At 47.0% G+C, this 288358-nt stretch overlaps 3 protein-coding genes and 1 long non-coding RNA gene across 8 annotated transcripts in view; 1 reads left to right on the forward strand and 3 right to left on the reverse strand.

The window, feature by feature from the left end:
- Positions 1–5179: 5179 nt before the first annotated feature.
- Positions 5180–139789, reverse strand: dnajb13 (DnaJ heat shock protein family (Hsp40) member B13). Of its 3 annotated transcripts, XM_038818934.1 has the most exons (8): positions 139624–139789; positions 124252–124355; positions 121665–121826; positions 93618–93772; positions 90903–91016; positions 58213–58326; positions 34473–34549; positions 5180–5471 (listed from the first exon to the last, which is right to left on the reverse strand). In XM_038818934.1, the coding sequence occupies exons 1-8, from the start codon at positions 139689–139691 to the stop codon at positions 5318–5320; spliced, it is 948 nt and encodes a 315-aa protein (XP_038674862.1). In that variant the 5' UTR covers positions 139692–139789; the 3' UTR covers positions 5180–5317. The 3 variants fall into 3 exon arrangements, with proteins under 3 accessions (XP_038674862.1, XP_038674863.1, XP_038674864.1); XM_038818935.1 differs by lacking the exon at positions 58213–58326; XM_038818936.1 differs by lacking the exon at positions 124252–124355 and having other exon boundaries at positions 139624–139771.
- Positions 139790–179087: 39298 nt separating this feature from the next.
- On the reverse strand, positions 179088–216388 carry LOC119977085 (proteasomal ATPase-associated factor 1-like). 3 transcript variants are annotated; one of them, XM_038817666.1, is made up of 13 exons: positions 216304–216384; positions 216159–216199; positions 207822–207908; positions 203148–203251; positions 202952–203041; positions 200699–200797; positions 196603–196753; positions 195361–195555; positions 191895–191986; positions 189933–190048; positions 181764–181846; positions 181213–181295; positions 179088–180727 (listed from the first exon to the last, which is right to left on the reverse strand). In XM_038817666.1, exons 1-13 carry the CDS (start codon positions 216351–216353, stop codon positions 180650–180652), a joined length of 1269 nt encoding a protein of 422 aa, XP_038673594.1. In that variant the 5' UTR covers positions 216354–216384; the 3' UTR covers positions 179088–180649. The 3 variants fall into 3 exon arrangements, with proteins under 3 accessions (XP_038673594.1, XP_038673596.1, XP_038673595.1); XM_038817668.1 differs by lacking the exon at positions 207822–207908 and having other exon boundaries at positions 180627–180727; positions 216304–216388; XM_038817667.1 differs by lacking the exons at positions 207822–207908; positions 216159–216199 and having other exon boundaries at positions 180627–180727; positions 216304–216369.
- A 6011-nt stretch (positions 216389–222399) lies between these two features.
- LOC119977087 lies at positions 222400–244650 on the forward strand. The gene is made up of 2 exons (XR_005463111.1): positions 222400–222780; positions 244241–244650. It is a non-coding gene; the product is annotated as an uncharacterized LOC119977087 (long non-coding RNA).
- The window catches only part of mrpl48 (mitochondrial ribosomal protein L48), a 63546-nt gene continuing 9123 nt past the window's right edge, over positions 233936–288358 (reverse strand). The window contains exons 3-8 of the mRNA XM_038817669.1: positions 288180–288217; positions 261217–261302; positions 258090–258259; positions 257113–257215; positions 252688–252777; positions 233936–234621 (exon numbers count right to left, since the gene is read on the reverse strand). Of these exons, the coding sequence (XP_038673597.1) occupies positions 234547–234621; positions 252688–252777; positions 257113–257215; positions 258090–258259; positions 261217–261302; positions 288180–288217 (562 nt within the window). The 3' untranslated portion in view covers positions 233936–234546. The remainder of the gene's footprint in view (positions 234622–252687; positions 252778–257112; positions 257216–258089; positions 258260–261216; positions 261303–288179; positions 288218–288358) is intronic.

Genomic DNA, 288358 nt, shown 5'->3' on the forward strand with positions numbered 1-288358 from the left:
CCCACCACCAACTACCCCCACCCCACCCGCATGCACACCACCCCTCCATTGCACATCCACCTGCGGCACAACAGGCAGGGCTCACACGGTCGCCAGTGTAAGCGGGTTTATTGCATGACATGGAGGATGGTCGGCTGACATGACATGGAGGATGGTGACAACCCGCTCGGTGATGAGCTCTCGGCTCTATATCGTTGGACAATGTCTGACCCATGGCCACAGTGCCACCCTCCACCCGGACCATCCCTGCATGCGGCCGTGACACTGCAGCGCACGGTCCCGTCCTCTGCCTGGGAGGATGGCGAGGGCGTCCCGGGGGGTGGGGGGGGGGGGGGTGCACACTCACCTGGGGCCGACCACCCCTCACACACACACTGGCGCTCAACGCACACGGCACCCCACACACGCTTCGGACAGAGCACAAAGGCAGCTTCTGTAGGTGTGAAAGTGATTTTAATAATAAACAGTCCATACATGTGCCCTAGCCATTATAACTCGTCTGTGTCCTGCACCCGTGCCAACTTACTCAGTGTCTAATTGTTTGGCCTTATGGGCCCTTTGACTACGTCTAGGTGGTTGCCCAGACGGTACAGCAGAACTGGAAGTGGACTCCTGTGATTCCTGCCCTGTGACTCGGAATCCCTTTGGCGGCCGTTTCTTGGGGCGGCCCGGCCTAGATGGGCCAGGCTGCGGCACGGGCGACTGGGATGGCGAGCTGCCAGCCTGTCCTACCCGTTGCCCACCAGATGCACCTGGGAAGGAAGGGGGGGTGGGGAGTCTGAGGTGTCGCGGTGCTCTGGGGCCTCCCCTACAGGGGGACCCGGAACGGTCCCCAGCACCTCCTCCTCCCTCGGGGTGCCCGATGGCCCCTGGGCCTCTACGTGGGTCGGAGATGCGAACGGACCGCCATCCGACGCCCCCCCCAACACCTGACACTGCCAGTCCTGGAGGCCCGCCCTGGTATCGACAAGGCTCTGTAAGTTTGTAGCCATGGAGCTCAGGGAGTTGGCCATCCCTGTCTGTGTCTGGGCGACGCCGGCCAGCACCTGGGCAATGGCGGCGATGCCCCCAGCAAAGGCCTGCTGAGACTGGGCCACTGCCTGCTGAGACTGGGCCACTGCCGGCAGAGACTGGGCTATGGCCTGCTGAGACAGGGCCATGGCGTGGAGCGCTTCTGCGATCTGCCGCTGGCTCTGGCTCATGGCTTCCTGTGAGAGGGCCGACATGTCCTGGGCCACAGACGCTGCCTGCACAGAAAGCCCCAGGCTTTGCATACTGCTCCCCATGTCTGACACTGTCGCCCCCATTGCTTCCACCTGGGACGCCACCCTTGCGGTTTCGGCCTGGGTGGCATGCATGACCGGCACCACTCCCAGCTCCTGGACGCGGGCGCACTCCTCTCTGCAGCCGCCGCAAGCCAGCCGTCACCCCCTTTGATCGTCCCTGGTTCCGTGACTGCATCGGGGCTGCATGGTAGCATAGTGGTTAGCACAATTGCTTCAGAGCTCCAGGGTCCCAGGTTCAATTCCAGCTTGGGTCACTGTCTGTGCGGAGTCTGCACTTCCTCCCCGTGTGTGTGTGGGTTTCCTCCGCGTGCTCCGGTTTCTCCCACAGTCCAAAGATGTGCAGGTTAGGTGGATTGGCCATGATAAAATTGCCCTTAGTGTCCAAAATAGCCCTTAGTGTTGGGTGGGGTAACTGGGTTGTGGAGATAGGATGGAGGTGTGGGCTTGGGTGGGGTGCTCTTTCCAAGAGCCGGTGCAGACTCGATGAGCCGAATGGCCTCCTTCTGCACTGTAAATTCTATGATTCTATGGGTGGGTGTGGTAACTCCAGCAACCCGGGACCCGTCTGGGCGGCAGATGGTTGCTGGGGCCGGCCTGCCCTCCGACCCCCCGGCCCCTCGGCTGCTCCTACCTCCACCTGCTGTACCAGTACGGATGTGTTGTGCGCACCAGTGAGTGTACCAGAAGCCTCATCGCTAAAGTGTCCAACCAAGGTGAGTGTCTCTGCGACGGTGGAGGGTGTTGGAGATAGCAGTGGCGTTGTGTCATGATCATCGTCCGACCCAGAATCCATGGTCCCTTGGGTGCCGATTCCTGACCAGCCGTCCACTGTGTGTCAGTGTCCTGTGTGTCGGTGTCATGTGTGTCGGTGTCCCGGATAGGGGTGTCCTGGGTAGGTGTGTCCTGGGTAGGGGTGTCCTGGCTCGGCTGCGACGGGGGCATGAGGCTGCCCCCCTCGTCGCTGGGTGGCGCACGCCTGCGTCGCCACACTCGCACGAGACTGGGGTGTCGTCTCGGTGTTGCTCCGGGCCTGTCCCTGTCTCGTGGCCACCCTGGGGCGTTGTGTGGGTGTCGCGTGCCGGAGAGGGCTGGGTCTCTCCCTGTCTCTTGGCCGCCCTGGGGGCGGTCGGCATCTGCGGGGACGGGTGCCTCAACGTTTGGTCCTGCAATACACAATACAGCATACATGGTTAGACATGCAGGCAGTGATCAGGGGATATGGGGGAAGGGGGATACGGGGCATATGTGGGAGGGGGGATATGGGGAGGGGGATATGGGGAGGGGATATGGGGAAGGGGATTGGGGAGGGGGATATGGGGAGGGGGATATGGGGAGGGGATATGGGGGATATGGGGAGGGGAGATATGGGGAGGGGATATAGGGGATATGGGGAGGGGGGATATGGGGAGGGGGGATATGGGGAGAGGGATATGGGGGATATGGGGAGGGGGATATGGGGAGTGGGATATGGGGAGGGAGAATATGGGGGAGGGGGATATGGGGAGGGGGATATGGGGAGGGGGATATGGGGAAGGGGATACGGGGAGGGTAGATATGGGGGAGGGCGGATATGGGGGAGGGGATATGGGAGAAGGGATACAGAGGATATGGGGGAGGGGAGATATTGGGGAGGGGGAATATGGGGAGGGGAGATATGGGGAGGGGGATATGGGGGAAGGGGATACAGGGGATATGGGGAAGGGAGGATATGGGGAGGGGGATATGGGGAGGGGGGATATGGGGGAAGGGGATACAGGGGATATGGGGGAGGGGGATCTGGGGGAAGTGGGATATGGGGGAAGGAGAAGGGGGATGGCCCGTGGGGGGGGGTCTCACTTGGTGGTGCGACCCCGACCTCTGAATCGGCATCCTCCCGGTCCTCGGGTCTGCCTGCCAGTTCCAGGGCCCTCTCCGCATGAACTGTGAGTGGTCTCTCATCAGCTGGGTCCCCTCCGGTCCTCTCATGCTCCCTGTTGTTGTGTGCGCACTTCTCCTGTGGGGGGGCGGGCGGGGGGGGGGGGGGGGCAGGGATAAAGGGCAACAGTGTTAGGCAGGGGTATACATGCAGGTCGGCGGTTTTACGTATATTGGCAGATTAGGGTTAGGGTTAATTGCACCTGGGGGTGTGCCGCACATCGGGAGGGGGGGGGGGGGGGGGGTAACTCACCCTGGCTGCCCTGACAAAGTAATTCACCTTCTTGTGGCACTGGGTCCTTGGTGTCACAGCAACAGTGCTGACGGCCTCTGCCACCTCCCTCCACAGACGCTGGCTGAGGCGTGGGGCGCCACTGCGGCCATGTCTGGGGTACAGGGCCTCCCTCCTCTGCTCTACTGCATCCAGGAGTGCCTCAATGTCGTGCTCCTGGAACCTCGGAGCTGCGCGGCGGGCGCCCATCTTGTCGAGTCTCCAGTGGAGGGGGTGGGCGTCTTTTGTGCTGTGACGCTGTGCATCTGCGGCAGGTAACGCCACTGCGAATGGCGTCACGCCGCTACTAGCCCATTCCGGACCGGAGAATTTGCGCCGTTTGGGGGGGGGGGGCCCGACGCTAGAGTGATCCGCGCTGTTTTTGGTGCCGGGTTCCAGCGCTCGCGCCGATTACAGGAGAATCCCACCCAAGTTGTTTGCTCAGTTTATTTGTGCTCCTTAATAATTGGTATTTTAGTTACCATATGCAAAGCCATAAAAGCTGTGTAGAACTGGGTTTAGAAACTGCACTTGGAACAGTAACACCATGATTAGGCACACTGTCAGAATAACCAGGGCTACACTTATGTCATGAAAATCTACACCAGTTTATCTATTCAAATGTTGTTTTTATAAAAATAATTCGCAGGAAATGGACTTGCTGAAATAAAAAGCAAAAACAGACGAATCCCTGGAATTTTGCTGGAGATTCTCTGGCAGGTGATTAGCAAAACCTCAATAGGCAGAGCATAGACATCATAAATGACTAATTTCCCTGATCTTCCACGGAAATTGCAGTGGGATAATTGGAGAAGCTATGGAAATTCTTTACAAATTGCTTTTTATTTCAGATAACTTGCAGTGTATTTTCTGCTTTTTCTGTTTTAATTTGGATTTTCAGTATTCACAACAACTTAACATAATGGAATATCCCAAGACAATGCAGAAGAGCATTTTCCAGCAAAATCTGACACTAACTCACATAAGGAGATATTAGATCAGATGACCAAAAGCTCGGTCAAAGAGGTAGGCTTTAAGGAGTTTCTTAAAGGAGGAAAGTGAGGTAGAGAATTGGAGAGGGGCTTTACAGAGTTCAGGGCGTAGGCAACTGAAAGGGTTGTGGTGAATGTGATTCACACTATATATAATTGCCAATATCACTCCATGTATATATGTTCGTTATCTACCCTTTGTAAGTGCAGTTGCACCATCCGACCACCAGGGGGAGTCGCGCTGGGAGTACGCGAGAGTTTGTACGGGGCTCCTCCCTTGGCACCGCCCAGGACTCCTCCCCCTGGGACCGATGTATAAAGATCAGTGCCTTAGAGCCAGCCTGCCAGTTCACCTGAAGTTCAACGACAAATAGGCTGGCTCTATTGTAAGTGTATTAAAGCCTCTGTTCAGATCCAACTACACGTGTTCGCTGATTTGATGGTTCCATCAAGGGTGATCACCGATGGTGGCGAAGCTAAAATCAGGGATGCCCAAGAGACCAGAATTAGAGGAGAGCAGATATCTTGGCGGGTTATAGGGTAGGAGGAGATTGCAGAGATAGAGAAGGATGAGGCCAAGGTGTGATTTGAAAACAAGGATGAAAATTTAAAATTCACAATTTTTATTTTCAGTTCTAAAACAAATATCTGCTTATTTGTGTAAAATTCCTTTCTGGTCCTATGGTGTCCCTGATTTAATTACACTAGGCGCTTACCACAATTCATCAACTTTATTAGGAAATGTTACATACGTTAATCAAAAATGAAAAATTTTCTTTCGCAATCCCCATTTATAAACACACTCATTCATGTTGTAAATACATTAATGCGCTATCTAATTGCCATTGTTGACTTCATAGTTGCAATGCTCGATTAATCAGCTTCTTCTTTGATGGTGTGAGCTTTTCTGGAAATTTGATGTCAAACTGGATCACAAGATTTCCTTTTTGTAATGGATCCTTGGATAAGGGCATTCCTTCTCCTGGGACCACTTTCGTATATTTAGGACTGGGGAGAAAAATAGTAGAAATTACAAGGATTAAGGCCACTTCTCCTGGAGAGTAGAAAGAAAATATCCACATTTATGTAGTACCTTCCACAATCTTAGGATGTTCCAAAGCCCTTTACGGCTAATGAAGCACTTCTAAAGTAAAGTCATGACTGTAATATATCTGGTAGCTGATTAGTGCAGTGCACAATCAACATACATAATCTGAATTTGGGCAGCACGGTAGCATTGTGGATAGCACAATTGCTTCACAGCTCCAGGGTCCCAGGTTCAATTCCGGCTTGGGTCACTGTCTGTGCGGAGTCTGCACATTCCTCCCCGTGTGTGTGTGGGTTTCCTCCGCGTGCTCCGGTTTCCTCCCACAGTCCAAAGATGTGCAGGTTAGGTGGATTGGCCATGCTAAATTGCCCTTAGTGTCCAAAATTGCCCTTAGTGTTGGGTGGGGTTACTGGATTATGGGGATAGGGTGGAGGTGTTGACCTTGGGTAGGGTGCTCTTTCCAGGAGCCGGTGCAGACTCGATGGGCCGAGTGGCCTCCTTCTGCACTGTGAATTCTATAAATCATTTCTCAGCCTTTTGGCTTAAAATCGAGCCTCAGGTCAAGCCCAAGATGAGGTGCAATGCCTTTTCTTGCCAGCTTGGATCTTGCATGTCTCTCTTCTGGAGACCATGAATTGGCTTCAATTTAAATTGGTTTTTGGAGCAAGTGGATTAAGTCTCCACTCTGCGCATTGGCTTTATAACCTTAAGAATGGAATTTTTTATTTAAAAACTCCATAACCTGTTCTTCTTGTGATACTGGTTGAGGGATAAATATTGGCCAGGCCATCAAACAGCAGGAAAATACAATTACCTTTTGCCTTCAAAAGGTAGCTCTTAAGTTTCTACTTCGACTGAGTACAACAGTGGACTAATAGTAATCTTAAATCAAAGAATGAATAACACAAAACCTAGGACTAAGTAGGTCTGACACTTGTGCTATTATTTATTTCTGACCTGCAATGGAAATAGTAGGAATTGAGTAACAGCTTTTGTGATTTATGGTAAAAATATACATTTTAAAAAATATTTACTCATTGAATCCTGAACTAATTTTCCCTGCATTCCAAATTACCCAAATAAGGATAATGAGTAATTATTTAACAACATGTTAAATGTTAGACACCTTGGGTGCGATCTAGTGGCCACGTTAGATATAGGCCCAAATCCCCTAATGGCTACCAAATGTCGCGAGCGGCCAAAAATGAGATTTACATCAGCGACATCTCAGTTTGACATCTTCCCTGCCTCTCCACCGATGATGTAATCAATCTGGGCGTGAACCTGATTTCCACACATTTTAATAAATTTACATATGTTTACTGGGTTTGACGACATAATGTTCCTCCCCCCGTCCACGCGGCATGATGCAACACCGGCACAAAACATCACTGGTTTTCAAATGCGAACACCAGTCGTGATGACCACGACCAGGGTGCGGAGGTGTCTGTAGCCCCTGAGGTTGAGGGCCATGCCTGTGCAGTGTCCCCTGGCAGTGCTGCACTGCCGGGGGGGGGGGGGTTACCCTCCATTGGTGGGGGGTCCCCCTTTGTGTGAAGGGAATTCAATTTATTCCCCGAGGGTCCCAATGTCTTTGGGGGGGGGGGGGGGGGGGGGGCACCTTAAATTTTACTTTGAGATTGGGGTGCCTAATCTCAGATTCCAGCTGTTGCCAACGTGTTTAGGCCCCGCCCCTCCAATTGGCTGTGTGATCCTTGCCAGCAGAGAATGCCGTTGAACCAGGCGTGAGAAAGTGGACTTCGCACAGTTTCGCACAGCTTTTCTTGCCTGATCCAACACGCTGCGCAATTCTGGGAATCTTGCACCACTTAGTTTGGATTTTTTGCTCCCAAGGTGGACGTGCAGAGTTGGAAAATCTCCCAGCTGACTGCACAAGGCTCAAGAAAATGTTTGCCTAATATCTAACCTTAATTCCGGGAGTGGGGTGTAGTCAGGTCCACCACCTCCAGACACAGATGAGAGGCAGCCAGTTGCTGAGGTGGGCTGGCTAAAAGGCTTGTCTCAGTCCACTGGGACTTTGTCCTAGCTGGTTTGTGAAATATTATGGCCTCTGTGCCGCACCCCCCAACCCCGCCCCCCTCTCCATCAACCACTTTGAAGATCCATATGCTCTCCACTCATCCAATAACCCCAGGTCAACTTATGACACCCCACCCACCTCATGTCCCCTATAACCCTGATGTCAATAGTGCCAACGTATACTAACCTATAAATCCCACTGCACTCCCCCCCCCCCCCCCCCCCCGGGCTCCTTATAGCCCCAGGCTAACTTACTGCCAACTTAGGACATCCCAACCCCATATCCATTGTCCTTAAACCCAATAAAAACTCAGTCTGTATCAACTATAGGAAGACCTCAGGAGCCATGCTGAGATGAAATAAAATAAAGTTCTAAATATCTATTACAGACTTCACTATTAAAAGAAAAACTTTCATTCATGATATCCCATTCAATACATTTAAATCCCTCAAATTCTTAATCCTAATAAAACAAACATTTGGATTCATAACCCATATCAAAGACAGATAATCCTTTAATAACTTTTGGTGCTGTCAATCAAACAGTGAATTTACAGCCTCCACCCCTCACTATGATGATGATAGGTTTTGGAAGCGGTCAAGTAATAATGCTCTAATGGTTGCACTTAAGAGATATGTCAACAAACAGCTATTGAAAAAGCAAGTACATTTTTTTTCAACTTACAGGCATAGGCAGACTGTCAAAATCCTAGCGGCAGTACTGAAGACTTGGAGAACTATCCATACCGCTACCCAAGTTGTTCTAGTACAGCTACAATACTAGCATCTACCCTAAGATGTGGAAAATTGCCCAAGTATGTTCTGTTTGCAAACATGGCCAATTATCCCCCTATAAATTTACTCTCAACCATGAGCAAAGTGGTGGAAAACCATCACCAACAATGCTTTATTCAGCAACAACCTGCTCATTTATGCTTAGTTTGGGTTCTGCCATTCATTATACATTCATTTCCTGACCGCATCACAGCCTTGGTCCAAAAATATATAAAAGAGCTGAAATCCAGATGTGCGTTGAGATTGACTGATGTTGATATCAAATCAGCATTAAGGACTCTTAGCAAAATTGAGTTCAATGGGAATATGGAGCAAACTCTCCACTTGGTGGGAGTTATGCCTAGTACAAAGGAAGATGGTTGTGGTTTTTGTAAGGCCAATTGCCTCAACCCCAGGACATCACTGCAGGAAGTCTTCAGGGTAGGTAGGATCTTAGGCTCAACCATCTTCAGCTGCATCAATGACCTTATCTACATCATAAAATCAGAAGTGAGGATGCCCGCTAATGATTTTGCAGTGTTCCTTACCATTTGCAACTCCCCATATACAGCAATAATGGGAAGAACTTGGCTGGAAAATATCAGTTGGGCCGAGGTAAATCTCATGACAGATTCCCAATCAGGCCCACCTAAAATCTTGAAGAGACATGCCATTGTCTTCAAACGTGAGCTGGGAAACATGAAAGATATCTCAGTAAAGCTGAAGATCAAGGAAGAAAGTCAGGTGAGCTGCTTAAAGGCTAGGTCAGCGCCGTATGCTATCAAACCTAAGGTAGAGGCAGAATTAGAATGGCTGGGCAGAACGGGAGTTCTTGAACCCGTTAACGTGAGTGGTTGGGCTATGCCGCTATACCCGCGATGAAAAAAGACGGATCTGTACACATTTGTGGTGATTTTAAAGTCACTATTAATCCTGTGCTGCGTGCAGAGCAGCACCCTATACCCCGATTGATGACCTATTCACTGGGTTGGCTGGAGGCCAACACCTCGGTAAAATCGACCTCAGTTAAGCACAGCTTCAAATGAACGTGGATCAGGATTCACAACACTTCTTGACAAACCACCAAGATAAAATAAATTGTCAAGAGAAAGCAGCAGGATAAGGACATACAACGGGAGGGCATGGTGAAACGTTGTGTTTGTCACCAGGGTCAAGAAGTTCTGGCAAGAAATTATACCACAAGTGTATAATATAAGATAGCGGATTCCTGCCGCCATCTTAGCACAGGCAGAACCGGTGTCCTACACGGTCCATACACGAGACACTGTAATATGGAGAAGGCATGCGGATCCGCTTTTGGTGAAACGTGCCAATCTGCCTGAGGCTGAATCGACAGACAGACCAAATCCAACTGTGCCAGGAGATGACCTTCCCAAGAACCAGACACTAGCCAAACAAATTGAGGAAAAGAGCACTTCAATTGCGAATCAAACACTGAGTCAACCTCAGTTTACTACATCAGCTCTGGTTAATTTCCTTTGACTATGTGCAAGGTCAAATCTGCCGTCTGTCCATTTTATTGCACTGTTACATCAATACGGCGCTTCGACGGAACCACTTCTCTAGTGTAGGGTTTAACACTATCTTTGAGGGTTGCAGAACAATATGTAGAAGGCTCTCTTGATAAACAGTCACTGGCACCAGCGAGATGGCTGCATTAGTGGCACCTCCATCTTCACCAGCTGACCACCAGTAATGGGATGACCCAATATCGGGTTGTTTCACCAGCAATGCTAGCACATAATGACAGGTCGTCTGTGGATAGTTCATCAAGTTCCTTCTCACTCCCTTTTTATCCTTTTGGACACCTTTTTCCTTGATATAGCTTGCCATTTATTCGGCTCTTGCTTCCTCCAACTTTTGCCTGAAGTTTGTTTCTTTTTCCAACAAGCACGTATTATGGCCCTTTCTGCTACAATTTCTGCACATGATGCTTTTACACCAACAATTTGCTGCTAAGTGCCTGGTCTCTGCACACCTATGGCAAGTGTGAGTCTGTGCTTGAGTTTGGGTTTCAGCTGAAATCTTGTGAATTATTGTGCTTGAACTCAGTGTTGAACTCCTTTGGCTGCTACTTCCATGGGTGGAGCAACTTCCAAAGGTTTCCATAAGGGCAGGTTGCTTTCAGTTAACAACCGCTTTTGAATAGCTTCATTCCTTAAACCGCAGACTAATGTATCTCTGATGGTATCATTTAACACATCCCCAAATTTGCAGAGATCAGCCAGTCTTTTCAGGGTAGCTTGAAACTGTGTAATCAATTCACCGTCTTCTTGGTTGCACTTGTGAAACCTAAACCTTTCTGTGATGACTAAAGTTCTTGGTAAATAATGGCCCTGCAAACTTTCCACTATCTCTTCATATGTTTATGTGCGTGGATTTTCCAGACCTATAAGGAGGTTAAAAGATCCCCCCCCCGCCCCCGCATTATTCACAGGAATGTTGGGACTTTTATATCTGCTGCTATCTTGTTAGCTTGAACAAAATAGTCAAATCGCTCCCTATTCGAGCTCCACCGCTCTGTATTCTCATCAAACGGTCCCACGGAACCAAGAACACCCGCCATTCTTCTCTATGGAAGGACCTGTGTGTGCACAATGTGCGACACATTTTTGGCACTACTTTGCTTCCTTTCTCCCCAAAACAACTCACAACCCGAGCTTAGGCTGTTTCCCTTTGTGTTTTGCAACACCCCAGGCCTCAATTTATTGCTGCAGGGTACTTGTTACTCATGGCTACTGAGTTTGTTTTGGGTGGAACACATGCCGGGCTTCTCTCCAAGGGTGTTTCCTTTGGATATTTTGGTTCCTCTGGTGGCTGTAACCCTTGTTTGGCTCTCCTCGCCAGCTTTCATGTAGCGACAATTTCAATTATTTATTATTTCTTTGGGTGCCTACAAATGCTGTTCGACTTTTCTTTTGGGTGCTTACTGATGCTTTTCATCTACATCGTCACCAGTTTGTATGTAGTGGATTCAAGATTGAGTCTGCAGGAAATCTTGGAAGGTTTAACCAAAATGTCGAGCTTTATTTGGAAAAATGTTAACACTACAAGCTGTGCTGATATCACATCTTTGTTCTCTTAAAGTGCCTCTGTTCAGCTACAAGGCTGCTTGTGAGGAAACACTAAAAACACTATGAATACACAACAATAAAGACACTATTTTAAATGGTTAGTTAAGAAAAATATATGAAAAGTATAATGAACATAGATGCTTATACTTTGAATTTAATTTCTTAACCCAACTCTTTTACACCCATTTAACACACAACCCCGATTAACTCCAGTCAGATACTTATCAGAAATTAGAAGATTAACCATGCATACTGTTTAAAAGATTCATATTAGGAATCATATTTCTTTGGATCTTTTGCTTACTTCCGGTAAGTCTGTTCCTTCAAACCCATGGGGTTGAGGTCTTCCAATTCAATGTAGGCACCGGTAGTGTCTTAAGCGTGGCTACCTTGGATCAGAACTTTCTTAGTTCTAACGTTCTTTAACTCTGGAGTCTTCTATCTATGAACTCTCTCTCTCTTCTCAGCTTGGCTATCCCAGAAACCCAACTCACTGCGAGTAAAGTTCTTCAGTTAACCAGGTTTTTAAAAAACACTTTTAGTCAACAGAAGTTCAACTGAATCTTGCTTGATAGAAATATTCCCCCTGATCAGCTTGTGCTAAACTAAACCCAAACTGCTTGATCGCAGAACCATACTCGAGGACGTACTATAATTAACTGCTGGTTGACTTTTTGTCTCGTTTTTTAAAAAATTATTTCGTGGGAAGTGGCGTTGCTGTCAAGGCCAGCATTTATCACCCATCCCTAGTTGTCCTTGAAAAGTTGGTGGTTCATTACCTTCTTGAACTGTTGTAGTCGATGTGGTGTAGGAACACCACAATGCTGTTAGGAAGAGAGTTCCAGAATTTTGACCCAGCAACTCTAAGGGATGGTAATATACTTCCAAATCAGGATCATGAGTGACTTAAGGGGAACTTCCAGGTGGTGGTGTTTCCATGTGTCTGCTGCCCTTGTCTTTCTAGGTTGTGGGTTTGGGAGGTGCTCTTTAAGAAGGCTTGATGGGGGACTTCCGGTTGCGGCTATGCGGAGCTAAGCCGCACGTTCGGCAGTTCCCGCTACTTAAGGACTTTCGGGCCTATTTGAGGGCCCCAAACGGCGCTGTTTCGACAAATCCCGGTGGGGGAAGGTGTCTGGAGGAGCATTCCCCGCAATTTATGGTGCTCACCCGGAGTGGGGCAAAGGAAAAGGCTGCAGCAGCTCCCCAAGAAAAGCGGGGGAAGAAGGACAAAATGGCGGCCGGCGGAACACCCGAGGACTGGTGGAAGTGGGCGCAGGAGCAGCAAGCTGCTCTTCTGTGCTGTTTTGCAGAGCTGAAGGCTGAGTTGCTGGACTCCCTGAATGCGACTACCAACAGGCTGCTTGAGACCCAGGCGGCCCAGGAGGTGTCCATTCGGGAGTTGCAGCAGCAGGCCGCTGAGCGGGAGGAGGAGGCCGTGGTCCTCGTGGGGAAAGTGGAGTTGCACGAGGCACTTCACAAAAAGTGGCAAGACCGCTTGGAGGAGCTGGACGTTCGCACGAGGCGAAAGAATTTGAGGATCCTGGGCCTGGCGGAGGGGCTGGAGGGGTCAGATCTTCCGTCTTATGTGACCACGATGTTGAGCTCGTTGATGGGAGCGGGGTCCTTCCATTTGCCCCTGGAGCTTGAGGGAGCCCACAGAGTGCTGGCCAGGAGGCCCGAGACAAATGAACCCCCGCGGGCGGTGCTGGTGCGGTACCATCGATTCAACGATTGGGAGCGTGTGCTGCGCTGGGCCAAGAAAGAGAGGAGCAGCAAGTGGGAGAATTCGGTAGTGCCAATCTACCAGGACTGGAGTGCGGAGGTGGCAAAGCGGAGGGCCGGGTTCAACCGGACGAAGGCGGTGCTGCATGCCAGGCAGGTCAAATTTGGAATGCTGCAGCCTGCGCGTCTGTGGGTGACATATAAGGACCGGCACCACTACTTCGAGTCCCCGGAGGAGGCATGGGCCTTTGTACAGGTGGAGAAGCTGGACTCGAACTAGGGTCTGGGGGCACACTATGGTCGTTGCTGTTTTTGCTGTTGCTGTTTTGTAATTTTGACATGTGTTTTTTATGCTGGTTTTTTTGGCTCTGTTTCCGGGTGGGTCTGTCTGTTGGGTATGGTTTTGGGTTATGTGGGGAATGTTGGGGGTTTGTGTTTTTTATTTTCTCTTCTGTACGGGGCTGGGGGTTGGGGTGAAACTGGATTTTGGGGAGCTGCGTCAGAAGGATGGGGTGTGGCAGTATGAAAGCGTGGGCTTTCCTCTGGTTTCCCGCGCTGCGGGGCAGGGGGGGTGGAGCTGGCGGTGGGGGCGTGGCCTCTACTGGTTTTTTTTCCCCGCGCTGAAGCGGTGCCAAGGAGGTGTGGCAAGAGGGGGATGACCCCATGCCGGGAGGGGACAGGTTTGGGCGGGAGCTGCCAGGGTCAGCAGAAGTCAGCTGACTCACGGAAGTACCATGGAGGGTGCGTCACGGCTAGGAGGGGTCCTAGCCTGCGGGGGGGGGGGGGGGGGGGGGGGGGTGTGTAGATACCGGGTTGCTGCTGAAATGGCCAGGAAGGAGCTGGTGTGGGCTGGGGGGTAGAGGAGAGGCGTTATCGCCATGGGGAACGGGTCGGGCGGGGCGCGCTGGCCTGGGGCGAGCAGTCGATGAGCTATGGCTAGCCGGCAGGGGGAGGGGGGCGGGTTGCCCTCTGATCCGGCTGATCACCTGGAACGTGAGGGGGCTGAATGGGCCGGTTAAGAGAACTAGGGTATTTTCTCATCTGAAGGGGCTGAAGGCGGACGTGGCTATGCTCCAGGAGACCCACTTGAAGGTGGCGGACCAGGTTCGTCTGAGGAAGAGGTGGGTGGGGCAGGTTTTTCACTCAGGATTGGACGCAAAGAACCGAGGGGTGGCGATTCTGGTGGGGAAGAGGGTGGCGTTCGAGTCGGCTGAGGTGGTGTCGGACAAGGAGGGCAGATATATTATGGTGAAGGGTAGGCTGCAGGGAGAGAAGGTGGTGCTGGTTAATGTATATGCCCCGAATTGGGATGATGCTGGCTTCATGAGGCGCTTGTTGGGCCGCATTCCGGACCTGGAGGCAGGGGGCCTGATCATGGGGGGAGACTTTAACACAGTGCTGGATCCCCCACTGGACTGGTCCAGTTCAAGGACAGGTAGGAGACCGGCGGCGGCCAAAGTGCTGAGGGGGTTTATGGACCAGATGGGAAGGGTGGATCCCTGGAGGTTTGGGCGCGGGAGTATTCCTTTTTCTCTCATGTCCATAGGGTCTATTCCCGAATAGATTTTTTCATCCTGAGCAGGGGATTGATCCCGAAGGTGCAGGATGCCGAGTATTCGGCCATAGCAATTTCAGACCATGCTCCGCACTGGGTTGATCTGGAGATGGGGGGAGGTGCGGGACCAGCGCCCGCTATGGCGCCTGGATGTGGGGATGCTGGCTGATGAGGAGGTGTGTAGGAGGGTCCGGGGAAGTATTGAGGGGTATCTTGATACCAATGTCACGGGGGAGGTCCGGGTGGGCAGTGATCCGGAGGGAGCTGATCTCCATCCGGGCCCATAGGGAAAGGAGGGAGAGGAGGGAGAGGGAGAGACTGGTGGGGGAGCTCCTGGATGTGGATAGGAGGTACGCGGAGGCACCTGAGGAGGGGTTGCTGGGGGAACGGCGTAGTTTGCAGGCCAAGTTCGACTTGTTGACCACCAGAAAGGCGGAGACACAGTGGAGGAGGGCGCAGGGTGCAGTATATGAGTATGGGGAGAAGGCGAGCAGGATGTTGTCGCAACAGCTCCGTAGGCGAGATGCGGCTAGGGAAATTGGTGGAGTGACGGATAAGGGTGGGAATGTAGTGCAGAAGGGGGCAGAGGTAAATGGGGTCTTTAGGGACTTCTACGAGGAACTGTACCGGTCAGACCTCCGATGGGGGAGGAGGAGGGGGCGGGGGGGGGGGGGGGGGGGGATGGAGAGCTTCATGAACAGGCTATGGTTCCCAAGGGTTCAAGAGGAGCTGGTAGAGGTGCTGGGGGGGCCGATAGAGTTGGAGGAGCTAGTCAGGGGGATTGGTCAAATGCAGTCAGGCAAGGCGCCGGGGCCGGATGGGTTCCCGGTGAAATTTTATAAAAAGTATGCGGATCTGGTGGGTCCCCTGTTGGTGCGAGCCTTCAATGAGGCATGGGAGGGGGGGCTTTGCCCCCAACGATGTCGCGGGCGCTGATCTCTCTGATCCTGAAGCGGGATAAGGACTCCTTGTAGTGTGGATCATACAGGCCTATCTCGCTCCTCAATGTTGACGCTAAGTTGCTGGCGAAGATCCTAGTCACCAGGATAGAGGACTGTGTGCCAGGGGTGATACACGAGCATCAGACAGGATTTGTCAAGGGACGGCAGCTCAACACGAATGTGCGGAGACTGCTAAATGTTATTATGATGCCGGCGGTGGAGGGGGAGGCGGATATAGTGGTGGCGCTGGATGCAGAGAAAGCGTTTGATAGAGTTGAGTGGGGGTACCTGTGGGAGGTGCTGGAGCGGTTCGGATTCGGGGAGGGGTTCATCAAATGGGTGAGGATGCTCTACGCGGCTCCAATGGCGAGTGTAGTCACCAATAGAAGGAGATCGGAGTACTTTAGGCCCTACCGTGGGACCAGGCAGGAGTGCCCCCTGTCCCCCTTGCTCTTTGCATTGGCGATTGAACCTCTGGCTATGGCGTTGAGGGAGTCAGGGAGGTGGAGGGGTCTGGTGCGGGGTGGGGAGGAACATCGGGTATCGCTGTATGAGGACGACCTGCTGTTATATGTGGCGGACCCAGAAGGGGGAATGCCGGGGGTGATGGAGCTGTTGGCGGAGTTTGGGGGCTTCTCGGGCTATAAGTTAAATTTAGGCAAGAGTGAGGTATTTGTAGTACACCCGGGATAATCAGGAGGAGGGAATTGGGAGGCTCCTGTTTAAGAGGGCAGTGAAGAGTTTCAGATACCTGGGGGTGCAGGTGGCCAGGAGTTGGGGGACTCTCCATAAGCTTAATTTTACCAGGCTGGTGGAGCAGATGGAGAAGGAATTTAAAACGTGGGACATGGTGCCGCTATCGTTGGCGGGTACAGTGCAGTCCGTCAAAATGACGGTTCTCCCGAGGTTCTTGTTCCTCTTTCAGTGTTTGCCCATCTTTATCCCTAGGGCCTTCTTTAGAAGGGTGACTAGCAGCATCATGAGCTTTGTTTGGGCGCATGGGACCCCGAGGGTGAAGAGGGTCTTCTTGGAGCGGGGTAGAGATGGTGGGGGGCTGGCGTTACCCAATCTCTCGGGGTATTATTGGGCGGCCAATGTGTCGATGGTGCGCAAGTGGGTGATGGAGGGGGAGGGGGCAGCATGGAAACGGATGGAGAGGGCGTCCTGCGGAGATACAAGCCTGGGGGCCCTGGTAACGGCGCCGTGGCCGCTCCCTCCTACGAGGTATACCACGAGTCCGGTGGTGGCGGCTACCCTCAAGATTTGGGGGCAGTGGAGGCGACAGAGGGGAGAAGTGGGGGGCTCGATGGAGGCTCCGTTAAGGGGGAACCATCGGTTCGTCCCGGGGAACATTGATGGGGGATTCCAGGGTTGGCACAGAGCGGGCATCAGACAGCTGAGGGACCTGTTCATTGATGGGAGGTTTGCGAGCCTGGGGGAGTTGGAGGAGAAATTTGGGCTCACCCGGGGAACATGTTCAGGTATCTGCAGGTAAAGGTGTTTGCTAGGCGGCAGGTGGAGGGATTCCCTTCGCTTCCCGCGAGGGGGGTGAGCGACAGCGAGCTTTCGGGGGTCTGGGTCGGAGAGGGGAAGATATCTGATATCTACAAGGTAATGCAGGAGGTGGAGGAGGCGTCAGTAGAGGAGCTGAAAGCTAAGTGGGAGGGGGAACTGGGGAACAGATCGAAGACGGGACATGGGCTGATGCCCTGGAGAGGGTTAACTCTTCCTCCTCACGTGCGCGGCTTAGCCTCATCCAATTTAAGGTGCTGCACCGGGCCCACATGTCCGGGACTAGGATGAGTAGGTTCTTTGGGGGCGAAGACAGATATGTCAGGTGTTCGGGGAGTCGAGCGAACCATGCCCATATGTTCTGGGCATGCCCGGCACTGGAGGAGTTCTGGAAGGGGGTGGCGAGGACGGTGTCGAGGGTGGTAGGATCCAGGGTCAAGCCAGGCTGGGGACTCGCGATTTTTGGGGTTGGGGTGGAGCCGGGAGTGCAGGAGGCGAAAGAGGCCGGTGTGCTGGCCTTTGCGTCCCTAGTAGCCCGGCGGAGGATCTTGCTACAATGGAAGGATGCAAGGCCCCCAAGCGTGGAGACCTGGATCAATGACATGGCGGGTTTTATTAAGCTAGAGAAGGTCAAATTTGCCCTGAGAGGATCGGTACAAGGGTTCTTTAGGCGGTGGCAACCTTTCCTCGACTTTCTGGCTCAACGATTGGGTACTGGGACAGCAGCAGCAGCAACCCGGGGGGAGGGGGGGAGAGGGGGTGGGTGGGGAAGGGGGGGACGATGACTATGTTTGTTTATTTAATTTTAATTGATTTTTAAGTTCTCTTGTTGTTCACTGGGTTGGGGGTGGGGGGGGGGGTGGGGGGGATGTGATACATGCATTGATACGGTCTTGGGGGTGTTACAGTTATTATGGGGTTATCTTGTTGCATTTCATTGTTTGTTGTCATATTTTCTGTAAAAAATTCCAATAAAAATATTTTTTAAAAAAAAGGCTTGATGGGTTCCTGCAGTGGACCTTGTAGATGGCGACACACTGCTGCCATTGGTGCATGGATGGTGGAGGAGTGAATGTTTGTGGATGGGGTGCCAATCAAGTAGACTGCTTTCTCCCTGATGGTGTCAAGCTTCTTGAGTGTTTTTGGATCTGCACTCATTCAGTAAAGTGGAAAGTATTCCACAACACTCCTGGCTTATGCCTTGCAGATGGTGGGTAGGCCTTAGGGAGTCAGGATGTGAGTTATTTGTTGCAGGATTCCTTACATTTGACCTACTCTTGTAGCCACACTATTTACATGGTTAGACTCATTCAGTTTCTAGCTAATGTTATGCCCTAGTTATCTGTTAATGTTATCTGGATGTTGACAGTGCAGGATTCAGCAATGGTAATGCCACTGAATGGCAAAGGATGATGGTTAGGTTCTCTCCATGAAATGGTCTTTGCCCGGCACTTTGTGTGTCACAAATGTTACTTGCCACTTGTCAACCCAAGCCTGGAAATTGTCCAGATTTTTCTGCACGTGGGCATTGAAGGGATTAAATATAATTGACTGCAGCTAAGTTCCTAGAAAACTGCTGGAGTTGCAGGGGACAGCTGCAAAAACAGTGGTAGCCATGATGTGGAGATGCCGGCGTTGGACTGGGGTGAGCACAGTAAGAAGTCTTACAACACCAGGTTAAAGTCCAACAGGTTTGTTTCAAACACGAGCTTTCGGAGCACGGCTCCTTCTTCAGGTGAATTCCTTCAGGTCCATTCACCTGAAGAAGGAGCCGTGCTCCGAAAGCTCGTGTTTGAAACAAACCTGTTGGACTTTAACCTGGTGTTGTAAGACTTCTTACTGTGCAAAAACAGTGGACAAGGGAGCTTTGATAGACCACAAGAGGTCTGTAACTACATATATTCCAGAAAACAGTCCAGAACTGTAAATATGTTTGGATAGAAGTTATAAATGATTACTCAAGGTACCAGACAGTGAAGGACCATAGATGCATGTTTATTAGTAACTTAGCTTATGTGTATTTGCTTTTTAACTATTGGATATTGTAATTAGGCTACCGTCGCGTTTCTGTAATTGGTTAAATACTACTGTGGGAAACAAATGAAGCAAGCAAGGCCATTAGTTGTGATTAGATATTGATTATCTTTGAATAAGTGTACAATTTTGACTGGTGTATTAAATTACTTGTAGTTGAGCCGAAAGGTATAATTACTGTTGTATTCCTTTGTTCGGGGAGCTTGAAGACCATGTGTTGGGAAACAAGATTCCATGCTATAGCTTGACTAAAGATCTTAAACGTGAACTCTGTCTGATCGCTCAAGGGGAATGAAATACTCAGCAGCTAGATAGTTGATTCAGCTCCCTAACAAATAACGACGAGGATGGGATTTTCTCAGGCTAGTGGTGAAGGCAGGACTATGGTTTGGTGAGTATTATCTTCTTGATTATACTCCCAACTAGATTCTGTGCTCACCAGCAGCCTCTAAATATAGATCCAAACCAAGAGTAGACCAGATGAAGAGTGTGTTGGGGAACTCCCCAAGAATGGAAGCATTAATTGAACGGCGAGACTTGAGTGGGCATGGAAACGGTCATTGAACTGTGAGCACTGAGCGGGCGTGAATGCACCACGGGTCATCGAACCACGGGTCCTGAGCAGGAGTCGAAGCTGTCATCAAACTGTGAGCCCTGACTTCCGGTAGCGGCTATGGAGGAGTAAGTCACACATTTGTTGGCTCTCCATCCGGTCGGACGTTTGGACCTTTTTCCCCGACGTTTTTGTACTTTTGAGTGCTAGCCCGGAAGACATAAGCACTCAGGCACTGACCCCAGACACAGGTGTATGGAATTAAGAAGCAGAAATAATTGCAAACAGTTGAAGAAGTGGGAAAACAAGGGCAGTGTAGAAGCTTCTGCTGAGGACAATATGGCCGATGTCCGGACCCCGGTGCAGATAGCCCAGCCAACAATGGAGCATCTGTTGAAGGTCATCCAAGAGGGCTTTACTGCTTTGAAACGGGACAGTTTAGACCCGATTCAGAAGTCTATCGAGCGCCTTGTGCATTGGCTGGATGCCCAGGATCGTACGATCCAGAAGCTGGGAAAGGCGCTGGAGGAGCAGGAGGATCACCAAACGGTGGTGGAGGTGGAGGTGGAGAGGCTGAAGGATCAGCAAACAAGGCTCCTGGAAAAGGTGGAGGATCTGGAAAATAGACCTTGTCGGCAGAATTTGAGGATCGTTGGTCTCCCAGAGGGGGCTGAGGGAGAGGATGCCGCAGCGTATGTGGTGGGCATGTTCCAGAAGCTGTTGGGAGATGATGTCTTCCTGTGCCCGATGGAGGTGGACAGGGCGCAGAGGGCGCGGGCGAGCGATGGTGGTCCAGTTTCACAGGTTCCTGGACAAGGAGCGGGTGCTACAGTGGGCCAAGCGCACGCGGAGCTGCCATTGGAATAAGTGTCTTGCGCATCTACCAGGACCTGAGCGTGGAGGTGGCCAGAAGAAGGGCAGGCTACAGGCAAGTCAAAGAGATTCTGTTTAAGAAGCAGGTAAAGTTTGGGCTGCTGTACCCGACATGCCTGTGGGTCACACACAAGGGACGGCACCATTACTGTGAGGAGCCCGAGGATGTGATGGACTTCGCTAAGAGAGAAGGGTTGGTGCCGAACTGAGGACTTTTTGGACTTGTGTTAAAAAGACACTGAGCGATGTTTACACATTTTTCTGGTGCTATGTGTTTTTCTTTTTTTCTCTTCCTGGTTTTTCTGTTTCCCTCCTGTACTTGAATTTTTGTTGGGATAAAAGAGGGAAGTTAAGGTATGTGGTGCTGGAGCTCTTTGTGTTTGGATCGGGGGGGGGGGGGGTTGGAAGTGTCTATTAATTATTCTGTTTTATTTGATTTGCACTAGCGTTGGGGTTCTCTTTGTTTCTCGTTTTGTTTGTTTCTTTTCAGAGCAATTGCTCGAGGATGGCTGGTTTGGGGAACTGGTGTTGATGGGCGGGGGGGGATGGGTCAGAGGGAACAATAGGTGGGAGACTTGTTGCCACCGGAGTTCAGAGTCACCAGGCTAGCTGGGTGAGCTGGTCTATGGAAGCCAGGTGGGGGGTGTGTATTTAGTTAGTTTATGGCAGGGGTTAGGTTACAGGGTGTTGTTGCTGAGGAGGGAGGGGGGGGGTAGCTGACGAGGGAGGGATTTAGGTGCGGGATCATGGAGGAGGTCGGGGGTGGGGGTTGCCAGACGGCGGGCCGGGGGAAGCGCTACACAGGGGCTGGGGGGCCCCAAGAAAGGGGCTGGCTGTTCGCAGGGGGGGGGGGGGGGGGGGGGGGGGGCACGGTGCACCTCAACCAGGCTAGTCACCTGGAACATTAGAGGGTTAAACGGGCCGATAAAGAGGGCATGTGTGTTCGTGCATCTGAGGGCACTGAAAGCGGATGTGATAATGCTTCAGGCGACTCATCTGAAAGTAGCTGACCAGGTCAGATTGAGGAAGGGCTGAATTATGTCTTCCACTCGGGGCTGGACACTAAAACCAGAGGGGTTGTGATTTTGGTCAACAAACGGGTGCAATTTGAGGCAGGCAGCACAATCTCGGCTGGGGGAGGTAGATTTGGCATGGTGAGTGGTAAGCTTGAGGGGATGACGGTAATTTTGGTAAATGTATATGCCCCAAATTGGGATAATGTGGAGTTTATCAAGAGACTGCTGGGGAAGATACCTGACCTGGACTCGCACAGGCTGATTATGGGAAGGGATTTTAATACAGTCCTTGACCCCGGCCTAGACCGGTCATGTTCAAGAACAGGTAAGATGCAGGCAATGGCGAAAGAACTGAGGGGGTTCATGGAGCAAATGGGGGGGGGGCTGATCCATGGAGGGATCGTCGGCCGACAGGGAGGGAGTTTTCGTTCTATTCACATGTCCATAAAGTGTTTTCCGAATTTATTTTTTCATCATGAGCAGGGATTTGCTAGCGGGGGTGACAGACGTAGAATATTCGGCGATCGCTATTTCGGACCATGCACCACACTGGATCGATCTGCAGGTCTGCAATGAAAGTTTTCAGCACCCTCAGGCTGGAGGTCGGCTGGTTGGCGGAGGAGGCGGGGTGTGAGAGGGTGAGGAAATGTATGCAAAACTACCTGCAGGTCAATGACACAGGGGAAGTCTCAGCTGCGGTGCTCTGGGAAGCGCTGAACGGTGGTGAGAGGGGAGCTGATTTCGATCAGAGCACATAGGGACAGGACGGACAGGGCAGAAATGAACCGACTGGTAAGGGAGATCTTACAGAAAGACAGGAGATACGCGGAGACCCTGAGGGCAGAGCTATTAAGGGAACAACGAGTTTGGGGTGTTGTCCACAGGTAGGGGGGGAATTGGTAGACGGGTTGGGGGCCCCAATCAGGACTGAAGAAATATTGGTGGGCTTGAGGGCCATGCAATCAGGTAAAGCCCTGGGGCCGGATGGGTATCCGGTGGATTTTACAAAAAGTTCTCAGAGATAGTGGGACCGGTGCTGGCTAGGGTTTTTAATGAGGCAAGAGACAAAGGGGTGTTACCCCCAACGATGTCATAGGCCACCATCTCCCTGATATTGAAACGGGACAAAGACCCGGAGGCATGTGGGTCCTATAGGCCGATCTCTCCGCTCAACGTAGATGCTAAAATTCTGGCCAAGCTCTTGGCGGCTAGGATTGAGGACTGTGTGCCAGACGTCATTATGGAAGATCAAACCGGGTTCGTCAAGGGCAGGCAGCTGGTGGCCAACCTAAGAAGGTTGCTGAATGTGATCGTGATGCCCCCGGAGAGTAGGGAGGTAGAGGTAGTTGTGGCAATGGATGCCAAGAAGGCTTTCGACTGGGTCGAATGGGACTATCTATGGGAGGTGCTGGGACGTTTTGGGTTCGGGAGCGCTTTATCGACTGAATCAGACTGTCGTGCCAGGCTCCGGAGGCAAGCACGAGGACGAACAGGACGACATCTGACTATTTCAGACAGCACCGTGGGTCAAAGCAGGGGTGTCCCCTCTCCCCACTACTGTTTGTGTTAGCAATAGAGCCGCTGGCAATTGCCCTAAGAGCTTCTTGGGGCTGGAAGGGGCTGGGTGGGGGGGGGGGGGGGGGGGGGGGGGGGGGGGTGGAGTGGAACACAGAGTTTCATCGTATGTGGACGACCTGCTCAAAACTCGGGGGGGTACTGGCAGGGATTGGCGGATGTTATGTCCCAGGTACTGAAAACAGGGGTGATGATGAGTCCAAAGGTGGCTATCTGTGGGGTCTCGGAGGACCCGGGAGTCCCTGGTAGCCCGGGAACAAATTCTGCTGGCATGGCGGGACTCAAAACCTCCGAACTCGGAGGCCTGGCTATCAGATATGGCGAGCTTTCTTGGTCTGGAGAAAATTAATTCAGCTTTGAGGGGTCACTGTCAGGGTTCGCCCGAAGGTGGCAACCATTTATCGACTTAATCGTAGTCGTAAGGGTAACGTAGGTTAGGGGGGTAGTTAGGCTGGTCCTTGTGGGAGGGGAGCTGGTTTTCTTGCACAATAATGATTGATTTTTGCGCACTGTTTTACATTGTTGTTGTTTATTGTGCTAAAATGCCTTAAAATTGTTTATCAAACCGTGAGCCCTGAGTGGGTATGGAAGGGGTAATCGAACTGTGAGCCCTGATTGGGTGTGGAAACACTCATCAAACCGCGATTCCTGAGCAGTTATGGAAGCAGTCATCAAATCACGAGCGCTGAGCAGGTGTGGAAGCGGTCATCGAATCACGAGCTCTGAGCAGGTGTGGAAGCGGTCATCGAATCACGAGCGCTGTGCAGGTGTGGAAGCAGTCATCGAATCACGAGCGCTGTGCGGGTATGGAAGCGGTCATCGAATCACGAGCGCTGTGCAGGTGTGGAAGCGGTCATCGAATCACGAGCGCTGTGCGGGTATGGAAGCGGTCATCGAATCACGAGCGCTGTGCAGGTATGGAAGCAGTCATCGAATCACGAGCGCTGAGCAGGTGTGGAAGCGGTCATCGAATCACGAGCGCTGTGCGGGTATGGAAGCGGTCATCGAATCCCGAGCGCTATGCAGGTGTGGAAGTGGTCATCGAATCACGAGCGCTGTGCAGGTGTGGAAGCGGTCATCGAATCACGAGCGCTGTGTGGGTGTGGAAGCAGTCATCGAATCACGAGCGCTGTGCGGGTGTGGAAGCGGTCATCGAATCACGAGCGCTGTGCGGGTGTGGAAGTGGTCATCGAATCACGAGCACTGAGCGGGTGTGGAAGCGGTCATCGAATCACGAGCGCCGTGCGGGTGTGGAAGCGGTCATCGAATCACGAGCGCTGAGCAGGTGTGGAAGTGGTCATCGAATCACGAGCGCTGAGCAGGTGTGGAAGCAGACATGAACCATAGGCTATGGCGCCAAGTGCTGAGAAGGCAAAAGCCGACAAGGCAGAACTCAAGTTTGTTTCAATGGGGAGGGGAGGGAATCTTGTCCCTTTACCTCGCCTTGAGATACCGCAAGTTAATTGACAAAATGCAAAAACAAGGGATGGCACCTACAGACCCACCACTGGGCAGCATGGTAGCACAGTGCTTAGCACTGTTGCTTCACAGCTCCAGGATCCCAGGTTTGATTCCCGGCTTGGGTCACTGTCTGTGCGGACCCTGCACGTTCTCCCCGTGTCTGCGTGGGTTTCCTCCGGGTGCTCCGGTTTCCTCCCACAGGCCAAAGATGTGCAGGTTAGGTGGATTGGCTATGCTAAATTTCCCTTGGTGTCCAAAAAAGGTTAGGTGGGGTCATGGGGATAGGGTGGAGGTGTGGGGATCGGGTGGATGCGTAGGCTTGGGTGAGGTGCTCTTTCCGGGGGCCGTTGCAGACTCGGTGGGCCGAGTGGCCTCCTTCTGCACTGTAAATTCTGTAAATTCTATGATTCACTGCATAGTAAAAAGTAGGGGAAGGCTCAAACATGAGGTAAAAACTGAGAAAGCCACTGTGCTTATCTTGATCTTTCATTTACAGTTGACCCCTTATCAAACGGTGGTGAAAGCGCAGTGCAAAGGGACCCAGATAAGGAACATCGTAACAGTGCCTTTTACTACTGCAGAGACAAATGTTATTATAGAAGTTACAAGCCCCTGAGAAAAATAGTCGAAACATTGTGTTTAGCTAGGAAAAATTTAAAATAGGAGAGAAAAGTATGACATCTGAGAAAGTGGAGGTCAATATCGTGTTTCGTACTTGTTAAAAGAAAGTTACGTGGAGCTAATCAGTTGTGTAACTCCCAAAACGTTTAGATCCGCTCCTTTCAGCAGACAGAAACGCTCCACAGAGCGTTTGTGTTTTTGGATGGAACTTCTTTCAAATTAAGTTGCTGCAAGTTTTTGATAGTTCTGATAGCAGGTGGGTAATTTGTTTGGGTGAGAATACGTTTGAGATTTTGAATCAACAAAGAATAGGTGAGAAGTAGAAAGGAGAGATTGTTCAATAAAAATGGGTCTCTGACTGCGTTCTTGTTAGATTAAAATAAAAGGTTAAAAATGTTGTGACATCCATTTGAGAACTTTTACTCCAACCCTTTTTAACCTGGCAGAAAATTAACTCTTGTCTGTAATTAGCTGAGGATGTATTTATATTTTTACAGGAATTGGGAATTACAAAATGTTAAGTTTCTGAATCGTCAGATATGTTCAAATGAATTAACCCATTTTTCCCTAAGCAGGGTGGATCTGTTGTGTTTGCTTTACAGGAAACTGCAAGTGGAACACGATTTGCAGTAGCTTCAGGAATTTATTTGTGGACTTTCAATGTCGCATCAATGGTCAGTCCGATGCAAGTTCTGGTAAAAGGAGGGTGGACATCTAGTGAGGAGTTAGAAAAGACAGAATGGATGGAGGAGTGCGTGGTTGCATTCACCAGTCTTCTGGCAACAGCACCGGATTTGGACTGCCAGATTTGACTCGCCCATTCCATATATACTGCCATAATAATGGGAATTACTACACTGCAGTAGTGATCTAAGAACATGGAGATCATAAGCAACCTGTATCTCATTACTCTAACAAGCAATGAGCAGTTGCTAAGGGATTAACCAGATGTATTCAAGCTTTGGAATGTGCAGCGTGGGCGGTTAGAGTGCGCGAACCGATTATGATGCTGGAAGAGGTGATCTGACATACAGAACACACCCTAGTACAAGTCCTGAACATGGGAAGGCTGAAGACTGTGCCTAATGTCAGGAGGGCTCAATGGGAGAGCTTGCTGCTCCTCACAAATGGGCAGATTACAATAGTCAGGGTTATGGGAACAACCCATATGAACCCATAATCTATGAATATTGAGAAAGACCGTGTATGTGATGTACAGATGGAAGATGAGGAGCTGAATAGGGTAAGAAAAGAGCCGTCAGAGGAGGCCAATGTGACTCTGTTTGTCGACAGGTCACAGCGGATAGTGAATAGTGATCCAAGAACAGGATGGGCGATAGTTGAAAAAGGTGGAAAGAAATTAAAAGTGGAATCTATTTGACGAGAATGATGATGGTGATAAAAGAATAACTGACATTTAAAGGGATATTAAGAAGACAAAAAAAAATATTTTTATGGTTTAGGTATGGATATCAGAACAAAGTTATTTTGAAGCCGAGATGAACTAAACGTTAATGAAAATCTGTCAGCCCAACAGTTTGCTGACGATACGACCATAGTGGGCCGGCTCTCGAATAACGACAAGTCAGAATACAGGAGGGAGATTGAGAACCTAGTGGAGTGGTGCAGCGACAACAATCTATTCCTCAATGCCAGCAAAATTAAAGAGCTGGTCATTGACTTCAGAAATCAAAGTACTGTAAGCACCCCTGTCAGCATCAACGGGGCCGAAGAGGAGATGGTTAGCAGATTCAAATTCCTAGGGATACACATCTCGAAAAATCTGTCCTGGTCCACCCACATAGATGCTACCACCAAGAAAGCACAACAGCACCTATACTTCCTCAGAAAACTAAGGAAATTCGGCATGGCCACATTAACTCTAGAACATAGAACATAGAACACTACAGCGCAGTACGGGCCCTTCGGCCCTCGATGTTGCGCCGACCTGTGAAACCATCTGAAGCCTATCTGACCTACACTATTCCATTTTCATCCATATGTCTATCCAGTGACCACTTAAATGCCCTTAAAGTTGGCGAGTCTACTACTATTGCAGGCAGGGCGTTCCACACCCCTACTACTCTCTGAGTAAAGAAACTGCCTCTGACATCTGTCCTATATCTATCACCCCTCAATTTAAAGCTATGTCCCCTCGTGTTGGTCATCACCATCCGAGGAAAAAGACTCTCACTGTCCACCCTATCTAACCCTCTGACTATCTTATATGTCTCTATTAAGTCACCTCTCAGCCTTCTCCTCTCTAACGAAAACAACCTCAAGTCCCTGAGCCTTTCCTCGTAAGACCTTCCCTCCATACCAGGCAACATCCTAGTAAATCTTCTCTGAACCCTTTCCAAAGCTTCCACATCCTTCCTATAATGTGGTGACCAGAACTGCACGCAGTACTCCAGGTGTGGCCGCACCAGAGTTATGTACAGCTGCAGCATGACCTTGTGGTTCCGAAACTCAATCCCCCTGCTTATAAAGGCTAGCACACCATATGCCTTCTTAACAGCGCTATTAACCTGGGTGGCAACTTTCAGGGATTTATGTACCTGGATGCCGAGATCTCTCTGTTCATCTACACTACCAAGAATCTTGCCATTAGCCCAGTACTCTGCATTCCTGTTACTCCTTCCAAAGTGAACCACCTCACACTTTTCCGCATTAAACTCCATCTGCCACCTCTCAGCCCAGCTCTGCAGCTTATCTATGTCCCTCTGTATCCTATAACATCCTTCAGCACTATCCACAACTCCACCGACCTTCGTGTCATCTGCAAATTTACTAACCCATCCTTCTACACCCTCTTCCAGGTCATTTATAAAAATGACAAACAGCAGTGGCCCCAAGAACCTTGCAGTACACCACTAGTAACTGAACTCCAGGATGAACATTTGCCATCAACCACCACCCTCTGTCTTCTTTCAGCTAGCCAATTACTGATCCAAACCGCTAAATCACCTTCAATTCCATACTTCCTTATTTTCTGCAATAGCCTACCGTGGGGAACCTTATCAAACGCCTTACTGACTCTCACCAACTTTTACAGATGCACCATAGAAAGCATCTTATCTGGCTGCATCACAGCCTGGTATGGAAATTGCTCGGTCCAAGACAGCAAGAAACTTCAGACAGTCGTGAACACAGCTCAGTCCATCACACAACCTGCCTCCCATCCATTGACTCCATCTACACCGCCCGCAGCCTGGGGAAAGCGGGCAGCATAATCAAAGACCCCTCCCACCCAGCTTACTCACTCTTCCAATTTCTTGCATCGACAGGAGATGCAAATATCTGAGAACAAGCATTATCAGATTCAAAACTACTTCTTCCTCGCTCCCGCCGGCACTCCACCAGCCCTATAGTGGTGGCGACTTGCGGATCTGGGGCCAATGGAGAAGGCATGTGGGGGAAGTGAGAGCATCAGTTTGGTCCCCAATTTGCGACAATCATTGGTTTGCCCCGGGGAATATGGACGGTGGGTTCCGAACATGGCAGAGGGCTGGGATTGAGAGGATTGGGGATCTATTCTTGGAAGGGAGCTTCCCGAGCTTGAGGACACTAGAGGAGAAATTAATCGTTAGTGGGGGGGGGGGGGGGGGGGGGGTTAGGGCAACGTAGATTAGGGAGGCAGTTAGGCGGGTCCTTGTAGGAGGGGAGCTGGTTTTTGCACAATGTTGATTATTCTTTGCACACTGTTTTGTATTGTTGCTGTTTACTATGCCAAAGTGCCTCAATAAAATTGTTTACCAAAAAAAAAAGATGGACACAGATGAACGGAGTGCTGGAGAATATTTAAGTCCACACACGGTATTATTTTGAATGATATTGAGTGAGGTGATCTGCAGCTGGAGAGCATCAATCTAAGTTGGCATTATTCAGAGATCACATTCAAGTTACAATAGATTATGGAATATAATGGAATTTAACACAAATTCTGTGAAGAGGAAACTGAAATTTAAAAAAAGTGGATTTTCTCATTGCACAGACCACCCCACTCAAGGGCTAGAAGAAAAAAAGTGATCAAGAATAATAATGAGACAAGGGGTGAAGGAGTTAGGTCTCACCCTGTGAAAACTGGAACCTTTTATCGGCAACTCAAGTTAAAATGACATTTAATCCACGTAGGAATCATGAATGAAATTAATAACATAGAAAATGGTCAAATTCCATCTTTTACAAATGAAGGAAGGATTAGTAGATGGTTCGTGAGTTACAGCGATACTGGTGACGCTATCGTGCTTAGTGATGTGGGATCAGATACACAGGAGTCTAGTCCCACTCTTGCAAGAGGAATCACAAAGCAAGATATTTGACCCACCGCAATTGTTATTATGTGCGGCATCAAATGCTCAGGCTATCTCAGCCTCAAGGTAGGGAAACCAATGTTAAGAGATTAATTCTCGTTTAGTTTACACACAATTCAAGTATGTCAACTCGATCTGATTTTATCTGAATTCTGGGACACAAAGCTCATCACATGATTTTATCTTTGCATCATAATCAAAATTGACAAGGGAAAAAGAACATATGGCCTTAAGGCAGTGATGCATGACGTCAAGGTTGAACAATTACTGATACAATCTATCCACCTCCTTCGTAATTAAAATGATCAGTTCTGTTCTCTATATTCAAGGTCTGTTGTACTGAGAAAAACAAGTATTAAAACATTCAGCCTTGTGCATTAAATTAGTGCTGTTGAACTTGTGATGTTTAAGAGAAGTCACTTTATTTCACACTGTGTAACCATCTTTGATTTTGTAAATTTTGAATTAAGTTCTGTAATTAGTTTTTGTAACTCTTCAGTTCTTCAAATTTTGATATCTGTTAGTTAAGTGTACTGAATGTACTGTTATATTTAGCAGTCCAATCACTTTCAAACATTGATATGTATTTCATAGACATTGTGTAATTTGAAAGTAGTAACTCATTCCAAGAAACCAGAGAGGATAATAGCAACCCTCAGATAACCAGCCAAAACATAAGGTCACGTTATGGGGATCTGATTTAATACCAATTAAATGTGATTTTGAGACGAAGGGCTCAAGATATCAATTATGGAGGCATGACAGCATATTTTCCCCATCCTGAACAAATAGGCAAGGGAGATATCAAAACATTATTTTATTTCAACAAGAAGTAACAGAAACAAATTGTAATGAGAGGGATGGTCCCACATCTAAATGATACCTTAGACAACCAGTGGGATCCCCGAGTTTATTCAAATTGGTTTATTTAGTTTTACACAAAATAAGGGACTATGGGAAATGATATCAATAGATGACTATCACCCCCAAGGAACAAATCAGACCAATCACAGATTGATCATGCACCCTTAAGCCAGTGTTTCTCAAACTTTTTTTCCGGGGACCCATTTTTACCAACCGGCCGACCTTCGCGACCCATGCCAGCCAACCTTCGCGACCCACGCCGGCCGACCTTCGCGACCCACGCCGGCCGACCTTCGTGACCCACACCGGCCGACCTTCGCGACCCACACCGGCCGACCTTCACGACCCACACCGGCCGACCTTCGCGACCCACACCGGCCGACCTTCGCGACCCATGCCAGCCGACCTTCACGACCCATGCCAGCCGACCTTTGCGGCCCACGCCGGCTAACCTGCGCAACCCACCATTTTCTCTTACCTTGTTTGTTGCTGACAAAAATGGAGGAAATGGTTTTGCCTCCCTTTGACCCCAATGGTCCCTTTGTCCCCCTGAACTTGTAAAATAAAGGCTGCGACCATATAAATAAAATGCGGCCGCACTGTGCATGCATGCCCGTTCATCGGTTCGCATGCGCATTGCGGCCGAATTTTTTTAATATGTTCGTGGCCATTTTGAAGGCCGCTTGCAGCCGCTTTGTGGCTCTGAGTTTTTTGGTTTCACTTTCAGTTGGGAGCTGCATTCAAACAAAGAAGGTGTATTTTTGGTCTCTCTCTCTGCATGCTAAAAAATGTCTCCAGACCACTTAATAACTTCAAAGTAATACCTGTTTTCTGTAAGGAATTCAAACCTACAGTTTTGTAGGAAAAAAGGGTGTTTGGCTTATGGATGTTGTTAGGAAAGTTATTAAGGGTTACCTTTAGAGTACTGTATCTTTGGGGGGGTATTTGAGTTGGTAGTTGATAAGATGTTTACTGTGTGTTTATAAAATCTGAACTGGATTCATAGAATAAACATTGTTTCGTTTAAAAATACTTAAGATCTCTGTTGCATAACACCTGGAAAGTGGGCCCTTGTGCTCCTCATAACCAAAAATGTATTAAAAGCTGTAGGTCAGGTGAACTCCATGAAATACTTTGGCCCAGAATAACACCTCATTTTAAGGTATGCCTGGTGCTGCTCCTGGCATGCTCTGCTGCACTATTCATTTCTTCCTGAAAAGCCGGTGGAAGCAGAGTCTAAATATTTTTAAGGCAGAGGTGGATAGATTCTTGATAAGCAAGGTGGTGATAAGATAATTGGGAGCAGGCAGAATGCAGATCTGAGGATACTATCAGATCAGGCATGATCTTATTAAATGGCTGAGCATGCTCGAGCGGCCGAATGATCTACTCCTATTTGGTGCCACACAACATGACGGGGGGTATCCTCAATGTGAAGATGGGACTTTGTCTCCACAAGGACTGTGCAGTGGTGACTCCTACCAATACTGTCATGGGCATATGCATCTACAGCAGATAGGTTAGTGAGGATGAGGTAATGTACATTTTTCCCTCTTGTTGGTTCCCTCAGCACCTGCCGCAGATCCAGTCTAGCAGTTATATCCTTTAGGACTCGACCAGCTCAGTCTACAGTGGTGCTACTGAGCCAGTCTTGGTGATGGACATTGAAGCCAACCACACAAAATAAATTTTGCACCCTTCCCACCCTCAGTGCTTCCTCCAAGTGGTATCAACATGGCACAGTACGGATTCATCTGCTGAAGGGGGGGGGGGGGATGTGGCCATCATAGAACATAGAACAGTACAGCACAGAACAGGCCCTTTAGCCCACGATGTTGTGCTGCCCATTTATCCTAATCAAAGATCAACCTAACCTACACCCCTTCAATTTACTGCTCTCCATGTGCCTGTCTAAGAGTCGCTTAAATGTCCCTAATGACTCTGACTCCACCACCTCTGCTGGCAGTGCATTCCACACACCCACCACTCTCTGTATAAAGAACCTACCTCTGACATCACCCATATATCTTCCTCCAATCACCTTAAAATTATGTCCCCTTGTGACAGCCATTTCCGCCCTAGGGAAAAGTCTGTGGTTATCCACTCTATCCATGCCTCTCATCACCTTGTACACCTCTATCAAGTCACCTCTCTGCCTTCTTCACTCCAGTGAGAAAAGCCCTAGCTCCCTCAACCTTTTTTCATAAGACATGCCCTCCAGTCCTGGCAGCATCCTGGTAAATCTCCTCTGTACCCTCTCCAAAGCATCCACATCCTTCCTATAATGAGGTGACCAGAACTGGACACAATATTCCAAGTGTGGTCTAACTAGGGTTTTATAAAGCTGCAGCAAAACCTCGCGGCTCTTAAACTCAATCCCCCTGTTAATGAAAGCTAACACATCATACACCTTCTTAACAACCCTATAAACCTGGGTGGCAACTTTGAGGGATCAATCCCGTGGACCCCAAGATATCTCTGTTCCTCCACACTTCCAAGAATCCCGCCTTTAACCCTTTATTCAGCATTCAAATTCGACCTTCCAAAATGAATCACTTCACATTTATTAAGGTTGAACTCCATCTGCCACTTCTCAACCCAGTTCTGCATCCTGTCAATGTCCTGTTGTAACCAGCAACAACCCTCAACACTATCTACAGTCGGAGATTTCCTTCCCCATGTTTGACCTGATGCCATGAGATGTCATGGCTATGGAGTTGATATTGAGGATTCCCTGGGCAATATTCTCCCGATTGTGTACCACTGTGCTGCCACCTCTGCTGGGTCTGTCCTACCGGTGGGACAGAACATGACCAGGGATGGTGATGATGGTGTCTGGAGCTTGTACGATACGATTCCATGAGTCTGACTGTCAGGCTGTTGACTCATCTGTGAAACAGATCTCCCAATTTTGGCATATGTCCCCATATGGAAAGAGGAATTTGCACGGTCAACAGCTGGGTTTGTCTTTGTCGTTTCCGATGCCTAATTTGATACAGGAACCTGTTTCATTCCTTATTGACTTGTTCTTAGTGGTTTGATACAACTGAGTGGCTTGGAGGACATTTGTGAATCAACCACATTGCTTTTTGGATCTGGAGTCACATGTAAGCCAGCCCAGGTAAAGACGCCTAATTTCCTTCCCTCAGGGGCATCAGTGAACCAAATGAGATTGTCTGACAATGGCTTCATGGTCACCATTAGACTTTTAATTCTAGATTTTTATTGAATTCAAATTTCACCATCTGTGGTGAGTTTGCACCTCATTATTACTAATCCAGTGAAAATCCCACTACACCACTGTCTCATCTCCCAGGCTGCTTGGTCACATGATCAGTTACTGGCAACAAGTTTTTTTTTATACTGAGCCTCTTTCAGAAAAACCTAGTTCTTAAAGGGAACATCACCACAGCACAAAACATAGGGGGTGGGATATTCCTGCCTGTCTGCCGTGTTTTCCTGCCTGGCGCACCCCCGCCAGCAACGGGATTCTCCATCCCGCAGCCAGCCAATGGAGGTTTCCCATTGTGGCAATCCCATGCCGTTGGGAGACCCTGGGGCGTGAGGGTGCTGTCAGAGATCGGAAGATCCCGCTGACGGAGAATTCCGATGAGGATTTATTTTTCAAAAGCCTATGGGCTGTCACAATATGAAAATCATTGAAGGGTACAAGTAATGAACTGTAAATTCAGATTTGGAAATCTGGAGTTGACTAGATAATACAAATGGTCTTTTTCAGTCTGGTGCCTTCTTAGGTTCCCCTGATGAATATTGCAGCTGACACATTGAAGAGGAAAAACACAGCCAAGATTACTGCTCCTGATTGTTACCAAAATGGCCTCAGCAGCTAAATACATGTGTCCCACATGTGGATGTGGGGAGAATGCAGGATTGGGTTCAACTAATAAGTTCCTGTGACTCACAATATAGATTCATACCTGAGGAATCAGAGGAAAAGCTTTTGGACTTCTGCCACAATAAAACAACATGCAAATAGCTTATGAATACTTACTGGACAATGTCATTGATTGGGATGCTGAGAAATCTGCCATCGAGTGTCTCAATTTGCACGGTATGACCTGTTAGAGCCTGAAATCCAAATAACCATTAAATATTAAAACATCTGTTGTACAAAATCTCTAAAAAATGAGAACATGAATTCTTTAGGTTCAGATATTTTTTGACAGTTTAATACGTTTGTTTTTTATTCTTTCATGTATGTTTTCCAGCAGGGATGCTGACCAACAGCCCTAATTACTTTACCCTCCTCTTTAGTCCAGGAACACTATTCACTCTTCCACTGCCTGGTTGAAATCAGCCAGTGATCAGGCTTGTGATTGTATGTGGGCTCACGACTTTCCTAATCCATATTGCTTATTATCTCTTCTTTACAAGGTGTACAAATGATCATGAAAAAGCACAAAAAAATATTTCCACAAATCAGAAAACACTTGTCATGGTTGCTGTAATGAACTCCAATTGGCTTTATTGGTTGGCCAATTGGAGTATGAGCTCCCTCAATGATAGCTCATTGAGGGGGCCCATATAAGCACCTGTGTAGGCTTTGTGAACCAGTCTTAAGTTGACTGGACTGCTAGCAGCACTGTTTGTAGCTGTTCCTGTAATATCGTTATTGTAAATAAATATTGGTGTGGTGACGAAACTCCTGCCTCCCGTGGATTACTACAGTGGCGACGAGGTAAACTAAGAATTTTGCGGAGACCAGCTGCTGCACTCGGAGGGTAAGCCTTGCCATTTTAAAAATGCCGTTTTTTGCAAGGTTAGAGGCATTCGACCCGGCTATTGAGGACTGGTCCCAGTATGTGGAGAGAATGTGTTACTTCTTCCGGGCAAATGATATACTGACGGACGAAAGGAGATGGCTTATCCTGCTGTCGGCGTGCGGACCCTCAGCTTTCGCCATTATACGTAGTCTGACTTATCCCGATGCGCCGGACACGAAAACCTTCCAAGAAGTAACGGAATTGGTGAAAGAGCACTATGACCCAAAACCACTCCTCATTTGGCTTAGGTACAGATTCTACACAGCGAAGCGGGAAGACAGGGAGTCAGTCACAAATGTCTTGACCCGCCTGAGATGGCTGGTGGAAAAATGTGAGTTCGGCCCGACGCTAAATGAAATGCTTCGGGAACGGTTAGTGTGTGGTATAGACAACCTCACAATACAGAAAAGCCTGTTGGCAGAAACGGAGCTGGACTGCAGGCAGGCGTTACAGCTCACACTGTCGCTAGAAAAGGCAGCAAGTGGGGCGCAGGAACTACAGGGCACGCCAATGGAGGTAGATACCTGTGAGAGGGACTACCACAACGGGTCCTGCAACCAGATAGCTTCTCTTAGGAAAAACCTGAGGAATAGAGGGAAAAAGGAAAACCCCAGAACTGCCCCCAAGTCTGCCAGGACTAACTGGAGACAGAGGGAAGTACCGGCTGAGGCTCCCCCAACAGAGAAGGACCGTTTCTGGCACCAGACAGAGTGGGGTAACAGCGACTGAAACCCTAGAAGGCGGTGGCAAAAGAGGAATAGCAGGTGGGGACGCAGGGAAGTACACAACCTAGACGCCCCACCCTCCTCCGAAGGGGAACAATTATATAATATTGCAACGAAGAAAGCAGAACCCATTAAGATTACCCCACGGGTGAACGGGCAGCTGACAATAATGGAAATAGACACGGGTGCGGCCGTATCAGTAATGGGAGTGGCAGCATTTAGAAAAATCAAAGATGGACTCCAGCCACCAACCCTAACAAAAACATCGACGAAACTTAAAACCTACACGGGGGAACCCCTGGAAGTTCTAGGCACGACTCATGTACCCGTGGAATATGAGAAACAATTGCTCAGATTACCGTTGACGATAGTAGAGGGCTCCGGACCGAGCTTAATTGGACGAAACTGGCTGAAAGACCTAAAATTAGATTGGATGAAAATTTTCCAGAGTGGAAGCGGGCAGTTGAGTGGAGGACTCCAAAAATACCCGGAGGTCTTCCAGGAAGGTTTGGGGGAAATCCTAGGCGCCAAAGCAACTTTGCATGTAGACCCAGAAGCCCTTCTGAAATTTTGTAAGGCCAGGCCGGTACCTTTGGCATTAAGGAAGAAAGTAGATGACGAAATAGTAAGGTTACGGCGCGACGGCATTATCAGACCAGTACAGTTCTCAGAATGGGCAGCGCCGGTGGTACCAATTTTGAAGCCAGACGGCTCGATACGTCTCTGTGGAGATTTCAAACAGACAGTAAACAAATACGCACTGCTGGACAAATATCCAATCCCGAAAATAGACGACCTATATGTCAAATTGGCAGATGGGCTTTTGTTCACGAAACTGGACATGAGCCACGCCTACCTGCAGTTAAAACTGGACACGGACTCCCAGACGTTCGCTACGATCAACACCCTGAAGGGCCTTTTTCGTTATACTAGGCTACCTTTCGGAGTGTCATCAGCCTGCGCTATATTCCAGCGTACGTTGGAGAATATTCTGCAGGGACTACCGCAGGTGCCGATTTATTTGGACGATGTCTTAATCATGGGTAGGACAAACAGGGAACACTTAAGGAACCTGGAGGAAGTGCTCAGGCGTTTCGCAAAGGCAGGCGTACGGCTAAAAAGGGAAAAATGTGTTTTTCTGGCCCCACAAGTGACGTACCTGGGATATAAAGTAGACGAGTCAGGCTTACACCCATTAGAAGACAGAGTAAGGGCAATAAAAGAAGTCCCAGCACCCACCATGGTTCAGGAGTTACGATCCTTTCTAGGGTTGGTAACCTATTATGGAAAATTTATTGAAATAGGGCGTCCATCCTAGAACCCCTCCACCAGCTACTAAAAAAGGGGCAAGAATGGAAATGGTCCGCCCGCCAAAACCGAGCATTTAGGGACATTAAGGAACAGCTGTCATCCGAAAATGTCCTAGAGCATTATGACCCAAGGAAGGAGTTGGTGGTCACTTGTGATGCATCCCCCTACGGGGTAGGAGCCGTCTTAGCCCATAGAGGAAGGAATGGGGAAGAACGGCCAATAGCCTATGCTTCGAGGACCTTGGCGATGGCTGAGAAGAAGTACGCCCAAATCGAGAAGGAAGGACTGGCGGTGATATTTGCAGTAAAGAAATTTCACCAGTATTTGTACGGGCGGAAATTCACCATAGTGACGGACCATAAGCCGTTCTTAGGGTTATTAAAAGAAGACAAGTCAATACCCCCGATTGCATCAGCTAGAATCCAACGCTGGACGTTGCTACTGGCGGTGCATAGATACATTCTGGAGCACAGACCGGGAACGCGAGTAGTAAATGCAGATGCTTTGAGCAGACTTCCCCTCCGCCGCAAATACCAAAAGTAGAGGAGACAGTAATGACTCTAAATTTTTTGGGCACCCTACCAGTAGACGCACAACATATTCGGTTGTGGACGCAAAAAGACCCAGTTTTAGCCAAGATGAAGCATTTACTGCTAACAGGGGAACTGGAAAGACCAGTGGAGCCCCAGATGCACCCATACTGGAGCAGAAGGGACCAAATGACCGTAGAAGACGGTATCCTATAATGGGGAGCCCGGGTAATAGTCCCAGCTTAGGGCCGTCAGGCAATCTTAACTGAGTTCCATCACGGACACCCAGGAGTGTCTAAAATGAAGATGCTAGTTCGAAGCTACATTTGGTGGCCAGGTTTGGACACAGACATAGCAGCCTTGGTACGTCAGTGCCAGGTGTGCCAACAGGGGCAAAGAGTGCCACCAGCGGCACCATTGCACCCGTGGAAATGGCCAGGCAGACCGTGGACCCGCCTGCATATTGACCACACCGGCCCTTTCATGGGCTCAATGTTTTTGGTGATAGTGGACGCCCACTCCAAATGGTTGGACGTCCACTGGGTAAACGCGGCAGCACAGCATTGACAATTGAAAAGCTCAGGGCCTCGTTTGCAACACATGGACTTCCGGAGGTATTGGTGTCGGACAACGGAACGGCATTCACAAGTGGGGAATTTGGAAAATTCCTGAAAGAAAACGGAGTCCGTCACATCAAACCGTCCCTTACCATCCAGCGACCAACCGCCTGGCAGAGAGAGCGGTCCAGACACTTAAAGCGGGACTCAAGAAGCAGCCGGCAGCGTCAATGGACACAAAGCTCTCCCGCTGGCTGTTTGATTACAGGACCACACCGCATTCCACAACGGGCATACCGCCAGCTGAACTCTTAATGGGAAGGCGGCTGCGAACGAGGCTGAGTCTCCTTTTTCCAAATTTAACGGGGAAAGTGGAGAAACAACAGGAGGCCCAACGCAGGGAGCATGATAATAGTCGGCAGCAGAGACATTTCCAGGTGGGGGCACCGGTTTGGGTCAAGAATTATGGAAATGGACCAACGTGGGTCAAAGGCACGGTAGAGTCCCAAACAGGGACCATATCCTATGAGGTTTCGATAGGAGGTAAGGTGCTGAAGAAACACCTAGACCAAATAAGGGCAGCGGAACCACACCTGGAGGCAGGCGAGCAGGACCGCCTCAAGCTGGGATAGCCCAGACGGAAAGGATACCCACACCCCAGCCCCGAGCAATTTCTCCAGACCCCGTCATCCAGTCGTCAGAGTCGGAGATGGACACACTCGACGAGGCCGTCGCGACACCTCTCCCCGAGGAGGAGGAAGAACAACTTCCAAGGAGGTCGTCAAGGAAAAGACGGGCACCTATAAGGTACACCCCGCCCACTTCGGAGAACGACCCGGAGGACGACACAGAGGTGACAGACCCAGACATGAGGAGCAGGTAGAAGCTCAGAGGAATGCCAGCTGGCAGGAATTCCTCGGACCTTTGGGGGGAGGGGTGTAATGAACTCCAATTGGCTTTATTGGTTGGCCAATTGGAGTATGAGCTCCCTCAATGATAGCTCATTGAGGGGGCCCATATAAGCACCTGTGTAGGCTTTGTGAACCAGTCTTAAGTTGACTGGACTGCTAGCAGCACTGTTTGTAGCTGCTCCTGTAATATCGTTATTGTAAATAAATATTGGTGTGGTGACGGAACTCCTGCCTCCCGTGGATTACTACAGTTGCACTCATGGACTTCATCATTAAGCGGCAGGACATGGAGTTACTCCTATGATTCCCTACATGCTGAGTTCTTGAGCTAAATCACACAGTCGAGAGAAGCATTTAGTCGAGATGAGCCTCAAGTTGATCTGTACATCTCAGTTAGTTCCAGAAGCCGCCAGCAACTTCATTTTATATTTTATTTTGACTGATTTAATTGTATTTTAAATAGTTTCAATGGAAACTCTGTTAAAATAGATACAGCAGCATATGGCTCATGTGCTAATAGTGCAAAGAGTTATTTCAGGGTTATGAGAATAGTATTGTTTATAATTGAGCACTACTTTAGGTGTTATGGTACTCAGCCAAGTAGATCAAGAAAATTCAACAGTGAATCAATGGTCTGCACTGAAGTAGCTAACATCAACTGAGGTGATGGTGGGACATTCCAGTTCACTTCAGTGTCTTTGGACATTAGCAAATTTTATTTAAAAATGGAAAATCCTGACCAATATCTAGCAATCACTTTCTGGAAATAGATTGTGGAAATCAGTGAGGACAAGATATGAACTAGTTGTAATGTCCTTCACAGTTGCTTGGTTTGCTGTGCTTTGAGATTAATACATACAGAGCATCCACTATGGTGAAGCACTGCAGAATTCCAGCGCAAGCTTCAGACTTCAGGAGAGGAAAGTGGAGGAAATTAATATTTTATTTTGTTGCAGCTGCGCCCTTATTAAGTTCGGAATGAAATATAGTATTGAAAATGAATGTGATAAAGTGTCAATGTGATCCTACAAAAGATTTCCAATATAGTCGCCATCCAGAACATTCTTCTCGCAATGATATGTTATTCTACACAAAATAATTGCCAAAGTAACTATATTCAGATTATTATCTTTCCTCTGGATACCAGTCTACAAGGTCAAGTGGAGCTACAGTTGCTAGGCAAGTCCATGCCTCCTAAAGCCACACCATGCTACACAGCAAGCAAAGAAAGGGAACCTTTCACCTTGGAAACTGGAAAGTGGGGACCACGTGCGCTGGCATGAACCATGACCCACACAGCAAGTGTATGCAAGACGGCCACGATTGACTGTGAATTACTCAAGTTTGGAGGTAACATTGCCACTCGACAAGAAGCCAGAAAACACACTATTCGCGAAGCTATTTACACTTCTACTGGCATGGAAAGAGCAACAAAGACCACCATGAGCATGATGTAGGCTTCACAGTGAACAACCGACACAAATCAACTGAATAACTGGCAGCAACCTTGGAGCACCTCGCTTCCCTGTGGCTATCCTTTTACGGAGGTGCAGTCAACATCATATGTGCCACGGTGCCAACTCTGTATTCCAGCATCTCAGACAAAGAACGTTTCTATGACTCCCGAAAGAGGGGAACTAATGAATCGGGTTAAATTACAATGATTCATCAGGGGAAACAATAATTATAGTCCATTGAGGGGTCTTAAGGATGTTTTGAACTTACATAATGCAGTATATAGTATATTAAAACAGGGAGGAAAATTCCACAATCAGGATAAAGACACCAACCAGCAACATGCTGATGTGGCAAAAGACGACAAATGATTAAGGTGAACTGTCTGTGTGGAGTTTGCACATTCTCCCTGTGTGTGTGGGTCTCACCCCCACAACCCAAAGATGTGCAGGGTAGGTGGATTGGCCACGGTAAATTGCCCCTTAATTGGAAAATAAATTGGGTAATCTAAATTTATAAAACAAAAGTAATAGTGAGATGGATACCAGACAATGTTCAAATGTAAATAATGCCTTTGCCTACGGAACCTACACAGTATAAATATTACTTGATTTCTCAGTTGGGTAGAGTCAGTTGCAGAGAACCTTCTTGGAGGTTGTGCCCTCCCAACACATTGGCTAATAAACAACCGTTCTGTACCTGAGTCTCCTCAAATTATTTTGTACAATAATCTAGCACTACAACAATTGGCATCATATATAGGATATTTGTATTGGATCATTAGAACGGCTCTGCAGAAAGGCTGAGTATATTTTATTTACCACGCCTAGTGCAGTAAGCCTGTTTGAAATGATCTGGTCGAGTATCAAAGAACCTGGGGGAGGAGAACTCAGGACAGAGGCAGGCGCCAAGGTAGGGGGCAGAGCTGTGCAGGAGGGCTTTCAGGACCGAAGCTGCATGAGACAGGACAAGCCACTGCCGAGTATAAGGGCGCAGTCAGGCCAGTATGGTTGAAGCCTTGAAGATGGACTGATGGGTAGTAAAACTGTAGTCAAAGCCGCACAGGCGGGTTAACGGCCACGAAGAAGAAGTATAGAGCACAGGAGGGTTAGTGTAGTTGAAGCCATGCAGGCAGACCGACAGTTGGTAATATTGCAGTGAAAGCCGTGCAGGCGGCTAATGCTTAGACGAGAGACTGGTTGAAGCTGCGAAGAAGCAGACCGCATTTTCATAAGATAACAAGAACTACGCTGAAATTATGAACTGACTGTGTAGACACAGGAGGAATGTCTGAGAAGAAGGAGGAAGGGAGCAATATGGACTTTGATTGGGGAGCCCAGAGCTCCATCACAAGGTTCATAGTGGAATAACAGTCTAAATTAGTTAAGAAAATGCAGAAGGATGCGTGGAACCAAGAAGGGATCCCCAAGGGATAGGAAAGCTGACGGGTAGGTCAGAAGAAGGACAGATAACAGAAAGGGGTAGTGGTCAATACTTCCATCAGTTTAAATGTACAAATAGTTGGACAAATGAATTACATAATCCAGAACAGCCGGTGGCTGCAGTTTGCAGCAACACCATGGGGCATATAGGGGCAAGGCCACCATGTAAGATACAACACAGTCACCGACTGCCCTTGGGCTGAGGCCCCTATGGCCATCGCCAATAGGTTTAATAAATTTACAGGGTAAGATTAAGCCTGAAGGAACTCAAATTTGCTGAGGAGTGGGAAGGTGAGGGTCAGTGTCACTTTACCCCACCTGAAAGCAGAGGAAACTGATAAAATGAAATCACTCAGCTGGCCAAACTGTAAATAAAATACAGGCTTGTGTCTCAAAAAATTCTTTCTGCGAAAAGGCATTTTGTAAACCCTAACAAAGGCCATTCAGAGTTGGACACAGGGCGATGAGGAACTGACTCCTTACGAGATTATGAAGGGAAAAGCTGTTCTAAACATTTAGTCATATATTCTCCCTTTCCTTGTACTAGAGAGTTAGGAACAGTTAAAGTTAAAACGTAGGAAATTAATTTACTGTTTCTATTTTGAGAAATGCTAGTAATAGGCTTGTTATTGTGTTTAGTTGTGTAAAAAAAAAATTAAATTAATTTGGAAAGGAAACTAAACGCAATTTAATGTGAAAGTCTGTTTAAAGGAAATTCAAACTTCACTAGGATTCAAGGTTTGAAAGTAAGCTATACATGTTTAGAAATTGTTAGGCCAGTCGGTTCCCAAAACAAAGATAAGATGACAGTTCGGCTGCAATTCAATACGAGCTTCCTAGTACATGTAAGTTTAAAAAAATGTTGAGATTCAGTCAACAACTCATTTCAGAAAGTAACTTCGGTTACTTAGCAAATTGAAGGGGGAAAAGGATGGACAAAAGAAATGAAATCGAAGCAAATGGAACGAGAGGTTTTTAAATTATGTAAAGGGATGCAATTGCATGCCAAGTTTCTCTGCCCTCTCCCCACCCCTTTAGGTTTTGTAGAAAAATTAACCATTTCAGCAGACAGCTGATTTTTTTTTTAAATCACCCAGAAACTTGCGTATCTATGATTTTATATATATGTCTATGTTAATTAATATAAGGGTTAATTGTGGGAACTCAACAACACCATTTAAATGTGGAAATTTTAAGCTTAGTGCGGAGAAATTTGGAACAAGTGGGAGAATTTTATTGTGTTTGTCACACCCCATCCAGATAAGAAACAAACATTTTTACAGGTGGTAATTTGTTTTGAGAGGCAGCATGTGGCACAGTGGTTAGCACTGCTGCCTACAGTGCTGAGGACCCGGGTTCAAATCCCGGCCCTGGGTCACTGTCCGTGTGGAGTTTGCACATTCTCCCGTATCTGCGTGGGTTTCACCCCACAACCCAAAGATGTGCAGGTTAGGTGGATTGGCCACCCTAAATTACCCCTTAATTGGAAAAAAAAATAATTGGGTACTCTAAATTTATTTTTAAAAAAGAGAAATCGTCTGAGATTTTAAATCAACCAAGAATAGGCGATGCGTATAAAATCAGGCTTTGTAAATTGACTTAAATGGAAGAAAATAATAATTAAATTATAATGAAGTTAAAAGGGGAATTGGGAAAACAGCAATGTTAGAAGCGATGGCTGCAGGAGGCGAGATGTCGTGGGATAACGGTGATGTAGTAATTGGAGGAACCAGGACTGTACCAGATCAGGTCTCTAGCTGTCAGTTTAGATTTGGCTGTGAACAGAACAGCAACTTCTGCAAAAATGCTGTCACGTTGAGCGGTAGTCTGACACGGACAAGAATCTGCAGGCTGTTTCCTGACAGGATCTCTCTCTCTCCAAGCAGTTTTTTGGAGGAATTATTTATCCAGAGGTTGTCAAGGAATCCTGTGTTTGCTAACATTATTGAATAGTGGGGGTTGACCTGTGGTGGGTTTTGCTTGATTGGAGATAAAGAAGGTAGCAGTTAGGAATTAAAGTGTTTCATTTTATTGTTAATTGGCAATTGCAAGCTATATTTCTGTGATGTTAGGATCGTATAATACTGTGTTAATAATAAAGTTTGTTTGAATATACCATTTTCTTGTTTTTATGTGGAATCATTCCAGGAGCAAAGTGTCCTTTTCTCACCATTTTACAAATTTAAATAGAGTACTGGAGTTTCTGTCTGGTATCCGAGCAAATGTTGGGGTCCAGTCCGGGATCGTAGGATCCTTGCTTAGACAATTTCAAAATTGAAAAAGTCAGACATATAAATTAGAGGGCTACCTTTGGAAAATAAAACATTGTTTCAGGGAAAGGCAGCAAAAATTAAACATGTGAATGTCTGGGAACAAATAGGGATGTTTGATTTCTGCTTTAAAGATATTGTAAGAATACTCTACTGATCTGTAAAGTTTCTCCAGACAAACTGAATAAGATGTTATGATGAAATAGGAAAAAAATAGGGGAACAGGAACACAACCTACAAATCTTTAAGAGAAGTGAATTTGATAATCTGGCCATCACCTGACGCATTTACTGTGGGAAATAAGCAAAGATCTTGAGATGAAGATCCCCGTTGACTTTTGATTTTTGAGACGAGTCTAGAATAATTATTGAATGACTCATCCTTTTTAAGACAGTGGAATCAAGATGATGGAAGTGATTTGTAAAATACATAGCACAATCTCTATAGACCTGATAAACCTTCCACAAATGCAAAACAATTTGTGGGAGAAGGCAGAGAGATACCACCAAGCATAACAAAATAACTGTTGGGTTAAAAAAAAAACAAGAGAATACATCCAACAGATAGGAAAATGTGTGAAGATGGCTGACGAATGTGACAATCCAACAGAGGCTGGAAGAAGAAATTGGAAGACCAACTTAAGAGTGAGTTAGGGGGAATAGATATAACACCTTTGCATTAGAGTAAAAGTAGATTGCTAGTCAAATGCCTTGTCACAGGCCTAGTCAAGGCCTTGAGATTAGCAGAACTTGCCAGCAAGGTTGTTTACCTTTAAGAAGAACAAACATTTCTAGCTAGATTACAAACACGCTTTGATAATATACCTACGCAGGCAAGATCAGAGTTTTAAATTGAATTGAAAAATATATATTTTTTAAACTTTAGAAAAATCAAGACAATAGAGAAAGTAGTCTTAAGAGAATCTTAAATTGATCATGAGAGAGAGAATTTTTAAAAAGACATTCTATTTGAAACAATTTAAAAGGTTGAGAATGAACCTGAGGGGCTGGTTTAGCTCACTGAGCTAAATCACTGGCTTTTAAAGCAGACCAAGCAGGCCAGCAGCACGGTTCGATTCCCGTACCAGCCTCCCCGCACAGGAGCCGGAATGTTGCGACTAGGGGCTTTTCACAGTAACTTCATTGAAGCCTACTCGTGACAATAAGCGATTTTCAATTTTCAATTTCAAAATACTTAGTGACAATTGACCACAACAAGAGAACAGATAGAAAGGTAATGGTTAAAATTGCGTCTGACAAACCTGGATTCCAACCAAGTGAATGGGACTGTACACAGTAACTATGACAAGTGATACATGAGCTTGTGTGGACATCCGAGGAGGAGGGCTCTGGAAACACTAGTCGCAATGAAAGCGCTTTACTAATTTATCTTATTTTACATAAAATTTACACTAGCTGACCAGGGACAACTGGGGGCGGCTATTTGCTTAAGTTTACAGAATGGGAACAGCTTTATTGATTCTTGTGGTACTGATGACCATAGTCACAGGAATGATGGCGTACCAGCTTGCCTGACATCACAATGAGGACCCTGGTACACCACAGTCCATGCAGAATTCAATGTGTAACGTGGAATCCTGAATGTGGAAATAGATGAACAAGTGATGTTACAGTTCAGTCAAGGGCTCATCACTACCTGTGCCAACTGACCAACTCGTCCAACCATGAGTCCAGGATCAGAGAATGATGTTGTATTATTAATGAGAATAAGATTTTATATGATAATGTACATAATGAGCTGGTACCCATAGTCCTGAATATTATAGACATAGTCCTGCCTCATATTCGGGAACTGGGCCGAATGGCCTCCTTTTGCACTGTATGTTCTATGTTCTAAGAATCTGACCTTGATGGATCAATTAGTGACCGAATCAACTCAGTCTAATGATAGAACGTGGCCAATAGCTGCACCCCCAATACCTGGAAATAAAAACAGATTAAAATGCGGCTTGATAAATGATGTGGCTGCAGCATTTAATACCGGGACTTCAATGGTTAATTTTAATGATCTAGCAACTGTCCAAACTTTAAGCTTACAGCAATAAAAGATTCTGGGTAAAGGGCAAGTGGTTCTGCACACCCGACCAAGACATGACACGGAGAATTCAGAACGTGCCCACTGTATTAGAAAATCATGCAGTCACCATTAATAAATTCATCGGGATAGGGAAAGATATTTTGGATGATGGAAGTAGGAATGATGCCTGTCGCACCTATGGATCATGGGCAATTGAACAGTCGCGAGAAAATTTGAGGCAAATTAGTGAAGGAATAGTTCCACTGTGGATTACAAATGAACATCCAGTCAACTTCTCACAAAATACCAACCACAGGTTAATCCGGATTCCAGCTCAGGGGTTTAACACATGCATATAAGACTAATGCTGAATGTATTATGAATAGCAATATGTTAGGAGGTCTTGTTTTAGTGATACGAGTTATAACCTCGCAGATTATAACATAGAGTGGAGAATATTGGAGTAATTAGAGAAAGTAATTGTATCAGATATCATAACATTCCATCATATACTGTAGTAATACGGGATAATATGATTACTACAACATTAGAGGGGTTTAAGATTTGATTTGATTTATTATTGTCACATGTATTGTTTACAGTGAAAAGTATTATTTCTTGCATGCTGTACAAACAATGCATGCCGTACATAGGGAAGGAAGGAGAGACTGCAGAATATAATGTTACAGTTATAGCAAGGTGTAGAGAAAAGATCAACTTAATACGAGGTAGGTCCATTCAAAAGTCTGATGGCAGTAGAGAAGAAGCTGTTCTTGAATCGGTTGGTACGTGACCTCAAACTTTGGTATCTTTTTCCTGACGAAAAAGGTGGAAGAGAGTATGTCCGGGGTGCGTGGGGTCCTTAATTATGCTGGCTACCTTTCTGAGGCAGCGGGAATTATAGATACAGTAGTCCCCCGTTATAACGCGGGTGTTCGGGTCCAAGACAGCCACCCGCGTTGTAACCGAGCCGCGGATATCCAAGATGGCGGATATCGAAATGAATGAACGAGAGGAAACATCGCTGACTATGCTGAACATTGCTGAATGGAAGGGCATTTTAAATAAGAAACAGCAAAGTTCGTTCAAGTCTTAAATCAAGTTTTAAATGTATTAAAATATATACAATAATATACAGTATACATACAATAATATACTTAAAATTGTACTTACACGCATATTTTTAAAATCATTTTAAAAAGTCTGTGAGTTTCCTCTGGCACATCCCCTTCCTCATCTTGACTTGTGCTTGTCTCTGGAGGTTCTTCAGGTGCAGGATGTATATCGGGTCGAAGTCTTGCTGCTCTGTGTATGCTATGAGCCACTTCAGGTGCGTGATGGCATCCGAGTGGCTCTTTGCCACTGTGGGCTGGGGTTCTTCTTCTTCTTCTGCCTCCTCTTGGGTGACCTGGTCAATGATCTCCTCCTCTGTGAATGTTTCTGCGGGTGCCATGTCATCCTCTGCTGCTGCCCACCTGTCCACCCAATCCTGGAGTGTTAGGTTCTCATCCAGTTGGTCCTCTAGCCTCTCCTCAGCTGCCCTGATCTCTGCTTCAGTAAAGCCTACGAAATCCTCTTCATCCGGGTAATGTTGGGGTCGTGGGAGTGCTGCTCCTAGGGCCTTGTTCCAGCAGTTGGCGATGGTCTTCTCTGTCACAGCTCCCCAGGCCTTCCCTGCCAGATAACAGGCATCCTTGATGGTGATGGCTTTCAGGTAATCTGGGACAGTGAGAGGAGAGTCTATCATTTCCAGGATCAGTTCCTTTTTGTACACAGACTTGAAGGTCTGAATGATGCCAGCATCACATGGCTGGATCTTGCTGGTGGTGTTCTTTGGGAGATAGAGCACTTGGATCTGCCCATCCCTGGTCTTGAGAACATCTCCCTGAGGGTGGGCTGAGCAGTTGTCCAGTAGGAGTGTGGCCTTCTGCGGTAAGTTGCGGGCTCTAAGGTGGTCCCTGACACTGGGTACGAAGAACTTGAAGAACCACTCCTCAAATAAGGAAGCTGTCATCCAGGCTTTGCCAGAGTTCCGGTAGGTAATGGGTAGGTTCTCCATGTTGATGTGGTGAAAGCATCTAGGAGACTTGAATTTGCCCACAATCAATGGCTTCAGCTTGTGTGTTCCCGTGGCATTGCTGGCAAACAGGATGGTGAGCCTGTTCTTGGCTTGCTTGTACCCCAGAGTCTTGTGGGCATCATCCTTGACAGCTAGGGTCTTGTCAGGCAGCATCTTCCAGTAAAGCCCTGACTCATCTGCATTGTAGAGTTGCTCTGGGGTCAGCTCCTCTTGCACCATGTAGTTCTTGAGGATGTCGGGAAAGGCTGCTGCGGCTCCTGAGTCGGCGGATCTCTGTTCACCACTGATGGTAACTGCACCTATCCCATGTCTTTTCTGGAACCGATGGAGCCAACCCTTGCTGGCTACGAAATTGCTGTCCTCTGGGTGGAGCTGGTGATGGAACTTCTCAGCCTGAGTCCTGATGATAGGTCCAGATAGGGGGGTGCCACCAGACTGTTCCTGGACAAACCAGGTGAACACAGCCTTCTCTAAGTTACTGTCACTAGCGTTCCTTGCCTTTTTCCTGCTAAGCCCTTCACTCTGAGAAACTGTCCCAACATATGCTCTTAAATTGGGCTCATCTTTCACCCACCTCCGAGGGTTGACTCTGGTACACCAGTCTCTCTGGATAATTTTGCCTTCGTTTCCCCGTTTCAAAGCCGGTCTATCAAATGTATCTTTTGACTCACTGAGTAAGACTTGCGCTTAAACATTTTGAACGACAGCAACTGAACTCGAACTCGAAGATACCTGCACTGGAAAAGGTATCCCTTTTATGGCTGTGTAACTGGGCTAATCGGTCAAGCTTTTTTGACTGCGCATGCGCGGCTTGCGCATGCGCATAACGATCGGCGCCGCGATCTTTTGTAAACTGCGCATGCGCGACTTCCGGTTCCGGCGCATGCGCAGACGCGATTTGTAGTTCTTTGCTTACCATAGACTGCAAAATGTGCTCCGACGCCATTTTATCGCGGAGTTCAGCGTTTTTTTTTCTAAAAGTTGTAAGTTACCTTTTCTTTCCGATCTGGACTGGATTTCAGCGTTTTGGCTTTGTGAAAAATTCATGTTATTTCTTCTTTTTGATCTGTACTGTGCATTCGCGATTTCCTGATCTTTTTGTGATTTTTTAAGTCTTGCATCACTCAGTCTCTGTGCAGGTTGGACTGTGAGCATGCCTTGCTGTTCAAATTTCTCACAGTACTCTTCAAATTTGTTTAGTAACGTTTGTAAGCTGTTCCTGTCTTCACCTTTTGAGTATTTAAATCCATTATACACTTTCCTATTGACAGGCCCTTCAATGAGAATTGCTATTTTAATTTTGTCTGAGGCTTCTGCTACATCATTAGCTATGAGATAAAAATCGAACATTTGTTTAAACCTTTTCCAGACATTTCTTACATTACCAGTCGTGTCCAGCTGAGGTGGGTATCCATGCCACATCCTCGAATTAGCGATGTCTTCCCCAGTCAAACGTCCAGTAGGAGATTTCCATGCCATTTTGTGCTTTCTGTATCTGCAGCTGAGTTGTCCTGTAGTAAGCGTCTGAAATCACTGCTGGTACCATGTGTTGTTCCTCGTGTCTTAATAAAGCTCGTAGTCTCAAGTGTGGAGAAGATGCTTTATTGTGAGTTCGTTCAGTTTCCAGAGCTCGACCTAGAACTACCTTCCAGTGCTAACTACCAGCTTTGCTTGCTGTGTGTGTCCTGCTTACCAGCCCGCCTGCTGTGAAGTGTTTTCCACTTCCTGTCCTGATCTATTTATATGGCTCTCCCGTGCACCCTCTAGTGGTCGCTCAGTTGTGTTGCATCTGGTTAACTTGTGATCACCACAGCGGCTACTCATCGCGGCTAATCGTTCTACAGTACAATACAGTGATCATCGCTGCTAATCGGTCTAATCATCGCGGGTAATAATCGCTGCTAATCGGTCTAATCATCGCGGGTAATCATCGCTGCTAATCGGTCTAATCATCGCGGCTCAAAAAGGTGCTGTTTCAAAAAGAGTTTAAAATGAGTCAAGTAAGTTGGGGTCCATAAACCCCCCCGCCGTATATCGCGAACCGCGGTATTGCGGGGCGCGTTATAACGGGGGACTACTGTAGTGTCAATGGATGGGAGGCTAGTTTGCGTGATGGACTGGGCTACATTCACAACCTTTTGTAGTTTCCTGCGGTCTTGGGCAGAGCAGGCTCCATACCAAGCTGTGATACAACCAGAAAGAATGCTTTCTATGGTGCATCTGTAGAAGTTGGTGAGGGTTGTAGCTGACATGCCAAATTTCCTTAGTCGTCTGAGAAAGTAGAGTCGTTATTGGGCTTTCTTAACTATAGTGGTGGCATGGGGGGACCAGGACAGGCTGTTGGTGATCTGTACACCTAAAAACTTGAAGCTCTCGACCCTTTCTACTTCGTTCCCATTGATGTAGACAGGGGCATGTTCTCCACTACGCTTCCTGAAGTCGATGACAATCTCCTTCGTTTTGTTGACATTGAGGAAGAGATCATTGTTGTCGCACCAGTTCACCAGATTCTCTATCTCATTCCTGTACTCTGTCACATCATTGTTTGAAATCCGACCCAATACGGTGGTGTCATCAGCAAATTTGAAAATCGAGTTGGAGGGGAATTTGACCACACAGTCATAGGTGTATAAGGAGTATAGTAGGGGGCTGAGGACACAGCCTTGTGGGGCACCGGTGTTGAGGATGATCGTGGAGGAGGTGTTGTTGCCTATCTTTATTTATTGTGGCCTGTGGGTTAGAAAGTTCAGGATCCAGTCGCAGAGGAAGGAGCCAAGGCCAAGGCTAAGGAGTTTGGAGATGAGTTTCGTAGGAATGATGGTGTTGAAGGCTGAGCTGCAGTTGATAAATAGGAGTCTGACATGGGTGTCCTTGTTATCTAAGTGTTCCAGGGTAGAGTGCAGGGCCATGGAGATGGTGTCTCCTGTGGACCTGTTGCAGCGGTAGGCAAACTGTAGTGGATCAATGCAATCCGGGAGGCTGGAGTTGATTCGTGCCATAACTAACCTTTCAAAGCACTTCATGATGATAGATATCAGAGCCACTAGATGATAGTCATTAAGGCACGCTGCTTGACTTTTTTTTAGTACAGGTATGATGGTCGTCTTCTTGAAGCAGATAGGGAACCTCAGACTTTTGTAAAGAGAGGTTGACGATGTCTGCGAATACCCCCGCCAGCTGATCCACGCAAGACCTGAATGCTCGTCCGCGTACCCCATCCGGGCCAGTGGCTTTCCATGGGTTGACCTTCGGGAAGGCTGCTCTGACGTCTGCAGTGGTGATCTCAGATACAAGTTCATCTGCGGCTTCTGGGGTGGAGGGCTCGCTCTCGCTGACCTCTTGCTCAAAGCGGGCATAGAATGCGTTGAGCTCATCAGGGAGGGGTGCGTTGGAGCCAATGATTTTACATGCATTCATCTTGTAGCCCGATATGTCTTGCAGACCTTGCCATAGACGGTGGGGATCCGTGTGGCTAACCTGGGACTCGAGCTTGGTCTGGTAGTGTTTTGTCATCATTGATGGATTTCTGTAGATCATATCTGGCTTTCTTGTAGAGGTCAGGGTCGCCTGACTTGAACGCCTCAGACCTAGACTTAGGTAGAAGCCACTTCTGCAGTATGTGCACATCTAATATATGACACGGAAGAGGCAAGGTGCGGATTTCATACCACAGTCAATTGTACAATGGAAACCCCCCCTCCAGCACCACCACCCACACCGCCCACTCTCCATCGCCCCCCCCCCCCCCCCCCCCCCCCCCCCCCCCCCCCACACACACACACAACCCCCTTCACCACCACCAACCACCCCAACCCCTGATCCAAACATGCGTCATGTCTTGGGTCTTGCAGGATCACCTGGCAATGAGGCGGGCCCTTCTAGTGTCCCCCGATCCCAACCACAACCCAACGCCAACCGGATAGCAGCAAGGAACCCTCGAATCACAGCTCAAGACACCCCGGAGCACTAGTTCAGGGATGACACTGACTTCCTGACACATCTGGCTCCAACACCTTCCACCATCTCAGAGACAGTCACTTCGGTTGGGCACTTTAGTGAAGAGGCTCCTGGGGCACTATCTGGTGCGCAGTACATACATGCTGCGGTTCATAAGGTGGAGGTAGGAACCCTCAAAGGGGTAGAAGGTCGGAGGGCAGATCGACCCCAGAGACTAGCTGCAAGCACAAGCCGGGACCTACATGAGGGGTTGTCACCAATCACCCAGCGCAATTGCAGTTGGAGGAGTCCAAAAGCCTGCAGGGGCAGGAGGTGGTGTCAACTATGCACCCCATCAGAATAACACGAGTGGCATCCACGATGGAGGCCTTGGGGGTGAAGGTGTCGGCCAAAGGTCAAGATATCCAAGGCCTGGGGCACTCTGTACGGATGGTGGCTGAGGCAGCCATGGGCCACCTGGATATAGCAGCGGCGTTCCAGATCGTGGCCCAATCACAGCAGATCATGGCTGAGGGCATTGGAGCATTGCCCGGGCGTAGTCACTGGGTAATGTAGCACAGACCCAGAGGGAGGTGATGTAGTCACTGGCAGGGCAGGTCGTCATCACCTCCATCCCATGGACCAGACCCGCTGTTACGACAACTCAGGGCCCGCACCCCATAGTGAGGCAGGTATGAATCATGGACAGGGTTGCAAAGTGGAGGGGGGGGGGGGGGGGTTTAGACCAGGGTGGGATGGATGTCCGTGGCATTGGCCAGGCCCCCTAGTCGGTGAACCTGGAGGCAATTAGAGCGCCCCGTGCCAACCAGCCCAGGCTCACACGTTATGCGGCCTCCTGTCCTGCCCGTCCTCACTGTCCCCCATGTCCTCCTCGTTTGATGAGGCTTGGCCATCATCCTCCTCCTCCAGCACATTGCTCCTCTGCTATGCGATGTTGTGAAGGACGCAGCAGGCCACCACAATCTGGGAGACTCTCCTGACGCTGTCCTGGAGGGCCCCTTCAGAGCCTTACAAGCACTTGAACCGCATCTTCAAGATGCCGAAGCACCGCTCGATTTCGTCCCTGGTTGCTGCATGGGCATCGTTATAGAGGGTCTCTGCATCGGTCTGTGGCCTCCAGATAGGCGTCATCAGCCACGACCGCAGTGAATAAACCCTGTCGCCCAGGAGCCAACCCCTCAACCGGGGGTGCACCTCGAAGATGTCAGGATCTGTCAACTGTGCCAGGATGAAGGCGTTGTGCACACTGCCCGGATATCGGGCGCAGACATGCATGATGTGCATCTCATGGTCACACACCAGCTGCACGTTCATCGAATAGAACCCTTTTCGAATTGTCATGGGCTGGAGCTTGTATGCATCCCATCGATCATCCCCTGGACCCAGGGCAACTTGCCGATGATAGCGAACCCCGCTGCCCTGGTATCCTGGTGGGCTCAGTCCACATTGAATTTGATATATGGTGCCGATGGGCATATCAGGCCTCTGTGAAGGCGGGGATGCACCTCTGCACCAAGGTCTGTGAGATGCTGGACAGGTCCCCAATGTTCAGAGTGCCAATCACCTTGACGGCCAGCAGAGGCGGGTGTCCACCCCTCTACCCCCGCGGTGCCAGGTGCTCTATGATCTGGTAGGTATGTCACACTGTCTTCGTGTTCAGCCAGATTCTTTGACAGCATGCCCGTCCGGCAGGTCCTCGAATTACAACATCGCTCAAGAAGCTCAACACCATCCAAGACAAAGCAGCCTGCTTGATTGTTATCCCTTCTGCAAACATTCATTCCCTCCATTACCAACAAACAGTTACAGCGGTGTGTACCATCTACAAGATGCAATGCAATAACTTGCCAAGGTTCCTTAGGTTGCAACACACACGACCAGCAGATACCTGGGAACTCCATCACCTGGAGGTTCCCCTCCAAGTCACTCATCACCCCGTTTTGGAAATATATCGCCGTTCCTTCACTGTCGCTGGGACAGAATTCTAGAACTCCCTGCCTAACAACACAATGGGTGTACTACACCTGAAGGACTGCAGCAGTTCAAGAAGGCAACTCACCACCTTCTGAAGGGCAACTAGGGATGGGCAATAAATGCTGGCCTAACCTGTGACGCCCACATCCCCTGAATGAATTTTTAAAAAAGCTCCAAAGGGGCAACAGATATACCCGATACAGCACTGGACCTGACGAGCTCAGCACCTCCTGGATTCAATACGGCCAGGCCCTCCAATGGTACACTCCAACACTCACAGCCCAGGCACACCTGCACCTCTGCAACCATATCCAGGGCAGATTTATACTGAAAAGAAAAAAGGATGATTCCGTCAACCCAGACAGAGAGGCCCCATCACCAAAGAGAAGCAGGATTGCCAAGACACCCCACAAATTGGGTGCCCTGGGAGGGAGGTCCAACTCCCTCCTCCTTGGTACAACCAGGAGAATCTCCCCTGAACCACTGGACTGGACCAAGATTAGTAACAGCATCCTGCTCACCCGGATGAAGAAGGAGAGAATAAAAAAGGAAAAGGGAAAAAAAACATAAGGGAAGAACGCCCGGACTGATCTAAAAATATCAACCATCACCCAGCACTGCTTGCCATCCCAGGAAGGATACTAAGAACAAACTTTCTTGTCAGTGGAACTTTCTTGTCAAGATTAACTAAACCCACCTCAGCATGCGCCAGCACTCCCATTTCATAATAATCTTTATTATCTCAAGTAGGTTTACATTAACACTGCAATGAGGTTACTGTGAAAATCCCCGAGTCGTCACATTCCGGCGCCTGTTTGGGTGCATGGAGGTTCAATATGATTTTTGTCAGAACATAATAATAGACAGCACGGGCCGATTCTCCGCTCCCACGCCGGGTGGGAGAATCGTGGCAGGGCCACTCTGGCACCCCCCGCGATTCTCCCACCCCCCCCCAAAATGGCGTGTCGCGTTTTGCGACACGCCGCTCGGAGAATCGCGGGCCGCCGTTTTTCACGGCGGCCCGCGATTCTCCGACCCGGATGGGCCGAGCGGCCTGCCATGCCCGACCGGTTCAGGCCGGCGGCAACCACACCTGGTCGCTGCCGGCGTGAACATGGCGGCAGTAGCTGTTTTGTGGCTTGTGGGGGGCGGAGAGGGGAGTGAGCACCTCGACCGTGCTCGGGAGGGGACTGGTCCGCGATCGGTGCCCACCGATCGTCGGGCCGGCGTCTCAAAGGGACGCACTCTTTCCCCTCCGCCGCCCCGCAAGATCAAGCCGCCACGTCTTGCGGGGCAGCGGAGGGGAAGACGGCAACCGCCGTGACGTCAGCCGCGCATGCGCAGGTTGGAGCTGGCCAACCTGCGCATGCGCGGCTGACGTCATTCAGCGCGCTGGCCGCGTCATTCTCGCCGCGCCGGGCCTTGACGCCAGCGACAAGGCCGAGATTAACGGCACGGCCCTTCTAGCCCCCGGGGGAGGGGGGGGGGGGGGGGGGGGGGGGGGGGGGGGGGGGGACAATAGGGGGCTGTCGTGAACTTCTCCGGGTTTAACGACGGCGTCGGGCCTTACGGAGAATTCCGCCCCACTTGTCTCGTGCTCTCATCTCGCATACCCTTGCAGGAGAAAAGTCAGCAATAAATAATCCCCAACATAATCACAGGCTAGTAATGTCTAGGATGAAAGAAGATTTTGAAATGAAATGAAATTAAAATGAAATGAAATTAAAATCGCTTATTGTCACAAGTAGGCTTCAAATGAAGTTACTGTGAAAAGCCCCTAGTCGCCACATTCTGGCACCTGTTCGGGGAGGCTGGTATGAGAAATTTTCAGGATAATGACACCATCTATGTTGCTCGAGTAGGCCTACACCAAAACAGGGTCAACGAACATTCCTCAGGATCACTCAAGGATTCCAACGAATAAAGCACCATGATGCGCTCCAGTGCCCAAGCAACCTACAGCCTAAGCCTGGCCTGGGGGAATGACTCAACCTGCTCAGCCACCTCCAACCCCTCAAGACGAGGATAAAATAGAGAATCAGGGGGCCCAACCAACCCAAGGCCTTGAAGATCAAATACGCTGTGGTCCATTGAACCTGATGCACGCAGCCTACAAATCAAGATCAGTAAAGCGTGGCAGCCAATCTTCATTCTCAAATCGGGAACACGCCTCCCACTTCTCTATAGGGACCGGTCTCATGGACACCCTTGCCTGGCCCCTACCTCCCGAATCCGCAAGGATAAGCAACACAGCATGCAGCAGGATATCAAAGTCTCGAAGGCGGGCTTTTGCCAGGGAAAGTGCATTTCCGAATGCAAGGACTCTGTCATGCATCTCCAGCATTCTCCGAAGGATACCTCGCAAATCATTAAAGTGAGCTCTAAAAACCTGTAGTACAGAGCCAAAGATCTTCATCCAGAACAACATTCTCAATGGTGGCCATCATCTGGATGCACACAGCACCGTTGAAATAAAAGCAGGCTCACCAGCAACAATGCCACCGCAAGCTGGGCCCCACCCCAGACCACTCCGACTGCCAAAGTCAAACGAGGATTTTCTGCAACAAAAACAGAAAATGCTTGGCAATCTCAGCAGGCCTGACAACGTCTGTGGAGAGGGAACAGAGCTAACGTTTCAAGTCTGGGTGACTCTTTGTCAAATAATTTTCTGCAATTTAGCTCAGCTCCTCTTTGCAAAACACCAATCAGGATCGTCCAGGGACAAGACAAATATCCCAAGAAAAGATAAATATGAAATGTGCACCAGGATAAAATAACTTACTTGAGAAAGGACGTACTGGCACTGGTGGGTGTGCAGAGGAGATTCACTAGGTTAATCCCAGAGCTGAAGGGGTTGGATTATGAGGAGAGGTTGAGTAGACTGGGACTGTACTCGTTGGAATTTAGAAGGATGAGGGGGGATCTTATAGAAACATTTAAAATTATGAAGGGAATAGATAGGATAGATGCGGGCAGGTTGTTTCCACTGGCGGGTGACAGCAGAACTAGGGGGCATAGCCTCAAAATAAGGGGAAGTAGATTTAGGACTGAGTTTAGGAGGAACTTCTTCACCCAAAGGGTTGTGAATCTATGGAATTCCTTGCCCAGTGAAGCAGTTGAGGCTCCTTCATTACATGTTTTTAAGGTAAAGATAGATAGTTTTTTGAAGAATAAAGGGATTAAGGGTTATGGTATTCGGGCCGGAAAGTGGAGCTGAGTCCACAAAAGATCAGCCATGATCTAATTGAATGGCGGAGCAGGCTCGAGGGGCCACATGGCCTACTGCTGCTCCTAGTTCTTATGTTCTTATGTTCTTATGAACAGAGCCAGAGCTTGCGAAAATGCAGCCACTCACGCGCTCACATCACATCACCCCCGTCAGTGTCTTTTAAAACTAATTCTACCTTTTAGACCATTGTTTAGACTCCTAAACAAGCAGTTCATCTCTCCATAATGGTATAATTTTCAATTTACAATTTAAAGTCTTACCCATGTCGTGGAACTCCACACAAATCTGTCTTGCAGAATAACCAATGGAGCAAAATCTTTTAAATATGACTTTTAGAATAATGCTGCTGATACATATTTACTGAGATTAAGGAGTATTTATTGAAGTAATTTAAAAGAATCATATCCTGCTAGAGAAAAACCTGTTCTATTTTCCCATCCTAATGCAGGTTCTGAATTGGCATTGTAATCTGCCTGAACATTACACATACCTTTGCCAAGGAAATAGGAGCACAGTAAATTAGATCATTTTCTTCTCGACAGAAAAATGTATGTGGTTTCTCTTTCACAACAAATATAATATCCGATGGAATATTGTTTGGACCCTGCATGAATCAAAAGTAATGAATTAATTTAACCAATACAAAAGGTGGTTAAAATTCAATATTTCATAATCACAACTATTTTTCAACTCTAAGAACAATGCATGGATCTTTGATCAACACTTTTAATGATAATTCACTACATAATGTATTGGTATATTTTATGTTGGATAACTTGTTCGGAAAGAAATTATGTTTACTTCGCCAAGGGTCAATAGTGCGGAAAAACAAGAGCACAAGTGTGAATGTAAGAAATTGGTATATTAAAGCTTGCCTGGGGGGGGGGAATGTTGCTGTTTCCTGTGGTGATTACTCATTTCAGGTACCAGGTCGTGCAGGTGGACTGGGACTGGGTCCAGCTCTGAATTTTACAAGCCTAATGGGTAGGGTTAAGGCAGATTTGTTGAGGTGGGATAGCCTCCCCCTGTCGTTGGCAGGCCTTAAGACCATAAGATATTGGATTAGAATTAGGCCATTCAACCTATCGCATCTGCTCCGCCATTCAATCACGGCTGATATGTTTCTCATCCCCATTCTCCTGCCTTCTCCCCATAACCCCAAATCCCCTTATTAATCAAGAACCTATCTATCTCTGTCTTAAAGACACTCAGTGATTTGGCCTCCACAGCCTTCTGTGGCAATGAGATTCACAGATTCACCACCCTCTGGCTGAAGAAATTCCTCCTCATCTCTGTTTTGAAGGATCGTCCCTTCAGTCTGAGGCTGTGCCCTTGGGTTCTAGATTTTCCTACAAGTGGATTCATCCTCTCCACGCACACTCTATCCAGGCCTCTTATCCTGTATGTTTCAATAAGATCCCCCTCATCCTTCTAAACTCCAACGAGTACAGATCCAGAGTTCTCAACCGTTCCTCATACGACAAGCTCTTCATTCCAGTGATCACTCTTGTGAACCTCCTCTGGACCCTTTCCAAAGCCAGAACATTCTTCCTTAGATATGGAGCCCAAAACTGCTCACAATACTCCAAATTTGGTCTGACCAGAGCCTTATATTGCCTCAGAAGTACATCCCTGCTCTTGTATTCTCGCCCTCTCGACATGAATGCTAACATTGCATTTGCCTTTCTAACTTCCGACTGAACCTACAAGTTAACCTTAAGAGAATCTTGAACTTGGACTCCTAAGTCCCTTAGAGCTTCTGATTTCCTAAGCCTTTTCCCATTTAGAAAATAGTCTATGCCTCCATTCTTCCTACCAAAGTGCATAATTTCACACTTATTCGCATTGTATTCCATCTGCCACTTCTTTGCCCACTCTCCTAGCCTGTCCAAGTCCTTCTGCAGTATCCCTGTTTCTTCAATACTACCTGTCCCTCTGCATATCTTTGCACCATCTGAAAACTCAGCAACAGTGCCTTCAGTTCCTTTTTCCAGATCATTAATGTATATTGTGAAAAGTTGTGGACCCGGCACCAACCCTTGGGGCACACCACTAGTCACCGGCTGCTATCCTGAAAAAGACCCCTTTATCCCCACTCTCTGCCTTCTGCCAGTCAGCCAATCCTCCATCCATGCCAGTATCTTACCCTCAACACTATAGGCTCTTAACTTATTTAACAGCTTCCTATATGACACCTTATTAAAGGCCTTCTGGAAATCTAAATAGATCACGTCCACGGTTCTCCTTTATCTAACTTCCTCCTTGGTACCTCCTCAAAGAATTCTAAAAGATTTGTCAGACATGACCTCCCCTTGATAAAGCCATGCTGACTGAGTCCTATTTTATCATGCACTTCCATGTATTCTGCAATCTCATCTTTAATAATGGACTCTAAAATCTTACCAATGACTGAAGTCAGGCTAACCGGCCTATGATTTCCTGTCTTCTGCCTCCCTCCTTTCTGAAACAGCGGTATTATATTAGTCACTTTTCAGTCCTCCGGGACACTCCCTGCCTCCAGTGATTCCTGAAAGATCACCATCAATGCCCCCACAATCTCCTCAGCTATCTCCTTTAGAACCATGGGGTGTAGTCCATCCGGTCCAGGTGATTTATCCGCCTTCAGACCTTTCAGTTTCCCTAGAACCTTCTCCTTAGTGTTGGCTACTACAATCACCACCGCCTCCGATTCTCCTGGAGTTCTGGTATTCCACAGGTGTCTTGCACCATGAAGACTGATGCAAAGTAACTATTCAGTTCCTCTGCCATTTCTTTGTTTCCTATTACTACTTCTCCAGCCTCATTTTCCAGTGGTCCAATGTCCATTCTTGCCTCTCTATTTCCTTTCATATATTGAAAAAAACTCTTCCTATCTTCTTTTATATTACTAGCTAGCTTACACTCATATTTCATCTTCTCTCCCCGTACTGCTTTTTTAGTTGAACTCTGCTCGTTTTTAAAGGTTTCCCAATCCTTTGGCTACCCACTAATCCTCGCCACTTTGTATGCTTTTTCTTTTGCTTTTATGCTGCCCCTGACTTCCCTTGTCAGCCATGGATGCCACATCCTCCCCTTAGCATGTTTCCTCCTCCTTATGATGAATTTCTGTTGTGCCTCCCGAATAACCTCCAAAAACTCCTGATTCTAGCTTCTGCCTCTCAAACTGCAGGGAAATTCTATCATATGGTGGTCACTGCCCCCGAAGGACTCCTTCACCTTAAGTTCTCTAATCAGGTCAGCCTCATTACACATCACCAAATCCAAAATTGCCTGTTCCCTAGTGGGCTCACAAGCTGCTCCAAAAAAACATCGAATAGACATTCCACAAATTCCTTTTTGTGGGATCTGCTACCAACCTGATTTTCCCAGGCCACCTGCAGATTGAAGTCCCCCATGATTATTGTAATATTGCCTTTCTTATATGCTTGTTCTATCTCCTGATTTATTTTCTGCTCCACATCCTGACCACTGCTCAGAGGCCTGTACATAACACCCATCAGGGCCTTTTTCCCTTTGCGATTCCTCAACTCTACCCAAACAGATGTTATGCCTACCGACCCGGCTGGGTGAAGGCGTTAAAGATGAATATCTTGCCGCGGTTTTTATTTTATTCCGGTGCTTACCGGTCTTTTTGCCGGAAGCATTTTTTATGGGGGTGGAACAGTTGATTTTGATGGGGTTGAAAGGGGAGGGGGGGCTGCATTTCAATGACTTATAGGAGGATTTTGGAGGAGGATATGGTGTCGCTGGAGGGGGTTAAAGCCAAGTGGGAGAAGGAGCTGGGGGTGTCATTGGAGGAGGGGTTGTGCTGTGAAATGTTACAGAGGGTGAATACCTCAACCTCGTGTGCGAGGCTGGGATTAATATAGTTAAAGGTGGTGCACAGGGGTCACCGGACGAGGTCAAGGATGGAGGACATTTACAAATGGTGTGGGAGAGATCCGGCCAACCATGTACATATGTTCTGGTCCTGCCCGAAGCTGGCGAAATTTTGGGGGTCGTTTTTCAGCACCATGTCGACAATCTTGGATTTGGAACCCAGTTCCCTGGGGGCCATATTTGGGGTGTCGGAATTGCTGGAGTTGCAGATCGGAGTGGGGACAGATGTTTTAGCCTTCACCTGGCTGATTGCTTGCAGGCAGATCCTGTTGGGTTGGAGGTCAGCCTCTCCCCCCAGTGCCTCAGTATGGCTTGGGGACCTAATGGAGTGCCTTGGAGAGGGTTAAATTTACCTTGAGGGGGCGATTGAGGGGTTCCAGAAGAGGTGGCGTCTGGTTATTCTTCATTTTACAGAGTTGGTTGCTGTCAGCTGCTGGGGGAAGGGGGAGTTGGGGGGATGAGAAGGGGGGTCTCTTATGTGAGTTTTTTGGGGTGTTGTTTGGTGGGGGAAGGGGGTTGTCGTTCTTGTTGTTTTGCATTGCTCTGTTTAAAATGTTAAAAACCGAATAAAGATGTTTTTAAAAAGAAATTGGCATAAATATTGTATTTTATATCTGTTGCTGTAATGTTTTTATAAGCCTGAGTTCAGGTATGAATATCTTGCAATAATATTATTAAAGAATCTAGGTTAAGGTATCCAGAATCTGTAGCTACAAAAGGTGCAATTAAGATGTTATAAAAGTGAGATCATCTTTCATTTCAACCATGTATGTGTTTACAAAGGGAGGCCTAATGGACTTTTGTTTCTAGAAAGAAGATTCCCTGAAGATTTCCTGAAGAAGTGGGTAAGCAGGTCAGGGGATCTGAGTGGGATAAAGATGATGCAGTAAATGGGAAGAGCCTGGACTGTATAAGGCAGTTTAGCTTTTAGTTTTGCTAGGAGTTTGAAGCTGAGCAGGAGCTTTGGCCAAAGGCTGTCAGGTTAAGCAATAGTCTCCAAAAGACAGCAAGACTTGCATCTGGTGCCCGAAAGGGTTTTTCTCCCTCTTCAAGCAGTCTTTCTAAGAAATCTCAATTGAAGTGTACAGCAAGTAATCCTAACTTTACTCATAAGTGGCTTTTAATTTGTGATGGGCTTTGTTTAATTGGAGTTAGAGACGGTGTAAGTTAGAAGTTAAAGTGTTTTCATTTATTGTTAAGAATTGTTTAACTGTAAATTGTAAGCTATTTTTTGAGTTGTTAATGTAGTTTAATCCTGTACTAATAATAAAGTTTGTTTTAATATAAAAGATACCTATTGGTCAGTGGAATCACTCCTGGAGCAAAGTGTCCTTTCCTCACAGTTCTAAAAATGATAAGAAGTGTTTAGGGTTCTTGTTCGGTATCCTAACAAATGTTGGGGTCTAGTCCGGGATCGTAACACAAGGGTTAGGACCTGCACTCCCATACCTGCCAGTGTTATTATTCCAGGCAGCATATAATATTCATGATGAGAGCTTGTTATAATGAATCAGGTATGATTAAAGTGCTATCATTGATTGCATTCCTGTTCAGTTCAGGGAAGGTGAAATATGACACAGTATAAAGGCAGAAAAGCCGATTAAAGGGGTGTAAAGACAAAAACGCTGGAAATACTCAGCAGGTGTGGCAGCATCTGTGGAGAGAGAAACAGAGTTAATGTTTCAGGTCGTGATCTTTCATCAGAACCTTGGAAAATCAGTGGCAACTGGCAACCCTGGAGGAAACGTAATGGGTGCTTCTTCACACTTTATCTTCTTTCCTCCTTCTTACTTTGACATTACCCGATACATTTCACATGGCAAACAGTTCGAGGCACTGGTAGTCAATGTCTCTTCAGGTCTCCTCTTGATGTCCAGCTGGTGGTGAGAATAGGCCTTTGTTTTTTTCCATTCTTTCACAACTGTTGGAGTCCATGGGCGCGGTTCTCCGCTCCCCACGCCGGGTGGGAGAATCGCGGGAGGGCCGGGCAACTCACGACACCCCCCCCCTGGCACCCCCCGCTCGGATGAATTGGCGCTCGCCGTTTTTCACGGTGACCGACGATTCTCAGGCCCGGATGGGCCGAGCGGCCTGACGTTCCTGACCGGTTCACGACGGCGGCAACCACACCTGGTCGCTGCCGTCGTGAACATGGGCGCCAAATGCTCGTTTGTGGCTTGTGGGGGGCGGAGAGGGGAGTGAGCACCACGGCCGTGCTCGGGAGGGGACTGGCCCACGATCGGTGCCCACCGATCGTCGGACCAGCGCCTCCAAGCGGCGCACTCTTTCCCCTCCGCCGCCCCGCAAGATCAAGCCGCCACGTCTTGCGGGGCAGCGGAGGGGAAGATGGCAACCGCGCATGCGCGGGTTGGAGCCGTCAACCATCGTGACGTCAGCCGTGCGCGCGCCGGTTGGAGCCGGCCACCCTGCACATGCGCGGCTGACGTCACTTAGGCGCCGCCGTCGCGTCATTCTCGGCGCTCCGCCTTGACGCAAGCGTCAAGGCCCGGCGGCCGAGAGTTACGGAGCACCGCTCCTAGCCCCCCAGGTGGGGGTGAATATAGTGCAAGGAGCGGCCTCCGAGGCCGTCGTGAAACTCGGCCGAGTTCACGGTGGCCTTCCCGATTCCGCGCGGGACCGGAGAATTCCACCCCATGTGTAGGTATACCCACTGAGCAGTTACAAAGGGAATTCCAGGATTTTGACCCAACAACAGTGAAGAAAGGTGATATTGTTCCAAATCAAGATGCTGTGTGGCTTTGAGGAGAACTTGCAGGTGACAGCAAGAGGGGTGACCTGGGGAGACAGGGAGGGGAGGACACGCTGAACTAGACGGCAACAATTTGTAAATGAAGTAACACAAGACAAAAACCTTTTTTACACTGTACGATAAATAAAAATGAACGTCAATGTACATAATGTTGCAAATGCCAAGAAAAGGACTTTAAAAAAAAAAGAACTTGCGGGTGGCAGTGTTCCCATGCATCTCCTGTCCTTGTCTTTCTAGGTGGGGCAGTTGTTAGCACTGTTGCCTCACAGCTCCAGAGACCCGGGTTCAATCGTGGCTTGGGTGACAGCCTGTGTCGAATTTGCACGTTCTCCCCGTGTCTGCGTGTGTTTCCTCCGGGTGCTCCAGTTCAGACATAGATATAGAACATACAGTGCAGAAGGAGGCCATTCGGCCCATCGAGTCTGCACCGATCCACTTAAGCCCCCACTTCCATCCTACCCCCGTAACCCAGTAACCCCTCCTAACCTTTTTTGGTCACTAAGGGCAATTTATCATGGCCAATCCACCTAACCTGCACGTCTTTGGACTGTGCGAGGAAACCGGAGCCCCCGGAGGAAATCCACGCAGACACGGGGAGAACGTGCAGACTCCGCACAGACAGTGACCCAGCAGGAAATCGAACCTGGGACCCTGGCGCTGTGAATCCACCATGCTAATCACTTGTGCTACCTTGCTGCCCTCCTACAGAACTGAGATGTGCAGGTTAGATGGATTGGCCAGGCTAAAAATTGCCCCCTAGTGTTCAAAGATGTGCAGGTTATGTGGGGTTATGGGAATAAAGCGGGGGAGTGATCCTGGGCAGGGGTGCTTTTTTAGAGGGTCGGTGCAGACCCGATGGGCGTAATGGCCTCCTTCTCACTGCTGGGCTTCTATTATTCTAGGGATTCTATAGTAGAGGTTGTGGGTCTGGAAGTTGCTGTTTTCATAATGATTAAAGTTATGGAGTTATGGAAAGTACCCACAAACTAGGATTCCCAACCAGGGCAATACTGCAAAGCTCCTGCTGAACAGTCCAGGCGGTAGAAGCAATGCTTGATCATGCCAGTTGTTTGCTCGATGGTGTAAATGGTGGTGGCGGTGTGGCTGACATTTTAACCTGATATGCAGCTCTTCCCAAGTTTCTGACAGAAGACATAAATCATGTCTAGAGGTGATAATCCTTATCACTCAGTAGTCAGCCTGTAACAAAACAGCCCAAGTGAAATGGGGGGGTTAATAGGGTAGTGATATTGTCACTGAACTAGTAATCCAGAGACGCAGGGTAATGCTCTGGTGACCCGGGTTCGAAACCCACCATGGCCGATAGTGAAACTTGAATTCAATAAATATCTGGACTTAAAAGTCTAATGATGGCCATGAAACCATTGTCAATTGTTGTAAAAACCCATCTGGTTCACTAATGTCCTTTAGGGAAGGAAATCTGGTGTCCTTACCTGGTCTGGCCGACAAGTGACGCCAATTCCATTGTAGACTTTTAAATGCCCTCTGAAATGAAGCCACTCAGTTGTATCAAACCACTAAAACAGATCGATAAGGAATGAAAGCGAACGGAACACTTGGCCTGAACCTAGGCACTGGAAATGGCAACAGCAAACTCAACCCTGTCGACCCTGCAAAGTCCTCCTTACTAACTTCTGCCGCCTCGTGCCAAAATTGGGAGCGGTCTCACAGACCAGTCAAGCAACAGGCTGACAGTCATACTAAGGGAGTCATACAGAACAGAAAATGTCCAAGGCACCACCATCACAATCCCGAGATATGTCCTGCTATAGCCATCTGGAATGGCCACTTCCAGAACACAAAATGGACGCTCACAGAGAATGTAGGGAAATGTGGACAATGCTAGACAGCAAGCAGGCATAGTGCCTGAATGTATATTTGGGAAGCAGTTACCAGACGGAATCGAAACTCTGGGTCGATTAGCATATTGATGGCCCATCTCCAAGGAACAAAGCGACTAACACTCAGGTAGTTGATACTGTTACAGACATCCTGGCGCCAGAAAGACACAAACAAAGCAAGGCCAACGGCCACGTAAGACACACCCAGTCATCAGGGTACCCACCCCTTTATTGGTTAAGATCGATGACAATGATCGAGAAGCTGCCCAACTAATTGGGGCCAAGTTTAAGGCCCGCCTAAAAGTGCGCAAAGCCCCTCCAAGTATAAGAAGGAACCCCGCGAGAGATTCGCTCTCTTGGATTTGGCTCTCAAGCGGAGACACCCATCCACCAGCATCACCAGAAGCAAGTAAGTTCAAGGTCAACGCTCGCTACCAGACGGACAACCTTAGCTGTTCTCCTGTATCTCTGCGAACCCAACAGCCTCAGATCCAAACAACGGCCATTGTTCCTCTGATTAAGTGGGCACCCAAACTTAAGTATAGACGTTAGCGTTAGAGATAGTTTAGTTTGTAGTACTGTTGTGCATGAGTAGATCTTACTGTGTGTGCAAATAAATAGTATTGACTTTGAACTAACTAACTGGTGTATTGGCTCTTTGATTGGTATTGGGTTTTAACTTTGTGGCGGTATCGAGAGATACCTGGCGACTCTGAAAGTAAACATAATTAGGATTAAGGAAGGCGACCATATTGACCGCCATATTTATAGCAAGTAAACAGAGCAACACTGCCCACCAGCAAGACAGACCCAGTAGAGGTGGCAGCTCAGCGGTTTACAGTCTGGAAGGAGTTGCCCTGGAACTCCTCAACATCGATTCTGGACCCCAGGAAATCCCACGTCATCAGGTCAAACATGGGCAAGAAAGCCGTCTGCTGATCACAACATATCACCCCGCTCATCTGATGAATTAGTACTCCTTCATGTTGAACACCACTTGGAGGATGCACTGGGGCTGGTTTAGCACTGGGCTAAATCGCTGGCTTTTCAAGCAGACCAAGGCAGGCCAGCAGCACAGTTCAATTCCCGTACCAGCCTCCCCGAACAGGCGCCGGAATGTGGCGACTAGGGGCTTTTCACGGTAACTTCATTTGAAGCCTAATTGTGACAATAAGCGATTTTCATTTTCATTTCACTGAGGGTGGTAAGGACGCAGAATGTAATCTGGGTACAATGTCCATCGTTAAGAGTGGCTCAGTAGCACTACTACACACCGAGCTGGCAGAGTCCCAAAAGACATAGTTGTTAGACTGGGTCTGCGGCAGGTGGTCATGGAACCAACAAGAGGGAAAAACATATTTGACCTCATCCCTACCAACCTGCCTGCCGTAGATGCATTTGTCTATGACAGTATGACTAGGAATAACCACTGCACAGTCTAGCAACTCAAGAGTGGGCAACCATGAGGCACTGTGGGCCAGCAGCAGCAGCAGTTTACTCAAACACAATCTGCAACCTCGTGGCCTGGCACATTCCCCACGCTATTATCACCACCAAGCCAGCGAATCCACACTGGTCCAATGAAGAGTGTAGGAGGGCATGACAAGAGCAGTACCAAGTATACCTAAAAATGTGGTGCCAACCTGGTGAGGCTACAACACAGGACTACATACATGCCCAACAGCATAAGCAGCAAGTTATAGACAGAGCTGAACGATTCCACAAACAATGGATCAGATCCAAGCTCTTCAGCCCTGACACATCCGGTCGTGGTGATGGACAATTATACAACTCACTAGAGGATAGCAGGTTCCATAAATATCCTCATGCTCAATGATGGAGAACCCAACACATCAGTACAAAAGATAAGGTTGAAGCATTTGCAACAACCCACAGTCAGAAGTGTCAAGTGGATGATCCATTTCAGCCTCTTTGGAGATCCCCAGCATCACAGATGCCAGTCTTCAACCAATTCTATTCTATTCACTCCACCAGATATTAAAAAACGCCTCAAGGCTCTGGATATTGCAAAGTTGATGGCACTATTCCGGCAATAGTACTGAAGACTTGTGCTCCAGCACTTACCATGCTGCTAGCCATCTGATTCAGTATAAATACAACACTGTAGAAAATGTAGAAAAATGCCCAGGTATATCCTGTACACAAAAAGCAGGACAAATCCAACCTGGCCAATTACCACCCCATCAGTCCACTCTAGATCATCAGTAAAGTGATGGAAGGAGTCACAAACAGTGATATCAAAAAGCACTTGCTCAGCAATAACCTGATCACTGTCACGTAGTTAGGGTTCCACCAGGGCCACTCAGCTCCTGACCTCAATATAGTCTTGGTTCAAACATGGACAAAAGAACTTCAACTCCAGAGGTGAAGTGAGAGTGACAGCCTTGAAATCAAGACCACACTTGACTGAGTGTGGCATCAGGGATCCCTAGGCAAACTAGAGTCAATGGGAATCAGAGGAAAAACTCTGCTGGTTGGAATCATACCTAGCACAAAATAAGCGATTGTTGGCAGTCAAAATCTCAGTTTCTGAATATCACTGCAGTAGTATCACAGAGTAGTGTCCTAGGCTCAACCATCTTCAGCTACTTCATCAATGGTCTTCCATCCATCATAAGGTCAGGAATGGGGATGATCGCTGATGATTGCACAATGTTCAGCACCATTTGTGATTTCTCAGGTACAGAAGCAGTCTGTGTCCAAAAGCAGCAAGACGTGGATAATAGCCATAATTGCGCGACACAAGTGCCAGGCAATGACCATCTCCAACAAGAGAGCATCCAACCATCACCGCTTGACATCATCCCCAACAATCAACATCCTAGGGGTTACCACTGACCAGAAACTGAACTGGGCTAACCATTTAAATACTGTAGCTACAAGAGCAGGTCAGAGGCTAGGATCCTCCAGCAAGTATATTAAAGGAAAAAGAATAACTAGAGAGAGAACAGGACCCGTCAAGTGGACACATATTTGTGGAACCGCATGGGATGGACAAGGTTCTCAATGAATATTTCTCCTCTGTGTTTACAGTGGATAAAGAGTTGAAGACTTGGAAACCAGGGAAGGTTAGTGACAATATAATTGGGGACAGTTCGCATTTGCAGGAGAGGAGGTGATGGACATATTAAAATGTATGATGGTGGTTAAATCTCCTGACCAGGTATATCCAAGAACACTTCGTGAGTCTAAAGAAGAAATTGTGAGAGCCCTGGCTGAAATATTTGCATCATTGTTAGCCACGGGTGAGGTACCAGAAGACTGGAGGGTAGCGAATGTTGTGCCCTTATTTAAGAAGGGCTGCAAAGAAAAAACTGGGAATTATAGACCGGTAAGTCTAACATCTGTGGTGGGTAAGTCACTAGAGAGAATTCTGAGGGATAAGATTTGGAAAGACAGGGTTTGATTAGGAGTAGTCAGCACGGCTTTGTGCATGGGAGATCTTGCCTTACAAATTTGTTAGAGTTCTTTGATGAAGTGACCAGGAAGGTTGATGAGGACAGGGCAGTAGAAGTAGTCTATATGGACTTCAGTGAGGTCATGGTAAGTTGCTCTGGAAGGTTAGATCACATGGAATCCAGGGAGAGCTGGCAAATTGGATATACAATTGGTTTGATGGTCGGAAGCAGAGGGTAATGGTGGAAGGATGCTTGTCGGACTGGAGGCCTGTGACTAGTGGTGTGCCTCAGGGGACAGTGCTGGGCCCATTGCTGTTTGTTATCCATATCAACGATTTGGATGAGAATGTACAAAGCATGATCAGTAAGTTCACAGAGGACACTAAAAAAGGTGATATCGTAGACAGTGAGGAAGGTCATCAAAAATTGCAGCAGGATCTTGATCAGCTGGGGAAGTGGGCCGGGAAATGGCAAATGGAGTTCAATAGAGATCAGTGTGAGGTGTTGCATTTTGGAAAGTCAAATCAAGGTAGGTTTTGTGAGGGCCACGAAGAATCCAGCATGAGTTGAAGGATAGAAAGAAATAACATTTATTTACAATAACATATATATACAACAGCAGCAGCACCTCCCTTGCTGCTCACTCTCCTCTAGCCAGTTCCAAACTGGCCAGCTTCATTTATGCAGGGAATCTGCTAATGATGTCTCCGGCCCCCCTCATTGGGGAAGCTCATATGCCCAAAGGATTGCGGGACTGCCATTAGTCCCCAGCCAGTGGTAAGCAGGCAGGTTATAACAGTAGGACTTTCACAGTGAAATGGTAGGACCAGGGACCTTGGGATTCAGGTGCATAGTTCTCTAAAGGTGGAGCCACAGGTAGATAGGGCAGTGAAGAAGGCTTTTGGCATGCTGGCCTTCATCAGTCGGAGCATTGAGTATAGAAGTTGGGAAGGTATGTTGCAATTATTCAGGATGTTGGTGAGGCCGCACCTGGAGTGTTGTGTTCAGTTTTGGTTGCCTTGCTATAGAAAAGATGTTATTAAACTGGAGAGTGCAGAAGAGATTTACAAGGATGTTGCGAGAACTCAAGGGACTGAATTATAGGGAGAGATTGGACAGGCTAGTACTTTTTTCTTTGGAGCGTAGGAGACTGAGGGGTGACCTTATAGAGGTGTATAAGGTCATGAGAGGCATGGATAGGGTGAATACACTCAGTCTTTTTCCCAGGGTTGGCAAATCAAGAACTAGAGGGCATAGGTTTAAGTTAAGAGGGGAAAGGATTAATGGGAACCTGAGGAGCAACTTGTTTTACACAGAGGGTGGTACGTATGTGGAATGAGCTGCCAGAGGAAGTGGTTGAGACAGGGACATTGACAAGATTTAAATGGCACTTGGACAGATACATGGAGATGAAAGGTTTAGAGGGATATGGGCCAAATGCAGGCAAATGGGGTTAGCATAGATGGGTTTTTTGGTTGGCATGGACCAGTTTGGATTGAAGGGCCTTCTCCGTGCCGTAGATTCTGTGAAACAAAAAGTAAATCACCTCCCAACTCCCCAAAGTCTGTCTACCATCTACAAGGTACAGGCCAGGGGTGTAACGGAACCCTCTCCAGCAGCTTCACGTAACAATAGCCCACTTGAATGGCACCACATGCACAAACATTCACTGCCTCCACCAATGACACACAGTGGCAGTAGTATGTACCATCTACAAAATGCACTGCTGGTATTCACTAACACCCCTTCAATGACTCCTTCCAAACCCACAGCCTCCATCATCTAGAACAGTATTTTTCAAATTTTTTCCCAGGACCTACTTTTGCCAACCGGCTAAACTTCGAGACCCACGCCGGTCAACCATCACAACCCATGCCCACAGGCCTTCATGACAAACATCTCATACTTTTACCTTAAATTTAAAACATATTTGAAGAAAAACTACTTCTCCCAAAGGGAAGTGAATCTGTGGAATTCGCTACTCCAGAGTGCGGTGGAGGAAAGGACAGTGAGTAAATTTAAGGAGGAGTTCGACAGATTTTTAATTGGTAATAGGTTGAAGGATTATGGAAAATGGGCAGGGCGGTGGAATTGAGGCCAGGATGGGATCAGCCATGATCACATTGAGGGTGTTAGGCTCTGGAGGCTAAATCGCCTACTCCTGTTCCTCGATCACATGTTCTAGGGAGGAGATGCTCTGGCTGATTGCGCAATCCAGCTCGGGCTGTAACACTGTAGGTAGCAGATGAGGAATATATCGGCCATGATAGAATGGCAGAACAGACCTGATGGGCCGAATGGCCTAATTCTGCTCCAATATCTTATGAACCTATGATCTTATAATGGGAAAGAGGAGCCCGTTTGGTACTCACAAGCTCACTCCAATTATGGCTCCTCCTCACAGGAGGAGGTGGCAATGTGCAGATTAGGTGTAGATTTCAGCCAGTTCCTTTGTGCCGTCTTCATCTTTGTGAGAATGGAAAATCTAACCTCGCACATGTAGGTCATTGTGAAGGGCAAGAGCAACAAAATGCTAGTTTTACTCAGCGCTGGATACTCCAGGGAGATGCTACTCCAGAATGCTGACAGCCTTGTGGACCATTGGCATGTTTTTAATGTGCTGTCACAGGTCAGGTACAGTAGCATAGTCTTTTCATTTGGAATGAGTTATAGGTTAATAACTGATTCTAGAGTCTATCTCAAAAGGAATTTTTAACCCACCACTTCTCTTTCAAAATCTGAAATTTCTCTTCTCATTTGTCAGTACGTCTCTGCATATAACACACATGGGCTTGGCATCCTTATTTGCATTGGTAGAATTGACAAAACCATACCTCAAGAAATCACCTTTGTCCTATTTTGTCTCTGAGTTAAGTTTATTCTTGGTCGGCTGTTCACCAGAGGCCCTGGAGCTCTGCACAGAGCTAACACTAACACTGCTCGGTCCTAGCCGTGGACGCTCTGGCAGCTCTCTCCAGCAGATTCAGATAGGCCAGTAGGTACACTGCCTATTTGTGTCTCTGATCGTCTATTCCTTGCAACAAAACAATTCATCTTCACAGGCCTTTTGCCTTGCTTACTAGCAGCTAGAAAATGAAGACGCTCTCCTTTCTGATTTCATGGCAAAAGCACGTACATAAAGCGAGATCTTCCCAGTACACCTGCAAGGGGGGGGGGGGGGGGGGGGGGGGGGGGGCAGCACTAGAGGGGCTGCCGTTCAAACAAGCCCGCCACAATTTCCACTACCTGAGGATCCAAATAGCCCATGAGTGGAAAGGGATCCCCAAATGGAACCCTCACCAGTCTGACGGAGGAAGTAAAAAAGGACCTGCAAAGATGGAACACACTCCCACTCTCCCTCGCGGGGAGAGTCCAGATGATCAAAATGAACGTACTGCCCAGGTTCCTCTTCCTGTTTAGCTCCATTCCGATCTACATCCCCAAGGCCTTTTTCAAAGCGCTGGACAAACTAATCATGGCGTTCGTATGGGGGGGTAAAAATGCTAGGATCCAAAAGAAGGTCCTACAAAAAACAAAATCCAGGAGGGGGCTAGCCCTCCCAAACCTACAATTCTACCACTGGGCGGCAACAGCCGAGCGAGTAAGGGGATGGATCCAGGAGTCAGAGGCTGAGTGGGTGCGCGCGGAGGAGGCCTCCTGCTTGGGGACCTCCTTCCAGGCCCTCGCCACGGCAGCACTCCCATTCCCACCCAAAAAACACTCCAGCAGCCCAGTGGTGACAGCCACCCTCCAATACTGGAACCAACTGCGGCAGCAATTTGGCCTGACCAAAATGTCGAACAAGGCTCCCATCTGCAACAACCATAGGTTCACACCAGCACTGACTGACGCCACCTTCAAAAGGTGGAGGCAAGACAGAGGGACACTGACAGTCAGGGACCTATACACAGACGGCAGGATCGCTACACTGGACGAACTGACAGAGAAATTTCAGCTAGCCAGGGGGAACGAGCTACAGTATCTGCAGCTCAAAAACGTCTTATGAAAGGAGACAAGGACGTACCCTCAACCGCCACGACAGACACTAATGGAAGACCTACTGGACGCAAGTATCCTAGATAAAGGGAACTGTAGCGACATGTATGACCGACTGGTAGAAAGGGCCGACACCGTACTGGACGCAACAAGAAAGAAATGGGAGGAGGACCTGGGGATTGAGATAGGGTGGGGACTCTGGAGCGAGGCACTGCATAAGGTCAACTCCACCTCCACGTGCGCAAGGCTCAGCCTGACGCAACTAAAATTAGTACATAGAGCCCATTTAACAAGAACCCGTAGGAGTAGGTTCTTCCCGGAGGTGGAGGACAGATGTGAACGGTGCCAAAGAGGCCCGGCCAACCACGCCCACATGTTCTGGTCTTGCCCCAGACTTGTGGAGTACTGGACAGCCTTCTTCGAGGCTATGTCCAAAGTGGTGGGGTGAGGGTGGAGCCATGCCCGATAGTGGCGGTCTTCGGGGTTTCAGACCAGCCAGATCTATTCCTGGGGAGGAGGGCAGACGCACTTGCCTTTGCCTCCCTGATCGCCCGCCGTAGAATCCTGTTTGGCAGGCGGTCAGCAGCACCACCCAGATCTGCAGACTGGCTGTCCGACCTCTCGGAATCTCTCCAAATGGAGAAAATCAAATTCGCCAATCAGAGGGTCAGACGATGGCTTCCACAGAACGTGGGAGCCATTTATGCAACTGATCCGGGACCTGTTTGTGGCCAACGAACAAGAGGAAGAATAGCCGGGTGGCCAAGAATCAGGGGAAAATGGTCGGGAGTCGGGGGAAGGTAGCCGGGGCATGGAGGGGAGAGATGGACTGGGAGGGAGGGGGGGGGGGGGGGAAACGGCTAAACCTGAGGGGGGAGGGGTGATCCACGGTGGGGGAGGGGGAAGACAGCTAAACCTGGGGAGAGGGAGGCGAACCGTAGAGGGGGGGGGGACGGGAGAGGAGGGCCATCAGGGGCAGGGAAGCGGGAGCCGGAGGAAGGACACGGGATGCCAAAACATGCATGACATCTCCAGGAGCAGGGAACGAGGAAACTGGAGATGGAGGACGGGCGGAGCGGGGGCGAGCGTGGGACGGCAGCGAGACTCGTCCGGGAAGGGTGGGCGACAGAAACACACAGCACATCCAAATATCGCACACTGTGATTTTCTCCCCGGCACCCAAAGGTGTGCTTGCCCCCCCAGTCCCCGCCCCCTCGCAGGCAGTCGACTACTTATGTGGTATGGGTAATTTTGCCAGATGTACAGAGCTGCCGCTGTCGAGCTGGTGCACAATATCCCACCAGTTATTCCATTTTATATGTTATTGTATTTTGTTTTATGTTGGGGTGTGCACCTGCTCCTCTAAATGTGTGTATATATATATGTGTTTCTTATTCTGTGTACATAACGGTAATTATACCTTGTTCAAAAAAAACCCAATAAAACATTTATTAAAACAAAGCACGTACATGATGTCAAGTGTATGTGCAGGGCGTGCTGGCCTGCTCACTGCTGCTGCTCATGGTTAGCAGACTGCACACAGCCTCATTTCATTCTGATTTTAAAGCCAGTACTGGCGCTGGGCGTTTCTCCTGCAATTGGAACCACTGCAGGAACTCTGTGATCTATCGCTCCGCCACCCTCCTGACATCTGCCTGCGACCCATACTTTGAAAAATCCTGATCTAGAAGGACAAGGATGGCAGATACATGGGAACACAACTACTTGGAAGTTCCCCCTCCAAGCCACACACCACTTGGCTGGGAAATATATTGCCTTTCCGTCACTGGGTCAAAATCCTGGAACTCCCTCCCCAACAATACTGTAGGTGTACCTCCACCACATGGACTACAGAGGTTCAATAGGCACCTTCTCAAGGGCAATTAGGGATAGGCAATAAATGATGGCCTAGTCAGTGAAGCCCACATCCCATGGCTGAATAAAACACAAAGGTAGGCCAGAAGATTGGCGCATGATGACTGTATCTTGACCTGCTGCTAGACAGAGTCCTGCATAATGTACTGTTTGTGGTTACAATCCTAATGGACGTTGAGGGAGTGGAATGCCTTCAATTGAGAAAAGTGCAAGGCAGGTTTGGGGTGTATGCAAGGCAATGAAGATGTAATCTTTGGGACCTTGAACCAGAGGGAAGACTTGGCTGCTAGATTTTCCTAGTGTATTCTTATCTACTTTGCTATATCCAGGGGGGGGGGGAAATAATGTAACTTTTCCTCCTGCTATGGAAAGCCTCAGTGACTTCATTAATACAGCAGTACTCTGAAAATGTGAAATGTCATTGATATCGCCTGCCACAAGCTGAAATAAGCTCATGGCACAAACATTTAGGGCTACAATGGCAGGAGAGGGGTGGAGAGAGCGGAGGAGAGGAAAGGAAAGATAAAGAAAGGAGGAAAAATAAGAAACATGCCAAATTCAAAAAAATTTGTAATTTAACATGACTCAGCACAATAAATAAGAGCCATGAGTTGCTGCAGCTCATTACAGCTAGCACATATCAGATGAATATGAATGTCAGGTAACACAAAACTCAAACACATGACAGGCTAGGCGAGTGCGTACTAAGGATGAATATCAAGTAGAAGCTCAAGCTTAGTAGTCAAGACAGATGTAGCTGGCTTCACAGTTAGCAACCACTCGAATAAACAGTTCTGGAAATTGATGTACTCCCCTCAAGGCTGAAAAAAACCCATTCCACTTTGACTGCATTGTCATCTAATTGTGACAAATTATAAATTAATAAACTAAGATAGAAGAGGTTAATTGAAGCAAAGCTTATGAATAGATATTTAAAATATAAACAAATAGCTTAATCTTACAAGTCTAAACAAAATTAAAATATAAATTCAGATAGATTATATCTAATCCTGGTTAGAGTGCTTATGAATCTTGTAACCAAAACTGAGTGCATAGTCTAAAATTACAGGGGGCAGCATAGCATTGCCAGAATGATGTGCCTGTGTGTTAAATATTTTGCTATGGACGTGACATCTTTTATTCAGCCTCTTTTTATTTTTAAGATGCTTTCGGACCTGCAGGCATAGGACAAAAACAATAATTTCAGAAATGGGCTATCTGTGCCTTGTACATGAAACACAATGATACATTTCCTTTTCCATATTCTTAATGTAGAAAACATTCCAAGATGATTTACAGCTGGAGAAAAATAACAGAAATAGCGAATAAAGAAACTGTTGGTGAGGAAGCTAGAACATGTGATTGAAAGCTTGATTGAAAATATGAGTGTTAAAGAGATCTTTAAATGTGAAGAGAAATAGAGAGAGGCCAAAAGGTTTAGGAAGAATTTCTAGAGAACAAATCCAAGCTGAAGACTCTGCCACCAGTGGTAGAACAAAGTGTGAATAAGAATTTGATTGAGGCTGAGGGGAAGTCTGTTTGGAGGTAGGGCAGTCTTGCTCATGGATACGAATGAGTGTTTGCATCTCAGGTCAGGATCAAACAGAATGTCAAGGCTTTGAGCTAATCTGGGGAGTAAAGTTTGACCTATTCAGAGCTGTGATATTGGACTGACAGTATAGAGGGAATGGGAAATCAATACAGGGTGGACAGGTGAAACTTGATGTTAGCATATAAATTTGGAAGGGACCCTGAAGGGCAGTATGCACATCAGAACATAAGAACATAAGAACTAGGAGCAGGAGTAGGCCTTTTGGCTCCTCAAACCTGCTCCACCATTCATGGCTGATCTTTTGTGAACTCAGCTCCACTTTCCGGCCCGAACACCATAACCCTTAATCCCTTTATTCTTCAAAAAACTATCTATCTTTATCTTAAAAACATTTAATGAAGGAGCCTCAACTGCTTCACTGGGCAAGGAATTCCATAGATTCACAACCCTTTGGGTGAAGAAGTTCCTCCTAAACTCAGTCCTAAATCTACTTCCCCTTATTTTGAGGCTATGCCCCCTAGTTCTGCTTTCACGAGCCAGTGGAAACAACCTGCCCTAACCTATCCTATCTATTCCCTTCATAATTTTATATTTTTCTATAAGATCCCCCCTCATCCTTCTAAATTCCAACGAGTACAGTTCCAGTCTACTCAACCTCTCCTCATAATCCAACCCCTTCAGCTCTGGGATTAACCTAGTGAATCTCCTCTGTACACCCTCCAGCGCCAGTACATCCTTTCTCAGGTAACAAGACCAAACCTGAACACAATACTCCAGGTGTGGCCTCACTAACACCTTATACAATTTCAGCATAACCTCCCTAGTCTTAAACTCCATCCCTCTAGCAATGAAGGACAAAACTCCATTTGCTTTCTTAATCACCTGTTGCACCTGTAAACCAACGTTTTGCGACTCATGCACTAGCACACCCAGGTCTCTCTGCACAGCAGCATGTTTTAATATTTTATCATTTAAATAATAATCACTTTTGCTGTTATTCCTACCAAAATGGAGAACCTCACATTTGTCAACATTGTATTCCATCTGCCAGACCCTAGCCCATTCACTTTCCAAATCCCTCTGCAGACTTCCGTTATCCTCTGCACTTTTTGCTTTACCACTCATCTTAGTGTCGTCTGCAAACTTGGACACATTGCACTTGGTCCCCAACTCCAAATCATCTATGTAAATTGTGAACAATTGTGGGCCCAACAATGATCCCTGAGGGACACCACGAACTACTGATTGCAAACCAGAGAAATACCCATTAATCCCCACTCTTTGCTTTCTATTAATGAACCAATCCTCTATCCATGCTACTAGTTTACCCTTAATGCCATGCGTCTTTATCCTATGCAGCAACCTTCTGTGTGGCACCTTGTCAAAAGCTTTCTTGAAATCCAGATATACCACATCCATTGGTTCCCCGTCATCTACTACACTGGTAATGTCCTCAAAAAATTCCACTAAATTAGTTAGGCATGACCTGCCCTTTATGAAACCCATGCTGCGTCTGCCCAATGGGAAAATTTCCATCCAGATGCCTCGCTATTTCTTCCTTGATGATAGAAAGAAGGAGAACCAAAATTTGATCCTTGGAGGACTCAAACGTTGGTTTTCTGTGGGTGTAAACAGAAACCATTGATGAAAATGCATTTATTTTTTTAAAAACATTGTTCTCAGCGTTCACTAAAACTGTGCAAATTCTGCAGTCGTAGGTACTGGTGGTAGAAACAAGTTAGAAGACAGCTCAACGGAAGGCAATGTCCTCTCTTACCTCTTCTAAGGATGACAGAGGTATAGACTTCAGGGATCTAGTAATGAAAAGAAAACTGCTTGGTTTGCACAAGCAGCTATATCAAGTATTGAAAGGCATATCAAGGAGATTCAGGACCATGGCTGAAATTATGGAGAGTACTCTTCCCACCTGCATGGAGACAACTCCCAAAGCATCAATACTCTGAAGTCTGGCTTGAGGGATTTTGCCACATCCGGAACACAGCAGCTGGCTTGTCACAACTCGAGACAATGAATTGGTGGAAGCTCAGATGGCTGACAAGGAGAATCTGAGTTCAAACTTCTACTCTGCCTTGGAGAGGCAGGTGGCCTCCACCACGGATAAAAGTGTGGAGAGTCCGCTTTCAGCATGCATGCAGCCAATCCCAGAATATCAATAGGTGAAATGTTAGGGGCTTTAATTGTGTCATTCATCATTTGCAGGCTGCCCACCTGAAAGCAAAGAAAGTGCTGAACCAAAGCTCCATGGTCATAGCAGTGACAGTGGGGGCAGTAAGTGTTGTGTTGTCCTCCAACAGCATGTCTGCTTCCTCAGCACCCCTTCAATCAATAACAACCAAACAGGCATAGGACAGGGTACTTAAGGTTTGGTATGTGGGTTATCAAAATGTCATTAACAGATGATTATTAAAAAGGCTAATGAAATGCTGGTTTTATATCCACAGGACTAGAATGCAAAGACATAGAATGTATACTTCAGGAATACAAAGCCACAGTTAGACTACACCAAAAATACTGAGAGCAGTTCTGGGCACCACATCTTCAGAAGGATATAATGGCCTTGTGGGCAATGCAGTATAAATTTAACGCGATGATACCTTGGGGAGGTGAAGTCCAGTCCAGTAGAGGATATCCTCCAACTTTCTGTTGTGTGGCGCTACCATCGTGCTAAATGGGATAGATTCAGAACAGATCTAGCAACTCAAGACTGGGCATCCATGAAGCACTGTGGGCCATCAGCAGCAGTAGCATTGTGCTCAGTCACAATCTGTAACCTCATAGCCCAGCATATCCTCCATTCTACCATTACCAACAAGCTAGGGTATCCACCCTGCTTCAATGAAGAGCGCAAGAGGGCATGCCAGGAGCTGACCGGCTGTACTGAAAAATTAGGTGCTAACTTGGTGAAGCTACAACACAGGTCTACTTGCATGCCAAACAACACAAGCAGCAAGTGATAGACAGAACTAAGCGATCCTATAAACAACGGATCAGATTGAAGCTCTGAAGTTCTGCCGCATCCAGTCATCATGGTGGTCAATTAAACAACTCACTGAAGGAGGAGGCTCTGCAAATATTCCCAACCTCAATGATGGGGGAGCCAAGCAAAAGACAAAGCTGAAGCATTCACAATAATCTTCATCCAGAAGTGCCGAATGGATGATCCATCTCTGTATCCTCCAGAGCTCCCCAGCATCACAAATGTCGGTCTTAAGCCAATTCTATTCACCCCATGTGATATCAAGAAACAGCTGAAGGCACTGGATACTGCAAAGACTATGGGCCCTGAAAATATTCCAGCATTAGTACTGAAGGCCTGTACTCCAGAACTTGCCACACCTCTAGCCAAGCTGTTCCGCTACAGCTACAACACTGGCATTTTACCTGGCAATGTGGAAAACTGCTCAGGTATGCCCTGTACATATCCAACCTGACCTATTAATGCCCTATCAGTCTACTCTCAAACATCAGTAAAGTGACGGAAGGGCTCATCAACAATAATATCAAGTGGCATTTACTCAGCAATAACCTACTCACTGATGCTCAGTTTGGGCTCCGCCAGGGTCACTCAGCTCCTGACCTCATTACAGTGTTGGCTCAAACATGGACAGAAGAGTTGAACTCCATAGGTGAGGTGAGATTGACTGCTGTTGACATCAAGGCAGCATTTAACTGAGTTGCGCATCAAGGAGCCCTAGCAAAACTGGAGTAAATGTAAATCAGGACGAAAACTCTCCACTGGTTGTGCAATAGCCCACACGGTGCCTATGGGGTGGGAATGATGATCTTTTCCGTAGTTCTTACGGAGTACGAGCTCGCCCACGAGGATTGGGGGATCTCATTTAAATTCTGTATAAAAGGTCAGCCAATAAGGCATCAACCAGAACAGGAACCCGGTAGGGATCTACCGGTCAGTATATGTGTCGTGTTGTAAATAAAGCTACGTTTCTTTACTTTACTTGGTGTAGACTCCACCTATCCTTATTAAAGATTGGAGACATACCTATCACAAAGGAAGATGGTTGTGGTTGTTAGAGTTCATGTCACCTCAGGGGCTGGTTTAACACAGGGCTAAATGGCTGGCTTTTAAAGCAGACCAAGGCAGGCCAGCAGCACGGGTTCAATTCCCTACCACCCTCCCCGAACAGGTGCCGGAATGTGGCGACTAGGGGATTTTCACAGTAACTCCATTTGAAGCCTACTTGTGACAATAAGCGATTTTCAATTTTCAGTCCAAAGATGTGCGGGTTAGATGGATTGGCCATGCTAAATTGCCCTTAGTGTCCAAAAAGGTTAAGTGGGGGTTGCTGGGTTGCGTGGATAGGGTAGGTACGTGGGCTTAAGTGGGTTGCTCTTTGTAAGGGCTGGTGCAGACTCGATGGGCCGAATGGCCTCCTTCTGCACTGTAAATTCTATGATACTAAGTGATGAGACCATCAATTCACGCGACACGTGGTTAGAAGTGAACAATGGTTTTAATCGTCTTACAACAGAGCCTGCCTGTGACGAGATGAACTCTAGATGAACTGGCAGGCAGGCTCCGACTGCCAAGCTTTATACAACCAGTAGGGGGGAGGAGTCATGGGCGGAGCCAAGGGTGGAGCCCAGTACAAACTTCCGTACATTCCCAGTACACCTCCCCCTAGGGGCAGAGCCGCGCAACTGCTCGTGTGCCGAGCTTACAGAGGCATGGGACAACATGCGTGATAACAGTGTGAATTATGCTATTATGATTCACCACATTCACCCCATGTAAACAAATCAAGTCCAGCGGGGGTGATGGTTTACAGATTGAGCCTGTCCGGTGGTCGAGTTGTCCGTTGTGATCGGCGGAGCACCGGGGTTGCAGTCTCTTCTGGTGGCTGGATGATCACGGTCGGTTGGGGTACGATGGCGGACTCCGGGGGTGATTCTGTCCGAGCTCCGTACCCGTCTGGTTCGACTGGGGAGTGGGGGTGCTGGGAGCTTGCGGGTGCGGGCGCGCGGAACATGTGTAGCGAACTGGTAGGCGCGGGGGCGTGCGGCGCTGCGAGTTGGGTGGGATGGAGTGTGAGGGGTACCTCGGCGATGGTAGTGGTGGGGTTTGATCCTGCAGGCACTAGGTCCCGGAGGGATACGGTGTCCTGACGGCCGTCAGGGAACTCTATGAAGGCGTATTGGGGGTTCGAGTGTAGTAGGAGCACTTTTTCCACAAGCGGGTCATTTTTGTGTGCCCTGACGTGCTTCCTGAGGAGCACTGGGCCCGGTGTCTTCAACCATGCCGGGAGCGAAACCCCCGTGGTAGTGCCCCTGGAAAAGATAAAGAGCCGCCCGTGAGGGGTCTGATTGGTGGCGGTACACAAGAGGGACCTCATAGCGTGGAGCGCGTCTGGGAGGACTTCTTGCCAATGGGAGATCGAGAGATTCCTGGACCGGAGGGTCAGTAGGACGGATTCCAGACCGTCGCATTCTCCCTCTCCACCTGCCCGTTCCCCCTGGAATTATAGCTGGTAGTCCTGCTCGAGGCGATGCCCTTGTCGAGCAGGTACTGACGCAGCTTGTCGCTCATGAAGGACGTACCCCGGTCGCTTTGTACATAGCTGGGAAAACCAAACAGGGTGAAGATGCTATGCAGGGCCCTAATGACTGTGTGGGAGGTCATGTTGGGCACGGGATAGCAACAGGGAATCGGGAGAGCTCGTCGATGACATTTAGGAAGTACACATTCCGGTTAGTCGAGGGGAGTGGCCCTTTGAAATCGATAGCGAGGCATTCAAAGGGATGTGCGGTTTGCACTCCGCGCAGATCGGGCAATCCCTGGTGACGGCTTTTACCTCCTCAGTGGAGAATGGCAGATTACTGGCTTTAATGTAGTGGGCGAGCCGGGTGACCCCCGGGTGGCAGAGGTCATTGTGGATGGCTTTTAAGCGGTCGCTCTGTGTGCTGGTGCACGTGCCGCGGGACAGGGCATCTGGGGGCTCGTTGAGCTTCCCCGGTCAATACATAATATCGTATTTGTAGGTGGAGAGCTCGATCCTCCACCTCAGAATTTTTTCATTTTTAATTTTGCCCCTTTGCGAGTTGTCAAACATGAAGGCAACTGATCTTTGGTCGGTGATGAGGGTGAACCTTCTACCTGCGAGGTAGTGCCTCCAGTGACGAATAGCCTCCACAATGGCTTGTGCTTCCTTTTCGACCGAGGAGTGTCGAAATTCCGAAGCGGAGAGGGTCCGGGAGAAAAATGCGACTGGTCTCCCTGCCTGATTTAATGTGGCTGCAACATCGCTCTCAACCTGGAAAGGGACGGATTCATCCACCGCCCGCATGGCCGCTTTGGCGATGTCTTCCTTGATGCAGTTGAAGGCCTGACGGGCCTCAGCTGACAGGGGAAAAAGTGTGGCCTTAAAGAGTGGGCAGGCTTTGTCCGCATATTGACGGACCCACTGGGCATAATATGAAAAGAACCCCAGGCACCGTTTAAGGGCCCTGGGACAATGAGGGAGAGGGAGTTCTAAGTGGGGGCATACGGTCCGGGTCGGGGCCCAGGACTCCGTTTTCCACGACATAGCCGAGGATGGCTAGTCTGGTTGTGCGGAAAACGCATTTCTCCTTGTTGGACGTGAGATTAAGCTTCTGGGCCGTCTGGAGAAATTGATTGAGGTTGGCATCGTGGTCCTGCTGGTCATAGCCGCAGATGGTGACGTTATCCAAGTACGGAAACGTGGCCCGCAGCCCATACTGGTCCACCATTCGGTCCATTGCTCGTTGGAACACCGAGACCCCATTTGTGACGACAAAGGGAACCCAGAGGAAGTGGAAGAGGTGGCCATCAGCCTCGAACGCCGTGAAGTGGCAGTCTTCCGGGCGGATAGGGAGCTAGTGGTATGCAGACTTCAGATCCACTGTGGAGAAAATCCGATACTGGGCTATCTGATTCACCATGTCTGCAATCCTGGGGAGGGGGTACGCATCGAGGAGCGTAAACCGATTAATAGTCTGACTATAGTCTACGACCATGCGGAATTTTTCCCCGGTCTTGACGACCACCACCTGAGCTCTCCAGGGACTGTTATTGGCCTCTATGATCCCCTCACGTAGGAGCCTCCGGACCTCGGTTCGAATGAACACCCTGTCCTGTAGCTGTACCGCCTGCTGCGAGTGGCTACGGGTTTACAGTCCGGACTGAGATTGGCAAAGAGAGGAGTGGGGGGGATTTGCAACGTGGCTAGGCTGCAGAAAGTGAGTGGGGGTAGAGGTCCGCCAAAGCTGAGGGTGAGACTCTTGAGATTGCACTGAAAATCGAGTCCCAGTAAGAGTGGGGCGCAGAGTTCGGGCAGGACGTATAGTTGAAAATTAGAGTAACTAGCGCCTTGGATCTTTGGAGTCGCGAGGGTGCGTCCTTGGATGTGGACAGAGTGGGAACCCGAAGCGAGGGAGATAGTTTGCCGTGCAGGAAAAACAGGGAGTGAACAGCATCTTACCAGATCTGGGTGTACGAAGCTCTCGGTGCTCCCGGAGTCGAAAAGGCACAGTGTACTGTACTCGTTGATTTGGACCGTCGTCATAGAGTTGTGGAGATGTTTTGGGCGCGATTGGTCCAGTGTAACTGCGTTGAGTTGCGGGTCAGCGGCAGCTCGGTCGGCTGCGCTGGGGTGGTCCCGCGATGAATGCCCGCTGAGGTCACAGTCTTCAATCAAATTTTCTAAGTTTGGAGAGGATGGAGCCCAAGATGGCCGCCCCCGTGAATCGCACATGGCGGGCGGCGACGAAGATGCCGTCCAAGATGGCGGCCCCCATGAGTCGCACGTGGTCGGCCGCGTGGTAGGGGTCCGCCAAGATGGCGGCCCCCATGAATCGCAAGTGGTGGGCGGGGGCGGAGTCGGGGTTTAGGCCACAGCGTTCCGGGGCCTGCGAGCCTGGAGAGCGGTAGCTTTGTGCCGCGGGAGGGTTAGGGGCTGGGGCCTTCCTTGCCAGACACACTCTGGCGTAGTGACCTTTTCGCCCGCAGCTGCCGCAGGTCGCGTTGCGGGCCGGCCAGTGCTGCCGCGGGTGCTGGGACTGGCCACAAAAGTGGCAGGCTGGGGCAGCATGGTGGCTGGGCGGCCGCGCGGCGCAGGCCTGTGGCAGTCGCTGGTCGGGGGCCCATGACGGGGTCGCGGAGTCCGCAGAAAACAAGGTGAGGCTACGAAACGAGACCTCCATAGTTGTAGCGAGTTCAACAGTTTCTTCTAAATTTTGAGCCCCTTTCTCCAGCAGTCGCTGGCGCACGTAATTCGATCTGAGGCCTGCAATAAAGACATCGCGGACAGCAAGTTCTCTATGTTCAGCAGCATTTACTGCCTGGTAATTACAGTCCCGGGATAAGGCTTTTAAGTCTCTTAGAAATTCTTCTAGCGATTCTGTGGGGCGCTGGCGGCGAGTTGTAAAAACGCGACGCGCGTAGACCTCATTGACGGGCCTCACGTACATTTTGTCGAGTAGGGCCAGGGCCTCTGTATATGAGCCGGTACAATTTAACTGAGTAGATATACGATGGCTCACCCTTGCGTGCAGTAGGCTGAGTTTCTGCTCCTCCGTCGTTTCTGGGGTGCTTGCTTCAGCCGGATAGGCCTTAAAACATCGGAGCAAACGTGAAAAGATTTATTTCGCCTCTGCATCCTGTTGGTCGAGTTCCAGTCGATCAGGCTTGAGGGTTGATTCCATAGTCGTTCCTTACTGTTTCTTAAGATGATTAAATTGATGAGACCATCAATTCACGCAACATGTGTTTAGAAGTGAACAGTGGTTTTAATCGTCTTACAACAGAGCCTGCCTGTGACGAGGTGAACTCTAGATGAACTGGCAGGCAGGCTCCGACTGCCAAGCTTTATACAACCAGTGGGGGGGATGAGTCATGGGCGGAGCCAAGGGTGGAGCCCAGTACAAACTTCCTTACATTCCCAGTACACCTCCCCCTAGGGGCAGAGCCGCGCAACTGCTCGTGTGCCGAGCTTACAGAGGCATGGTACAACATGTGTGATAACAGTGTGAATTATGCTATTATGATTCACCACACTAAGGGAGAATTCAGAATGTCGAATTCACCTAAACAAGACCTCTGGGAGGAAACCAGAACACCTGGAGGAAACCCACACAGACACAGGGAGAACACACAGACATTCACACCTCACAAGTGCCAGGCAATGACTATCTCCAATGAGAGAATATCAAACCAGAGCCCCTTGATATTCAATGGCATTACCATCACTGACACCCCACTATCAACATCCTGGGGGTTACCACTGACCATCAACTGAACTGGACCAGCCATATAAATATTGTGGCTACAAGAGCAGGTTAGAGGCTATGAATTCTGCAACAAGTAACTCACCTCCTGACTCCCCGAAACCTGTCCACCACTTACATAGCACAAGTCAGAAGTGTGATGGAATACTCCCCACATGCCTGGATGAGTGCAGTTCCAAAAACTCTCAAGTAGCTCGAAACCATCCAGGGCAAAGCAGCCCACTTGATTGGAACCCCTTCCACAAACATTTACTTCCTGGTAGATTATGGACTTATTGATTCATTGATGTTTTTAGGTACTGATTGACTGCATAGCTAAAAGAGTGGAATTATTCAAAATGACATGACTGAGAAAAGATAGTCATTGTTTCAGATATTGAATTAACTATTGAACTTCAGGGTCGTGTCTGTGGGAATTTAAACATTATTCCAATGACTGTTCCATATAATGAATAGACCATTGTATTTCAGTGCATTTAGTACTAGGAATGTATCAAATAATTAGTTACAACAAGGTCGATGGCTAGCTGTGGGGTGAGAATCCTATTCTTGTAAGGCGGCGCATGTAGACACTGAATTATTCCTGATGGATACCAGTCAATCATAAGTAATGGCCAAAGTTTAATTAATAAATTGTCCTCTAAGTAACAGACATCTATTTAAACGAACCAGGAGGTCTCAGCTGAGAATTAGAAACCAAGGAGAATAAATGAGGGACTAAACCATAGACAAGGATTCCCTTAAGAGTAAGACCTCGTGGTCAATAACTCATTCCTAAATTCCTGCCTTCCTGAATTCTTGAATCATCTATCTGTTTGTTTGTGTTAAAGTGATTTCTTTATGCTTTTATGTTTAATGCTTTTTTGCATATGTTTGACCCTTATATGTATTGTTTGATATTTCATTTCTAAGTTTTGATTCAGTTCTTATTCAAGTGAATAATTAGCAATAAAGTTGTATTTTTAAAATCTATCGAGCTGTATTCTTCGCTGGTGGTATATTCCGTTTTGCCGGAAGCCCGGGAGTTTCCTGACGGCATGGGGCTGCCCCACAATGGGAAACCCCATTGACCGGCCTGCGTAACGGAGCATCCGCCAGTACGGTGAAACAGAAACGTGGCGTGGTGCGGTGGAGAATCAGTCCATCGATTCTCGTTAGAAGATTAAATAAGATATCCTACACTTCCTCCACCTTCAACGCACTGTCGCAGCAGTTTATACCGTCTACAAGATGCACTGCAGGAGCTCCTTAGGCAGCACTTTACAAACCCATGGCCATGACCATCTAGAAGGACAAGGGCAGCAGGTACATAGGAACATCACTACCTGGAAGTTTCCCTCCAAGTCACTCACCAGCCTGACTTTGAAATATATCGCCGCTCCTTCACTGTCACTGGATCAAAATCCTGGAACTCCCTCCCTATTAGCACAATGGGTGTACCATTGAAGGCTGCTCACCACATAGAACATAGAATATTACAGCGCAGTACAGACCTTTTGGCCCTCGATGTTGCGTCGACCTGTGAAACCCATGCCGTCAAAGGCCCATCTACACTAGTCCCTTATCATCCATATGTTTATCCAATGACCATTTAAATGCCCTTAAGGTTGGCGAGTCCACTACTGTTGCAGGCAGGGCATTCCACGCCCTTACTACTCTCTGAGTAAAGAACCTACCTCTGACATCTGTCCTATATCTACCTCCCCTCAATTTAAAGCTATGTCCCCTCGTGCTAGCCATCACCATCCAAGGAAAAAGGCTCTCACTGTCCACCCTATCTAATCCTCCGATCATCTTGTATGCCTCAATTAAGTCACCTCTTAATCTTCTTCTTTCTAACGAAAACAGCCATAAGTCCCTCAGCCTTTCCTCATAAGATCTTCCCTCCATACCAGGCAACATCCTTGTAAATCTCCTCTGCACCCTTTCCAATGCTTCCGCATCCTTCCTATAATGCGGCGACCAGGACTGCACGCAATGCTCCAAATGCGGCCGCACCAGAGTTTGTACAGCTGCAACGTGACCTCATGGCTCCGAAACTCAATCCCTCTACCAATTAAAAGCTAACACACCGTACGCCTTCTTAACAACCCTATCAACCTGGGTGGCAACTTTCAGGGATCTATGTACATGGACACCGAGATCTCTCTGCTCATCCACACTACCAAGAATCTTGCCATTAGCCCAGCACTCTGTATCCCTGTTAGTCCTTCCATAATGAATCACCTCACACTTTTCTGCATTAAACTCCATTTGAAATGAAAATCGCTTATTGTCACGAGTAGGCTTCAATGAAGTTACTGTGAAAAGCCCCAAGTCGCCACATTCCGGCGCCTATCCGGGAAGGCTGGTACAGGAATCGAACCGTGCTGCTGGCCTGCTTGGTAAAAGCCAGCGATTTAGCCCAGTGAGCTAAACCAGCCACCTCTCAGCCCAGCTCTGCAGCTTATCTGTGTCCCTCTGTAACCTGCAACATCCTTCCGCATTGTCCACAACTCCACCAACTTTAGTGTCATCTGCAAATTTACTCGCATATCCTTCTACGCCCTCCTCCAGGTCATTTATAAAAATGACAAACAGCAGTGGCCCCAAAACAGATCCTTGTGGTACACCACTAGTAACTGAACACCAGGCTGAACATTTCCCATCAACCACCACCCTCTGTCTTCTTACAGCTAGCCAATTTCTGATCCAAACTGCTAAATCACCCTGAATCCCATGCCTCCGTATTTTCTGCAATAGTCTACCGTAGGGAACCTTATCAAACGCTTTACTGTAATCCATATACACCACATCAACTGCTTTACCCTCGTCCACCTGTTTGGTCACCTTCTCAAAGAACTCAATAACGTTTGTGAGGCACGACCTACCCTTCACAAAACCGTGTTGACTATCCCTAATCAAATGATTCCTTTCCAGATGATTATAAATCCTATCTCTTATAAACCTTTCCAAGACTTTGCCCACAACAGAAGTAAGGCTCACTGGTCTATAGTTACCAGGGTTGTCTCTACTCCCCTTCTTGAACAAGGGGACAACATTTGCTATCCTCCAGTCTTCTAGCACTATTCCTGTAGACAATGACAACGTACAGATCAAAGCCAAAGGCTCAGCAATCTCCTCCCTAGCTTCCCAGAGAATCCTAACATAAATCCCATCTGGCCCAGGGGACTTATCTATTTCACACTTTCCAGAATTGCTAACACCTCCTCCTTATGAACCTCAAATCTTCTAGTCTAGTAGTCTGTATCTCAGTATTCTCCTCGACAACATTGTCTTTTTCCTGTGTGAATACTGACAAAAAATATTCATTTAACACCTCTGCTATCTCCTCGGACTCTACGCACAACTTCCCACTACTGTCCTTGACTGGCCCTACTCTTACCCTAGTTATTTTTTTATTCCTAATATATCTATAGAAAGCTTTAGGGTTATCCTTGATCCTACCTGCCAAAGACTTCTCATGTCCCCTCCTGGCTCTTCTTAGCTCTCTCTTTAGGTCCTTCCTAGCTAACTTGTAACTCTCGAGCGCGCTAACTGAACCTTCATGCATCATCTTTACATAAGCTTCCTTCTTTCTCTTGACAAGTGATTCAACTACTTTAGTAAACCACGGTTCCCTCGCTCAACCACTTCCTCCCTGCTTGACAGGTACATACTTATCAAGGACACGCAGTAGCTGTTCCTTGAACGAGCTCCACATTTCAACTGTGCCCATCCCCTGCAGTTTCCTTCCCCATCCTATGCATCCTAAGTCTTGCCTCATCGCATCATAATTGCCTTTCTCCCAGCTTTAACTCTTGCCCTGCGGTATATGCCTATCCCTTTCCAGCTAAAGTAAACGTAACAGAATTGTGATCACTATCATCAAAGTGCTCACCTACCTCCAAATCTAACACCTGTCCTGGTTCATTACCCAGTACCAAATCCAATGTGGCCCCGCCTCTTGTTGGCCTATCTACATACTGTGTCAGGAAACCCTTCTGCACACATTGGACAAAAACAGACCCATCTAAAGTATTCGAACTATAGCGTTTCCAGTCAATATTTGGAAAGTTAAAGTCCCACATAACAACTACCCTGTTACTTTCACTCCTATCCAGAATCATCTTTGCAATCCTTTCCTCTACATCTCTGGAACTTTTCGGAGGCCTAGAGAAAACTCCCAACAGGGTGACCTCTCCTTTCCTGTTTCTTACCTCAGCCCATACTACCTCAGTAGACGAGTCCTCATCAAACGTCCTTTCTGCCACCGTAATACTGTCCTTGACTAACAATGCCACCCCTCCCCCTCTTTTACCACCTTCCCTGAGCTTACTGAAATATCTAAACCCCGGAACCTGCAACAACCATTCCTGTCCATGCTCTATCCATGTCTCCAAAATGGCCACAACATCGAAGTCCCAGGTCCCACCATCTTCTCAAGGGCAATTAAGAATGAGCAACAAATACTGGCCTAGCCAATGAAGCCCACATCCCGTAAAATGAATTTAAAAACAACCTATATTCTGAGGATTAAATTAAGAGTTGTCGCACAAACTGTACCTGGTCTCCTTCTTTTGGGAATGTGATCTTGGTTCCCGGTTTCCAGCCTTGTTTAACTTGAATGGTCAGGATTTTATCCTTAATGCTTGAAGTGTGCCCATCTTCATTCATAGTCTGATTAAAAGATAACAGAATTGAGGAATTCTCATTAAACACTTTATATATCTAGTTAGATTCACCAGAGCCACTCACCTGCAGATTTCCAATCAAAATCTTTGTAATGAGATAAAAATACAACTATAATATTCATAGTAGCTCCTATAATGGTACCACACACTGAGTGAAATTTTGATCTTCTTCATGCACCAATAATATTAACAAAATAATGTTGTGGGTCAAATTTTCGATCTGGAGTTGGGAGCGCAGAATTGGGAAAAAATCCCAACTCTGCAAGCCTAATTTAGGAGAAAGTGCCCTGAATATTCTAATTTGTGTTCAGTGGAGGGCAGGTGTTAAGAGATATCGGGCCCACCGCCTACAGAAAGAGTTTGGGGGCAGCCACAAGGGCTGCTTGATATGGTATCGGGCTGCATGAAAGGCCCGTCTCAGTGCTGATGATGAGACTTGTAAGAAAAGCAATAAAAATGAGGGCAGCACGGTGGTTAGCACTGCTGCCTCACGGAGCCGAGGTCCCAGGTTCGATCCCGGCTCTGGGTCACTGTCCGTGTGGAATTTGTACATTCTCCTCATGTTTGCGTGGGTTTCGCCCCCTCAACCCAAAGATGTGCAGGCTAGGTGGATTGACCATGCTAAATTTCCCCTTAATTGGACAAAAATTAATTGGGGACTCTAAATTTATATTAAAAAAATAATAAAACAATAAAAAACTCATGCACCCCACCCATCCCCTCATGGCTCCTCATATCATCAACCCTGCTAACCTACATTCCTTAATCCAAACCATGGCCCTCCATAACCCCCATGCCAACCTATGACCCTATACCCACCCCCATGGTCCTTTATAACCCCATTACCAACTTAGTGCGTATTCATGCCAACCCATGACTCCAACTTACCACCTTATGCTCCTACACCCTCCATGCCAGCTCACCCAGTATTCACCACGGGCGCTTTAGGGGCCATGTTGACATGAAATAAAATAAAAGTTCTTATTGTCTATTAAAGACTTAATTTTTAAAAACGCATTCTTAAAAACCCATTCAGTACATTTAAATTTCTTTAACTACTTAATTCCTTATGAAAGCAAACATTTTAAGCAAGTATTTATTTCCTTATGAAAACACAGATTTGTGCTTAGAGCCCAACATCAAAGATGTTATAACCACTTGGAGCTGTCAATCAAATTATGAACTGACTAACAACCCATTGTACTAATGATAGGTTGTGGAATCAGTCATGCAGCACTAATCCTATAATTATAACCCTGAGGACTTTTGTCAACAGACAGAATGAAATTGCAGGAACTGTATTTTTTTTAATTGCAGGGTTTTTTAAAATTAAAGGGCAGGAGATTTAAATTCCCTGATAAGTTAGACAGTTCAGTTTATCCAATTTTTACACACATTCATGTCTACTCTTATAAATCCTAAAGGGCATCTTACCTCTGTTAAAGGGCACTTTATTATTCCCATAGGGCACCTTACCTCTACAAAATGAGGCCCTACCTCTCCGAATAACTCTAGCAGCTTTAAATCTTTTCCGCACTGGATTAAAGCCCACGAGTTGTGTTTTGAACATTCCACTGACAAAAATTGGATCTGGTTAAATGCAGCCGCACTTTGCATTTGTAACTACCACCATGAACCATCCAGGCCCCCTGCCCACCACCTTTTGCACTTACATCGTCCATGCCAACTCACCCAGTATTCACTGTGCAAACTAAAACCTGCAACCGTTCAACTTTCCTGGCAAAAATGGTGTGAGCTAGGTGCAGGGACGGGGCTTCCAGAATCAGGGAACCTGTGCCATTTTGGTTCAGCTAGAGAGGCCCTTTTTGTTCTCATGAATATTCAAGTCATAAATTTAACATTGCCTTTAAAAGTCAAATCTATCTTTTTTAGACCAATATCAAATACACTGTTGCCCTTGGAGTGTGTAATAAATGCCACAGTTTTTTTGTTGGTCTTCTGCTAGTCAAGTGGCTGGAGATATAGACACTGGGAATGTTTGCGCGTCTGCTGATCTCCACCAAGCTGCAAATGGGAACCTACCATTAACTTCTTAGAGAAGTGAAAAATGCCCTGAGTTTCAAATCCAAAATGCTACCCTCTGGACTGTGTTGGGAAGTGTACAGCTAAGACCAGGAACTTGGTCTGTCGTTCAGATCCATGTACCTCTGTACTACATACCATGTACCATGTACTCCTTGGCAAAGATAAATGAGGAGCATCAATGTGTGCTACCATCACATGTAACAACTGAAATATTTTAATTTCTGGTAAAAATCATCCGATTGGTAATAACTTAATACCAGCATTATAATTTTCTTTTAGTAGTCATAAAAAATAACCTTCCTCACTCAATGATTCAGTGAATAAATGTCCCACCTATTGCAACACCAAATCATACATGCCAGAAGATCTGAGGTTGTAATTTGGATCAATTCTGAGTTAGTGCATCTCATTCAGACAGTAGCAAGAGTTCTATGGTTCAATTCACTGGATCCATTTCCCTTCAAAATTTCCAATCCCAATCTATGTGACAAAATAAAGATACAACTGTTCAGAGTATTTTATTGAAATAATAGTAACTTACCCTGCGTGAGATTTTGATCTTCTTCAAACATCCATGAAACAAGTCTTCCAAAGACAAATATAGATCCTTTTCGATATGGGGATCTTGTTTCTTCGCTCCTCGTCCTTGGGGCCCTCCAAATCCCAGGCTTATCTCTCCTTTCACATCAAAAAAATCTGCAGAGTAAAGGGCGGTGATCTTCAGTAACAGACAACTGTGGCAGTGTGCGAGATGTATTCATCACACTTATGTTACCTTTTGAGATAGTTTCTGGCTAAATTCTCTCCACTTTCCAATTGCCTGTAAAAATAGTCCAGCTTGCCACATAGATCTTTGCATTATTTAACGTGTAAGTGAAACATGGATACTGTAGATGGGTGGCAAGATGGCAACTGGATGCGATAATGACCATGGCACTTTAAGTTATGCATTCACTTCATCTTGGCAGCTAATGACATGACTACATAATATAGGTAGTGATGATGACACCATCTCCATGGCTGTGTTTGTGAATCCACTCCGTGCTTTCAGTGTATCAGTGCAGTTCACTGTAAAAAGGCAGCAACAATTACAATTTTTTCCTCGATGGGAAAGCCATGATGAGCCATCCATTCCTGGGTCAGCTAACAGTTGGATGGCATTTACAGAGTTCCCATGCACCTGATAAGTCAGTGACATCTCCTCTGAAGTACAGGGACTTCACAACAGATGGCCAACCTCTCAAATGGACCTATCTTGAGGGTCTGATTTTTATTTACGCTGAGCCACCCAACCCAAGCCAGGCCTACATCCAACCCCTCACTACTTCCAGTGTCGCCTGCCCCCTCCCCGGATGAATATCTGACGTTAAGTCAGACATTTATAGAAGTCGGATTTATGGAGCAGAGAATTCTGCAGATTCTGTACACCCAATGAGTAGATGGAAATCTAGACCTGATATCCAGTCACAGGCGGTGACTTCAATGCCAGAGTTGGAAAGGATACAGACCCCTGGGGAGGTATAATTAGCAGAGGTGGGATAGGGAAATCCAACATCAATTGTACCCTACTCCTGAAAAAATGGCTAGAACATGGCATTGCCATAACCAACACCTTGTTCCATCAGAGAGGCAAGCACAAGGCCTCATGGCAACACCCTTGCTCCGTACACTGGCACCTGCTTGGCAATGTAATCGTTTGAGTGACCGCAAGGACATGTGCATCACCTGTGTCATGACAGGAGCTGACAACTGCTGGGCATTCCACTGTCTAATCTGCCGTGATCAATATCAATGTAGGCGCAAAGCAGCGATGGCAACAGAAATAATGCCACAGGAAAATTAATGCTGAGGCACTAAAAGACTCTGTTCCGACCCTTTAAAGAGAGCCCTATTTAGGCAGTGTTTCACTGCCAACCTGACGGCTCTTAGTGAGCCAGCGACACAGAATGTTCACAGTACCTGGTTTGCCCTCAAGGCCACCATAATCAATAGCTGTGAAGAGATGTTTGGTCACTTGACCAGGAAACACCAAGACTGGTTTGATGAGAATGATCAGGAGATCCAGGAGCTGATGAGCTGTAAGTGCAAGGTTTTTCTGAACCTGAAACAGCAACAGGAAACATCAAGAACGAGATAGCAGCTTTACAGATGGCTGAAAGCTGAGGTCCAGCAAAAAAATCCTTGATCTAAAGAACAAGTAGTGGGTGGAGAAAGTGCAAGAGGTCCAGCAGTTAGCCAACAACCATGACACGCAAGATTTCCTTAGCTCAGGCTACGGCTCAAGCACCCAAGGCCAGACCCCACTGTTGGCCAAGGATGGGAGGTGCTCAACAAGAACAGAGAGGTAGTCAGCTGCCGCTGGAAGGAGCACTTCAACGACCTCCTTAATAGAGACTCGGTCTTCAACGGAGATGTCCTCGACTCAATCTTGCAGCATGCTACCCACCACCATCGCAGCACAACCCCAACCCCGAACGAGGTAGAAAAGGCCATCCGATAGCTAAAGAACAACAAGGCATCAGAAGCAGATGGAATCAAGACTGAAGCACTAAAACATGGCAGGCAAACACTATTGGCACGAAAGCATAACCTTGTTTTCCTTATCTGGGAGGAGAACATACCAGGAGATCTCAGAGACAACAAAATCGTGATCATTTTCAAGAAAAGTGACAAGTCCAACTGCAATAACTATAGAGGAATTTCCCTGCCGTCGGCAACAAGCGAGGTCATCACAAGAGTTCTCCTTAATCCCCTTCTCTGTGGCTGAAGACCTTCCCACAGAGTCCCAATGCAGATTCCACCCACTAAAGGGCACAACAGGCATGATTTTCATCGTGCAGCAAACACAAGACAACTGCAGGGAACAGCACCACCCCTTGTGCATGGCCTTCTTTAACCTCACAAAGGCTTTTTACATTGTCATCTGTAAGAGGTTATGGAGCGTCCTCTTCCATTTTCAGCTGCTCCCACTGATTAATCACCATTCCTTGCCAGCTGCATGATGACATACAAGCTGTGATCCTGACCAACAGATCCACCACAGTCCCAATTCACATTCAGACTGGGGTCAAGCAAAGCTGTGTCATTGCACTGATGCTCTTTTTGATCTTCCTTGCTGCAATGCTCCATCTTGCCCTCAGCAAGCTCCCCTCAGGTGTGAAGCTAAACTACATGGTAAGCGGGAATCTGTTAAAGCTCCGACGCCTGATGCAAAGTCATCATATCCTGTGTGACGAATGCAGGATTTTAGATAAATTGGATTAGAAACATATGGTAATTTAAGTTTTAGAATAGAGATAGTAATTAAGGGTATTGTATTTACTGTATTGAGTAGTATTGTTTAAGGGATAGTTGTGAGCTATTTTTGGTTGTGATGTTAAAGATTTTAATATGGCGTTAATAATAAGATTTTTTTCTAAAATACCAAATCCCTATTTCTTGTGCAATCACTCCTGGAGCGAAGTATTCCTTCCGCACAGTCTTACAAAATAAACAAAATATTGGGGTTTATGTCCAGTATCCTAGCCACTGTTGGGGTCTGGTCTGGGATCTGTCATTGAACTACAGACAATGCTTGCATCTACGCACCCTCAGATTCTGAACTCCCAGCCATCGTCAACATCTTCACTGAGTGGTATGGGAGCATACTAAATATCTGTGAGACAAGAGTCCTCTATCAGTTATCAAAATCCATAACGAGGCCTTGGACAACATAGACCACTTTCCATACCTTAGGAGCCCACTTCAACAATGGCAGACATCAATGATGAGGTTCAACACCGCCTTCAATGTGAAAGCACAGCTGTCGGACGCCTGAGGAAGAAAGTGTTTGAAGGTGAGGACCTCAGGCTCAGCACCAAGTTCATGGTCTACAGAGTGGTAGTGTTATCCACCCTCCTCTCAGATATGTGGACATCAAAAGCCCTGGAGAAGTGCCATCAGTGCTGCAACACCACTGGCAGAATCGGTGCACCAACGTCAGTGTTCTTGCTCAGCACAACATCCCCAGCATCGAAACATTGACCACGCTCTTTCAGTCCTGCTGGGCGGGCCACATCGTTAGCATGCCTGACACGAGACTCCTGAAACATGCGCTCTAATTGGAGCACTTCAAAAATACCCTCAAAGCCTCCTTGAAAACATGCAACATCCCCACCAACACCTGGAAATCCCTGGCCCAAGACTGCCTGAAGGAGGAAAAGTGTCTCAGAAGGAGCTGAACACATTGAGTTTGTCATCAAAAGCAAGTTGGGGCCAAGCTTCCACCAGCAAATGGAGCGTGTGGCAACCCGTGCACCCCACCCATCATCTTCTCCAACCACCGTCTGCCCCACCAGTAACAGAGACTACAGGTCATGTATTGGATTCCTGTCACCTGAGGTGCCATTTTTAATGTGGAAGCAATAAATCATCCTCAATTCCGAGGGATTTCTTAAGAACAGAAGATAAGATACACTGGGAGCTCACTCTAAATATTTAAAGTGGCTTGACCCCAGAAGCTTTGTCAAGGTCAGTAGTGCATGATCTGCATAGCCACAATGATGTAATTGTCACCTCTATGTTCAAATTGGAATATGTTCAATTCAAAGTGTTCACATTATGTTCAATATTAACATTTCCAGAGTTTTACTTCAAGGCACAAAACAAACTGTTTAGAAATAGCACTTCTAAAATATCAAACCGTCTGGCTGAGAATTTCCCCTTGGCTGCTGTATCACTGAAAGCATGGAGGGACAGAATGTCTGCCTGCCTGACAGGTGTGAATTTATTGAAGTCAAACCTTTTTTTAAAAACTGAGCTGCCAATGAATTATCTCACTCCACTACACTTTCATTTTTAATAGGTCTCCTCATCCCTGGCAATGCTGGGTGTCTACTTTATATTTCTGATCATTCAAAGTCATTTTTAAGCACTTAAAAAATGTTAATTATCTAATAATTTGGATCAGGCAATGTGAATAACACAGCAGAACATGAACTTAATGCTTAAAAAAATTCAATTGTCTGACAAGTTGAGTGAAGAGGAGTATTGGTATTCCATGCACGTAATGCTGCTATGGTGGTAAGGAGAGAAACTGCAATGTATGATACTACTCTGTCATTAACATCTATTTTTGGGAAGGCATTTGCAGCATGCAGCAGGAGCAAAGTTTGGAAATGTCTACTGCATTAGAAACAATGTGGAGATGCTGGCGTTGGACTGGGGTGGGCACAGTAAGAAGTCTTACAACACCAAGTTAAAGTTCAACAAGTTTGTTTCAAAACACTGCTCCTTCATCAGGTGAGTGAAGAGGTGGGTTCCACAACCACATATATAGGCAAAGTCAATGATGCAAGATGATACTTTGAATGTGCGTATTTGTAGGTAATTAAGTCTTTACAGGTCCAGACAGAGCAACTGGAGAGAGGGATAATCACAGGTTAAAGGGATGTGAATTGTCTCAAGCCAGGACAGTTGGTAGGATTTCGCAAGCTCAGGCCAGATGGTGGGGGGGTGAATGTAATGAGACATGAATCCAAGGTCCCGATTGATGCCGTACTCATGCGTGCGGAACTTGACTATCAGTTTCATTAGAAATAGGAAAGACCAGGTGAGGCCAGTCAAGTCCTCACCCCTGTTTTCTACCCACCCTATCATATAACTAGGAAGGCTAACTAACTCCATCACAAATCTGAAGTATTTTGTATTTGGGACTGTTGCTTTTTTATTTTTGAGCCTAACATCGTCTTTTGGGATGTTAATTAATTAATTTTTACAAACAGAAATTAATTTTTTTAAACTGTTCATAATTCAGCACTAAATTGGCCATTTCATTTCAGTGAAACAACGAAAATAATTGGAATGGTGGTAGTTAATGCAGGCGACTGGATTCTCGCCCGGCAGCTGGAGAGCTGCTGAGGGCCTTGCAGAGTCTATTTGAAGAAGGTCGGCCACATTACGTGCTAGTCAGGCACTTAAGTGGGCAGTAGCAAGTCTTCTCTGCAATCAAGGCACCCAGGGCAGAAATCCCATCTCCGAGAGCTCATTTTCATTAGCTTCACTGCAGGAGCAGTGGTAGCTCTCAGTAATTTACCCACCAAAGGCCCATCATCAATGAAGAACCCAGGTCACAAGTGAGTGAAGGGCGGATGGGGTACGCTGGCTGGGCTGGGGTGCAAGGAGGGGTGGGAAGAAAGAACAGGGGAGTGACTGTCAGCCATATAGTGTAGAATAGAATAGAAAAGCAGTACACTAATAGTACCCATTGGAGTTTAGAAGAATGAGAGTTGGAAATAGAGGCGGGTCTGTGGGCGGATGCTTTAAGTAGGGTTAACACATCCTCATCATGTGCCAGATTTAGCCTGATACAATTCAAGGTAGTCCATCGGGCACACATGATGGTGGCCCGGATAGGCAAGTTTTTTGGGGTAGATAACAGGTGTGCGAGGTGCGCGGGAGGTCCAGCAAATCATGTCCACATGTTTTGGGCATTCCCAAAGCTTAGAGGGTTTTGGCAGAGCTTCGCTAAGGCTATGTCCATGGTACTTAAAACACGGGTGGCGATCTTTGGACTGTCGGAAGAGCCAGGAGTCCAGGGGGCGAGAGCGGCTGACGTTTTGGCCTTTGCCTCCATGGTATCCCGGAGACGGATACTGTTAATGCGGAGGGACTCAAAGCCCCCGAAATTAGAAACCTGGGTTAGTGACATGGCTGGATTTCTCAGTCTCTAGAAAATAAAGTTTGCCCTGAGAGGGTCAATGTTAGGATTCGTACGGAGGCGGCAACCGTTCAGACTTTCTCAGAGAAAATGAAAATAGCAGAGGCATAAATCTTGGGGGGGGGGGGGGGCTCGGCTATTGTCTTACTGTTAGGGATGCGAAGAATGGAATAGGAATGGAATTGTTTTATGTACCATGTTTATGTTGCTGTTATCATTATTATAAAAACTACAAATACCCTAATAAAATGTTTTTTTTAACAAAAGATTGAGAGGTGATCTTATTGAAACATATAAGGGACATGTAGGCTGGATATTGGAGACACAGTTCAAGAAGAAGAGGTCTCCCTTAAATTGGATTAAATTGGATTTGTTTATTGTCACGTGTACCGAGGTGCAGTGAAAAGTATTTTTCTGCAAGCAGCTCAACAGATCATTCAGTACATGGGAAGAAAAGGGAATTAAACAAAATTCAAGAAAATACATAATAGGGTAACACAAGATATACAATGTAACTAATTAAGTATTGGCATCGGATGAAGCATACAGGGTGTAATGTTAATGAGGTCAGTCAATAAGAGGATCATTTAGGAGTCTGGTGACAGTGGGAAAGAAGCTGTTTTTGAGTCTGTTCATGCGTGTTCTCAGACTTCTGTATCTCCTGCCTGATGGAAGAAGTTGGAAAAGTGAGTAAGCCGGGTGGGAGGGATCCTTGATTATGCTGCCCGCTTTCCCCCGGCAGCGGGCGGTGTAGATGGAGTCCATGGATGGGAGGCAGGTTCGTGTGATGGACTGGGCGGTATTCACGACTCTCTGAAGTTCCTTGCGGTCCTGGGCCGAGCAGTTGCCATACCAGGCTGTAATGCAGCCCGATAGGATGCTTTCTATGGTGCATCTGTAAAAGTTGGTAAGGGTTAATGTGGACATGCCGAATTTCCTTAGTTTCCTGAGGAAGTATAGGCGCTGTTGTGCTTACTTGGTGATAGCGTCGACGTGAGTGGACCAGGACAGATTTTTGGTGATGTGCACCCCTAGGAATTTGAAACTGCTAACCATCTCCACCGCGGCCCCGTTGTTGTTGACAGGGGTGTGTACAGTACTTTGCTTCCTGAAGTCAATGACCAGCTCTTTAGTTTTGCTGGCAATGAGGGAGAGATTGTTGTCATTACACCACTCCACCAGGTTCTCTATCTCCCCTCCTGTATTCTGACTCGTCGTTATTCGAGATCTGGCCTTCTATGGTCGTATCGTCAGCACACTTGCAGATGGAGTTGGAACCAAGTTTCGACAGGCAGTCGTGTGTGTGCAGGGAGTAGAGTAGGGGGCTAAGTACGCAGCCTTGGAGATTTGCTTTTCTCTCAGAGGTTTGTTAGTCTGTGAAATTCTCTTCTCCAGTAAACTGTGGAGGCTGAGTCACTGAATTTATTCAGACAGTGTTGGATAGATTTTTGATAGACAAGGGAGTCCAAGGTTATGGAGGTTGATAGGAAAGCGGAGTGGAGACCACAACTAGATCAGCCATGATCTTATTGATCGGCAAAGCAGGCTGTAAGGTCCTTTGTTCCAATGCCGGATCGCTCCAGTAGATAATGAGAGACCTTCTCCCTGGGATCCTGTGAGCAAACCCAACAGAGTTTTGCGTTTCAGGCTCCCAGGGTGGTGACTGCCCCACCCGCAGCTCATTGAATACCAACAAAGGTGGGATGAGGCCATTAAGTGGGCATTAATTAGGCTTAATCAGACTTAATTTGGGTAGAGGCAGGAAAGCAGTGGTGTTCTCACCCTGCACCATTTAGCCTGATTAAATTAAATGCCTCCAAACTTGCCTGAGGGGAGGGAATTAAATTCCTCCCATTGTCACTGGTGTAGAGGCTGACTTTCAGAAATTGAGGTTAAGCACATTGTTGGGGCAGAGTAAAAAGAACTTTACTTTTCTGTGTGGTATACTAACCTGAACGCAAGAGTGAAGAAAAAAAATTAACACTGACATTTCTCACCTCAATAAATAGAAAAAAACCCTGAAATGTCTCTCATCTGTTAGAAGAACTATTTAATGTCACCTAAGGAGACAGGGCACTTTGAGTGGAACTAGCCTGTTACCTACTGTGGTTTCCATCAGCACTGGCTTAGCAAAGATCTATATCCTTTTTATTCCTGAATTCCAGTTTAAAGTGGCCAATTATCAAATTAGATTACCACTGAGTGCATGGCAGCAAGGTGACACATTAATGGATAGCATTCGACTTAGATTGCCATCTAATAACAACTTCTATTTATATAGCACTTCAATGCAGAGAACACGTTTATGGCATTTTAAAGAATCATGGAATCCCTACAGTGCAGAAGGAGGTCATTCGGCCCATCGAGTCTACACTGGTTCCATGAACGAGCACCCTATCTAGAACCTCTCCCCCGTCCCAACCCCTTCAATCCACTTCACCTGCACATCTTTGGACTGTGGGAGGAAACCGGAGCACTCGGAGGAAACCAACACAGACACGGGGAGAACGTGCAAACTCCACACAGACAATCACCCAAGGCTGGAATTGAAGCCGGGTCCCTGGCACAGTGGGGCAGCAGGACTAACCACTGTACTACCGTGTCGCCCAAAAATGAAGAAAATAAAACAAATGAAGAAAAGGATGCTGAGGGATGGTGAAAGAGTCATCTTGGGTTTTGAGAGCTTTGCAAAGATAGAACAGAATTTATAGCATGGTGGACAATGACATTTCAATTTTCCCAAAGTTCACTTCCGGTGGCGGCCATGGAGGACATTTGATAGCTCCCGCCTATAATGGACGTTTGGACCTTTTTCTCCCGTTTCTTTCCGGATTTTATTGAATAAATCGGTGAAGAGTGAGACAGTAAGGAGAAATCCCCCTCCAGTGTTTGAAGAGTTGGACCAGAAGTGGCCATGTGAGAAGACAAGGTTCTACAAGGAAGACGCAAGCAGAGCTGGCAACGCAGGAAAGCATGGCGGAGAAGCAGGGCTGCGGGGACGATGCAGTGGTCGACGGAGCAGCTGGTGAAGTTTTTTGAAGGTTGCTTCGCCAAGCTTAAGAAGGACAGGCTGGACCCGATCAAGGCTTCGATTAATCAGGTTGTGCAGAATCAAGAAACCCACGGACGTGCAATCCAGGAAGTGGAGAAAAAGGTGTCGGAGCACGAGGAATACCTAACCATGCTGGAGACCAAGGTAGAGATGATGAATGACTGCCAGAAAAGAATGCAGAAGCTGGAGGACCTGGAGAACAGTTCCAGGAGGCAGAACCTCAGAATCGGCGGCCTCCCTGAAGGCATTGAGGGATCGGATGCGAGAGCCTATGTGACAAACATGCTGGAGAAGTTGATGGGGGCTGAGGCATTCCCTCGGCTCCTGGAAGTGGATAGAGTGCACAGAGCCTTTGTGAAGAAGCCCCTCGCGAATGAGCCGCCGAGGGCGATGGTGGTACGTATGCACCGATTCCTGGACAAGGAACACGGTCTGCGGTGGCCCAAGAAAGAACAGAGCAGCAGATGGGAGAATTGTGAGCTGCGCATTTATCAAGACCTGGGCGTGGATTTGGCCAGGAGGCAGGCTGGGTTTAATCAGGCAAAAGTGGCCCTCTTTAAGAAGGGGGTGAAGTTCAGGATGTTGTACCCAGCCCGTCTGTGGGTCACATATGAGGAACGGGATTTTTACTTCAAAACACCAGACAATGTATTGACTTTCATCAAGGAAACAAGACTGGATGTGAACTAAAGACACTGAATTCTTGGGGAGAGTATTGCAGTGGCAATTTGTTGACAATCACTTTTGTGCTGGTTTCAGTAAGTAGTATTATGTGCAATAAGGGGTTGTTTCGATGGCTAAAGTTAACTTTGTCTCACTGGGAGCTGGGGGGGGGGGGGGGGTAAGATGCTTTGCTGACAGGGGAGTTACTAGGGGACAAATGGGAGGTCGGGGACAGTGAATGCCTGAGGGGTGACTCGAGGAGGCCGGGGATACGAGCTGGAGGCTGGCCTAAAAAGGGTGATGGCTGTCAGCAAAGGCGAATCTGGCTATGTTACAAGAGACACACCTAAAGGCTATAGATCAGACTAGATTGAGAAAGGGGTGGGTTGGCCAAGTATTCCACTCAGGGCTGGACTCAAAGACCAGGGGGGTAGGGGTGGCATTCAAGGCAGGGAGAATCATGTCAGACACGGTGGGTAGGTACATAATGGTGAGTGGGAAGCTGGGGTGGGGGGGTGGGGGGGGGGGGGGGGGGGGGGGTGGTGGTGGTGGTGGTGGTACTCGTGAACGTATATGCTCCGAATTGGGATGTGGAATTTATGAGGCGGGTGTTAGGTAAGATCCCAGACTTAGAGTCACATAACTTGATCATCTGGGGAGATTTTAAGACAGTCATTGATCCGGAATTGGACCGGTCAAAATCCAGGACAGGGAGGGTGCCAGCCACGGCAAAGGAATTGAAGGGGTTTATGGAACAGATGGGGGGAGTAGACCCATGGAGGTTTGCACGGTCAAGGGCGAAGGAGTTTTCTTTTTTCTCCCATGTCCACAAGGTATACTCTCAAATCGACTTTTTGGTTCTGAGCAGGGCTCTAATATCGGGGGTGGTGGATACTGAGTACTCGGCAATCGCAGTGTCGGATCATGCCCCACATTGGGTGGATCAACGGGTTAGTTTGGAGAGAGGGCAACGCCCTCTATGAAGGCTGGATGTGGAGTTGTTAGCGGACAAAGCGATCTGTGGGCGGGTGAACAAGTCCATCCAAAACTACCTGGAAGCAAATTATTCGGGGGAGGTTTCTGCAGCAACGGTTTGGGAAGCTTTGAAGGCAGTGGTCACAAGGGAATTAATCTCGATACGAGCCCACAGAGAAAAGGCGGAACGGGCTGAGAGGGATAGATTAGTGGAGGAGTTACTCCAGGTGGACAGGAGATACTCGGAGGCCCGGGATGTGGGGCTACTGAGGGAGCGGCGGAGGTTACAGGTGGAGTTTGGGCTGTTGACCAGAGGGAAAGCGGTGGAACAGCCGAGGAAGGCAAGGGGGGTGATTTATGAGTACGGGGAAAAGGCAAGCATAATGTTAGCGCACCAGCTCAGAAAAAGGGAGGCGGCCAGGGAGATAGGGAGAGTAAAGAGTAGAGGTGGGATTATGGTCCTGGACCCAGTGGGGATGAATGGGGTGTTTAAGGACTTTTACAGCAAATTATATGAGTCGGAACCCCGGCTGGGTTGGAGGGGATGAGGCAGCTTTTGGGTCAGTTGAGGTTCCCGAGGATGGCTGAGGGTCTGGTGGAAGGGCTGGGAGCCCCAATAGAAATTGAAGAAATAATTGAGGGGCTGGAGGGCATGCAGTTGGGCAAGGTCCCGGGGCTGGACGGCTACCCGGTGGAATTCTATAAGAAGTTTTCAAAGATATTGAGCCCACTGCTGGTAAGGACATTTAATGAAGCAAGAGAGAAGGGAGTCCTCCCCTCAACAATGCCGCAGGCCTCGATTTCATTGATCCTGAAACGGGAGAAGGATCCGGAGCAATGTAGGTCATACAGGCCGTTTTCTCGACTGAATGTGGATGCCAAACTGCTGGCTAAGATACTGGCCACAAAGATAGAGGATTGTGTCCCCGGGGTGATAGGGGAAGACCAGATGGGATTTGTAAAGGGCAGGCAATTCACGGCCAATATTCAAAGGCTTTTAAATGTTGTTATGATGCCCTCAGAAGACGGGGAGATGGAGGTGGTGGTAGCGATGGATGCGGAGAAGGCTTTTGATCGGGTGGAGTGGGATTACCTGTGGGAGGTGCTGCGAAGGTTTGGGTTTGGTGAGGACTTCATTGACAGGGTGCGGTTGCTCTATCAGGCACCAGTAGCTAGTGTGCGTACGAACCAGCTGAGGTTGACGTATTTTAAACTACACCGAAGGAGGTGGGGGGGGGGGGGGGGGTGGGGGGGGGGGGGGGGGGGGTGTGGGGGGGAGAGGGAGGTGGGGGGGGGGAGAGGGAGGTGGGGGGGGGAGAGGGAGGTGGGGGGGGAGAGGGAGGTGGGGGGGGGGAGAGGGAGGTGGGGGGGAGAGGGAGGTGAGGGGGAGAGGGAGGTGGGGGGGGAGAGGGAGGTGGGGGGGAGAGGGAGGTGGGGGGGGAGAGGGAGGTGGGGGGGAGAGGGAGGTGGGGGGGAGAGGGAGGTGGGGGGGGGGGGGGGGGGGGGAGAGAGGGAGGTGGGGGGGGGAGAGGGAGGACCAGGTCTCACTTTACACAGATGACCTGCTCTTATATATTTCAGAGCAGTTGGAGGGAATGGAGGAAGTTCTCGGGGAATTTGGTAATTTTTTGGGGTATAAATTGAACATGGGGTAAAGCGAGATGTTCGCGATCCAGGCAAGAGGGCAGGAGAAGAGACTGGGAGAGCTGCCGTTTAGAATGGTAAGGAGGTGCTTTCGATATCTGGGAATCTAGGTGGCCCAGGAATGGGAGGCACTGCACAAGTTAAACCTATCCCGGCTCGCAGAACAAATGAAAGAGGATTTTAAGAGATGGGATATGCTCCCGCTATCACTGGCGGGAAGGGTACAGACTGTGAAAATGACGGTCCTCCCCAGATTCCGGTTTGTCTTTCAGTGCCTCCCCCTCTTCATCCCAAAGGCCTTTTTCAAACGGGTGAATAAGGTTATTTTGGGCTTTGTGTGGCCGGGTAAAACCACGCAAGTGAAGAAAGTGTTGCTGGAGCGCAGTCAGGGGACGGTGGGTTGGCGCTGCCGAATTTTTGCAATTACTACTGGGCAACTAATATAGCCATGATTAGGAAGTGGGGGAGGGGGCGGTGTGGGAGCAGATGGAGGGGGCGGTGTGGGAGCAGATGGAGGGGGCGTCATGTAAAGACACAAGCTTGGGAGCACTGATAACGGCACCGCTCCCGTTCTTGCCAGCCCGATACTCCTCAAATCCGGTGGTGGCGGCGGCTCTGAGAATCTGGAGGCAATGGAGGAGATATAAGAGAGTGGAGGGAGCATCGGTTTGGACCCCGATTCATAATAATCATCGGTTTGTACTGGGTAGGCTGGATAGTGGGTTCAGGATATAGTAAAGGACAGGAATTAGGAGGATGGGGATCTATTTATAGATTGGAGCTTCCCCAGCTTGAAAGCCTTGAAGGATAAATTTGAATTGCTAGCAGGGAATGGGTTTAGGTATCTGCAGGTGCGAGATTTCTTGAAAAGGCAGGTTCCGGCCTTCCCGCTGCTGCCGCCACGGGGGATACAGGACAGAGTAGTATCTAGTACCTGAGTGGGAGAGGGAAAGGTATCAGATATTTACCAGGAACTTTTGGAATCAGAGGAAAGTCCGATGGAGGAGCTTAAGGGCAAGTGGGAAGGCGAGCTAGGAGAAATCGAGGCGGGTCTGTGGGCGGATGCCCTGAGCAGGATTAACACATCCTCATCATGTGCCAGATTTAGCCTGATACAATTCAAGGTAGTCCACCGGGCACACCTGACGGTGGCCTGGATGAGCAAGTTTTTTGGGGTAGAGGACAGGTGTGCGAGGTGCGCGGGAAGCCCAGAAAATCATGTCCCCATGTTTTGGGCATGCCCGAAGCTTAGAGGGTTTTGTCAGGGTTTTGCTAAGGCAATGTCCACGGTACTCAAAACACGGGTGATGCCGAGTCCGGAGGTGGCATTCTTTGGAGTGTCGGAAGAGCCTGGGGTTCAGGGGGCGAAAGAAGCCGACGTCTTGACCTTTGCCTGCCTGGTAGCCCGGAGACGGATCTTATTAATGTGGAGGGACTTGAAGCCCCCGAGTGCAGAGACCTAGGCTAGGGACATGGCTGGGTTTCTCAGTCTCGAGAAAATAAAATTTGCCTTAAGAGGATCGATGGTAGGGTTCACCCGGAGGTGGCAGCCGTTTATCGACTTTCTCGGGGAAAATTAAATGTTAGCAGAAGCGGAATTCCAAAAGTTCGCGGCTGGAACTTAGATTGGATGCCCAGGGTCGGGCGATCCAGAAAGTAGAGAAGGCACTGGAGGAACATCAAACATCAATTAGGGCAGCACAGTAGCACACGTGGATAGCACTGTGGCTTCACAGCGCCTGGGTCCCAGGTTCGACTCCCCGCTGGGTCACTGTCTGTGCACATTCTCCCCGTGTCTGCGTGGGCTTCCTCCCACAGTCCAAAGATGTGCAGGTTAGGTGCATTGGTCATGATAAATTGCCCTTAGTGACCAAAAAGGTTAGGTGTTATTGGGTTACAGGGATAGGGTGGAAGTGATGGGTCGGTGCAGACTCGATGTGTCGAATGGTTTCCTTCTGCAATGTATGTTCTATGTTCTATCAAACAGCGGTAGAGCTGGAGGTGGGGATGCTGAGAGACCTCAGATGCTGAGGGACAATAGGTGGGAGATTGTCTGGTGCCAGGGACGAGGGCCACCAAGATAGCTGGGTGGGCTAGCTTACGGAAGCATTGTGGGGGGATGAACAGATGTTAGGTTTATCAAAGGGGTTGATTTATTTTGTGCGGTACCTAGGGTGGGGAGTGGGGAAAATGTTCTGCTGATGAGGGAGGGACTTTTGCTGAGGGACAGAGAGGAAGTCGGGGGCGGAGGCTGCCTGGGGGCGGGCCAGTGGAGGCGTGGGGCGCAGGCTGGCGACTGGCCCAAGAGAGGGGATGGCTGATCGGCGAAGAGGGAGGGCAATGAGCCCCCCCCAACTAGACTGATCACCTGGAATGTAAGAGGGCTCAATGGGCCAGTCAAGAGGGCACGCGTGTTTACGCATTTGAGAGGACTGAAGGCGGACGTGGTAATGCTGCAGGAGACGCACCTTAGAGTAGCTGACCAGATTAGATAAAGGAAAGGGTGGGTCAAACAGGTTTTTCATTCGGGACTGGACTCAAAGACCAGAGGGGTCGCGATCCTCATCAACAAGCAAGTGGTGTTCGAGGCGGGAAAAATAGTTTCAGATGGGGGAGGCCGGTACATTATGGTCAGTGGGAAATTGGAGGGGGTGCAGGTGGTATTAGTAAATGTATACGCTCCAAACTGGGACGATGTGGAGTCTATAAAAAGGATGCTGGGGAAGATACCGGACCTGGATTCGCATAAGCTGGTCATGGGAGGGGACTTCAATACAGTTATTGACCCTGGTTTAGACCAGTCAAGCTCAAAAATGGGCAGGGTGCCAGCAATGGCTAAGGAGCTAAAAGGGTTCATGGAGCAGATGGGGGGTTGGACCCATGAAGATTTGGGTCGTCGAGAGTGAAGGAATTCTCCTTCTACTCACACGTGCATAAAGTGTACTCCCAGATTGATTTCTTTATTCTGCGCAGGTCTCTACTGATAGGGTGGTTGACACGGGGTACTCGGCGATCACAATCTCAGACCATGCCCCGCACTAGGTTGGCCTACAGGTTAGTAAAAACAGTAATCAGCGCCTGCACAGGAGGTTAGACGTGGGGCTTTTAGCGGACGAGGAGGTGTGCGGGCAGCTGAGAAAATGTATTTAGAATTACCTGGAGGTCAACGACACGGGGGAAATTTCAGCAGCAGCGGTCTGGGAGGCACTGAAGGCGGTGGTTAGAGGGAAGCTGATCTCGATATGGGCCCACAGGGAGAAGGTAGACAGGATAGAGACGGACCGATTGGGAAAGGAGATACTACAGGTCGACAGGAGGTATGCGGAGGCCCCAGAGGCAGGGCGTCTAAGGGAACGGCGGAGGCTACAGGCGGAGTTCGGCTTGTTAACCACAGGGAAGGCAGTGGACCAGCTGAGAAAGGCGAGGGGGGCGATTTAGGAGCATGGAGAGCAGGCCAGCAGAATGCTTGCACAGCAGCTTAGAAAGAGGGAGGCAGCCAGGGAGATAGGGAAAGTAAAGGATGGAGACGGGAACCTGGTAGGAGACTCAGCTGGGGTGAATAAGGCGTTTAAGGATTTTTACAGTAGGCTGTATGGGTCTGTATGGGGATGAGGCACTTCCTAGGGGAGCTGAATTTCCCGAAGGTGGACGGGGAGCTGGTAGAAGGGCTGGGGGCCTCGATCTGGATCGAAGAGATAGCGGAGGGTCTGAAGGCGATGCAGTCGGGTAAAGCCCCGGGGCCGGATGGGTACCCAGCGGAGTTCTATAAAAAGTTTGCTGGGATATTGGGACTGCTATTGATGAGGACATTCAATGAGGCAAGGGAGAGAGGGGTGCTTCCCCCGACGATGTCACAGGCCACGATCTCGCTGATTCTAATGCGGGATAAGGACCCGGTGGTGTGTGGGTCCTACAGGCTGATATCCCTATTGAATGTGGACGCCAAACTGCTGGCCAAAATTTTGTCCTCTAGGATTGAAGACTGTGTTCCGGACGTGATTGGCGAGGACCAGACGGGGTTCATTAAGGGGAGGCAGTTGGTGTCCAATGTAAGAAGGTTACTAAATGCAATCATGATGCCCCCAGAAGGTAGGGAGGTGGAGGTAGTGGTCGCAATGGACGCAGAGAAGGCTTTTGATTGAGTAGAATTGGAATATCTGTGGCAGGTACTGGGGCAGTTCGGATTTGGACGGGGCTTTATTGACTGGGTCAGGTTGCTGTAACAGGCTCCTGTGGCGAGAGTACGGACGAATAGGACGACATCAGACTACATCGGGGGACGAGACAGGGGTGCCCCCTTTCCCCACTGTTCGCGCTAGCTATAGAGCCACTGGAAATTGCGTTGAGAGCCTCAAGAGGCTGGAAGGGGTTGGTTCGGGGGGGGGGGGGGAGTGGAACACAGAGTCTCACTTTACGCAGACAACCTGATCCTGTATGTATCGGACCCAGTGGAGGGGATGGAAGAAATCATGAGGATTCTGGGGGAATCTGGCCAGTTATCGGGGTACAAACTAACTATGGGGAAAAGCGAGATGTTTACGATCCAGGCAAGGGGACAGGAGAAGCGACTGGGGGAACTGCCATTTAGAGTGGTAGGGGGAAGTTTTAGGTATGCAGGCATCCAAGTGGTGTGGGAATGGGAACGGTTACACAAACTTAATCTGGCCCGTCTGGTGGACCAAATGAAGGACAATTTTCGGAGGTGGGACGCACTCCCGTTGTCACTAGCTGGGAGGGTCCAGGCGGTGAAGGTGACGGTCCTTCCCAGATTCCTGTTTGTGTTCCAGTGTCTCCCCATCTTTATTCCGCGGACCTTTTTTAAACGGGTTAACAAATTTATCATGGGCTTTGTATGGGCGGACAAGACCCCGCGAGTAAAAATGGGGATGATTGAGCGGAGCAGGGGAGAGGGTGGGCTGGTACTGCCAAACTTCAGTAACTATTATTGGGTTGCGGGCCCACCAGCTCCGGAAGCGGGAGGCAGCGAGAGAGATAGGGGGAGGAGGGAACTTGGTGCGGAGTGACAGGGACATTAATGGGGTGTTCAGATCCTTTTACGAGGGGCTGTACCGGGCGGTGCCCCCTAGGGAGGTGGGCGGGATGGACCGCTTTCTGGATAAGCTGGAGTTGCCAAGAGTAGAGGATGAGCGGGTGAAGGGTCTGGGGGCCCCAATCGAGTTGGAGGAGCTGATGGAGGCGCTGGGGAGCATGCAGACAGGAGCATGCAGACCTGACAGGTTCCCGGTGGAGTTTTATAGGAAGTTTTCAGATCTGCTGGGCCCACTGCTAGTGAGGACCCTGAATGAGGCGAGGGAGGAGGGGCTCTGCCCCCGACGATGTCTAGAGCAATAATCTCACTGATCCTGAAACGGGATAAGGACCCCCTCCAGTGTGGGTCTTACAGGCCGATTTTGCTCCTCAACGTGGACGCAAAGTTGTTGGCTACGATACTGTCCAGGAGGGTGGAAAATGTGGTCCCGATGGTTATCCATGAGGACCAAACAGGGTTTGTGAAGGGGAGGCAGCTGAATGTCAATGTACGGTGGCTTCTTAATGTTATGATGATGGCGTCGGCGGATGGGGAGGCGGAAATAGTAGCATCGATGGATGCGGAGAAAGCTTTTGACAGGGTGGAGTGGAGCTATCTGTGGGAAGTGCTGAGGAGGTTTGGGTTTGGTGAGGGATTCATTAGCTGGGTGAGGCTGCTGTATAGCTTCCCGGTAGTGAGTGTGGTGACGAATGGGAGGAGGTCGGAGGACTTTCGACTGTCCCGGTGGACGAGGCAGGGATGCCCCTTGTCTCCCCTGCTCTTCGCGTTAGCGATTGAGCCCTTGGCCATGGCGCTGAGGGATTCGAAGAACTGGAGGGGGATTGTGCGGGGGGATAGCACCGGTTGTCGCTGTACGCAGATGATTTGCTGTTGTACATCGCGGTTTCGGCGGGGGGGGGGGGGGATGCCAGAGATGTTGTAGATACTTGGGGAATTTGGGCATTTTTCGGGCTATAAGCTCAACGTGGGGAAGAGTGAGCTGTTTGTGCTGCACCTGGGGGACCAGGAGAGGGAGATAGGAGAGCTCCCGTTGAAGAGGGTGGAGAGGAGCTTTAGATATCTTGGGGTCCAGATAGCTAGGAGCTGGGGGGGGCCTTGCATAGGCTAAACTTTTCAAGGCTGGTGGAACAGATGGAGGAGGAGTTCAGGAGGTGGGATGCGCTGCCACTCTCTTTGGCGGGTAGGGTCCAGTCAGTTAAGATGACGGTGCTCCCGAGGTTTTTGTTTCTTTTCCAGTGCCTCCCCATATTGATTTCAAAGGCTTTTTTAAAGAGGGTTAATAAGAGTATTCTGGGGTTCGTGTGGGCGCGGAAGACCCCGAGAGTGAGGAGGGTATTCCTGGAGCAAGGCAGGAAGGTAGGCAGCTAGGCGTTGCCCAACTTGTGTGGGTATTACTGGGCTGCGAACGTGGCAATGATTCGTAGGTGGGTGATGGAGGGGGAGGGTGCCGCATGGAAGAGGTTGGAGGTGGCGTCCTGTGTGGGTACGAGTTTGGAGGCACTGGTGACGGCCCCGCTCCCACTCCCCCCGGCAAGGTACTCTACAAGTCCGGTAGTGGTGGCTTCCCTCAAAATTTGGGGAAGTGGAGGCGGCCTAGGGGGGAAGTGAAGGCCTCAGTGTGGGCCCCATTACGGGGCAATCACCGGTTTGCACCAGGGAGAATAGATGGTGGGTTTTTGAGTTGGCATAGGGCAGGCATCAGGCGGATGGGGGACCTTTTCCTCGATGGGAGGTTTGCGACTTTAGAGGAGTTGGAGGGGAAGTGGGGCCTCCCCCCGGGAATGCTTTCAGGTATATGCAGATTAGGGCGTTTGTCAAGCGGCAGGTGGCGGAGTTTCCGCTACTGCCGCCTAGGGGGGTGCAGGACAGGTGCTCCCGGGGACGTGGGTCGGTGAGGGTAGGATCTCGGCAATTTATCAGGTGATGCAGGAGGAGGAGGAGGCCTCGGTGGAAGAGCTGAAAGTGAAGTGGGAGGAGGAGCTAGGGGAGGAGATCGACGATGGGACGAGGGCGGACACCCTGGGGAGGGTGAACTCGTCCTCTTCTTGTGCACGGCTCAGCTTAAATCAGCTGAAGGTGCTGCACAGGGCGCACATGACTGGGGCCAGGATGAGCCGGTTCTTTGGGTGGGGAGGACAGGTGTGGGAAGTGTTCGGGAGGCCCGACGAACCACACCCACATGTTCTGGGCATGTCCGGCGTTGGAGGGGTTTTGGATGGGGGTGGCGGGGACTTTGTCCAAGGTGGTCGGTCCCAGGCTGGAGCCAGGCTGGGTGCTCGCGATCTTTGCGGTAGCATCGGAGCCGGGAGTGCAGGAGGCGAGAGAGGCCGGTACCCTGGCCTTTGCGTCTGTAGTAGCCCGGCGTAGGATTCTCTTACAGTGGAGGGACGCAAAGCCCCGAGCCCGGAGGCCTGGATTAATGACATGGCCGGCTTCATCAGGCTGGAGAAGGTCAAGTTTGCCCTGAGGAGGTCGGTACAAGGGTTCTTCCGGCGGTGGCAGCCCTTTCTCGATTTTCTGGCGGAGGGTTACAGGGTGGTCAATCTCAGCAGCAACCCGGGAGGGGGAGGGGGAGGGTGGGTTAGGGGGCTGTCAAGGGGGTTGATTTTGCGACGGTGTGTTTGCTATTTTCTTCTTTTTTGTATTGTTATTAATTATTGCTTTGTATTGGGGGGGGGGGTCCTTCTTTCTGTTTATTTCGACACCTTGTTTACTTTATTGTTGGGAGAAAATTTGTTGTTGAAAAACTTGAATAAAAATTATTATTTTTTAAAAACTATTATTGGGCGGCGAATATAGCCATGCTCAGGAAGTGGGGGGCGGGGTGTCGGCATGGGAGCGTATGGAGGCAGCTTTGTGTAAGGGCACCGGCTTGGGGGCATTGATAACAGCGCCTCTGCCGTTCCTGCCGGCACGGTACTCCACCAGCCCCATGGTGATGGCAGCTCTGAGAGTCTGGGGGCAATGGAGGAAGCACGTGGGAGCAAAGGGAGCATCCGTCTGGTCCCCAATCTGCAATAACCATCGGTTTGCCCCGGGAAGGATGGACGGGGGGGGGGGGGGGGGGGGGGGGGGGGGGGGGGGTTTGGAGGTGGCAGAGGGCAGGAATTGAGAGGTTGGGGGATATGTTCATAGACGGGAGCTTTCTTAGCTGGAGGGAACTGGAGGAGAAATTTGGATTGGCGAAGGGAAACAAATTTAGGTACCTGCAGGTGCGGGACTTCCTATGTAGACAGGTCTCAACCTTCCCGCTCCTACCACCAAGGGGGATTCATGATAGGGTAGTTTCCAGAGTGGGGGTGGGAGAAGGGAAGGTCTTCGAATTCTATAAGGAGCTCATGGGGTCAAAGGACATGCAGACTGAGGAGCTGAAGCGCAACTGGGAAGAGGAGTTAGGAGGAGAGATAGAGGATGGTCTCTGGGCGGATCCGTTGAGTAGAGTCAATGCGCAATGCGTCCACAACATGCGCCTGGCTCAGCCTGATACAGTTCAAGGTCGTTCACCGGGCTCACATGACAGTGGCCCGGATGAGCAGGTTCTTTGGTGTAGAAGACAGGTGTGCGGGGGGGCCAGCGAACCATGTCCACATGTTTTGGACATGCCCAAAGCTCAAGGGATTCTGGCAAGGGTTTGCAGACATCATGCCCACAGTGTTAAAAACAAGGGTGGCACCAAGTCCGGAGGTGGCAATTTTCGGGGTGTCGAAAGATCCGGGAATCCTGGAGGAGAAAGAGGCAGACGTTGTGGCCTTTGCTTCCCTGGTAGCCCAGAGACGGATAATATTAGCTTGGAGGGACTCAAAGCCCCCAAAGTCGGAGACCTGGCTAACTGACATGGCTAGTTTTCTCTGTTTGGAGAAAATGAAGTTCGCCTTAAGAGGGTCATTGTTAGGGTTCGCCCGGAGGTGGCAACCATTCGTCGACTTCTTCACAGAAAATTAATCGTCAGCAGAGAGGGGGAGGGGTTAATTTAGTTTAGAGTAGGGGGGTTAATAAAGGTGAGACCTGTAAGGGAGAAGCAGGCTTTTTGCACTATGTTTATAGACTTATGTATATTGTTTAATTTGTCATTATTGTAAAACCAAAAATAACTCAATAAAATATTCATTAAAAAAAAATCTTCCCAATGTTCATCTGGAGGGAGTGCTGCTTTATCCACATCTTGATGACAGGGGAGTTTGTCAATCTGTAACTAACCCGATTCCTGATAAAAAGCTGGTGAAGAATAGCACTGTAGGTCATAAAGATATTGACTATCAAATTCTGTATTAAACGCAATTACTTCTCAGCTGATTGGACAATCCAACTGGTTGGAGTTGAATGATGTGTGTTGCCATGTCAATCTAGCAGAGTTCCACATGGTTGCCCTTCAGAACAGAGAAGACACTTCAGAAACCTTTATCTTTTTGTCAGTTCTCCTTTATGTACAGAGACTGAGTGGGCTCGTCAGATATATAACACAAATTGTACATGGTCCGTGGATAAAAGATGTTTTACAGGTCCCATGCTCTTTTTCATTCCATACTTAAAAAATAAATTGTCAGGGCAGCACGGTGGCCTAGTGGTTAGCACAACCGCCTCACGGCGCTGAGGTCCCAGGTTCGATCCCGGCTCTGGGTCACTGTCCGTGTGGAGTTTGCACATTCTCCCCGTGTCTGCGTGGGTTTCGCCCCCACAACCCAAAAATGTGCAGAGTAGGTGGATTGGCCACGCTAAATTGCCCCTTAATTGGAAAAAATAATTGGGTAATCTAAATTTATTACAAAAAAATAAATAAATAAATAAATAAATTGTCACATTTCCTCTAGAACTGTCTCTGGAACTTGCCTCAATATTTATTCTTTAGACATAGGCCTCAGCCCAGGTGTCAGCAGGATTGAGTTCAATCCTTTCCTCTACCTCTAGACATTTTCAGACTGGATGTCTGATTTTTTTTTATCTCTCTCGCACAGGAAATAAAAATCAAGGGGTAAAAATAATATGGAAGAATACAGATAAAATATGTACTGAAAGCAACTAAAAATTAAATTCACTACATTGAAACTCATTATGAGTACTCACAGTACTTACTATTGCTCATATTAAAGATGTCACTTTGTAATACATTATTGCTACTATTTTATAGTGAGTTTATCACCCTGTAGTTGCATAGACTGGCTAGTGGGTTGCCAAAAATTGCTCAAAATATTGATTTTATCTGCAGTTTAATATCAATAACTAAATTTTTCAATATTCTTAAATAAGGTTTAAATAAAATGCAGTATGATAAAAATTAAATATTTGACAGGAACGGGATTAAATTTATTGACTGAACTGTTTATTAATGTTTGTAATATATTCAGTAAAATTGTTATTGAGACAATGGTAGACAAGTATGGAAAGGGATAATCAGGATAGCAACTGACATGATTGATGAGGGAATCTGCTAGTTTAACATTACGAGACTTTGTAAATGTTGAATTTTACTAGTCAAACATGATAATCCAATGTTTAAGACACACTGAGCTAGATTTTGCTGAAACATAATGCTATCTGTATACCCATGCAATTACTAATGCGCAATTGACCAGCAACTTGTGGCAAGAAAGATATTCCGTGAACTGTGAATCACAAGTTGCTGGTCAATTTGCCACACTCTGCCAATAGCTTCAGGAAAATGGCATCTCTTAAACTCCCCATAGTTTTTATCTAGTTGTAGCAGTTGCACATAAATTACCCATCAACTCGTCACAGAAATTCAAGTCTAGTGATTAATACTCTAAGTACCCTTTTAATCACATGATAATTGTTAATGACGCCAATCAATCAAACTATCCCAGAAAGTAAACTAAATGTGAAATTTCATTCTTTTGAGTTGTGAACTATTTTAGGTTTTGAAATTGTTTACATTTTTAAAATCTTATTTTTCATTTGTCTCTTTTCTCCTCTCTTAATCCAATCTACCCTCCCCTCTCTCAATTTATCTTGCAGTATTTGATTTTGCATTGATTGCACCCACTCAATTTTACCCTCTTTCTCATTTCTTTTCTCTATTGGTTAAGGAGATAGTTTGTTTTGTTGTTTGCCAAGGTCACAGGTATTCTAATATAATGTATAACATTAAAATTGAAAATGCTGGACAAACTCAGCTGGCCTGGCGGCATCTGTGGAGAGAGAAACAGAGTTAATGTTTCGAGTCTGTATGTCTCATCAATGCAGTTATCAGCAACTTCTAGCAACTTCGTCAGCACAGGTTTTTAAACCTAAATGTCCATAGAATTCCTACTGTGTAGAAGGAGGCCATTTGGCCAATCGAGTCACCACCGACTCTTTGAAAGAGCACCCTACCTAGGCCCACTCCCCCTATCCATCCCTGTAACTACATCCAACCGGCACATCTTTGGAAGCGAAGGGGCAATTTATCATGGCCAATCCACCTAACCTTCACATCTGTGGGCTGCAGGAGGAAACAGGAGCACTAGGAGGAAGCCCATGCAGGCACAGGGAGAACGTGCAAACTCCACACAGACGGTCAGGCAAGGCCAGATTTGAATCCGGGTCCCTGCCGTTGTCAGGCAGCAGTGCTAACCACTGTGCCACCATGCCGCTCCGTCCAATGCAAGTCTAACTAATCGGATGCATCACATGACGCCCCGCTCCTGCAAAATCTGGCCCAATGCGTTAAAATTAACTCACTAATGTGTAATTAATATTTTGCAGATGCGTCCAACAAAATAGTTTAAACATGTTTTCATAAGAGGGTGAAAGAATAATGAAGTGAAATCTGTGGTTAGAAGCTTGAATGTTGATGTTGCAAAAACAAGTAAGGTATTTCTTTATAATGGAATATTGAGTGTAAAATTAAGTACATTTGGAAGGGGATAGAGTCTTAAAAATGAATAGTGAAATCATTTATGGTTAGCAGATCCATGAGGTTGAACAATAGTTGAAAATAGGATGGATGTTCCATTTTGTATGGCAATTGTTACTTCCTAATATAAATTTTAATTATACTCGTTCAGCAAAAGAGAGCAGTTCTCCAAACAAGATTTACTTTCTTCTTGCAATAAAGTTTAGACAGAGCCTGGAAGGTGAGGGAAGTTGCTGTTGCAGTAAGATGCTGAGTGTCATGTTGAAAAATTATAACAAAGAGGGCCATGTCCAAGGATAACAATGGTATTCTGTAAGAGGTATAAATAATAATAATGTTTATTGTCACAAGTAGTCTTTCATTAACACTGCAATGAAGCCGCTATGAAAATCCCCTAGTCGCCACTCTCCGGCGCCTGTTCGATTACACTGAGGGAGAATTCAGAATGTCCAAAGTACCTAACAGCACGTCTTTCAGGACTTATGGGAGGAAACTGGAGCACCCACAGGGAACCCACGCAGACACAGGGAGAACGTGTAGATTCCACACAGACAGTGACCCAAGCCGGGAATCAAACCTGGGACCCTGGCGCTGTGAAGTAACAGTGCTAACCACTGCGCTACTGAGCCGCCCTAATGAAATGAAAATCGCTTACTGTCACGAGTACGCTTCAATGAAGTTACTGTGAAAAACCCCTAGTCGCCACATTCCGGCGCCTGTCCGGGGAGGCTGGTACAGGAATCAAACCGTGCTGCTGGCCTGCTTGGTCTGCTTTAAAAGCCAGCGATTTAGCCCAGTGAGCTAAACCAGCCCTAATGGACTCCTATGCAATTTTCTCTTACTCCGGTGCTGAATTTCGTGCTTTGGTGGTCTACATGAAATGTGTTATCATTAATGTTTAAAGTGGTTTTTTTTAAGTTTGTATATATTTAGGCTGGAATTCTGAGTCTGTTCACGCCGGCGGAACTCCCCAGTCCCGCTGCAGTGAATGGAGTTTTGGCTGAGCACCAAATTCTCCATTCTCTCGGATTGTGTCTGATTTGACAAGCCTGAACCCAAATGATATTTGAAGACACAGTCCATGATTATCTAACATTACCCATTTACAATTGAAAATTACCATGTCAACATTTGCTTTACTGTGTTAACCGTCACAATATAGTTGTAACCTCTGTCTACTAGGTAGCTCCACGAAGCCAATTCCTGATGCGCTTCTGTCCTGCAGCTATGGCACCAAATATGGCACCAAAGTACTTAATTGCTGTAAAAGTGCTTTGGGATGTCCTGTCATCATGAAAGGCACTATGTAAATGCAATTATTTCTATGGGCAGCACGGTAGCACAACGGTTAGCACTGTTCCTTGTTTTGTGTGGTCTATTCACTTAAGCCCATGGAATTTAATTGTTTTGCATGGTCACACAGATGCAGTGACTTAAAAGGGCCACTTTATATTCAACCGGTGCGGCAACATCCAGGGTGCTACACAGCTTAGAAGAAACATAGAGTGGGACTTGAACCTAGTCTTCTGACTCAGAGGCGCGAGTGCGACCAACTAAGCCACGGCTAACACTCATTTTAAATAGTTAGGTTCAAATTGGAAGATTGTATTGCTAAAGTTCCAAATGGAAGATGGATAATGACTGCAGACTATGAATTAAGTAATGTCTTCAGATAGCAGTTAATATTGAAGGGTGATACTGTTGGTTTGAAATATAATATAAATAAATTGAAATATAATAATTGGTTTGGCGGAAGGGAGTTGTAATTTCTAGCCCTGACCAGTCTCCTGTGGGCAGGGGAAAGAGAATTTTTGAGAGTCAGCAACATCTAGTGATTAACACATTGTTTAGCTAAAAAAATTAGCATTTTGATTGCCCAAATGTTCCAAAGATCTTCAAAGGAGTAAGCAAAATTGATGTCTAGGTAACCTCTTTGAGTATTCAGTGTTCCACTCACTAGGGATTTTGGAGTAAGGTGAGTAAAGAACTTGAGAAATAATTTAATGTAATGTACCAGGAGCGTCTACACTCAAAACAAATTGTTATGAAACTGCGAAGCAATTGTCCAGAAAAGCATATATATCTTAGTTTACTTGTTCTAGTTGCACTGTACAGGATGCATACTGCGAGTTATGGACTTAACAGAGGGACAGATTACCCAGCCATTGCCAACCCCCCCCCCCCCTCCCCCCCGACCTACAATGTTAAAAGTCTAATAAAAATATTTTCAAAATAAATAAATATATTTTATTCTGCTTGGTATCTAGCTTTTGACAGGCAAAATGATACAATACAAGTGAAGAAAATTTGTGATCAAAACTGCACTGTACTCTGTTCAGATTCAAGGTTGAATACTGCATGCAGGTGCAATGGTTAGCGCTGTGCTCAATTCCAGCCCCGGGCCACTGTCTGTGTGGAGATTGCACATTCTCCCCATGTCTACGTTTCACCCCCACAACACAAAGATGTGCAGGATTGGCCACGCTAAATTGTCCCTTAATTGGAAAAAGTAATTTGGTACTCTAAATTTATTTTTTAAAAGAATACTGCATGCAGTTCTGGTTGCTGAGATACAATGAAGACATTCAAGCACTCGAGGCAGCCACATGTGTCAAGGTTATGAGGAAACACTGGATAAGCCTACTTTTATTTTCAAAAACAAAATATGGGCTATCCAGGTGAAACGTTCTGAGGTCATGAACTGCTGTACATGAAAAAGTTCTTTGAGCGAAACAGGATATATTGTGGCATTATTTGATAGTATGTACTTTTACAAACTGTCATTAACTGGCATACGTTTCTAGTTGGCATGCAGACAAGCAGTTCATTCATGATCCAGTCATCTCATGAACAATGTCATTTCTGTGTTAACATTACTTGCCACATTGTTATTTTTAAATCTTTTTTTTGAAAATCTTTTTATTGGCTTTTCTCATTTATAAACAGTTGTTCCTTATGTACATTACATTTTTCTTACCTGCGCTAATTTGCTTTATTTTACAGAGAGGTTTGTTTTGTCCTTCATTTGACTAACTGTAGTATATTTTGCTGCCCTCTGGATCGGTCTATGATATCCTCTCCTTCCTCCTCCCCCTCCCCCATTGGTTTCAGCACCCTTCCTCTTCTCTCGTGGTTTCCCCATCCCCCCACCCCCGGGTTGCGCAGTCCTTTGGTGCTTCATCTTTTTTTTTTCCCTGGCTTACTCCTCATTGCTGGCTTTGAACAGGTTTCGGAACAGGCCGACGAACTGCCCCCAAGTACCCAGGAAGCCTTCCTCTGACCCTCGGATGGTGTACTTAATCTTCTCCAGGTGGAGAAATTCAAAGAGGTCAACGAGCCAGTCTGCAGCTTTGGGTGGTGCTGCTGATCGCCAGCCGAGCAGGATTCTCCGGCGTGCGATTGGGGAAGCGAAAGCAAGGGCGTTGGCCCCCTTCCCCATGTGTAGCTCTGGCTGCTCTGATACCCCGAAGATTGCCACTATTGGGCTGGCTTCACCCTCACCCCCACAACCTTGGACATTGCCTTGGAGAAGGCTGTCCAGAACCCAGCAAGCTTGGGGCAAGCCCAAAATATGTAGATGTGGTTGGCCGGGCCCCTCTGGCACCATTCACATTTGTCCTCCACCTCCGGGATTATTTTAAAATCTAACTGAAGTACCTGCATATGGGTTATCTCCACCAAAGAAGTCCCTGAAGATTTTGTTGGCATTTCCATGAAAAGTATATCCAGTTGTCCAAGCGCCAGTATCACCAAATTCAATGGGAATGCCGCCCTTCAATCCCTCCTCACCAAATTTGTCATATGTTGCTTTCTTTCTTACTGAAAAAAATAAAATTGAGAATTTCTCACACATCAATTTATCTGAATTTCTAAACTTCACTAAAATGTTAAACTGCTCAATCCTAACAAAATTACAATAAAGTTATTTGGAAGACCCAATAAGATACTCCATATGATAGATTGGGAAAGAGATATTTATTTAGTAGAATTTGTCATAGGTGCTGGTGTTTCTGCAAATGTACTATACAAATGTATTGTCACTAGTATAATGCTTGTAGCTAACAAGGTTATCATTTGCCAAAGACATTTAGGCATCAAGCAGGGTACTTCAGAATTTTATGTTTTTGACGATTGTCGGTGCGATTTAACTAAATGGAAACAAAGTCTCATAGCGAGCACGTTTAGCCGTGTACTTCCCAGCATTTGCAGCGCCGAGAAACACAGAGCTATCGAACGCTCTCCAGAACTCCTCAGTGCAGTGAGAGATCGGGACATAATTTTTAAATCTCTGGGGCCCCTGATGCAACCCCCTGACTGAAAAAGACGTGCAGGGTAGGTCGATTGGCCATGCTAAAAAAATAAATTACCCCTTAATTGGAAAAAAATAGTAAGGTACTCTACATTTTTTTTTGAAAAGGTTCACTGTTTCTGTTTCCCTCACATTTAACGGGACGCTGCTATTGTTGTCAGAGGCTGAATGAGTGAGATTTTGCTGAACAAAGGTAAAGGAATGCGTTTGGCCGAAACAGGAGTTCAATGCTGAGAAATTTGGCCTGAACATAAGAACATAAGAACTAGGAGCAGGATTAAGCCATCTGGCCCCTCGAGCCTGCTCCGCCATTCAATGAGACCATGGCTGATCTTTTGTGGACTCAGCTCCACTTTCCGGCCCGCACACCAGAACCCTTAATCCTTTTATTCTTCAAAAAACTATCTATCTTTATCTTAAAAACATTTAATGAAGGAGCCTCAACTGCTTCACTGGGCAAGGAATTCCATAGATTCACAACCCTTTGGGTGAAGAAGTTCCTCCTAAACTCAGTCCTAAATCTACTTCCCCTTATTTTGAGGCTATGTCCCCTAGTTCTGCTTTCACCCGCCAGTGGAAACAACCTGCCCGCATCTATCCTATGTATTCCCTTCATAATTTTAAATGTTTCTATAAGATCCCCCCTCATCCTTCTAAATTCCAACGAGTACAGTCCCAGTCTACTCAACCTCTCCTCTTAATCCAACCCCTTCAGCTCTGGGATTAACCTAGTGAATCTCCTCTGCACACCCTCCGGTGCCAGTATGTCCTTTCTCAAGTAAGGAGACCAAAACTGAACACAATACTCCAGGTGTGGCCTCACTAACACCTTATACAATTGCAGCATAACCTCCCTAGTCTTAAACTCCATCCCTCTAGCAATGAAGGACAAAATTCCATTTGCCTTCTTAATCACCTGTTGCACCTGTAAACCAACTTTCTGTGACTCATGCACTAGCACACCCAGGTCTCTCTGCACAGCGGCATGCTTTAATATTTTATCGTTTAAATAATAATCCCGTTTGCTGTTATTCCTACCAAAATGGATAACCTCACATTTGTCAACATTGTATTCCATCTGCCAGACCCTAGCCCATTGACTTAACCTATCCAAATCCCTCTGCAGACTTCCAGTATCCTCTGCACTTTTCGTTTTACCACTCATCTTAGTGTCATCGGAACCTATAGAACAAAGCAGATAAATGTATCCACAATATCTGTGTCCTCAGAGGATTTAAGTAGAGTGTTAAGAGTGTATTAATGAGAGATAATCAAGTTGTAAGATGCCAGCAGAAGGAGAAGGTAATTAATGGAGTTTAACATGAACTGGATTTCAGTATCTTTATTGTCACAAGTAGGCTTACATTAACACTGCAATGAAGTTACTGTGAAAAGCCCATAGTCGCCACACTACGGCGCCTGTTCGGGTACACTGAAGGAGAATTCAGAATGCCCAGTTCACCTAACAGCACGTCTTTTGGGACTTGTGGGAGAAAAAGGGAGCACCTGGAGGAAACGCACGCAGACACGGGGAGAACGTGCGCTGTGAAGCAACAGAGCTAACCACTTTGCTCTCGTGCCTTCAAGCATGCTATAGTATTTTGAATTTGTTGGTCCTTTGAATCTACCTATTTGCCCAGATTCATCAGTCAGCAGTGAAGGAACAATGCTTGCCTTTCACAACACTGACACTGCCCCACAAGGTTTTTGTGGCTTTTGAGTGTAAACTTGCTATCATCAGGATTTTAATAATCCAAGTATTGGGAGATATTAATGAAATCAATATTCAGATTTTACAAATAAGGGCATTACAAAACTACAATAATTTGTATTTTCATTTAAAACCAAATAATTCCAACATCTGAATGCATCAAGGCCAATCAAGGTATAACATTCATTTTTCCAGCTCCTAATTAGAAAGATTGAAATACTCACAATCACTTAGCACATCATAAGCTTCTGCAATTTGTAGGAATTTTTCATCTGCACATGGATCCTCACTTTTGTCTGGATGGTACTTCAGGGCCAATTTACGGTACCTACAATGGCAGGTATACATCCTCAGTATAAAGCAATAAAATTCTTCTCCCTTTCCATTTATTTCCCTGATGGTTTAATGAAAAAACGCACGGCCCATTCTCATACATGCCACCCTGCAGCACTTACAAAGGTTTCCAAAAATCTGGCACAATTTCAAAAAATTCAACAGCACAAATTACTACTGAAACATATTCCCAGGTAATAAAAACAGAAAATGTTGGAAATATTCAGCATATGTGGAGAGAGAGAGAGAGAGACCGTTAACACTTGAGGTCAATGATCCTTCATCTGAAAATATAGACTTGCAACTAAGGCCACTGCTTCAAGACGACTAAATATGTTTAATTACATTTTATGAAATTCGATCTCTGAACTTTTATCGGCGTTTTGTCATCATGATTCAGTTTGATTTCTATGAAAGGTAAAGCCCAGTGGCCTGACCAATGACATATAAAAGTAATGTGGGCACCGATATGTGGCAATCACCAGTTTGTTCTAGGGGAGCTGGGTTGGAGGGGGGGGGGGGGGGGGGGGGGGGGGGGGGCAGTGGGAAGAGATCAAGCGGTTTGGGGATTTGTTTATCGACGGCGGCTTTCCGTGTTTGGAAGAGTTGGAGGAGGAGTTTGGGTTGCCTGGTGGGAATGGGTTGCGCTACTTGCAGGTGAGGGACTTTGTGCGGAGGCAGGTTTCGACTTTCCCGCACCTACCACCCCAGGGGATACAGGATCAGGTAGTGTCGAAAATGGGAGTGGGGGAGGGGAAGGTATCAAAGATTTATAAGGAGCTGATGGACTGGGTGGAGCCCCGATAGAGGAGGTGAAGCGGAGGTGGGAGTAAGAGTTGGGTTGGGTTTGGAGTTGGAGGCTGGGTTATGGGAGGAGCCCTGAGGAGAGTCAATGCGTCCTCGTTGTTTGCCAGGCTTAGCCTGATACAATTTAAGGTGGTCCACAGGGCATAGATGACTGTGGCCTGGGTGAGCAGGTTCTTTGAAAGGGTGGAGGATAGGTGTGGGCGGTGTGCAGGTGGACCTGCAAATCATGTCCATATGTTTTGGGCATGCCCGAAGCTTAGGGGATTTTGGCAGGAGTTTGCTGACGTCAGATGTACTGAAGGCAAGGGTGGTTCAGAGTCCAGAGGTGGAGATTTATGGCGTGTCATTTTTGGTTTTGATGCACTATCAATGACCACAGAAACGAGGTTGTAGTCCGAACTGAAGGCTTTAATAGACAAGATGTTTCCCCCAGCAGCTCAGGTACAGAAAGGAAGCTGTGAGGGATACACGGGCTCTTATACCCCACCTTACTGGGCAGAGCTACCTTACAATCCTAACCAATGGGTGACTAGTGTTAATACCATTGGGCCAATGAGCAGCGAGCCTTCTCCACCAATGGTGCCTCGGCATTGCTAGGTACCGTAGTACAGTACCTCTAGTCAACTGCCACAGGTTTCTAATGCAGAATCGCAGTAGATTGAAAAATATTGGAAAATGTACCAGAAAACTGTCAAGAATCAAAATTACCTGACAACCCTGTTGCCAGACCCGTCTAACATTCAGTTTTGCACTTCAATGTTCGCATTCCCATTCGGAAATCAGGCCTAAATCAAGCTTAACTTCAATCACTCTTCTGTGTACTTGTGTTTTTTCCCAGATAATTAATCTAATAAACGTTGGGTACAGTCACAGCTTAAGCCATAAGACCATAAGACATGGGAGCAGAATTAGGCCACTCAGCCCATCGAGTCTGCTCCACCATTCAATCATGACTGATATTTTTCTCATCGCCTTCTCCCCATAACCCTTGATCCCCTTATTAATCAAGGACCTATCTTATCTCTGTCTTAAAGATACTCAGTGATTTGGCCTCCATAGCCTTCTGCAGCAAAGAGTTCCACAGATTCACCACCCTCTGGCTGAAGAAATTCCTCCTCACCTTTATTTTAAAGGATTGTCCCTTTAGTCTGAAATTGTGTACTCAGCTTCTAATTTTTCCTACAAGTGGAAACATCCTTCCTTTGATATGGGGCCCAATACTGCTCACGATACTCCAAATGGGGTCTGGCCAGAGCCTTATATAGTCTCAGAAGTACATCCCTGGTCTTGTATTCTAGCCCTCTCGACGTGAATGCTAACATTGCATTTGCCTTCCTAACTGCCGACTGAACCTTAAAAGAATTATGAACAACGACACCCAAGTCCCTTTGTGCTTCTGATTTCTAAGCATTTCCCCATTTAGAAAATAGTCTGTCCATTTCTCCTTCCAAAGTGCATAACCTCACACTTTTCCACATTGTATTTCATCTGCCACTTCTTTGCCCACTCTCCTAGCCTGTCCAAGTCCTTCTGCAGCCCACCTGCTTCCTCAATGCTACCTGTCCCTCTACAGATCTTTGTATCATCTGCAAACTTATCAACGATGCCTTCAGTTCCTTCTTCCAGATCATTAATGTATATTGTGAAAAGTTGTGATCCCAGCACGCCACTAATCACCAGCTGCCATCCCAGCACGCCACTAATCACCACTCTCTGCCTCCTGCAAGCCAGCCAATCCTCTATACATGCCAGGATCTTACCATTAACACCATGCGCACTTACCTTATTTAACAATATCCTATGTGGATGATAGGGAATTGAACTGTAGCTTCAAACTGATGCAATTTCCTCTTTTTGTTAATTTTGCATTTTTTTCTTTGTTATGTTTAATATACCAACGACGTGGCATCATAGAGTGCGCATCACAATAATCTGCAATATTTTAGGGGGTTCAGCAAAGGGTAGCCCTCACCTCTAATCTCACTCTCCAGTACCTCAATATAAGCAGCTCTGCCTCCAGTTGAGTTCAGTACTGTAGGATGACTTGTGGTACAGTGGGTAGTGTCCCTGCCTCTGAGCCAGAAGCTCTGGGTTTGTGTCCCATTCGAGGATTTGATGGTCAAGGAAGGTGTGATCATAATGCGGTCAAACAGGTTGCGTGCTACAACCTGCAAATCATTCAAAACATGCCAATGGCTGCCAGTAAGAGCGGAAGAGACTCCTGGTCAGCCACGTTTGATGTGGAGTGGCACTCCTTAAGAGATAAACCCCCGGTGACAGACAAGCGAACAAGCTATTGAAACAGACAAAAGTCTGCCTCAGTGCATGTGGTGAATGTAACATGGTAATTCACACTATATCTTTGTAAGCGCAGTAGCGTTATCCGACAACTAGGGGGAGTAGCTCTGGGAATGCTCAGGAGCTTGCACAGGGCTCCACCCTTGGCTCTGCCCATGACTCCTCCCCCTCGTGCTGCTGTAGAAATACCCTTGTCCAGAGTCAGCCTGCAGTTCACTGAGAGTTCATCAACAGGCAACAGGCTGGCTCTGTAGTAAGTAGATTAAAGCCTATATTCATATCGGAAAGCACGTGTCTGGTGAATTGATGGTTCCATCAGTGCCCCACTAGGCCTGGGACGAGAATTGGAATAAGTACTGTGAGCAGTTCTGGGAGATACACCTTAGGAAGGACAAATTGGCCTTGGTGGGAGTGCAGCGTAGTTGTCCTAAAATTATATCTGGATCTTAAGGGTTAAGCTATGAGGAGTGATTACAAAAATTCCATGGGATTTAGAAGGCAAATTCATATAATTATACAATAGTTACAGCACAGAAGGAGACAATTCGGCCCATCATAACTGTCAGCTCTCTGCAAGGGAAAATCAGCGAGTTCAACTTCCTTTCTCTTTAGTCCGGCATTCTTTTCTCCTCAGGTTCTTAGCCAATTCCCTTTTTAAAGTCAGGCAGTGCATTCCAGATCCTACCACGGTAGCACAAGTGGATAGCACTGTGGCTTCACAGCGCCAAGGTTCCAGGTTCGATTCCCCACTGGGTCACTGTCTGTGCGGAGTCTGCACATTCTCCCCGTGTCTGCGTGGGTTTCCTCCGGGTGCTCCGGTTTCCTCTCACAGTCCAAAGACGTGCAGGTTAGATGGATTGGCCACGCTAAATTGCCCTTAGTGACCAAAAAGGTTAGGAGCGGTTATTGGGATAGGGTGGAAGTGAGGGCTTAAGTGGGTCGGTGCAGACTCGATGGGCCGTATGGCCACCTTCTGCACTGTATGTTCTATGTTTTAAGAGTTGCATAACAATGTTATTCCCCATGTCGCTGGTAATTCTTTTGCTGTTCCACTTAAATTTGGTTCTTCAGCATCTTTCAATCTGTCAATGGGAACAGATTCCGCTTTGTCTAAACCCTTCATGATTTTGAACACTTCTCTCAAATCTCCTGTCAGCCTTCTCTTCTCCATGGAGAACAGTCCCAGCTTCTCAAGCTAACCACATACTTATTCCCTCATTCCTGGAAACGTTTTCGTAAATCTTTTCTGCATCCTCTCTAAAGCCTTCACATTCTTCCTAAAGTCTTACAACATCAGATTAAAGTCCAACAGGTTTGTTCCGAATCACTAGCTTTTGGAGCACAGCTCCTTCCACAGGTGAAAGCTGTGCTCCGAAAGCTAGTGATTCGAAACAAACCTGTTGGACTTTAACCTGGTGTTGTAAGACTTCTTACTGTGCTCACCCCAGTCCAATGCCGGCATCTCTACATCATTCATCCTAAAGAAGTGTAATGTGCAGAATTGGGGGCAAAACATCAGATGAGGGTGAACTAGTGTTTAACAAAGGTTCACCATAATTTTCTTGCATTCATACTTTATTCAAGTATTTTTATTCCAAATGTTCTACTTTTTACATTTTACAACAATACAAACCCACCCAACACATTAAACCCCCACCCATACCTCTCCCTCCCTCCCTCCCTCCCCTCCACCCCTCCCTCAGCAGTCAACGGTAACCAACTCTCCAAAATGCAGAATGAACAAACTCCAACTTTTGTAGAATCCATCACTCTGTCCCCTCAGAGGAAATTTCACTTTCTCCACGGCTAAGAACTCCAGCACGTCCCCACACCACACCAAGGCCACAGGGTGGATAAGCTTACCTCCCCTCCGAAAAAGACCAGCCTGAGAGCAATCAGCGAGGCAAAGGCTAAAACATCTACCCCAACACCAGTCTGCAACACTAGCCGGTCCCAATATGGCTTCCGGGGGACCAGGCTCCACATAGACATGTAAAACCCCCGAAATGGTGCTGCAAACCGCCCTCCAAAACCTTCCCAGCCGGACAGGTGCAAAACATATGTGCATGGTTCGCAGGGCCCCTCCCACATCGTTCATCGTTGTCCTCCACCCCCTCAAACAGCAGGCTCATCCTTCACTTTGTAAGGTATGCTCTGTTACCACCTTCAGTTGCATCAACCCCAGCCTCGCACACAAAGTCGAGGCATTCATCCTTCGCAGCACCTCACACCACAATCCCCCCTCTAGCGCCACACCCAGCTCTTCTTCCCACTTAGCCTTAACCCGCTCCATGGACCCCTTCTGCTCCAAAATCCTCCCATAGATCGCCGAGATGACGACCCCCCCGCCCCCCCCCACCTCAGCTCCTCCACCTCCAACAACGAAGAGGCGGGCACTATCGAGAATGTCCTCACAAAGTCCAGCACCTAAATGTACCGGAAACTCTCCCCAAGCCAATCCAAACTTCTCATTCAGCTTCTCCAAATTCTCAAACTGCCCTCCCAAAAGCAAATCCTTCATCTCCCTAATCCACTTCTCCTCCCATCCCCGCAACCTCGCAACCATGCTTCCCAGCTCAAATCCATGACTTCCCCTGATTGGCATCCCCCCAACCTCGCTCCCTACCTAAAATGCTGCCGAAACTGCCTCCAAATCTTCAGTATGGCCATCACCACCGGACTCACCAAATACTTCCTTGGAGCCATCAGGAAAGGTGCTGTTGCCAGCACCCGCAACCCAACCCCCCTACATGAGCCCGCCTCCATCCTTACCCACAAAGACCCAGCTTCCTATTCCATCCCTGAACCTTCTCTGCATTCACCACCCAATAATAGTACATCAGGTTCGGAAGGTCCAACACCCCACCAACCCTCTGCAGTATCACCTTCCTTCTCCTGGCCACCATCCCCACCAATACAAACAAAGAGATCAGCCTATACACCGCCTTAAAAAAAAATCTTAGGCAAAAAGACCGACAGGCACGGAAACAGGAACCAAAATCGTGGGAAAATGTTCATCTTTACTGCCTGTACCGCCATCACCACTGCCCAGGCCCCGCCCATCCGGCCGGACCGACCCCATGCTTTTGATACCATCAACCCGCACCCCTTCCAGAATCCCTCAATCAATTTCCTCTTTGATGTGACCATCAATTCACTCGAGACACGAGAGGAAGTAAACTGTGGCTTTAATAGACTTACAACTGAGCCTGCCTGCGACAAGAAGAACTGAGGGCAGACTCACAAGACCGCAGCATTTTCTACTTACGGTAGTGGGAGGGGCCATGGGCAGAGCCATGGGCAGAGCCAAGGGTGAAGCCCTGTACAAGCTCCTCATCCCCCCCTATGGGCAGAGCCGCGCAACGGCTCACAGACAGAGCCCATAAGGACACAAAGATATATAGTGTGAATTAAGGATTATACATTCACCACATTCACCCCCTGTAAAAAAATCAAGTCCGGCAAGGGTGACGGGTCTACATATTGAACCGGTCCGGTGGCCGAGTCGTCCGCTGGGATCGGCGGAGCACTGAGGTTGCAGCCTCTTTGGATGGCTGTGTGCTGACAGGCGGTGTCGATCTGAGGGTGGACTCCGGGGGTGGTTCGTTCAGAGCTTCGTTCCTGACCGGTGCAACGGGCGAAGGGGGCGTGGGGTGTAGTGTGCGGAGTACCTCGGCGGTGGTGGTGGTGGGATTGGATCCTGCACGCGCCAGGTCCCGGAGGGAAACGGTGTCCTGACGGCCGTCGGGGTGTTCTATAAAGGCGTAGTATGGGTTTGAGTGTAGCAGTAGTACCCTTTCTATTAGTGGGTCCGTTTTATGTGTCCGGACGTACTTCCGGAGGAGAACCGGGCCCGGTGTCCTCAACCAAGATGGGAGCAAAGCCCCCGTGGTAGTGCCCTAGGGAAAACAAATAATCGCTCGTGAGGGATCTGGTTAGTGGCCGTGCACATGAGGGACCTAATTGCATGGAGCGCGTCGGGAAGGACCTCCTGCCAGTGGGAGGTCGGGAGATTCCTGGACCGTAGGGTCAGTAGGAAGGTCTTCCAGACCATCGTATTCTCCCTCTCCACCTGCCCGTTCCCCCTGGGGTTATAGCTGGTAGTCCTGCTCGAGGCGATGCCCTTGTCGAGCAGGTACTGACGCAGCTCGTCGCTCATGAAGGACGAACCCGTGTCGCTGTGTACGTAGCTGGGGAAGCCGAACAGGGTGAAGACATTGTGCAGGGCTCTGATGATTGTATGGGAGGTCATATCGGGGCATGGGGCAAACGGAAAATGGGAGAATTCGTCTATGACGTTGAGGAAGTACACATTTCGTTTGGTCGAGGGGAATGGCCGTTTGAAATCGATGCTCAGGCGTTCAAAGGGCCGGGAAGCCTTTACCAGGTGGGCCTTGTCTGGTCTATAGATGTGCGGTTTGCACTCCGCGCAGATCGGGCAATCCCTGGTGATGGCTTTTACCTCCTCGGTGGAGAAAGGCAGATTTTGGGCTTTGATGTAGTGGGCGAGCCGGGTGACCCCCGGGTGGCAGAGGTCATTGTGGATAGCCTGTAATCGGTCGTCTTGCGCGCTGGCGCATGTGCCGCAGGACAGGGCATCTGGGGGCTCGTTGACCTTCCCCGGCCAATATACAATGTCATAATTATAGGTGGAGAGTTCGATCCTCCACCTCAAGATTTTGGCGTTTTTTATTTTGCCCCGCTGCGAGTTGTCGAACGTGAAGGCAACCGATCTCTGGTCGGTGATGAGGGTAAATCTCCTACCTGCGAGGTAGTGCCTCCCGTGCCGTAGGGCTTCCACAATGGCTTGAGCTTCTTTTTCGACTGAGGAGTGTCGAAGTTCCGAAGCGGAGAGGGTTCGGGAGAAGAAAGCTACTGGTCTCCCTGCCTGGTTCAGAGTGGCGGCGAGAGCGACCTCTGAGGCGTCACTCTCCACCTGAAAGGGGACGGATTCATCCACCGCCCGCATGGCGGCTTTGGCGATGTCTTCCTTGATGCAGTTGAAGGCCTGGTGGGCCTCGGCTGACAGTGGGGATAGTGGGCGGGCTTTGTCCGCATACTGGGGGACCCACTGGGCGTAATAGGAGAAAAATCCAAGGCACCTCTTGAGGGCCCTGGAACAATGAGGGAGAGGGAGTTGTAAGAGGGGGCGCATACGGTCTGGGTCAGGCCCCATGACTCCGTTTTACACAACATAGCCGAGGATGGCTAGTCTGGTTGTGCGGAAAATGCATTTCTCCTTATTGTATGTGAGATTGAGTTTCTGGGCGTTTTGGAGAAATCGGTTGAGGTTGGCGTCATGGTCCTGCTGGTCATGGCCGCAGATGGTGACGTTATCCAGGTATAGAAACGTGGCCCGCAGCCCGTACTGGTCCACCATTCGGTCCATTGCTCGTTGGAACACCAAAACCCCATTCGTGACGCCAAAGGGAACCCAGAAGAAATGGAAAAGGCGGCTATCTGCCTCGAACACCGTGTAGTGGCGGTCCTCCGGGCGGATTGGGAGCTGGTGGTATGCAGACTTCAGATCCACTGTGGAGAATATACGGTACTAGGCGATCTGGTTGACCATGTCTGCAATTCGGGGGAGGGGGTACGCATCGAGGTGCGTGAACCGGTTAATGGTCTGGCTGTAATCAACCACCATCCGGAACTTTTCCCCGGTCTTGACGACCACCACCTGAGCTCTCCAGGGGCTATTACTGGCCGCTACGACTCCCTCACGTAGGAGCCGCTGGACTTCGGCTCTAATAAATACCCTGTCCTGCAGGCTGTACCGCCTGCTGCGAGTGGCTACGGGTTTGCAGTTAGCAGTGAGATTAGCGAAGAGTGGACGGGGGTCGATTTTTAGAGTCGCTAAGCTGCATATAGTGAGAGGAGGTAGGGATCCACCGAAGCTGAGTGTGAGGCTTCTAAGATTGCATTGAAAATCGAGCCCGAGTAGGAGGGGGCCGCAGAGGTCTGGGAGTACGTACAACTGGAAATTAGAGTAGCTGGCGCCTTGTATTGTTAATGTCGCAACGGTGCGCCCTTGTATTTGAACCGAGTGCGAACCCGAGGCGAGGGAGATAGTTTGCCGTGCAGGGAAGATAGGGAGCGAACAGTGTCTTACCAGGTCTGGATGCACAAAGCTCTCGGTGCTCCCGGAGTCGAAGAGACACGGTGTCTTGTATCCGTTGACCTGAACGGACATCATCGAGCTCCTGAGGTGCTTTGGCTGCGACTGATCCAAAGTGACTGTGTTGAGTTGCGGGTAGTCGGTGGCTTGATCAGCAGTGCTGGTGTGGCCCCGTGATGACTGTCCGCGGAGGTCGTAGTCGTCGAGATGAACATCAGGTGATGGCCAAGATGGCAGCACCCGTTGATCGCACGTGGCGGGCGATGAAGAAGATGGCAACCAAGATGGCCTCCCCCGTGGATCGCACGTGGCGGGCGGCGAGGAAGATGATGCCCAAGATGGCGGCCCCCATGACTCGCAGATGGCCAGCCGCGTGAGGGAGGATTGCCAAGATGGAGGCCCCCATGAGTCGCACATGTCGGGTGGAGGCGGAGTCGGCAGACACGCTGCAACATTGCGGGGTCTGCGGGCCTGCGAGTTGGGGGAGCGATTGCTCTGGACAGCGGGAGAGTTAGATGGTTTAGATTTGGACAGGCATACCTTAGCAAAATGTCCTTATCGACCGCAGCTGCTGCAGGTGGCGTTGCGGGCCGGACAGTGCTGCCGTGGGTGTTGGGGCTGACCGCAAAAATGGCACACTGGTGCTCCATAGTGGGTGGGTGGCCGCGCGGCGCAGGCCTAGGGCAGTCTCTGGTGGGGGGTCCACGATGGGGTTGCGTGGTCTGCGGGGAACGAGTTCAAACTTTGAAACACGACCTCCATTGAGGTTGCTAGCGTTACCGTGTCCTCCAAGTTCTGGGCCCCTTTTTCAAGGAGACGCTGGCGCACGTAGTTAGACCGGACCCCTGCAACATACACATCACGGACAGCGAGTTCCATATGCTGGGAGGCAGTTACAGCCTGAAAGTTACATTCCCGTGCAAGGGCTTTTAGATCGCGCAGGTAGTCCTCTAGCGACTCTGCGGGGCACTGGCGGCGGGTAGTGAAAATATGCCGCGCGTAGACTTCATTTACAGGCCGCACGTATAGTCGGTCGAGTATAGCGAAGGCCTCGGTGTACGAGTCGGTACTATCGAGTTGCGTAGAGATGCGATGGCTCACCAGTGAGTGCAGTAGACTGAGTTTCTGCTCTTCAGTAGTAGCAGAGGTTGTCGACGCAGCCAGGTAGGCCTTGAAGCACCGAAGCCAGTGTAGAAAGATTTCCTTCGCTTCTGCAGCCTGCGGGTCGAGTTCTAGTCGATGAGGTTTGAGGGCTGATTCCATGGTGGTTTTTTAAAGTCTATTAAATTGATGTGACCATTAATTCACTCGGGACACGAGAGGAAGTAAACTGTGGCTTTAATAGACTTACAACTGAGCCTGCCTGCGACCAGAAGAACTGAGGGCAGACTCACAAGACCGCAGCATTTTATACTTCCGGTAGTGGGAGGGGCCATGGGCAGAGCCATGGGCAGAGCCAAGGGTGAAGCCCTGTACAAGCTCCTCATCTCCCCCTGTGGGCAGAGCCGCGCAATGGCTCACAGACAGAGCCCACAAGGACACAATGATATATAGTGTGAATTAAGGATTATACATTCACCGCACTCTTACAAACACTTGGCCCAGTATCGGTCCCCTACCCCCACCATTCACACCTCCCAGGTCCATCGAAACCTGCTCGACCAGGCTCCAACGACTGCAGCCCCTCCAGCCACCACACTCCCGTTCATCAGCCAACCTTGTTTGCTAGCATGGTGACCCCTGCCAGAGCGCCCCCTTTCTCCCCATCACACTCTCAGCAACCCTGCCCCTCATGCCCAAAAGCCCTCCAACCCCCCCACACCCACACTCCCACCAACTCCAATACCCCCCGCCCCCGTCACACCACCAAAGTGGGGAGACAACGTCCTCTAAACAAAGCAAAAACACATCCATGAGAAGAAACAAGAACACATGTGAACCCCCCCCCCCCCCCCCCCCCCCCCCATTGAAGAAAAAAACAATCCAGGAAAAAAGCTCAAAAGAAAAAACATTCCCAGTCCACACCATCAAAGTCAAGATCCCAACTCTCATCTCAGTCCCAGTTCTTCAGACTTAATGAACGCCTCCGCCATCTCAAAATAAAAGTCCTTCGAGTTGTGAGTCACTCTCAGCTCGCAGGGTAGACCACTCCGAACCTCACGCCGCTGCTGTACAATGCCGCCTTCACCTATCCAAAGTCCGCCCGTCTTCTCGCCAGCTCCGCCGTCAGATCTTGGAACTTATGCTAATGCCTTCCCACTTCAGCTTTGCCCAGCTCAAAACCTTCTCCTTCACATGGTAACTGTGGAAGCAGACTATGACCACCCTTGGTGGCTCATTTGTTCCAGGCTTTGGCTGGAGTGACCAATGTGCCCTGTCCAGCTCATAGATGGGGGGCTCTTCCCTCTCTCGCATCAACATGGTGAACATGTTCGCAAAATACCCAGTCGGCCTCCTGCCCTCCACGTCCTTGGGCAGACCCACGATCTTCAAATTTTGTCTCCTCCACCTGTTCTCCAGGTTCTCCACATTGGCTCTTAGCCCTTTATTGACCTCCGCCACCCTCCACAGCTCCTCGCCCATCAAGGTGAACGAGTCGCTGTGTTGCAACATTGCCTCCTCCACCCCCTTCATCGTCTCTCCTTGCTCCTGCACCTCAACCAACATCTTTTTTTTTTTAAATAATTTTTATTGAAAATTTTGTATTTATACAACAACAAACAGTAATGAAAATAGCCACGGTCTCTAACAATAACAGTCATAACATCCCCAGAACCGTAACAGCTCATACACTGAACCCCCCCCCACCCCCCCAACCCCAATGACCAACAAAATAAATTAACAACAAATTAAATTAACAACATATTAAATTGAATAACCGTAGAACAAATAGATAACACCCCCCTCTCTCCCCCCCCCCTCCCCCCCGGGTTGCTGCTGCTACTGACCCATTTCCCTATCTCTGAGCCAGAAAGTCCAAGAAAGGCTGCCACCGTTTATAGAACCCTTGTACTGATCCTCTCAGGGCAAATTTGACCCTTTCCAGTTTGATAAACCCCGCCATGTCACTGATCCAGGTCTCCACGCTTGGGGGCCTCGCATCCTTCCACTGCAGCAAGATCCGCCGCCGGGCTACTAGGGACGCAAAGGCCAAAACACCGGCCTCTTTCGCCTCCTGCACTCCCGGCTCCGCCGCAACCCCAAAGATCGCGAGTCCCCAGCCCGGTTTGACCCTGGATCCAACCACCCTCGACACCGTCCTCGCTACCCCCTGCCAAAATTCCTCCAGTGCCGGGCATGCCCAGGACATATGGGCATGGTTCGCAGGACTCCCCAAACACCTGAAACACCTATCTTTGCCCCCAAAGAACCTACTCATCCGAGTCCCGGACATGTGGACCCGGTGCAGCACCTTAAATTGAATGAGACTAAGCCTCGCACATGAAGAGGAAGAGTTAACCCTCTCCAAGGCATCCGCCCAAGTCCCGTCCTCCATCTGCTCCCCTAATTCCCCTTCCCACTTAGCCTTCAGCTCCTCCAGTGACGCCTCCTCCCCCTCCTGTATTACCTTATAAATGTCAGACACCTTCCCATCCCCGACCCACACCCCCGAAAGCACCCTGTCCCTTGCCCCCCGCGAGGGCAGCAAAGGAAATCCCTCCACCTGCCGCCTAGCAAACGCCTTTACCTGCAAGTACCTGAACGTGTTCCCTGGGGGGAGCCCGAATTTCTCTTCCAATTCCCCCAGGCTCGCAAACCTCCCGCCCATAAACAGGTCCCCCAATTTCCTAATGCCCACCCTGTACCACTCCCTAAATCCCCCGTCGATGTTACCCGGGACGAACCGATGATTCCCCCTTAATGGAGCCTCCACCTGTGCCGCCTCCACTGCCCCCATATTTTTAGGGTCGCCGCCACCACCGGGCTCGTGGTATACCTTGTGGGAGGGAGCGGCAACGGCACTGTTACCAGGGCCCCCAGGCTCGTGCCTCCACAAGACGCCATCTCCATCCTTTTCCATGCCCCCTCCCCCCCCCCCCCCATCTCTACCTCGCTCCAGAAAGACCCTCTTCACTCTCGGAGTCCCAAGCACCCACACAAAGCTCAAAATGCTACTAGTCATCCTCCTGAAAAAGGCCCTGGGGATGAAGATGGGCAGGCACTGAAACAGGAACAAGAACCTCGGGAGCACCGTCATTTTGACGGACTGCACCCTCCCCACCAACGACAGTGGCAGCATATCCCATCTTTTAAATTCCTCCTCCATCTGCTCCACAAGCCTGGTGAAATTGAGCTTGTGAAGAGTCCCCGAGCTCCTGGCCACCTGCACCCCCAGGTACCTGAAACTCTTCCCTGCCCTCTTAAACGGGAGCCTTCCAATTCCCTCCTCTTGGTCCCCCGGGAGCACCACAAACACCTCACTCCTGCCCAGATTCAGTTTATAGCCTGAAAAGGCCCCAAACTCAGCCAACAGCTCCATCACTCAACCAACATCTTCATTAACACAATCTTTATCTGGGCTAGCGCCTCCTCCAACCATTCTTTCAGCTTCCTTTGAAGTACCTCTAAATGTTTGGCCTTTCAAACTCCCTGACACCATCTTGGTCAGAGTCTCAACCTGACTAACCAGCCCACGCCATCTTTCCTCCTGTTGGACTCACAGCAACTCTTGCCGGCGGGACTTTCACTCGCCCTCTTCTTTCCCTGACCTTTCTTCCAGAACTTCGACATTCCACAGACTCCTTATAACTTCCTGCTAATCCAAAAAGTACCCTGCGATTGGGCATAAAGACCCAAAAAACAAAGATTCTTGCAGGAACCAATGCAACCTCCACCTATGTGGGCGGCACTGTAGCACAGTGGTTAGCACTGTTGCTTCACAGCGCCAGGGTCCCAGGTTCGATTCCCGGCTTGGGTCATTGTAAGTGCGGAGTCTACACGTTCTCCCCGTGTCTGCATGGGTTTCCTCCTAATGTTACGGTTTCCTCCCATAAGTCCCGAAAGACGTGCTGTTAGGTAATTTGGACATTCTGAATTCTCCCTCAGTGTACCCGAACAGATGCCGGATTGTGGCGACTAGGGGAGTTTCACAGCAACCTCATTACAGCGTTAATGTAAGCCGACTTGTGGCAATAAAGATTATTGGGCAGCACGGTAGCATAGTGGTTAGCACAGTTGCTTCACAGCTCCAGGATCTCAGGTTCGATTCCCGGCTTGGGTCACTGTCCGTGTGGAGTCTGTGTGAAGTTCTCCCCATGTGCGTGGGTTTCCTCTGGGTGCTTTAGTTTCCTCCCACAGTGCAAAGATGGGCAGTTTGGATGGAGTGACCATTCTAAATTGCCCTTAGTGTCCAAAAAGGTTAGGTTGGGTTACGGGGATAAAGGGCTCAAGATAAAGAGCGTGGGGCTCAAGTAGGGTGCTCTTTCCAAGGGCCGGTGCAGACTCAATTGGCTGAATGGTCTCTTTCTGCACTGTACATTCTATGATTATTAATATGGGAAGTCTTGCAATCTCATATTTCATTTTAATCACTTTCTCAACCTTTCTTACCACATCTGGTCAAAGTTTTTAAGATAGTATGATAGATAGAATGAAACTATTTCCATTGCTGGGGTGTCTCGGTCTGGGAGCATAGTGTAAAACCAGAACTTTAAGGAGTGAGATTAGGAAACTACACATAAAGAACTTTTGAGAGAACTTTGGAACTCTGTCCTACGAAGGACAATCCATGTGAGACCATGGATAAAATGTATATCTGGGATTTTTAGATTTTTGATTACCAGGGGGTATTAGAGGATATGGGGCAAAGCAACAACATAACTTCCAGTCAACACTGACCAAATGCAACAGGAGATCCAAATCGTTCAATATTGAAAGGGGATAGAATTTTAATTTTTATTCCCGGGAAAACTAAACTTATAAAAGTTGTAAGAACGGGGAATGCAGCAGGGTGCATTGGGTTACATTTGGAAGCTGGGCAGGTAAAATTAGCCCGACTGTGTTGAATTGAAGGAGCGGGTTTCAGGGAAGGATCACTCACGCTTTCTTGACATCCGCATCGGTTGCGTTCCTAATGATGCCCAGGAGGGTGTAGTAATCCTGACCCATCTTCTGTTCAGCAGCTTCACGCTGTATCAGGCTCAAAGGAGGCTCCCTCTCCTCACTGCCCCACTGCGGGACTCCGTTGCTGCGGCAACCGCCGGACCCGCAAGATGGCGGCAGAGGCGACTGCGATCGCCATGGTTACCGGCGCGTGGTCTTCTGGGAATGGGAGTCCTTGTGGAGGATTATTCTGTGCAGTTTGGTGAAGAGTTTATCCCTTTATTTAAAAAAAAACACACAGCTATCCGTGTTTTTCAAATGACTTCATAAATTTGTAATTTATTTTTAAAACACGTTTCGCAAAACGAAAATATCAGTGTGTTTTATTATTTTGGTACTTTATTTCTTTCAGGGCATGTGAGTGTTGAAAATGAAAATCATTTATTGTCACAAGTAGGCTTCAAATGAAGTTACTGTGAAAAGCCCCTTGTCACCACATTCCAGTGCCTGTTCAGGGATTGAACCGTGCTGCTGGCCTGCCTTGGTCTGCTTTCAAAGCCAGTGATTTAGCCCTGTGCTAAACCAGCCCCTAGTGTTGCTGGCTCTGCCAGCATTTATGTTCTATCCCTTATGCCCTGGATGAGGTGGTGGTGAGGTGGCTTCTTGAACCACCGCAGTCCATCTTATGTAGGTACACCCTCAGTGCTGCGGGAGGGTGGGGAGATGCAGTTCCCGGAATTTGACCCAGTGACAGTTCCAGGAATTTGACCCAGTAACAGTGAAGGAATGACAATATATTTCTGAGTCAGGATGGTGAGTGGCTTGGAGGGGACCTTGCAGGTGGTGGTGTTCCTATGTGTCTGCTGCCCTTGTCCTTCGAGGCGGTAAACAATATTGAAACCAAAGCAAAAATGCTGGAAAATCTCGGTGAAAATCGTATTGTACTAACTTAACAGAATTGTTTGAGGCAATGAGGAGGATTGATGAGAGTGGTGCAGTGAATGTTGCCTACGTGGATTTCAGTGAGGTATTTGAAAAGATCGTACATGTCAGACTGATCAGAAACGTGAGATGGGATACAGGGGAAGGCAGCAGGTTGGATCCAAAATTAGCTCAGTGACAGGAGGTGGTGGCATAATGGTATTGTCACTGGACTAGTAAACCAGAGACCCAGAGTAATGCTCTGGGGATCCAGGTTCAGATCCCGACACTGAAGATGGTGAAATTTGAATTCAATAAAAAAATCTGGCATTCAAAGTCTAATGACCTTGAAACCATTGTTAATTGTCGTAAAAACTCTTCTGGTTCACTAATGTCCTTTAGGGAAGGAAATCTGCTGTCCTTACCTGGTCTGGCCTACATGTGACTCCAGGCCCACAGCAATGTGGTGACTCCGAACTGCCCCCTTGAGGGCAATTAGGGATGGGCAATAAATGCTGGCCCATCCTGCGATGCCTGCGTCCCATGAACAAATAAAAAAAACATGGATGGACGTTTTTGCTTATGATAAACTGTTTCCAGTGTTGTACCACAGGGTTAGTGTTGGGGCCTTTGCTGTTGAGGTATATATGAATGATTTAGACCTAAATCTGGGAGGCATGATTGGGGAAATTTGCAGATGGCACAGAAACTGTAGTTGATAGTGAAGAGGGTAACTGTCAACTCCAGAATGATATCACTAATTTGTTTGAGTGGCAGAGAAGTGGCAAATGGAATTCAATTTGGAAATATGTGAGATATATTTTGGGGATCCTAAACAATAATTGAGAAAATGTTGAGAAAGTGAGAGATCTTGGAGTGCATGTCCACAGGTCCTTGAAGATGGCAGGACAGGTCAATACGGTGGTCAAGAAAGCACATGGAATGCTTTCCTTTATTGGGCGAAGTATTGAATACAAAACCAGGGATGTAACGATGGAACTGTATAAAATGTAATTTGGGTGTTACAAAGTTGAAATTAAATGAAATGAAAAGGGCCTCACGGTAGCATGGTGGTTAGCATCAATGCTTCACAGCTCCAGTGGTCCCAGGTTCGATTCCCGGCTGGATCACTGTCTGTGTGGAGTCTGCACGTCCTCCCCGTGTGTGCGTGGGTTTCCTCCGGGTGCTCCAGTTTCCTCCCACAGTCCAAAGATGTGCGGGTTAGGTGGATTGGCCATGCTAAATTGCCCGTAGTGTAAGGTTAATGGGGGGATTGTTGGGTTACGGGTATACGGGTTACGTGGGTTTAAGTAGGGTGATCATTGCTCGGCACAACATCGAGGGCCGAAGGGCCTGTTCTGTGCTGTACTGTTCTATGTTCTATGTTCTAAAAGTAAAGAATCGGATATTATGCGTGGAGTCAGAGAAAATGAGTGAGATTCTTAACGAGTACTTTGCATCTGTATTCACCGAGGAGAGGGACATGACGGATGTTGAGGTTAGGGATAGATGTTTGATTACTCTAGGTCAAGTCGGCATAAGGAGGGATGATGTGTTGGGTATTCTAAGTCCCCAGGTCCGGATGGGATCTATCCCAGGTTACTGAGGGAAGTGAGAGAGGAAATAGCTGGGGCCTTAACAGATATCTTTGCAGCATCCTTGAACACGGGTGAGGTACCAGAGGACTGGAGAATTGCTAATGTTGTCCCCTTGTTTAGAAGGGTAGCCAGGATAATCCAGGTAATTATAGAATGGTGAGCCTGATGTCAGTGACAGGGAAGCTGCTGGAGAAGATACTGAGGGATAGGAACTATTCCCATTTGGAAGAAAATGGGTTTATCAGTGATAGGCAACATGGTTTTGTGCAGGAACAGTCATGTCTTACCAACTTAATAGAATTCTTTGAGGAAGAGACAAAGTTAATTGATGAGGGAAGGGCTGTAGATGTCATATACATGGACTTCAGTAAGGCGTTTGATAATGTTCCCCACGGTAGGCTGATGGAGAAAGTAAAGTCTCATGGGTCCAGGGTGTACTAGCTAGATGGATAAAGAACTGGCTGGACAACAGGAGACAGAGAGAAGTAGTGGAAGGGAGTTTCTCAAAATGGAGAACTATGACCAGTGGTGTTCCACAGGGATCCGTGCTGGGACCACTGTTGTTTGTGGTATACATAAATGATCTGGAGGAAGGTATAGGTGGTCTGATTAGCAAGTTTGAAAATGACACGAGGATTGGAGGAGTAGCAGATAGTGAAGGGGACTGTCAGAGAATACAGCAGAATATAGATAGATTGGAGAGTTGGGCGGAGAAATGGCTGATGCATTTTGGAAGATCCAATTCAAGAGCGAACTATATGGTAAATGAAAAAGCCCTGGGGAAAATTGATGTACAGAGAGATCTCGGTGTTCAGGTCCACTGTATCCTGAAGGTGGCTGCGCAGGTTGATAGAGTGGTCAAGAAGGTATACGGCATGCTTTCCTTCATCGGAAGGGATATTGAGTACAAGAGTTGGCAGGTCATGTTACAGTTGTATAGGACTTTGGTTAGGCCACATTTGGAATACTGCATACAGTTCTGGTCGCCACATTACCAAAAGGAAGTGGATGCTTTGGAGGTGGAGAGGAGGTTCACCAGGATGTTGCCTGGTATGGAGGGCACTAGCAATGAAGAGAGGTTGAGTAGATTAGGATTATTTTCATTAGAAAGATGGAGGTTGAGGGGGGACATCATTGAGGTCTACAAAATCATGAGAGGTGTAGACAGGGTGGATAGCAAGAAGCTTTTTCCCAGAGTGGGGGACTCAATTACTAGGGATCACGAGTTCAAGGTGAGAGGGGAAAAGTTTCAGGGAGATATACGTGGAAAGTTCTTTACGCAGAGGGTGGTGGGTTCCTGGAGCGCATTGCCGGAGAAGGTGATAGAGGCGGGCTCGTTAGTGTCATTTAAGAAGTATCTAGACAGATATATGAATGGGCAGGGAGCAGAGGGATTCAGATCCTTTGAAAATAGGCAACAGTTTTAGATAGAGGATCTGGATTGGCGCAGGCTTGGAGGGCCGAAGGGCCTGTTCCTGTGCTGTAATTTTTCTTTGTTCTTTAGATCGTAATCATGCACAGTTGCAAATAAGAGTTCTCTCAGAGACTCAAGCTGTGGTGCAGAAAGAGAGCAGAAGAAGTTTGTCTGTGTGAGACCCCATAATTTCTACTCTAAACTAGAAGAAAGGTTCCCAAAAGAAAGCTATAGGTACGGTGTGATAATTCTTTGCTGAATTTGGCTCATAATGTTGTTTTGGCGAAGGTGTATTCTTAGAGTTTAAGAAAGTAGATAGATTTGGATGGGGGGGGGCAAGTAATTTAAGTATACTAACTGTCTGGGTAACCATTATGGTAGTGAATTGTAAATGCTATTCTGTACTGTTGCCTTTCTTATTATGCTTTTTAAGGTTAATAATCATTTTGTCATTTGAATATTTATAAGACTGACACCTTTTTCACATCGATCTTCATCTCTTTCCCCTAATTTTTCCAAATTGTGAAAATAAAGTCAAGAACCAGAGCCCCAAGTTTCCCTTCTGGGATTTGGGGTGCCCTCATATTGAACATCAGCAGGGTTCATAACATAAACACAGCTGGAGGTAAGTGTACAGTTCTGGGGCGGGATTCTCCCCTACCCGGCGTAGGGGAGTGGCGCCAACCACTCCGGGGTCGGGCCTCCCCAAAGGTGGGGAATTCTCCGCACCTTTGGGGGCTAGCCCCGCGCCGGAGCGGTTGGCACCAGAAGACTGGTGCAAAAAAACGGCGCCCCCAGCAGCAGGGCTGGCCGAAAGGCTTTCGCCGGTCGGCGCATGCACCGGCGGTAACGTCAGCGACCAGCTGCCGCTGACGTCACCACCGGCGCATGTGCGATGTGGGTTTCGCTTCCGCTTCTGCCACGGCGGAGGCCGTGGTGGCTGCGGAAGAGAAAGAGTGCACCCAGGGCACTGGTCCGGAGTCTGAGCGGGGAGCCCCAATCGCGGGCCTGGCCACCGTGGGGGCACCCCCCGGGGTCCGATTGCCCCCCGCAAAAGCAGCCTATGGTCATCTGGGACTATGGCAACTTACCTTACAGAATGGTGAGGGGCCTAGACAGAGTAGACAGGAAAAACTTGCTTCTCCCAGCTGGGGGTCAATTACCAGCAGGCATAGAGTTCAGGTGATTGGAAGAAGGATTAGAGGGGACATGAGGAAAAACGTTTTTCACCCACAGGTGGGCATCTGGGACTTCACTCACTAAGTTAGTGGTTGAGGTTGAAGTGCTCAAGAGGTCCCTGGATCTGCATCTGAAGTACTGTAACCTGCAAGGCTATGGGCCAGGTGCTGCAAAGTGCTAAAATGAGCTGCTAGTATATTTTTTCTCTTTTTTGGTCTTCGCAGAAAGAATGCGCTGAATGGTTTCTTTCTGCACTGTAACCGTTCTATGGTTCTAACAAAAACAGTGCCTTTCAAATTTGGTTTTCCTTTCCGGCTCGAAGGAAGCCTTACCTCCCTTTTGGGCGGCACGGTAGTACAGTGGTTAGCATTGTTGCATCATAGCGCCAGGATCCCAGGTTCGATTCCCGGCTTGGGTCACAGTCTGTGCATGTTCTGCTCGTGTCTGCGTGGGTTTCCACCAGGTGCTCCCATATCCTCTCACAAGTCCCGAAAGACATGCTGTTAGGTAATTTGGACATTCTGAATTCTCCCTCCGTGCACCTAAACAGGCGCAGAATGTGGTGACTAGGGTTTTTTCACGGTAACTTCATTGCAGTGCTAATGTAAGCCTACTTGTAACAATAAAGATTATTATTATTATTAGAGTTGAAATTAAATTTCTGGTTTAATTTTAATATTGGAATATTTGGATTTTCTGCTGCATTTGTCAAGGATAATTGGAAGAAAAAAAAATTCCAAGATGACGCCAGAGCGAGGCGACCTCTTGCAAGCTGTGCCCAGCATACCCTCTAATTCTATCTTTTACTCTCACTCTATGCTTCTAAAACTTCATTTAACTCTTTTTACATTGTGCAGTCTCTCCTTCCTTCCTATGTACGGTATGAGTTGTCTGTAAAGGATGCAAGAATCAATACTTCCCACTCTATACTAATACAAGTGACAATAATAAATCAAATCAAATTATTTTGTTGGCCTGAGAGATGTGTTCACAGACATTGTGTTCATTTTTGACTAGATCCTGCCAACGTCTGGTCGCCATGTAAAATGGCCACCTGCAAAGGACCATGGGAATTGTGGAAAATTTGGGACAAAGACAAGTACACAGCCTCTGTGTATTGCGCAAAGATACCAGACTTGGCTGAAACTTGTATCCATTAAGAGTCAATCACCATTTCACCCAGGACAATAGAGTTTGAATCAAGGAGTTACAACAATAGCAGTCTAACCAGCACCACCCCCCTTATTTGGAAGGGATACGTGCCTGGGACAATGATAGATAGGACCCACCCAGCTATTGAGGTATCCACCCCCTAATTGGCTGAGGTCGATGAGGGTGATCGAGAACCCTATTGATCCATTGGACCCGGAATAAGGACCGCCCAAAAGGGCACGAAAGAGACGAAGGATAAAAAGCCCTGCGCACGAGAAATCAATCTCTTTTGGGACCGGCCTACGTGCGACCAACTGCAGCAGAACAACCAAGTTCAAGGACCCGCGACCATTCCTGAAGGACGAGCCCAGCTGAGACGATCCCAACAACTTCCAAACCGACCACGTGGACCCGGATAAAGGCCTTATCTCGCACAGTGCTGGTCACTCGAAGTTAAGTAAAGGTCATCTTAGTTTAGTACGGAGCCGCGTGTGTTATTGCATAGAGATGTTATTAATAAACTGTGTTTTAGAGCTAACATATTGGTTGGTTGTGTGGTTATTTAGTCGATATATGAAACGGCTTGTGGTTCATCCCAAAGTAGAGAAGGCAACATTCCTTACCTACTAAAGTAATGTCACCATAGTCCCAAATGATCATAGTCTGCTGTCCCCTTTGAGGGGGAGAGTTGATTGGTGGTGATTTGACCAGAGGGCCACCACACCACAGGCGAGGTTGAGAAGGCAGGGCCTTCATGAATAATCTCAGCCCATATGGGAATTGAACCCATGCTGTTGGCCTAGCTCTGCATCACAACCCAGATGTCCAACCAACTGAGCCAGACCAGCTCTAGTTAGACAGCTACAAAAATGAATTTATTGCCCTCAGCTGCGACAGTTACAATTTGGGTGTTTTGTCTGCATATTCCCAAAAGTTTGAAAAAAGCCCCCTTTTAAAATTCAAAATGCTGGAGCTTCAAGAGTATTTCTTACAGTTTTCCATCTGACTGGTGGACTGATGTTCTGTTGCTCAGCACCTGACTCCAGTGCAGTAGTAAATGTGGCACTGTGGATGTACTTTGCATAACAATTCATTTCTAACTCTTTACGAATAATCTCACAATATAACATCTCTCTTTTAAAAAATATACATTGCTTCTATTTCAATATGACTGTTCCAATCATTCAGCTTTTTCTAAAATAAAGAAGATTAACAATTGATTTTTATAAAGATCGAACACCTTAAGAGTCTTTTAGCTTTTAAAAAAATCAAAGATCATTATTCACAGTTTTGCCTGGTTGGTGATAAAATGTTGTGCTTCTTCTGAGCTACAACAGCACCCTGCAGTTGGTCTTTGGCAGGGCAATACTTTTCCTCAAGCTCTGCATTATGATTCTCCAGCTTATGTTCCTCATCCAACCACTCTATATGCTTGCCTCCCACTAATATTTCTTTCTATTTTGAAATAAATTTAGAATGGCCAATTATTTTTTTCCAATTAAAGGGCAATTTAGAATGCACCTACCCTGCACATCTTTGGGTTGTTGGGATGAGACCCACGCACGGGGAGAATGTGCACACTCCACACAGACAGTGACCCAGGGCCGGGATCGAACCCAGGTCCTTGGCGGCATGAAACATCAGTGCTAACCACTGCGCCACCATGCTGCCTTCCATTGATCTTTCAACGCCCTGCTGTGCAAGCTCTGCTGGCTTCTTGCCTATTTCCTATTTTAAACTCTCAAGCATCCCTCAGAGTTTTGGCTATGATATATATTGAGCTGAATCCGTAGTTCACTCATCTGCTGTCTGAACTCAGCAATATCATCCTTTTCCTTTTCAAGTTCTTCTACTTAAAACATGTGCTTTGAGGTTTTGACGAGAGGTTTAGAACCTCTCTTTTGGATGCCTTCTCTGCTAGCTGTACAGCTTATAGCTTCTCTTCCAAATGCTTGCCCCAATATGCTCTGCTTTATGTCCTGCTCAGTCTTCAGTCTTTTCAGGTCAGTGACTTCATTCTCTCGTTCTAACTTTCCATCGTGGAGTGTTGTAAGTTTCTAGAAATCTTCTTCATTAGCTGCCTGAACTTTATAAATTAGTTCTCTTTCTTTTTATGTCAGGAGCTCTTTGTGTCTTTCATTATTGGCTTTGAGAATTTCAATATCTGATCGCAGCTCATTCACCTTTGCATCATAATGATAGAATTTACCCAGTTTGCAGGCTCTATGATTCTGGAAATCACTCTCTTGCCTCTGATTGAAAGGCGCTTTTCAGTGGGGGTATTACTTTCAACCCTCAATGCTGCCTCCTTCATCCCATGGTTTACTGAGAGAAACGGCAGCCCTTCACAACTGTGCAACCCCAGAATAGCAGGACCATCTTTTCAATGACATGGAACATACAGTTAACAACTTTTCCTTTGTGGGTGTAGTTGGTTTGGGTTGCTCCTAACCCCAGCTGTCGAATCTCAGTTTGCCTGTATGCCGTTAGCATGACATTGCTCAGTTTCAGAGCGTATTTCCTTGGGTAATGATTTTCTTTCAAAATTTAAGGAAATATCCTCCCATGTAGTCTGTGCTCCAGTATCAATCTTCAGCTTCTAATTTAAGGGTGCGGGCTTATTTCCCACCCTCTTCCTGACCTGAATGGTTGTGTGAATTTATTTTCTCTGGGAACCATCACATTATTTTCATGTCTGGTTCCTATGCTTATTGTGTATCAAACATCCAGGGTATGCATGTTTTGCTTTCTTTTTCTTCTGATTTGCACTGTTGATCTGCCTTTGTTAACTGCTTTAAAGTCATTTTTTTCGTTCTGTACATCCCTTCCCAGTTATTGGGCATTCCCCAAACTCGGCAGTTTGATCCACATGCATGACTCTCTGTGAACTCATGTGTTCGCCCAAATCTCTTGCACATCTTTCTCTCTGTTTGGTGTGCTTTCTTATGTTGCTGTTTCACTGCATAAATCCCGCCACCTTTCTCTAGAATTAACCGAAGGCTAGCCATTTGGGTGGTCAGCATCGTTGTCTGTCTACTCATGGTTTCATGTACTCTGGCAGTGTCTACAGCCTGCAATATTGTCAGCTCATTCTTTCTGATCAAATCATTTTGTATTGCAGGCTGTGCAGAACCCCAACTGAATTGGTTTATCAGCCTTTCATCGTTTTTTTTGCATTTACATTTTCTGGTTGCATTTTACAATCTTGTCAAGGAAATTGTCAACAGGCTCACCTGGTTCCTGGCTCAGGCTTCGAAACGCATATTGGGCGATCCAATGATTTGATTTTGACTGGAGATGTATGCTGAATTTTTAAAAAAAATTATCTGGGCTTTTACTGATAGCTTCCCTCACCTCCCAACTATTAACAAAAAAATAATATTTTCTCCTCTGTCAACAACAGGATGTAGTTGACCCTTTGCTCTTCACTAGCACCTTTTAGAACGCTATTGAATGACAGTCTGCACTTTTGTTTCCACTTCACAAATGTCTCTATGACATCTTCAGCTTCCTAGTTCCTCGTGGGCTGTATGTGCACACATTGCTGCTTTGGTGGCCATTTCATTTTTACACAATTCATTCAGTTTTTTTCTCTTTCTGGCAATAATTCAAGTTGATTCGATCTAATTGAATCTATTTAAATTGTTTGAGTCTTGCTCACCGACATCGCTGCTACCATATCATGTCTTCTGGTTCCTAAAAGTTTCAAATAATCACACTTCTAGATTCAAAATGCCAGAGCTTCATTACATGTTGTCCCTGCAGCTTTCCATGTGGCTGGTGGACTGATACATCAGTGCTCAGTACCCGATTGCAGCTGGAAACATGGCACCCTGGCTATACATTAGCATAACAATTAGTTCCTAACTCTTCAAGAATAATATATCAATAGGTAAATATTATGTTTTTGGAGTTGATTTGCTGTCCATCATTTAAGGTGTTTAGTTGAAATATCACTGTTCAAATGAACCAGTTGGCTGTGTAGAACTGCTTATAGAAACAAAAGGAATCAAAGCAGACGATGGTTGCTATAGGATGGTAAAAATGTGACTTTGCAAACTAGATATAGCTACAGCTCACCTTCCATAGCCCACATGTGGATCATCATCTATTGTTTGAACATGTCCACATGTTTTGGATGTGTCCGAGGCTTAGGGGATTTTGGCAGGGATTTGCTGAGGTCATGTCAAATGTATTGACGGTACGGGTGATTCCGATGTTTGGTGTGTTAGAAGACCCGGGAGTCCAGGAGGCGAGAGAGGCTGATGTTTTGGCCTTTGCCTCCCTGGTAGCCCAGAGACGGATCTTATTGACGTGGAGGGACTTGGATCCCCCAAAATCAGGGGTATTGGTTAGTGACATGGCCGGGTTTCTCAGGCTCGAGAAGATCACGTTCGCCCTGAGAGGATCGATGCTAGGGTTTGCCCTGGAGGTGGCAGCTGTTTATCGAGATCTTTGGGGGAAATTAAACTGTCAGCAGAAAGGGTGGGAGGGTAAAGGGAAAGAGGGAGGTGTGGGGGGCTGGTTGAGGTGGGAAATAGTTAGTAGGAAAGGGGGATTGGGGAATTGTGTATGTAATTGTATATGTGGCTGGGTTTGGTTGTTGGTTGGGTGGGTGTTATTTGTTGTTTTTTCCTCTTGAAAATTGTTAAAATTATATATGCCTAAACAAAATATGTTAAAAAAACTATTGTTTGAACACTTTCACCTAATGTTGGGACAGTGGTGGTGAGAGAGAACTGGAGGTATGAGTAGCTGCCGGGAGAACAAAAATTTTCTCTTCTTTTCTTTTATTACATTTTTGGCTTCCCACTGGCCCAGACAATTAGCAATAGTACACAAAGTCCCAACCAAGTCCATGAAGCTGTTGTAATTTAAAGCAATTCGATCAGCCTTTTCGTTGCCCGTAACGTCCTGGCAGACCGCCGCAGTAGAGTAGGTGACGTTGGTTCAGCCGATGGTGGTGGTTCCGCTGATGTCCTGGAGTCCGGGAGCGATGGTCCTTGAACAGTCTCTGTCACCCGAGCTGGCTGTGGAGACGCCATGGATGGGGAAGGGGTGGCCTGGGTGGGGCGCTGGGGCGCCGGGGGGAAAAAAACAGGGGGGGGGATCTGTGGTGAAGGGGGGGAAGGCCGCACGCCGGCGGGTGCCAGGTCCCAGAGGGAGACCGTGTCCTGCCGACCGTCGGGGTACTCCACATACGCATACTGCGTGAGGCACTCTCAATTACGACGCAAAAGCGAGGTCAGTAATCAAAGGCTTTAATAAACAGAGAACAGTGGCAGCATCCAAGAGAAGTGTGCTCGCAAAATGGAGTCTCATCTTAAATACTGTTTCCAGGGGGCGTAGCCAGAGGCGGAGTCCCCCAGGGTTCCAAGCCTCTTAAAGGGGCAAGGTATTCCTATCATCACACTGCGGGTTAGCGTGGAGTAACTGGACTTGTTCCACCAACAGGTCGGACTTGTGCACCCACACATGCTTCCGGAGCAAGATCGGTCCGGGGGCGGCCAGCCACGTCGGGAGAGGGGATCCGGAGGACGACTTCCGTGGCAGGGTGCTCCCGGAGTCCAGCAGGCAGCCCGTCTTGTGGCCGTTGAGGTAGATCAGCGTTGTTGTTTTGGCGAGCGTGCGTGGACGTGACTGGTCGAGCTGAATGGCCGTGAGCCGTGGAGAAAATCCATATTCATCGTCGTCGTCCGAGTAGATGCTGGAAGGACCTTGCATGCCAGTCCCGGAAGGTGGTGCCCAGGATCCGCACGTGGAGTCGGGATCCCAAGATGGCGGCGCCCAGGACCCGCACGTGGAGTCGGGGCCCCAAGATGGCGGTGCCCAGGACCCGCATGTGGAGTCGGGGCCCCAAGATGGCGGCGCCCAGGGTCCGCACGTGGGATCGGCGCCCCAAGATGGCGGTGCCCGTGGGGCCCTCGTGGTTGAGGGGGGCGGAGTTAGCGGTGCCGGTGAGCCAACCGGAGCGGCTGGGAGCGGGGGCAGAGAGGCGCGCAGGCCAGGCGCAGGGGCCCGGGGGCGGCGAGTGGAGAGTTGTGCGGTGCGCTGGAGGGGCCCGGAAGGGCCCGGAGGAGAGAGAGAGGCGCGCAGGCCGGACGCAGGGGCCCGGGGGCGGGGGGGAGAGATCGGCGCGGCGTACTGGAGGGTCCAGCAAGGGCCCGGAGGGGGGATCCCTGGTCGCTGCGCGGAACAGCAGCGACCGTTTTGGCCTGGCAGACGGAGGCGAAGTGGCCCTTCTTCCTGCAGCTCTTACAGAGTGCGGAGCGGGCTGGCCAGCGTGGGCGAGGGTGTTTCGTGAACCCACAAAAATAGCAGCGGGGCCCCATGCACTTGTCGGGGCGTCCCGCGGCGCAGGCCTGAGGGAGGTCGGGAGCGGCAGATGGCGGTGGGGAAGCGTGCCAGGAGGCCCAGGGTGGTGCAGCGCAGCTGGGGACATAGGCGCGGGCGTTTAAATCGACGACCTCCAGGGAGGTGGAGAGAGTCTGTGCCTCAGTTAAGCTGAGGTCATCTTTCTCCAGCATCCGCTGGCGGATAGCGGGGGACTACATCCCAGCCACGTAAGCATCTCTGATCAGCAGTTCCATGTGCTCCTTAGCTGAAACTGCGACGCAGGAGCAATTCCTCTCCAGGACAGCGAGGGCCTGGTAAAATTGGTCTAATGACTCACCGGGGAGCTGTTGTCTGGTGGCCAGCAGATGTCGGGCGAATACTCTGTTGACTGGTTTAAGAAATTGTCTATTCAGCTTAAGCATGGCGGCATCGTAATCTTTCTCTTCCTTGATCATCACGTAGGCTGCTGTGCCCACGCTGGAGTGGAGGATGTGAAGCTTCTGTGCCATGGTGGAGGGGGGGGGGGGGGGGGCTGGTTGCAGACTCCAGGTGTCCTTCGAGACATGCCAGCCAATGTTGAAAAATTTCTGCAGAGTTCGGAGTTTGCGGGCTGATGCGGAGGCATTCGGGCTTGATCCGGAACTCCATCTTCAAAAATCTAGCTTATTAAATTGATGAGCCATCAATTGAACGCGAGACGAGTTGCTGTACAAAAGTTAGGCTTTAATAAGCTAGAACTTAGCTCTGCGGTCGACTACAATAAATGGACGACCTCCGGGCGTTCTGACTATTTATACCTCGGTATGGAGGCGTGGTTAACTCAGCCTCTCGACCAATCGGAGAGCCGTCACATGACTGATCTCAACCAATCGGTCGAGAGGCACATGACTGACCAGGGCCAATGGTAAGCCGGTGTTCTGCACCAATGGCAGACAGCTATGCAAATCATACCTCCACACAAGTATTTATTTGTAAAGGGAGAACCAAGAAAACAGGAAAAACAGCTAGCCGGGGTGAAATGTTGGGGGAAGGAACCGAGGTTGGGGCAGAAGTTTACACTTGGAGTACTGTGTGCAGTTTTGGTGTCCTTATCTGAGTAAGTATGTTCTTGCAATGGAAGGAGTGCAGCAAAGGTTTACCAGGCTGATTCCTGGGATGGTGGGTCTGTCATATGAGAAGAGACTAAGATGGTTAGGATTACATTCATTGGAGTTTAGAAGAGGAGAGGGGATCTCATAGAAACTTACAAAATTCTAACAAGATTAGACAAGGTAGATTCAGAAAGAATATCTGATAGTGGGGGAGTCCAGAACGAGGAGTCATAGTTTGAGGATAAGGGGTAAACCTTTTAAGACTGAGGTGAGGAGAAATTTTGTCACCCAGAGAGTGGTGAATCTGTGGAATTCACTACCACAGAAAGTAGTTGAAGCCAAAACGTTGTGTAATTTCAAGAAGGAATTAGATATCTCTTGGGGCTAAAGGGAGGATATGGGGGAAAGTTGGGATCAGGGTATTGAACTTGAAATGAAATGAAAATCGCTTATTGTCACAAGTAGGCTTCAAATGAAGTTACTGTGAAAAGCCCTAGTCGCCACATTCCGGCACCTGTTCGGGGAATTGAACCGTGCTGCTGGCCTGCCTTGGTCTGCTTTCAAAGCCAGCGATCAGCCATGATCATATTGAATAGCAGGGCAGGTTTGAAGGGCTGAATGGCCTCCTCCTGTTTCTATTTTCTATGTATGTTAGAACATAGAACAGTACAGCACAGAACAGGCCCTTCGGCCCTCAATGTTGTGCCGAGCATGATCACCCCACTCAAACCCACGTATCCACCCTATACCCGTAACCCAACAACACCCCCCCCCCTTAACCTTACTTTTATTAGGACACTACGGGCAATTTAGCATGGCCAATCCACCTAACCCGCACATCTTTGGACTGTGGGAGGAAACCGGAGCACCCGGAGGAAACCCACGCACACAGGGGGAGGACGTGCAGACTCCACACAGACAGTGACCCAGCCGGGAATCGAACCTGGGACCCTGGAGCTGTGAAGCATTTATGCTAACCACCATGCTACCCTGCTGCCCATGTTCTTATGTAAAGGAGGACAGCACTGTGACTAAGATCAGCTCATTGGGACATGAGGTGCCCTTGGATTCTGGATTTGTGGATAGCAATTAAATACAACAGCCTCATTCATAGCTGGTCCAGCAAAGACCTGGGATAGAACCTGTGTCTCCCTAGTCTGCTTCATTCACCATTTCCGCTCCCGTGCCACCTTAGTGCATTCAAAGCTTCTTTAAAACTCTGTAAATGTGCTTTCACCAACTCTCCCTTTGCCTCTTGCTCAGTCCACGTTTCTCTTTCTAAAAAAAAATATTTATTTATTCTCCTCCTTTTTTGCATTTTCTCCCAAATTTAAAGCCACCAACAATAATCAGTAATAAACAATAATCAGTAACAAATATGTCAATCCCCATATCGATAACAATGATCCCATCCTCCCATCAAACCCAAAACATTCGCCTACATGTTCACATAGACAACTGACAAAAACGAATCAGGAATCACCCATGGCCGCCATTAACACCCATCACCCCCCTCCCGCCCACCCCCGTCCAAATTAATGTTCAATGTTATCCAGTTCTTGAAAGTGCATAATGAATAATGCCCATAAATTGTAGAACCCCTCTGTCCTTCCCCTCAGTTCAAACTTATCTTTCTCAAGAGTCAAGAATTACAACAGATCCCCCCCCCCCCCCCCCCCCCCCCCCCCCGCCACGCCAGGGCACAGGGTGGAGAGAGCCCACGATTCTATGCAATGCTCCACAGTGTAATTCTCTATGTTAGGAGTGCCATTATAAAGGCATATTTTAGAACATTACTCAGTTGAACAATGGATGATGCCTAGGGGCATGAGGGGAAGCTTCCTTGTTTATAAATATAAATGTCAGGAATGTTCCCTTCCAGTCGGGGAACACTTCAGCAGTCAAAGGCATTCAGCCTCTGATCTCCGGGTAAGCGTTCTCCAAGGCGATCTTCAGGACACGCGACAACGCAGAATTGCTGAGCAAAAACTTATAGCCAAGTTCCGCACACGTGAGTGCGGCCTCAACCGGGATCTTGGATTCATGTCGCATTACATCCACCCCCCACCATCTGGCCTGGACTTGCAAAATCCTACCAACTGTCCTGGCTTTAGACAATTCACACCCCTTTAACCTGGGATTATCCCTCTCTCTGGATCTGTAATGATTTGATTATCTGCAAATGCTCGCATTCCAAGCATTGTCCTGCATCTCTGACTTTGTCTATATAAATGTTTCTGGAACATACCTCTCCATTCACCTGAGGAAGGAGCTGTGCTCCGAAAGCTCGTGTTTGAAACAAATCTGTTCGACTTTAACCTGGTGTTGTAAGACTTCTTACTATAAATAGTGAATGCTGGAAATACTCAAACAGGTCAGACAGCATCTGTGGAGGGAGAAACGATGATTCAGGCCAATAACCTTTCTTCACATTTTGCCACATTAACTCTGTTTCTCTTTCCACAGATGCTGCCTGACCTGCTGAGTATTCCGGCATTTCCTTTATTATTCTTTTGTTCAAATTCCCAGCATCTTCACCATTTTGCTTTTTGTATAAACATAGCAAATTTTGCACCCTTGACAAGACTGCTTTTGAAGTCATCTGACAGAATCAGCCAGGCACCTTTGTAAATCATCTGTGCTGATGGGTTTCTTACAACACAGAATGACCATTTTCTTGTGCAACAGGCCTTTCTCTTGCGTATACACAGTATCTGTATATACACTGTCATTCCCAAGAATATGTGCTGAATATGTATGAGCAGATGTCCTGACATATGTTCTTGTGGCTGCATATCTGGTCAGCTGCTATATTTTTTAACAAGTTAAAAGTGGAACTCTCCCACCTTCAAATTAAGCAGTGTGTTACTTATTAAAAAATATACAGTCGGTGTGAAAAAACGGAGTTGATTCACCAGGCCTAAATGTTTTAAACTGTTTATTTTAATAAATAAAAAATTGACACACAACAAGTAGTTTTCAAGATTTAAGGAACATTTAGCTTTATTTTAATTAGAAAGAATTTGCACAATCACTATTTCTTTTATTCCTTTAGGGAAAAGTTCTGTAATTACCATGCAGTAACTAATGAAACATTACTCCCCAGATGCTAAATGATAAGATGTTCAGAAGATTACAATATTTAAGGCAGAGCGTGTTGTAAACTACATCTACCTTCTTAAATAGCGTGTCTGCATGGCCCCGTGACATTGATCCATCAACTGTGTTTCTACTTCTATATATCCCATCTCATTTGCCATAATTATTATTTTTTTTTAACTATCATATTGCCCATTGTTCTAATTCAATAAAAGTGTCACAGTTTCTCCAATCTTCTTTTGTATTTATGTATTTAGTTTTCTACCAAGCAAGTATTCAAGAAAGGAGGAATAGAGAAAACGGGGCCTGGGGGAGAGTGGGGGGAGGGCAATGGGGGCGGGGAGGTCAGAATGTATTATTCAGACAGTCATGAAAATCATGGTATGTTCAGACAGAGGCTGATGTTATTTGCCTTCTTACAGTATTGAGAAAGGGAATGTTTAATAAATTTAGTATTAGAGTTTTTGAGAATGTAACTAATAGAGTAGATGAAGGGGAGCCAATAGATGTAGTATACTTGGATTTCTAAATTGCACTCGAAAAAGGTGCCATACAAAAGTTTAATACACAATATAAGAGCTCATAGTTTTGGGGGTAATATATTTTCATGGATGGAGGATTGGCTAATGAACAGGGAGCAGAGAGTAGGGATAAACAGGCCATTTTCATATTAGTAGGCTTGAACTGGTGGATTGCCATAAGAATTAATGCTGAGGTCTTAGTTATTTACAATCTATATTATTGACTTGGACAAAGAGATCAAGAGAAATGCATCCAAGATTGCTGACAATAGAAAGCTAAAGGGAAATATTATCTGTGAGGAGGACACAAAGAGACTGCAAAAGGATATAGATAGGTTAAAAGATTGGCCAACAAATTAGGAAGGCAAATAACATTGGGGTAGCACGGTAGCCCAGTGGTTAGCATAGTTGCTTCACAGCCCCAGGGTCCCAGGTTCGATTCCCGGCTTGGGTCAATGTCTGTGTGGAGTCTGTACGTTCTCCCTGTGTCTGCGTGGGTTTCCTCCAGGTGCTCCGGTTTCCTCCCACTGTCCAAAGATGTGCAGGTTATGTGGATTGGCCACGATAAATTGCCCTTAGTGTCCAAAAAGGTTACCTGGGGTTACTGTGTTACAGGGATAGGATGGAGGTGTGGACGTAAGTAGGGTGTTCTGTCCAAGAGACGGTGCAGACTCGATAGGCCAAATGGCCTCCTCTGCACTGTAAATTCTATGAACATTTTGATCTTTATTGAAAGGAGATTGGAATACAAGAATAAGGAAATCTTGCCACAATTGTTTGGGTTTAAGTGAGACCACATCTGTAATACTGTGTTTTGTAGTTTTGGCCTCCTTATTTCAGAAAAGTTACACTTGCTTTGGAGGAAGTCTAGCGAATGTTTACTGGATTGGTTTCTAGGATGAGAGGGTTGTAGGAGGATGAGAGGTTGAATAAATTGATCTGTACTCTCTGCAGGTTAGAAGAATGAGAGGTGATCTAATTGATATATGCAAGAGTAGGTTAGAAAAGTTAGACAGAAAGATTGGTTCCCCTGAATGGGGACTCTAAAACAATAGGGCACAGCCTCAGTATAAGGGATGATCATTTAGGACTGGGATGAGATAACATTTCTTCACTCTCTATTGTGCTTAGAGAGGGTTACGGCATGAAGAATAAATAAGAGCTAGCAGAAACATGTGGCTGTTGCTTCGCAACTGGGGGCCCCGTTAAAGTAGAAAGTCTTTTTGAATTTAGCTGTAGCTGAATTTGCTTTCAGTTGGAGACCATGGAGTGACATCTCTCACCTCTGCAAGGAAAAGGCAAGCTAGGCAGGATAAGGGGGCTGCAAAGAGGCAGACTTCCTAAAGAAACAGATACAGTTCAGATAACCAGGGAATTGGGACAGAAAGAATGTCTTGGGAAAAATGAAGTTAAGAGAACAGAGATCAAGGTGTTGTTCAGGAGAAATCAAAGGAAAAGCGGGCAAAGTGGTGTGAGTGAAAGGGATAGCTGAAGTAACCAGATTTAAAGTGGGAAAGCAGACTATTGCAGCCTGGAAATCGATAGTTAAAGCAACTGTGAAGACAAATAAATCCTGAAGAAGGAAGGTGCAAAACCTATAAGCAAACCCTTGCTGGATAAACAACTGAGGGAAATTATTGTAAAATAGAAAATCTCCAATAAAAATATTTTTTAAAAAATTACTACAGTTTGAGAGCCATTATTGGAAATAATTGTTGAGACAGAGAAATGGCTAACATTGTGCCATGAGGCATGATGGTAAAAGAGGCTAACAGACCTGTGTGTGTGAAAACTGTAGCCCAGCAAAATGAGTTGTGGGGAAAAGGATGAACAACAACTTGTACATCTGGACTCTTCACTGATAACAGTTTGTATTAAAACAGCAAAAGCTAGACTCTCCAAGGGGGAGTTGGGGGCCATAGTAGATGATGAGGTGTGGAGTAAGGCCCTTCATAGGGTGAACTCCACAATATAGTGTGCCAAGGCTTGGCTTAACCAGCGTATGGTAGTGTTTATGGTACACCTGACCAAGACGAAGATGAGCTTTTTTCTGCCGGAGGTGGATCAGTGTTCCGGAGGCCTGGCCAATCACACACACATGTTCTGGTCCTACAAAGAACAATAAAAGTACAGCACAGGAACAGGCCCTTCGGCCCTCCAAGGCTGCGCCGACCACGCTGCCCTTCTAAACTAAAATCTTCTACACTTCCGGGGTCCGTATCCCTCTATCCCCATCCTATTCATGTATTTGTCAAGATGCCCCTTAAACATCATTATCGTTCAAGATGCCTCTTAAACATCACTATCATCCTGTCCCAAACTGGTGAGTTTTTGGGTCTCCTTCTTTACCACAATATTGGCTATTCTGAAAGCCGAATTGGAGCCCTGTCCTCTAGTTGCCATATTCGGGGTGTTGGACACGCTGGGGCTAAGTACACCGTGAGAGGATCAGTTGAGGAATTTTACTAGAGGTGGCGGCCTTTCATTGCATATTTTTTTTTAAATTTAGAGTACCCAATTCATATTTTCCAATTAAGAGGCAATTTAGCATGGCCATTCCACCTAGCCTGCACATCTTTGGGTTGTGGGGGCGAAACCCACGCAAACACGGGGAGAATGTGCAAACTCCACACGGACAGTGACCCAGAGCCGGGATCGAACCTGGGACCTCAGAGCCGTGAGACTGCAGTGCTACCACTGCGCTACCGTGCTGCCACTTCATTGCATATTTTAAGGAATTAATCACAGTCAGTTGCTAGAGGGGAGGAGGGGGGATATATTTTATTTAGTTTTTTTCTTGTATAGTATCTGTGGAATTGTACAAATGTCAATTTTTTGTTCTATTTGGTAAAATTGAAAAACTTTAATTAAAATTATTTTAATATTAATTTTGAAAACTTAGTGTATAGCTTGGTAAAGATAGATGCAAAGTATTTGGGCAGCACCATAGCACAGTGGTTAGCACTGTTGCTTCACAACATTCAGGACCCGGGTTCGATTCCCAGCTTGGGTCACTGTCTGTATTGAGTCTGCACGTTCTCCCCGTGTCTGCGTGGGTTTCCTCCAGGTGCACTGATTTCCTCCCACAAGTCCCGAAAGACGTGCTTGTTAGGTGAATTGGACATTCTGAATTCTCCCTCTGTGTACCCGAAAGGGCGCCATATTATGACGACTAGGTGATTTTCACAGTAATTTCATTGCAGTGTTAATGTAAACCTACTTGTGACACCAGTAAATATTATTATTATTATTATTATTAATACCTCAGCAATGCTCCCTGCCTCCATGTGTAAATTCCTAATCGGCCCTATGCTTTTTAATCACCCTTTCACTATTTATATGCCTATAGAAGACTTTGGGATTCCCCTTTATGGCAGCCAGTCTTTTTTCATAATCTCTCGTCACTTCTCCAATGAACTTTTTCACCTCCCCTCTAAACCTTCTGTATTCCACTTGATTCTCAATTGCATTTTCTGCTTGACTGTCATAAGCACACTTTATCTTAATATATATTTCCTTTTTCATCCAGCGAGCCCTGGATTTATTTGTCCTTCTTTCCCCTTTGAGGGAATAAACCTTGACTACATCTAAACCACTTCTCCTTTGAAAGCAGCCCATTGTTCAGCGACAGTTTTCCCCACCAACCTTTCGTTCCAGTCAATGCAGCCCACCTCCATCCATGCTGGATTGAATTTGGCTCTCCCCCAGTTAATTATTCTTATTCTGGATTGCCCATTGTTCTTTTCTACCATCATCCTAATTTTACATATGAACAAGGAACAGGAGTAGGCCATTCAGCCCCTCGAGCTTGTTCTGCCAGCTTTGGCTATATATGAGTTTGTGGAACCCACCTCTTCACTCACCTGATGAAGGAGCTACGCCCTGAAAGCTAGCGACTCCAAACAAACCAGTTGGACTTTAACCTGGTGTTGGAAGACTTCTTACTGTGCCCACCCCGGTCCAACGGCAGCATCTCCACATCATGGCCATTTAATAAGATCATGGCTGATCTGACAGTAAATCTGACCTTAAATCTGCAATTAACCTATCATCCGCTTGTTTACCAAGAATCTATCCAACTCTGCCTTAAACTATTCAAAGACTCTGCTTCCACCACCTTCTCAGAAAGAGAGTGCCAAAGACTTGTGACCCTCTGAGAGAAAAACAAATCTTTTAAACGGGTGATCCTTATTTTAAAACAGTAACCCTAATTGTAGATTTTCCCACAAGACAAAACATCCTCTTCCCATTCCTCTTGTCAAGACCCCTCAGGATTGTAGATGTTTCAATCAAGGCACCTCTTACTCTTCTAAACTCTAGTGTATGCCTGTCCAACCTTTCCTCATAAGACAATCCTCCCATTCCAGATATTAGTCTGTTAAACCGTCTCGGAACTGCTTCTAATGTATTTTCATCGTTCCTTAAATAAGATGACCAATTCTGTTCACAGTGCTCCACACATGGTCTCACTAGTGCTCTGTATAATGGAAGCACTCTTACTCTTGTATTCAATTCACCTTGCAGTAAATTATAATATACTATTATCATTCCTAATTACTTCCTGTACCTGCATACTGGCCTTTTGCAATTCATGCACTAAGACACCCAGATCCCTCTGCATCTCAGAGCTCTGCAATCTCTCACCATTTAGATAATATGCTTCTCTTTTATTCTTCCTGCAAAAATGGACAAGTATTCTTAAATTTGGGGCAGCACAGTAGCATGGTGGTTAGCATAAATGCTTTACAGCTCCAGGGTCCCAGGTTCGATTCCCGGCTGGGTCACTGTCTGTGCGGAGTCTGCACGTCCTCCCTGTGTGTGCGTGGGTTTCCTCCGGGTGCTCCGGTTTCCTCCCACATTCCAAAGATGTGCGGGTTAGGTGGATTGGCCATGCTAAATTGCCCGTAGTGTCCTAATAGTAAGGTTAAGGGGGGGAGTTGTTGGGTTACGGGTATAGGGTGGATACGTGGGTTTGAGTAGGGTGATCATTGCTCGGCACAACATCGAGGGCCGTACTGTTGCTGTACTGTTCTATGTTCTATGTTCACATTTTCCCACATTATACTCTAATTACCAGGTCTTTGCCCACTCACTTAACCTCTCTATATCTTTATGTAGCCTCCCATGTCCTCTTCACAATTTACTTTCCTACCTATCTTTGTGTCATCAGCAAATTTGGCAACCATCCCTTCCAACCCTTCATATATAAAATGTAAACAGTTAAGGTCCCAGCACTGAATCTTGTGGCACGCCACTCTTGCCAACCTGAAAAAGGTCCATTTATGCTTATTCTCTGTTGCCTGTTAGTCAGACAATCATCTATCTATGCCAATATTATCACCCCCTATACCATGAGATTTTATTTCCCACAATAAACTTTGATGTGGCACTTTATCAAATAACTTCTACAAATCTAAGTACAGTATATCCACTAGTTCCCCTTTAACCACAGCATGTTATTTCCTCAAAGAACTCCAATAAGTTGGTTAAATATAATTTCAGTTTCACAAAACAATATTGACTCGGCCTGATTACTTTAAAGTGCCCTGCTATAACCTCTTTAATAATAGCTTCCAAAATTTTGCCTATAACAGATGTTAAACTAACTGACCTATAATTTCCTGCTTTCTTTCTCCCTCCCTTTTTGAATAATGGAGTTAAATTTGCTATCTTCCAATCGAATGGGACCTTTGCCAAATCTAGGGAATTTTGGAAAATCAAAACTAATGCATCAACTACCTCAGTAGCCACTTCTTTTAAGACCACAGAATGAAGTCCATCAGGACCCGTGCTCTTGTCAGCCTGCAGCTCCAACGATTGACTCACAATTTTACACACTTCTCTGGTGATTGTAATTTCCTGAGCTCCTCTTCCCCTTCCATTTCTTGATTTATAGTTGCTTCTGGGTTTTTACTTGTATGCTCTATGGTGAAGACTGATGCAAAATACATGTTCAATTCATCTTACCAATTCTCTAGACTTCCTTTCTATAGGCCTCTGTTAACTCTCTTAAAAATATTTCTAAAAGCACTTACTATCTGTTTTTATATTTCTGGCTAGGTTTCTCTCATTATCTATTTTTCACTCCTCATTAATCTTCAGCCATCCTTTGCTGTTCCTTATATTCTGTCCAATCGTCTGACCTTCCACTTCTCTTTGCACAATTATATTCTTTTTTTAAAAAATAATTTTTATTGAAAAATTTTGCTTTTATACAACATTGACACACCTTAGTAAAATACAGAAAATAACAATAATATTAACAATCATATACATTCGCCCCACCTCCATGAACAACACAGCATTTTAACAACAACGCAAATTAACACACTATAAAGTTACAGAATAGACACTACAATAGTGCACCCCCCCCCCCCCCCCCCCCCCCCCCGGGTTGCTGCTGCTATTGACCAAGTTACCTATCTCTGAGCCAGGAAGTCCAGAAAAGGCTGCCATCGTTTATAGAACCCTTGTATTGATACTCTCAGGGCAAATTTGACCTCTTCCAATTTTATAAATCCCGCCATGTCACTGATCCAGGTCTCCACACTTGGGGGCCTTGCATCCTTCCACTGTAACAGAATCCTTCGGCGGGCTACTAGGGACGCAAAGGTCAGGACACCGGCCTCTTTCGCCTCCTGCACTCCTGGCTCTACCACAACTCCAAAGATCGCGAGTCCCCACCCTGGTTTGACCCTGGATCCACCCACCCTCGACACCGTCTCCGCCACCCCCTTCCAGAATTCTTCCAGTGCTGGCATGCCCAGAACATATGGGTGTAGTTCGCTGGACTCCCCGAGCATCTGGTGCACCTATCCTCACCCCCAAAGAACCTACTCATCCTGGTCCCGGACATGTGGGCCCGGTGCAGCACCTTAAATTGGATGAGACTAAGCCTCGCACATGAGGAGAAAGAGTTAACTCTCTCCAAGGCACCCGCCCAAGTCCCGTCCTCTATCTGCTCCCCGAGTTCCTCCTCCCATTTAGCCTTCAGCTCCTCCACTGACGACTCCTCCACCTCCTGCATTACCTTATAGATGTCAGACACCTTCCCCTCTCCGACCCACACCCCCGAAAGCACTCTGTCCATCGTCCCCCGCGACGGCAGCAGAGGGAATCCCTCTACCTGTCGCCTAGCAAACGCCTTTACCTGCAGGTATCTGAACATGTTCCCTTGGGGAAGGCCAAATTTATCTTCCAGTTCCCCCAGGCCCGCAAACCTCCCGCCAATAAACAGGTCCCTCAATTTGCTGATGCCCGCCCTTTGCCACCCCCTAAATCCCCCATCCGTGTTCCCCGGGATGAACCGATGGTTGCCACCCAGTGGAGCCTCCATCGAGGCCCCTGTTTCCCCCCAATGCCGTCTCCACTGTCTCCAGATTATTAGGGTCGCCGCCACCACCGGGCTCGTGGTAAACCTCTTAGGGGAGAGCGGCAACGGTGCTGTTGCCATGGCACCCAGGCTAGTACCTCTACATGACGCCATCTCCATTCTTTTCCACGCCGCCCCTCCCCCCTCCATCACCCATTTACGCACCATTGACACATTGGCTGCCCAATAGTACCCCAGAAGGTTGGACAGCGCCAGCCCGCCTCTATCCCTTCCTCGCTCCAGGAACACCCTCTTCACTCTCGGAGTCCCATGAGCCCACACAAAGCTCAAAATACTGCTAGTCACTCTCCTAAAGAAGGCCCTGGGGATAAATATGGGCAGGCACTGAAAGAGGAACAAGAACCTCGGAAGCACCGTCATTTTGACGGACTGCACTCTCCCCGCCAACGACAATGGCAGCATGTCCCACCTCTTGAACTCCTCCTCCATCTGATCTACAAGTCTGGTGAAGTTATGCTTGTGAAGAGTCCCCCAGTCCCTGGCCACCTGCACCCCCAGGTACCTAAAGCTCTCCCCTGCCCGCCTAAGCGGGAGCCTACCAATTCCTTCCTCCTGGTCTCCAGGGTGCACCACAAACACCACACTCTTGCCTAAATTTAACTTATAACCTGAAAAGGTCCCAAACTCAGCTAGCAACTCCATCACTCCCGGCATCCCTCCCACCGGGTCCGCCACATACAGTAACAGGTCGTCAGCATACAACGACACCCTATGTTCCTCTCCACCTCGCACCAAGCCTCTCCACCTCTCTGAATCTCTCAACGCCATCGCCAGCGGCTCGATTGCCAGTGCAAACAACAAGGGGGACAGGGGGCAACCCTGCCTGGTCCCTCGGTAAAGCCGGAAGTACTCCGACCACCTCCTACTCGTGGCCACGCACGCCATCGGGGCCTCATATAGCAGCCTTACCCATCCAATGAACCCTTCACCAAATCCAAACCTCCCCAACACCTCCCATAGGTACCCCCACTCCACTCTATCGAAGGCCTTCTCCGCATCCAGCGCCACCACTATCTCTGCCTCCCCCTCAATCGCCGGCATCATGATGACATTCAACAATCTCCGCACATTCGTGTTCAGCTGCCTTCCCTTCACAAAACCTGTCTGGTCCTCGTGCACAACCCCTGGCACACAGTCCTCTATCCTGGTGGCCAGGAGTTTTGCCAGCACCTTAGCATCCACGTTGAGGAGAGATATGGGCCTGTATGAACCACACTGCTGGGGGTCCTTGTCCTTCTTTAAAATTAACGAGATCAGCGCCCGCGACATCGTCGGGGGCAAAGTCCCCCCTTCCCACGCTTCATTGAGTGTCCGCAGCAGCAAGGGGCCCACTAGGTCCACAAACTTTTTATAAAATTCCACCGGGAACCCATCCGGCCCCGGTGCCTTCCCTGACTGCATCTGCCCGATCCCCTTAACTAGCTCCTCCAGCTCAATCGGCGCACCCAGCCCCTCCACCTTCTCCTCCTGCACCTTCGGGAAAGAAAGCCTGTCAAGGAACCTCTCCATTCCCCCCCTCTCCCCCGTTGGCTCCGACCGGTACAGTTCCCCATAATAGTCCTTGAAGACCTCATTCACCTCCACCCCCTTCCGCACCACATTCCCACTCTTGTCTCTCACTCCAGCAATCTCCTTAGCCGCATCCCGCTTGCGGAGCTGATGAGCCAGCATCCTACTCGCCTTTTCACCATGTTCGTACACTGCCCCTTGTGCCTTCCTCCACTGTGCCTCTGCCTTTCTAGTGGTCAGCAAATCAAATTTAGCCTGCAAGCTGCGCCTCTCCCCCAACAGTCCCTCCTCTGGTGCCTCTGCATACCTCCTGTCCACCTCCAGCATCTTTCCCACCAGTCTATCCCTCTCACTCCTCTCGCTCCTCTCCCTGTGTGCTCGGATGGATATCAGCTCCCCACGAATTACTGCCTTCAGGGCTTCCCAGACCATCCCCACCTGAACCTCCCCCGTATCATTCACCTTGAGGTACCCCTCAATACTTGCCCGGACCCTCCTACACACCTCCTACTCCGCCAACAACCCCACATCCAACCGCCACAACGGACGTTGGTCCCGCACCTCTCCCATCTCCAACTCTATCCAATGCGGAGCGTGGTCGGAGATTGCGATGGCCGAATACTCGGCCTCCTCTACTCTCGGAATCAGTCCCCTACTCACCACGAAGAAATCTATCCGAGAGTAGACCCTATGTACGTGGGAGAAGAAAGAGTACTCACGTGCCCTCGGCCTCACAAATCTCCATGGATCCACTCCAGCCATGTGATCCATAAACCCTCTCAGTACCTTGGCCGCCGCCGGCCTCCTACCCGTCCTAGAGCTGGACCGACCCAGTGAAGGATCCAACACCGTATTAAAGTCCCCCCTATGATCAGACCTCCCGCCTCCAGATCCAGGATCCGTCCCAACATACGCCTCATAAAGCCCGCATCGTCGAAATTTGGGGCATACACACTAGCCAGTACCACCTTCTCTCCTTGTAGCCTGCCCCTAACCATAACATACCTACCCCCCTTATCCGCCACCACCTCCGATGCCTCAAACAACATATTTTTCCCCACCAGAATCGCCACTCCCCGGTTCTTCACATCCAACCCAGAGTGGAAAACCTGCCCCACCCATCCCTTCCTCAGGCGGACCTGGTCCGCCACCCTCAGGTGGGTCTCCTGAAGCATTGCCACATCTGCCTTTAGCCCCTTCAGGTGAGCCAGTACCCTCGACCGCTTCACCGGCCCATTCAACCCTCTCGCATTCCAAGTGACCAACTGGATCAGAGGGCGTCACGCCCCCCCCCCTCCCCCGTCGGCTAGCCATAGCCCGTCGACTGCCCGCCCCAGGCCAGCACCCCCTGCCCGACCCAGTCCCCATAGCGACAACACCTCACCTCTGTCCCCCCAGCCCTCCCCCCAGCTCCTTCTTGACCCTACCAGCAGCAACCCGGTATTCTCCTTTCCCCCCCTCCCTTCCCCCCCAGGCTAGGAACCCTCCCAGCCGCGAACTGTCCTCCATTGTACTTCCGTGGGTCAGCTAACTTCTGCTGACCCCGGAAACTCCCGCCAATAGCCCGACCCCTCCCGAAGTGGGATCATCCCCCAATCTATCCCTCCTCCAGGCACCGCTCCAGCGCGGGAAAGAACCAGTTAAGGTCCCGCCTCCCCCGTCACCGTCTCCACCCCCCAGCCCCGCAGCGCGGGAAACCAGAGGAAAGCCCGCGCTTTCGCCCTGCCCCACCACACCCTTCTGACGCAGCTCCCAAATATCAGCCCCACTCCATACCCCCACTCCGACATAGAATACAACAGACCCCCCAACCCTCCCCACAAGATACACAGCCCAAACAATGCCCCACAGCACAAAAACAAAAACATAGCAGAACAACCCCTCCGTAAATAACCATATCAAAATTGAAAAGTACTAAGACAAGAAGAGAAAAACAGAAGAAAAGGAGAACACAGCAACAGCAGAATCCAGCACTAATATATTACAGCCTACCTCGCAACCCCCAACCCCTAGTTCAAGTCCAGTTTCTCCGTCTGCAGGAAGGCCCACGCCTCCTCCGGGGAATCGAAACAATGGTGCCGGTCCGAATAAGTTACCCACAGGCGCGCGGGCTGCAACATTCCAAACTTTATCTTTTTTCTATAAAGCACCTCTTTCGTCCGACCGCCGCTTAGCCACCTCCGCACTCCAACCCTGGTAGATCCGTACTACCCCATTCTCCCACTTGCTGCTCTTCACCTTCTTGGCCCAGCCCAGCACGCACTCCCGATCACTGAACCGGTGGAACCTCACCAGCACCGCACACGGGGGTTCATCTTCCTTAGGCCTCCTGGCCAGCACCCTGTGCGCTCCCTCCAGCTCCAAGGGCAGATGGAAAGACCCGGCCCCCACTAGCGAGTTCAGCATTACAGCCACGTAGGCTGTCAGGTCTGACCCCTCCAGCCCCTCCGCAAGGCCCAGGACCGCAGGTTTTTCCGCCTCATGCGGTGATCAAGCTCCTCGAAGCGTTCCTGCCACTTCTTGTGGAGTGCCTCGTGCCCCTCCACCTTACTCACGAGGACCACGGCCTCCTCCTCTCGTTCAGTGGCCTGCGTCTACAACTCCTTGATGGCAGCACCCTGGGTGGACTGAATCTCTGACAGCCTTCTGTTCGTTTCCTGCAGAGAGCTCAGCACCTCATCCTTGAATTCTTTAAAGCAGCGCAGGAGATCAGTTTGTTGCTCCTGGGCCCACAGCCTCCAATCCTCTGGGGCTCCTCCGGTGGCCATCTTGGATTCCTTCCCCCATTTTTTCTGAGGAGCTGCTGCCGTTTTTTCCCCCTTTCCACTCCGAGTTCGAGGCATGGACTGCGGGGAAAGTTGTTCAGCACACCTTCCCCCACCAGGAGACGTCGAAAAATTTCCGTTTTGGGCTCTCAAAAGAGCCGAAAAGTCTCTTTAAAACGGGAGCTCCCAAATGTGTGGCTTCCTGCTCCATCGCAGCCACCGCAACCAATTATGTTCTTTTAAGGGTGCGTCCATCCCTTGGACATTTTCTTATCATTGGAATGTATCTATTCTGAAATATCCCCTTAAATGTTTGCCACGGCATCTCTATTAACCTGTTTTGCCAATTCACTGTTGCCAACTCCACTTTCCTGCCCTCATAATTGCCCTTACTTACGTTTGAAAACAATCTTCAACCCACTCCTCTCTCCCACAAACTGAATGTAAAATTCAATCATATTATGGTCACTGCTATCTATGGGCACCTTCACTGAGATAATTAATTAATCCCACCTTGTTGTGCAATAGCAGATCCAGTACAGCCTTCTCCCTAGTAGGCTCCAGAACATGCTGTTCTAAGAAAATATCCCGAAAACTATGAACACCTCATCGAAGTTATATTTTTTCCAGTCTATGTTGTAACCACCGAAGTTGGCCATTCCCTCAATACAAAAGGAGGAACGCAAAGCTTGCAGGTTAAAATGGACAAAGTTTGCAGCACAAGAAGGCTGCACCAAGCCAATGTGCATTCTGTCTGCTAAGAGAGCAGACAGCACCGAAACGAACATTCCGCATACTAATGAGGCAATCTCCGGGATAGTTAACATAGTAACGGAATGATCCCAGGGACAATGGACACAAATAGGGAAGTGATTGCAACAGTGTATGGGAAACCAGACACCCCGGCACCAGCGGGGTTCGAAGACAAAGCACCTGAAGGCCCGCCCAGTAGCCAAGGAACAGCCTCAGTATTGGGGGGATTCAAACATATCGATTGGGAAGAGACCCAATCGATTCCCAGCAGATAGAGGGTCCGCCCAAAAGGGCGCGAAGCCCTAGGACCTATAAAAGACAGGTCCCAAACGTAGTTTGTTCTTCTTGACCAGCCCTCCTCTCTTGACCAGCCCTCTCGACCAGTTTTTACCGAAGGAGACCTTGACCGAGAGAGAGGAGAGGTTTGGGACAGCAGCCGCCAGCAAGTAAGTGTCTCACAATGATCGCTACCAGAGATAGACACTCCTGAGCACTTTTAACCCGTACCAACCTGAAGTCTGTGGACCCAGTGCAGAGCAAGAGGCCTTGTCCCCTGATCCGGCAGTTCCCTTTAAGATAAGTATTAGTTTATTTAGTGGTAGGAATAGTTTAATCATCTTAGCGTGTGCATGGGTAGTTTATAATTGTATTATAATAAACTCATTTGTTTGAACTTACTAATTGGTATATGGTTTTATTGCTTTGAACTTGACCTTGAAACTTGTGGCGGTATCTTAACGATACCTGGCGACTCCAGAGCTAAGGAATGAAACAGAGTCAAATTGAGTGTTAAGCACACTCACCCAGAACGAGCAACAATGTGTTGATGAAAGTTTCCCATGACTATTGCCGTGCCTTTCTGACAAGCTCCCATTATTGCTTCCTTTATGTTCCACCCTCCCATGTGGTTGCTGTTAGGGGGCCTGTACACCACTCCCACAAGTGACTTCTTGCCTTTACCATTTCCCATCTGATCCCAAACCATTTCCACGTCCTGGTTCCCTGAACTGTGCTAATACCATCATTAACTAACAGAGCCACACCCAACCCCACCCCGCCCTTTTCCTCACTCCCTTTGCCTCCTAAATATCATGGGCGGAATTCTCCTTTGGCTGACGCCGAAATCGCGAAATCCGATTGGGCGGAGAAAAGGTTCCAACGCTAAAGTCACAAGGGGCGCCAATTTGATGCCAAATCGCTATTCTCCATCAAGTCGTCAGTGGCATCAATGCGATCCGGAACGCACGTACAGTAAACACGGTTTGCATATCATTAACGGGCCCACCTGGTATTCTTCGGGTTTTCCGCGGTGCTCCGCCTCCGATGTGCTTTTAAAAATTGTGATACTGACGTCGTGGCTGTTGAGGGAGAGAGGGGGTATGGAAAGTGTCCAACATCGGCGTAGTTTGCTGACAGTTGTGCCGTCAGCCAGGGGTGGGGGGGACTGGCGGGGGGGGGGGGGGGGTGGCCAGGTGGGCTGCACGGACACGGAACACCATTGCCGCAGCTGGAAAGGCAGCTATGCAGCTGCGCACACCGCTGACAGCTGTTGTTGAAAACTCACCACTATTCTTAGAATTCCCCTTGTACCAAAAAGGGCCAACATTCTAAATGGTGAACAGGGATTCTCACTCCCGGACTCCTGTGCAGGCTTCGGTGGGTGCTATTCAGGTCAAACTATGTTTTCAAGTTACCCACCGGTATAACCCATACCTTCACTGAAGATTTCGTCCACTTACCACTTAGTAGCATTTATCCTGGGTCCCGCATTGCTAAGTAAGTAAAGTAGACTTTGGAATAACCACTTTTTCAGGTTAAAACTTAAGTTATTTTATTATTATATTTTTTCTTTGAAAAGCTGCAATCACTGTCTTTACAGAAAAGTAAAAAGATTTTGCTTCTGGATCCTTCTGGTTGGTTGAAGGGACCTTCAGGCCCACCTTGACAATCAATCTTCTTTAAAGTCTGGTCTTCTTTAGATGTATTTACTGATGAGCTCGGTTGCTATGTCCTATCTTTCCCATGTACCGAGCTGTGGGAGCTGGCTCTGCTGGCTGTCTCTGAGCTGACTCTGCCTCCTCTTTAAATTCTGGTCTTCCTTAGATGTATTAGCTGTTTTAGCTTGGCTACTTTGCTTTGTCCCTTTCCCATAACCGAGCTGACTGTAAGCTGACTCTGCTTGCTTCTCTTGTTCCTCCTCTGCTTTTCTCCTCTCTCTCTCCCTCTGGTTCTGGTAGTTCCTGCTCTGGTCTCTGGGTTTATATCTTTTTCTAACAGTTATTAAGTTTTTATGATTTTATTGTAAAGTTACTTTTATTTCACTTGGATTGTAAAAGGTACCTTTAATCTGAATTTTTCTAACACGACTAAGTATTCATTTTGGGCATGACCTCAGCTCATAGATCTGATTACATTCTTCCTTTGTGATGTTCAAAATGCTTTGATTTCAAGAGGCGTTACTTTTAATTCCTGTAATTTCTATAGTTTTATTTTCCAATTGTGTCCCCAGCTCATAATTTTGACTTTGATTTTGGCTTTAAATTATGTTTCTCGTAGACTGATAGTCTCCAATTTTCTTTAATTTACCTGAAATCGGCAGAACTTTACACCTAGAATTGTCACCAAAGTCAACTGAATCTCATCCTTTCCTTTCCAGCTGCTTACTAAGATAGTTAATTTCAATGAAGGTGTGAGCCATTGTTTTTAGTTTCATACAAAAGTCTGGTTTGTTTGTTTGGGAGAAGGAATCTGCATTTTATAATCCTAGTCTTTGCAGCCACTGTTAACCCTTTGTGGGATCTTTGCCTGTAACCTCTCATGTTTCTCTCAGACCAGATATTGCCAGACTTCCATGTTTCAAATGACACATCTTTCCACTGTGTACTTTCAAATGACACAGCCCACTGTGTACTTACGGCCACAGGCCATATCGGTGTCCCCCCCGGCCATCCCCCCCCAGGTGCCCTCTGGCCCAGCCGACCCGTCAGCTGTATGGGCGCACTCCAGCACAACCTGTGCCATCTTGTTGGCTGGGAAGAGAGTGTTAGTGGGGATTGTAATGTGTATTTAAATTTTTTTTTAGAGTATCCAATTCTTTTTTTTTCAATTAAGGGCTAATTTAGCGTGACAAATTCACCGAATCTGCACGTCTTTGGATTGTGAGGGGTGAACCCACGCAGATATAGGGAGAATATGCAAGCTCTACATGGACAGTGACCCGGGGCTGGGATCCAAACCGGGTCCTCAGCAGTGCCAACCAGTATGCCACTGTGCCACCCACAGATTGTAATGGGGAAATGCGGCCTCCCCGTGTCAATCACAGACCCGGCGAATCCCACACCGTTTTTCATTGGTATCGATTGTGTTCTACATGGCACCGGTGCTAGCTCCACTACAGTGCTGAATCGATCCAGGTTCAGCGCCAGTTTTGCTGTCGTGAACATCGACAAATTCTGTATTGGCGTCAACATGGAGAATCCTGCCCCATGTCCTTCAATATTCAGGTCCCAATCCATGCCCTCCTGCAGTCATTACTCTATAATGGCAGATCGTATATATTAATTTCTAAGTGTGTTCTCAGTTCATTTGTTTTGAATGTCCTCAGTTTTATCCTTTTCTTCTTTTTATAATCTTTATTTTCATCTGTTAGATTTGTACTCTCTAACCCTTCCTGCCACGGTTTGTTTTTCATTTCCTGCAATAATAACTTCCTCTTTCACCTTCTCTCTACTCTTTGATTTTCCACATCTTCCCAACTTTTATTCCTTGCCTCCATTTCGGCATTTAAAATCCTCTCTACTTACCTAGTTATGCAGCTTGCAAGAACATCGGTCTCAGAATGGTTCAGGTGTAGACCAACTCAATGGAACAGATCCCACTTTCCCAGTGCCCCATGGAGCAGAACCCACTTCTCCCACACCAGTGTTTGGGCCACGCATTCATCTCCCTAATCAGTTTTGTCCGATGTCAATTTTCATGTGACTCAGGTAATAACCCAGAGATTGTGGCCTTTAAGGTTCTGCTTCTGAATTTGGTGCCAAGCTCCATATACGGACTATGTAGTACCACCTTTGTCCTGCCTATATTATTAGTATCTACAAGAATTGTGACTACTGACTCTTCCTCCACCCACTGCAAGTTCCTCTCCAGCCCCAAGCAGATATCCCGAACCCAGGCACCGGGCAGGCAACACAACCTTCTGAACTCACATTCTTTGTTGTGGAGAGTGGTGTCAATCCCTCTGACTATACTGTCCCCTTACTACTACATTCCTTGTTACTCCCCCCACTTGAACAGCTTCCTGTATCATTGTGCCACGGCAAGTTAGCTCATTCACCCTGCAGCCCCCACTCTCATCCAAACAAGCTGCAAAGACCTCAAACCTGTTGGATAATTGCAAAGGCAGAGGTTCCTGCATTCCTCTGGGTTCCCTTACCAGCCTCACCTGCAGTCCACCTTCCTGCCCCTGACCAAATCAGAACACTGAATTCTAAAGGGTGTGACCACCTCCTGGAACAAACTTTCTCCCTCCCTGATGTGCTGCGGTGTTTGCAGCTTGGCTCCAGCTGAATAACTCTTGCAATCACAGACACTTACTGCAGATGTGCTATGGATCACATCAGTATCTAGAAGGTCCCATATCCTGCAATTGCAGCACATCACCTGTCCAATATGTTAATTCATAATTGCATATTAATTGATAATTAATAAAGCCTCACGCTACAATGCTCACTGTCCTCTAAATATTCCCCCACTGATCTACTTGGCCGACCTGATTTCCAAGAACCTGGCCCAACAGTGCATCATCCATTCTTGTTGGACTGGACTGCTGTAGAAATTGTTCCTGAACACAATCAAGAAATTTTTGTCCCTCTCTGCCCTTTACACTACCACTGTCCCAGTCTACATTCGGGTAATTAAAGTCCCCCATTAAAGCTACTCGATAATGTTTGCATCTCTCTGTAATTTCTCTGCAGATTATACCAAGTTTGAGATAATATAGCTTAGTTAGATAATTAAAGACAAACTGTTTTTACTGGAAGAGGTGGTGTGAAAGGGAACATCTCATACATGCGTCTGTCTGGAGGTGCTCAAAACAAAAGAAAGTTAAATCTGATTTCTGTCATTGTTTTCTGAAAGGATTGTGTGCGTGTTTGAGGGAAACGACACAAATATTTAGTGTGCAATATAGGTACCAGCTTCAAACTGCAGCTCACCTCTTACTACTTCTACTGGGATAATATTAATTTAACTTTTCAAACAATGTGTGCAAATTTACCACAAGGAAAGTCATAATCGGTCTGGCAATCCTAACAGGAGGCACTCTTGTTAGACAAATCACTGCTTCAAAATTAGTATCACTGATAAGTAAAGCAATTTTTGTGATAAAAGCCCTGAATTATTTTATGTGGTCAAACCCATATCCAAGCAACTATGACATAGAACTATGTCAAAATGAGATTGCAATCTGCAAAATTACTCTGTTTGTAACACTTTAGTTTGATCTTATGGGGCTGGTTTAGCACACGGCTAAATCGCTGGCTTTGAAAGCAGACCAAGGCAGGCCAGCAGCACGGTTCAATTCCCGTACCAGCCTCCCCGAACAGGCGCCTGAATGTGGTGACTAGGGGCGTTTCACAGTAACTTAATTTGAAGTCTACTTGTGACAATAAGCGATTTTCATTCATTTTTCATTATAATGTTGTTTATATCAGTTAAGTATTGGTTCCATTTGAGTCATGTTTATATTTTATCGTACTAATTCAGCAGGAAATACATGATCTACCTTTTGGAACAGACTACAGCATATATGCCATTTTCAGGATAACCCGATGGTAAAAGGACATTTTGTTAGTCCAGAGGCATACTACATCCCATTCACTATGTACATTAAATTTTCAGTTCACCAGAGGCATAGGTCAACATATGGAATTGTTTCTGCTGCAAGCACAAGTAGTGTTTAGAATTGGTTCAAATTGTAACAATTTGATGTTTCTCTTCCCCAACCAAATGTTCTCCCCTTGCTGAGGTGATATCTTTTTTTTCTATTGTTGAGCGAATAGTTCATTTCCACGCCCACCAATGGAAGATGTTCAAGTTTTACTCCAGATCAACCACCAGGACAATGCATAATCATAGGCCCCTTTAAAGTAATGTTAAGTGATTCAGAATATAGGTGGCTCCTGCCCATCAGTAGTGTCACGACAGCACGCTCAAAGTGATTGATCTTCAGCGAGGTTGGACATTTGATTTTAATTGTCAAGGAGTGTTTTGTTGAATATATTTTTGTTTTCAAGGACAGCGAGATGTATGAATATTTTTACTTTCTTTGCCAACTATTAGATATGCCAAACAGAATTTAATGTTGGAATAAAAGTAAATGTAGCACAAGATCTATGTAACATATATGCAGTATGGATGGGCCTCAAATGCTACTGTGGAAAAAAACTTTTGAATTTGATAAGTCAAGCATTGAAATTATCATCCGGGGGGAGCTGATCTCCATCCGGGCCCATAGGGCAAGGAGGGAGAGGAAGGAGAGGGAGAGACTGGTGGGGGAGCTCCTGGATGTGGACAGGAGATACGCGGAGGCACCGGAGGAGGGGTTGCTGGGGGAACAGCGTAGTTTGCAGGCCAAATTTGACTTGTTGACCACCAGAAAGGCGGAGACACAGTGGAGGAGGTCGCAGGGTATGAGTACTCATACCCATATGAGTATGGGGAGAAGGCGAGCAGGATGTTGGCGCATCAGCTCCGCAGGCGAGATGCGGCTAGGGAAATTGGTGGAGTGACGGATAGGGGTGGGAATGTAGTGCAGAAGGGGACAGAAGTAAATGGGGTCTTTAGGGACTTCTACGAGGAACTGTACCGGTCAGAACCTCCGATGGGGGGAGGGGGGATGGAGAGCTTCATGAACAGGCTATGGTTCCCAAGGGTTCAAGAGGAGCTGGTAGAGGGGCTGGGGGCGCCGATAGAGTTGGAGGAGCTGGTCAGGGGGATTGGACAAATGCAGTCAGGTAAGGCGCCGGGGTCGGACGGGTTCCCGATGGAATTTTATAAAAAGTATGCGGATCTGGTGGGCCCCCTGTTGGTGCGAGCCTTCAATGAGGCATGGGAGGGGGGGGGCTTTGCCCCGACTATGTCGCGGGCACTGATCTCTCTGATCCTGAAGCGGGATAAGGACCCCTTGCAGTGTGGATCATACAGGCCTATCTCGCTCCTCAATGTTGACGCTAAGTTGCTGGCGAAGATCCTGGCCACCAGGATAGAGGACTGTGTGCCAGGGGTGATACACGAGGATCAGACAGGATTTGTCAAGGGACGGCAGCTCAACACGAATGTGCGGAGACTGCTAAATGTTATTATGATGCCGGCAGTGGAGGGGGAGGCGGAGATAGTGGTGGCGCTGGATGCGGAGAAAGCGTTTGATAGAGTTGAGTGGGGGTAGCTGTGGGAGGTGCTGGAGCGGTTCGGATTCGGGGAGGGATTCATCAAATGGGTGAGGCTGCTCTACGCGGCTCCGATGGCAAGTGTAGTTACCAATGGAAGGAGATCGGAGTACTTTAGGCTCTACCGTGGGACCAGGCAGGGGTGCCCCCTGTCCCCCTTGCTCTTTGCACTGGCGATTGAACCTTTGGCTATGGCGTTGAGGGAGTCAGGGAGATGGAGGGGTCTGGTGCGGGGTGGGGAGGAACATCGTGTATCGCTGTATGCGGACAACCTGCTGTTGTATGTGGCGGATCCAGAAGGGGGAATGCCGGGGGTGATGGAGCTGTTAGCGGAATTTGGGGGCTTCTCGGGCTATAAGTTAAATTTAGGCAAGAGTGAGGTATTTGTAGTACACCCGGGTGATCAGGAGGAGGGAATTGGGAGACTCCCATTTAAGAGGGCAGTGAAGAGTTTCAGATACCTGGGGATGCAGGTGGCCAGGAGTTGGGGGACTCTCCATAAGCTTAATTTTACCAGGCTGGTGGAGGAAGAATTTAAAAGGTGGGACATGGTGCCGCTATCGTTGGCGGGTAGAGTGCAGTCCGTCAAAATGACAGTTCTCCCGAGGTTCTTGTTCCTTTTTCAGTGTTTGCCCATCTTTATCCCTAGGGCCTTTTTTAGAAGGGTGACTTGCAGCATCATGAGCTTTGTCTGGGCGCATGGGACCCCGAGGGTGAAGAGGGTCTTCTTGGAGCGGGGTAGAGATGGGGGGGGGGGGGGGGGGGGGGGGAGGGGGGGCTGGCGTTACCCAATCTCTCGGGGTATTATTGGGCGGCCAATGTGTCGATGGTGCGCAAGTGGGTAATGGAGGGGGAGGGGTCAGCATGGAAATGGATGGAGAGGGCGTCCTGTGGAGATACAAGCCTGGTAACGGCCCCGTGGCCGCTCCCTCCTACGAAGTATACGAGTCCGGTAGTGGCGGCTACCCTCAAGATTTGGGGGCAGTGGAGGCAACATAGGGGAGAAGTGGGGGGCTCGATGGAGGCTCCGTTAAGGGGGAACCATAGGTTCATCCCGGGGAACATTGATGGGGGATTTCAGGGTTGGCACAGAGCGGGCATCAGACAGCTGAGGGACCTGTTTATTGATGGGAGGTATGCGAGCCTGGGGGAGTTGGAGGAGAAATTTGGGCTCCCCCTGGGGAACATGTTCAGGTATCTGCAGGTAAAGGCATTTGCTAGGCGGCAGGTGGAGGGATTCCCTTTGCTTCCCGCGAGGGGGGTGAGCGACAGGGTGCTTTCGGGGGTCTGGGTCGGAGAGGGGAAGATATCTGATATCTACAAGGTTATGCAGGAGGCATCAGAGGCGTCAGTAGAGGAGCTGAAAGCTAAGTGGGAGGTGGAACTGGGGGAACAGATCGAAGACGGGACATGGGCTGATGCCCTGGAGAGGGTTAATTCTTCCTCCTCGTATGCGCGGCTTAGCCTCATCCAATTCAAGGTGCTGCACCGGGCCCACATGACTGGGACGAGGATGAGTAGGTTCTTTGGGGGTGAAGACAGGTGTGTCAGGTGCTCGGGGAGTCCAGCGAACCATGCCCATATGTTCTGGGCATGCCCGGCGCTGGAGGAGTTCTGGAAGGGGGTGGCGAGGACGGTGTCGAGGGTGGTGGGATCCAGGGTCAAGCCAGGATGGGGACTCGCGATTTTTGGGGTTGGGGTGGAGCCGGGAGTGCAGGAGGCAAAAGAGGCCGGTGTGCTGGCCTTTGCGTCCCTAGTAGCCCAGCGAAGGATCTTGCTACAATGGAAGGATGCGAGGCCCCCAAGCGTGAAGACCTGGATCAATGACATGGCGGGTTTCATTAAGCTAGAGAAGGTCAAATTCGCCCTGAGAGGGTCGGTACAAGGGTTCTTTAGGCGGTTGCAACCTTTTCTCGACTTTCTGGCTCAACGATAGGGTACGGGGACAGTAGCAGCAGCAACCCGGGGGGAGGGGGGGAAGGGGGAGGGAAAGGTGGGGGGGGGGGTGCATACGATGACTATGTTTGTTTATTTAATTTAAATTTATTTTTAAGTTCTTTTGTTGTTCATTGGGGTTGGGGGGGGTGGGGGATGTGATACATGCGTCGATACGGTCTGGGGGTGTTACAGTTATTATGGGTTATTTTTTTGCATTTCATTGTTTGTCGTTATGTTTTATATTTTCTGTAAAAAATTCCAATAAAAATTATATTTAAAAAAAGCATCGAAATTATCCAGTTAGCAAAAGGATACTGTCCACAAGGCTAAATGAAACTCTCAAACAAATTTTCAGTCATTTTATTTGCAATCAAATTAGGCTGCAATTCATTTTTGATAAAAGTAAGCAATATATATATTGAGCAATTCTTGACACCTTCCTTGCAGGAGAGTAGGGAGGAGCAGGAAGACTTGAGAAAAAAATAACTGAATTGGACCTGCTTCCAATGGAGAAAAGATTGAGGGGGACAAATAATCCAGGTCTTCAAAAAAGTACATTACATGATAAACGTTTTTAGTCTACTACATAAGCAACAATTGCTAAATAATATTAACTTGTGGTTGGACTGCAAACCTCTCTCAACAGATCTCAATTTTCCTTGGTTAATAAGTAATGTTCAATACATAAAAATGGTGTTCCACATTTCTTTATGTCCCTTTAAAATTCAATACATTGAGAGATACGCAAACATATTTATTTAGAGTCACACTTAGTGGAAAGGTGATTTTTCAAAAAGTTCAACACAATTATTGTTTGGGGAAGGTAGTTTCTTGATACATATTGTGCATGTTGCACGATGTTTAGTCTGTATACAAATCTGTATGCCCTTTGCTACAACAAAAGCATCCTTGCCTGCATTGCATGTCCAAGAAATGGCTTCACAACTGCCCATCAAGAAAAACATATTTCATATTAAATCCCCAGCTAAGGCAAGGAAATTTAGGAATTTCTTGGTGATCAGCAAATGATGAATGATACACAAGACATAATTACAAGAGAAAGATAAAAAGATTGAGAAATTTATTAAAGCAATATTGATTCCTAGTGGTCTTAAATTCACAATGTGGCAACAAGGTATATTTAAAAAAAAAGCCAAAATAGAACTGTAGAACACCATTTATTTTCTCAGAAAGAAGTCTTACAACACCAGGTTAAAGTCCAACAGGTTTGTTTGAAATCACTAGCTTTCGGAGCACAGCTCCATCAGTTGTGTGTCAAGCATGAACACAAATTGCATTTCTCACCTGATGAAGGAGCTGCGCTCTGAAAGCTAGTGATTCCAAACAAACCTGTTGGACTTTAACCTGGTGTTGTAAGACTTCTTACTGTGCCCACCCCAGTCCAACGCCGGCATCTCCACACCATTTATCTTAGTAGTCATGGTTCAATTCCTTGGACGAAACTGTATTGTTTTCCCACAAAATTTCAAGAATAGAGACCGTATTATGATTTTACCACCAAAAATCAGAATGCTGGAAACCTAAAATATAAACAGAGCATGCTGGAAATACTCAGGTCAGACAGGATCTGCAGAGAGCTGTTTCTCTCCCTGCAGATGCTGTCTGACCTGCTGCGTATTTTGAGATTCATAACAATGACTGTTATTATTACAAAACCACAACTTCATTTACTTTTTTTGTTGAATTCATCCCCTTGCATTTGACTTGTCAACGTGTACGAGTGACGCAGCAATTCCCAGAGATTACATAACGACATGCAGCTCCTAGCCTCTGAATTATTTGCCATCAAAGATGATTTTTGTTGTTTTGCAGTTGTGGCAACTGAAAGGTTAATCTGAGGCTGCAGCTCTTCGTCTGAAGCACCCTCTTTGTAAACAATGCAGTGTTCAGAAATTCAGCAGTTGGTACTTCCTCACAATGCCATCTCTGCAGCATGTGTAGGCAAACTTCTCCCACAAAACTACCTGAAATGCAATATGTGTCAAAAGGTAAGTACAACAAAAATGGGAAGAGATGTCAAAATGGTGGTGTAGCACAGAGTGATGAACAACTGCTACTCCTGGTAATTCTTGTGGGGACTGTTTTCAGGAGCATAAACACTTTTGCAGAGTATGCAGCTGCTACGTTATTAAATTATATTCTACAACACCTTTAATTCCACTATGACATTTAGTTGATAATTTTAACTCGAAAAATAATAATCTCGGCATCCAATCTTTCAGAATTAAAAACAAACGCATATAGAAAAATTCAAAAGGCATAAATTCATGCCTCAGGTCTCAACGAAACTCCAAATGCACACACTAATTACTTTTAATTTTTAAAAATCCAAACATTCATAGTCAGAAGTTTAGAAACCTAGCTCAGAGAAATTAATTTTTTATTATGTTCATGCTTGGCACGACCAACCATCACTGAAAGAAATATGAGCTATTGTTGTTTTGCTTACCTTGTAAATGGGGTCACAGTCAGGCCCTGTAAATTCAATAACATAATCTTGATCCTGTTGGATAACATAACAACTTCCATCACCTGAAACAATAATATAGTTACAAAATGAGATGGATTTGAATACTTGGCTGCAGGTTACATCTGCTACGGTTTCAGATAATTTGATCATGCTTCAATAAACAAATCATATTATCTTATATTTAAGGTTAGTTCCCAGTTCGAATGAGAATTTGTTTTCCCTCTTTAGTTTCCCCCCCAAATTCTTCTAAAGATATTAATTCTTGTTGGGAACACAGATCCATCAGTGTGAGATATGTTCCAGCAATTCACCAAGCAGTCATTGTCTATGTACAAACCTGGTCGCTGAGTGTCAGCATGTATATGTCTATTTCTGTTCCCCAAAACATCCACTTATCACCATGCGTCAATGTGATCAGAAACATGTCTCTAATATAATCTAACATGAGAAATTTGTTAAGATGCAACAATTTTTTTCCCCTACGCGCATGTGTAATGCACATATAGCTAGAGAAATAAATGCTACCTTACCATGGCTAGCCATAAAGCCTTCTCTACAGGGCATCAAGGAAAGCACTGGTGCACCTGATCGATGGATAAGCCGTAGGGGAGCTCTGCAAACACAAAACAAATTGAGCTTATTCCTACCATTCACCATACTATCCGGAGATTGTGGCACATTAGAGAGATCCTGGAGAGGATCCATGTGAAATTATGAAATTCAATTCTTCATCATGCAACTCTCCTTCTCACTCTCACCTTCTCCTTACCTCACGATCTGTTCCTCTCTCCATAAAAGTTAATATAGTTACCTTCCATCTACCCAACCCTTCCTTCTCCTCTCCAAGTCCTCCTCCCACCACCATGCCCCTTTACTGAACTTCACAGGACAGCTTCCATCCTTACCACTGCACCATAACAATCCTAACCAAAGGCATGAATGACCTCTTCTACAATTGCGGTCTGGAGCTTTATTCTTGCCATCATGGACAGGGGTGGGGGGTCAATTTAAAACTTAATTTTCTCCACTCTCTACCAGTCCATAAACAGAAAGGTGTTTTCTTTTGTATCAATTTCTCCCTTTAAAAAATGGTAGCGTATTTTCCCCAATCCTTAAATTTGGAAATGTTCCAATCCCCTGTTAATAACTGGCACAGCAAACCCGAGAAAGGGAAAAATAAAAAGGGTTGGTTTATTTTTACACCAGCGAGAGGGGTTTCACAACGACCATCCCTTTTTACTCACACAATTCATGGGGATAAGGGAAAAGAATTCAGGGCACAACCACAAAAAAAATACAAGCACCAGTTTTACATGGGTCCCGAGTCCAGAATAAAAGTGAACAGGATTGTTCCTTTGCGGGGTGGTTGGCTGACTGTAGAGTGCTCCTGTCTTTCCAGAGTGAGGCTTGCACGACAGGAGAAGGTATGTAGAATGAGTTGGTCTGGAGGCATGACTTCCGAGGTTTCAGCAGTTGGCAGATTTGAAGAGGGTCCAATGTCTTTCTGCTGCCACCCACTTGATGGTAAACACCCACTGGAGTTCCGTTCACTTTGAGCGTCAAACCGGAACTTCCTCAATGTTGGACACCGGATGTATATTCTCAAAGCTGGAATCTAGGTGTTAAATTGAAGTTGGGATTCCTTTTGTTTTTGGAGACACCGGTATGGGGTCATCTTAACTGCCATTTCCTTTGTTGAAACCATTGTGTTAGGACTACTAATGCTTTGGCCATTTGCACTAGTATGGGAGATTATGACTTGCAACGGTTTTCCTTTATTTGGCTGGACCAAACTCCTTATCCCCGTGGCCATTGTTACCTTGAAACAGTTGCAAGGCATCAGGTGACTGGCTGAATCATGTTAGCTCAACAACTTTCCATTTTTATCAGCACGGAAAAATAAAATGCTTTCATAAAATAGCCCAGATGACTCCACATCTCGACCCTGATACTTCTGTTTGCAGTGCCTCATATAGTTGACCACTCGATCCTCCTTCAACGTATCTGTGGGACAACCCATGGGACTTGTATGATTTCATTCACACTCATCTGAGCACATCTCTAGCAATCGCTTTTTTGCTCTCATTCGCACTTACCCAAGGATCTATCCTCGGCATTCTGTTCTTCATCTATAGTTGTCCTGCAGCAGCATCACCTGCAGGCACGCAGTCAGCTTTTGTGTGTATGCTGAAGACACACTACATCATCTCTCACGATTCATGAAATATCTAATTACTGTCACACATAAGTTCTTAATTAGTCGCACACTGTTCTCCAGCTCAGCGTCTGCTGATTTATTGCACATAAATCCCATGGTCACCCTCTCTCCTTCCAAATGCCTCCAGCATCTATGTATCATCCCTCCTTTGATTCAACCACCAGTAGCAGATCATTCAGTGTCTTCAGTGCTACTCTTTGGAACTCCTCATCCAAATCTCTTAAAAATCTCAAACACATTTCCCTTCTGGTTGAGCATCCTTTTTCCTTCTGTTTAGGAATATTTTTGTGTGTTATGGATGCTCAATAAATGCAGGTTGTTAGCGAATTGCAAATAATTCTGTTAAAAATATATTACAAATGATTTGTTGTGGTGGGGCTTCTCTCCATAAAGCCTGTTGCTGCTCAAAGACGGTCACACACAGGGCAGCTCCTGCTTGGAAGGCGTAGAAAAGAGCTCTTTTTACCCGAAATCGGGTGTAACTTCGACAGAAAAGTGTAACTGAAGGTGGAAGGAGATGTTCCCCCCTGGGAGCGGCTTGTCTGCTGGTTACCAAACCCAGCAGAGGATGAAAGACCTGGCCAAGCAGTTGGAAGGGACCTGTGGCGCAGCAGCTAGTGGAAAGATGGTGGAGGGGGAAGGGCCAGTGCAAGTTGGAAAGCCCCAGGTGGAGTCTTCATCAAGGAAGAGTTTAGCCAGCAGAGGAAGGAGATGCAGGAGAATCGATCGAAGGCCATCGAAGGAGCTGTGGCACCCATGAAGGGCTGAGAGGATGGAGAAAATGTCTGGAGACTCAGGGGTCGCAGATCTGAGATCAAGAGGGTTATGGTGGCATTGGAGGCGGAGGTGGGGTTTTTAGGTGACCTTTGCAAGACATTGAGAACAAAGGTGGAGGAGCGGGAAAACAGGTCGAGGAGGCATCTGAGAATAGTTGACCTGCCTGAAGGAATGGAAGGTGCGAGTGCCACGAGGTACATTTCGAGGATGCTGGCGGGGCTGGTGGCGGAGGGGGTGCTGAACAAGGACCCAGAGGTGGACAGAGCGCACAGGTCTCGGAGGCAGAAACCAGGAGCTGGGGACCCACTGCGGACAGTGATCATGAAACTCCACAAGTTTGTGAAGAAAGATCTTGCAGTGGGCCAGGGAGAAGTGGAACTGTGAATGGGAAAGGAACAAGGCCCGAATATACCAGGACATTGGAGCTGAACTGGCAAAACGGCGTGCGGGGTTCAACAGGGTCAAGGCGGTGTTCTATCGGCGGCAGATCAGGTTTGGGGTGCTCCAACCGGCGAAACTATGGGTGACTTATGAAGGCCGGGAATATTATTTTGGGACCCCAGAAGCGGCCAATGGCTTTATCAAGGAGCATAAACTGGGGGAGAACTGAACAATCTTGGGAAATGGAGGTGCTGGAACTCTGGAATAATGGCAAATATGGGTAGAGTGGGGGTTAGAGGGAGGGGGAACTTTTTCCCCCCTCCGATTTGGAGGGGTTTTGTTTTTTTTTCTGTTAGGTTGACAAAGGGAGCAGTGGTGGGAAGTTTGTAAGGGGATGGCTGTTGTCCCCCCCCACCCCCCCCAACTCTGCCTGTGACTCGAGATGAGACTTTGTTTGGATGGGGAGAGGGAGGTCAGCTGGGAACCTTCTTCACACAACAAAGAGGTGAGGGCGGGGGAGAGGTCTGCAGAAAGAGCTTTTGGGCAGGAGTTGTGACGCTGACAGGCAATGCTGGCGAACGCACGACGCGCAATGGTGGAGAAGAAAAATGGTCAGGAACGGAGAAAGGGGTCACCTTGGATGGGCCAGGTACAGGGTGAAATTAATGGGGGTAGTGCCAAAAGGGGTGGATGGTAGAGGGGAATGGAGGCGTAAGCCCCCAGTACGGCTGACAAAATGGAACATGCGAGGGCTCAATGGACTGGTGAAAAGATCTCGGGTCTTTGCGAACCGAAGAAGTTTAAAAGCAGAGGTGGTCTTTCTGCAGGAGATGCGTCTCCGCGTGAAGGACCAGGTTAGGCTAAGGAAGGGATGGCTGGGACAGGTTTTCCACTCTGGGTTTGATTCAAAGTCGCGGGGTGTGGCCATTGTGATGAGCAAGAAAATGGGGTTTGAGAGTGCGAAGGAAGTGAGGGGCCCGGGTGGGAGGTATGTGATGGTGAGTGGGGTATTAGAGGGGATGCCAGTGGTACTGTAGAATGTATATGCACCGAATTGGGATGGCGTAGGTTTTATGAGGTGGCAGCGATCATATTAATAGAAAAGAGAAAAGACACGTTAGAATGTGGGTCATATAGGCCCATATCGCTGTTAAATACGGATGTGAAAGTGCTGGCTAAGTCGGTGGCGGGAAGGATGTGTCCCGGGGGTGGTTGCGGAGGACCAGACAGGCTTCGCAAAGGGCAGGCAGTTTTCTCGTAAAATAGGAAGCTGTTAAAGGTGGTCATGACCCCGTCAAGGTACCGGAGGTAGTGGTGTCCATGGACGCGGAGAAGGCATTTGACCGGGTGGAGTGGCCCGTTTGAGGTCCTGGGAAGGTTTGAGTTTAGCCGAAGTTTGTGGCATGGGTTCACCTGTTATATGCGGCACCGAGGGGGGAGTGTGAGGATCAACGACATGGGCTCACGAAACTTTGAACTGCACATGGGAACAAGGCATGGGTGCCCGCTGTCGCCGCTGTTGTTTGCATTAGCAATAGAGCATCTGGCAATGGCTCTTAGGGGTCGACAGAGTGGCGATGGATCACGAGAGAACAAAGGGAGCACTGGGTGTCACTAGTCCTTTCTCCCCTTCTGCTAACCTAGCTTCCCCTTGATGTAACAATGCTAATTATCTCAACTGCTCCCTATAGTGGGAATTCCACATTTTTATTTGCAGTTCTCTTCTGTATTAACTTCAGTCGCACAACTTGGTGTCATCTGCAAATTTTTTTCAAATATATATTTTTATTAGGGCTTTCTAATTTTTACAAATAACACAATAAATCCTCAGCATTGGGACAGTATAAATGCTTCAACATATATGAATATAGTAAAAGACAGGAGAATAATAATACAGTTGGTGCCGCCCAATCATTAAAATCGATGCCTTTGCTTGCACCAGGAAAAATACACAGATACATTGGAGGATGACGGAAAAGAGGATAAGGACATGAAAACATGGTAAACTGGTGTACACCTTCACATGTAGTGAATACTCAATCAGTCAAAGAAGATATAGGATAAGAATTGAAGACACATATTCCCCCAACTCCAATTATACCACAGGCGACAATAGTACATCATAACCTCTTTCCCTCACATAAGATCTGCCTTTCCCTTGACAGGAGCCAGTCAACGATTCTTTAACCCCAAAATAACAAAAAGAAATACAGAAAAAATATGCTAAGACATTAACTCTAAGAGGATACTCTTACATATATCCACAAGACGTAACAAATCCCCAAAAAGCAGCACAGTATAGAGCCATCATCATCCCACATATTTGTAGAGAAAGGGCGGCACGGTGATACAGTGGTTAGCACTGCTGCCTCACGCCGCTGAGGACCTGGGTTCGATCCTGGCCCCAGCTCACTGTCCATGTGGAGTTTGCACATTCTGCCGCCCTTTCTCTACAAATATGTGGGATGATGATGGCACATTCTCCCTGTTTTTGCGTGGGTCTCACCCCCACAACCTAAAGATGTGCAGGCTAGGTGGATTGGCTAAATTTCCCCTTAATTGGAAAAAAAATAATTAGGCATTCTAAATTGATTAAAATATACATATTTGTAGAGACGACCAGCAAATATTCATACGGCTGGTTCAGATCAAAATCATTACGGTCGGTCTATCCCTCGCATTAACAATGATAGGATAAAAGGATCCAAAAGAGAAAATGCTGGAAAATCACAGCAGATCTGATAGCATTTGACATTCCCAAGGACCGAAGGTGAGCCCCCACCAAGAGGACTGCCCTGTTGTCTGACAGAATTCTCCCCCCCCCCCCCCCCCCCCCCAAACCCAATCGTTCTCTTAAGGATATCTCGCACTTCATCAATGTGAGCACCAATAACCCATGCCAAGAAGCCAAAATTATCAAGAGAAATCAGGAGGGCAAAAAGGAGGACGTGAGATTGTCTTGGCAGATAAGGCAAAGGAAAATCCAAAGAGCTTTTACAAATACATAAAGGGTAAAAGGGTGACTAGGGAGTGGGTAGGGCCTCTTAAGGATAAACAAGGTCAGCTATGTGCAGATTCACAAGGCATGGGAGAGGTCCTAAATTAATATTTCTCGTTAATGTTTACTGTTGAGAAAGGCACGGATGTTAGGGAAATTGGGGAAATAAAAAGTGATGTTTTGAGACCTGCCCATATTACAGAAAAGGAGGTGCCGGAGGTATTAAAGCGCATCAAGATAGATAAATCCCCAGGACCTGATGAAATATATCCCAGGACGTTGTGGGAGGCTAGGTAGGAAATCGCTGGCCCTCTAGCCGAGATATTTAAATCATCGACAGCGACAGGAGAGGTGCCTATAGATTGGAGGGTAGCCCTTGTTGTGCCTTTGTTTAAGAAGGGCTGTAGGGATAAGCCTGGGAACTACAGACCGGTTAGCCTTATTTCTGTAGTGGGTAAATTGTTAGAAGGTATTCTGATTGACAGGATCTACAGGCATATGGACAGGCAAGGACTAATTAGGGAAAGTCAGCATGGCTTTGCAAGGAGAAAGTGATGTCTCACTCATTTGATTGAGTTTTTTGAAGGGGTAATCAAGAAGATAGATGAGGGCAGTGCAGTTGATGTTGTCTACATGGACTTCAGCAAGGCCTTTGACAAGGTACCGCATGGTAGGTTGTTGCAAAAGGTTAAATCTCACGGAACCCAGGGTGAGGTAGCCAATTGGATACAAAATTGGCTTGGCGACCGAAGCCAAACGGTGGTTGTGGAGGGTTGTTTTTCTAACTGGAGGTCTGTGACCAGGGATGTGCCTCAGGGATCGGTGCTGGGTCTACTGTTATTTGTTATATATATTAATGATTTGGATGAGAATTTAGGAGGCATGGTTAGTAAGTTTGCAGATGACACCATAGTGGATAGTGAAGAAGGTTATGTAAGATTGCAACAGAATCGTGACCAATTGGACCAGTGGGCCGATGAATGGCAGATGGAGTTTAATTTGGATAAATGTGAGGTGATGCATTTTGGTAGATCAAATCAGGGCAGGACCTACTCAGTTAATGGTAGGGAGTTGGGGAGAGTTGCAGAACAAATAAATCTAGGGGTACAGGTTCATAGCTCCTTGAAGGCGGAGTTGCACGTGGACAGGGCGGTGAAGAAGGCATTCAGCATGCGAGGTTTTATGGTCAGAATACGGAATACAGGAGTTGGGACGTCATGTTGAAGCTGTACAAGACATTAGTCAGACCACACATGGAATACTGTGTTCAGTCTGGTCAATCTATTATAGGAAGGATATTGTTAAACTAGAAAGATGGCAGAAGAGATTTACAAGGGTGCTATCAGGGCTTAATGGTCTGAGCTATAAGGAGAGGCTGGATAGGCTAGGACTTTTATCCCTGGAGCGTAGGAGGCTTAGGGGTGATCTTATAGAGGTCTATAAAATAATGAGGTAGATAGTCAACATCTTTTCACCAAAGGTAGAGGAGTCTATAACTAGAAGACATAGGACATAGAGAGGAGAGATACAAAAGAGACCAAAGGGGAAATTTCTTCACACAGAGGGTGGTGAGCATCTGGAATAAGCTGCCAGAGGCAGTGGTAGAAGCAGGTACAATTTTTTCCTTTAAAAAACAGTTAGACGGTTACATGGGCAGGGAGGGTATTGAGGGATATGGACCATAGAGGGATATGAACCAAATGCAGGCAAATGGGACAAGCTTAGTGCTAGAAACTGGGCGGCATGGACAAGCTGGGCCAAAGGGCCTGTTTCTATGACTCTATGACATCTATCCACAACTTCAATCACAATGGCAGGCATCATCCCGACGCTGACAGTGTTTCCAAAGCTCAGATCCGCTCACCAGCAAAACCACCACTGCAAGCTGGGCCATATTCAAGCCATCTCCGGTCACATCAATTAAACAAGAATTTTTAAACTTAGCTAGATTCCCTATTTCCGAAATCTAGCCAGGATCTTCCAGGTACATAGCACGGGACACTCACACACTGGGAACACGTAAATAAGGGTTGCGTATTCAGATTTTAAAAAAAGGATAAAAAAATTAGCAGCACCAGAGCTCGCAAAAACGCAGTCACTACGTGCTCACATTACACGACCCCCCCAAATTCTGAAATTGTCTTCCGATTCCCAGGTCCAAATTATTTGTGCAAATAGTGAACAACAGTTCCAGCACAGATCTTTCTGGAATACCATTTCCCACCATTAATCAATTATGCACTTCTGAAGGATTTGTTTTTAAAAAAGGGAACATCCAGGCTAATCACCAAATTGATTTAATGTACTGTGACACAGCATACTTACTTTGTGTTTCGAACATCTAGCTGATAAATGTTACCGTCCTGTGTTCCTGCAAGGATATATGTACTTGAAAGGAATGTACAACAGTTGAAAGCATCAGATCCCTCAAACATAAATATCTGGAAATTCACAATAGAGAGAAATGTGTCAGATTTGTCTGCATTCTTTTACATGGAAAATATTAAGGCTTTGAAACATTTGATGACATATCTAGATTTAAAGAGCTGTCACAAGAGGAAACATTGATTCTACTCCAGTTTGCCTGCAGCAAAGCTCATTTCAATCTCCAAGAAATGGCTCAGAAAACACCTGATATCTTGTTTTTTATCAGCTCCTCTTTCCTTTTGCAAAAAGAAAAAATCATTTTTAAGCTCTCTTGACCAAAAGGAATGCTTAGAGACAAGCAGAGCTTTGCAGCTCAAATTACCTAGTAAATTTAATTTCCCTTAGGAAACAACAATCCCTCTGCGAACGATTCATGACACGATCCACCAGATTAAACCATATTAAACAAGAACACAAAATGGCTCCAGGCACTCATATGAGCACATGCATTGTGGTGGTCTGTGACAATACAATGTAAATATTAATTTACATTAAGACTTCAATTTCCACAAGGTATTTCCTACAGTAAATAAATATTTAAACAATTATATACAAACAGTTTCAACAGTACAGAAGAGGAAGGAGGCCTTTTTCCTTGCACAGACCCTTCCTACTGTTAGGAGTTAGAATTATGATTATTTTGTTCCATATCCCTCACTGGAATGTGTGTTATTTTCATAATGTAGTTTATGTAAACTATATCATACTTACATTGGCTTCTGCTCAGTACACCAAATCATTAACCAATACAACACAGGAGGCCTCTTGTGCTGGCTCTTTGAAAGGCTATCCAATTAGTCCCACCTGCCCACCCTTTTTCCTTATAGTCCGGCAAATGTTTCCCCTTAAGTATTTATCCAATTTCCTTTCGAAAATCATTTGTGAATCTGTTTCCACCACCCTTTCAGACACTGCATAACTCACTGGATTAAAAAACATGCTCTTCATCTCAATTCTGGATTTTGTGCCAACTTCCTTAGATCTATGACCCTTCTGTCACTGGAAATCATTTTTCCTTATTTGCTCTATCAAAATACTTCACCACTTTTATATCTCTTTAAATTCCTCCCCTTAATCTTCTCTGCTCCAAGGAGAACAATCTCAGCTTCTCCAATCTCTCACACAATAACTCCGTGCAAGTTTTGCATCCTGGTACCATTCCAGTAAATAATCCTTGCACGGCTCCACGGCTTTTTTCAAAAAAATGTAGTGTGAGAATTGATCATGCTGCTCCAGCTGTGACTAACAAAAGTGTAGTATACCTTCCTTGCTTCGGTACTTTTGGCCTTTGTTTATAAAGTCTCAATCAGTTTACTTCAGTCATAGCTTCAGTATCCCCCCAATTCCAATCATCCTGGGATCCAGGCTTACATACTAATTACACGCATGCCTTTAATTATATAATTATATCTCATCTTCCGGTGAGGTTTATGGCGTTCTCGGTTTTGCCCTAATTAGATGCTTGGTTTAAAAGTAAATATGAATATCCTTAAATTAGAAATGTATGTATGAATTAGAAATTCATAACATAATTCAAAAACTGAGAACATTCTGACTAATCAAATATTTATCCCTCAAGCAACGTCAACTGAACAGATCATCCGGTCATTATTTCATTTTTGCCAGCTTGCTGTGCTCAAATTGGTGCCATGTTTCCTCTTCTACAACTGTAATTACACCTCAAGAATACCCAATGGGTTGTAAAGTACTTTGGTATCGCCCAAGGGCTCAAAAGCTATTTTACATTTGCGTTTTTTCTATTTTATTACTGTATGCACAATCTCAATTGATGTCAGCAGGTTAACATACAATGTTAGTGGGCACAACCACACAAGCTTCTAAACAATAAAACACACTTACTGGTTGCCTACTGAGCAGTCCAATGCTTTGCAGTTTTTTGTCTTCACGGGCTAAAAGTAATAATTTTCCCTCAGTCCCTATTTCACGTTCACCTGGGAAGCACATAGTTTGGTTTCAAATGAATGAATGTGAAAGGAATAATATTTCTTACATGAATTAAGGCAATTATATAGATGTGCAAACATTTTTGAAGTCCTCAACTTTTTTTTTTGAAAGCCATCTTTTACTATTCCGCAGATACCACAATATTGGCCACTTATACATTGCACAGTTTTCACCTACCATTTTTCTTCTTCACAATGGTATACAAAGCAAGAAATAAAATACATAATACAGCGTAAGAAAACAAGAAATAGGAGTAGAACATTCAGCTGCCAGGTGCTGCTCCGCTACTCAATTCGATCATGGCTGATGTTCAGCCTCAACTCAACTATCCTGCCAGTTCCCCATATCTCTTGATTCTCTGAGGTACCAAATATCTATCGATCTCATCCTTAAATATGCTCAACAATGGAGTTATCCACAATCCTCTGGGGTAGAAAATTCCAATTATTTAAAACTCTTCAAGTGAAGAAATTTCTCCTCATCTCTGTCATAAATGATTGATCCCTAACCCCAAGGCTCCAGTGTTCTAGATTCACCAGTCAGGGGAAACAACCTCTCAGTATCTACCCTGTCAAGACCCTTTAGAATCTTTTATGTTTCAATGAAATCATCTCTCATTCAACAAGAAAATACATGATGTGCCATAATGTAGGAAACGTCTGCCAGAAATGTCGCCAAAATAGACTTGCCCTTCTAACTAGAGCCTAAAATTTGGGTTGCAAATTTCACTTGGACTTGGGTATTAAAGATTTTTGAATTGCTGTTGACAGATCCTGTGTTTTGTGTGCGAAGGATGCATCATGAGAGTTTTCACCATTCCACTGTGGAGCTGCATACGTGCCAACCTACAAATCTCAGTAAAGCTCATGACTTTTTAAAAAGCTGACACAGCTGCATAAAAAAGCTTAACAAATCAAAAACTCATATAACAGCAAAACAGCCCTGAATAAAGGCCTACGATCAGGGCCGTTGCTTCAAGGTGACAGAATAAATTAAGTTCATTTTTATTACATTGGATTTCAGGATTTTTATTGGTGTTTAGGGATTACATTCTGCAACTCAAGTTTTTGTTTGTGCACTGAGCAGTCGGGCTCTCTATTTATGCGCTTCCAGGGCTAATAGTTCTGATTGCCATCTCTGTATATAACTGGAGGGAACTCACACTCTTTCAAGAGTTCTCACCTCCAATATGCAGACTCCGATCTGGGCTACCAGCACTCCAAATGCATGAAAACAAGCAGCAGGGCCTCCAGGTGCATTAACCTCTAGATTCAGATCACAGGGAGTGGGGGCCCATGGACTGTCTGTGGAAGTAACAGTGCAGTGTTGCAGAAGCAGCTAACCGTAATATTTTATTGAAAAATGAACAGCAGTTTTAAAAATCAAGTTCAGGGTTGCAGAACCCAGGATCAAATTTGAGACAAAACCAGAAGAAAAAATATGTAACAAACTGCCATCCCACCCCTATGAGAGCCTTCATTTTTATCTGAAAGGGCAGACTAACAGCAGAGACTGAAAATTATCTTCTGCCTCAGGAGACAGAACTGAGACAACAGCATTCAATCACTACCACAAGGCTATCCAGGGCATCTCCATTCGGACCCCAGCAACAGAGTCAAGAGACACACACAAGACTTTTACTTGAGGCAATATGTAAGAAATAACAAATAGGAGCAGAAGCAGGCTATTAGGCCCATTGCGCCTGTTCCACCATTTAATAATATCATGGTTGATTCTATTGTGAACTTATCAGCACTTTCTTGCCTGCCCCCCATAACCCTCAACTCCCTTGTCAACCAAAATGATGTCTAAGTTCATAAGATATAGGAGCAGAATTAGACCATTCAGCCCATTGAGTCTGCTCCGCCATTCGATCTGATATGTTACTCATCTGCTACCTACAATGTTACAGACCAAGAGCTGGATTACAAAATCAGCCAGAGCATCTCCTCCCTAGAACACATGGCCGAGGAGCAGGACTTCAGCTTTGAATATATTCAATGATCCAGCATTTTGGTGGAAGAGACTACCAAAGACTAATGACTCAGATTCAAGAAATTCTTCCTCATCTGTTTCAAATGAGACCCCTTATTTTTAAACTGTCCCCCCTAGTTCTAGTTTCACTACGATATGAAACTTCCCCTCAGCATCTACCCTATCAAGCATCTTTAGAATTTATGTTTCAATAAAATTACCTCTCATTCTTCTAAACTCCAATAAGTATAAGCCCAACCTTTCCTCATAAGACAACCCTTCATCCCATAAATCATGGTTGACTTTCAACAAAAAAAAACCTCAGCCCTAGTATTTCCCCAACACTTGATGGCTTTGTATACTTAACAGCATAACTTAAATTTAAATGAAAACAAATAATTGTAAATGGCCAATCTGAACATGGCCAAAGTAGTACTTGCAATTTGAACAAATACTGAAAACGCACTGGTAAGTATAGTAAAGAATGTGTGGTTTAAATGTCCAACTCATTTGCTACGACTTCCGTGGAAACCCTGGGAGAGTGGCAACATTTGGAAGCAATGAACTGCAACAATAACCTGCACTTGTATATTTGCTTTAAAGTAGAAAAATTATCCTGGCGAATCTTCAGGGACATAATCAGAAATTCCTGGATGGTGGACCAAAGATATTGAGGGAATATTGCAGGAGGCAGCGAGGAACACATTCGAAAGCAGAGCAAGTGGGAGAGAGAGAGAGAGAGATTAATAACATTATGGATTATGATTTTATCTGCTGCATTAAAAAGGAGATTGCAGTATGTTTGCAAAATTCACTTGTTGATGAATCGAGCACACCAGCCTTTTAAAAAGGTACAGTTACAAACTTTTCCATCCCATAGTTTCAACAGCACAATGGCACAGTGGATAGCACTGCTGCCTCACAGCACCAGGGATCCAGGCTCGATTCGTCTTGGAAGACTGTCTGTGTGGAGTTTGAACATTCTCCCAGTGTCTGTGTGGGTTTCCTCCAGAAGCTCCAGCTTCTTCCCACGTTCCAGAGATGTACAGGTTAAGTGGATTGGCCGTGGTCAATGCGCAGGGTTACTGGGATAGGGTGGGAGAGTGGGCCTAAGTAGAGTGCTCTTTCGGGTGGTCAGTGCAGACTCGATGGGCCGAATGGCCTCCTTCTGCACTGTAGGGGTTCAATAGAAAATTGAGTGAGTTGGAGATTCTCCATTCTCTAACGCAGTTCCCCCACCCCAGGATCATTTATAGCACCCTATCACCCCCTCTATTGAGGTTGTGCAACAGCACAAACTGGAGAATGAAACTCATATATTCCTGGTCTGTTTGCTTCAAGTATCTACTGGAATAAGTTGGGGAGCTGGGTACAACAGTTTACTTACTTGGTGATTGCTCAGGAGAACCCAAATTCACTGTGTTTTCAGCAACACCAAGTGAACAACCATTAATGGGAGTCCCACAATCGGCTAGAACTGCAAGGCAAGAGGACATGCCAGAATCCCACAATCTTGCCGTTCCATCCCTGGAGCTTGAGATTACATTTCGTCCACGTTCTACAATTGCCGTATCAAGAATACCTTTTCAAAAATCAATTGAAAGAAAATTCAACTTTAAATAAATGTCTTTCTTTAACATTAATACAGGTAATGTCTTCTGTTTTGCAGAATAGGAGTCAAAAGACAACTATACAAGTAAAATGAAATCTCTTTACACTGCAAAGTTGGAATTACATGTAGAATGCGCCTACGTTTTTGATAATTATTATCATTCACCACCATTAATAAGAGAATGATTTGGGGGGTGTATTTATTCCCGAAGTTAAAAAATATCTGCAGTGAACAAGTGCATGTTTTACAGGTTGAAAATAAAACAGTGTAACCAGAAAATTTTAGATTTAAATCGGCATAACAATTTGAATGTATAATGCAATGCCATAAATAATAAAGGCTCGTAACTGTCTTCATAAAATATTGTGCATCATTTAGACTAACTCAGAAGATTGCAGGTGCTGTTACTCATTGGCACGAGAGATGTTGAGAAGTGCTCCTTGTGACAGACCTGAAAAGTGACTGCATGCGTCACAGCAGAACTGCAGAGTAGCAATGATGGCTTTTATAGTATTCTTGGGTTTAGTTGTTATTTTGGATTATACTTAAGCAGGAGTAACACTCATGTTTATGTCTTTACGACAGGCTTTGAATAGACAAAGATTAAGTTATTTTCCAAATGATTCAATTGTACCTGCAAGCTGCTAACAGTGGAGAATTTTATTTGTTAAGAGTGCTTGAATTGGGGACATAACCCAATGCCTCAAAGGATAATTTTCAACCAGCCAGCCCCAAGTTCAAGTTGTGTTTTTTTTTTAAAAAAAATTTTTTTCACTTGCTCCAGATTGGCTTTGTGAGACGCATTCAGTTTCTAGAGGGATCGAAGGAAAGTCAAAGACTGCTGCAGCAGGAACTGAATGTAACCTCGATAAGTTTTCAATAAAAAGTTTTTATTGCTCAAAAATCTAAATCTGAACTTGTAGAAAAAGTAATTTAAAAAAAAAAGATAATTTTTTCAGAATCCTTGCTAAATGTTAATTTTCTTCTCAATGAAACTCAGGTAATAGTTCTGTATACCTCCTTTGTGTCCACTGAAAGTGACAGAACAATTTCCATCTTCAACAGACCATATCTTTAGCTGAGCGTCCATTCCTCCACTTAGAACCACAATGCCAGATGGAAAGAATCTACAACAATTCACATCAAATACATGGCCAACCAGATCTCTCTAAAAATTAAAATCAATAATGGATTAGATATATGAATTCTTCCGATTCACATACACACAAATACGCACACACTTTGGAACGTCAACTGTTATTTGTAAGAGATCAATTTCTTTTTTTTTTAAATAATTTTATTCAAACAGTATTTTCATTATTACAAACACAACAATACAACAAATTCCCCATATTATTCCAGAAGTACACCTACCCAGTGTCTCCCTCATCCCCCACAAAGACAAAACAAAAGACCCCCCCGAAAACAGTTGACGGTAACCAGTTCCCTGAAAAAGGAGATGAAGGTCTGCCAACTCGAGTAGAGTAAGAAGTCTTACAACACCAGATTAAAGTCCAACAGGTGTTTCAAATCACTAGCTTTTGGAGCACTGCTACTTCCTCAGGTGTTGTAAGACTTCTTACTGTGCTCACCCAGTCCAACGCCGGCACCTCCACATAACTTGGGTACAATCCTTCCACCAATTCCCTCATGGTGTATCCTCTCCAGGTGCAAAAGTTGCATTAGGTCCCCCAAGCCAAGGCTTTAGGCAGCACCGCGGACCTCCAACCAAGCAGAACTTGCCTCCGGGCTATTAGCGAGGTGAAGGCTAGGACATCTGCCCTCGTCCCCATCTGCAGCACCGGCGAACCCGAGACTCCAAAAATGGCCACCCAACAGGCATGGCTCCAGCTGAACGCCCAAAATTCCTGACATTGTATCAAAAAAGGAGACTCAGAAACTAACAAGCTTGGGGCAAGACCAAAACATGTGCGTGTGATTCGGCGGCCCCCGATAGCACCGCTCACACCTATCCTCCACCCCCGAGAAGAACTCACTCATATGCGCGATAATCAGGTGTGTCCTGTGCACCACCTTGAACTGGATCACGCTTAACCTTGCATATTAGTCAACTGTGAAGTTGACCCTGTAAAGAGTCTGGCCACAGCCTCAGAATGAAGGGACGATCCTTTACAACTGAGATGAGGAGGAATTTCTTCAGCCACAGGGTGGTGAATCTTTGGAACAGTTTGCCGCAGAAGAATGTTGAGGCCAAATCACTGAGTGTCTTTAAGACAGAGATAGGTAGGTTCTTGATTAATGAGGGGATCAGAGGTTACGGGGAAAAGGCAGGAGAATAGGGATGAGAAACTTAACAGCCATGATTGAATGGTGGAACAGACTCGATGGGCTAAATGGCCTAATTCTGCTCCTATGTCTTATGATCACCCCCTCAAAGAACAAACCAATCTCACCCTCCCACTTCCTCCACTGATGCCTGCTCAGTCGCCAACATCTGTCCAGAGACACCCAAAATCTTACCCTCCCCTAATTCGGCCAAGGACAGGACCCTGTCCGTAAACGAAGGCGACAATACCGGGGAAATGAATGAAGCTCCTTGCGTAAAAAAAAATCACACACCTGAAAACATTCCCTCTTAGGAGCTGGAACATCTGTAACAACTCGCCTAGATGGGCAAACCTATCCTCCAGAAGTGTGTCTCTAAACCTTTCCAACCCTTCCCTCTCCCATGCCCTAAATGAAGAATCTAAGCCAGACGCCACAAACCTATGGTTCCTGCAGATTGGAGCCAACAACGACAGTCAGCCCAGTTTAAATGCTGCCTAAACTGATTACAAATCTTCAAAGTGGCTATCACAACCGGGCTCGAAAAGAACCTGACTGTGGAAAAAGGAGGGTGCTATAACCAGACCAGAAAAGTTTTATTTATAAATTTAGAGTACCCAATTCATTTTTCCAATTAAGGGGCAATTTAGCGTGCTCAATCCACCTACCTTGCACATCTTTGGGTTGTGGGGCCGAAACCCACGCAGACACGGGGAGAATGTGCAAACTCTGCACGGACAGTGACCCAGAACCGGGATCGAACCTGGGACTTCAGCGCCGTGAGACTGCAGTGCTACCACTGCACCACTGTGCTGGCTGCAGACTACAAAAGTTAAGTTAATGGAGTATGGCCCAATGATGGGCCACCTGGATACTCAGATACCAGGAGTTAGTCTTGGCCGGATGGAATGGCAGCCTCCCCAAATCAGCATCCCTACCCGGGGGGGGGTTCCGGAAAAAAAAAAATCACTCGCCCAGATTTAACTTATACCCCGAAAAGGAGCCAAACTTCCTGAGCTGCTTCATTATCTGCCCCCCATTGGAGAGTCCGTAATTATAGCAACAGGTCACCTGGATAGGAGGACACCCTATACGAGACAACGTCAACACAATGGTCAACGGCTCGATTGCTCAGGCAAACAAAAGCAGAGACAATGGACATCTTTGTTCAGTTGGAAATAACCCAAGCTCAGGACATTAGTACGCACATCTGGGGCACTGTGCAAACACCCAGGATCTTTTTACTGGGCCATTTAACCCCCTCTCATTCCTAGTTATCAACCGGATCGTGGGCCACCAACTTCTTCCAGGAGATACTTGAAGCATATGGACCAAGAGCGTATCAGTTTCATTCTTCAGTTTGTGCTGTTCCACAATCACAATAGGGGTGGTGATAGGATGCTTTAAATGGCGCTGGGGTGGGGGAACTGGGTTAGAGAATGGAGAATCTCCTACTAACTCAATTTTCTATTGAATCCCTACAGTGCTAAAGGCCATGGTTGACGATCTGGAGAAACGTTCCAGCCTGTGTTGCTCGAGGGGGACTTTTTAATGAATAAAGGGAGAAAGCTAATCGTCGGTTGGCTCACCAGTTGAGGCTGCAGGCAGCATCCCTGGAAATAATGCAGGTCAGAGACTCGGGTGGTGGGATAATTTCTGCCCCAGAGAAGGTTACTGAAGCATTTGAGGCCATTTGGCCCATCGTGTCTACACTGACCCTTCGAAAAAGCACTCTACCTAGGGCCAAAACGAACACCCACCAATAAGCCCAAGCACAGCACTAAGCCCTCTCCAATATTGCAAAAATCCTCCAAAATATACACAAACTCCATCGTCCTTAAGCGCTTAGGTTAACCCCCTGTCCGTGCTTGACAAACTCATTCGCATCTTGCGGTGCGTCAAAATAATAGTCTCTGTCCTTGAAAGTCACCCTCAGACAAGTGGGTACACCACACCGAACCTACATTGCTCTTATACAGTACGGCCTTATTAAACACCGCACGCTTTGCCCAGAAACCACTGCCACGTTCTCCCCTGCTGAGGCTCGGGAAACATTTGAGCCTGGCAATGACCCCTTGCCTGACTTCTGCTATTTTTACTGGACTTTACTCAAAAGAGAGGGTCCTGTTCCATCAAACTGCACCAATTTCCTCCAAACAATTGCCCATAAACTGGCAGAAAGTGACAAAAAACCAAGTACCCTGGCGGGAGTCACCGCGTGCGTGACCGTTCACTACATAGCCGCCACTGGAAATCCAGAGGTCAACTTCTGATGATCCTGGATGAACTGCCAATGATTATGTTATAACACTGAATCCTTTGTATGGTTGTCACTACTGATGAAGTATCTGCCTATCCAATTTGCATTGGTACCAGAACAGGTGCAACAAAAATGTCACTAAATTATTTGCACATTGTGGGACCAGCTTTAACAAATTATAATGGGTACGCCAGAGGGATTACAAGGCAGGAGTCTTATCTCAAGATTCACCAATAACAGTTATAAATTGATAATGTGATTATGGCTTAATAATCTCCTCTGGATACCCGCCATTATCTACACAAACTGAAATGTTTCAATAGAAAATTGCCACGCCCTCAAGTTATTCAAAGCCCACAATTTGGTTTGATGCTTAATGTTAAAGTGATTCATAATTCAAATCAGAATGAAACGGTCACGCACTCTTTCTAATGAACAATAAAATATCACTACTTGGTCAAGTGTTTACCAAATCTAAAGGAAATTGTTTGAACAAAATTCTTTCCATGAATCTACTGTAAATTATCAACAATATTAATAAGTAAAAATAAGTAAAGGTATACAAACCCTCAGTTCTCCATTATTAGCCTGCCAGATCCGCATTGTTCCATCTGTACTGCAAGATACTCCGAGCCCTCCACCACTAGAAATATCCATGCTGGCTATCTAGAGAGAGAAAGATTGAAAAAGGTAACATTGTAATTCTGGAAAATACAAACTTTTACTTTGAAACATCAGGTTGAACAAAATCAGAACACCAGAATCTGTTATGCAACTCACACCTGCTAAAACAAAATGTTACTTTTTTCAAAAATGAAATCACTAAAAGTGACAAACAATTGGGGTCATGCATGGTAATATTTTTCAGAAACGCTATGACTTCAACGTCCCATTACTTCGGCTTATTACTCATGAGCACAGTGTTTTGATGAGGTGCTGAGGAGACGACAGGTGTATCCGCACGAGGGGAAGGAAAGTCAAAGGGACAACCCATTTGGATGTGGCTCCTGTGTGCCTCATCGTGGCTGACAAATGGTTCAGCAGCAGTGGAGTATAGGTTCAGAGACCAAAACTGTGAGAGTTTGCAACAGCAAAAAAAAAGGCATGGATCACAGTCTATCCTGTAATAAAGATACAAATCTGCAGTGAAATCAGGGTTATTCGGGGCATGTGGGGGATTGGCTGGATTACTGGTCATTTAGTGCAATTATGACTTTTAAGCTAATTTTGTTTATTCATACACCACAAGTGACAACACGAGGTGGTTGGTGATATGGCAGCATTTCTCCCCCTTCCCGACACCTGGGCGACAAATAGGCCCTTTTGAATAGGGAGTAATTGTGAGCAGTAGGTAAAGATGGAGAGGGGGATTCCAAGGCTGGCTAAGCGGCGATTTGCAGATAGAAGCCATAAAAGCTAAATCCATTCATTTAGCTGCAAACTTGATTCAAGCAACTGCCAGCCAACAAATATCAGAAATCAGCACACGGCCAGACTGAAATGTGGGAAGTAGTCACTTGGGACAAGAAGCTGAAGGATTGGTGGTGCTACAGAACTGCAATCCAGTATGAGTTGTCAGGAGGTAAGGGCAGAATACAGGGAGCTATGGACCTAAGTGAATTAAAAATCTGCTTTTACTGACAAAATTCTGTTTGTTTTAGTTTTATTTGGATGAAATTCCTGCTGTAGTAATAATGTACAGTAACTGGAACATGATTCATTATTCCGACAGGTCACGTCACTGGAGCTGTTAAAGAATCATTTGTGAAGTTGCTAATTAGTTTTTGGATCATGTTCACTTTGGGTAGTAGCATGGGAGTTTGGTTTCAGACCCCATTTTGATTTCAATCTAATTATACAGTCAAGTTCCCTTGAGACTCCAATACTTTGGCACTGGGAATGAACTAAAATCAATAGGAAACACTGATGGATGAAATATAACATTTCTGCTGTAACACCCATAGCTGAGAGAGCAGTATCATAAGAATAGCCTTTGCAGTCTTTGAAGAAAATGTTGTTTGTCAGGCATGAGGCAAATGAAACGTTTTAAATAATGCACTGTGAGCCAAAATTAATCCTCTTGATGTATGTAAAAAGATTATTTAGAAAAAGAGAGGCAAAGATGTATGCAAAAAGATTATTTAGAAAAAGAGAGGCAAACATGAGACATGAATCTCTCAACGGGAGGTTTACCAAAATGCTGTCTAGAAGCCAGTGGCATAACAGACAACAAACACACAGTAATATATTTTGTAATTCAATGCACTATTGTCAGAACACTGCTCTTCAAAATGTTGCATCAATTAATGAAATATTATTAGTTCCATTAAGAATCTTACGCTACATAACTCCTGCCATCTTAGAGCTCAAGTCTTGAAAAAATTCACAACCAGCGCTAACACTCAATTAGTGGGAGCTGAAGCCAAAACTGAGAGTTTTCACCTTAGAGTTAATGTTTAATTTCACTGTCACTAGGTCAGAATCCTAGAATTCCCTCCCTAACAGCACTGTGGGTGTACCTACACTTCTGAAACGCAGTGGTTAAGAAGGCAGCTCATCACCACCGTCTCAAGCGTAACTAGAGATGGGCAATAAATGCTGGCCTAGCCAGTGACACCCACACCGCGTAAATGAATTAAAACGCATTGCCATCATAGGTTAGTTACAGAAAATCCTCAATTGATGTCTCCAAATGCAAAATTTTCCAAAATAATTACAAGGGACCCAATGCAAAAGTTGATTTCAAACCTAACAACTGTAAGAAAAGAGGCAACATCGTTCAGTTTACACACCAAATTTTCTTGAAATTGTTTGACTTACACTCCCAGTGTGTATTCTAGAAAAGGTCGTGTACGGCATGAGAAACTTTGAGGCTGCATTCCCATCAGGACAGGAAATCAAAATACTTTTCTGCAAAGAAAAAAAAGCCTTTAAAATTGAATGCTTCATCATTTTATGGACTGCATTTTCAGGGATGGTAATAAGGGGGAAACTAATATGGGCAGGAAGTTCTCACCTTTGTAATCTCAGCCACTTCAAATCCTTCGGAAGCTGTGACCACTGGGACACCATCTTTACCAACTCCTTGACACTTTATACAACCATATAAAGTAGCTGCTCCTGAATTAAAAATAGACATTAGATCATGTTGTCCTCAATAATAATCACGTCATTTAGTCATCATTTGAGTGAAATATCAATTACAAATAAATCACCATCTTCTAAAATCTGCATTTCAGCTGGATTATTACTGAAGCCCCATCTACCCTCTCAGGTTGGCCCAAAAAGATCCCATGGCATGAATTTTGCAGAGCAGGGAAGTTCTGCCGGGTGTACAGATCAATATTTATTCCTCATCAAACTTTATTAAATACAGATTTTCTGATTATTATCACATTGTTGCTTGTGGGGCCTCACAGTGTGCACATCGGCTGCCACTTTTCCAACAAGTGTTTAGACTTCAAATGAAAAGTTTTTCATTGGCGATGAAATGGATTTTCATGTCCAATGATGGTAAAAAGGTGTTAAATAGAAATTAAAATCCTTCTTTCGTAAGGATATATTGCAAAGATCAAAACCATGGCAACAATTTGCAGATAACTTCAGTTATTGTACCATCTGTTGAAATTAGGCCACTGCAGACTCAATACCAGCACTGTTGCACAGTAACAGTCAGTCACTGTGAAGCTCTCCGAAAGCTGGCATTAGAATTTAAATGGTACTGTAGTGTTTCTATTTGCTGCTTATGCATGACATTCTAAAATGAAGACTGTAGGTGCGATTCAACAGAAACATTTCTAAAGAGTCATTTTGCCCCCCTTTGGCGGGGTGTTTGTTGAGATCGTGGCCCGCATTCCAACGGCACTTAGTACTGAAAATGAGCCCACACGAGATTCTAGACATTACTGGCTGTCTCGCTGTTTCATCGCCTGACTCGTGCCGCAGTTTCTTGCTGCTAACAAGAAGGACCTGCAGATTTGATTTGATTTGATTTGTTGTCACATGTACCGAAGTACAGTGAAAAGTATTTTTCTGCGGCCGAGGGAATGTACACAGTACATACATAGTAGACAAAAAGAATAATCAACAGAGAACATTGACAAATGGTGCATCGACAGTGATTGGTTACAGTGCGGAAAAAGGGACCAAACAAAGCAAATACACGAGCAAGAGAACAGCATAGGGCGTCGTGAATAGTGTTCTTACAGGGAACAGATCAGACCGAGGAAGAGTCGTTGAGGAGTCTTGTAGGTGTGGGGAAGAAGCTGTTCCTATGTTTGGATGTGCGGGTCTTCACACTTCTGTACCTTGTGCCTGATGGAAGGGTCTGGAAGAAGGCAATGCCTGAACGGGAGGGGTCTCTAATAATGCTGTCTGCCTTCCTGAGGCAGCGGGAAGTGTACACAGAATCAATGTGGGGATGGCAAGCTTGTGTGATGCATTGGGCTGAGTTCACCACACCGAGCAATTGTCATACCAGGCTGTGATGCAGCCGGATCGGATGCTCTCTATTGCGCATCTGAAGAAGTTTGAGAGAGTCAATGCAGAGATGCAAAATTTCTTTAGCTTCCGTAGGAAGTAGAGACGTTGTTGGGCTTTCTTGACTGTTGCATCAACGCGAGTGGACCAGGACAGACTGTTGGTGATGGTGACCCCCAGGAACTTAAAAGCTATCAACCATCTCCACTTCGGAGCCATTGATGCAGACTGGAGTGTGTGTTATGCTACGCTTCCTGAAGTTGATGATCAGTTCCTTGGTCTTTCCAACATTTAGAGAGAGGTTATTTTTGGTACACCATGCAACCAAGTGATTTATCTCCCTCCTGTAGTCTGATTCGTCGTTGTTTGAGATACGGCCCACCACAGTCGTATAGTCTGCAAACTGATTGATTGAATTGGAGTTAAATCTTGCCACACAGTCATGTGTGTATAGGGGGTACAGTAGAGGACTGAGCACACATCCTTGTGGGGCCCCGGTATTGAGAATTATTGTGGAGGAGGTGCTATTGCCTATCCTGACAGATTGCGGTCTGTTGGTGAGGAAGTCAAGGATCCAGCTGCACAGGAAGGGGTCAAGTCCAAGACTGAAAAGTTTGGTTATTAGTCTTGGCGGGATAATGGTGTTGAAGGCGGAGCTGTAGTCGATAAACAGCAGTCTTACATAGGTGTCCTTGTTATCGAGGTGTTCGTGTGTTGATCGTAGAGCCAAGGAGATAGTATCTGCTGTGGACCAATCCTTGCTTTGGGGATGCCGACCTGGCCAGGCTTCTCAACGCTATGGATGAGAGGCGGGGCATTCTGTTCCCCTGAGGGGGTCGGAGCACCAGCAGCAGGGTCAGAAATGTCACGGGAGGCAGTGGCTGTCAGTTTGGGCAGCATGACCAGGAGGACCACCGTCCAATGGCAGAAGAATACCAATGACCTTTACTGAGCTGCAAGGTTAAGTTACCACCTCTCTCCTGGCGTCAGTTCCATCTGCCACCCCTCAAATTCCCAAACACCCCCCACAGATCACTGGCTGACACCTCGCACCCTCCCCACATCCGATCTTCGTGCTTGTTCCTCAGAACCCCCTGGCACCCATCAGCACAACCCCTTCATGTCTAGGTGTGGTGCCTACACATGCCACCTGCTAAAGACCCCCCCCTGACCCATCAAGCTTGCTGCTCACAATGCCCCCTCTTCGTCCCCGCAGGTGAAGATAGCACAGAATAAACGGGAAAGGGCCAAGACGGTGGTGGAATCCCAGAGACCCGAGTCCTCACCCCCGATGAGGAACGGGCCCTGGAGAATACGGGATTGGCAGAGAAAAGAGCAGTCACCGACAGCAATTCTGAAACCAAAGATGATAGTTAGTCAATAGGCTAACATCTTATCTCCAGAAAACAATAGTTACTTTGATGGGTGATATGGAATTTAAAAAAATTTAAAGTACAAAGTTTGACAGATGCAAGTTGCATTGAGGGGCAGGAGGAAGAGAGTTCCAATAATGTCAGCAACTTTTAATGATCATGTTATCTGGGTTTAAAAGTTAACATTTTTGATCGTCCAAGTGCTCCAAAGATCTTCAAAGGATAAAACAGTCTTATTTTCTCAGAAATCTCTCAGACTATTCAGTCTTAACCAAAAGAGGTCAGTGAAAAGGAGTATAGGAACTCAGTTAGACTTTACAGCAGTCCTTGCCTGCTGGTATTGCCTACCACAGGAATATAGGAACAGGAGAAGGCATTCAGCCTTTCAAACCTGTTCTGCCATTCAGACTGATTGTGCTGATCTGGCCCTCAATTCCATTTACTCAGTTTCATATTCTTCAATATCCTTATTCAATAAAAATAAGAAAATTTTCTGGAAGATCACGCCCAATGTATCAGACCAACGCAGGGATGCTGTTACAAACTTGGAAAAACCATCCTTTTAAATATTATGTTGCTTAGCACATTGCCTTTTACAGCCAAAATAGAATACGTCAGAGGAAGTTGTGATCAAATTGTATGGCACTTTGGTCAGAACAGAGTTTAAACGCTGTACACAGTTCCCTAGTATTAAGGTATATGCTATGAAGAAAAGCTGGAGAAACAAAATACAGTTTCAAAAAAAAGTATGAGGCTATCTACAACACTTCTGCAAAATGTATATCAGTCTGGTTCAAAGGATTTATAGATTTTGCAGCAGGTAATGTCTTATTTCACAAGTTAAAACATTTGAAATAAGAAATTTGTTCTAAATTTTGCAATGTAATTCCTGTATTCCTCAGCCAATGCTCCCTTGTATATACCCAATTCAATCTAAAAAATTGTCAGCATTCATATATCATGTACTTCTTAAAATACATGAACAATGTCTGTTCTCATTCATCGTTCACTAAAATAGTCTGAGGAAGCAGTCATCCCTGCCATTTTTGCATCAATAAAATTGACAACATAACTTCAAAGTTATATGAAATTTTAAGTCAGTACTGAAGCAAGTAGTGTGTCAAATATACTCCTATACAGCATTGTATTGCAACTATTACAACAATTGCAATACCGTATTGCATCTTTTATGGTCTACAGCCGAGTGTAGTTTGACTATTTTTCTGATACTGTTTGGTTGTGTGTGAGATGACTTTACTTTTCAACATTTATTGTACATGACTACCATCAGAAAAAGTTCCCTATTATATATTTCATAGAATCACAGAATCCTTACAATGCAGATGGAAGCCATTTGGCCCATCGAGTCTGCACCCACCTTCCAAAAGAGCACCCTACATAGGACCAGTCCCCTGCCCTATCCCCGTAACCCCATGCATTGATCATGACCAGCCTACTTAATCTGTACAATCTTTGGACGCTTTGGTACAAAGATTCGAAAAAGATCGATGCCACCTAATTATTACTTAAACATCAACTCCTTTTCAAGGGTGAGGGAGAGAATTCATTCATTCATTGAGAGCAAGTAATAGAATTTATCTTTAAAAATTGGACACTTCACATTTGAAACGAGGTAAATTACAGGATTTCAGAGGTATAATATGTATTGTCCAGAATCACTAACACTAACGTGGCTGTCTTTTTACTTGCTATATTGTCCCTCAAACAGCTATCGGGGGAAAAGGTCAGTTAATGTGTTTCTGGTGATGTTGAAGAACATTGACCAATGCACTGGAAGAGTTTCTATTCCTCAAACATTGTGAAACTTTAATATCTACCTAGTTCTCCTGTTTCCATCCGTGCTCCACTTAGACAAGGCAAAAGACCGCACAAACCACCTACTATTCCTACACTTCTGCTTGCTGCTGCAAAAGAAAATCATCAGAATGAAGGGAAGAATGGTGCTCCGTTTGATAAGACATCCATGAGATGATGTCTGGTTCCAAGCTGGAGAGTTTTAGTCTGATGCTGGGCTCACCATTAGCCTGTTCCTCCTCATTTTTTTTCAGTCCCACAAATTTCGAAAATCCAATCTTGTAGTCCTACATTGTTGGAAATGGCAGCAGGTGTTTCATAGCTGTGTTGGCTAGTGCAGAATACTGGGACTGTATGAGGAGCCAAAGTTTATCAAACATTTTGCATCAAATTCTAGCTTTAGTGGCTTGCATTTCAGACCAGCTCGCAGACCTTCTAGAAGACCCTCGTGGACCACCCTTTCAGAACCACTGGTCTAAACCACAAGAACAGATGAAACTTTTGATAACATCATATGCAGAGCACAACACTCTGGCAATGCAGCATTCCAAGCTTACAGAGGAAATTTTATTTTTAATTTTTGTAACAAAATGAAGGATAACAACGGTGCCTTTAAAAACAGGAACATTCTCTAATATGCTTTGTTAAAATGTTATCCAACAAAAATAAACATTGATTAAAGACGACGATTTCAGGAAAGGTGGCCAAAAGCTAGGTTAAGAGGTATATTTTACAGATGTTCTGAAACGAGGACAGGATGTTGGAGAGGAAGAGGGATTTAGGGAGGCAAATCCAGAATCTGGGGTCTAAATAGCTGAAGGAGTGGTCACCAGTGGGCAGATAGGTGGCAGATGAAGTTCAATGTGGAGAAGTATGAGGTGATGCACTTTGGTAGGAAGATGCATTTTAGTAGTTTTAATAAATTTGCCTAGCAACAGCAGTAAGGGCAATTTAGCGTGGCCAATCCACCTACCCTGCATATCTTTGGGTTGTGGGAGTGAGACCCACACAGACATGGGGAGAACGTGCAAACTCCACAGGGACACTGAATTGGGGCTGGGATTGAACCCGGGTCCTCAGCGCCGTGAGGCAGCAGTGCTCACCGCTGCCATCATACCGCCCTCACAGTAAAACAAATTTAACAAAACATAATGGGATGCGACCTGCCCAGCAACAGGTAGTAATTCTACCTGGATACAGCAGTAGCCAGTATTCAAAATGCCGGAAGAGATCAGTCTTTCCCAGGAACGAGATTAGAAGGCAGAAGGATGCGAATAGAATCCTAGAATTCCTACAATGCAGAAGGCGGCCATTCGGCCCATCAAGTCTGCACCGATCATCTGAAAGAAAACCTTACCTGGGCCCACATCCTGCAACCCCACCTAACCTGCACATTTTTGTACACTAAGGGGCAATTTAGCATGCCAATCCACCTAACCTGCACATCTTTGGACTGTAGGGGGGAAATTGGAGAACCTGGAGAGAAGCCATGCAGACACAGGGAGAATGTGTAAACTCCACAGACAGTCATCCAAGGCCGGAATTGAACCGGGTCCCTGGCGCTGTGAGGCAGCAGTGCTAACCACTGTGCCACTGTACCACCCATATGAGATTGTAAGTAGAAACAGTTTACCTCAACGATTGGGAAGATCAATGAGGTACGCAGATGATGATGTCTATAGTCAAGGAGCTTGATAGGGACAGACAGCCAAATACACAGAAGGCAAAATCAAGTGGAACAAAGGTATAATTGGCCAGACATCAGAAGCAAGGGGGCTAGTTAACAGCTGGCATGCAGAAGCAGACAAGGCTGTTCCAGCCAACAGCCTCAAACTCTTAGAACCAGGGCAGTGCAGAAAACCTTCGTAAAGGCAGTTTGAATATCTTCTCTTTGAATAACATTGTACCATGTTTTCATGGGCTTATCCTGTTTCTCTCTTGTTCTCCGGTTGGGCTTATAGAGGAATCAAGTTATGTCTAACGATTGCATCAATCTCATTAAACTGTTTTCCTGTCCCTCTCTGTATTCGTGTATGCTGAGCCTTTTTTTGCTTGTTGTGTTACAACATGCAAATGAGAATTTTAAATTTGAGGCATGGATGTCCATGAGCCACTGTGGTTCAAGGATGGAGGGGATGGGAGATACAGGAGTAATGGGTGAAGAGAACATAGGTAGGAAAATATTTTGGTCATGCAAAAGCTTGCTATGGTTGGAGATAAGATGTCAAGAAAGTTGTGTAGAAGCTAAAATGTACAGAGCTTGGAGAATGGACAGTAAATTCTGTCAGCAGTTCATCGAAAGGTTGAATAGGATCCAGAGGTTGTTCAATGTTTGCTTCAATTTGAGTGATTGGTGTGCAGGTGGAATTGGTGATACGGCTATGATGTTTGTGACGAGGGTTGAAGATGATGGCTTCCATTTCACTGGAGGAAATTGCTCCTCACTGTTAATTGGGCAAGCATTCTGACAACACAAGCAGTAAAGACTTCAAGAAATATTGTGGAGATGCAGAGCTTTGTATTGACAGCGTTCAACCCTCATTCAGAAGAACATCTCACTGAGCTGGGAAAAGCTCAAGAAGTGTTGGAAATTTATGCTGCAATTCACTGTGTCAAAGAGTTTAGGCAAGCTGACCACAGTCAGAGGATTCCATTTGCGACGTTGATTCAGGCCATTTCAGTACTGGGACAGGAATGGAAATCTGACTGGAAAGAATCAAGCATGGAACTCCAAAAAAAGTTGGGCATGAATTTGGGAGGAAACTACATATTAAAAGGCTTCAGAGTAAACCTTTGATGATAAAGCAGCTGTTCATAAAGACAGATGAATCAAGGGTGATTTTATTTTAAAACGTGGAGGGTGAAGAAGGCCAGGAAAAGTGGGCAACAATTTAGTAGAACTTGATGTATTCAAAGCTGTGGTAATACCTATGCTTCAATATGGCTGTGAGACATGGGCTGCCTACAAGACATATAAGCCAGGATTTTTGGGGTGATGGAGGTTTCCCTTCCTGCCATCCAAAGAGGCCATCTAAACTCACATTGCCTGCCCCACAGCCATTCCATGTTCCGACACGTGTTAATTACCTGGAGCCAGGACTTCTGCCCCTCACTTGGGAGCCCATAAAGTAATTGGCCAGGTTCAACAGGAGATGCATTCAGAACGTCAAATGAAAGGACAAAGTGCCCAATACCTAGGTAAATCTCTGGGATTGAAGCACTCATTATCAGAGCCCGAATCAGAATGAGTGGACATGTAGTACATATGACTGATGATAGGTGGTCATGTACAATTTAAACTTGGACAACACTTGTAAAGTGGGCAGAGATTAAGATTTAAGGACTCCTTCAAGGCAAACCTCAGGAAAAGGAGCATGTCCACTACAGACTTGGAGAAACGTGCAGCCAGAAGAACTACCTGGAGAACAATCTTAAGCAATCGCATTATTTCCAGACAGCTAAAGACAAAAGGCAAACTAGAGTCATTGGTCAGTCCCCCCCCCCCCGTCCCCCCCCCAAAAAAATGGACAATTGATCCAAGCTGTGGATTACTATGGAAATTCATGCAGGTCTACAATCAGGCTCCATATCCCTGTTAGAATGCACAACAGATTACACTACACACACAAGAAACAGCCACCTTTAATAACAAAGGAAAACCAATGGTGACGATTGGAGAAGCACGGGATAGATCGCATCAACAAGATATGGGTTAGTAAAAGTTAGTCTTAGTATCGAGCTATTTTTTTCTCTTGTAGATGCAGTTCAAATGAATGTGAATTTCAAACATTTTCAGTTCTATTAATAGCAGCCAATTTTAAAAAAATATAATTTATGGCATGTGAAAGCAAAGCGAGGATTTATTGCCAATTCTTAATTGCACTTGAGATGGTAGTGTTGAGTTGCCTCTGTGAACTGTTGCAGTACATGTGATGAAGGTACACAGTTGTGCTATGTATGGAGTACCAGGAGTTTGACCCATTGGCAATGAAGGAGCAGCGATATATTTCCAATTAAGATGTTGTTTACTTGGAAGGGAAGTTGCAGGTGGTGCTGATCCAATTGCCTGCTAAGCTGTCTTTTTATGCAGTAGAGGTCACAGTTTTGAAAGGTGCTATTGAAGAAGCCTTTTCAAGTTACTGCAGTGCATCTAGTAGATGGCATACATTGTAGCCAGCGATGGTGGAGCAAGTGAACATTTATGGTGGTGACAATCAAGCAAAATGTTTTGTCCTGGGTGGCGTCAAGCCTCATGCATTGTTGGAGCTGTACCCATCCAGCTAAGTAGAGAAATGTATTCAGAAGAACATAGGAAATAGAAGGGGTAGTCCATTCAGCCCGTTGACCCTGCCAAGCTATACAATGAGACCACGGCTGATCTCCTGCTTCAACCATCCTTATTCTGCACTATTCTGGCAGCTCTTGATGTTTTTTATACGTAGAAATCTATCGATCAGTCTTAAACATACTTAATGGCTTAGCCTCCACAGCCCTCTGGGCAGAGATTCACCACCCTCGGGTGAAGAAAATCCTCCTCATCTCAGTCCAAAATGGCCTCCTTATTCGGAGACTGCGCCCTCTGCGTACTGACTGATCTCCCCCCCCCCCCCCCCCAGTGGGCAGCACGGTAGCGCAGTTCCTTCACAGCTCCAGGGTCCCAGATTCGATTCCCGGCTTGGGTCACTGTTTGTTCTCCCCATGTCTGCTCCGGTTTCCTCCCACAGTCCAAAGATGCGCAGATTAGGTGGATTGGCCATGATAAATTGCCCTTAGTCTCCTAAAAGGTTAGCTGGGATTACTGGGATAGGTTGGAGACGTGAACTTAAGTAGGGTGCTCTTTCCAAGGGCCGGTGAGAACTCGATGGGCCGAATTGCCTCCGTATGCACTGTAAATTCTATAATTCTATGATCCCTCTTGCACCTACCTATCAAAATCGTAAGACTTTGTATGTTTGAATGAGATCACCTCTCATTCTTCTAAATGCATATGGCATTCCTCTGTCTACTATTTTAACTGACGTTTTAGCCCAATTAAAATAAACATATTAGTGCATGTTAACAGCAGACTGCAAATGCATTTAAGTATTCAGCTGACAGTAATTTGTAGCACATACTGGTCTAATTCTTATTCATTAACAATCACAAAAGCCCATAAAAGTCTAGTTTGCAGGGACAAGGCACTGGGAACTGAATTCTGTCCTCTTGAGCAGATCTGGCTGAATGTATTCTAATTGGATTGGTTGATACAGCAATATTGCATCCCAGCAGTAAGATTTCTTTTTGCAAAATGCTAACATATGGCGCATAATGTTGTTTGGCATCAATGGTGGAGCTCGGTTTGGTTGAGAAGGCAATGTGCGGTGACGCAGTGGTTCGCACTGGAACCACGGTGCTAAGGACCCCGGTTCGAATCCCGGCCCTGGGTCACTGTCCGTGTGGAGTTTACACATTCTCCCCATGTCTGCGTGGGTTTCACCCCCCACAACCCAAAGATGTGCAGGTTAGGTGGATTGGCCATGCTAAATTGCCCCTTAAGTGGGGAAAAATAATTGGGTACTCTAAATTTAAAAAAATAAATAAATGCAAGACAAGGGAATGCGCTCTGGTGGTGAACACAGTTCAGGGTGAAATTCAAAATTTGACCAACTGGCAAGGAGGAGACCGGTCTGGGAATGGGTGCGTGTCAACAAGACAAATACAGAAGCCAATCTGGGAACTGCACAGACTTGCAAACCAAATCCAGGGCCTGAACAAAAGTGACAGAAGTTCCTGCGAGTGGAATGGATGTGGTCATCAAAGAACTGAGTTGGCTAACCTCCAAAATGATTGAGGTGGTCATGATTAACCTTCCTCCACCTATTTGCTCCACCACAGCCAAACACAAGCTATTTTCTGGAAGAACGGAGTGGCGGAGGACAGGCATTACAGTTCACTTTAGTGCCCCTGTCTATGGATCCCACTCCAGATTGCTGGCTAACAATTTCTGCTCGGAAGAATTTGTGAGTGAATGTCCAATTGTGTGGTGCTGAGCCAGCTTCTCCCCATCCTCAATCAAATCTGAAGGGATGGAACAGTAGATGGTAAAATACTTTCCAGTGCCCACCATCTAGAACAGGCAAGCACAGATATAAAATTAAACGCAAGAGATTAATGACATAGCGCAGGGCAAACAGTTTTGTTTAAACACTGGATAGTTGTGAAGCTCTGAAACACACTATCAGAGTTTGCATTTGAAGTAGCTTTTAGGAGTAGGTAGGATACTTATGGGCAGAAGGGAGTAAATATTATCACAGAACAGGGCAGGCATAAAGGGGTTAGGATTACTGCTCATATGGAGGGTGAACACAAGAGGGCTGGGCCAGGTGTATTGTAATTTCCATGTAACGATATGGCCAGAGGTTTTCATACCTGAGCACTGAGTCAAAGGCTTCAGGACAGGGAAAAGGGAGTGAGAAAGGTAAAGGTAAAATCGCATGGGATTCAGGATATGCGAGCTAGATGGATAAAGAACTGGCTTGGCAACAGGAGACAGTGTAGCCGTGGAAGGGAGTTTTTCAGAATAGAGATCTGTAACTAGTGGTGTTCCACAGGGATCAGTATACGGACCACTGTTTGTAATATAGATATATATATATGATCTGAAGGAAAATGTAGGTGATTAGCAAGTTTGCAGATGACACTAAGATAGGTGGAGTTGCAGATAGTGAAGAGGACTGTCAGAGAATACAGCAGAATGTAGATAGATTGGAGAGTTGGGCAAATGGGAGTTCAATCCAGACAAATGCAAGGTGATGCATTTTTTGGAAGATCGAATTTAGATATGAATTATACAGTAAATGACAGAACCCTTAGGAGCAGTGACATACAGAGGGATCTGGGCATTCAGGTCCACAGTTCCATAAAAGTGACAATGCAGGTGGATAAGATGGCCAATAAGGCATATGGCATGCTTGCCTTTATCGGCAAGAACACTGAGTACAGAAGTTGGCAGGTCATGCCTCAGTGTTATAAAACTTTAGTGAGGCCTAATTTGGAATACTGCATGCAGTTCTTGTCACCACACTACCAGAAGGACATGAATGCTTTGGAGAGGGTGCAAAGAAGGTTTAGCAAGGTGTTGCGTGATCTGCAGGGTATTAGCTATGAAGAGAGATTGAATAAACTCGGAGTGTTTTCATTGGAAAGACAGAGGCTGAGGGGAGACCTAATTGAGGTCTACAACATTACACGAGGTACAGACAGGGTGAGTGGTCAGAAGCTTTTTCCCAGGGCGCAATACTTAATTGCAAGGGGGCACAGGTTCAAGGTGAGAGGGGGAAAGTTAAAGGGAGGTGTGCGGGGAAACGTTTTCAGTCAGAAGGTGGTGGATGCCTGGAACATGCTGCCAGTGTGGTGGTGGAGGCAGGCACAATAGCAACGTTTAAGATGTATCTTGATAATACACATGAATGGGGGAAGGAGGGGGGTGGAGGGATATAGATTGTTTTGGCAATAAGTAGTCGGTCTAAATAAGGAAGCTGGGGCAGGATTCTCCGAGCCCGTGCCATCTAGGAGAATCGGAGTTGACACCGAGACGGCCCGCGCGCAATTCTCCGGTGACCTGAGAATCGCCACCAGCCACGTGTACATGGTCGACGCAGCACCGGTCGGGGGCCGTTGGAAGAGGCCCCCGCGGCAATTCTCCGCGGTCAACTGGCCGAGTTCCTACCGGTGTGGTTCGAACGTGGTTCCACCTGGCAGGAGCTCGGACCCGCGGCCGTGGTGACCGTCCTGGTGGGGGATCAGACTCCAGGGTGGCCTCCACGACAGCCAGGCCACTGCGATCGGAGGCCACTGATCGACAGGCGTGCGCGATCCAAGGGGTGGGCCTACTTTCTTTCCGCACCGGCCTGCTGTGTGGGTCTGCCATGTTGCACGGGTCCGGCGCGGAAGCAGCCGCCGTGCACAGCCGTGGACCCACAGCCAGTAGTGCAGGGCCACGTCTCGGCGCCGCGTGCAGCACTCCAGCACTGTGCTGGCCCATGGAATCGCTGGCCCAGGAGGCCCATTGACGCTGGCGTGAAACACTCCGGTGTTTACGCCGGTGTCAACACTCAGCCGCGATTTTAGAGCATCCCAGCCCTGGATGGGTGCTCGCTTGATGTGCCGAAGGGCCTGATCCTGTGCTGTAATATTCTTTGAGAGAGGAAGAGAAATACCCACATGTTGTTCTCTATTCCCCCGCATAGTATTATAAAAAGGTGGGGTAGGTGGAGGGAATTACACAACAATCATCCCATGGACGGGCACGGCCCCGGGCCTGTGGATATCATTTATTATTGTTGTGATTGTGGTGTTTAAACTCTGCCTCGGGCCCTTACCAGGTATTTTGCAGGAAACCCACGCTTCCCTCTCATTCTCCCTGCGGGATAAAAGCGAGACGTCGTTAACAGCCGGACTAAGGGGCAGGAGCCGCAGGTGAACATTTGTTTATAAATTCTCCAGCACACGGACAGAGAGAATTACCCCAATGCTCGAGCCCAGTCGCTCTGGATGAAAATCCTGCCTCCTGCCATGGCGACGTCACACTGCCGCAAACCGAGCGGCCACCGCGACTGTCGCAAAGAGCCCTCCCCGGCTCTTCCATCCACCTCCCCCTGGCGGGACTCAGCCTCTCTTCCCCAAGTACAGCTACAGGTGTTGGCAGCGCTGCCTGGCCTTGATGTGCTGCCTTAATCACTCCGAAATCTCTTCACAAGTGTTTGCATAAGATTGAAAAAGAACTGTCCGAGCTGGCAAAGTAACTTTCTTTTCAGATTTTTCAGCAATTTTTCCAAAATCATTTGGCAATACCAAATCTGACACTCGGTCCTTTTCAAAAATGTCTTCCAAACTCGTCCCCTCCTGACTGATGACACAGATTTAAAGCAAATTACTGCGGATGCTGGAATCTGACAGAAAATACTGGACAATCACAGCAGGTCTGACAGCATCGATGGAGAGAGAAGGGAGCTGACGTTTCCGGTCTGGATGACTGTCAAAGCAGATTCATTGCTGCCCTGTCCTTGCGCTAAATCCAACTCATCCAGATCTCCTCAACCTGAACCCTACATTGCACTTAAGTTATCTTTTCTTTTTTAATATAAATTTAGAGTACCCAATTTTTTTCTTCAAAATTACGGTCAATTTAGCGTGGCTAATCCACCTAACCTGTACATCTTTGGGTTGTGAGGGTGAAACCCACGCAGACACGGTGAGAATGTGCAAACTCCACACAGACTCTGACGAACCAGAGAATGGTTGTCATCTATTTTGTTTTGCTGAGAAAAGCACAATGTGTACAAGTTCTTTCTGTCTACAGAGATCAGGGCCCTATATCTCAATGTATGTATCTTCTATCATGTGTAACTGAGCCACACTGAGCCCAACTAATAATCGTAAATTTGTTATCAGTGTAATTGTTAGCACACTCCGGGTTATTTAATAAGTGCTGTCCAATCACAGGATCCCGTCTAATGTTGGATACTATGGGTTGAATTTTCAAATTTTATATCTAAATATGGTGGCGGGCTGTACGAGCGGCACTGTTCCCATTGGCTAGAATGGCGTGAAGCTCCGCCTGATTTCACGCTTAGAGTCTCATTAATTATGCACAAGCGAATATCCATCCGAAACACCTGATGGGTTGGGAGTTGATTCATCCTCCTGCATTAGCTGGTAGGTTTGAAGGTCAAAGTGCCATATTTAAACACCGGCGCAACACATTCATATCACTCTCCAGCCCACTGGTCTTCACAAGGCCACGCAACATGTCCAGAACTCAGAGGCAAAGGCCAGCAACCTCAAGAAGAGATTAGCACACCAATTCAACCACATGACTTCAAAGCCTTGATTCAAGGAGTGCGGGCACAGAGGTATGTCCTCTACCCCAGGGATGGGGCTCCGGAAAGCACACCAACCTCACTTCTCTGGCCTCGGAGGCTGTTACCCAGGAGGTCAGCGTAGCTGGCAACTGTGCCAGAAGACCCATGCAATACAGGAAGCCGATGAATGATCTCAGCTGCTCCGCCAGAGTAAGTCCTTTCACAACCCCCTTCACTGTCAAACTCTCACCATGGCATCATGTAATCAAACAGCGATTCTCTTCACAAATCTCACACATCCATTAGTGGAAGCCACATAGCTACACTCATTCACTCACGGGCATTTCACATCACCACCATCCTATCTACCCTATATCTCACACTCAATCTTCTTGCCCTTCTGGGTACGGCTGACCACACGTAGGGGACATGCATTGAACCCAACCTCTGCTCCATCCCTCGAATCAAATCTCTTTTTTTTTGTTTTCACAAAGGGCAAGCTGGCACACAACAAATGAAAGAGAGCCCAGAGAGCTTGCCAGGGAGGACAGGGATCGCTCCTGTCAGGGAAGGGGAGATATGGTCTCTCCAAACCCTAGTACGGGTGACAGCTCCATCATTTCATCAAATTTCTGACAATCAAAATGTGTCAAATGTACTCTGACATAGCCTCAGTTCATCCACTGAAACTGTCAGTTATTTCTTTTAGGCTCAAACAGAACACAGTCAGTCAGGCAGCTGAGCAGCTCTCCGAGCCCCTAGAGCACATTTGAGGATGAGGCGGCTCACAAAGAACTGTCACAGCATTCACCTGCACCCTCCACCAGCAGAGAGACACACACCTCGATGGTCAGACTCAGGACCTCGTTCCACCAGAGGCCATCCGCCAAGGTCATTGTAGTACCAGGACGTAGCAGTTAGAAGGCTGCCTTCACCTCTGCTGCGAATGTCAGGACTGCACCAAGGTTCGCAGGTGTGCTATCACTGTAAGTAAATTGCACTCAATGAAACTCATTGGATGGATATGTGAATGCTCTGGTTAACTAAATCGATTTAGTTTTGCACTTTGAAATCCTCTCATCTCAAGATTCAGCCATTCTCATCTTCAGATAGAGTGTCCCATTTTAAGATTAACATTGCTGTGACGTCACCCTCAGTGCAGCTGGTCTCCGGACCCTTATGTGTTGCCAGGGAGATGTGTTAAAATTAGTAGTGTATGATGGAAATGTTTTGAACATTTATTCCTCAAGGAAAAGCAATGGGTGAGGACAGCTCATCACCAGTGATACTCCAGTGGCATCTGGAACTTCTCAGTGTTAGTGTCCGAATTCAAGACATGCAGTTTAGGATGAGAGCCCTAGACTAGTCCGCATCTCTGTCGCAGCAATGTTTGCATCATTAGATGGTGATGACAATGTCAAGCCTCATCTCACATTACTGTCATTCCTCATTGGACTTTAAGTTGACTGAGGGAACACATTAGCAGGTCGCCGTAAACCACAGATAAGATCACTGACAAATGGCATGAATTGTTAAACTATGAGTCCCCTTCACTGATGCGATGGATGGCAGAGAGGAAGCAGCTGTGCCCCTTTCACTATTTCCTCCACGCTCCAAGGCTGCGTTCCCACCTTCCACTCTGTCAATGTTGAAACTTTGGAGTGAGGCTATTGAGTTCAATATATAGAGCCAATCCCTCTAACAGTGCAGAATGAAATTATTGGCTTGCTGTTGCTTCCTGGATAATGAGGTCTTTGTACTGTGTAATTGACCTGAATTCTGTCCATTGTAGCTGCACCAACAAGTGAGTGTGCATCCCAACAAGGAGCTTTATTGCCCAGTGTAGCAGTACTTCCACACTCCCTCACAGACAGAACTAATCTTACTTTTGTATTTGCATGATGCCATTGTTCTTGGACTTCAAGGTGGTGGTGCTTCACCTTCACAGGATGCAATGCGACCATCCATCCCTCACTGTCTGCATGTCTGTGCTTTACGTGGATGTGCAGGTAGAACTGCCTCTTGTTATTTTCCAACCTTCCCCAATAATACTGGATCCAGTCATTGTTGTGGTGGACATTCCCAAACTTCCCCCAATCTGTGAGGTGCCCATGCCCCATGTGGACCTCTAGCCAACCCATATTGTGTCTGCATGCATCCCTTTCCAGTAAACGATGTGGTATCCTTTTGACCCCTTTGTTTGCAAGCGTTTCATGCAGATTTGTTGGGCTCCAACTTCCCTCCCATCAGCCTTAAATTGTTCATCATCCTCACCCCTTTGCCTGCCATTGTGCCTCCTCGCTCTTCACCCCTACCTACCCTTGTACAGCACCCTTTCACATTGCCCGCCTTGTTTTCGTCAGCCCATCTCCTCACCTTGCACGTCAACCCCGGTCAAACCCATTGGAGTGGAGGCTGCATGTGTCCTGCAGCACTGTACTGTCCAGCCAGACAATGGTGTGTGGCATTGATAACAGAGGACCCCCTGCACTCCCCAACTGTACTGATCTGGGCCAGTGAACCAGAAGGGTCCATAATTCCAGCAGCACAGTGCTATCTGTAAAGAGTAGTTGGCATGGAACTGAAGGGCACAAACTGGTCTGCCCCAGCAGAGTGGTGTTCAGGGCAACAGGGGTGGTGCAGCGTTATGGCATGTAAGCAATGTATGTTGCACTCACCTCAAAATATCTTGAAAACCGAGGCCCACCTTTTCATGCCTCTCTTTTAATAATAATAATCTTTATAGTCACAAGTAGGCGTACATTAACACTGCAATTAAGTTACTGCGAAAAGCCCCTAATTGCAAATTAGTTTGAGGTTGATGTAATTTCCTGTTGGTGTGACTCAAGATTAGAAGGCCTGATGAGATTTTGGTGAGCAGCTGTTTCATTGAACATTCATGAGATGTGAATGGTGTGCATGTCACCAGGCAGTGGCAAAATTGACCCGCCATTGGGAGAATTTCAAACTGTTTTTATGTTGGCGGGTTTCCAACTTTTTGCTCTCCCTTGTCGACTGTCACCTGTCACCAAACCCGATATGGATGGGATTGCAGAATTCCACCCTCGGGGTGGGATTTGCTGATCCTGCCCGCCACAAGAATTGTGCTGTCCTGTTGAAAATCAATGGGAAAGTCCTACCACGATGTGTTTGGAAAATTCTGGCATATGTTCTGAGTTTTGTAAGCACAGGTTGATTGGGTATGGTCAGTACCTTGTCTGTTGCGAACAGTGGAAGGTACATGCTACTTGGGGTGATCTATCAGTCTTGTGGATATATGATCTACATATCTAGCAGGACACCAACACTGAAATTCATATCCCATATCACCCAAGTACTACATTACCCATATACCATATTACTCATTTGTGTAATAACATGTGTCTTTTTGTCAGCCGTATGTAATTCACTTAGTATAGATTAGGGTTCATGCTTGGGATCTTCTGGTAAATTTGACACCTGCTTAGAACTTTAGACTTTAGAACAGTACAGCACAGAACAGGCCCTTCGGCCCTCGATGTTGTGCCGAGCAACGATCACCCTACTCAAACTCACATATCCACCCTATACCCGCATCCCAACAACTTCCCCCTTAACCTTACTTTTTAGGACACTACGGGCAATTTAGCATGGCCAATCCACCTAACCCGCACATCTTTGGACTGTGGGAGGAAACCGGAGCACCCGGAGGAAACCCACGCACACACGGGGAGGACGTGCAGACTCCGCATAGACAGTGATCCAGCCGGGAATCGAACCTGGGACCCTGGAGCTGTGAAGCATTGATGCTAACCACTATGCTACCATGCTGCTTAGTTCGGTTTAAGGGTGCATACCTAAAATGCCATTTTTAAAACTTCATTCTTGACATCCAGGAAAGGCTAGTATTTTATTATTCAGCCATACTTGTGTTGCTCATTCTGGGTGAGTGTGCTTAACACTCAATTTGGCTCTGTTTCGTTACTTAGCTCTGGAGTCGCCAGATATCGTTAAGATACCGCCACAAGTTTCAAGGTGAATTTCAAAGCAATAAAACCATACACCAATTAGTAAGTTCAAACAACTGAGTTTATTATAATACAATTATAATCCTACCCATGCACACGCTAAGAGGATTAAACGATTCCTACTGCTAAATAAACAAATACTTATCTCGAAGGAACTGCCGGATCAGGGGACAAGGCCTCTTGCTCTGCTCTGGTCTGCAGACTTCAGGGTGGTACGGGTTAAAAGGGGTCAGGAGTGTCTATCTCTGGTAGCGATCGTTGTGAGACTTACTTACTGGCGGCTGCTGTCCCCAAACCTCTCCTCTCTCTCTCGTTCAAGGTCTTCTTGGCAAAGCTGGTCGAAATGCTGGTCCAGAGGAGGGCTGGTTCAGAAGGAGAGCAGAGCTGGACAAGAAGAACGAACTAAGTGTGGGACCTGTCTTTTATAGGTCCCGGGGATCCGCGCCCCTTTGGGCGGACCCCTTTACCTGCTCAGAATCGATTGGGTCTCTTCCCAATCGATATGTTTGAATCCCCCCAATACTGAGGCTGTTCCTTGGCTACTGGGCGGGCTTTCAGGTGCTTTGTCTTCGGACCCCGCTGGTGCCGGGGTGTCTGGTATCCTATACAATGTTGCAGTTACTTCCCCATTTGTGTCCATTGTCTCTGGGATCGTTCCATTACTATTTTAACTATCCCGGAGATTGCCTCATTAGTATGCGGAATATTCGTTTCGGTGCTGTCTGCTCTCTTAGCAGACAGAATCCACATTTGCTTGGTGCAGCCTGCTGGTGCTGCAAACATTGTCCATTTTAACCTGTATGCTTTGCGTTCCTCCATTTTGTATTTAGGGAATGGCCAACTTCGGTGGCTACACTTGCCCTTGAGAAGGTAGCGATGAGCCCTCTTCAGCTGCTACAGTCCATCTTAAGGTCCAACACTGTCAGGTAAAGAGTCATCCAACATCTCCAGGTAAGATTTATTTTCTTGTTAAAGATGTGGATTATTGACTTGCTTTGCATTTCCAACATCTGTTTTATTTCAGTTTTAGTGTTCCTGCCTGTGTCAAATGGTTGCGAGATCAAACTTCACTTCAGAAATTGAGTCCCTAAACTCGACTAACTCCGATGTGGAGATGCCAGTGCTGGACTGGGGTGAGCACAGTAAGAATCACTAGCTTCAAATTATAGATCCAGAGAGAGGGGTAATCCCAGGTTAAAGAGGTGTGAATTGTCTCAAACCAGGACAGTTGGTAGGATTTTGCAAGCCCAGGCCAGATGTAAAGACTTAATTACCTGCAAATGCTCGCATTCAAAGTATCATCTTGCATCTTTGACTTTGTCGATATGAATGTTTCTGGAATCTACCTCTTCCTTCGCTTGAGGAAGGAGCTGTGCTCCGAAAGCTAGTGATTTGAAACAAACCTGTTGGACTTTAACCTGGTGTTGTAAGGCTTCTTACTAGACTAACTCCAATACAGTATTTAGGAGTGCTGTATCATCAGTTGAAAAAGATGTTAAACCAAAGTCCCACCTGTTTGTTCTGGTGTGTAAATGATGGTGCTATTTGAAGAGCAGTGAGTTCACCCCTTCATTAACATTAAAAAAAAGATTAAACCCACCTACAAGATCCAGCGTAGCAGCTCATCAAGGCTCCTTGGACCGTATCTTCCAAAGCCGCAATCTCTACCACCTAGAAGGACAATGGCAGCAGATACATGGGTACACCAGCACCACTTGCAACTTCCACACCAAGTCATATACCATCTTGACTTGGCTGCATCACGGTCACTGGGTCAAAATCATGTAACTCCCATTGCCAAACAACATTCTGGGTGTCACTATATGGACTGCAGAAGTTCAAGGTGACAGGTTATTCTTACCATCTCAAGAACAATTAGGGACAGGCAATAAATCAATTAGGATGATGGTGCAAGGCAAAAGAGGGGTAATAAGGCAATGAAAGATTTAAAAATGGGTTTCGAGGAGTTGACAATGAGATATATTTTGTATTTTATGCATCATTGCTAATTAAAAGTTGCCATTTCCTAGTATGGTAACTGTGGTGAATTCATACTGTATTGTAATTCACACTGTATTGCATTGCATTATGTCCTTGTGGGCTCTGTATGTGAGCCGTTGCGCGGCTCTGCCCATAGGGGGAGATGAGGAGCTTGTACAGGGCTCCGCCCATGGCCCCTCCCACTACCAGAAGTATAAAGTGCTGCAGCCGTAAGCCTGCTCTCAGTTCTGCTGGTCGCAGGCAGGCTCAGTTGTAAGACTATTAAAACCACAGTTTACTTCCAATCGTGTCTCTAGTGAATTGATGGTCACATCAGTAACCTCCCTCCCTCTACAGATTATGCACAATTGCAATTACCAGGAATTCTCCTCAGCTCTCTCAATCTTATGCAAAAGGTAAAGCCTTCAGGGTCACTAGACAAAAATGGAATAGAACATAGAACATACAGTGCAGAAGGGGGCCCTTCGGCCCATCGAGTCTGGACCGAATAGAAAGGCCCTATCTTGATTCAGCTAACCAGAAAAAATTGCTGGCTCTCCAGGATGTAACTGTTCCTTAAATAAATCCAAGGTTTTCACTTCCACTACTGTAGTTGAAAATCCATCCTAAATGTCAGTCACTTTTCACACAAAGAACTTCCTGACGTAATCAGGCCTAAATTTGCTTTGTGTCAGTTCAATCATGTCCTCTTGCTCCAACTCTTACAAATAACTTGTGAGTGGTGCTTTACCAAAACTTCTGGGAATTTTGGGCTTTGGTCACCTCTGATCCTGCTTTTCCTGCCATTTTAAATCTTGTGTGCTCCTCTTTCACTTCGTGTCTCCTTCTTCGGCAGGTTTTAGAGCTCCGGAGCCTTTCAACTACTGCAGCGAAACCACTATTTCCCTTCCTCCCACTGGTGGAACAGCAATTAGGAGCAAAGCTCCTGTTTTAAACTTGTTCTGCATATCAATGTAGGCCCTCTTCTCCAGGGAAAATACTGTTGGCTGCTGACAGGATCACGTGGACAGGCCATGTTTCCAATGGGCTCAGAAAATCTTGGCCAGCCTCTCTATCCTGAGCAATTTACATACCAAACCGCCTGGCCTGGATCCACAGACCATCTGTCTCCAGCCTTCCATTCTCCATATTGACGAATAGTAAGAAAAGATAGCTTTCGTTTTAACCTAAGCAATTTCAAAACTGTAAATCTTACAAATGTTATACCACCGTTCCCACTTGTCAAGTACTTTGAAGAGTTCAGTGAGGAGTGTTACATTAAATGTGCATTAGTATAATGCAATTGTATAACAGGTCGAGTACACATTTGAGTTGGATCATTTAACCAGTCAGCCCAATGTCCTGGAACGTGACAGACTTTTTAAAGTTTGATGTTACTTAAATGCTACTGCTGCAATAAAAATAGTCCATTGGGTCTATACAGATGCTGAAGTGGTAACTGTTATGCTTGGATAGGAAGTCGTGCCAGATATGTTTATAACATAGATTTCTTTATTGCAAGCAAATAAATAAATACCAAGGGCCTTAAAAGTTGCATTATCTGCACTTGATAATCACTGAAAGTACCGCAGCTGGTATATCTTCCCTGACATATTGATAAACAAGAAAATATAATCTCCATAGCAGCTGATGCGTAGATCTGAACTTCAGACAAGCCAGAAAAGCAATCTTCCTGAACTCACATTTTCACATGCAAAACATATGCCTTTCTTTAACCCAGAAAAACTTTTCTTTTAGTGATTCAGCCAATTAATCCACAGGAATGTACAAACGAACAGCTGAACTTTGCTGGACTGGACTATTTTTCATTTAACATGGCTATCCTTATTTGATTAGTAGAAGAATGTTTAATTTCAGCAGTCAACACCCAGATGTTCTGCATGGGGATGTCTTTGTTCCAAACTTATTTGTCATTTCTTTTACCAATGCAATGTTGCACAAAATGTTACTAACGTGTTATGTACTCTGGGATAACACAAGCTGCAACTGGATGCGGCTTTAATCAAAATATACTCCAGACCTTGAAGTTAGTTCAATCTGATTTATTGAACCAGTAGCACAGTTCTCTATGAGTTTCGACTCTCTGCTAACCTAGGTGTGGTTACACTGTCTGACTGAACCAGACTTGCTCTTAGCCATGTGCTGGAGGTGTGATACTGTACATGCACCCTGACTCACTCTATAGATGTTCATCAGTAGAAAGAGGCGGAGTGTGAGTGCCTCGTGCCTTTTATAGTGAGATACCACCCCTGAGTGTCCTGCCTGCTCATTAGTCACGTCCTGTTCTCTGTGTTCATTAGCTGCCTGTCTGTGCCTGTCTGTATATCATTATCTGCATGTCTGCATATCATGACAGTTACCACTAGCTCTAAGTGACTAACTGAAAATCCAAATGTGATTAATTGCACTGTTGATGAATAAATAAAGTATTAGACATAGTTATTGAACATATCGTTTTTCTCGCTATTAAATCCCTGCAAGACCTCACCCCACTCTATTTCTGAAATCTCCTTCAGCCCACACTCTTTCAAGGGAGCTATCTACACTCTTATAATTCTGGCCCCTTTAGCTTCCACAATTTTAATTGCTCCACAACTGATATGTGTCTTCCGTTGCCTTGTCCCTAACCTCTGAAATACCAAATACGTGATCGTGCAGCATTGTCACGCCCAACTCAGGACGCAACCAGGCGAGAGGCCTCTTGCAGGATTTGCGACACTTAGGACACCTTGCAAGATCTAACAAGATCTTGCAAGATGTTACGATCTGGATCTTGCCCTCACTGGGTGGAATCCAGATTTGCATATTTAAGTGAGCAGTCATTCTCACTTAAATATATCGGCAGCAGAGTCTCCCAAAGCCCAGGATCGAACGCCTGTGCCTGGGAGACCTCGCCGCGGCGCCTTTTAGTAGTGGTCCACACAAATGTCAACCAGGTGTAACGGCACCTGGTGGGTCTCCCAGGGCATCGGAGGCCCTGGCTGTTCGGACTCTGGGCAGGGTCGTACCCTGGCACTCCTGCTGCCACCTGAGCCCCTTGGCACTGCTACCTCATCACCCTGGCAGTGCCAAGTGTACTCCAGATGCCATGTCAGGCTGACGGGGGCACTACCAGGGTGCAGACTGGCAATGACAAGGTGCCCAAGCGCCAGGTCATCACTGCCAGGGATTGGGCCCGAATGTGCCCTACCCTTATGACGTGGGCTTGTGGACCCCATAACAAGTTTAGAGGTCCAGAAGCTAGAGTGGAGGATTGAGAGATTGGGGCAGCATTTAGAAATGCCACCCCATTCTCTTCCTGCTCGTCAGTGCAGGAAATGAAGTTAAGTGTGGCCTTGGCGGGGCTTTCCTCACCGAGGCCAGAAAAAGAAGTCCCATTTGATAGCAGGGTCGTTCTCAGTGCTCTTGTTTTCCTGTTAAATCCCGCCCCATGCCTACACCTCACTTTCCTCCTTTAAGACACTCCTTAAAACCTATCTTTTGCCCAACCTTTTTGGTCATCCGATCTAATATCTCCTTTTGCAGCTCACTGTCATATTTTGATTTATAATTCTCTTGTGAAGTGCCTGGGGACATTTTATTATTATTGGCGCTGTACAAACATAAGTTTTTAATATGATCTTAATGCTCATTTGCAGGGTGTACCATGTGTACATTAACCTTGTGTGCTTTAGATGCTAAAATAGTATAAGACAAAAGCAGAGTACGTGAATGTTTTTTGATCATTGTGTGGACTTTACTTTCTGGGTGACTTGTTGGGAGTTCTCTTCTATATTGGTGTGTTACCCAGGTGAAGTAGTCAGTCATAAACACCATGGAAACACCCGCAGTATTTTAAAGGGAGCTGTCATCGTGGTGAGTCAGACTAACTACTCCATGTCAGTGGAGGAAGGCAGTTTTCAATGGTTCAATGTTATGCCAAATAGAGTGCATCTTGTGCAAGATAACATTCTCAGCAATTAACCTGGTGAAGTCAAAGTGCTGCTTTGCTGATGTTGCACAAATTCCTGGAGCCACAGTAATGCTGATAAACTCATGTCAGAATTCCAAACTTCAGTGCAGGAGATTTGCATTGAACGGTAATCGATGTTTAATACACATACCAGAACAGGAATGTGTTATTCGGTCCCTTAAAGCCATCCAATTTCTTTTCTTTATTCTTTCATGGGACATAGGCATCAATGACAAGCCCAGCATTAATTGTCCATTCCTAAGGGGGCTGGATGAGCACAGTGGGTTAAACAGCTGGCTTGTAATGCAGAACAAGGCCAGCAGCGTGAGTTTAATTCCTGTACCAGCCGCCCCGAACAGGTGCCGGAATGTGGCGACTAGGGGCCTTTCACAGTAACTTCATTGAAGCCTACTTGTGACAATAAGCTATTATTATTAATTGCCCTTTTTAAAAATTGTTTTTATGGAATGTGGGATTCACTGCCCAGGCCAGCATTTGTTGTCCATCCTTTGAGAAGGTGGTGGTGAGCTGCCTTCTTGAACTGCTGCAGTCCATGTGATGTAGGCACACCCACTGTGCTGTTAGGGAGTTCCAGGATTTTGTCCCAGCAACAGTGAAGGAATGGTGACATATTTCCAAGTCAGGATGCTGAGTTACTTAGAGGGGAACATCCAGGTGGTGGGGTTCTCATGTATCTGCTGCCCTTGTCCTTCTAGTGGTCATGGGAGATGCTGCTGAAGGAGCCTTGGTTCCTGTTGTGCATCTTGTAGATGAGATACACTGCTGCCACTGTGTGTCGGCGGTGGAGGGATTGAATGTTTGTGGATGGGGTGCCAATCAAGTGGGTTGGTTTGTCCTGGATGGTGTTGAGCTTCTGGAGTGTTGTTGGAGCTGTACTCATCCAGGCAAGTGAAGAGTATTCCATTACAGTCCTGACTTGTGCCTTGTAGATGGTGGGCAGGCTTTGGGGAGTCAGGTGGTTATTCACCACAGGATTCCCGGCCTCTGACCTGTTCCTGTTGTGTTCTTTGTGGTTCAGATCCCAGGATGGTTGGCGTATTGTTCACAAAGATAACAACTACCTTTTGTATTAAACAACGCTAAAGATTTATTTACACTACTTAATTGAATTCGACCTTTTACTTCCATATCAAACAATTGACAATAAGCATACAATCTAGACTCATTTACCACTAATCTCTACAGTAATACAATAACTATGATCTGCTCTCACACACACTAGCTTTCCTTTCTAGCTTTCTCAACATTCTATCAGAAGGCTTTGCATCAATGCTTTATATGGTTCTGCATCTAGCTCCCTCTAGTGGTTGATTCAGACATAACATTAACTCTTACAGTTCTGTACATTTCTCATAATGTCACAGCTACCAGCATTTATATGGCTAGTCCAGTTAAGTTTCTGGTGAATGGTAACCTCCAAGATGTGGTTTTTTACGCAAAGAGTGGTGAGGCCGTGGAATGCCCTACCTGCAACAGTAGTGAACTCGCCAACATTGAGGGCATTTAAAAATTTATTGGATAAGCATATGGATGATAAGGGCATAGTGTAGGTTAGATGGCCTTTAGTTTTTTTTTTTTTCCATGTCGGTGCAACATCGAGGGCCGAAGGGCCTGTACTGCGCTGTATCGTTCTATGTTCTATGTTCTATGTTCTATGTTGCTTGGAGTGGGGGAATTCAGCAATGGTAATGCTATTGAATGTCAAGGGGTGATGGTTTGATTCTCTTATTGGAGATGGTCATTGACTGGCACTTCTGTGGCACGAATGCTACTTGTCACTTGTCAACCCAAGCCTGGATATTGTCCAGGTGATACTGCATTCGCATGTGGGCTGCTTCAATGTCTAAGGAATTGCAAACAGTGCTGAACATTGTGCAGTCATCAGCAAACATTCCCACATCTGACCTTATGGTGGAAGAAAGATCATTTTTAAAAAATATGCATTTTATTCCAAATCCAAACAAAGTTAGGTTGCAAAAACACCTACAACCACAATAGTTATACATAGTTTGTAACATTATAACCCCCTAATCCCCACCCAGCACCCTCTAACCACCGCCCCCCCCGGCGGCAAGCAGATCCTTGAACATGGATAGGAATGGACGCCATCGTGCATGAAGCCCTTCCTCTGACCCTCTTAGGTCGAACTTGATCTTTTCTAGGCTCAGAAATTTGTATAAGTCCCCCACCCACACTACCCTCCCAGCGATGTTGCCGACTGCCGATTCAACAAATTCCTTCGCCAAGCAATCAGCCAGGCGAAGGCCGCCTCATCGGCTCCCTTCCCCTCCTGTAGCCACGACAGCCCCAAAATCGCCGTCATGGGCACGGCGCTACTTCAAACCCCACTATCTATGACAGAATCTTGAACACAGCTTCCCAAAAACCCTCCAGTTTCAGAACATATGGGTGTGATTTGCCGGCCCCCGCCCATACTTCTCACTAAGATCTTCTACCCCAGGCAAAACCCCCCTCATCTGTACAGTTCCTTCCGTACATAGTCCCGTGCCTGCAGGTACCTGAACTCACTCCTCTTTGGTAACTCAAATTTCTCCTGAAGCTTCGCCAAATCTGCAAGCACTTCCTCTAGAAACAGGTCCCCCAGTAGCCCCCCCCCCCAAAAACCCACTGTCTCACCTTCTTCATATTGGTTGCCCAGTAAAAGTGCAGCAAATTTGGGAGCGCTAACATAAGAACATAAGAACTAGGAGCAGGAGTAGGCTATATGGCCCCTCGAGCCTGCTCCGCCATTCCCACTCACCTCTTCCTCTGCACAAGGGCCCAACTGACCCTTGGTGTCTTGCCTGCCCAAGCAAACTCGCAGATCATTCCATCCACTGTCTGGAAAAAGGTCTTTGGGCGAAAATTTGGGAGAGACTGGAACATTAACAAGAACCTAGGCAACACGTTCATCATTACGGCCTGTACCCTCCCTGCTAACAACAACAGCAAGGCGCCCCATCTCTTCAAATCCATCTTTAGCCCCTCCACCAGTCCCCGTTAAGTTACATCTGCGCATCGTTACCCAATCATGTGCAACCTGAATCCCAAAATACCAGAACCTAACCCGAGCAACCCCTAAATAGCAAAGCCCCAAGGTTCATACTTCTTCCCAAATCATTCACCGGGAAGACCTTGCTCTTTCCCACATTCAATTTGTACCCAATGAAGGCCCCAAATATTTCAGCAAGTCCATAATTCTTCCCATGCTCTCCAACGGGTCTGTCACATAGGGTGTTGTATGCCACGACCTACTGCTCTATGTTCCTTGCTCCCCCTTCACAATCCATCGCCACTCCTCCGAAGCCCAGAGCGCAATCGCCAAAGGCTCTATTGCCAGCACAAACGATGGTGACAACAAAGGGCCTCAATCCCCTAGGCAACCTGAAATACATAGTATCTATCCCATTTGTTCGCACACTCGCTATGAGGGGTTCAGAAAGTAACCTTACCCATGCCACAAATGTCAGCCCAAATTTAAACCTCCTCAAAGTCTCAAACAAATTACACCATTTCACCAATCAAAGGCTTTCTCCACATCCATCGACGTATCTCCTCTGACACCCTACTGCCCGACAGCTCATGACCATGTACCATAGTCTCCTAATGTTACTAAATAGCTGTCGCCCCTTCACAAACCCGGTTTGATCTTCTGATATTGCCTCCAATATACACCCCTCCAATCGCCTTGCCAGCAACGTGGCCAGAATCTTCATGTCTGTATTTAGCAACAATATGGGCCTATATGACCCACAGTCCAGTGGATCCTTATCGTTCCTGAAATAAAAGAAATAGAGGCCTGTGCCAAGATTCCTGGCAACTCCCCCTTCTCCAGTGCCTTATTGAACATATTCAGGAAGTGTGGGGCCAATCCCCCAAAGAACCTCCCTTGACACTGCAAATGTCATCTTTTTACTAAACAGGATTGCAACCCCCCGGACTTTGAATCAAATCTGGACTGGTATGTTTGTCCAACCCACCCCTTCCTCAATTGCATCTGGTCTTTTATTTGCAAGTGCGTTTCCTGCAAGATAACCACATATGCCTTTAGACTTCTCAAATGTGCAAATACCCGTATCTTTTTAACCGGCCCGTTTCGCTCTCAGACATTCCAAGGTATCATCCTCACCAGGGGCTTTAAACCTTCCCCTCTATTAAGGTCCACCATCATGCCCTAATCTACGATCCACCCAACTATCTGTTCTCCAACAAACTTGAGCCTATGCAAAATGGCTGCCCCCACCATCTCCCCGAGTCGAACTTGAAAAACAGGAAAGAATGTCATTGATGAAGCAGCTGAAGATGGTTGGGCCGAGGACACAAGGAGCTCATTCAGTGATGTCCTGGGACTGAAATGACGGACCTCCAACAACCATAACCATCTTCCTTTGTGTTGGGTATGACTCCAACCAGTGAAGAGTTCCCCCTCCCCCGCCCCCCGCCGATTCCCATCGACTCCAGTTTTGCTAGGGCTTCTTTATGCCACTGTCGATCAAATGCTATTTTGATATCAAGGGCAGTCACTCTCTCCTCACCTCTGGAGTTAACTCTTTTGTCCATGTTTGAACCAAGGCTGTACTGAGGTCAGGAGCTGAGTGACCGGGTGCTCCACTTTCCCCCCAGGGTCCAAAGATGTGCAGGTTAGGAGGATTGGCTAAATTGCCCTTAGTGTCCACAAAGGTTAGGTGGGGTTGCTGAGTTACGGGGCTAGGGTGGCGGTGTGGGCTTAAGTAGGGTGCTTTTTCCAAGGGCCGATGCAGACTCGATGGGCCGAATGGCCTCCTCCTGCACTTTAAATTCTATGATTCTATGACCCTGGTGGAACCCAAACTGAGCATCATGAAGTAAGTTTTGTCCTGCCTGAACTAAGTGGCTTGCCATGCCAATTCAGAGGACAGTTAAGAGTCAACAACATTGCTGTGAAGTCACATTTAGGCCAGTCCAGGTGAGGAAGCTAGATTTCCTTCCCTGAAGTACATTAATAAACCAGATTTTAAATTTTTTTTTTACAATAATCAATTAATTGATGATCGTTTCATGGTCACTATAACAGAGGCTAGCTTTCAAGCATCATTTATTAATTGAATTGCCCATCCCTAATTGCCCTTGAGAAGATGGTGGTGAGCCATACGCTGCAGGAAAGGATGTCCCGAGGCGTGGTACATTGGCGAGACCATGCAGATGCTGCGACAATGAATGAACGGACATTGCGCGACAATCACCAGGCAGGAATGTTCCCTTCCAGTTGGGGAACACTTCAGCAGTCAAGGGCATTCAGCCGCTGATCTCCGGGTAAGCGTTCTCCAAGGCGGCCTTCAGGACTCGCGACAATGCAGAATCACCGAGCAGAAACTTATAGCCAAGTTCCGCACACGAGTATGGCCTCAACCGGGACCTGGGATTCATGTCGCATTACATTCATCCCCCACCATCTGGCCTGGGCTTGCAAAATCCAACCAACTGTCCTGGTTTGAGACAATTCACACCTCTTTAACCTGGGGTTACCCCTATCTCTGGATCTGTAAAGATTCAATTACCTGCAAATGCTCGCATTCTAAGCATTGTCTGGCATCTTTGAATTTGTCTATATAAATGTTTCTGGAACATACCTCTTCATTCACCTGAGGAAGGAGCAGTGCTCCGAAAGCTAGTGTTTGAAACAAACATGTTGAACTTTAACCTGGTGTTGTAAGACTTCTTACAGTAGACAAAAACAGCCTAACAGCCATACTCATCAAATCATTCCTTACGGCTAATGAATTTGGCACTATCAGCGGCACGGTAGCACAGTGATTAACACTGTTGCTTCACAGCACCAGGGAGTTGGCTTGGGCCACTGTCTGTACGGAGTCTGCATATTCTCCGCATGTCTGCGTGGGTATCTTCCAGGTTCTCCGGTTTCCTCCCACAAGCCCCAAAAGATGTGCGGTTAGGTGAATTGGACATTCTGAATTCTCCCTCTGTGTACCAGAACAGGCTCCGGAGTGTGGCGATCGGGAATTTTCACAGTAATTTTCACAGTAACTTTGCTGCAGTGTTAATGTAAGCCTACTTGTAACACTAATAAAGATTATTATTCTCACTTACATCACTACCCCTGATTATGCAGTATTGTAACCCTCTGCCTGGGAGGGTGTGTGTGTATGTGTGTGTGTGTGTGTATGTGTATGTGCATGTGACCTGGAGCTCCGACATCCCCCCACCTCAGAACAAGTCCAAAGTTTGCCCCATGTTTGGGAAACACCAGCCAACATAATGCTAAACTAGAACTGGAAGCCTACACATAAATGTAAAACTGATAAGAATTAGACAAATTCTGATTACGTGAACCTTTGAAGGTCAAAATTTAATCTCAGCAGTCAGATAAAATTGAAAACGATTCCATTTTTAGGATGCCACTTGAGCCCTCTGACTACATTACTGAAATGTATCCATTTTCCTTCAGACACCCATTTCTATTTCACAACAGGGCACATGAAACAAGGAGTCAGCTGGTTGCATACAACTGTGAAAAATAGTATTCCATTGTTGCAAGTGGAAGGTTAACATTCTTAATCACTCTAATCCAGCTGACAGTGAGCACTGTACAATATACCATCAGCATCTTTCTGACATCTCAATCAGGTCCACATTCTGGAAGTAATGAAGTGGCTGACTGAATTGTGGTGGGCAATTTCAAAGCAGAATATCTCTACTGCTGACTGGTTATAAGTATATTAGACGACAAATTATTTGAAGTTATTTTCATTAACAATATATCAATCAATTCATGTACTTTACTTTTTGTTGCTTGCTTGTAAGTCCTTGAAACAATGATCATTACATGTTATTTTCAAATCACAGCTCCCGATGTCACCACATACAGTAGCCTCTGGCCAGGGTGGCAATCTGAGCCAAAATATGGTCACCTCCCTTAGTTTTCTTCTTAATTAATCTGTGCCATCAGTCCTTCTAATTCTGGTCGAGCCTTGAACCGGGCATTGAAATCAGCTTCAGTGTGCTGTGAAAACATTGAAAAGCATTTATGATTTACGATATGGGATAATCAACATTGCATTTTGGAGGGCAGGATTGGAGAGGGTATCATTCCTCAGTAAAAGCGATCTGGAACACAATGCCTTTCATAATTGGACGTCCTGGAACATTTTCAGCTTTTAAGTTTTTTTGTTAAAATTTCACAAAAAAAGTTGAGTAAGTGATTTTTAAAAATGTATTATTTCATGATGTCATGTGAGAGTACCTTTAAGAAATGGGTGTTTATTACTGCAGTGATGTCAGAGTGGGGGGAGCTGGGCTGTCTGTCAGCTTTTTATTTTCGTTTTAGGCTGTTTGCTGCAGGGTGTGTTTTAGTTTCATTTTCAGTGTTGGAGCTGAAGCCAGACCAAGCAGGTGCACTGCTGTTCTCTCTGCCATCAAAAGACTATCTCTTGATCATTTGATGAATTCAGAATTATAAATGTTTTCAGTAGTGACTTTAACCCGATGTGCTTCTGATAAAGGTTTTGTCTTTAAGTCGTATGGATGTTAAAAGGACAGCTTAAGAATTACTTAGTGTTGTAGTCTTTGGGGGTTGTATTCGAATTAATGGTTACGAAGATGTTCAATGTATGTTTTTAAAAAGGTTAACTTGAGTTCATAGAATAAACATTGTTTTGCTTAAAAAATACTTTTCCATTTCTGCTGTACCACACCTGTAGAGTGGGCCGTGTGCTCCCCATACCACAATCTAGTAAAAGTTGTGGGTCAGATGAACTCCGTGATACACTTTGGGGTTCTCTAAACCCTGGCCCATAACAAATGATGAGGGGGTCACTGACAAGGCCGACATTTGTGGCCTATCCTTAATTACCTATGAACTGAGTAGGTAGCTGGGCTATTTCAAAGGGCAGTTCCGAGTCCATCACATTGCTGTGGATCTGGAGTCACGTGTAGGCAAGACTGAGTGAGGATGGCAGACTTCCTTTCCCAAAGGACATTGGCAAACTAGAAATGTTTCTATGACTATTGATAGTTTAATGGTTACCATTACTGATACTAGCTTTCAATTTCAGATTTAAAAAAAATTAATTGAATGTAAATTCCACCAGCTTCCCCGATGGGATTTGAACCCACGTCCCATCAGCCTGGGCCTGCGGGTTACTAGTCAAGTTACCGTCTCCCTCTAAATGTGGCAGCTAATTTGCAACAAGGAGAATCCTAGAAACAGCAAATTAAATAGATTAATCTGGTTTTGGCAGGCTGATAGCGAGGACATTGGCAGAACCTGTTACTCATCTTCAAAGTGATTTCGAAACAGGTCGACGGTGCTTCAGTTTAACTTCTCAAAGACAAAGCTGCACTACCCAGAGTACTGCAATAAAGGGCGCGATCATCCCAAAAGGGAACTAAGTCCCCGAGTGAGCCTGTTCAGCCACATGTTTCCCGGCACCCACAGTGCTGAGAAACACATGGCTATTCAACGCAGCTCATGTTGAATAAGGTGCCAGAACAGGGAACATGCGACCAAGGCCCCGTGTTTTACAATGGGGAGCTCCGCCGGAATTCCCCGCTCTAGCGAGAGATCTGGATGCCATTTTTTCCCCCCCAACCCCCATGGCGGGCAACCCCAGACCGAATGCACATGTGCAAAAAATGCCAGCTAGGGACCTTGGCAGTGCCCCAGCCAGCTAGAAGTGCCGGGGGAACCTAGGTGGCACTGCCAGGGTGCCAGTCTAAGACTGCCAGGGTGCCCATGTGGCACCAGCAGTGCTAGGGCACCACCCTGCCCAAAGGGCATGCAGCTGGGAGCCTGCGATCCCCTTGGAGACCCCCACGAGAGCCATTCCGTCTGTTCCCCGTTTGTGTTTTTTCCCCAAAAAATATACTTTATTCATAAATTCTCCAATAAACATTACAGAACATTTCGAATTGTTGTGACTATATTTCCATCAAAGTTACATATTCAATTGGCTTTCTTACATTCAATTGGGATGACATTCCGCACGTTTCCCTGTTTACTTTACAATTCTTTGGTAAGTATTTACATCGTCATGTTTCTTTCGATGCCTTTACACATTGGAGTGTTCATGACCAGACCGAGGGGTTTCACACTGTTACCAGCCCCTCGGTGTACATTTGTTGGAAGACTTTACACAGTGGCCTTTCCCCATTGCACCTTGGCGGCAGCTGCCCTAAGCTTGAGTGCGTCCCTCAGCGCGTAGTCCTGGACCTTGGAATGTGCCAGTCAGACCAAAGAGTGTCTTTCACCGAGTTGATGACCTTCCAGCAGCAGTTGATGTTTGTTTCGGTGTGTGTCCCTGGAAACAGTCCATAGAGCACAGAGTCCTGTGTCACAGAGCTGCTCGGTATGAACCTTGACAAATACCACTGCATCTCTCTCCAGACCTTCTTTGCAAAGGCACATTCCACAAGGAGGTGGGTGACCATCTCATCTCCCCCGCAGCCACTCCGAGGGCAACGTGCGATGGTGACTTCGGGTGTACATGAAGGATCTGACGGGGAGGGCCTTTCTCACCACCAGCCAAGCTAGGTCTTGGTGCCTGTTTGACAGTTCTGATGATGAGGCATTCTGCCAGATGACTCTGACAGTCTGCTCAGGGAACCATCCAACATCCTCCACAGTCTCCTTTTCCCCGAGGGACTAGAGGATATTACGTGCTGACCACTGCTTCATTGCCTTGTGGTCAAAGGTGTTTTCCTTAAAAAAATGTTACATGAGGGACAGGTGGTACGGCACGGTCCAGCTACTTGGAATGTTTCGCGGCAATGAGGCCAGGCCCATCCTTCGTAACACCGGGGACAGGTAGAACCCCAGTATGTAGTGACACTTAGTGTTTGCATACCGGGAGTCCATGCACAGCTTGATGCAGCTGCACACAAAAGTGGCCATCAGGATGAGGGAGACGTTGGATACGTTTCTCGCTCCCTTATCCAGAGATTTGTAGGTGTCCCTTCAGACACGGTCCATCTTGGATCTCCAGGTGAATTTGAAGATGGCCCGCGTGACTGCTGCGGTGTAGGGTTGGGTAATGGGCCAGACCTGCGATATGTACAGTAACACCGAGAGTACCTCACATCTGATGACCAGGGTTTTGCCCGCAATGGAGAGGTAATGTTGCTCCCACCAGCCCAGTTTCTGTCTTAGCTTGGCTATGCGCTCCTCCCAGTTTTTGGTGCACGCCCCAGCCGCTCCGAGCCATATCCCCAACACCTTCAGGTAATCTGACCTGACGGTGAAGGGGACAAAGGACCGGTCGGCCCAGTTACCAAAGAACATGGCCTCACTCTTGCCACGGTTTACCTTGGCTCCCGAGGCCAGTTCAAACTGGTCGCAGGCGTTCAAGAGCCTTCGTACCGACATGGGATCTGAGCAGAACCCCGTTTGTGGTTACCAGTACCAAAGGCACTCGCCCGGGGTCCCCGAGGTGAAGGGATTGAATCCCAAAGTCTCAGGCACCTCGGGAATCTGCACATTAGAGTAAGGCTTACTGCCTCACTCTAATATGCAGATTTGCCAATAGGTGATCCGCCCATTGAGGGAGGGATTCACTTGCAACGTTTCGTGAGATTGCGGTGAATCTCACAAGGGGCTGCGAGCCGGGCAGATTCCGGCTTTCAATAGCCACACTGCACCACGGCAAGCAGCTTTTCCGGCGCAGCGTGGCCAGAGGATCGCGCCCAAAATGTCAGTATTGGCGAACTCATTGAGATATGAATAAAGTGAATAAGATGATGATTATTAATCTTTATTAGGTTATGATATTAATTCATGTCAGACAGGAGGTATTAGATGTTCACAGGTTTTGTGTGTGCTCAAAATGATGCTCGCATATATTTAGCTCCCTGTCTGTGCTGCACATAATATTTTAGCTGACGGTAATGGAGATGCTTCCAGGCTTCTGCAAACTCTGCTTGTAATTGAATGTAGATATTAATAGAGAAAACAGCTTTGGATAACTGACCTCGCTGCATGAGAGAGAAGCTAAAGTTCAATGGGATGAGTTGGCTTTGTCAGCAATATTTTTAAAGTATTAATTTTAAAAATTAACTTACGCGATGTGGCCATCGCTGGCTAGGCCAGCATTTAATCGCCCATCCCTAGTTGCCCTTGATAAGATGGTGGTTAGCTGCCTTCTTGAACCACTTCAGTCCCTGTGGTGTAGGTACCCTCAGTGCTGTTAGGGAGGAACACAGTAAATCCTCATTCACCTGCGGAAGGAGCAATGCTCCAAAAGCTGGTGTTTGAAGCAAACCTGTTGGACTTTAACCTGGTGTTGTAAGATTTCTTACTGTGCTCACCCCAGTCCAACGCCGGCATCTTACGTTAGGGAGGAAGTTCCAGGATTTTGACCCAACAACAGTAAAGGAATGGCTATAGATTTCCAAATCAGGGTGGGGAGTGACTTAGAACATTTAGAACATTACAGCGCAGTACAGGCCCTTCGGCCCTCGATGTTGCACCGTCCTGTGAAACCCCTCTAAAGTCCCTCTACACTATAGAACATAGAACAAAGGAGGGGAACCTCCAGTTAGTAATGTTTCCAGGTATTGGCTGCCCTTGTCCTTTAGTGTAAATGGTAGTAATTGTGGGTTTGGAAGGTGTTGCTTCAAGAACCTTGATGAGTTCCTGCAGTGCAACTTGTGTATGGTACACAGAGCTGCCACTGTTCATTGGTCGTGCTAGGATTGAACGATTGTGAAAGGGGTACCATTTAAGCAGACTGTTTTGTCCTGGATGCTGTCAAGTTTCTTGAGTGTTGTTATAACTGCACTCATTCGGGCAGCACGGTGGCACAGTGGTTAGCATTGCTGCCTATGGCGCTGAGGACCCGGGTTCGAATCCCGGCCTGGGTCACTGTCCCTGTGGAGTTTGAACATTCATAGATCATAGAATTTACAGTGCAGAAGGAGGCCATTTGGCCCATCGAGTCTGCACCGGCTCTTGGAAAGAGCACCTTACCCACGGTCAACACCTCCACCCTATCTCCGTAACCCAGTAACCCCACCCAACACTAAGGGCAATTTTGGACACTAAGGGCAATTTATCATGGCCAATCCACCTAACCTGCACATCTTTGGACTGTGAGAGGAAACCGGAGCACCCGGAGGAAACCCACGCACACACGGGGAGGATGTGCAGACTCCGCACAGACAGTGACCCAAGCTGGAATTGAACCTGGGACCCTGGAGCTGTGAAGCGATTGTGCTATCCACAATGCTACCGTGCTTCCCGTGTCTGCGTGGATCTCACCCCCACAACCCAAAAGATGTGCAGTATAGGTAGATTTGCCATGCTAAATTGCCCCTTAATTGGAAAAAATAATTGGGTACTCTAAATTTATTTTTAAAAATAGTTGCACTCACTCAGGCAAGGAGAGATTATTCCATCACACTCCTGACCTGTGCCTCGTAGATGGTAGTCAGGCTTTGGGGAGTCAGGAGGGGAGTTACTCGCTGCTGGATTCCTAGCCTCTGATCTGTTCTCGGTTCCAGGAATTTGGGTGACACTACCAAGGCAAATATTTGTCTCCTATCTTTAGCTGCCCTAATGGTATTAAGAGTCAACAATGCAATGTGGAACTGTAATTTTGTGCAAACTAGACTATATGAGGTCTCCTATTCCATTCCTTCAAGGACATCATTATATGCATGAATCTAGTTACCATGCTGATTCAATATGTAACAGACACCTCACAAGTACCAAATTAATGCCATACACATCACAATTCCTTGATCCAAAGACACAATGTATATTTAGTGCCATAAAATGGATGTAAATCCTTTTTTTGCAAGCAATGAATGGAAAATGAAACAAATGGAAAAGAGCAACATTTGACGGTAACATTACAAATGCTGAAATGTACTATGCACCTACACAATTTGATACCCTGCAACTGTGTTCTGAAAGAGTTAACAGTAGAATTTAGAACTAGCTTCACTTGGTAGTTGCCTTTTGCTTCGCAACAAACATGCGACCAGTACCACTTCCAACGAATCAATATAGGGAGTGTCAGTTTGTTCAGCACTTCGTCCACTTATTGTCATTCAGCTTTTTTGTTTTGCAGGAATTTTATAATAGCATGGCAAACTCAGAGGTTACAAAAATAGCTCTTTTCCAAGGCTGCTCAAAATATAATTCCAACATCAAATTAAAAAAAAATCAAATTCTCATTTAAATTTTTTGCCTTCACAACCTAAACTATGCTATAAAAACAATCTTCTCTGATAATTGTTGTAGTGCACACACTGTGCTTTTACATGTATGACCCAAGTTTGAATCCAACCCAGACTAAAGGAAGGGATGTTTTCTCTAATGACTGCAACAATTTTTAAAAATAAGAATAATTATAGATAATTTAAATTCTCCCCGGCGTAAAATCTAATCGACAAATGTTCATTATAGTGTAAAAATAACAGCAAAAGTCAATAAAGGCAAAGTAATGGATATGGTGTACATCAGGGGTGGGCAAACTTTTCCGTGCAAGGGCCACATTCAGAAATTCACAATTCACAAAGGGCCGCATAGTATATTAAGTAAAATAATTACTTCACCCGGTTATGATTCTGGGCGCCTCATATAGAACATAGAACAGCACAGAACAGGCCCTTCGGCCCTCGACGTTGTGCCGAGCAATGATCACCCTACTCAAGTCAACGTATCCACCCTATACCAGTAAGTAACCCAACAGCCCCCCCGCATTAACCTTAAAAAAAATTTTTTTTTTTAAAAAATGTTTTTAAAAAAAAATTTTTTTTTTTTTTTAATGACTTGGTGGGCCGCAGAAATACCTTTGGCGGGCCGCATGCGGCCCGCGGGCCGTAGTTTGCCCACCCCTGGTGTACATGAACTTTCAGAAGGCCTTTGATAAGGTGACAAATAAGGGGATTATGACAATGGTCAGAGCAAGCCGAGTCAGACACCAAGTCACAAAATGGATTTAAAGAAAACAGAGGGAAGTTTGACAGAAATATTTTTAAAGTATTAATTTTTTAAATTAACTTAAGCGATGTGGCCATCGCTGGATAGGCCAGCATTTAATCGCCCATCGCAAACTGTTTGACGCTTGACGCAGATGTCATTTTTGGCCCCTCCCGCTATTCACTGGCCTCGTTACGCTTGGGAGAGAGCGCAACGAGGCCGGAGAATCACGCCCTTGTTTACCACATACATAATGATCTGATGTAAGGAACTGGGGGTACAATGTCAAAATTTTCAGACTGTACTAATTTAGGGATACAGCTAATAATGTAGAATACTGCAGCAAGACATAGGAATACACAAACAGGCTTGCAGTGTGTCTGGTTAAATGGAAAATGAAATTCAATATAACGAACTGTGATATGGTTCATTTTAGTGGAAAGAATGAGGAAACCACTTTTCCTTGGAAGGTAAGGATCTAAATGGAATAGAGGAGCAAAGAGATCTGGGAATACACATACATAAATCAATAATAAAACAAGACAGGTTGAGAAGGCCATTAAGAATGGTAACAAGCTACTGGGGTTCATCTCTCGAAGATATTGTAGCGAAGATAGCAGAAATGGTCGGAAATCCCAAGTCCTGCACCCAGACATGGCAATTCTCACTTTTGCAGGGGTGGGAAAAGAGCACATTTTCCACATGCGTGTTTTAGGGAGGTAGCTGGACATTTAAATCATCAGCTGTCTCCAATCAAGTTGGAATGTGAAACAGATTAAACCTGGTAGGAGTGTGAAGGAATCCAACTATAATAAGGTTATAAGATTAAATGAGTAATTTTTTCTTTAATGATGTAAGGATTAGAAGATTGAAAGCAGAATTCATCTGCCTGAATGAGCAAAAAAAGTTCATAAATGTGCCTACGCATAATTATACGCTCAAGTACACCAATAATAATAATAAACATCACTTGCTGGGGAGTCCGCTGAATGAAAGGAGGTTGTTGGATATTTGGTGTCTCTTGTTAATTGTATGAAAATGAGGCTTAAGTGGTGATACTTGGTTTCTAGTCACACTACGGCGAGATCCCGATTTTGCCTACTGGAACGGGCTGGTTCCATCGCAAACTGTTTGACGCTTGGCGCAGATCTCGTTTTTGGCCCCTCCCACTATCCACTGGCCTCGTTACGCTTGGGAGAGAGCGCAACGAGGCCGGAGAATCACGCCCTAGTTACACAGCCTAGAAACAGTATAAATATTGGAATCATGCAGTGGATTTTTAGATTCATTGGGTTCTATCCAGTGTTAATCATAGTAATGGTACTGACATTGTAGTGTAGCGTAGCGATGATAGTTCTCCCCTTAACTGAGATGGAACTCTGCTAATCTCGCTAAACTCTGCATCTTTCTACTTGGAAATTTAAGACAAACGCCACTTTAAATGTTTATGGATGTCTTATTGCAACAAATATTTAGAATTAAAATTTGGATTCTCTATTAAAAACGATTATACTTTCTTTTCCTAAAATTATTAACATTGCGATTGACTTTCCCATCAATTATGAATTGCATGTTTGGTTCTTAAATAAAATTTTATACAATTTGGAAAATATATTGTCTCATAAAGTCCAAACTCAATAACTCATCTCTGTACACACTTCAATGGAGATGTATAATACTGAGGAGAGCTGCCCAAACCCTTATAAAATCCAAGTTGTTATAATCTGGCTAAAACCTGTTAAAAAGCTTATCTGGAGGGCAGTAATATTCTTTGTAGGTTCCGTTCCATTGGGGAAGATGTTGATCAGTTCTTCAAACCTATTCAAGTGTCTGTGAGATCTACCCTTCTCAACTTGAAGCCAGAGTGATCACTTGAGGAGTACACCTGATTTGGAATAGTCCCAAAAAGGGACTTGGAATATAATGCACTTCAAGAGCAGGTCTGAACTTTGTGGATTTGTTTGGATAGCCAGGGCACCTCTTTAGAGAGGTAGATACCGCTCTGGATATGGTTCCTGGCAGCCTTTGGAGAGGGGGTTGGGGGGGGGGGGTTGTCACGTGCTCTTTTGTGGCAGTCATGTGCCCTTTGGAAGTGTTAAAAGTAGATGTAAATATGCATAAAAAGTGTATAAACTCATTACAGACCAGTCCAAATCAACGGTTAAGAGACCAGTCCAAATCAACTGTTAATACTGTCAGAAGCAAGTATTATTGGGATCTGTCAAGACATTTAAAAGTCCATAGAATCCATATATTCCTACAGTGCAGAAGGAGGCTATTCTGCCTATCAAGTCTGCACCAACCTTCGAAAACAGCACTCTAACTAGCCCCCCCCCCCCCCGCCTTTCCCGGTAATCTAACCTGCACATCTTTGAACACTAAGGGGTAATTTAGCATGGCCAATCCACCTAACCTACATACCACTGGACTGTGGGAAGATGCCGGAGCACCCGATGGAAACCCACACAAACACTGGGTGAATGTGCAAACTCCACGCAGATAGTAGCCCAAGGCCGGAATGGAACCCAGGTCCCTGGCGCTGTGAGGCAGCAGTGCTAACCAGTGTGTCATTGTGCCCTGGAAATATCTGTAATGTCTCCTGCAGTGTTTTTTAAAAATGATTGCTTGCCATTTCACTCTGTCTGTTGACATTAGCCTAAGGAGGCCCAGAAACTGTACTGTTCTATTCTATGTTCTAAAGGAGCCCGAGAAAGGAATACCAGTGATCTTGAGCCCAAGGACCAATCATACCTCCCGGAAACCCCTATCAAGTGCGCGGTCGGAGATGCGGCTCTATGATCAGTTTCATCAGCCACGCAATGACCCACAGAACCCACGACCAATGACATGGAATTTCTCCAGTGGACTATCATACTTGCTTGTGAGTGATCGCCGAAGAAGAAGCCTGAGGACTTCCATTTTTGGATTAGTGCTACATAGCTCATTTCATAACCATTCATGTTACAGTAGGGTGCCTGCTATTTCATAGTTTGATTGATAGTTACAAGCCGTTAAATAATTTTTGATGTGTGACTATGAATTCCAATGTTTGTTGTTTTAAATTTTTATTTAGTTGAAGGAATGTAAATGAAATAAATGTTTTTTTATGAATCAGAGTGTATTTTACAACATAATGAAGTCAGCAATAATACTTAGAACTATATTTTATAAAATTTTAGATTTTTTCTCATCTCTACATGGTTCCTTAAGTCTACCCATAGTGGATACCATGTGAGGTGACATAGTAGGTAGAAGGGCAAAGGATGGGGGGGGGGGGGGGGTTCACACTAAATTGGCATTGAGGTTACAAAGGGCCCTGAAATGGTGAATACCTTGCCATAGAGGGTATGAGAGCGGTGGATGAAAGGGCATAGATTGGTGTGGAGGATAGGAGGGGCCATGGGAGCGGTAGAGGAGCATGGGTTGTGAAGGAGAGTATGAGAGGCCATGGGGAGGGTGGAGGGCATGAGATGGCAGAGGGAGTTTGTGGGGGGTGAGGCCTCGTGATGTTTCATACGCTATTTTTAATATTCTGGATGCAGTGCTGGAGCTCTGAGGCAGGCCTTCTACCCAGTCCATCTCCGCACCAGCATCCTCCTCAGTTCTTCCAGGGTCTCCCATCCTGACCTTTAATCCAACCCTTTCGCTCCCCAGACCAAAAAAACAATTTGGGGGCAGTCATTTTTAAAGGTCGGGTTCACGAAGCTGGAAATTCTCCCGCCTCTGCATGTCCAGCCCAGCATCGTAAATCTTGTCTCTGGTTTCCAGACTTTAAAAAAAGCATATTGAAGCATTGGAGAAAATGCAGAAAAGATACAAAGTATGTTACCAGAAATGAAAGGATACAAGGTCACGAAAGAGGTTCTCATCTCCGGGAAAAGAGAACTGATTTAATAAAACCTTACTTGTGGGCAAGTCCAGAAGAAGAACATTAAATTAGATTGTTTGTACCAGCAAAGAAATAAAGAATTTAGGATGAATTTCTTTGCACGAAGAGTGGTGAGAATATTGAATTTGCTGTCACATGGAATGAATGAAGTACTGATGCATTTAGGGGAAGGTTTGATGCAAGATAGATATAAAGGGATGCAGAGGAGAAATGGGAAGAGGTTAAAAAGGAGGTGCACGTTGAATATGAACATCAGTATAAATCAGCTAGGTTAAATGGCTTGATTTTGTGCTGTCTTCTGTGCAAATACGTCAGTAAATTTCCAAACCAACATTTTTTAATTTCTTAAATCCAGCTATATCTACATTTGGCCAAGTCACACCTTATCTCAGCATTTATTCACATGTATAACATGTACAAATGGCTAACTGAACAAATATACACAAGAGGTAGCCAAACCAGTTATTAAGATCAAGAAAGTCGAGCCAAGGGTTGGCTAACATCTCGGAATCTAATTCAAGGTCAATCAATTAAAAAGCTGCAGGAAACTCTGTTGAGGAATGTAGAAAAATGATGGTGAGGTCTGGTGGACCATGCACTCAATCTGATCCACGTTTACTCCCATTAAGCGGAGGTTAATATCAGTCAGCCAGTTTTAAAAGATTGAAACATATAGGTTCCTGAAGAGTCTTGACAGGGTGAATATGGAAAGGATCTTTCCTCTTGAGGGAGAATCTAGAATTGGGGGTCACTACTTAAAAATAAAGGATCGCCCGTTTATGACAGAGGTGAGGAGAATTGTTTTGTCTCAGACGGTAGTAAGTCTTCTGAACTCTTCTTCAAAAGTCAGTGGAAGCAGAGTCTTTTAATATGTTTAAGGTAGTGCTAGATAAGATTCTTGATGAGCAAGTGGGTGAAAGGTTATTGGGGTTAGGTGGGAGTGTGGATTTGAGGTTTCAATTAGATCAGCCATGATCTTATTGATTGGCGGAGGAGGTTTGAGAGGTCGGGGTGGTCTAAACCTGCTCCTAATCTGTATGTTTATATATAGTCCTGGGCACAGTCTGCAGCTGAGGTATTTTATAATGCATCTTACCCAATTGTACAGAGGATAATGATCAATAAAGCAGCCATAAAATTTGTTATAGTGCCCTTCCCCTACAACTTATTTTTTTCAGTTTTTATTTTTAATGAGCTACCTTTCCAAACTAAGTCATTTGGGACTGTCTTTTAATATACACAGGAACTAAATTATATGAAAAAGATTTATTCCATGGCAGACAGTACCTGGTCAAATATAAACTTCATGACATCCAGGATGGAAATTTCAGTCAGCCCCTATCTTTCCCCATCATCCCTTCGCTCGCAATGCCCAACTCTCCGCCGCCAACCCCCCAACCCCCTCCAGCTTGTTTCCCTTCCAAATTATCTTTTAATTATCAACCATATTCTAATTTTAAAAAGAAGTGAGAGTTGCACATGTATCCTGCTTTTTAGCGATACAAATTCATGTTTACTGAGGCTGACAGACCAAAAAGAGTCAAACTCAAGATACATTAGAAGTTTCATTTACTTTTCAAGCTTTCAAGGATTGTTGCCTCTGTTTCTCTATTTTGAGCCCAGGAGATAAGACTGCATTTTTCTAATGCTCTTTGGCTAAACAGCAAATTCATTTGCTCAGTAAATTATAAAGGGTCCGGACGTCTGTGGCGACATGTAGGTGGAGGTCGCAAGTTAGGTAGTTCCTGCTCGTGTGACTTTTGGGTCTTCATGCCCAGTCCCAGGGGTACGTTTTGGATGAGCTGGTGTGGGAAGTCATAAGGAGTCGGTGGAATGTCAAAGTTCCAGAAGAAAGGCCAGGGAAAGAAGGTGGCCAGTGAAAGTCTGCCAGTGAGTATTGCTGTGAATCCAGCAAGAGAAAAGATAGCAGGGAATAGTTTATTGGGTGGAGTCGCTCACATCACGGTGGGGACTCTGACTGAGGTGGTGTCAGAGGAGCTTGAAAGGCTTTTCGCCAAACATTGAGAGGTGCTTCGGAGGGAGATAACGGCTTTGCTGAAAGAATGGGTGGAGGAGGTGCTTGTCCCGATAAAGTATGCATTGACGCAGACGTCAGTCGCGGTGAGGGAGGAAGGAGAGAAAGTGAAAGGGGTGGAGGAGGCTCTGTCACAACATCGCAACCAGTTCACCTCGATGGGGAAGGAGCTGCAGAGGGTGGCGGAGGCTAACAAAGGGTTAAGAGCCAATGTGGAGAACGTGTTGAGGAGACAAACTTTGAGGATCGTGGGCTGCCTGAGAGGGTGCAGGACCCGAGGCCGACCGAGTATTTTGCGAAAATGTTTGCCAAGTTAATGGGGTTGGGGAACAGTCTTCCCTCTATGAGCTGGACAGGGTGCATTGGTTGCTCCAGCTGAAGACTTAGAACAAATGAGCTACCAAAGGCGGTCATAATCTGTTTCCACAGTTACCACGCGAAGAAGATTATGAGCTGGGCAAAGCAGAAGTGGGACGTGAAGTGGGAAGGCGTTGACATACATATATACCAAGACCAGACAGCAGAGTTGGCATGAATATGGGCAGCCTTTGGATGGGTGAAGGCATTGCACAGCAAAGGGGTGAGGTACTGAATGGTCTACCCCACAAAGCTGAGAGTGACTCACAACTCGAAGGACTTTTATTTTGAGGTGGCGGAGGCGTTCATTAAGGCTGAAGGACTGGGACTGAGAGGAGAGTTGGGATCTGGATTTTTTCCTGAATTCTTTTTTTCCCAATGGTATTTTTTTTACATGTGTACTTGTTACTTCTTCTGGACGTGTTTTTGATTTTTTTAGGGGATGGCGGTGTGGCTGGGGAGGATGGAGTTGGTGGGAGTGTGGGGTGAGGAGATTGGAGAGTTTTTAGGCAGGAGGGGCCAGGAGGGTGTGGTGGGGGGAGTGAGGGGGACACTGGCCGGGGTCACCGCGCTAGCAAACAAAGGTTGGCTAGTAAACGGGAGTGTGGTGAGGGGAGGGGCCGCGGTCGTTGGAGCCCGGTCGAGCAGGTTTCGATGGACCTGGGAGGTGTGAATGGTGGGGGGAGGGGATCGATACTAGGCAAGGTGCTTGCAAGAGGAGATGGATTGAGGGATTCTAGGAGGGGGTTGGGGATCGATGGTAACAGAAGTATGGGGCGGGTCCGGCCGGATGGTCTGGGGGGGGGGGGGGGGGGTGTTTTACACCCCCGGTCAGAATGGTGACATGAAACGTAAGGGGGACCGGTGAAGAGAGCAAGACTTTTTGCACATTTGGAGAGTTTAAAAGCCGATGTGGTGATGCTGCAAGAGACTCACCTGAGGATGAATGATCGGATGAGGCAAAGGAAGCGTTGGGTGAGCCAGATGTTTCATTCGGGAATTTATCGTAGGGCTCGGGGGTTGTGGCGATTTTGGTGGGCAAGCGAGTGAAGTTCCAGGTGGAGACAGTGGTGGCAGATCAGGGAGCAGGTATGTGATTGTAACGGGTGCATTGAAGGGGAGGTTGATGGCATTGGTAAGTGTATATGCCCCCAATTGATATGATGCGTGGTTCGTGAAGAGAACACTGGCTGCAATCCCGGATTTGGATACCCAGGAGTTGATTTTGGGATGGGGGACTGGAACATAGTGCTGGAGTGGTCCCAGCCACGCCCGCTGACCCGGTCGGGAGGGGGGCTGGGTTGACCCAAGGAGATTTTTTACACCCGAGGGTTCGGGAATAATCATTTTGCTCCCCGGACCAACTATTTTGTGGTAGGGAAGGCGCTGTTGGCTGGTGTTAAGAGGGTAGAGTATTCGGCAATTGTGATCTGGGATCACGCTCCACACTGGATAGATGTGGTATTGGAGAAGCAGGTGGCCCAGAAGCCAGGGTAGAGGATGGATGTGGGACTTTTGACAGACAGGAGCTTCTGTGATAAGATAGGGAAGGTGATTGAGGAGTATGTGGGGTTCGATTGTACTGGGGTGGTCTCACCATCGGTGCTTTGGGAGGCCCTGAATGCAGGGGCTGGTTTAGCTCACTCGGCTAAATCGCTGGCTTTTAAAGCAGACCAAGCAGGCCAGCAGCATGGTTCGATTCCCGTACCAGCCTCCCCGGACAGGCGCCGGAATGTGGCCACTAGGGGCTTTTCACAGTAACTTCATTGAAGCCTACTCGTGACAATAAGCAATTTTCAATTTTTTCAATTTTCAGTGGTGTGGCAGGAGGTGATCTTGGATTGGATTGGATTGGATTGGATTTGTTTATTGTCACGTGTACCGAGGTACAGTGAAAAGTATTTTTCTGCAAGCAGCTCAACAGATCATTCAGTACATGGGAAGAAAAGGGAATTGAACAGAATTCAAGAAAATACATGAGAATACATAATAGGGCAACACAAGATATACAATGTAACTACATAAGCATTGGCATCGGATGAAGCAGACAGGGTATAGTGTTAATGTGTGTAGTGTTGTAGAAGTGCTGTAGAAGGGTGTAGTGTTGTAGAAGGCTAAGGTGGAGAGGGAGGAATGCCAATGGTTGGTAGAAGAGATTTTGGAGGTGGATGGGAGGTAAAGAGGTAAAGAGTTGCAGGCAAGGTTCGATCTGCTGTCCAGGGGGAAAGTGTCAGTTGTGAAGGGCCAGGGGTCTGTCTATGGGAGAGGACAGGTCATATGTTGGCAAGTCAGCTTCATAAGCAGGCTGCGGTGAGATAGTTCGGGTTTGGGATAGGATGGGGGAGTTGGTGTTGGCTCCGGAGCGGATTAGCAAGGTGTTTGAGGAGTCTTATCAGGACTTGTATAAGTAGGAGCCACCAGAGGACGAGCGGGAAATGAGAGAGTTTTTGGAGGGGGATCAGAGTGCCCAAGTTTGGGTGAAGTGAAGAAGGCGGGGCTGGAGGTGGGGGTAGAGGAAGTGAAGCCAGCAGTCGAGAAGATGCAGGTGGGGAAGACGGTGGGGCCGGATGGGTACCTGGCTGAATTTTACAAGAATTTAAGAATAAGCTGGCACCGTTGTTGGTGGAAATGTTTTGAGGACGCGATGGTCAGGGCGGTCTTGCCGAAAACGATGGGACAGGTCTCCATCTCGTTGCTGCTTAAGGACGATAAGGACCCGGTGGAGTGTGGGTCCTACAGGCCCATATCTCTGCTGAATGTGGACAGCAAGAAATGGTGCTGACATTAAGGTTGGAGTTGGCCTTCCGAGGGTTTTTGGGGAGGATCAGACGGAGTTCGTTAAGGGCAGGTAGTTGTCATCGAATGTTAAACAGCTGCTGAATGTGGTGCTTTCTCCAGCAGAGGATAAGATGGTGGCATTACATGCGGAGAAGGCATTTGATTGGGTGAACTGGAGGTATTTGATTGTGGTGTTGGATAATTTGCAATTGGACCAAAGTTTGCGGCATGGGTGCAGTTGCTATGTAAGGAGCCGATCGCGAATGAGATTAATTCAGGGTATTGTTCATTGCAATGGGGAACGAGGCATGGGTACCCCACTTCCCCTTCTGTTTGCATTGGCTATAGAACCCTTCAGTGGGGCATAGGGTATCCTTGCACGCAGATGACTTGTACTCGCCTCACTTTTCTGGGGGCGCCGGGACTATGCAGGCCTTAGGAAGTTGAATTTGTCTATCTTACTGGGGAGGATGAAGGCAGATATGCTTCCCCTGTCACTGGCGGGTCGGTGCAGGCTGTGAAGATGAATGTTTTATCGCAATCTTTGTTTCTGTTTCAGTGCCTCCTGGTCTTTTTGCCAACGGTGTTTGTAAGGGGATGGATAGGCTGATCTCTTTCTTTGTATAGGGGAGGGGGGAAGGTGGCCAGAACAAAATTATAAAGGGCCCACTTAAAATGCATACAGCAGAATAAAAGATCATAATAACTAAGAAGCTTAAACAGACGTACATGATCCTGAATGGTGTAATGAACTGAACGTGGTTTGGGATTTTATTACCTGATATTCCAAATAGCAACAGCAGCAATATTAATTTCTGATAAGAACCAAACAGCAAAAAGAAAAGATCTCATTGGGTGTGGATAAAGCCCAAGTACATGGCAGTCAATGTCAGCCGGAGGATACCGTTGGGACCCTCTCCTCTAACGTCAGTGCAGTCATCTGACATAATTTCCCTTTGGATTAAATAATAGCTTCTTCTCTATAGTTAACCCTTCCACTGCTGATTATTCTTTAATAATAGAAATCCACTGAACATGAAAGCTGTGGTAAACACAAATGTCGAACTATATACAGATAGCATTTTCATGATTGATTCTTAAGGCTAATCAATCAGATTTCATCTTTTGGATTGCCTCCTTTTTAAATCTTTCTGTTTTGTTAGGTTTCATATTTGGTCTTCCTTTTTGTTTTACTTTCCCACCCTGGAGACGTCATTGTTTTACTTATTTTTTGTCTCACCCTCCTTCTTGGCTATTCTTTCCTTTCTCCACACTTTTTAATCTAATGAACGTGCAACGAATGGACAGATAGAGGATTACAAGTAAAAATCAAATGCAAGAAATATCAAATCTGACACTCAGTTGTTGAAGCACATAGACTTGGATGCTATCGAAACTCTCCACCTTACAGAGGAAAAACTGACTCCAGGGTCAGTCTTCTGCACTGCTGAATACTCGGAAAGCTCCCTTGGCCGTGACCTGGAGCAGGTTGTTTATCTCTCGCACAGAGGAATCGCCAGAGGGAGGATCAAAGAATGGAGGAAATAAAACCTCATGGGAATACCAGCAAAAAGGAAAACAAAAAGATCTCAACCTGCTGAGAGAACAAGACTCTGTCACAATGCATAAACATAGGCTGTGAAAAAATTGGATATGCTTGAACTATAAAATGAAATGAAGGATTGCACAAGCACAACTATTTCCAATTGTGGTCATCATTTTATTGAAAACCTCAAGCTAGGTTACAGCTAGATAGAATTTCAGTCGAGTGCTTAAACATTAGTTAACCACAATTATGAGGAAGAATGGAATAGAGAGATATATGTGCAGGGTGGGGAGGAGTGTGGCAAAAGATAATTCAAGTGGGAGGAGGTTTGTATGGCGTGTGTAAACTGGCATAGTTTATTTAGGTAGAATCTGTAGCTCTAAAGAGTAAACGTACTGATTAGACTGAATAACGTCTGAGACTCCTGTTACTTTCGATTTTTCTTAAAACTACTGATTCAGTATAAAAGGAAGAAGTAACAGCTGTGCTTGCAGGTTAATTGGACTGTGAAGTTTTCCCAAAATGATCAGCTTTGGCACTTACCTCCTTGATGCACAGCTGTACGCCTTCCGGCTGATTAGTTTGAAGGACTTCCACAACAATTGGGGCGAGAAGTGAACTCAAACCACTAACCTGAAAATTTAAGATATAATAAAGTCAATACTGTACAAGTTCAGTTAACATCTGCAAAATATTTAATATACAATAAAATAAATTACACAACTTGCTGCAAGGTCCTATTATATATAAAGCATTCTCCAGTGCTAGTTCAATCAATGAAAGATAGACATTTGAAAAATTATAAGGACGACTGCTGATCGTAGAGTCTATTCACACTGCTCTCACTGGCATTATAACTTCCACTGGTTTGCAGATTGCCAAAGAGATTGTTTGACAATATTAAGGCATATCTGTTATTAAAAATTTGGCTCAACTTTTCTTGCTGTGTTTACCAAGTACTGCAACTTCACTCCCTTCCTGTTTCGATACGGATATAACCAAAGCCTCTGGAGCAGCGAGGCAAATTGGACAGTAGGAATGAAAAGCCCTGGAATTATTTAAGAAACAATTGGTGGCTGAAATGGAGTGCAGGACATTAAGGGCACTCTGAATTGATTCACTGTAATAAGCCAAATGGTCATCCTCATCATGTCATACTTGTGCATCCTTTGAGGCGAGGATAACCATGTTCATCATCGAAAGAGTTTGGTTAGGTTTGGCTGGTTATGTAGGTGACTGCTAAGGCTGATCTGCACCCTGCAGATTCTGCTTCAAATAGGACAGGGTACCACAAACAATGGAATTTTGGGCAAGTTGCTGGCTTGGAATTTCCTCTCCTCAGAGTCCTTGTTGTGCTTCCGTTGAGAGCACACCCCAGACTTGAGCTCTCCATAGAAAATTATTTTGGTAAGCGAGTGTCAGGCATTCTGGCTCCATGACCAACCCAGTTGCGACTGTCTCAGTTTGGCATTCCAGCTAAGGTGAGTACCTCAATGTCTGGTATTTTGTTCAACCACCTGGTTTTCAGATGCTTCCAAAGATAGCTCAAGTGAAAGTGGTCCGGCTTCTTGGCATGACACGGTTATACAGTCCAGGTCTCAGGTCTCATGTATAGAGCAGTGTGGGGCTTCGTAACCTTTCAGTTGGTAGCGAGGGAATCTATATTGTTAAATATAATTTGTACGTTTTGAGGCAGACCCCGTTTCATAGAATTTTTTTTTTTTCATAGAATTTACAGTGCAGAAGGAGGCCATTCGGCCCATCGAGTCTGCACTGGCTCTTGGAAAGAGCACCCTACCCAAGCCCATACCCAATCCCCATAACCCAGAAGCCCCACCTAACACTAAGGGCAATTTGGACCCTAAGGGCAATTTAGCATGGCCAATCCACCTAACCTGCACATCTTTGGACTGTGGGAGGAAACCCACGCACACACGGGGAGAATGTGCAGACTCCACACAGACAGTGACCCAAGCCGGGATTCGAACCTGGGACCCTGGAGCTGTGAAGCATTTGTGCTAACCACTATGCTACCGTGCTGCCCAAAAGAGAAGCTGAACTGAAAATTAAACGAAACAGAAAGCAGAAAAAGTAAACATAGAAATGAAACTGAACTTCTCAATCTCAGAGGAAATCAAAAGAAAATGGAGTTTGGGAAATAAAACCTTGTTGAAAGATATAAAAGGATCATCCTGGGCTTTTTATGGGCGGAATCGGGGGGAGGGGGGGCTGGCGTGGCCGAATTTTAGTAATTATTACTGGGTGGCTAACATAGCCACGATAAGGAAGTGGATGGTGGGGGCGGGGTCGGTTTGGGAGCATATGGAAGCAGCTTAGTGTAGGGGCACCAATCTGGGGGCATTGATAACGGCACTTCTGCCGTTCCCGCCAGCGAGGTACTCCACCAGCCCCGTAGTGGTGGTGACCCTGAGAATTTGGGGTCAGTGGAGGAGGTACGCTGGCGCAGTGGGAGCATCGGTCTGGTCCCCAATATGTGACAATCACCAGTTTGCCCCAGGGAGCTTGGATGGGGGGGTTCAGAGTATGGCGAAGGGTGGGAATTGAGAGGATAGGGGACTTGTTTTTAGAGGGGAGCTTTCCTAGCTTGAGGGCGCAGGAGAAGGTTGGGTTGGCAAGGGGGAACGAATTTAGATATTTACAAGTGTGAGACTTTCTGCGCAGGCAGGTTTCCTCCTTCCCACTCCTGCCACGAAGGGGGATCCAGGATAGGGTAGTGTCCAGGGGATGGGTGGAAGAGGGGAGAACTCATGGGGGCGGAGGAGACACAGACCTAGGAGCTGAAGCGTAAGTGGGAGGAGGAGGAGCTTGCTGGTGAGATGGAGGATGGTTTATGGGCGGTCGCCTTGAGCAGAATGCGCCAGGCTCAGCTTGATCCAATTCAAGATGGTACACCGGGCCCACATGACAGTGGCCCGGATGAGTAGATTCTTTGGGGTGGAGGACAGGTGTGTAAAGTGTGCGGGAGGATCAGCGAACCATGTCCACATGTTCTGGGCATGTCCAATTGGCAGGGGTTTGCAGACGTCATGATCAGAGTATTGAAAACAAGGGTGGCAATGAGTCCAGGGGTGGTGATATTTGGGGTGTCGGAAGAACACCCGGGAATCCAGGGGGAGAAAGAGGCAGATGCTCTGGCCTTTGCTTCCCTGGTAGCCCAGAGACGGATACTGCTAGCTAGGAGGGACTCAAAGCCCCCGAAGATGGAGACCTGGCTAAAGGGCATGGCGAGTTTTCTCAGACTAGAGAAGATTAAGTTCGCCTTGAGAGGGTCACTGCTAGGGTTTGCCTGGAGGTGGCAACCAGTCGAGGTGGGGTTAGAGTAGCGTAGAATAGGGGGTCAATCAGGCAGGTCTCGACGGGTTGGGAGTCTGTGATTGCACTATGTTTATTATTCTTTGTACATTGTTTTTATACTGTTGCTGTTTGTAATGCCAAAAATACCTCATTAAAATTGTTTATCAAAAAAAAAAGAAACATATAAAAGGACACAACTCAGTTCAAGCTGTACAGTAGCAGTTGGGAGTATCAACTGGAGCACAACAGACACATTGAAGAAGACTCAAGAGGAAGAAGCTTGATCCAGAAGCTGAGCATTGTTGGTGCAGCTGTTTCTGTTACTTGGAGATAACAGTGGTGGAGCTACGCCATCCATTTTCTGAAGATGTGCATCATTTGTGGTGAAGACCGTGCCCATGGAACTAAGGAAGGCTGTGCACGCTGTCAGCTGGGGATCAGACTAGCTCTAAGAAGGAGGGGTGCTGAGATTCCTCATGAGGAAGACAGAGTTTGAAGAACTTTGTGACCCACTATGATCACTGAAATCGGAGTTGCCTGCTGAGGCACTTCATAAGATCTGTCTTAATTGTTTGTATCTGCTATTTAAGTGTGTAATTAAATCAGACCACAATTTTCATGTTTCACTCATGTGAATTCCGGATGTTAGAGTATAAGATAGATGGTATTTAGTGTTTCCTTTGTTGACTTCTGTATAAACAATTCTTTCGTTTTTATATTTGTGGGATTTTGTGGCTTGATTCTTATAGCACATAACTGGAACTTTTGAATTTTGTCTATTTTTTAATCTCTACCCAGATCGTCACAATAGGCAGACTTACTCTTCTTTGTTTCCAAACTGCCTAAAGCTGCAATGAATGACCCAACTGTGAACTAAGTTGTAAAAAGGAAAGGTTGTTGTTATAATGCCATTCCTCTGCATCCAGTAGTTCCATTTTTTAAAAATTAAATAAAATTTGGATTTAGAACCAGCATACATCTCACTCTCCTGGTGCCAAGAGGGACGAGACCAATTACTTTGGAAATTCCTGTTGAAATTAAATAAATAGCAGCATGTAGATACAACTTGTGACAGTGAGTGGCTTAACACAAATTAACGCTTAAAGTTTCTCATGTGGTGTATTTCTGATTTAAACAGTACCAGATAAACCCCACATTCCCATAAGAGGTGTGAAAACAGATTATCCACGCCTATTTCTGTGAATAGAACATACAGTGCAGGAGGAGGCCATTCGGCCCATTGAGTCTGCACCGACCCACATAAGCCTTCACTTCCACCCTATAACCCCTCCTAACCTTTTTGAACATTAAGGGCAATTTAGCATGGCCAATCCACCTGACCTGCACATCTTTGGACTGTGGGAGGAAACCGCAGCATCCGGAGGAAACCCACGCAGACACGAGGAGAATGTGCAGACTCCACACAGACAGTGACCCAGCGGGGAATCGAAACTGGGACCCTGACGCTGTGAAGCCACACTGCTAACCACTATGCTACTGTGCCGAATCCACTATTTGGGAGTGGCAATAGCCCGCCCAGCCTGGGAGCAAAATTAATTTATACCTCGTGTACGAATGAAAGATGCATAGTGTTAGATATATTTTAAAAGGGAAGTATGAGAAATATTTTAAGTGGAGAAACCACACAAATACCTGTACAATTCTCTCATGAGATTGAATAACACCTTCCACATTCATCTTCGTGCCCTGTTCTTGCAACACTGAGATCTCAGTGGATTTAGTAGGCATTGCATAGCTGCGGAAAAGAAAAACAACAGCACTTCTACATATTTTATCATTTCAATAAAACAAAACATTCAAAATAATATTAAAACAAACACAAAAGGTTAATATTCTCTGTTTTTATTCGGAGAAAGGGACAGAGTGAATGAAGGCATTTATGAGTCAACTGCAATTTTGTTTCGGGAACAAGTCTTGGGGGAGGGGGTTATCATTGTTTAATTTTTAATGAGGCTAAATAAAGAGAATCTTTTAACCCTTACCTGACAGCCTGCTGAAATCCACGACTCTCCCAATTCACCTACAATTACACTATCAGAGTTCCAAATAATAATATTTATTAGTGCCCCAAGTAGGCTTACATTAACACTGCACTGAATTTGCTGCGAAAATCCCCTAATCACCACAGTCCGCCACCTGTTTGGGTACACAGAGGGAGAATTCAGAATGACTAATTCACCTAAAAGGCACGTCTTTCGGGACTTGTGGGAGGAAACCCATGCAGATACGGGGAGAACGTACAGACTCCGCAGACGGTCACCCAAGCCGGGAATTAAACCCCATCCCTGGCGCTGTGCTGCAAAAATGCTAATCACTGCGCTACCATGCCGCCCATATCTAGTCTAAGGCCCTCCCCTTCACCTCAATACTTATGCAGCCATCAATATACTCAACCTTTGATGTCCTAACCCCCTTCTATCCCCTCCTGGAAGACCTTCTTGAAAATCCAACTCTGATTTCTTTTGCTCACCCTCTTAATCTCTACTTGTTTTTTTACTACATTTCTCTGAATTACCTTTGTGCATTTATCGATGTTAAAAGCCATATAAATGCAAATTGTTTTGGCTGACTGACTGCAAACTGGTGATTCATTTAGCATTGATTTCTACCTTTCCTCCACTCTGATCTTCAGTTGATTGCAGAGCCGGTGGGTATACTGAATATAATGTTCTACAAGCGTCATGTCATAGCCGGTAAATTGGATATTTAGGACACCATATTCTGTATCAGTGCCAGGCTTGAGCTGCTTCATCTTCAGCTTCTCTCTTTTCTTCCGGAGCTGTTGGAAAAATTATACAGTTGAAATCTTCATGTAAGGGTTAGGTGGATTGGCCATGCTAAATTGCCCATAGTGTCCTAAAAAGTAAGGTTATTGGGGGGGGGGGGGGGGGGGGGGGGGGGGGGTTGTAGGGTTACGGGTATAGGGTGGATATGTGGGTTTGAGTAGGGTGATCATTGCTCGGCACAACATTGAGGGCCGAAGGGCCTGTTCTGTGCTGTACTGCTCTATGTTCTATGTAACGTACCCTAAAATTTAAAGTTAGTTGGACTCATTAAAGCCTACTGTGATTGGTAGAGGGACATTCCAAACCTCCAGCTGATAGAACTCCCATTCAACAAGATATTGTGTGCATCTCCATACTGTAGATCAGATGGATGGTGAGAATAGGCGATCACATTTTATATGGAGCCGTACTGGTCATTATGCCATTTGTGAGAAGTTCTTGGTATCTGCTCAGGGTTGCAGGACAGAGCTGTGACTGAATGATTAGCAGTTTCATTAAATCTCTCACATGAATCACGAACCTACACAGCCCAGCAAGCCAATGCAGTAACAGGTAGGGTGGCCCTGGCTGTTTAAACAATGGGAAGCCTCCTTGTGATAGTAAATGGTGCGGTTTTAGCCAGTTAAACTACGCGAGTGCTCCCGTCTGGGCCGCTCAAAGTCTTCACTCTCATAAAACTGCACTTAAAGTTCAGTAAGTGAAGCATGTCCATTTGGGGAAAAAGTGTGTGACTAAAGGAAAGGAACACGTTCTCGACTTCCATCACAAACTCAGTGTTATCCATTCCACAGTCTCACCACCCTCTGGACAAAACAGCTTCTGCTCTTAAGAATATTAGTGGGTTTCTGTGTGCATCAGACAACTGTGGAGTAGTGAGTGTGATAAACATTGTTGAAGTTACAGGACTGTATTCAAATGGTCAACTGACACAAGAAGCCCATATGTTGCAGAGTCTTGCAACAGACTTCAGGTCACAATGATCTTCAATGCTGCTACATTAAAGGTGCTATTCAAACCAAGTTCTTGATGCTGCTTGCAATAACAGGCCATCTCTGGCTTGACACTGGCAGCTGGGATATCAATAGAAATATATGATCACAGCTAGGCTTTCATTGGAGAAGGTAAAGTTTGTTAGCAACACTAATAATATTGTTAAGTCCTTTCGGAGACCTATCTTATGAATAACAAAGAACAATCTAGGAAGATAAACAAAATAGTAACTGCTTTGAACTGGAAATTCTTTACAACAACAAATGGTATTGCTGTTAAAGCCCAAATGAAACAGCTGGCTCACCCAGCCTTTCCTCAGCCTCATCTGGTCCTTTACCCTCAGATGAGTCTCCTGCAACAGCACCACATCTGTTTTCAGGCCCTTTAAATGTGAGAAAACTTGTGCTCTCTTCACCGGTCCGCCCAACCCTCGCACGATCCATGTCATCACTCTGAAGGGGGTATCTCAATCCTCCCACTCTTCCTACACGCCATGACCATCCCTCCAGGCCCTGCCTAGCAGGCTAGATCCAGCCCCGACCCTGGTCACCATCACCCCTCCCCTCCCCCATCCATACCCCACCTTCCCAGAAACCTCACCACCACTTCCTCTTGAAAACACCTCACCCAGTATCGTACCTATCGCCCCACCATTCACACCTCCTAGGCTCATCAAAACGTGTCCTTACAGGTTCCAATGGCCGCGACCCCTCCCCCACTTTGTCCCATTCCCAAGCCAAAATTGAGTTTAGCTAGCGTGGCGGCCCCTGCCATTAGCCCCTCTCCCACATCAAAAAAAACACACCAATTTCAAAGCTCCCCACGTCTACCCCTTCCATATTCCCGACACCCTCAGTTCAAACAAGACCCCAAAACCCAACCAAGCAGAACTCCCAACCATCCTTACCAAACCACCCCGTCCAAACATCTTTTACACAAAACAGTTAACCACAACATGGAAAGAACAACATAAAGGAAAAACCTAGTCAAAAACAGGCGAAGTCCAAACTCAGTTCAGTTCGAAGCCTTCTGCCTCCACGAATGCCTCCGCCGCTGTCTCAAAGTAGTAATTCCTGCCATTGTGCATGACCCTCAGCTTCACCGGGTAGGCCACACCAAAGCGTAGATTGTGTTTATACAACACTGCCTTAGCTCGACCGAAGGCTGCCTGTCTCCTTGCCAGCTCCGTTGTCAGGTCCTGGTATATATGCATACTGTTGCCATCCCACTCCACCTCCCACTTCTGCTCCGCCCTCCTCAGCACCTGCGTCTTCACTTGAAAATTGTGAAAAAGACGATCACAGCTCTCGTTCTCGGTTTTGGCCCAGAGTGTCCGGTAGGCCCTGTCCAATTCGTACTGGGAGGGGTCCTCCCCCTTCCCCATAACTTCGCCGGCATGTCAGCGAAGTACTCTGCAGACCTCCGGCCCTCCGTCCCCTTAGGCAAATCCACAAATCTCAAATTCTGCCTTTGTGAACTGTTCTCCAAATCTTCTACTTTGGCTGTCAGCCCCCTGTTGATCTCTGCCACCTTTCGCAACTCCTCACCCATCGAGGTGAACTGGTCTCAATGCTGTGATAATGCCTCCTCCACCCCCTTCATTTTCTCTCCTTGCTCTCGCACCGCCAAAATCTTCATCAGCTCCTCTCTCATCGGGGCAAGAGTCTCACCAGCCCACTCCTTAAGCGAGGTCATCATTTGTGTCCGATGCTTTTCAAAATGTTTTGAGAACAGCTGCTCAAAACCCCTGGCCATTACTTCAGCCATCTTTTCCACCATGGTGGGCACGGCCCCACCTGATGGGTCTCTCTCATGTCATGTTTTCTACCGCTGAACTTCGCCACACTTAATGGCGGACTTTCGCTCACCCCTTTTATCCCTTTTTGCAATCATGTTCCTGCTTCTCTGCATCATCTCTGTACCGAATTTAATCCAGACACACAAACCAAATATTACTTACCACTTCTCTTGGCAGTAAATATTTATACCTCCCAATCCCATGGGTAGGCATCGACCTGTAATGTCTCTGGCTGGCTAGGTTATTACCTGTGTAGACAGAATGTAAAATTTATTTGATTAAAATATATTACCAGGTCACATGCCCAAGATGTCTCATACCCTGGTGACAGCACAGGGTGAATACAAAATGACACAAAGCAATTGAGACCACTCTTCAAAGACTAAGGCCGGAATTCTCCGGCTGTTCGCTGGCGGTGGGATTCGCCGGCAGTGCCCTGTAGCCACCGAAGTTGGCCATTCCCTAAATACAAAATGGAGTAACGCAAAGCTTGCAGGTTAAAATGGACAATGTTAACAGCACAAGCAGGCTGCACCAAGCCAATGTGTATTCTGTCTGCTAAGAGAGCAGACAGCACCGAAACGAACATTCCGCATACTAATGAGGCAATCTCCGGGATAGTTAACATAGTAATGGAACGATCCCAGGGACAATGGACACAAATGGGGAAGTGATTGCAACAGTGTATGGGAAACCAGACATCCCGGCACCAGCGGGGTTCGAAAACAAAGCTCCTGAAGGCCCGCCCAGTAGCCAAGGAACAGCCTCAGTATTGGGGGGATTCAAACATATCGATTGGGAAGAGACCCAATCGATTCCCACCAGGAAAAGGGTCCGCCCAAAAGTGCGCGCAGCCCTGGGACCTATAAAAGACAGGTCCCACACTTAGTTCGTTCTTCTTAACCAGCCCTCCTCTCATGACCAGCATTTCGACCAGCTTTTGCCAAAGAAGACCTTGAACGAGAGAGAGGTTTGGGACAGCAGCCGCCAGCAAGTAAGTCTCACAACGATCGCTACCAGAGATAGACACCCGTACCAACCTGAAGTCTGCAGACCAGAGCAGAGCAAGAGGCCTTGTCCCCTGATCCGGCAGTTCCCTTTGAGATAAGTATTGGTTTATTTAGCGGTAGGAATAGTTTAATCCTCTTAGCGTGTGCATGGGTAGTATTATAATTGTATTCTAATAAACTCAGTTGTTTGAACTTACTAATTGGTGTATGGTTTTATTGCTTTGAACTTGACCTTGAAACTTGTGGCGGTATCTTAACGATACCTGGCGACTCCAGAGCTAAGTAACGAAACAGAGCCAATTGAGTGTTAAGCACACTCACCCAGAATGAGCAACATTTAGTGGCGACTCCTAGACGGGACTCGATTAGAAGTGCCCCCCCCCCGCAAACTCCAAGAGAACCCAGAAATTTGAATCAGAAATCCAATTGGGAAGAGGAAAAACCACAAGTGTTCAAGGAGTTCAAATCAATAGGTCATAATTCGGAAGTGCGTTTTGCATGCGTAACTAACAGGGTGGTAAGGTTAAACCGAGAGATTTTTGTTGCGACAAACTATTGGGAGTTTTATAAGTCGGAACATAGCGAAAGCCATACCCATATTTTAAGCATTGCCTTATTATCCCTCGTTCCAAATTAAAGAGAGCATAAGAGAAAATGGCCATGCAGGCAATGGAACGCCTCATGAACCCAGAGCAGTTCGTGGTCGCAGCGACCAACAGTAGCAGAGTAGGCCAGTGTCCCGTATGGGAGCTGGAACTCAGGAAATACCTCAAAGGGAAAGGATGGCCCCTTTGGAGTGAGTTTTGTTTGAATGAGGAGACAGGTCCCGGGAGTATAGGACATACTTGGTGGAGAACCTTTCTCAAATTCATAAAAAGAATATGGGTAAAGCACGTAAGCCGATGGCAATTGTGTCCTGCTTGGCACAATTGCGAGGCACAGAGGAGGTCGTTCGGACGCTCCGCAAAGAATTAGAGGAAAAGAATAGAATGAGCGAAGTGGATGTCAGGGACATCGAAAAGGAGAACCTAGGTTTGAGGCAACGACTGGCAGAGAAGGATAGAGAGGTGGATGATGCCAAGAGGGCACATCAGTCTTGTCTAGCCCATCTGAGCAGTTCCCAAGCCCAGTATGAGAAAGCCTATCAGGATGTGCAGCGCGCAGTTCTGATCAGGGAAAATTCAAAGAAGCAGGTAGAGGCACTGCAAAGGCAATGCTCTGACCTAAAGGCAGCTTTAAGAGCACTCCATGCTGCCACCACTGAGCAAAGGCAAAGCACAGTGGATTATGCGAAATGTAGAAAGCAGATTGCGCAGCTGCAATCTCTGCTTTCTGTGCAGAATGGGTTCCAAGAGACATTTGGGACCCAGTTAGATGAGAAAAATGCCCCAGATTGGCAGGAATTAAGCGAAACCGCGCAGTGCTATGTTCAGGGAACATGTGCGCCAGCAACGCAACAGAAAAGGAAAGTGCCCCAACCCCCAACAGATCAGATAGCACCCGCACCTATGAACCCAGTCACCACCCAAAGAAAGGCAACCACAGAAGGCGCACCCGAGGTCACCTACACCACCCCCTTAACCGTAACACAACTAAGGGACGTGTGTGAGAAAATCACCCCGTTCCCCCCCCACTGTAGACCCCCACCAATTTTTTGCAAGAGTTAAACAACAGGCGACCATGTACGGCCTAGATGAGCGAGAGCAAGTGAAGCTCACAGTGTTGAGTTTAGACTCATCGGTTGTAGCAGCCCTCCCTGACCCACAGAACGTTGGAGGAGGCACCCTCGAAGAGATGCATACATCTATTTTAGACGCGATAGGGTACAATAGAGGAGACCCAGTCGAAGGCCTAAATAAGTGTAGGCAGAAGAGGACAGAGCATCCCACAGCATTCTCAGAAAGGCTGTGGATCCATTTCACTGCCGTTTTTGACGATTTAGACCGCGCACATTTAACCCGCGATAATATGGTTAAATGGACCCGCACCATAATCTCCCACGCCGCAGATGCAGGACAGAATGTCTGCAGCAATTATGACCCCTCAGAAGAGGCCCATAATGAAAAATGGGTCTTGAAAAGATTGTCCCGCGCTTGGCAGCAATCCGTCCACAATAAAACAGCATTTATAACTCCCGAGGAAAAGCAGGCAGATGCAGACATGCATCCAGTTAAAACACATCAAAACCCCGCATGTGTAAATTAGGGAAGGAACAGCCCACAGCAGACCAAGTCACAGGAATGTTTTAACTGTGGACAGTTTGGACATTACGCTCGAGAATGTCAAGTCCCCCCCGAAACAGCAACAGAATCAGCCCACCAATGCCCCCCGAAGCAGCAACGAAACCAACAGCCCCGACCCCCCACTCAAGGGAACAATGCACCAGAGTGCCTGCTCCGCCTTATGTGCCTCAGGGGTCATGTTACAACTGTAGGCAGCCAGGACACTTCGCCCGAGATTGCAAGAGACCCCTACCACCAGCTAGACCCGCCCCCAGATATGAAAGAGAACACCACCCACAGCAGCTACAAGGCCCCAGCTGCCCCATGCAAACTATGAGCGCTTACCCACCACTTCTCGTGGCAGGGATACCTCAGCAATGCCAATTCATTTTTGTTTCTCTCCTTCCTCTCTTCTTCGGTCACACTGCACTGACTCCATATGCTAGTTACACTCTAAGCCAAATGTAATTTACGGTACCCTTCGTTCTGATGGAGCCTGCACGCATGTTTGTATGTTAAATGTTTGATTTGGAAATTGGCCACTTGCTTTTCAGCTGAAAAGCTTGTGACCACCTCACATGCACGTTAGTTTGTCCGCAGATATTTCTGAGAACTTGACTCAGCTGAAATGTCTGGAGCCCAGCTCAACGTTTCACCAGGAGCATCTTGGCTCCTCCCTTTTTTTTTAGGTGCCCCTCTATTCCGGGAATAGAGGCTGCAATTCCACAATGACTACATTCTTGCCCGTTTGTTTCAGGTTGCTCAGGCAGTGGAGAAACGGCACTGAGGACCCACCCTGTCGGAGGACCACCCCTCTGGTCAGCTAAGCTCGGGTAGAGTGCAGCACGCCCTACCCGGGGATCCTATTCAACTCTTACCCGACGCGGCCCATACGCAACTCATTCGACCGTTCATTTCTAAAGCTTGGTTTCATTTTTGTTTAAGGTAGCCCTTTGGCCGCCACTCCATATGCTATTTACATCCAGGAACATTTTGGGATGGTAAATTGCAACACTCTGCGAGACGGCTCGCACTGGTTTAATAGATAAGTATATAGAACATAGAACAGTACAGCACAGAACAGGCCCTTCGGCCCTCAATGTTGTGCCAAGCAATGATCACCCTACTCAAACCACGTATCCACCCTATACCCGTAACCCAACAACCCCCTCCCCCTTAACCTTACTTTTCAGGACACTACGGGCAATTTAGCATGGCCAATCCACCTAACCCGCACATCTTTGGACTGTGGGAGGAAACCGGAGCACCCGGAGGAAACCCACGCACACACGGGGAGGACGTGCAGACTCCGCACAGACAGTAACCCAGCCGGGAACCGAACCTGGGACCCTGGAGCTGTGAAGCATTTATGCTAACTACCATGCTACCGTGTGTCAGGTCCTAAATCCGTTTTTGAAAAAAGAAAATGAGGGAGTCACATGGAAGTGACCATCATAAAGGGAAAATTGGAACAACAGGACAGATATACTTAAAGTCAAGATATTAAGCTGAACACTAACAGATAATATGCTTGATCCCTTAGCTTTCAGACTTTCAAGAGAGGAACCGAAGCAACAGCACAGCAAGATCCCAGGAAGGAAGAGAAGAGGAGAGACAGAGAAGATGAAGAGCACTCCAATTGCTATGTTTTTAGCTATTGTGGCATCTGTTTGGTTGCGCGTGGACGCGGACCCCCTTTCCCACAGTACAACGTTTGCTAACTTCTCCCAAACCCAGACCACCCCCAGCCCAGTCAATGGTAACAGTATCCCGACCTGGTGTACCAGATTTCTGACATGGTACTCCTTGGTGATTGCAGTTCTATGTATTATAGTCCAAACCCTCAGGATGAGGAAATGGAGAAGGAGAGCCCACCGCTCTCGTGCCTCAACAGTGTACAGAGTACAATCCCCCATTTTCGGATTCCACCAATCCCTCCAACCCCTTGATGTATAATAAAGGATTTAATTTTGATGTGATCTGTAAATAAAGACTTTGCGGATGTATTATAATGTTCTGCCGAATCAGAAAATAAAATGTGATGATGCTGTTGTATGAATGATTAAGGGTTTAGAATGTTGTAGAATGTTTAAATATGAGATGAGAGTAGTTTATTGAGGATAGTTAGTGGTTCCCGATTCCAATTGGTAATGCACGTCCCCTTTGACATAGCGCCAATCAGAAATTGTTAGTTAAATTTTTTTTGCCATAGTTGAGGAAAGGATAGAAGCGATGGAACTCGCTGAGGTCAGGGGACCCAAAGACACCGTACTTGGGTGTTCCTTCATGATTTCTCATGAGGATCACAAGGAGGGAGGGAGTGTAGCCACCGAAGTTGGCCATTCCCTAAATACAAAATGGAGGAACGCAAAGCTTGCAGGTTAAAATGGATAATGTTAACAGCACAAGCAGGCTGCACCAAGCCAATGTGTATTCTGTCTGCTAAGAGAGCAGACAGCACCGAAACGAACATTCCGCATACTAATGAGGCAATCTCCGGGATAGTTAACATAGTAATGGAACGATCCCAGGGACAATGGACACAAATGGGGAAGTGATTGCAACAGTGTATGGGAAACCAGACACCCCGGCACCAGCGGGGTTCGAAGACAAAGCACCTGAAGGCCCGCCCAGTAGCCAAGGAACAGCCTCAGTATTGGGGGGATTCAAACATATCGATTGGGAAGAGACCCAATCGATTCCCAGCAGGAAAAGGGTCCGCCCAAAAGGGCGTGAAGCCCTGGGACCTATAAAAGACAGGTCCCAAACGTAGTTCGTTCTTCTTAACCAGCCCTCCTCTCTGGACCAGCATCTCGACCAGCTTTTGCCAATGAAGACCTTGAACGAGAGAGAGGAGAGGTTTGGGACAGCAGCCGCCGGCAAGTAAGTCTCACAATGATCGCTACCAGAGATGGACACTCCTGACCCCTTTTAACCCGTACCAACCTGAAGTCTGCAGACCAGAGCAGAGCAAGAGGCCTTGTCCCCTGATCCGGCAGTTCCCTTTGAGATAAGTATTGGTTTATTTAGCGGTAGGAATAGTTTAATCCTCTTAGCGTGTGCATAGGTAGTATTATAATTGTATTACAATAAACTCAGTTGTTTGAACTTACTAATTGGTGTATGGTTTTATTGCTTTGAACTTGACCTTGAAACTTGTGGCGGTATCTTAACGATACCTGGCGACTCCAGAGCTAAGTAACGAAACAGAGCCAAATTGAGTGTTAAGCACACTCAGCCAGAACGAGCAACAGCCCCCCCCACTCGGAATTCCTGGCGTGGGGTGGATTCAATGGAAATTCCCATTAACAGTGACAGGAGCAAAGAATTCCGCCGCCAGCGAACGGCACGCCACGTCCTGCTGCCGAGAAACACGATGCTGGGGGTGGGGGGGGGGGGGGGGGGGGGCTGGAGAACTCCGCCCTAAAATAGAATCTACTTCTTTTACAAGAGTTATCTTTGATTCTGTACTTTAGTAATAACATAAAAGCTTTACCCAAAACATACAGTTCAGGTAAATGAAAATATTAAATAGTCATTTGGTAGTATACCACTTGCATATTGAAAAATAGATATGTCAAAGCTTTTTGTCTTGCACTCATCAGGACACTGCTCAAGCATACCTGTATAAGGAGAAATCAATAATTATACTATCCAGAAGAGAATGCTGATTGTGGACTCTGCGATTGGCATCGGCTAAATAATTTTCAGTGTGCTAAGAATGATGCTGACAGCCAATTTAAGATTGTCAGTTGGGCGCTCACAGTGTGGCGTATTTGTGTATACTGAAAGCTACATACATTAATACACAGGACCCTATGCTCTTTGCAGACAGAAAGAACATAGGCACACAGTGCGCTTGTTTCGGCTAAACAAAGTAAATAACAACCATTTGCTGATTCATTCTTCAGGGCAATGCCTTGACCAATCAGAGTCAAGCTACCTGATTTAAATTTTAAACATTGCTTTGTGGTTATTTGTCAGTCACCATCAACTGGTGCATTCTCCGTGGTAACACCTCTACCCATCAGAGTCCACCTGCCACCAATCAACACGTTCTTTTCAAACAGTACAAATTGCTGTTTCCTCTTATACTGGCAATCCTGCAAAGTGTCCTTATGACTGCAAAACGTAAAGCTGCGACATATACTTTTGTCAGCAATAAATATTAAATAAAGGAATGGATCAAGTGTAAGCCATGAACAATGAAAATCATAAACCAAAAAAAAAATCCTGCACTGCATTACAGGTCAGTCAGCGTCTGACAGAGAAAAGATAGACTAATATTTTGATGGTGCATTTAATCAGAATTGAAAGCCTTTTTAATCATTTGGTGGCCACTATAGATTCATTACAGTTAAAAAAAGAAAAATAGTGCAGCTGTGCTGTAAATCTAAAAGAAAATACTCAGCTGATCAGGCAGTAACTATAGAGAGATAAACAGATTCATGTTTCCATTGGGTGGCACAATGGCACAGTGGTTAGCGCTGCTGCCTCACCGCTCCAGGGACCCAGGTTCAAATCCAACCTCGTGTGACTGTCTGTGTGGAGTTTGCATTTTCTCCTCTTGTCTGCGTGGGTTTCCTCCGGATGCGCTGGTTTCCTCACACAGTCCAAAGATGTGTAGGTTAGGAGGATTAGTCATGCTAAATTGCCCCGCGGTGTCCAAATGTTTAGGTGGGGTTATTGGGTTACCAGGATAGGGTGAGGTCACGGGCTTGTAGGGTGCTCTTTCCAAGGGCTGGTGCAGACTCGATGGGCCAACTGCCCTCCATCTGCATTGTAGGGATTCTATGATTCCTGTTGATAACCCTTTATCAAAGCCGATTGTTATAGTGTTACAGACGCATAATATAGTCTGATGAATGTTTGAAATAGGAAGGAACAGGAGGGAACTTTAAAGGATTAGTGCTACAATCATTGAAACAAGTTAGCAATTTAAAAATACCTGCTCTGTTGGCAGGTAAATGATCGTTTTGCTTATGGACCCATCATAACTAGAAACTAGAAGGTAGCCAAACCTCTTTAAAGGAGCAAAAAGTAGGGAGTATGAGTAGAATAGCAGGAGTTTGGCTCTCCATCTGCCATCACAATAAAGCACAAAAAATACAACAAATAAGAAAAGAATGAAACTAATTTCTGATGGTAGCAATAAAAGGTAAATGATAGGAACCGTCAATTGCCTATTACGTTTGGCATCTAAATGTCTTATCTTTCACATTTCTGTGTAAAGTTAAATTTAAGATCTCAGTTATGTATAATGATGGAACACATGCTGAGCATTATTTACTTGAGTTGTTAATTGGTTCCACAGCACTTAACTGAATTATTCTCATTGCTGTTCAGATGCTGAGCTCTCACTCCAGAGAATATGACACATCTGTAAGTGCATTTCTACAGTGACACAGCTTTCATTCATTCTTTTCCCAGGAGTTAAATGCATGAGAAGTAAAATTAGCATCTCAGCAATTACCAACTGGACAGAAACATCACCGTTGTGAGTACTGAACTGTGTTTTGACAATAGAGCACAGAGTTTATTCATACAAAAACATTATGGATCTTGGATGGCATGTTCGTGTACATTAATATTAATTAATATTAATAATCTTTATCGTCACAAGTAGGCTTATATTAACACTGCAATTAAGTTACTGCACACACCCCACAAGTTCGTCGACAACTCCTCGGTAGGGAAAATGGCGGAGGCAGCTTCTGAGACTCCGGCCACTCCACTAACGGCGGAGATGCTGACTGGCATCTTAGCGGCAGTGTTTGAGAAGCAATGGTGGGTTGTGTCAGGGGACCTCCATATGTCGATGCAAGATGCCCTGGCTCCCATTCGGTCGGCGTTGGAGAAGAGCAACGAGACGGTAAAAGCGCATCACTCTGTGATACAGGGCGTGGAGGTGACTGCCTCAGTCTATGTATCTCTCTCTCTCACTGTAAGCGACAAGATCGCCTCACTGGAAGCAGAGCTGTTTCTGATGGCAGGTGTGAATAAAGCACTGAAGGCGAAAGTGGATGATTTGGAGAATCATTCCAGGAGACAGAATATTCGCACTGTGGGGTTGCCAGAGGTTATGGAAGGACCACCTTCCACAGAATACGTTTCAAAAATGTTTGGGAAGATGATGGGGGAGGGTGGATTTACATCTCCTCCGCAGCTGGATCGAGCCCACAGGACACTCCGACAGAAGTCCCATCCCAAGGAACCACCACAAGGAGTTATTGTGAAGTTTCATAGCTTCCAGGAAAAGGAACAGGTCCCGAGAAGGGCCAAGGAACATCACTATTATAAATGAAAAGTCACCCCATCAGGCTTTATCAAGACGTTGGTGCAGAGCTGGCAAGGAAGCGAGCGGCATTTAACAACGCCAAAGCTGCCCTGTATATAAGAGTGGAGTTCATTTGGGGTGGTATACCGGTGCAGCTCTGAGTGAATTTTGAGACGTAAGATAATTTTTTCAAGATTCCGGAGGTGGTGGATTCTTTTGTCCAATCTGTTATTTTATTATTGGGCAGCCAATATTGAGAAAGTGCTGGAGTGATTGAGTGACCCGAGTTCAATATGGGCCCAAGTGGAGGCGGAATCTTATAGGGGCTCTAGTTTGGGTGCTTCAGTAACTGCCTCGCTTCCGTTCTCCCTTGCAAGATTTTCTTCAAATCTGGTAGTGGCGTCTACCATGAGAACCTGGAACCAGTTCAGACAACATTTTAAATTTGGCTCTATGTCGTTTATGGCCCCTATCTGAAGTGATTTTTTTGCGCCAACGGGCCTAGACGTGACATTTAGGTCATTCGGGGAAGGCTTTGGAGAGGTTGGGGACTTGTTCGTGAATGGAAGGTTTGCCAGTTTTGAGGAGCTGTCAGAAAAATCTGAACTTCCCGGGATCAATCCGTTTAGATATTTCCAGATTCCCGATTTTTTGCACAAGGCTTTTCCCTCTTTTCCCTTGGCACCACCATCCCCCGTGTTGAACACCATCCCTCCTGTTGAAGTTAATTTTATTTTTGGCTGGGTCTAGTGTGTGTGTGTGTGTGTGTGTGTGTGTTGGGGGGGGTATCTCAGGTATTTATGGCCAGATCCTATCTGCGGAGTCAACTCCGTTGAATGAGGTGAAGATGAATTGGGAGGGTGAATTGAGTCCTATTCTGCAGGAGAAGGATTGGAGCGAGGCTCTTCGCAGGGTCAACTCCTTGCCCTCGTGTGCTCAGCTTAGTTTGATCCAGTTCAAGGTGGTGCACAGGGCCATCTGACCAAGGTGGGGCCGTGTGTTCTTTTTCCCAGGGTGGAGGACAGGTGTGAGCATTATTCTCGCGGCCGGCTGTCCACACTCATATGTTCTAGTCGTGTCTCAAGTGAGTAAGCTGTTGGGTCTTTTGCTTTCAACACCATGTCAGAGATCCTTAATGTGGAACTGGAGCAATGTCCGCTGGTGGGCATTTTCGGGGTATTGGATTCGCTGGTGCAGCAGCCAGGGGTGAAGGTGGATGCCCTCGCCTTTGCGTCGTTAATAGCTTGGGTGGAGATTTCCTATCCCACCCAGTGCCTCGGCCTGGCTGGGTGGCCTCATGGAGTTCCTACATTTGGAGAGGGTAATGTACACCATTAGGGGGTCGATAGAAGGGTTCTACCCAAGATGGCAGCCATTCATTTCCTTTTTCTAAAGTGTTAGTCAGTCAATAAGTTTAATGTTGGGGGCTTAACGTGGGTGTGTTTTTGACTGTGTTCTTTTTACATTGTAACTTGAAGCATCTATTTTATATTATAATATTTTGTTTATAATAAGAATGTTTTCAAAAAAATAAATATATATTTTAAAAATACACACACACTTAAAACAACTACATTTAATCAGTCAGAGGTAGTAATTGTGACCCCATGACTGTTTCCAGTCACCCAACAGTTCAAATTTGAAATTCTCTTCTCTGGATTTAAATAAGTCCCAATTATATATTTCGGATACCCTCACATCTTGCAGCATCCAATCTAGTCCTGGACATATGTAACATTATAGATATGGCCTCTGGTGCTCCCTAACCTATCAATTGGAGGTAATTGGACCATATGAATAGTACATCCACTGACTCTCACATGTTTGCCTTCCCCCTGCATGTGATTCACTCGGTTAGCTCTGTGTTCCTTTCTAAAAGTCCAATCCGTGTATTATTTCACAAAGCTCAATCAAATAGTTAAATAGCATCTAAGCATTTCTGTAATATAGAGATCCAACTGAATTAATCTGGCACATGAAGTGTTTTAGACTGGGAATTAATCGTGGACTTCTGCAGTCCTTCTAAAACCTCAAATATCCTCTATAAGATGGAGGCAGGGCATGATATTCTAACCGAGTTGAGGCACAGCATTCTAATCGAGGCGAGGCACAGTATTCTAAGAGAGACAGGGCACAGTATTCTAAGCGAGACGGGGCACAGTACTCTAACCGAGGCGAGGCACAGTATTCTAAGCGAGACTGGGCACAGTATTCTAAGCGAGACGGGGCACAGTATTCTAAGCGAGACGTGGCACAGTATTCTAAGTGAGACGTGGCACAGTATTCTAAGTGAGACGTGGCACAGTATTCTAAGTGAGACGTGGCACAGTATTCTAAGTGAGACGTGGCACAGTATTCTAAGCGAGACAGGGCACAGTATTCTAAGCGAGACAGGGCACAGTATTCTAAGCGAGACGTGGCACAGTATTCTAAGCGAGACGTGGCACAGTATTCTAAGCGAGACGGGGCACAGTATTCTAAGGGAGACAGGGCACAGTATTCTAAGTGAGACGTGGCACAGTATTCTAAGCGAGACAGGGCACAGTATTCTAAGCGAGACGGGGCACAGTATTCTAAGTGAGACGTGGCACAGTATTCTAAGCGAGACAGGGCACAGTATTCTATGTGAGACGTGGCACAATATTCTAAGCGAGACAGGGCACAGTATTCTAAATGAGACAGGGCACAGTATTCTAAGCGGGACGGGGCACAGTATTCTAAGGGAGACAGGGCACAGTATTCTAAGTGAGACGTGGCACAGTATTCTAAGCGAGACAGGGCACAGTATTCTAAGCGAGACGGGGCACAGTATTCTAAGTGAGACGTGGCACAGTATTCTAAGCGAGACGGGGCACAGTATTCTAAGCGAGACGTGGCACAGTATTCTAATCGAGACGGGGCACAGTATTCTAAGCGAGATGGGGCACAGTATTCTAAGCGAGACAGGGCACAGTATTCTAAGGGAGATGGGGCACAGTATTCTGAGCAAGGCGGGGCACAGTATTCTAAGCGAGACAGGGCACAGTATTCTAAGCGAGACGGGGCACAGTGTTCTAAGCGAGACAGGGCACAGTATTCTAAACGAAACGGGGCACAGTATTCTAAGAGAGACAGGGCACAGTATTCTAAACGAGACGGGGCACAGTATTCTAAGCGAGACGGGGCACAGTATTCTAAGCGAGACAGGGCACAGTATTCTAAGAGAGACAGGGCACAGTATTCTAAACGAGACGGGGCACAGTATTCTAAGCAAGGCGGGGCACAGTATTCAAAGCAAGGCGGGGCACAGTATTCTAAACGAGACAGGGTACAGTATTCAAAGCGAGACAGGGCACAGTATTCTAAGAGAGACGGGGCACAGCATTCTAAGCGAGACGGGGTACAGTATTCAAAGCGAGACAGGGCACAGTATTCTAAGCGAGACGGGGTACAGTATTCTAAGCGAGACGGGGCACAGTATTCTAAGCGAGACGGGGCACAGTATTCTAAGCGAGAGGGGGCACTGTATTCTAAGCAAGACGGGGCACAGTATTCTAAGCGAGACGGGGCACAGTATTCTAAGCGAGACGGGGCACAGTATTCTAAGTGAGACGTGGCACAGTATTCTAAGCGAGACGGGGCACAGTATTCTAAGCGAGACAGGGCACAGTATTCTAAGCGAGACGGGGCACAGTATTCTAAATGAGACAGGGCACAGTATTCTAAATGAGACGGGGCACAGTATTCTAAATGAGACAGGGCACAGTATTCTAAATGAGACAGGGCACAGTATTCTAAATGAGACAGGGCACAGTATTCTAAGCGAGACGGGGCACAGTATTCTAAGCGAGACGGGGCACAGTATTCTAAGCGAGACGGGGCACAGTATTCTAAGTGAGACGTGGCACAGTATTCTAAGCGAGACGGGGCACTGTATTCTAAGCGAGACGGGGCACAGTATTCTAAGTGAGACGGGGCACAGTATTCTAAGGGAGACGGGGCAGTATTCTAAGAGAGACAGGGCACAGTATTCTAAGCGAGACGGGGCACAGTATTCTAAAGGAGACAGGGCACAGTATTCTAAGCGAGACGGGGCACAGTATTCTAAGGGAGACAGGGCACAGTATTCTAAGTGAGACGTGGCACAGTATTCTGAGCGAGACAGGGCACAGTATTCTAAGCAAGACGGGGCACAGTATTCTAAGTGAGACGTGGCACAGTATTCTAAGCGAGACGGGGCACAGTATTCTAAGCGAGACGTGGCACAGTATTCTAATCGAGACGGGGCACAGTATTCTAAGCGAGATGGGGCACAGTATTCTAAGCGAGACAGGGCACAGTATTCTAAGGGAGACGGGGCACAGTATTCTGAGCAAGGCGGGGCACAGTATTCTAAGCGAGACAGGGCACAGTATTCTAAGCGAGACGGGGCACAGTGTTCTAAGCGAGGAGGGGCACAGTATTCTAAGCCAGGCGGGGCACAGCATACTAAGCGAGACAGGGTACAGTATTCTAACCGAGGCGAGGCACAGTATTCTAAGCGAGACGGGGCACAGTGTTCTAAGCGAGACATGGCACAGTATTCTAAACGAAACGGGGCACAGTATTCTAAGAGAGACAGGGCACAGTATTCTAAACGAGACGGGGCACAGTATTCTAAGCGAGACGGGGCACAGTATTCTAAGAGAGACGGGGTACAGTATTCTAAGCGAGACGGGGCACAGTATTCTAAGCGAGATGGGGCACAGTATTCTAAGCGAGAGGGGGCACTGTATTCTAAGCGAGACGGGGCACAGTATTCTAAGCGAGACGGGGCACAGTATTCTAAGCGAGACGGGGCACAGTATTCTAAGTGAGACGTGGCACAGTATTCTAAGCGAGACGGGGCACAGTATTCTAAGCGAGACAGGGCACAGTATTCTAAGCGAGACGGGGCACAGTATTCTAAATGAGACAGGGCACAGTATTCTAAGCAAGGCGGGGCACAGTATTCTAAGCAAGGCGGGGCACAGTATTCTAAACGAGACAGGGCACAGTATTCTAAGCGAGACAGGGCACAGTATTCTAAGCAAGGCGGGGCACAGTATTCTAAGCAAGGCGGGGCACAGTATTCTAAACGAGACAGGGTACAGTATTCAAAGCGAGACAGGGCACAGTATTCTAATAGAGACGGGGCACAGTATTCTAAGCGAGACGGGGTACAGTATTCTAAGCGAGACGGGGCACAGTATTCTAAGCGAGACGGGGCACAGTATTCTAAGAGAGACGGGGTACAGTATTCTAAGCGAGACGGGGCACAGTATTCTAAGCGAGATGGGGCACAGTATTCTAAGCGAGAGGGGGCACTGTATTCTAAGCGAGACGGGGCACAGTATTCTAAGCGAGACGGGGCACAGTATTCTAAGCGAGACGGGGCACAGTATTCTAAGTGAGACGGGGCACAGTATTCTAAGCGAGACGGGGCACAGTATTCTAAGCGAGACAGGGCACAGTATTCTAAGCGAGACGGGGCACAGTATTCTAAATGAGACAGGGCACAGTATTCTAAATGAGACAGGGCACAGTATTCAAAATGAGACAGGGCACAGTATTCTAAGCGAGACGGGGCACAGTATTCTAAGCGAGACGGGGCACAATATTCTAAGCGAGACGGGCACAGTATTCTAAGCGAGACGGGGCAGTATTCTAAGAGAGACAGGGCACAGTATTCTAAGCGAGACGGGGCAGTGTTCTAAGTGAGACAGGGCACAGTATTCTAAGCGAGACGGGGCACAGTATTCTAAGTGAGACAGGGTACAGTATTCTAAGTGAGACGGGGCACAGTATTCTAAGCGAGACGGGGCAGTATTCTAAGCGAGACGGGGCACAGTATTCTAAGTGACACAGGGCACAGTATTCTAAGCGAGACGGGGCACAGTATTCTAAGCGAGACGGGGCACAGTATTCTAAGTGAGACAGGGCACAGTATTCTAAGCGAGAGGGGGCACAGTATTCTAAGTGAGACAGGGCACAGTATTCTAAGCGAGACGGGGCACAGTATTCTAAGCGAGACGGGGCACAGTATTCTAAGCGAGAGGGGGCACTGTATTCTAAGCGAGACGGGGCACAGTATTCTAAGCGAGACGGGGCACAGTATTCTAAGCGAGACGGGGCACAGTATTCTAAGCGAGACGGGGCACAGTATTCTAAGTGAGACGTGGCACAGTATTCTAAGCGAGACGGGGCACAGTATTCTAAGCGAGACAGGGCACAGTATTCTAAGCGAGACGGGGCACAGTATTCTAAATGAGACAGGGCACAGTATTCTAAATGAGACAGGGCACAGTATTCAAAATGAGACAGGGCACAGTATTCTAAGCGAGACGGGGCACAGTATTCTAAGCGAGACGGGGCACAATATTCTAAGCGAGACGGGGCACAGTATTCTAAGTGAGACGTGGCACAGTATTCTAAGCGAGACGGGGCACTGTATTCTAAGCGAGACGGGGCACAGTATTCTAAGTGAGACGGGCACAGTATTCTAAGCGAGACGGGGCAGTATTCTAAGAGAGACAGGGCACAGTATTCTAAGCGAGACGGGGCAGTGTTCTAAGTGAGACAGGGCACAGTATTCTAAGCGAGACGGGGCACAGTATTCTAAGTGAGACAGGGTACAGTATTCTAAGTGAGACGGGGCACAGTATTCTAAGCGAGACGGGGCAGTATTCTAAGCGAGACGGGGCACAGTATTCTAAGTGACACAGGGCACAGTATTCTAAGCGAGACGGGGCACAGTATTCTAAGCGAGACGGGGCACAGTATTCTAAGTGAGACAGGGCACAGTATTCTAAGCGAGAGGGGGCACAGTATTCTAAGTGAGACAGGGCACAGTATTCTAAGCGAGACGGGGCACAGTATTCTAAGCGAGACGGGGCACAGTATTCTAAGCGAGAGGGGGCACTGTATTCTAAGCGAGACGGGGCACAGTATTCTAAGCGAGACGGGGCACAGTATTCTAAGCGAGACGGGGCACAGTATTCTAAGTGAGACGTGGCACAGTATTCTAAGCGAGACGGGGCACAGTATTCTAAGCGAGACAGGGCACAGTATTCTAAGCGAGACGGGGCACAGTATTCTAAATGAGACAGGGCACAGTATTCTAAATGAGACAGGGCACAGTATTCTAAATGAGACGGGGCACAGTATTCTAAGGGAGACAGGGCACAGTATTCTAAATGAGACAGGGCACAGTATTCTAAGCGAGACGGGGTACAGTATTCTAAATGAGACAGGGCACAGTATTCTAAGCGAGACGGGGCACAGTATTCTAAATGAGACAGGGCACAGTATTCTAAATGAGACGGGGCACAGTATTCTAAGCGAGACGGGGCACAGTATTCTAAATGAGACAGGGCACAGTATTCTAAATGAGACGGGGCACAGTATTCTAAGCGAGACGGGGCACAGTATTCTAAATGAGACAGGGCACAGTATTCTAAATGAGACGGGGCACAGTATTCTAAGCGAGACGGGGCACAGTATTCTAAATGAGACAGGGCACAGTATTCTAAATGAGACGGGGCACAGTATTCTAAGCGAGACGGGGCACAGTATTCTAAATGAGACAGGGCACAGTATTCTAAATGAGACGGGGCACAGTATTCTAAGCGAGACGGGGCACAGTATTCTAAATGAGACAGGGCACAGTATTCTAAGCGAGACGGGGTACAGTATTCTAAGCGAGACGGGGCACAGTATTCTAAGCGAGACGGGGCACAGTATTCTAAGCGAGACGGGGCACAGTATTCTAAGCGAGACGGGGCACAATATTCTAAGCGAGACGGGGCACAGTATTCTAAGTGAGACGTGGCACAGTATTCTAAGCGAGACGGGGCACTGTATTCTAAGCGAGACGGGGCACAGTATTCTAAGTGAGACGTGGCACAGTATTCTAAGAGAGACGGGGCACAGTATTCTAAGCGAGACGGGGCACAGTATTCTAAGCGAGACGGGGCACAGTATTCTAAGTGAGACAGGGTACAGTATTCTAAGTGAGACGGGGCACAGTATTCTAAGCGAGACGGGGCAGTATTCTAAGCGAGACGGGGCACAGTATTCTAAGTGACACAGGGCACAGTATTCTAAGCGAGACGGGGCACAGTATTCTAAGCAAGACGGGGCACAGTATTCTAAGTGAGACAGGGCACAGTATTCTAAGCGAGAGGGGGCACAGTATTCTAAGCGAGACGGGGCACAGTATTCTAAGCGAGACGGGGCACAGTATTCTAAGCGAGACGGGGCACAGTATTCTAAGCGAGACGGGGTACAGTATTCTTTTTTTAAAATAAATGTTTTTATTGGGTTTTTGAACAAGATATAATTACCATTATGTACACAGAAACATATATCTATATATATATATATACACATGTTTAGTAGAGAAGGGCACACCCCAACATAGAATACAAAAAAATATGAAATAGACTCACTGGTGGGGTACTGTGCACCAGCTCGACAGCGGCAGCTCTGTGCATCTGGCCGAATTATTTACACCACGTAGGTACACGACTGTTTGCGGGACGGTGGGGTGGGGGAAAGGGCGGGCAGGGGTGGCGGGGACTGGGGGGGGGCAAATATACATTTGGGTGCCTGGGAGATAACCACAGTGTGCGACACCTGGCCGGGTCACGTGCCGCTGTCGCCCGCCTCTCCCAGATGGTTCTCGCCGCCGTCCCCCACTCGCCTCCGCTGCTCCTCCCGTCCTCCATCCCCAACCTCCTCGTTCCCCGCTCCTGGAGATGTCATGCACGTTGTGGCACCCCGTGCCTTCCTTCTGGCTCCCGTTTCCCTGCCCCCGCCCTCCACGGTTTGCTCCTCCCTCCTCAAGTTCAGCTGTCTCCCCCCTCCCCGGCTGTGGTTCGCCTTTCTTTCTTCAGGTTTAGCCGCCCCTGCTCCCTCCCAGTCCCTCTCTCCCTTTCATGCCTTGGCTACCCTCCCCTGATTCTTGACTAAGTTCCCCTGATTCTTGGCTACCTGGCTATTCTTCCTCTTGTTCGTTGGCCACAAACAGGTCCCGGAACAGTCGCGTGAATGGCTCCCACGTTCTGTGGAAGCCGTCGTCCGACCCTCGGATGGAGAATTTGATTTTCTCCATTTGGAGAGATTCCGAGAGGTCGGACAGCCAGTCTGCAGCTCTGGGTGGTGCTGCTGACCGCCAGCCAAACAGGATTCTATGGCGGGCGATCAGGGAGGCAAAGGCAAGGGCGTCCGCCCTCCTCCCCAGGAATAGATCTGGCTGGTCCAAGACCCTGAAGACCGCCACTTTCGGGCATGGCTCCACCCTCACTCCCACCACTTTGGACAGTGCCTCGAAGGCGGCTGTCCAGTACTTCACCAGTCTGGGGCAAGACCAGAACATGTGGGCGTGGTTGGCCGGGCCTACTTGGCACCGTTCACATCTATCCTCCACCTCCGGGAAGAACCTACTCATACGGGTTCTTGTTAGGTGGGCTCTATGTACCACTTTTAGCTGCATCAGGCTGAGCCTTGCGCACGTGGAGGTGGAGTTGACCCTATGCAGTGCGTCGCTCCAGAGTCCCCATCCTATCTCAATCCCCAGTCCTCCTCCCATTTCTTTCTTGTTGCGTCCAGTACGGTGTCGGCCCTTTCTGTCAGTCGGTCGTACATGTCACTACAGTTCCCTTTATCTAGGATACTTGCGTCCAGCAGGTCTTCCAGTAGTGTCTGTCGTGGTGGTTGTGGGTACATCCTTGTCTCCTTTCGTAAGAACTTTTTGAGCTGCAGATGCCGTAGCTCGTTCCCCCTGGCTAGCCGAAATTTCTCTGTCAGTTCGTCCAGTGTTGCGATCCTGCCGTCCCCATGTATAGGTCCCTGACTGTCAGTGTCCCTCCGTCCTGCCTCCACCTTTTGAAGGTGGCATTAGTCAGTGCTGGTGTGAACCTATGGTTGTTGCAGATGGGAGCTTTGTCAGACATTTTGGTCAGGCCAAATTGCTGCCGCAGTTGGTTCCAGGATTGGAGGGTGGCTATCACCACCGGGCTGCTGGAGTGTTTTTTGGGTGGGGATGGGAGTGCTGCCGTGGCGAGGGCCCAGAGGGAGGTCCCCACGCAGGAGGCCTCCTCCGCGCGCACCCACTCGGCCTCTGGCTCCTGTATCCATCCCCTTACTCGCTCGGCTGTTGCCGCCCAGTGGTAGAATTGTAGGTTTGGGAGGGCTAGCCCCCCCTGGATTTTGTTTTTTGTAGGACCTTCTTTGGGATCCTAGCATTATTACCCCCCCCCCCCCCCCCATACGAACGCCATGATTAGTTTGTCCAGCGCTTTGAAAAAGGCCTTGGGGATGTAGATCGGGATGGATCTAAACAGGAAGAGGAACCTAGGCAGTACGTTCATTTTGATCGTCTGGACTCTCCCCGCGAGGGAGAGTGGGAGTGTGTTCCATCTTTGCAGATCCTTTTTTACTTTCCCCGTCAGACTGGTGAGGTTCCATTTGTGAATCCCTTTCCAGTCATGGGCTATTTGGATCCCCAGGTAGTGGAATTTGTGTTGGGCTTGTTTAAACGGTAGTCCCGTTAGTGCTGCCCCCCCCCCTTGCGGGTGTACTGGGAAGATCTCGCTTTTGCTCATGTTGAGTTTGTAGCCCGAGAAGGCTCCAAACTCTTTCAGGAGCGCAATGATCCCGTCCAAGCTGCTCTGTGGGTCCGAAATGTAGAGGAGCAGGTCATCTGCATAGAGTGAGACTCTGTGCTCTCTGCCTCCCCTTCGGATCCCCCTCCAACTTTTTGCTGCCCTGAGCGCGATTGCTAGTGGTTCGATCGCTAGGGCGAACAGCAGTGGGGACAGTGGGCATCCTTGTCTGGTGCCCCTGTGCAGTTGGAAGTATTGGGAGTTGGTATTGTTAGTCCGTACGCTCACCATGGGAGCGTTGTATGGGAGCTTTACCCAAGAGGTGAACCCTGTTCCAAGCCCGAACCGCTCCAGTACCTCTATGAGGTATTTCCATTCGACTCTGTCAAAGGCCTTTTCTGCGTCCAAGGAGACGATCACCTCGTGTTCTCTCCCCGGAGGGGATCATTATCACGTTCAGCAGGCGTCTGATGTTCGAGGTAAGCTGTCTACCTTTGACGAAGCCGATATGGTCCTCTGTGACCACCTCAGGTACACAGTCTTCTAGCCTTTTAGCTAGGATTTTGGCCAGTATTTTGACGTCTGTGTTCAGCAGTGAGATGGGTCTGTATGACCCACATTCCGTTGCGTCTTTGTCTTTCTTAGGTATTAGCGAGATTGAGGCCTGTGCTAGCATGGTTGGCAGTGTGCTCCTAGCTAGCGAGTCTGTGAACATCTCCCGCAGGTGCGGGGCCAGCGCTGTCGCAAATTTTTTGCAGAAGTCCGCCGGGAATCTGTCCGGTCCCGGCGCCTTCCCCGTCTGCATGGAACTAATGCTGTCCATGATCTCTCCCAGTGCTAGTGGTGCTTCCAGGCCCCGTTTTCTGCCCTCCCCCATGACTGGAATGTCCAGTCCATCAAGGAACCGTTTCATCCCAGATTCCCACCTTGGGGGCTCTGAGGGTTACAGCTCATGGTAGAAGGCCATGAAGGTTTTGATAATCTTTTCTGGTTCCGTTTCCAACGTGCCTCCGGTACCCCTGATTTGTGCAATTTCTCTGGTGGCTGCCTGCTTTCTCAGCTTTGGCTCCGTGTTCATACAGGGTCCCGCACGCCTGGCGGAGTTGGTGCACTGCTTTCCTGGTGGAGAGCAGGTCAAAGTTCCTTTGTAGTTCTTTCCTCTCTGCCAGGAGCTCTACGCTCGGGGCCTCAGAGTATTTACGGTCTACCTCCAGTATGGAGTCGACCAGCTGCTGCCTAGCCACCCTTTCCTCCCTATCTCTTTGTGCTTTGAAAGCGATGATTTCCCCTCTTAGTACGGCCTTTAGCGCTTCCCAGAACGTGGAGGGAGAGACCTCCCCGTTTTGGTTGTTCTCCGTGTACTCTGCGATGGCCCGCACTATCCTTTCGCTGAAGGCCTTGTCAGCTAGTAAGGCACCGTCCAACCTCCATGTGGGGCACTGGGCCCTTCCCATCTCTAGCCGCACGTCCATGTAATGTGGAGCGTGGTCTGATATCACTATTGCTGAGTACTCCACTTTGTCTATCCCTGGAAGCACCGTCTTCCCCACCACAAAGAAGTCAATTCTGGTATATACGTTGTGTACTGGGGAGAAGAAGGAGAATTCTTTCTCCCCTGGGTGGGCGAACCTCCAGGGGTCCACCGCTCCCATCTGCTCCATAAAGTGACTGAGGTCCCTTGCCATGCTTGAGGTTTTCCCCGTTTTGGGGTTTGATCTGTCCTTTCTTGGGTCCTGCACACAGTTGAAGTCCCCCCCCCCATAATTAGTCGATGCGTTGCTATGTCTGGGATTGCTGCCATGGTCTTTTTGATGAAACTCGTGTCGTCCCAGTTGGGCGCGTACACGTTGACTAGTACCACCTGTGCCCCATCCAGGGCCCCGCTGACCATGACGTACTGTCCCCCCAGGTCTGTAACCGTCCTTGTCGCCCTAAACATCGTCCTCTTGCCGATCAAGATCGCCACCCCCCTGGCCCTTGTCCCATAGCAGGAATGGTAGGTTTGTCCCACCCAGCCCTTCCTTACCCGCAGTTGGTCCTGCTCCCTCAGGTGCGTCTCTTGGAGGAAGACTATGTCAGCCTTCATATTTCTGAGGTGGGTGAGGACTCTGGATCTCTTCACTGGGCCGTTATGTCCCTTTACGTTCCAGATGAATACCCTGGTGGGGGGCTTCTGCCCCCTCGCTCCTGTGGGATTAACCATACTTATCTGGTGGACGCGCCCTGCCCTCCGGGGTTTCCCTTTGTTGGGGGGCCGTCCAGGATAGCCGCTATTGCTGCTCTCTCCACGCGGTCGGGTCTTTGCGCTCCGGGGTTTCCCCTTGACCCGGGGGCACCTGCCATGGCCGTCCATTATGAGTCCGCCATGCAGGTAGTCCCCTGCACTCTGGGGTCTCCCTTCGCCCAAAGACCATACTGGGTGGATGCTTGCAGCAGTTCCTTGTTTCGGGCCCTTGGTTGCGGCACTTTGTAGTCCTGTTCCTTTTCTAGCCTCCTTTGTCCCTTCTTCCCTGCATCCCCCCTCCCCGGTCTCTTGCTCTTGCTCCCTGTGTACCCCCCCCCCCCCCCCCCCCCCGGTCTCTCCCTTCTCCCTCCTCCCCCGTATTCCCGTCCTTTGCCCATCTTTCCCCTATTCCTGTCCCCATTTGCTCTCCCGGCTCTGACGGGTGTTGTCCCCCATCCCCTGCCTGGCGCCTTCCCCCCAGTTGGGGGCGCGCTGCGGCCCTGCTTTGTTGCGTGCCCCCGGCGCTAGCTTTCCTGCTAGTATGGTGGCCCCCCTCTCGGGGGTTATTGTCTCGCTTCTCCCCTGCCTAGCCTCTACGGTTTTCTGCCCGTTCTTCCCCCATCCTACCCTGCACCCCTCCTGCTTGCTCTCCCTTCTCTATTGCTCTCATTCCCTCGCGCTGGGGCTTGGCCTCCCAACTGGAGCGGTCCCACGGGCAGTGGTTTGCTCTTTGTTCTGGGTGTTCTTGCCGTGGTGGGGGCAGGGGGGCCTGGCCTTGCCTCGCCCCTCCCCACCCCCCCGTCGGCGTGCCGTTGCCCCTTGCCAGGGGCCCCTCGTCCCTACCCTCGCTGGTGGTTTTCCAGCCCGTGCTCTTCGATGAACCCGTTTGCCTCAGCGGGGGCTGTAAAGAAGTGCTCCCTGTTTTGGTATGTGACGCAGAGTTTCGCTGGGTACAGCATACCAAAACGCACGTTGCTCCTGTGGAGAGCTGCTTTCGCCCTGTTGAACTCAGCCCGTCTCCTGGCTATATCTGCCCCAAGATCCTCATAAATTCGAATGGCGTGGCCTTCCCATTTGCAGACTCTATTTTTCCTGGCCCAGCGCACTATTATCTCCCTATCCTGGTATCGGTGCAGTTTAGCTATGACTGCTCTTGGGTGGTCCCCTGCCTTGGGCTTCGGGTGCAGCGACCAATGCGCTCTGTACAATTCTGGTGGGTTGTGGAAAGTTGTCTTCTCCACTAAGTTGCCCAGCATCTCAGCCACGTATGCTGTGGGGTTTCTACCCTCGACCCCCTCTGGCAGGCCCACTATCCTTACATTTTGCCTTCTCGAGCGGTTTTCCTGGTCGTCTACTCTGCCCTTCAGGCTCCCCTGTGTTGCGCCCAGTCTCGACACTTCCCTCTCCAGGGCCGTGACCCGGTCGCTCATGTCAGTCGCTGCTTTCTCCAGCTCCTTAATGGTCGCCTCCTGGGCTTCCAGTTTCTCCCCTTGGGCATCCAATTTCTCCTCCAGTCTGGTCAGAGCCTGCTGCACCCCTGACATGGCCCTGGCCACTGCTGCCTGCACTGCGGCCTCTATTTCTGCTTTCACCTCTGCCTTGATTACCTGCAGCTGCTTCCTCAGTACCTCGGTAAAGGCTGCCTTCCAATTCCAGCCCTCCTCTGGCCCCAGGGGAGAGGGCACCTGTCTGTCCAGCTCTTTTTGATGCGGCGATACATCAGTTCTGCCGCTTCGTGCGCTGATTCGCTCGCCTCAGCTGGCTCGCCCATTGTCCCGTCTGCCTCTGGTGTCCCTTCTCCCTCTGCCTTGTCTCCCTTCTGGCATTTTTTCCTCCCCCTTCCCTTTCATCTTTTCTTCTCCCCTTGTTTTTCTTTTCCCCCCTTTTCCGCACCCTATTTTAATTTATTTTTTTTGTCTCTTCCCTTTTTCTTCACTCTTCCCTTCTTTCCTTTACCACTTTATTTTTTTCCCCTCTTTTATACAACTCCTCTCAGGTGGGCTTGTTTTGGATGGGAGAGGAGAGTGCAAAAAGAGAGAAAATAATATATTTCCCCCTCCCCCCCCCTCTCCTTAACAGTTTTCTTTTGGGTTTTTTTTGTAAAAGTCCTTTTTTCTTCCTTTCCCCTCACTCACCCAGGATAGAGAGAGAGAGAGAGAGAGAGAGAGAGGCTTTTGTCCAGAGTCTCTTTGTCCTTGCCTCGTGGTGGTCGCTGCCGGTTGGGGGAGGGGGGGTTTGGGTCGGTCCCCGCTGCTCGGACACCGCTGCTCCGTTCGGGCTGCCGCACGTCGCACCCCGCGCCCTCCGTACCGCCGGCTGGGCCCCGCTTCATAGAACATAGAACAGTACAGCACAGAACAGGCCCTTCGGCCCTCGATGTTGTGCCGAGCAATGATCACCCTACTCAAACCCACATATCCACCCTATACCAGTAACCCAACAACCCCCCCCCCTTAACCTTACTCCACCACGCTTCGGTCCTGGCCGCTGCCGCTCCGCTCCTGGCCTGCGGGGGGTGGACCTGCCGCCGCCACCGAACCGTTCTGCCGCCGAGGATCCTCCACCAACAGATTCATTGGGGGGGGGGGGGGGTCTCAATTTCTGCACCACCACCAAAATGGACCCCATCAGTCTCGCGGCAGACACGGAGGAATTCATCAGGCGAATGAGGCTCCGGGAATTCTTCCACAGACCCCAAGAGGCCGACAGCGAACCCAAGGAGACTACCAATGAACCGGAACAGCAGACCGAGAGATCTGCGGTGCGGCAACCGAAGCGGAAAGAGTCGAATTGGACCCCTCCGGAAGATCGCTGCCCTAGACTCGACATGTATCCTCAAGCAGTCAGGAGTCACGTCAATGCCAGATTCATCAGTTGCATTCACAAGACAACCCCGAACGTTACCCAACCACAATGCAACACCATCCGCGCTCTCAAGACCAACTGCAACATCGTCATCAAACCAGCAGACAAAGGAGGGGCCACCGTCATACTGAACAGAACGGACTACTGCAAAGAAGTATACCGACAACTCAACAACCAGGAACACGAAAGACAGTTACCCGCAGATCCAACCAAGGAACACATCCGCCAACTCAACAGACTGATCAAGAACTTGATCCAGGCCTTCAGAGCACCCTACGTGCTCTCATCCCACGTACTCCCCGCATTGGAGATCTTTACTGCCTCCCGAAAATACACAAGGCCAACACACCAGGCCGTCCGATCGTTTTGGGCAATGGGACCCTGTGTGAGAACCTCTCTCGCTACATCGAGGGCATCTTAAAACCCTTTGTACAAGGTACGCCCAGCTTCTGTCACGACACAACGGACTTCCTACAGAAACTCAGCACCCATGGACCAGTTGAACCAGGAACATTCCTCGTCACAATGGACGTCTCGGCACTCTACACCAGCATCCCCCATGCCGATGGCATTGCTGCAACAGCCTCAGTACTCAACACCGACAACTGCCAATCTCCAGACGCAATTCTGCAACTCATCTGCTTCATTCTGGATCACAACATCTTCACCTTCGAAAACAAGTTCTTCATCCAGAGGCATGGAACAGCATGGGGACCAAATTCGCACCTCAATATGCCAACATCTTCATGCACAAGTTTGAACAAGTCTTCCTCACCGCACAGGACCTTCAACCGACGTTATACACCAGATACATCGATGACATTTTTTTCCTTTGGACCCACGGCGAAGAATCACTGAAACGACTACACGATGACATCAATAAGTTCCATCCCACCATCAGACTCACCATGGACTACTCTCCAAAATCAGTTGCATTCTTGGACACACTCATCTCCATCAAGGACGGTCACCTCAGCACTTCGCTTTACCGCAAGCCCACAGATAACCTCATAATGCTAGTGTTTGAAATGAGCAACTATGTTCCCGTAATCTCTGATCTTGAGGACAGTACCAGCAATTCCATTGTCTCAATCATTGACGTAGATTGTGAAAGGGCAAAAATCCCAACACAGATCCCTGTGGGACTTCACCAGGCATCGATCAAATCAAAACCACTTTCCTTAAATAACAACCCTCCGCCTGCAAGAGAGGGGACAATTCCCTATTCAATCTAGGGCTCTACCTTATAAAGTAACCAATTGTGTAAGCATCAAGATATTTCTGAAAGGCCAAATAAATGTTAACACCATTCGCCAAACTCAAAAAAGAATGAACCAGGTTGGTGAGACGCTACTTTCTTTTCCAGGAGCCTATTTGGGCGTCTCTAATAATGTTCACACAGGTGGCCACACAGGGTACCGCTAATGATCCCAAACAGATTTTCAATAATTAAAATTAAGTTAATGGATCTGTCATTCCTGATTTGTCACCATTTTTAGATATTAACGTCTCTCCAATTCATGGAAACAATCCCAGCCTGTAGCGAACTACTGAATATATGAGCCAGGGGCTCACCATGCCCCACACATTGCTGTGAGCAACCAGAGGTGAATGCTGTCTGAGCCAGCAGCCTGGGTAGATGGAGCAGGAGAAATCACAGGCAGGAGGTGGAAAGACATGGAGACGTGCTGTGGCCTAATAATTGCCAGGGGGATAGTAAATGAATACGTTTATAAAAGAGATCTGAAAAAATCATATGGACTCGAAACGTTAACTCTGTTTCTCTCTCCACAGATGCTGCCAGACCTGCTGAGTTTTTCCAGCATTTTCTGTTTTACATTGTAAAGTGTGCATGTTATCATTAATAAATTAAATCCTTTAGCAAGACAGTATTTTGCAATAAGTGAATAAGGATTTTCTAACCTGGAAACCACAAAGGAGGATATCTGATGAATGTCAACCTAAAAAGAAAAAGATGAATGAAATTCTATTTTTATGCTGCAAAGATAGTTCATTCGTATTTTGAAAATTGGATGTTTGATTTAGGAAAAACTACCTTGCTAAGTTTAAATTGCTTGCTGCTGAGACGTACCTTGAAATTA

This window comes from Scyliorhinus canicula, chromosome 14 (assembly GCF_902713615.1).
Source record: "Scyliorhinus canicula chromosome 14, sScyCan1.1, whole genome shotgun sequence".
NCBI classification, from domain to species: Eukaryota; Metazoa; Chordata; class Chondrichthyes; order Carcharhiniformes; family Scyliorhinidae; genus Scyliorhinus; species Scyliorhinus canicula.

What these genes read in the sequence shown, in the direction of transcription:
- dnajb13 (XM_038818934.1), bottom strand. Translation starts at nt 139,691, where the DNA reads ATGGGTCAGGATTACTACACCCTCCTGGGCATCATTAGGAACGCAACC. An exon ending in AGATCAAAATCTCACGCAGG is followed by an intron (nt 91,017 to 93,617) that starts GTAAGTTACTAT and finishes TCTTTTAATCAG; the next exon opens with ACTATGAATGAAGATGGGCA. An exon ending in CTCCTATTTCCTTGGCAAAG is followed by an intron (nt 34,550 to 58,212) that starts GTATGTGTAATG and finishes TTTGGATTTCAG; the next exon opens with GCTCTAACAGGTCATACCGT.
- LOC119977085 (XM_038817666.1), bottom strand. Translation starts at nt 216,353, where the DNA reads ATGGCAGGAGGCAGGATTTTCATCCAGAGCGACTGGGCTCGAGCATTG. An exon ending in GACTGGGCTCGAGCATTGGG is followed by an intron (nt 216,200 to 216,303) that starts GTAATTCTCTCT and finishes TTTATCCCGCAG; the next exon opens with GGAGAATGAGAGGGAAGCGT. An exon ending in TTCTCCTGAGCAATCACCAA is followed by an intron (nt 191,987 to 195,360) that starts GTAAGTAAACTG and finishes TGTGCTTCCCAG; the next exon opens with GTGAACGTGAAATAGGGACT.